Below are 243,793 nucleotides of genomic sequence, written 5' to 3' on the forward strand. Positions count from 1 at the left end.
GGAGCAGCCCATGGCCCAGGGAGAGGGCAATGTCATTCCTCTGCTGCCTGCCATCCCACATATGGCCTCTTTGTCTTGGGGGACAACCACAGGCCTTATCAGGATTCAGCCCCTTGCTGTCAGAAGGACTGATCGTTTTCCCTTCTGGGTCTCTCTGGTCTCCCTCTAACCCTCTGCTCTCTCCTTCCTACTCATTCATTTCCTCCGACACTGGTCCCAGGCCCACTGCCAAGTCTCAGATCCATTAGTGAGGTGCCTTGCTGACTGAAGCACAAATCAGGACAGATCCGAGTGCAATTAGCAGCTTCTAGCACCTCATCTGGAAGGCATTAGCTTGGCTTTTGGGGGAGGGGGTTATGGGTTGGGAGGAGAAGAGAGAAATAAGAGGGAATGGGTATAGATGCCAAACAGAATAAATAAGCTATTTCTATCACTCTTAGGAACCACCATCTAGTGTCTGACAGCAACATACAAACAGATGTGCAATAGCTATCTGTGGGGAACATAGATACTGTATAAACTGGTGTGATCCATAGACCTTCCCTGCTGGGAGGGTGTGGTTGTCATGTCCAACGAGGTCTTGAGAAGGCATGAAAGGGTACAGTTAGCCACAGCTTGTGAATGATGCCTAATCATAGAAGCATAGAATGGCTTGCAATGGAAGGGACTTTAAAGATTACCTAGTCCCAGCTTCCCACTAGATCAAGTTGCACAAAACCTCATCCATGCTGGTCAGAAACATTTCCAGGGATAAGAGGTCCACAACATCTCTGGGTAACCTCTTCCAGTGTTTCACTACCCTCATAGTAAAGAGCTTCTTTCTAGTGCCTAATCTAAATCTACCCTGCTCTAGTTTTAAACCACTGACCCTTGGCCAATCACCACAGGCCATTTTAAGCAGTATCTCTCTAGCTTTCCTGTAGGTTCCCTGCTATAAGGTCTCCCCTGAGCCTTTTCTTTTCCAGGCTCAACAGCCCCAACTCCCTCAGCATGTCCTTGTGGGAGAGGTGCTGCAGATCTCTGATCATCTTTGTGGCCCTCCTCTGGACCCTCTCCAACAGATCCATGTTTTTGTTGTATTGTGGGCCCCAGAGATGGCACTCCTATCCTTCCTGGTTTTCCCTCACAATCCAAAGCTTGTCATTATGGTGCCTATAAGTACACTGTCATCTACCTTGCCCTTCTCTTCCTTTGGTGTTCCTTATTTGTCTTCCAGGTCACTAAAATCCCTGCCAACACAATGAGGAGGGCCATGAAAATGATCAGGGGGGTGGAGCACCTCTGCTATGAAGACAGGTTGCGGGATCCTGGGGTTGTTCAGCTTGGAGAAGAGGAGACTCTGGGGAGACCTGACAGCAGCCTTCCAGTACCTGAAGGAAGCCTACATGAAGGATGGAGAGAGACTGTATACAAGAGCCTGTAGTGATAGGATGAGGGGCAGTGGCTTTAGACTAGAGAAGAGCAGATTTAGATTGGCTATTAGGAGCAAGTTCTTTACTATGAAGGTGGTGGAACATTGGAACAGGTTGCCCAGGGAGGTGGTTAGGACCCTATCCCTGCAGATATTCAAGGTGAGGCTCAAGAGGGCTCTGATCTAGTTGAGAATGTGTCCCTACTGACTACAGAGAGGATTGGAGTAGATGACCTTTGGAAGTTCCTTCCATCCCGGACCATTCTATGTGGGTTCACACTTGCCTTACACTTGAAGAGCCAAGCTAGATTAGCACATGTTAGTTACGATGGCTCACACATATATTATATACACAAGCCCCAGATAATATCATTCCTCATCAAGCCAGGTCTGTACAAAATATGTTGGCCTGGGTTTTGTTCACCCATCTTTTTAGATAGCTTTGAGAAAAGTCTTGGTATTGTTCCTAGCAGAGACACAAGCTACCCCCTGCTCCCCTGCCAGCTTGCCGTGGGCTACAGCATGGGTGCATGCACACAAGGAGGCTGTGGCTGTTGGGCAGCCTCAAGCTAACAGGACACAACAAACATACCCATAACGTGGCCTTCCTGTTCCCTGGAGGTCCTGCTCTTTCACGGGCACAATGATGCTGGCAGAACACATCTCTGAGGGATTACAGTACTGCTGACCATTAAAAAGGTGTGAAAGCATTCTTGTGCCCCAGAACAAGGGCTGCCAACTCATGCACTTGCCATGCCTCATCTCTGCAGAAAAAGTAGGCTGTGGCTGTGTGTTTTCTTTTAATTTGCCCTCCATTCCCCACCTTATGAAAGGGGCCAGAGCTAGCCTGTTGAGTCCCTCTGTTTTTGTTTTCTCTCTGATCTCAGCTAGCTTTGGGGAGAAGGCAGTCTGGAAGTGGAGGAGCCAGAGGCTATTCTGAGCCTCTCCATGGTGATGGAGTAATTTGCTGGGAACTACTGGGACCCTGAGGGCTATTGGGAGCTTGTGGCAGCAGGTGGCTGGCATGCCTCTGAAATGGTATGTGTCAAGTTAGGAGTCTTTGGGGAATAAAACAAACACTGATGACAGTTTCCTCTTGCAGCAGAGTGCACTAGTTTGCAAAGCAAGGTGGGGCAAGCCTACAGGTATTCATCTGGCTATGATCCCAGTACCAAGACATGAGGTCCCTTTCACCATAGAACACAGAGGCCACTCCACTCCCCAGGGCCACCTGCTGATGGCCAGGGGCAGGGGAAGCTAAGGCTTCCTCTGAGACAGTGATCTCATGTTATTCCTGCGAAGGCAGCAGCTGGAAGTAGCTGGAAACATCTCTAAGAGTAATTTTTCCTTCACCAGCTGTTGCCAGATTATGGTCTGTGAGGCCCTGCTGGTTAATGAGCCCATGGAAAGTGACTTGCACCTGGGCTCAGGGACCAGTCACTTTCTGGAGATTTCCAGTTTTGGAACTGTGGTGACGTAGGTGTGAGGTTTCCTGGGAGAAACATTAAGGGCTGATAACATTTGTTGGTTCAAAAAGTCTGGGACATGTTGTTATGTTCTGTGTTCTCAGTTGTTTTCCCCCAGGTAGGTACACTGATAGCAAGATAAAGGTGGTGATGGTTTATCCTGCCAAGAGAAACAAGATGTTGGGATAGCTTAGCAAGACAGTGAAGTGGCTGGAAGGACTGTTTGCCTGTTCTCTCGGTTTTTGGTGAAAGGAGGCAGAAATGCAAGGCAGGACAGAAAGCCTGCATCTTGCTCTGTCCATGCCTCTTGCTAGCAAGCTGTGGCAGAAGACACTGTAAATTCTCCAAAGCCAAGGCTGCCAAAGCACTTTCTGTGAGGGCAGAAATGGTGACATTGATCCTTTGAGAACCCTTGTTCATCCACTGAATCTGACAAGGAGATGGCCCTGCAGTACTCAGTATTTCCAAAGAGTCAGACATGCAATGCCTGGAGAAGTGTAGTGTAAAACATCTTCTGGGTGAGAAATATTAGGCAGATGGGAGAGCAGCAGAGAGAGGGGAGTGGATGTGTAATGAAGGGTGCAAGCACCACGGTGGCAGAAAGCACACCCCATGCCTGATGCTGCTGAGCAGGAACAGGGCACAAGGGAGCCCACACGCCCCAGGAGCCAATGTTTGCCCTCTCTGTGGTTGTGAGTAGCTATGCCTTATGTACACGTTTGGAGGCAAAGGAGGACACCCCCATATGCTCTGCCGGTGGCTGCCTGCACATACTCTCTTGTTTTCCTGGCTGGCCTGGAGAGAGAAGGCCTGGTTTTGGTTAAGCCCTCAGTCACACAAAGATGCCTTTCCTATTACTCTTCTGTTTTTCCTTCTAAGCAATGTTCCCATTTAACTTTTCTGACTCTCCCCACCCCCATAGCGTAGCCTGCCCTGCCTGAGGGCTGGCCCAGGTCAGAGGCAATTTAGGAACAAGGGAGACTTGTGGCACTCTGAAGCTAGAAATCACTCATCCTCGTAGAAAAGCTTTGGGAACCTCAGCACATGAGAATTGTGACACCATTGAGAAGACCTAGGAGGTCAGGATGAAGATACTCCAGTGGTGTGCTACTGAGCATGGTAGAAATACCTAAAGAGTCAGTCATGGCATTATCATGGCTGAACTTGGCTCCAAACTGCAAATCTGCAGAGGAGTAGTGGGGGAGGCAGAAAAGAAAACATGCAAAGGCCTTTTCAAAACCCAAGACCACAAGAAAAAAAAAAAAAACAACTTCCTATAAACAAATCAAATGGAAATATTTTTTTAACTTCTGTAAACATTTTCCCTTGAAGCATTCAACCCAAATATTGCATCACTGTGCTAAGACATAAACAAATCTTGCAGTGAAAGAGATGCACACCAACAATAGACTTGCCTGTTTGCCTTGTCTGGGCTGTGAGAAGTGCAAAAAATAAACAAACAGGGCAAAGTGACAAGCAGAAGAAAGATGTCTGAGGAGTACTTGTTTGAATATTCAAGGGAGGGAAGAAACACACACCCCACCCCCCAAATCCCACTGAGGTTCAATAAGGAAATTCAGCTCCTTCAGGGTCCTTAGAAAATCACAGCTCTGTCAGGTCAGAGGACACCAGCCAGAGCAGCCTCTCAGAAAGCAAGGTAGCTTCTGGTTTTCCCCAAATACAGAATTAAAAAAACAACCCACATCTTTGACACAAATATCTCTTGGGTAGAGATGTATTTATTTTTGCTATGGTTGTAATGGTGGTAGCAAGAACTAAACTGGCCAAGCTGTGTTGTGTTTGATACTGATGTCCTGTTTCCCATACTGGGAGCCCAGCCACTTGTCTGCAGGAAGGTTGTCCTCTAAAGAGCAATTAGAAGGCTTTCAGCAGGAGGCAGGGGTCTGGGGCTTGGCTTTTGGTTGGTAAAAATCTAGGAGGAAGAATTTGGTACTAGATTAGAAAATGTGAAAGACCCCACAAGAAACACACGGCCAAGGGAGAGCGGGATAAGTTGATGCTGAGAGCTATTTGCACTATTTCCTGGTGTATAGATACTCCTAATCCAGGTCTACCTTACTAGGCAACCAGCAATAGAACAAGGGGACACAGTCTCAAGTTGTGCCGGGGTAGGTATAGGCTGGATGTTAGGAAGAAGTTCTTCACAGAGAGAGTGATTTCCCATTGGAATGGGCTGCCCAGGGAGGTTGTGGAGGCACCATCCCTGGGGGTCTTCAAGAAAAGACTGGATGGGGCACTTAGTGCCATGGTCTAGTTGATTGGTTGGGTGATAGGTTGGACTAGATGGTCTTGGAGGTCTCTTCCAGCCTGGTTGATTCTATGATTCTATTCTATGATTCTATGATAGTTGAGCACATGAGAAAGTCTACCTCAGGTATCTCCTCTTGATCCTGTGGCAGTGAGAGCACTGTCCCCAGATGGGAGTGGAGAGTGGATGAGGACATGCTGAGGTAGAGGCAGGTGAGGGACAATGTAACATGGTATGCACCACAGCGCAGCTGCACCGGGTAATGTTGGTACTGCTCAGTATCGTGTGCTTAGAGTCACAGTACAAAACTGGAACCAATATTTAGCTCATTCCTCAGATAGACACTTTTAAGAGCTGTCAGGGAACTCACAGCTTTGTCTCTCCCACCAGAAGACACAGGTGGGGACCTGCACAAATCACTGTGGTGGGAAGGGATTTCAGTCTTGCTCCAGTTCATGTGAGAGACACTGTAGAGAGGACCACCAGAAAAAAAAAAGAGAAGCTGCTTAGCAGTTTAGTCTGACAGGCAAGTTCCACTACCAGAAAGCTAGTAGAACTTGGAGCCTCTTGGGCAGATAAACTGGCTTTGTATTCTGCTGATATGAAACAGCAATATGATTATGCTTCAATCCCTCAACTGGGGTCATATTGCTTAGACACTGCAACAAGCATATGCAACTGCAATTTCTCTGATGGTTTAATGTCCCCCTTGAGTAAGTCCTCCTGGCACCAGGATGTGCAGTGTATGGTCCTTACACTCAGTGACCCTGTCCAAACTGTAGGGAACAGCAAACCTTCTGAGACTATTCGATCTCTTTAGGCTTTTGATAAAAACTTCTCCATGCATGCTTTGGTCTTGAGAAAATGACTTCAGGTGCTGCAGCAGGAGCTGATTTACGAGGGGAGGCTGAAAGAATAAAGGGCTTCACAGACTTCTCATGTTACATTGCATCTAGCTGGTGTGAATTCAGGGGCATTTACGCCTGACTAACCGCGGGAGAACTGGGCCTGGAGCCTGTATATCTGTCTCACCAACAGAGAGAATCAAAGACCTGTAAATGCCAAGCAGAAGTGGTGCAAAAATATTAGAATCAGAAGTAATGGAACGAACTATATCACAGTAAAATTAAGTTGTAGAGAAAAGATTACAACTGACATTCCCCTCCCTAAGGTGTTGTTCTGCCTTCCGTGAGAGGCTTGTAGATATGACTTATATCAGTCAGGAAAAGACAATAAATGGGTTTGGGGGTTAGCATGGTCTGGCAAGCAGAAAGCAGCCTAGATTATGAGTATATATGACACTTTGGGACATGGTCTAAGGGTCATGGAGGTGTTGGGTAGAAGGTTGGACTTGCTTATCTTAGATGCATTTTCCAAGCTTTATGATTCTGTATTTTGAGCACTTATGACTCACAAGTGTTCAGAAGGTGGTCCATAAGTAGATGACAGCATCTTTCTCCAAATCCCCATCCAGACCCTCATGCCTCATGGAATACCTAACACATGCAGTCAACTGAAACGGTGGCAAATAAAAGCAGCTGCCAGAAATGTAACATGCAGCATTTCAAAGCTTAGCCTGATTTTTATTTGGCTATAACCACAGGCTGCTGTGTGACCATACCACAAAAAGAATCTGTGGATTTCTTCTTTCTTCCCTGAAAGGTTAGTTTGGTTTTTGGATTGTAAAAAAAAAAAAAAACAACAAACCAACAGCCAACAAAAGATTGGAAACTTTTAGCTGTACAACCTTTTAAAGTTCATCTAACCCCTTGTTCTCAGAGGTTGTAAATTCCTGAGCACTGTGGTATCAGCTGTGATTCTTGTTTTCTAAAGGGAGACCCAGTTGCTAAAGTTTCAAAGAAGTGAGTGGTACGTGCTTTGCTCTCCTGCTCTTTAAAATGCAACAGAAGTGCACATGTGCGCTGCCTAATGAGAAGACAAAACAGGGCATATACGCACAGAGGCACAGAGCTGTAAGAGCAGCTCTGTCTCCTGCCTTTTACACTGTCTCCAGATTGCAGGAGAATGACAGACAGGATTCTGTGGAGACACCATGTAAGAGTAAAGAGGAGAGTATTAAGAGGGTATTGAAGATGCACGACCAGACTGACCTAAAGGAGAGGGGTTTAAAGGCGTGCAGAAGTCAGCGTCTGCAAGGCTTTTACACCCAAGAGTTGGAGTGATTACTGAGGCTGACATAAAAAGATCATATCAGGACTGATGAAGAAAAAAAAGAAAAATTGCAAGTTGGTAAAATAAGAGTGTTTTGAGAGATGTGCAGGTTATATGAGAGAACAGGAAGGAGCAGTCCTGTCTTGGTGCCTTCTGCAGGCTAGTCTGGGGGCATAGCTGGAGAAGGTAGGTTTAAGGGGGTTAATACCTCTGGCATTGCTTGGAAGGTCAGGAACATCTTCTGGCCAATTGGTCTCTCTGGCCAGAGTATGGTTATCCTAGGGTGTTTCCTTGGGACCCAGGGATTTGCACCAGTCCTCTTTTGGCCTCATAAACTCTGGGTTGATCCCAGGGCCCCAGGAAGCGCCAAGTTGTGTCCAGGCCCAGGGGCTTCCCTGGGGGCTGAGCCTGGAGCAGGAGCTGGCAGCGCCATGGGGGCTTCCCTGCACTCCCCTCGGTGCCTCGCTGTCTCCAGGCCCCGGCCGCCAGGCTGGGATGTGGGTTAGCAGATTTTTTCCACGCTGTTTCTCCAGGATCCCTGACAGAGCCCATCAGAGCTGCCTTTTATCAGCACTGCACGCTTTAGTGAGCCTGTCATGACTCACACACAATGTGCTCTGTGCCGGATTAATCCGGACGGCTTTCATGCTCAGGATGTGGGCAGTGGGCAGGCTGGGGGTGCCGGAGGACAGATGCAGGGCTAGCAGGGGGCTTCGGGGGGACTGAGGATCCCCAACCTTTTCACTTGCTAAAGTGAAGGACTTGCTTGAGGGCTGCTTCAGAGGAAGAGCATGCCATGAAAATGAAGGAAAGGCAACAGGTGTGTGGGAAAGTGGTGGAGGAGAGATTATAGGTAAATAATAGGTGAATAATTGGACTACAACAATGACAGAGTGTGGTGTAGAGGGAGATCTGATCTGCATGCCTTAAAATGTAATCTCCCTTGTTGATAGACATGACAGGTAGCTATTTCACATAGGTGTAATTACCCATGGACTGTGCCCCAGCTAAAGGGATCTTTTCAGCATTACTTGGAATACCTTTAAGGTGTCTCTCTATCTTGACTGTTAATGTCTGTAAACCCTCAATAATTTACTTCAGATTAAAAGAATCAGAAAAAAGTGTGAAATCCTAATCCCAGGCAAATCTGTACTGATGGGCATAGGACTACTAATAACTACTGTGGCACCAGGTTTCCATTTGGAGTCTCTGCAGAGGAAAGCAGTTTCATCTAACGTGGGAAGAACTGCTTTTTTTCCAACAACAACAACAAAATAGCCTAAAAATGCATAGCAGAGGAAAAGCCACCTAACCCAATACTGCACTCCCTGCCACGATTCCTAGCTGTAGGTGTGCACACACCAAAAAACTCTCCTGATTTTCCACGAGTTTCTATGATTTTCCTAAGCTCCCATCTCCACTCGAAAGGGTGAACTATCTTCTGTCATCTCATCCTGTCCATTTACTGCACAGTCCTACAGTTTCCAAGTAATTTTCCATTCAAGGACCTGAATAAACTTGCCTGCTGCCAAAATGTCACAAAACACCTATTTAATAGCACATAGCAACGCTAACACGGTAACAGATGACATGCATGATCTTGCTTTTACCATCAGGGAGCATTTAGGCTCGAGGTGAGGAGAAAGTTCTTCACTGAGAGAGTCATTGGATACTGAAATGGGCTGCCCAGGGAGGTGGTGGAGTCGCTGTCCCTGGAGCTGTTCAAGGCAGGATTGGACGTGGCACTTGGTGCCATGGTCTAGCCTTGAGCTCTGTGGTAAAGGGTTGGACTTGATGATCTGTGAGGTCTCTTCCAACCTTGGTGATACTGTGATACTGTGATTTCTTATCATTCCTCTCAGAGAAATTTTGGTGATGAACCCTAAAGCAGGGGGACACCCACTACCTCTTTCTGCACATGGCAGGTTCACAGTGCTCTTGTATCCAGTCTCAGAACTTCTCATATCCAGCATTGGCAGTGAGGTGTGTGATCATGATCACAGATGGGGTTGCGCTGGCTTTCACTGCATGAGAAGCTTTAAACTGTAAGAGAGTTATTGCTAAGCTCTGAGGAAGGAAAGTATGATCCTAGGAGAAAAAAAACAACAAAGGGCTATTTAGGACATTTGTTTGAACTTCTTACTCAAGTAAAAGGCTTTATCCACTGCATTTGATAATTTCCAACTAAGAAAATGTTTTCTTAAAGACCTTGTCCTCTGCCCACAATGTTAAGTGACATTGTAAAACTCCCCAAACACAAGAGGATCTCTGTGACTGCCAGTCACTGAGCATTTCAAGACAAGGAAACCAAAGAACCTGAACTGAGTCATCTCACAGACCTGGAAGCCCGCTGACTGTCCAAACATCTCCTATCAATGAACCAAGTACAAACAGAAAGGTAGTTCTTTACAACATCTATACACAGGGTAGAGCACAGTCACAGCTCCCCAGTTCAGGAGGGACAGGGATCTATTTGAAAGTGTCCAACGAAGGGCTATGAAGATGATTAAGGGGCTGGAGCACTGCCCTATGAGGAGAGGCTGAGGGAGGACCTGGGGCTTTTTGGTCTGGTGAAGAGAAGACTTAGAGGGGATCTAATCAATGTTTATAAATATACAAGAGCTGCATGTCAGAAGCAAGGGGACAGACTCTTCTCAGTTGTGCCCTGTGATGGGACAAGGGACAATGGGTACAAACTACAGCACAGAAGTTCCACCTCAACATGAGGAAGAACTTTACTGTAAGGGTCATGGAGCATGGAACAGGTTCCCCAGGGAGGTTGTGGAGTCTCCTTCAGTGGAGACTTTCAAGACCCATTTAGATGTGTTCCTGTGTGATCTGCACTAAATTATGGTCCTGCTCTGGCAGACCCTTGACATCCTGTGATTCTGTGACTCTGTAAGCTGCACCCATGTATACCACATTTTATACTAATATGCCTGTCATTGAGCAAAAGGAGAACGATACCTTTGTGGGGTATGTTTCTTTTATATTGTTTTTACTGCATCTGAAAAAGGAATTGTACCAGTAAAATCATCTTGTTTCCAAGCCCTCTCCAAGAGAAGGCAGAGCTGGCACCGTTTCACTGAGATTTATTTCAGAATATATATACCAGCCCTCGTGTGCGTTCGCGCTGGTACAGTGAACACACCATATTTCACTCTGACATCAGGGTGAGCTCATCGCAGCCAAGTCTGTGTCCCTGGCTTGGACCCTAGCAGTAAAACTAAACTGAGACTGAGTTGGTTTAGTTTAAACTAGCACAGATTTCCTAATATAGACAGGCCCTATCTCTTGTCCTCCTGTCCCACCCCCTTCTTTAATTTGGCTTTCTGAGTTTTGATGACTGAATCACTTCCCCTTTGTTTCTCTGACTTCTTTCCTAATCTTCTGCTCCTGAAGGATGCTTAGTTCCTGAATCCCTGTACAAATACACTTTCCTTTCTGAGCTTCTCACCAGCCAAACAAGGTTTTATTTGTTTATTTAATTTGACATGTCGAGAGAGAAATGATCCCATTTCCTATGGATTATCAAAGTAACAAATAGCTTTACAAGAGGGTAAACAAAGTAAAACTCACGCCAAAAGTCCTTTGAACCAGCGGCTTTCTCTTCATGCCCCCTTCCTAGTGTGGTGTGAGTCTTTCCCCTCTCCTCCCCACCACACAAGGGACGACTTTCTGGTCGCTCTGGATTGTGGCTGCTGCTTTCAGACTGCTGCTTTCAGACTGCTGCTAGGGCTGAGCTAGTCATCACCTCCTCATCCTTCCTTTCACCAAACCCACCACAAATTTCCCACAACATGGCCAGACAGCTTTGAAGTCACTCTCTGAATTTGCATTTTCTCTACCATGTCTTTGGCTCCATAGCTCAATTCCCCCTATCAATTTACCATTTTTGCAAAGATTCAGAGCTAGAAAAACCTGAGAGTGAGCTCAGGAGCCTCCACAGAGGCAGGGATGCCATAGCGATTTTTATGGGGATTTTTGCCTAACTCAAGGCACCAGGCGTGGATACCTGAAAGCAGCATTCTCCACACACACCTCCTGTAAGAAAAACTAACAAACCAAACAAAACATAACACCAACAGAAAAAAAACAAACAACAACAACAAAACCACACCAACATCAACCAAAAAACCAAACCAAACCAAAACAAAAAACCAGGCCCGAGTGTAGGTTAAAACTTAGAAGGGCTGGGAGCCAGGGGTGATGATAAGCTCACGCCAGGCTCCAGCAGTGTGCAGCTCATATTTTTTTGGGGCACTTAGGTTTGGGGGCTGGAGCCTGCTTGCCTGCCCCCCACCATCTCTTTCTGTTTATGACTCCTGCCGTAATTGGGAGGCATGTGTGGATGAATTAAACATAGCAGGACGGATGAGAAAACTCTCCCTCTTAGCTGGCTGAATGAGCAAATTTAACTGAGCCTGTTACCCACTGAGTATCACGCCGACATGCCAGAGTCCGGTTTCCTTTGAGCTCGCCCTTTCATGCAGAGTCCCTCCGTGCCCCCTGCCTTGCTTAGCACAATATCAAACAGCTGGAGTTTCTGCAGCCCCGAGGAGGAGCCTTTGCATCCGAAGGCGGCAGCAGTGGGAATTTCATCTGAAATCAGAGAAGGATGGGGCTGATCTAGGCAAGCAGGTAGCTGAGAATTGGGGGGTTCTGGCACTCAGGTCCCCCAGTCAGCTGCACTGTGTGCCTAGTCAGTGTCCTCAGTAAAAGCTTGTTTATGCCTGAGGGAATGGGGCTGAAGGAAGGGGGTTCAGTGTTCACAATACTTAGAGCTTCATCCAGGCCAGTGGCACCCAGAAGTCAGTTCTGGTGGGGAATTTGAAATAAATGGCTGCCAGCCTAAAGTCAGCATCCCTGACATAGTAACAGGGCAACTGCCTGCAAGTAGGAATGCCACTGGTTTGTCTGGGGATGCTGGGGGGACATGGCCACACAGATCAACATCCTGCTTCATCCCCAAGGCATTTATTCCAGGGATAATGACTGAGGCAGGTGGAAAGATCAGTACTCTGTACCTCACATTTTCCTCCTCCCTGGGGACAGAGATGGAATGTAAATCTGCAGAGCTGCAAGCTTTTATCCCCCTAGCATTAAACAGGCCCTGGGCGCACTTCTTTGCACAAGGTAGCACCAACTCTGCTCTCACCACTAACCTGTTTCTTCCCACCTTTTTTAGCCTAACACTAGCCAGGGCTAATTCAATTTCTGTTTTAATTTAGGACAGTTTACGACTGCTCTAAATTAGGAAACCCCTGTTTTTCAGACGGGGCAGGTGCTAGAGGTCTCAGCTCTTGTAAAAATTAGGCCATTTAGTGAGGTGTCTACATGTGGATTTAGCACCTGAGGACTGTGTTACTGAGAAGCATGAGGAAAATCCTGGAATCTGGGGAACAGTTCTGTAAAAGGTAATTAGACAGCAAAGTTACCATTGCAGGGGGAAGAAGTTTATGTTCAACCAGATAAGACTACCTATTCAAATGCAAGTTGAAGAGCCATCAATACATATTCACTTGGAAGCCAAGAAGCCCTGGGAAAAAAAAAAATCAGTTGTGACATTTTCGATACCTCTGTCATGAAAAAGGATGTAAGAAACCCAAATCCAAAAAAAAACCCAAATCCTTCAAATCATCCTTATGTGAGGAAAATGGATAATCCATAACATAGGTCCTTCCTACAGTGAGGCTAAAAAGAAATAACTCTGAAACCTAATGATGACATGGGGATAAACTTTTAAACTCTTTCATCTTCTCCTCTGACTGAAGGAATTCAAGTTTAGAAACCACAGATCACATTTATCATCTATGCTCTTTGCTCATGGCAAAGTTGTGAGGAACCTGTCCTGACCTTGCAGTGACAACAGATTTGTTTCAAGCTAGCCTTTATTGAAGGGCTTTGAAAGAGAGAACGTTTCCTTGCACCTTTGGGTACATTTATGGTTTGGGGCATGTATTTATCCTTCAGAGTGGGGGAAGGTGTTGAGCAGGAGCCAGTTTGTTTTAATCCCTGGGAACAGTGGCATTGCTTTTTCTGGAGATTTGTGCCTGAGACACTTTCCATGAGAGCCACCTAGAAAGGTCTTTTCCTTCTTGCCTCAGTTTTCTCCACACCACCTCATGAGCAGCTGAATTTCTTATGGGTTAAGAGCAGTCAGTCATCTTCCTTGAAACCAGCTGGCTAAAAATCACACATACTTAGACTGTTTGTTCTCCATAGGAACTGAGTATCTTCAGTTCTTTGAGTGTGCTCTGAGGGAAAATTGCAACTTGAAATAAACATTTGGGTGCATATTGTTTTAACCTGGATGCAGGCAAAGTTTTGCCTACTACACAGTCACTTCTCTTCCTCCTCCTCTTTTTCATTCCCTGCCTTCATTCTTGTTTCAGGATTCCTGAGAATGGTCTGTCCTGGGTCCCATAAGAGGCCAAAGGGGAGGAAAACCCTCTCCTGGAGGAAGTCAGCTTGTAAGCAAGGAAAGCACCTCAGGTGCCCCCACAAGCAGTGATTACGTCTGGTGAGGCAGCTAAGCAGATGCTTCAGCCCCCCAAATGGGAAATCTGTGGCAGAGAAGTGATGACAAGACTCACCAAATCCCACCCAGCAGCATGCCACCACCAGAGTCCGGAGGAGAGCAGGACCCTGGGCTGAGCAGGCTCACATATGGTTGCTCCAGCCTTCTTTTTGCAAGCGTCTGGTGATGCAGGGGCAGATGTACAGGCAAGGTGTCCTCTGGGAAGGTCAACAGGTGGTTGGAGCAATTTTTACGCAGCTCCGGGCTTGGTGCCTCCTGGGAAGAGGAGGAAGGTGTCCCAGTTGGTCCGCCACAATGCGGTACTTACCAGCATCCCGTTACGAGTGAGGACTGCTAAGGCCCCGTCTACGTGATCGGGCGCTGCCCGATGTCCCAGCCAGATGAGGTGGGACGGCCCTTGGTGCGGGGGCACCCGGGAGACTCTGTGCCGGCCCGGGTGAGCCAGTGAGGCCTAGCGGCTGCCACCCCAACTCTGCGCCCCTCTGGGCCCGGTGCCTCCCCGGCCCCGCCGCCCCCCGGCCCCGGCCGGCGCAGCGCGAACTTCTCGGCCCGACTTTGCCGCTTCCGCCTGCCGGGGGGAGCGTGGCGGGCGGCGGCGAGCGGCCCAGCGGGGGCCGGCGGCCTCCTGCGGGGGTAGGCACCAGCCAGATGATGCCGGTTAGTGCTATTAGCGGGCTGGGGAGGGTGTGGGGGGGTTGCGCGTTTGTATGACTACAGACGAACGAGGAGGAGAGCTCGCTGCCTGGCTTTTGGGGAAGGGGTTTGAGTTTGCGTTTTCTCCCTCCTTTGGCTCCTCCTCTCCTCCTCAGGGGGAGGGGAGGAGAAGGGAGGAGGGCGGCTTTGGGGCAGGAGTAGGCAGAGCAGGGAATTGTTTGGGAGTTCAGTCATCCAAAAGCCGTCTCCCGTATGGAGGGTCTGGCTTCCCGCATCCTGGCGCCTCTTGCCTCCTCCTCCTCCTCCTTCTCCTCCTCCTCCTCCTCCCGCCGTGCCTGAGCTCTGCGCGGCGCCCCATCCCCAGCGGCAACCCGCAGGAAAACCACAGCCCCCCTCACCACCCCCAAAACAAGGGGCCTCCACCGTCCCGCTCCCCGCTAAGCCCAGGCTTTCCCCCTCTTTTTCTCGCTCGTAGTTGTTTTTTCTTCCTCTGTGTGTGTGTGTGTGTGTGTGTGTGTGCTGAATTCCCCGCAGATCCGGCCTGGAAGTTCCCAGCTCCTGGAGTTAAGCCTCTTTGTTGGTTCCCTTCGTTTGGGGCATCTTTGTGTTTCCCCTGCCTGCTCCACTGGAGACCGTGGTGAGTGAAGCGAAGGGGGCCTGGGCCCAGCGACAGCGGGCCCGGAGGATGGCTGCGGTGGGCGGTGGGGTGCAAGGCTTTCACCCCCGCTTCAGCTAGCGGCAACGGTGGCCAATCTTTGTGTCACACTTTGGGAAGTCGGCGTGGGGATGTGGGGACAGGAGTCTGCCTAGGGACGCGGGAGATGTGACAAGAGAGGAGTGGAGACCCACTGGCCACTACCGGTGCGGGGCTTGTTGTCGCTTAGGCAGGTGAGATGTGGGGGGGCTCAGCTGTTTCTCCTCCTGCTCTTCCTTCTCTGCCGGTCGGCGTTAATGGAGGGCCCAGTGCATGCACGCACCCCGCGGTGCGCCGGCGCTTGCCTGAAACTTTCCCAAAAGCTTGGTCCGTGAGGTCGTCCAGCCCTCACTGCCGGCTTAGCCGAGGAGGGACAGTTCCCAGTGGAGAGAGGGAGAGAGAAAAGCTCTGCAAAATAAACCCCAGATTCATCCTCTGTTGCTCCAACTCTTGTCAAAAGCTGATGGGAGTCTGCAGGCAAGACTCGGCTTCTACAGATGCAAAGGCATTTTAGTTCGTGCTCTGTGAAGGGGCTGTTGCCGCTAAGAAAAGCAGAGATGGGTAATCTTCGAGTAAATTTCTTTCCCTGTTCATGTTGCGACCCTAAAGCTTTTTTTAACTCTGGTGCAAGAGCGAGGAGTGGTCTGAGTTAGGGAAAGTGATTTTCTTCTCAGTGGTGTGAGATGCTGCTGTAGGTTTGGTGTGCGTGTGTGCCTTGCTGTTAGGACTGCAGCTTTGGCAGGTCCTCTGGGTGGTGAACTAAATAGAAAACACGTTGGAGAGAAAATGAGCCGCTGAATTTATAGATGTGTCCAAATGAGATGGTTTTGAAGTGCTCTGAAGATATTGATACTTATATCGAAAATCAGACTTTAACCAATAGCCCTGGCTGGCAAAAGGTACCTTGGACTTTTGTGTATTCCTCAATTAATTCTGGTACCCTAAGTGTTATTAAACTGGCATTGTGAGAAAGGTAATCCAGATCTACTAAAAAGTTGGGTTGGTTGTGGGTTTTTTTGTCCTTGTTTGTTTTGAAGAAGCTCTCTTGACCTCTCCACAGCATTATGCAGATGGGGTAACTGGACACACACCCCCACCCTGCACTCGCATGTAATTCCCGATGTCTCTTAAATTGAGTGTTTGTCTTTGTGCCCAGTTCTCATAATTTCTACATCACTGCTGTGGTGTCTGTTTGATATGTTCATTTCTAGTCTGCCATTAAAGTTTCTTTTCCCATGGTTTAGAAAAGCTGCCATGGAAAATGTTAGAACAATGTAGGCATTTTGTAAGTAGGATTTTTACCTCAGTCTCCTTTTGTTTTGAAATTAACTGTTCCTATGTTGTATAAATTTAGGGGAGGGTTTTTACACATATTTATGCATCTATACATATGTGCGGACACTCTTATTTAGTGGGTTGGGGATTGAGGTTTATGGCTCGAGGGAATTCAGCAGAAACACCTCAGGGGTTTGAAGTAAAGATTTATTCTGTTTATTTCAACGATCTAAAGAAATAAAGGTGAAATAACTTCCCATGCTAATAGGAGTCATCGTGGGATCTCCTGAAGTAAATAGGACAGATAGCGAGATCTGTGGGCTCCCCTGCTGGGTGCATGTTATAGTCTGACAAGAAATAAATGGAGTTTTGTTCTGTGCACTTTTATTAACTCACCCTTCTAGATACAATTACAGGGACCCATCCTGTGTGTACAATGCAGAGGAGGTCCCAGTAGGCGTTTGGTGCGGTGGTTGAAGTACAGTGCAGTTCTCTCCACTGGCATAATTCCTGATAGGGAAAATGAGGCAGGCTCATCTGAAGGGTGCACAAAGGTCCTGTGCAGATTTGAAAAACAAGTTCGTTTTTCTTCTCTCATACCCATGCACATCCACAGAACCTTCTTTAGAGAGATACCCCAGTGCAGGTAGCTGAATCTGCATAAACCTCTTCTCTTCTAGGTGCAAAGAATTAAGTATTGCAGGTGGATGTATGTGCTACAAACTAGAATGTCATTCTTATTGATGCTCTGCATCCCTACAGTCAGGAAAAGACAGATGTTCTATACCTTGTATTGACATGATATAGGAGCATAGAGCAAGAGGTTCTTAAAGACTGCAGAGTGAAAACCCAGTTTCTGGAGTTTGCAAGGGTCTTTTGAGCATTAGATTCCCAGCTTGGAGTTTAGCATTTGAAGGACAGGTGAATCATAGCCCTGTCTTCCTCACTTCTTGAAATTCTTAGATTCTGTCCTTGGAGCTAACAGCAGACAGATCCCTTGAAGCCTTCAGTACCAAATTGGCATGCCTTCAGTAATTTCAGGATGCTGGTGCAGCTACTTCCTCCCGACTAGAACTCGAGTTGGCCCTTTGGGAGCCAGTTGGAGCCTCCTGCTGAGCATGAAGCATTGCGGATTGGGCCATGAAGTGAGCAGCCTTCTTTGTCCCTATCCTCCCTAGTGATGTAGAAGGGAAGCTTCCTTTCCTGGCTTTAGAAGGCTAATCCATTTAGGGCAGACTAGAATTTTTGTAGTTTATAGTCTGTGTGACTGCAACTCCACCAGATCCACCTACCTGTGCTTCTTCCTGTATTGTATGTCCACAGGAACGTTGCAACCTTGCAGATTGATAGCATACATGGCTTGCAAAAGAACTGTTCACTTCTATCCAGGCTGTGGGTGGGAAAACAGGTGGTAGGACAGGAAGGACACTCTTCAGGTGGAAACATTGGTTTGGGTATTGAGATGTTTGGGCTGTGTCCTCAGCTGATGTTTAAGCTCACACAGGTCATGTGCAGTGTCCTCCACAGGCCTTTTCCTTTCCCAGGCAGAAAACAGGTGTAAGTCCCCTGCCAGTGGAAGCAGTGCAGTGAGGGAGATACTGCTGTCCATATTGACTGTCACCTGCCAACTGGCACTCACCCCTGTGTCTCAGAAGAGAGCTCAGGCACACAAGGAAGGATGCTGTCTGCTGGGATGAGCGTCCCTAGGACTGCACCCGTGCACCTCCAAAATCACTCTCTTACCCCAGGAAAAGGCAAGGTATCTCCTAGTTTCCTTTCTTGTGTGCCGTGTGAAGATGGGGAGCAGTTAACAAGGAAGAATGCATTGAGCACCATGGTGGTTGATTTAGCCCAGACTGGCCTGCAAAGAGTTTTTTGTGGACCTTGGGCTTGGTTAATCTCAGTTTAGTCATAGGCCAATGTAACTTCAGGTTACCAGAAGTTTCTTTGGCAATAAATAATGGTGAGTTGTTTATTCTAATGCCTGATGTTGGGTGCCTTGGACTTTTTTAATGTGCAGAGATGATTTGATACATTGCTGTTGGGCTGGCATGTTACAGACCAAGGCTTGTAAATCTCTCGATTTAAACCGTTACCTCCCGGGCTAAAAACTTTGCAGTGTGAAGTCTACAGTTAGGATGGGATATCCCACAAGGAAAAGCCTCTCTTGTAAAGTTTTTGGAGACTTCCTGTTTCTGGTTAAACCGAAAACATCCTGAGGGAAAAACCTGCTGCTGTGTATTCTGGTGCTTCTGTGGTCAGTCTCAGCTTAAGAGGTTGTTACATATTCCAGTCCCTAGGCCACAAGAACCATTTAAGGCAAGTAATGACTAAATGAATTGCTGGTCCTTAGGTAGAAAGGGAGTGACTGTCCTCCAGCTTTCTGAATGTACTTTGGGTACTTGTTCAACAAAAAGTATCTCGAGCATGTTTTTTATTTCCTGGTGTCTCATTTAGTTCCTCTTGGCCTTGAATCATGGTGCTCTGTTGGCTGAACATAGTGCTTGAAGCTGGTTTTCTAGAAGGAATGCTTGCAGGATGGGAAGCTTTCAAAATTTGCTTCGTAGGCATATTTTCACAGAAGAGTTTTTCTTAATTCTGCTTTCCACAGGAGCTTGTGCTCCAGCACCACAGCTGTATGATTCCCATGTCCACGGGAAGCTAAAACAAAAGGAGCGTGGATGCCATAGAGGCAGATTACCCGAAGAGCTCAGAAGTATGTTTGTTGCAGGGAGAAAAAAAAACCTTCAGAGTTTACACGGTCCCACAGGTGCTGCAGGCAGTGCAGGGCTTTCCACAGATCCCTGCCCTGAGGGTGTTCCATCCTCCTTTTATTAAAATGGCCTTTCTTGTTGCCTTGAAGAGGGCAAATGGGATGGGAGGCTCAGCTGTGCCTGATGGGGTTGTTAGAGGAGCACCTGGCATCGTGCAGACAGGGTGCCTGAGAGGGGCTCTCTGGGCTGCTCTGTGTGTTGTAGGAGCTTTTGAGCAAGAGGCAGTGCCAATTTATTTTGGCTCTGGTGGGATCGATGGAGGGAAATATGCTTCAGGGAGCGTGTGGGACGTGCTCGAGCTGCTTTGCCCTCCTCACAGGCAGGGTGCCAACGCAGAAGTGAGAGCCAAATTTTGCCCTTGCTTTCTGCTCAGCTGCTCTGAGGAGGCTGCTGCCCTGTGGCTGAAACCCCTCCCTGAGCTCCCCTTAGACGAGAGGTTGGCTACTGCACCTTATGCCCATGCAGCATATTGGGGACTTGCTGGGCAAAGTCCAAACCACGCCACAATGTGTTGCCCTTATGAAAACCCACTTTTGTCAAGTTCACAGAGGTTTTGGGCTGTGATGTCTATATGTCTGTGAAAGCCAGATGGTGTTTTGGAAACTGGTCATTTTTCATTAACTTCTGTGCTCAACGTAGGCAGTATGTCTTTCACCCTGAGTTCTGCAGCATCGGTGCCATGCTGGCTCTCTAAAGGCCACTCTGGCAAAGAGATTATCTAGCAGGTTGTACTCTTTTGCAGAGCCACAGCTCTGGGGCACTGCCAAATGCAAGGATGTGCTCACTGGTTGCAGTGTCAGCGAGTCTGAACAAGCTTATGTGTCTAAAGACTTGTTCTTTGGGCCCTTGTGCTGTTCTTTAAATGGTAGGGCTGAAGAGAAAAAGGGTGTAAAGGCCCTGGCAGAACTGTGTCATCAGCTTTCAAATACCAAAATAAGGTTGCTTTTTGTTTTTTTTTTGTCTTACTAACAAATGGACAGGTTAGGCAGAGCCCTGTGAATTAGTGTGTTGGCTTAGTGTGGTTAAGAAAGCTTGTGGTGATATAAACCTCCTGAAGCAGTAGTGCAGAAATAAACCTCAGATGTGGATAGGCTGGTATTTACATCTAAAATGGAGCTTTCTTTGCCAGTGTCATTGTAATTTATCCTGGTACTTTTAGGCAGAGCTGCCACCTGTCTTAGTGATGCCAGTATTTTAGGGTACAAGCCTGGGATATGAAGAGACCTGGGTTTGGTTTTCCTCTACAAAGCAGATTTTACCCCGAGTTGGGGTAGATTGCTCTTTGCCTCAGCTCTTCACCTGCAAAACCTGCAGGTGGCACTTCCGTGCCTCCTTAGGGTGCTGAAGATAGGTCTGCTGGAGATAGGCACCATAGGTTTGCAGGCCCTTGGAAAACCTCTTGGATAAGGACCACAGTCGGTTTCAGCAGAGAGCCTCCTGAGGCATTGGCAGCCAAGTGGGAGGCTCTTGTGGTTGCCTTTGGGGATGTTCTCCCCTTTGTGGTGGCTAGATGTGGGCTGTATAAGGGGGCTGGTTTTGATTTGGGGGTGGGCTCATAGTGCAGCTGTGGAGAAGCCCCTCTTGGAGCATGACCCTTGGGGAGTCTAGCATAGGTAGTAGTGCTGCAGCTGCAGTGGATTTATGGCTCCAGCCAGTGGTGGTACAGAGAGGCCATTGTAATCCCATGTACTGTACGGTGTACATCTCAACTAGCATTGGCTCCTGGTTTGCTTTCCCCCCCTCCATCCCTTCACGTCTAGCTTTATGAAGTTCCTCCCCTTAAATTGCAAATTTGGCCTTATCTTCAAAGAAGCCCTTTAGTTCCAAGCTTTTAAAGGTAGGCAGGAGGCAAGAGCAAAAACATCAAATCCATTAACAGTCCAGCTGCCAGAGAAAATGTTTTTAAAGCAAAATCTGAAACCTTAGTGTTTGAGATCCAAAGCTGAGATTGAATACAAGTATGGGCCTTGTCCCTGGAGAGTCACAGCACTGGGAATATGCTGGCAGAGACCATGGAGCAAGGATTCTTGTGCATGCACGCACACAGATAGACAATTATTTGGAAGCCAATAGTGTTCTGGATGCTGAATAATAATTTACTTCATTTTATGCCTTCTGTCTCAAGTTGCTCCAAGCTGTAGCTGGCATGCAGAGTGTTCTCGTTGCTCCAGCCCTCCACTGGATGGCAGTCCCCTGTGGGGCAGGAAGGTGCTGCTTGCTCGCACGATCCTTGGCTGTGGGTGGTAAGGAGGACAAGCTTGCCCCACTTTTTCAGAGCTTGCAGCTGTCAGTGAGAGATTCCTTTGGGCCCCGTGAACAGTGATGGGAATGTGATTTTTATATTTTTTTTCCCCAGAAGAAAGCTGCTTTTTCAACAATCCATGCAGTGTCAGATTGAAGGGGTAGGTTTGAGTCCCAGCATGAAGAGATGTTTTCAAAAGCATGCTGGGTGGGATTTTTCAGAAACACCTGGAGTGACTTTAATGATGTGCTTGGAGAGTCAATGAGACTTGTGCATTGAGAGGCCAGATGACTCTCCCCTCACTTTTAAGTACAGTGTCATGCTACGTGAGGGTCCCACTTGTCACTACTCTAACAGCTGCACAAACTAGTCCTGACCAGCTAGGCCTGCATAGAAGTGGACTCTTTATTTCAAAAGCAGCAATTGTGCACATCTTGGCTTGCAGGCAGTTGAAGTGCAGCTTCTAAGCCAGAGTCACCTGAGTAGAAGGCCCAATTATCCAGCCCTTATCCATAATAAGGTCTGAAACCAACGAGGAGCACCCTGTGACTGGCTGCTTCTGGAACCTTAAGGCATAATCATACCACATCAGAGCTGTGGGACCCTGTCAGGTTGAAGTCTTGACATCTATTAGCTCTTGAATCCTTGTGGGTACTTCCCTACTCCTCATTTGGCAAAGCTGGATATCTGGCTTGTAGCCATTAGCCACCTCTGGAGCTGCAGGCTTTTAGGTTGAGGCAGGACTATCAAAAGCTGGAACGTGGAGGGCTGCTCAGAGATGCATGCCAGCTGTTCTGGATGAGTCCATTACTGCTGTATCATCACTCTGAAGTTGCTCTTTGGCTATCTAGGGCCATCCTGAGGGGAGAAAGTCTATGCTTCCCAGCAGATGAGGAGCAGATCTGCTGTTTGCTTGCCAGCTTGTGACTGAATGTTTCCACAGTGCTGTAGAGTCCAAGGCAAGATAATGGCTAGCTGCTTTTGAAGATCTGGCCACTTTGGGTTCTTGGGTTGCTGGTAATGTTGCAAGAGTAGTTTAGCACATTGGCTCCTCAACTCCATGCCCTGCTGGAGATGGCTGCTCAGCCAGCAGAGGGGGAGAGGGTCTTGGGATCATGGTGAATCGTGCTTGGTGCCCATGCAGGCCATTAGCTCAATGACAGGTGTCAAGAAAGGGAGGTCATTACCAACATACAGACCTGGATCTGCTGGAGCATGGATATACTCACATCATGGTTGGGATGCGAGTAGCCAGTTTGGGGTCGTGTTAGAAAAGAGCAGTATGGTTTGCATTGCTACAGCAAGACAAACCAGCTTTGTATCTCGTCAAGCAGGCATCAGTCTGCTGGTAAGGCTTAGCTGTACTTGCTTGGTATGCCATTAGCTATACAAGCTGTGGGATCTTGCTAATTGCACTATGAAAGATGCAGAGCTGCGGTGCTGATAGATTAGCACCAGCCTTGGTAGAGTCAGGTAATGGTTAGACTCAAAGACATTAAAGGTGTTTTCCAACCTAAATGATTCTAGGATTCTGTGAAGGCTGTTGTCTTTTGTGGGAACAAGGAGGGGTAACTATCTGTGTCATGTAGCAAGTTAGGCAGGAGCGTACTTGATAAACGTACAGCTGTCCAGTTTTCCTCATGGTTGCCCAGTCTCTAGATTTGGGGAGGAGGGAAAAGAAACACACGGAGAACATGAAGAGCAGAGTGGCAGGCAGTGTTTATTGTTGATGCCTGACCTTTACCTTATAATCTGTCTCCTCTGGGATAGTTTTGGGCATCCCTAACCTCTGAGCCACTTCAAAGAACCACCTTAAAAAAAAATCCCAAACTAGTGACCAAGCAAACAAGCAAAAAAATTCAGCAGCCACAAAAATGTGAGCATAACCCAGTTTTTGCATAGCTCCAGCCCTGAAGATAACTGGAGGTTTCTTAACATTGACTCTGGATAAAAGCCTGAGAAAGGCCTGTCATGCCATCTTCCCCCATTACCCTATTCCAAAACCTAAATTATTATTTGTGTTATGGTTGTGTCTACAAGATTTAACCAAGGCTGGTACCCAGCTACGTTGGATATCATGGTAATAGCATAATGGGGATGGTTCCTACATCTGCTTTTAAAACAGCAAGACAAATGCACGACAGGAGGTAAAAACAGAGCATTAAAAAGGATGTGCTTGCCTTGGAGTGGTGCAGCAGCTTGGGACCAGTGCTTAGTACAGACCTTGTGTTGCCTGATACCCTGTCCTGTGCTCCATTTTCCACCTTGCTCTGCTCTTCAGAAGAGAAGGTCAGCGTCAAGCATCACTAGGCCTGACTGAAAGTTGTCCACAGCAGTCTTATCTTCCCTAGCCTACAGCTCACATCGGTCAATAAAGAGTGATGTGGCTTCATATTCTCCAGTAGGTGGTTGCTCAAGTGGGATACCTGGTACTGCAGGTGTTGGTAGCATCTTGCTGCTGTGGCATGCCTTGCATTAGGGCAAGAGCTGGTCACACAGAGCTGAAGCTGCATGCACACAAAGCCCACTGGGATGCAGGAGGACCAGGAGCTGTAAAGCAAGAGCGTGCAGATGAAGGGAAAAAGAAAGAAGCCATTTATGACTTTAGTTTGTCCCTGTCAGTTTTAAGTTGTGCCATCATACTTTGGAAGATATATGAGAGAGCAGAGCCAGTGCAGTAGGAGTTCTACTTGCAGCATGCAATCTCAGGTAGAACAGTCTCAAGTACTGTGTGTGCATACTTTCTCAGGAGGCCTCAGACTGTGCCTTCTGCTCTGGAGGCACTGACTTTCAGTTCACAAGCCAAGGATTAAACTCTTAGAGATGCTGCTGAGGTCAAGTTTGTGGCTTGCACTGTGCCCCAGGTGGAAGTGGAGACATTGCTCACCTCTTCACGGTCAGCAGAGCGGTATCTTCTGCTGTAGGGAGGTGCAGAAGAGGGATTAGGAGCAGCAGGGTTACAAAGAGCTGCTCCTCTTGAGAGCTGTAGGCCATGTTGAGCATATGGCTAGGGATACAAGACTGTACCTGAATGCTAGCCTGACCCTGGCAAGCACAGGCAGCTGTGTGGACACTAAAAACAGGATATGAGCAAAACCTGACTTGATGGGGTAACTGGGAATTTGGGAACTCTCTCTCTAGATTGCTTCTGTGAAACCTGGGCAGATTCCTTCATCCCTTCTTCCTTGTCTGACTTTTTGGGGATCAGATGAGGGTGCACCTGTTTGTTTGCAAAAATCCATCGACAAACTCTTCTGATTGGCTGCTTGTGGCCATGCCCTGCTGCTGTCTAAGTAACAGGCTGAATTGCAGTTGGAAGCTATTTACTTAAAAGAATACTTTGAAACATCATGTTTTTAATGGCACTGTGTTGCCAAGGGCTCCTTGTGGCTGGGTGAAGAGATGACTCCTTTCTGTGTTCTGCAGGGAGAGGCACCTATCTGAAGCAAGTCTCCTCCGTTATGCAAGATCTGCCCTCTGTAAGCTAAATAATTTAATTATGGAAGAGATCTTAGATGAGATGCTTGGGTCTTTACATTTTCCTGGCTCAGTTAGTTCCTTGGGAGTGGAAGGGTGGTACAAGATGCCAGACAGCTACACGGTTATGGCTTTTTCATCCCTGTTGGTCTCAAATGCCCCTGTCCCTACTTGTGCATGAAAGATTGCAAGGAGGTGCTGACATAGCCATTGCTGTCGTTTTTGTTCGTCTGAATTACACAAGGCATGGGATGGAGAAGATGCCCACAAATGGGTTTATGCTGCCTATCAATCCCTACTCATGCTTAAGCATGAGGAAGATATTCTCTTCCTCTCCCCTGGCACCCAGTTTTGTGAAGGAGGGTTTTTTTCCCCAGCCTCTGCAGTGGGGAGGGAGGAGCTGCAAGCATGCCTCTGCTCTCCGTGTGTGCGTTTCTCCCAGAGGACATGGGGACCACCACCAGGTCCTCCTCGCACTCTGCTTTCTGTCTTATCATTTCCCCCTCCTCTGTCTGCAATCCCTAAGCCGCCAACAACAGTTGCCAATGCTGAGAAAGGCTTGTTGGGCCATATCCTGGGTGCCCCTGTCCTTACTTGTTTTGGAGAAAGCTGATAAGGAACAACTGGAGGTGCCTCCTCCAGCGCCAGCCCGCTGCCAGAGAGGTGCTCCCAGCCCTCACCAACCTGGGGGAAAGCGCAGGGTGCTGGCGTGTCGGAGCGGGTTCAGGGAGCCCTTGCCCAGGCATGGTGGCTGCCTGCAGTTGCAGGCAGGGCTGCTGTCTCCCCAGAGGTTATTCTGGAGAAGTACCATCCCTGAAAGGAGAGCCATGTTTCTGCTGCCTGCCTTTCCCCCTAGCCGGTGGATTAGGGCTCTGTAGTTCAAAGGCAGTGTTTTCTCTTCTCTGCCATTGTTTCGGATCTCGCCACTTCTTGCAAAGTGGGAGGGTTTTGTGGTGACCTGTCTGCTTACAGGAAGCCAGAAGAGCAGCTCAGCGGGGCCTGCAGACGTGGCATGCACCAAGGTGCCAGCATCTGTAAGAGGCTTGTAAGCATTAGGCCAGGAAGCCTCAGTGAGCTGTTAATGAGCCACAAATTGGCAGCTGCATCTAGAAGTCTGCTGCCTTGAGCTTCTGGAGCTTTCTGCCACAGAAATAGATGAGTAAAAGCTGATGGTAGATAAGTGTTGGGAAGGAAGATCCTAAAATAAAGATCCTTAGAAAGGCACACCGGGGAAGGACCTCAAGAAATTGCCTCTGCCAGAAGCTACTCACATTTTCTTTTCCTGAAGGTCTCCTTTATTTGGAGACTGAAAAAAAAATACTCATTTTCCATGTAATGCTCCTGTTAGGTAAGACCACCAGAGATTTGCCTCTGGCTTTTACAGTGAAGGCTTTCCAGAGGCTTTGCTGGATTACAGAGCCCTGGAGGCTGCTTCCTTCTTGCATGAGGAAGAATGCTTTTGATGGATGTTTGTTATTGGCAAAGTGGAGGAAGAGACAAACTTCAGCTGGTGAGAAATGCAGAAGGATATCAGCATTGCTTCCCTGTTGGGTTTGTAGAAGGAATTTTGGAAGCCTTTTTTTTTTTTTGTCCTATTGTTACAGCTTGTTTATAGAATCATTAAGGTTGGAAAAGATATCCAAGATCAAATCCAACCTTTTACCAACATGTCCATAACCACTTCTATACCATGTCCTGAAGTGCCAGATCTAATTGTTTCTTGACCATCTGCAGGGATGGTGGCTCCGCCACCTCCCTTGGCAGCCTGTTCCAATGTTCAACCACTCTTTCAGTAAGCAAGTCACAGAATCACAGAATCAGCCAGGTTGGAAGAGACCTCCAAGATCATCCAGTCCAATCTATCACCCAGCCCTATCCAATTAACAGGTCCTTCCTGATATCCAACCTAAACTTCCCTGGCCATTACCTCTTGTCCTGTTTTTAGTATACAGTTTATCTCTTTTCATGGGAGACTATTAAATCCTGCAGCATGTTGTGGTTGTGACTATAGGAGAACAGATTGCTTTAGCCATCCCAAGGCAGGGTTTGCCAACTGCACAACTGGGTGTAAACTCATGGAGCCACAAAATCATGGAATTTAAGGTATTTTCCAAATTAAGAAATGGTCACCAATTACCCTGTTGGTTGTTCTGTGATTGTATTTCCCTTATATAGCTAATTTTTCCTAGTGCCACAGAGAAGGGAGAAAGTCCTTATTCCTTTTCACTTCTAATATTACATTTGTAGTCTGAAACAAGTATTTGAAATAATTTGGAGACTAGGTACTGACTGAAATGATCTACAGATGGCTGCACTGAGTAGTGAAAGTGGTGGTGGTTTTTTTCTAGGGATGTTTAGTGCTATGGGGCAGTCACAGACTTTCCTTCTCAGAAAAGCGCTGACAGTCTCTGTAAGCAATTAAAGATAAACGTCCATGAGGCAGAGCATATATTTTTGTTGTGGTTTTATAGAGTACCCAATAGTGAGATTTCAAAGGAGTCTTGGTAAAATAAGAGAATTGAATACTCCTTATGTTCTTTTACTGGATAGTACTAATGTAAGGATATTTGGAAGATCCAAAGAGTTTTAAATATTTATTTTTCTCTTGGTAGACAAGTAAGCAAATGTCAGAGGTTTGCTATGTTGTCCCAGACCGCTGCTTGGAGAGGATAATTTGATCTTTTCTATGAAACTCCTACAAAAGCCCCTCAGGCAAAGGTGAGTTGGTTGGTTTGTTAAAGGCTTTCTATGCTGATAAAGCAGTTCACAGCACAAAACCTTCGTAGTCCTTTAATAGAGTAAGAAGCAGGCCTCTTGGCTACTCCTGGGGCTTTTAAGAATTTCTTGGATTGAACAGTATAAGTTAATAGACTCACTTTTGAGAATCATAGAATTGTCAGGGCTGGAAGGGACCTCAAGGATCATTTAGCTCCAGCCCTCCTGCTGCAGGCAGGGACACCTCATGCTAGATCAGGTTGCTCAGAGCCACATCTTGCCTGGCCTTAAAGACCTCCCGGGATGGGGCTTCCACCACCTCCCTGGGCAACCTGTGCCAATGTCTCGTCACCCTCATGGTGAAGAACTTCTTCCTAACATTGAATCTGAATCTACTCAGTTCTGGTTCTGCTCCATTGCCCCCGGTCCTATCACTACCTGACACCCTAAAAAGTCCCTCACCACCTTTCCTGTTCATTTCTGTTGTCACCCCACAAAGCCCAGAGCCTGATGTCACTGTTTTTTCTGGGTATCACTAACTGCTTCCATTTTTCTCCAAAAGTGACTTTATATGTAAAAGAATGACTCAGTTTGGGGGTTGCTTGGGGTTTTTTTCTTCCCATATTCTAGGACACACATAAACCACAGTCACATATTTATTTTTTCTCTCTTACTTCCAAATGGAGTCACATAACAATGGACTTGGGGGGGGGGGAGTACTGGAAGTGATTTGGTCATGAATTTGTTTCCTTTTTTGGGCTACAAGAAGTGGATTAGACTTTGGTGAAGAGGCTGGGAGCTGAAAACCGTCTCTTCCCTTCCAAAGCTGAAGGGGGTTTAAATGGGCACTGGTAGGCTGTGCTGTGTAGAAAAGCAGCCTTCTGGCGGACAAGCACTTTTGTTGCTTCACATCCAGAGCACCATGCTTGAGATCCCTTTTCTCAACTGGCCCCAAAATGTTATTTGCTTTGTATGTAATAGTAAGGTCTTGTATAACTGCTTCTGAACAATCTTTGTCTGCCCCTGGCAGCAGAGACAGGCTAGAAGAGAAATGCCACCTCCTGTGTTAGACTAATTCTGAAGTGGGTGAGTGTTTGCTTTCCTTCACAGACTGTTAATAGGAGGTGATAGGTGGTGTTGTCTTTCTTACTTTATGTAGGGTGTCACCACAGACAATGATTTTGAGTGTTGTCCAGGGCTGTAGAAACAGGTTGTTTTCTAAATAAAATTGACTAGGAAGTGAGGGTGATCTGTCTGTGACATCTATGATTCTATGAAGATACAGGGTCTGGTGGGAGGTGGGATCATCCACAAAAGAGGAAAACTGATCAGAGTGCCAACTGGCTGAGTTCTGTTGTCTTCCTCCTGAGGAGAGAGGAAAAAAGTATTTTGCAGACAGGGTTGGCAGATGGTTCTGGAGTGTCTGTATCTTTGGGTTTTGGGAGATGTTAACAGGGCAAATGGAAGGTCGTCAGGCAGGATAAAAATTCATGTGATTGCTGCATTGGTCAAAAAGGTGGCTGTTAAAATCTCAAACTGTACAAGCAGAGGAGTCTTAACATTCTTCTGGTGGTTCAATGCATTTGGTCTTTATAGGAGAAATAGCAAAAGCACATGGAGCTTGGGCATACTGGAGAGAGAATACCTTCTGATAAAGGCTAAACTAGGAGATAAAGCCTTCAACTTGTCAAGGAATTACCTTAATATTTATTTATGGTTTTGCTGGAAAATGTTTGACCAGCTGTGTTTAAAAATATGAGAGGTACTTCATAAAGGAGTTCATCTCTCTGTCTTTGACATGCTGCAGAGCACGAGCTGCTGGGGAATCAAAATGGTGTAGCCCTGCAACCTACAAGCCAAAGTCACACCTGTGGAAATTGAACCCCAGAGGGAAACACCAGTCTGACTGGCAGTTCACAGGGATACTGAAGGGATGACCCTTTGGCCATGCTCCAGAGACAGCAAGTTCAGCCCGCCCAGCTTCATCCACGAATCTCCCTGATTCCTGCTGCCTCCCAAGCCACTTGTCCTCAGGACAGCAAGACCCAATTTTGTCTGTGCTGGTCAGGGAGGGAGGCCTTGAACTGTCTCTGACACCCACGATGGGGAAATGCTGGAATGAGGAGGAGGGGAAACCAAGGGCTTTTGTTCTGAGGGAACAAAAAACATCCTCTGCAGGTCTCTGGGTTCAGCTATTGCAGACTCCAAATTGGGCTGTTTTTTTTCTTCTGCTTTTACATGCTTCTTTAGCCAGTGTGATTTGGGTTTTTTTTTGTTTTTAATTTTGGCTGGAGGGTGTCTCTTTGGGAGACAGTCAGGGGCTCTTACTTTGGCCCATCCAGCTTATCCATAGAGCATGCACAAGCCATCTCCTCTGTGCTTATTTCCTCTAGGATTCCCTATGACTTTGCAGTGGGCAAGCCTTTGTGTAGATATAGAAGGTGGAAAGGCCAGCACAGGCAGGCCAGCTGTGCTGTGTCCTCCAGCCCTCTGCCAATGAGGCCTCAATGCAGGGTGGAGGGATGCTGGCGGGGCTTCAGCTGTGAGAGTTGTGAAAAACTTGTGTGGTGATTGGAATGGAAGAGGATGTCCTTCTGGCAATGATGGAGTGGCATGTGGTGGACTGGAAAGGTTAAGGAAGTTAAGCTTGGTCTTGGGTGGATGATTGTGTGGGGAAGTCTTGTATTCTCTGGACCTAATAATTTCAGAATCAAGGTGACATGTCAAAAGACAAAAATCTCTTCTCCCTTCTTTCTTTTTCCACCAATGGTAGCTAGTCAAAATTCAGTCCTAATGACTTTCCTTTCCTCTTTCTGCTTCCTCTCTGCCTGCCCCACATATGCTTTTTTTTATATAGATATATATTTTATTTTTTTTAAATGCATTTCTTCTTGGCAGGAGTTGAAACGCAAGAAGTGTTTGGACCGAGATGAAACCAGTGGAGGAGCGTATTGGGCAGCGCAGTTCTTTGTTCTGAGTTAAGGGAGAGAAGAGGGGGAAGTGAAGGGGGACGGGATGTCATTTCCCAGATGGGGACCCTGCCAAAGATGTTCTTGCTTTGGAAAGCAAAGAGCAGTATTTGAGGCTATAGCATGTTTAACCCTTTGCCATCCTATGCAGGGAAACACTGGAGTCCTAGACCTAAAAGAGTTACGTGGCCCAGGTGACCTGATTGGTGTCAAGACAAAGTCTGCTATTGTGACAAAATGCCAGCAAGGTTCCTTTTTGGCAGCCATAATGAGTGGCTGAGGTATCTGTGCTCATTTACCAGTGAGGGTCCAGAAGTAGTGCGGTTGCTCTTTGAAAAACAGAATCTGCATGTTCCTGACAGCCAGGACCACCGTGCTGTTTCCTGCTCTGTCAGAAGCACCTGGTGGGATTTGAGACACTGTTGAACTCTGCTTCAGCTGTTCTCTTCAGGGGGCAGGGAATACTTTTGCCTCATGATGTGCTTGGGAACACCTTGTCCTTTGACCAGAGGAGCCCTTCACTGCTGGAACCAGGGCAGCAGCAAGACTTAGCCCCCAGGGTATCTTGTAGTTGTGCTGGGGTCTGCCGGGAGGTAACAGTGGTGTTTCCTTCTTTCTGTTTTCAGCCAGTCTTTTGTGCAAGCAAATGGTGTTACTGGAAGGTATAAGTGTGGAAAACCTCCATAGGCAGGTATTTCTATAATTTTGACTGCCTTGGGCCATTAATATTTCATGGTGAGTAGGCTGCTGAATTAACTGCCCCAGTGCTGTTGCACAGTGGCAGACTGTCAATGAGGGCAGAGGGAAGCAGAGAAGGGAAAGTTAAAGCAACTCCATCTCTTTGTTAAGATCTCTTCCAGGTTGTAAATGCTTGGAGCACTTGGGTCAGGACTCGGTAAGAGATCATATCCCTCCTGGTTAAAAAAATCCCAGGGGTTTTGATTTATAGTGCTGGGCTATTTGTTGGTGTGAAGATCCAGACTCTTCAATGTGGATGGGATTCTCCTGGGAAGGCCACCCTCTTCTCCCAGAGCTGGAGGCAACCAATGCTGTATGCATAAAATGCACAAAGTCCCTTTATGTAATCCCAGGCAGAGTCACTGTTCCCACTAAGTACACCTGCAAACCCCTTCTTCTGTGCAGCTGAGAAGATAACAGCTTTCCTAATGTCCCCCTAAGCCTCCTGAACATGAACATAATTTTCACCTCCAAAGAAGGTGGCAGTGACTTTGGGATAAAGACCGTAAACTTCCTCTTCTCAGCAGATTTGACTGTAGCATGTGAATTTTTGGTCGCTTGCACAGTGTGCAGCTGGCCCCAGACACACCAAGGGGGTGGATATAGCAAACAGTACTGTTGGGTACATTGGTAGCCAGTGACTGACAGAAGTGGTGAATCCAGTGCTGGCCTTGAAACGTGCCTTGTGTCTTGCACACTTCTTTCCAGACAGCCAAGAGAGGTCTGATCTATAGGAAATGAGCATGACATCACTTTGATGTCACCGATCAGGATGAGGTGGGGAAGAATAGGAGCATGTGGACAGAAGATGTGTGTGCAGAATTGCCTCTGATGAGTTTCAGCTTTATTTTTTGACATCTGCAATCTTGGATACTTTCCCATGGAGGTCAGTAGATCTGATTGGAAGTTTCATGTGCACATTTTGCTGTGCAGCGTGTCTGAACTTGGACATTTCTCCTGTTTTCTTGGGCCCCGTAAGTCATCCACTTAACTTTTCAATGGTCTTTCAAACCACAGGTGAGAGACACACAGCAGTGACAGGCACTAGAGTGGGAAGCAGGAGACCAGTGCTACAGAATGCTGGTTTCAGGGCTAGGATCAGCTGACTTGCCCATAGATCTCTGGTGTGTTTGGCCTAGGTCTCTGCCTCCTTTTGGATCATAGAATAGTTTGGGCTGGAAGGGACCTTAAAGATCATCTAGTTCCAACTCCTTTGCCATGGGCAGGGGCACCTTCCACTAGACCATGTTGCTAAAGGCCCTGTCCAACCTGGCCTTGAACACCTCCAAGGAGGGAGTATCCATAACTTTCCTGGGTAGGTGCTTCTTCCTAATATCCAGTCTGAAGTTACCTTCTTTAATCTTCAGGCCATTCCCTCTCTTCCTATCGCTACATACTCTTGTAAAAAATCCTTCCCCAGCTTTCTTGTCCCTCCCCACCTCCCTTCAGGTGCTGAAAGGCTGCTGTAAGGTCTGCCTGGAGCCTTCTCTTCTCCAGGCTATGCAACCCCAAAGATAACGGCCTGTTTCCATAGAGGGAGGTGCTCCAGCCTTCTGATCATTTTAATGGGACTAGGAATAAACAGGTGATACAAATAGCTGTTGGGTATTTCTCATGATCTTAGAGGACTCCCTTCACCTGGAGTTTGGCTTCATTTCACTCACCCAGGTGGTTGCATGTGTACATGTGTGGTGCAGGAACATGTCTGCTTAACCCACGCAGAGCACCATACTCACACCTACCCAGCTCTGCAAGTGCTGTGCTGACTGCAACTGTTTTGGAGGCATGAATTGCTCCTTGTTCATATAACCTGGTGGTGGGTCTTCCTGTACTAGCTCAACCCCTTGGCTTCACTAGTGCCTTCTGATTGACTTGCTTGGCCTGTGACAGCTGATCATGCATTTGCAAGTGGTGCCACATTGACTCTGCTGCTTCTCTTTCTCTGTTTACTTAGTTCTTGGCAGCTGCATGTTTGAATGTTTTCTTGACAAACACTTTCCCTGGAGTCCGTGATTACAGGTTTAGTCTGACAAACCCCGCTGAATTACCCTGTTTTCTGTTGTCAACAATCTCTTGGTTACTGTCTCCCTTAACCACAATATTGTACGTGTGGTGTAAATTTGGGTTGTTTCCCCCTTGTTGTAATCAGCCTGCCCCTCCCTGCTTGGTTCAGATACTGAGGCTATATCCTCAGGATGCTGACATCTGTATTTTACTGATCCAGAAATCCTGGGGCTACCAGGAAGCAGTGCAGATAATAACAGTGCATACCTGTCTAGCACCTTTCATCTGAGAATCTGGAGTTGTCTGACTCATATTCTTCTGGTTATTGCTTGGGGTTTGTTATTCCTGTTTGTGCAACCTGGGAAGCTGAGACACGAGATAAGGGTATGTTTTGTGCAAGAAATGAAGAAGCAATTCCAGAAATGTGGTGTCATAACTGTTACCATGGCTAGGTTTTGTAATACCTAATTTGCTCCCCAAAAAGAAAGAGATCAAAGAGAATTGGTTGATTTTGAGCAACGCTTTATTTGTGTGGCTGCTTTTTTTTGGTACTCCATTAAATTCTACTCAAGAACAACAAGGCAGGGGCAAGATTTCTCCAGGGTAAATTCCCTTTCTTGGCTACATGATCAGGGGCCTGTAATGTAGTTGTCAGGAAAAGTGATACCCAAACAATCTGTCTTGTTATCTGTTTGGTGGTTTGGAGCAAAGCTGAGGGAGAACTGTTCACAGTGGACCAGAGAGAGGAAAAATCTTGCTGTGTTTCAGGGGTGGTAATGAGACTGGTGAAAACATGCCTGCAGGTGGTTGGGTGGTCAGCTGGGACTGTTAATCTGTCCAACTGCTGGCCTGTTTTGGATGAAGTTCAAGACCACGTAAGACACTGCTGCTTTTCTTACTACCTCCAAACACAGCTGAGGGCCTTCCAAGCAGACCTGGGCTAGTTTATGGTTTTGGGTGGAAACCACAAGCAAACCTTGTCAAATAGCTGGATTCTACCCCAAACCAGGCAAAGTGCATGGGCTTGTTTCATTCCATTTGGAGATGACTGAGAGAGGAGGGAGATGAAGGAAAAACCTGCATATATCCAGCACTGATGGTCATCACATGGGTTCCTAAAGCCTGCAAGTGCCATTCCCATTGGCTGGACCAAACTGGTGAGGGCAGAGTAGTCCCTGAGCTGGGGTATAAGAGGAGGGGTATTTTGTCTGAAAACCTTTCAGAAAGAGACAGCTGAGAGGAAGAGAGAGAGAGAAATCAACTTTAAAACAGGTGAGGAGAAAGAGGATTAGTGTGAATGTGTGTCATCAATGTATGCATTCTCAGCCAAGGTGATGTGAAAGTTGCCTCCGATTTCCCATGCTGTGACACCTGTTGTGCAAAGGGAGTAAGAAGCCTCTATAAAGAAAGAGGGAGAATTGCAAGCCCCAGAAGGTTAAAGTGTACTTCTTTTTCACATGTTGCAGCAGAACATGCTCATTTTGCCTGGGAGGGCAGGCAAGAACAGTCCAGCTTGCTAGGAAAGGGATGGGGAAGAGAAATGCCAGATCGCTCAGGAAATGCTGCTGCAGACCTGCCTCTCCTCTTCACACTCACGCACTGCAGAAGATCAGCCTCTCTAAGTACAGACCCTCTTAAGGGCTTTGTAATGGAGCCACACTCTCCAGTCGAGGCAAGAGCACCCTCAGCTCCCTGCCCTACCCCCTTCTCCCCCTCCCCCCCCTCTCCCCTGTGCCTTTATTCGTTTTGCAAACACCGTATGCCAAATCCAACTTCACAGCTGGCTCTGCTCCATGTGTTTGTTTTCTATGCCTGTGCGGCACTCGCCAGCTCTGCTTGCGCCACGACTCGGAGGTGGAGGTTGTAGGGGGGAGGTTGTGAGCAGGGGTGGTGAGGAGGGAAACAGGAGCAGGCTGCTGCTTTCCAAGCCCTTATTTGTTTAAAGCTTAAGCCTGTTTGAGAGAGCCTTTTTGGAGTGAGGGGTAAGTGGCAGGGGCAGGATGCAGGGAAATGGAGAAAGTAAACTGAGCGTCAAGGGAAGCAAACTTTGCAGCTGGAATTGCTGCTGGTCCTTATTGTGTGAAGGGCCTGGGGAGGTGCCTCTGACTGGCGTTCTCAACGTGACTGTTGAGTGTAAATGGGCAAGGGTGAAGAGTAGGGAGCTGGCACCTATTCTGTGCTGTGCTCCATTGGCGTGGGCACTGTTGCATGGCTGGGACACAGCCAGGTGAACTTCCCTTCCCAGATTCTGAGGCAGCAGTGTTTTGCTATTCTTTTGTTTTGGAGCATGCACTTGCAAGAAGAGAGAAACCAGGCGTTCACAGGTTTATAGAATGGTTTGGGTTGGAAGAGACCTTAAGAATCAGCTAGTTTTAACCCCTCTGCCATGGGCAAAGACACATTCCACTAGACCACCTTGCTCAAGGCCTCCTTCAAACTGGCCTTGAACATGAGGCATCCATAACTGCCCTGAGCAGCCTGTTCCAGTGTCTTGCCACCTTACCTTGCCAATCTGTGCAGACAGATTCACAGTCTTGCTTCCTCCCCTCCCAATGTTTGGTTCACTGTGCTCAACTAGATCATGTTGTTTTGAGAGATGTATTTATGGGTGAGATGATAAACAGGGCAAGTGACATAGGAACAATCTTTTTAAAAACCCCTAGAGATGTCACTCTTTGCTTTTTGTCTCGGGGTGGGTGAAGTTTATCACCCATCCAAAGACTCTACTCCATGTGTGTCCCCCATCATATTTCACCTCCAGGTGGACCCTGTTGCATCTGGAGGGTAGTGCAGTGGCTGCTGGTCACAGCATGAATGAAGGCAGTGGCTCAGCCTGTCTGTGTGCTGCTGGCCCTTGCACCCCACCTAGGCATTTGTCACTGGCCAGACCATTTTCTATGGGCTATCATTTCTGTTCTGTGTTTTGCTGGCCTAGAGCTTCCTCTTGTGTTTTTTGGAGAAGTGACATGTCTTCTAGGGGAAATTTGTCCCAGCAGAGAATCCTAGAGGCTTTTGACCTGCTCCCATAACCAAAATGATTATTGTTAATGAAAGGCATTTAAGTGGCAGCTATGGAGAGTAAAAGCTCCAGTTTATTTCTGAATTTATAAAAGAAAAAAAAAAACAACAACCCAAACAACTTTTAAATACCATCTTCAAAGGCCAAGAAAAATGAGCTTGTGCTCTTTTGCATCCCAGCAACAAGTCATTGCTGAAAGGACTGCAAACTAGAAGGCAGTTTCTCTTTATGGTGGTGATGGGGATGTCTCTAAAGCCAGCCATCTGGGGATTAAACTTTGTATTGACGTTACTGGCGAGTACTTTGTCCTGTCTCTTTTGTATGCTTTTCTGGATTTTGATGTCAGCTGTGTTAAACTAGCCTTGTGCTTGTTAATGCAGTTTCTGGGCCTGCTCCCATTGAAGTCATGGCAAAGATCAGGCTGATTTTTGGAGGCGGCAGAATCAAGTCCTCTGTTATGATCTTCTAGAGGCGTTGTGTTAGGAGATGCTTTTGCTGTGCTGCCAGCTTGTGCTCAATATAAGCTTGGTCAGTTTTTCTACCACACTGGAAGAAGACTCAAAAGCTAGGAAAGCTACCAAAGTCCTTGCTCTGCTCCAACAGTAAAATTTTCCCATTGCAGATTTCCTTAAGGAAGGCTTAACAATGTCACTTACTGTTTCTGTGAGGTTTTTTTGTTGGGGGAATTTTTGGTTTTGTGTGTTTCAGGCTATTGTTCCCAGTTGGACATGGGCAAGATTTTTCTATTGTTCCTAGACACAGATGATTTTTGTTTGGTTGGATTTTTTTGGCTTTTGGTTGTTGGTTTTTTTTTTTTTTCTGTTACTTAAAGGTGGATTCATGATTGAGTATATAAAGAGCTGGGCTGCTTTCAAAAAAGTATCCATAACTGCTGTGTGGCTTGTAAGCCACTCTCTCAACAAGAGTTTCTGAGACCTAACTTGAAGGTGACCATGGCCAATGGACATTCCCATATGCTCCCTGCTTCCCAGACGTTGTGCAGCACACCATGCAGCTGCTGACTGGTGTTGCTTGTCCAGTATACCACTTCTCTCTGCTTTGGTGCATGTTCTACATGGTTACCAGCATGGATGGAAGCAGTGATATTTATTGTCTGTTCTGTTGCAAGGCTTGTCCTATTGCATGACAGACAATAAAACAGCGATGGGTGTCTTGATGGTAGCTCCATGTCACACCTTTGCCATGATTTGCAGTCCTCCTTCCCTGAGAACTGTTCCTCACCACTGATCCAGCTGCAGAGAGCCTGTAGGGTGACAGTAGGAAGCCTGGAATGGGAGATTTATAGCATGGCTGCCATATCAGTAGCAAAATACTTGGTTTTGTCACTGTGGTAGTGTCCTGTGGTTGGAAGGTGAGAGTTGGCTGGGTGTGTTTGTGCCTCGAGAGCAGCTGGCAGGAAGCAATTTAGACATGAGCAAAAATAACTTCAGAGGAGAGCATCCTGCTTTCCTTCTAGAAAAATGCTGTTTCACTGGGACCACAGCATGGGCCCAGTGTATCTGTTGGTTAAACTCTTGTCTTGGAGCAGGATGGAGTTTCTGGTGGGAGTAGGACCTTTTTTCCAATCTGCATTTAAACAAATTGGTGAAGTGGCAGCTGGGGAAGGACACTTGCCAGAGTTGTGGCAGTCCTAGGTGACAGCTTCTCCTTGAGGAAGGTAGGGCAAGGACTTGAGCCTGGGCATGCAAAGGCAAGTGAGGCATAGCTTTGGCCTCTTCAGACCCTGGTGCAGTGGGGATAAATGCAGTACATGTAACAAAGTCGACCAAAATCCCAACTCCTTCATTTCTTCTTCTTTCTCAACTCCCTTGTCCCCATTGAATTTTCCTGCCACCTTTGTTCCCCACTATCCTTTGGTATCTCGCAGGGCTTTTGCCCAGCATCATTTTCCATGTGTCTGCTGGGCCTGCCTTCTCTGACCTCTTTGTAACCCAAGAGGCAATTTGAGCCTTAACCTCAGACTTTACAGACTTTAATTTTTTGTTATTAGGATTTTATTTAAAATTTATTTATTTGGAAAGGACTAGAAGGGAAAAACAAAAGCTGTGCCATGACTAATCTAAACTAGCCGCAGGCACATCTGTGCCTGCATGATGACAGCGCCGTGTGGGAAGTGCCCATCCTTCGCAGTGTTCTTCTCTGCTGCAGTTGCTGAGAGGGAGTGAACAACCTGATATCCAGTTCGTGTTGGGGTGGGGTTCAGTGTGGTGGAGCCCAGACCAGAGCCAGCACTTGCTGCCCACCCTACAAGTCACATAGAATTAACCCCCAGCAGAGCCAGCCCCTGGAATTTCCTTGCCTGGGTCCACTTTCTCCATCATTCCCAGCTCCTTGCTCCATGCTTTGCAAGCAGAAAAAAGTGTAGGTGAATTTTGTTACTGCTTGTTGTCAAACATCCTGAAGTGAGTCAGCCTTTCTAGCCACTGGTGTGAAGTCTGTAGGACATGGGATGGTTTTTGCTGTTTAGTACAGCATTTGGTCACTGCACTGACTCTGATCTCTGGCTTTAGTTCCGAATTATAAAGTGGGTGTAGTTTTCACCCAGCAAGAGATGTGATGCTTCATGCAAGTAATGCAGTACAGCAAATCCCCCGCTTCTAAGACTGAAGGTGTGTTTCCCCATCACACTTGTCAATGAGTTGCCTCCTTTGAAGTGTTTCTCATGATGAAGATGCAGTGTTGCCCTGTTGCAAAGCCGCAGATAAGTCAGGCTTTCTTGCTGCGCCATGAGATGAGTTTGGAGGGGACATGGGGCAAAGTGAAGACACTCCAGAGTGTGTCACTGATCTCCACAAATGGGTGGCTACACTGATGTGGTTTTCCAAGGGGGTCTTGACCCTTTCTCCCATCAACGGCCTTGGCATGAGAGTAGGTTGAGCTGCAACTCCATCCACTTGGCAGGTGTCTCACAGGACCTCATTACAAGCAGTTCTGCTGATTCTCTGACTTTTGACATTCAATCCCCTGGTTGCACGACCTGCACCCCTTGGTGAGTGTTGCAAATGTGCAGTCTTTTTGGGAGTCCTCATCTCTTTCTATGAGTTGAGGGGCTGAAGATCAAGGATGATAAGGCTGGTGAATGTGGAGGAAAAGCTGATCTAAAGCTATGACCGCTCCCCCAGGTTGGGACTGAAGTTGGACTGAAATATTCTAATGGGAGAGGTATCCACTCCTGGCCTCAAGGGCACCTCCAGCGACTGCTGCGGGGCCAGTTTCCCCCCTCAGGCACTTGGGAAAAGAGGCCGGAGAGCAGCCAGCAGCTCTGGGCTTGTTGCAGCAACAACATCTGTTTCCTAGGTGCACTTTGTTTCTGAAGAGGTTGCACAGCACGCTCCATCTGCGCCCTTCTCTTGTTGTGTGTGTGTGTGCTGCTTGTGCTGCGTTGGGCAGACAAGGACAGAGGCTCTTAGGAGAGGCCAGTGCTTCCCCGGGAGGACCCTGCGCCAGCCTCCGTGCCAGCGCTGCCTCTTGGGCTCTTTGCACCCGAAGCAGCATTGTCAGCATCTTGACAGCTGGCTGGCTGCATGCTTATTAGTTGCTACTTTCCTCTTGCCCTCCACCTCTCCTTCGCCTCCTTAACCACCTCCGCTCTCCCTTCCCCCTTCCCACTCCTGCCCCACTGGCCCTTCGGGAAGCCCCCAGCCTCTCCAGATTAGAGCTCTCCAGGGACTTGGTCCTTTTGAAAGGAAGAAAGGGGGGGGGGGGGGGGGGGGAAAGGAGAGGGTGGGGGAAGGAGTGGAAAAAAAGAGGGAGGGGGAGGGAGAGAGAAGGAGGGGAGGAAAAAAATTTATTTAAAAAAAAAAAAAGAGAGAGGGAGAGAAAAGAAAGAGGGGGAGCTGAAGAATGAAAACAGACCCAAGGGGCAATAGTCCCTCGAGCCATTTCACTGCATTACAATGAATATGGACTCTATTAAGCTCCGTTCTGCCTGTTAGTGTTTCCCAGGGCAACACAGCTCCCATATGGCAAGCATGCAGCAGATTAGGGTAGGCCTCCGGGCTTCATTGAGGGCCCAAGGCTTGACTGGCAGTTGAACCCCATCCTTCCCCCCCCCCCCTCCTCACACTTGACACTGCCTGTGTTTATCTAAAGCAAAAAAGGCTGGGGTGGGAGAAGGGGGCATTTGGGGGGTTATTGTCCCGGGCAATGGGAGAGGGCAGGGAGAGGGGTAGGGGGGTGAGGAGGAAGGGAGGCGGGATGGAGGAGAAAGGGGGTGGGGGGTGCAGCCTCTCATACATATTCAGGAGGGGTCTTGAATGGGCAGAGGAGAAATAAAGCAGATGGAATTCATGTTAAAGAACAGCCACAATCACCCTCCAAAAACAAGGAGAGAAAAGCGGACAGCCTTAAAGGAGCGTAGGGAGCAGCGTTTATCCAATTAGCAGGGTTGTCAAATTGAATTTACTCAGAATAGAGGGGGAAGCTGGGGGGGGAAAGAGAAGGAGGAAAATTAAGTGTCTAGAGCACGGGGGGAGCATGATATTGAAGAAAGGATGCAGGTTTTCTTTCTTTCTTGTACTTTAGCCTTGTCTTTTCAAGGACTGGAGCTGTTTTCGGGGTGCACAAAGAGGCAGCAAATACTGGTGTGCATGCTGCGTTTTAGCACGGGCTCCTCTTCTGCTTGCTGCAGAAAAATGGTGGCATATCCCACAGGGCAAAGCCATCCTCACATCCCCAGCCCACCTGCAGCAGGGCTGTCTCAGGCTGGTGGGTCCAGCCGCTGTGGGACCATCATGCCACAAGCATTGCCCAAGGCAAGCTGTGCTCACTGTGATGCCACCACCCTGGTGCTGGGGGGGAGCTGGTGGCTGGCATGAGAGTGGCATTTCTTTCTTCAGGCAGTCTCAGGTTCACTGGCTGATGAAAAGCTAAAGCGAAGGGGTTCGCTGGGGCTCAGCAAAGTCGTTCTGATCAGTGCCAGCTGGAAAGTGGCACTCATTTCAGAGGAACCGTTGGATGGAGAGGTGCCAGAAACTGCAGGCGCTGGGTCTTTAGGGGTGCAGGCAAAAGTCGGGCAGGCAATGAGAAGGCTCTGCGTGCTGTTGCTAATTTGAAGCCAGCATACCCAGTACCCCTCCCTGGCCATACACTGCAGGCTATTGTGGAAAGGAGCTGCCCAGGGCAGTAGCTTCATCTAGAGAAAGACCCTCAAAAATTTCCCAAAGGTTGCTGTGTATTTTGTTTGGTGCATTGCTGGTTTGGTTTGCATGAGCAGTTCTGTTTAAGGAGAAAGAACTGTTTTACCTGCAGGTTTATTTTTTAGAGGAGTGTCTGTTGCCACTGAGTCACTCAGGACTTGCTTGAAGAAAATCTGTGGTTCTTTTTTGGGATCTCCCAGTGCCCAAGCTCAATTTGTAGTTTGCAGGCAAACTTGCTCATCTTTTTAGGGATGGTGTCGTGCTAGGTTTTGTTCTGGATGTTTTCCTTCTCCCAGTTATAAGCTCGAATTTATCTCGGGCTTTCTCTGTTGTGGCTTCTTGATGGACTCACTGAGCTCACAAGTAGCCAGTAAGAGAGTCTTTCTTGCCTAATCACTTTAAAAAAGGGAGGGGGAGCTCCTCACACAGTTAATCAAGGGCTGTGTTAACAGAGCTAATGCACTCTAAAGTCAGGAGCTTTCAGAGCTGCAGAGGCAAGCAGGCAAGCTTTTATCCCTGTTTGCACATACACTGTGCTACCTCCTTGACTTTAAGCATGGTGTGTAACGTTGGATGCTGCCTCCTTCTGCCCCCTCCTGACACTACCTGCTTCCCATTTGGGATTTCCCTTCTTCCTCATCCCTGTTGCGTGGCTGTGCTGTTACATGGAAGGGGGAGTGTCTCTCTTGCTGCAAACCTCTCTTTTTTCAAAGCCTTTCTGAGAGAATGAGTGTTAACTTAATGGTGTGAAATTAATACTCTGGAGTGGGGTTGAGAGTTTGGTAGAGATTATTTTTGCCCTCTGGCACGTTACTGTTTGATAGTTTTGGGACACAAGATCAGGGGTGCCCAGATTGAGCTGCATGCCCAGGAGTGGTTTGAGGACTTTGCAGCTGACCTGCTCAGATGTGTCACCTGGACAGGATGTTTTCAGCTAGAGGATTACACTGTAGTATGGTGGCTTTTTCTGAGACAGGCTGCAAAATACTTAAGATCCAAGAACAACTTGCCTGAGGGGTTAGAGATCCAGGTTAGAGAGCTTTTGATTTCTAGTCCTGCCACGGCTTTACTGTATAACCTGGGGCCAGGTTAGCTTCATTTTTGAGTCTTCAGATTCCCTCACTTATAAAGCAAAGGGGATAATGTGGTTCTCTTTAACATTTTCAGACCTTAAAGTTGTATGGAACAACAAAAAAGCCACTGCCTTGTGTTTTAAAAAGTAATGATTACAAGTAAAACTGGCACATAATACTGTGTAAGACATTGCTTTTTCTGAAGAGCTTAAGTGTCAGTGTATAAAACAGAACTGGGAGCATTATTGTCCCTACTTGACCTGTTGGAAATGGAGACCATCTGCAGTGAATTCTCCAGAGTCGCTCAGGGTGTCCCCAGCTGGTAACTGGACCTAAGTTGTAGCAGCCCTTTCCTACTCCTGCTGTTCCAGTCCTGCATGGAGAGGCTTGCAGTCTGGCTGCATGACACAACCCCAAACCACCTTTGTGTGCATTGTCCATTTTTTCCTGTGTCCCAGTCGGCCTTCATTTCCCCACCTCCAGCCTACCCACGGAGCTGGGCTGTGTGGTGCAGGGATGCTGCCCCGGAGCCAGGGGCTGGTTCCTATTTGGGAGCCTTGTAAATGACAGCGTGGCAGTAACAAGGGCTGCTCGGCCAGCCCTCGTTAAGCAGGAGGGGGCTTGGAGCTGTAAGCAGCATTTCCTCAGTAAAACCTTCAGTTTCTAATCGCCAAACACCTCTCCTGCCGCCAACCCTTAATTCAGATCCCTTTTTCCTTTCAGGCTTTATCACCCAGCCCTGCACCACACACCTTTCTTCCCTTTTATATCTTCACCTCTGGTTTCTCTTTCTTGCTCTGCTCCCTTTCCAGTGCCCTCCATCACAGGGGCACAACTGGGGCTGTGTGCTAGGGCGTCGGTGGGCTTAGGTGTGTGGTGGGAAGCCAAGCCAATGGATTTTACACCTCTACTGCCCCTCGATATCTGGTGAAGCTCTTGTTAATTTTTCTATTCTAGTGGCCCCTCCTTTTATTTACTGGGCTATCTGAAAGGGATTTAGAGCTCCACGGACAGGAAATTGTTATTTTAGCCTGGAAGGTAAGAATTACAAATAAACAATTTTTGTTTTCCCTTCCTAATTAAGGGTCTTTAAATGGCTTGTAACTCTTTTCCCAGATAGGAAATAAGCAGGAGCTGTGGAGGCTGGTGCTGTCAGTGGCTGCAGAAGTGCTGGCAACCAGAGATCATAGAATCATTTCCGTGGGAAAAGACCTCTAAGATCATCAAGTCCAACTGTCAACCCAAGACCACCATGGCCATTAAGCCATGTCCCAAAGTGCCATCTTGTAGTATACCTGCCTTGAGGAGAGGAGGCAACAGAGCAGAACACCATCATGCAGTAACCTTGCAGCTCCTGACACAGCCTCCTGCCCAGAACCACCACCTCTGGGAAGGCAGCTGGAGAGCCTGAGGCCTCTTTCATTCCCCATCTCCACTGCCTCTCCCACTGCAGTCTGCTCTGGTGGTGCTTGCAAGAATGCCAGGGCAGATCGAAAGCTGCCTGATTAAGAAAGTTCCTTGCTTTGCACTACTGCAGGCTGCTTAAGGGCAGCATTTTCAAAAGAGGTCAGCTCCCATTTAGCCATCGAAATAAGTTGGTTGCCTATTCAGGAGAGCTCAGCATGTCAAGAACTGAATGCTTCTGAAAATCTGGCTTCAATTGTGGAAGCTGAGAATTTCGAAATCTGGCCCTGGATCCTAATAGTTCTTTTGGAATTGATGTTTTCATTCATTTTCCTCATTATTTTTGTGCTGGCCATTTACTTTTTGTACTGCACTCAGCTGTGAAAGAAATGGCCACATGTCCCTATTTAGAGCTCCTACTCTGCCTGGAGCTTTGGGGAGGTACCATGCACTTGTTGCAACACACCTTCTCTCCTCAATCTCTGCTCAATTCTGTTCAATCTGCCCAGGGCCGTGGCCAGATTTTTTGATCTCTCCTTTTTTCTCTCCACCTATTGCCCTTCATCTTTGTACAGACCTGAAGGCAGCCAGTTTAGTCATTCCATCGGTGTGCTTGGGTGGTCCTAGCTCATGAAGGGTCCATTACAGAGTTCTGTGCCTTTGGCTTTGCCTGTCTGGCCTGAGGCTCTGCGTGATGCAGAGCTGCAGGGAGGTCTGGTTGGAAACATCTTTGCCTACCCCCTCTCTGAGCATGGGCTCCAAGGAGCAACTCTTTTCTGTCCAACATTTTTTCCATCCTGCTGCCAAGCCCATCCAGATAGAGAGAATGAGTCAGTTTCACTCTTTAGGCTTCCAGCACTGAGGAACAAGATGTTAAGTCCTGCTCCAAAATGTTTCCTCTGTGCTGGTAGAAGGCTCTCTGTCTCCAGCAAACTTTTTAGTGTGAAATGTTTTTAAGCTGGAAGTTTTCTTAGGGGAACCTGGGGCCCCTCAAACTATGACACAAACCACTTTGAAGTCTTTTTGGGATGAGTGTGGTTAGTGGCACATCAACTTGCACCTCAGCAGTGATGTCCATGATGCATGTTCTGGTGTAGAAAAACCTCATGCACTTTTAGGGGCATGGCGAGTGGCGATTAGCTCGAGATGGCTGTGGTATGACAAAAGGTGGTTTGGTGGCTCTCTTACATGGAAATTAACTTGAGTAGCTCAGATGGTCTCCAAGTCAATAGCTAAAGGATCTCACCTAACAGCTTGTTCTGGTTGATGGTGGAAAACTCTTTAAAGACTCTCTTCTTTCCTCTAAAGAGGGGAGGATGAGGTGTGTGGGAGAGAAGTTGCTGTCTTCTTCGTTTGGCACTGGAGGGTACCCACAGTATCAGATGTAATAGGTTTGTGTAACTAGAGTATGAGTCTGGCTGATGTTTATGGCTGCTTTTGGAGTACTCCCAGCCTGATGCACAGTGGCCAAGCTCTGTGCGTGCTCCCATCCGCCTCGAAGTCAGATCAGGCCATGCCAAGCTTAACCTAATTTACCCTACCTCTCAGTAGAGCTTGTGGTCTCACAGCTACGATAATTATGATTGTGTGACTCCTGGGAAGGACCTGCCTTGCCTTGAGCCTGCTGGGTAGGGAGAGCTCACGTTGGCCTGCAGAGTGCCATGTAAAGGTGTTCTTTGTGGCACCTGCAAAGCTCCAGCTGCAGGTCACTTTACTTGGCATTGCTTTCTTGTGAAGAAAGTGCCTCAGAGAGAGGAGGTTTTCTTTTCCTTCTCTCTCCAAGCGGTGCTCTGAGGTGTGGTGCAGGGAGAGGGGGCAAAGATGCATGCAAGCTACCTAGGCAGATTCTTGCTGTCACCATGTGGACCTCAGCGTGTCTTGACCATGGACATGGATGCCTCTTGCACCTTGGCTGTTACCAGAGGCTAAGCAAAGTCACCAGAGAGTAGCTTGGTGGCATTTCCCCAAATGCTGTGTTTTCTTGCTAACAGTAACCAGCCTTGCCTTGAACAACTTGCAGAGCATCTGCTGGGAGGCAGCTGTGGCTGTCCTTACCTCAGGAGTTAGGAGGTTTAATTGTGGGAGTTATGTTTGAGGGGACTTTTGCCCTCTTTTTGGCTGAGATGGTCATGAAAGATGTATGCTCAGACAGGTACTAGCTTGAGCAGTGACCCTGATGGAAATAGGACATTCTTCTCTGTGGAGTCCAGGTGATCTTGAGAATGGTAGTTCTGGCTGAAGAGGTCGTTGTGTATCTGCAGGGGGAGCAGGAAATATAACTGCTGTTGGGGCTAGCTGTCATGGCTAGTTTGGTCTTGGGCTTCTTCCTTGACAGTGTAGACATGCCCACGGGAGAAATTTTGAAATGCCTTTGAGACTTGTGGGCCATCTTACTAGTGTTGCAGCTGGATGGAGCTCAGAACCCTGCAGCAGGGATGTCCATAGAGGGAAGTCTCTCCTTCAGGCCTTTGCCTGTGGGTGAAGCTAAATTCAGTCTGATGTCTTGTAGCCTCCTCAAACCACCAACTGTGGTGAATCCCTGGGACTTCGTTGGTAGAGAACCCAGGCAGGACTGGAAGCAGAAGGCCAAGGGTCTCATCCATCATGTCTCTTGTCATCTGCAGGAATCAGCTATCGCACATCCACTGCATCCCCGGAGGCAGCTTATGGGACCCTTCCCTGGGCGCCCCAAGACACACCGCATGGGATGGCAATGACACGTGGAAGGAAGAGGCTCATGTCCCCCATCCCTTGCCTGATCCTTGCAGCTGCCAGCTGTTTTGCTGAACTGAGTGAGTTTCTGCCCTTACCCTTTGTGTTTTGCCTTGATTCTGTTTAGTGTAGCCATGCCTCAAGCACACAGAACTTTTCTTTTCTCCATTGCTTCCTTAGTAGCCTTGAGCAAAGATCTAGGTTCAAACACTCCTCCACAGTAGAGAGGGATATACTCAGAGTGTAAAAGGGCCATGTAGTGATAGAATGAGGGGCAAAGGCAATGGTTTTAAACTAGAGCAGGGTAGATTTAGGTTGGATATTAAGAGGAAGCTCTTTACAGTGAGGGTAGCGAACTACTGGAACAGGTTGCCCAGGGAGGTGATGGAGGCCCATTCCTGGAGACATTCAAGATCAAACTTGATGGAGCCCAGAACAACTCAGGGTAGTTGGAGAAGGCCCTGCTCACTGCAGTGGAGTTGAACAAGTTGACCTTAAAGGGTACCTTCCAACCTGGTGCATTCTGTGATTCTGTCTGGTTGCCAAGAAGTAGTGAGGCTGGTGTGCATCTCCAAGCACTGGAGGAGCTAAATGGTCTAGGGAGCTAAATGGAAGCAATGGAGAATGCAAAATATACCAGCATTGCAGTTTTTTCCCCTTTGTCCTTTCTTTTGCTGAGTCTCACAGAGCCTTCTTATTCCCACTTTTCTCCTTCTCTGCAGGTGAATCTCTGCATGTCACAGTGCAACCTGCCTCTACTGTCCAAAAGCTTGGAGGCCCAGTCAGCCTGGGGTGTGTGGTGGACCCCCCTGGAGTGAACCTCACGTGGAGACTGAACGGGAAGGAACTGGCTGGATCGGATGAGGTGTTAGGTATCCACATCGAGCAAGGGAAGCTTGTCATCATGGCTCTCAACAACCACACCGTGGGGCGATACCAGTGCATTGCTTGTGTGCCCGAAGGAGTCATTGCCAGTGTCCCTGCAGTGGTCACATTAGCTAGTGAGTAGCTTTAGTCCTCTACCATCCCCTTCATTGCGTGGGCCGTCGCATCTGAGGAGGCTCACTGGTGTTCACTTGTTCACGTTGGCAACAAGGGAGAACTTCTTTGGCTTAGTTAATTTTGTAGCATTTTTGATCATGGCCTGGCTATTGTGTTGTGGCCCAGGCACGACTCAAGCAGTCCTCCTTTGTGATAGGCTGCAGACCTGTCCTTCAGTGGCAATTTGTGCAGGACCACAAAGAGCAGGAAATACCTGAGTGATGGGCTTTATGCGTGTGGTTGGTTTCCTGGCTGTCATGCTGCCACCTCTGATTACTCACTTCTTCACTGAGGTTACCCGCTGGTGCTGGTGGCCAGATCATTGCCTATGCTCGTGTGGAGCTGTTTCCATTGCTGTGTCACCGTGTGCTAACCTCTGCCTTTCTTCCTGAGGCACAGGAAGTGAGGTCCTTTGCCCTGCTTGTGCTGTGATAGAGCCTGCATTTTTTTTTGTGTTGCCCCTGGGTTCATCATAGCTAAAGTACCAGCCCCTACATCCACACCAAGGAAAGGTTAATCTGGTAGTGATGAGGCAGTGCTCCTGAGCACCTGCATTAAGTGGCTGGTGGTCCTGTGTGAACCATAGGGGAGATCCATTGCCAAAAGGCAAGGTGTGGGAGGGAGGGTTGCATGGAGATGAAGGCAGGGACTGTGCTGTCCTTGTTTGGTAAGGCGGGTGCAGAAGTTGACAGAGGCTTCAGGAGAGCAGAGTGTCTGAAAGAATTCCTGCAGAGTTCTTTTTACCTTAGGGGATGGGAGAATGTGTTCATTACCACTGCTGTGTTCCCAGCAGGGCATGTTCCCCCTTCCCAGGGTTTTGTCCTTCTTGTGTGAGGTTGCAGTGACATGACAGCAAAGAATCACCTTGTTTCTGAGCCACAGCTCCGAGAGAGGGACTTTGCTGCTATCCTTGAGCTTTAGTGCCCCTTACTGCTGTCCTCTGGCATTGACAATAGACCGAGAGAGCACAGAGCATGGGAGGAGGTGTCTCAGAATGGGGAACTTCTCTTACTGGCACTTGGTTGGGCCACATGTTATACCTAAATGTGAGAAAGTGCTGTGTTTGGATGCATCTGAGAAAGGATGACCCAAACCGGCTTGGAGATGGGGGACCACCTTTCTTTGGGCAATGCAGAGTTTAATCCTCTCAGAGATCTGCAGACTTTGTGGAGCAAGGGCATGCAGAGGAGATTGTCATCCCCTGGCAGTGACAGGGGTGTGGAAAGGGCTTCATCTTCCAGGCAAAGGGGAGTTTGGAACTAAGTCTTAAGAAAACGAAGAAGTGAAGATGTTTGTGCAAAGTGGAGGCTGGCTCTGCTTTAAAGCCGAGAGCTAATGGCTTGTCACTGATACATTAATCAGGAGTGAAATGTTTAGGCCAGACTGGTGGGAGGAGGAGATGAAGGAAAGCCAGGGCAGAGTTGCTGAGCTCTGAAGCAAGGTGGGAGGGGGTTGTCACGGGGCCGAATCTGTCGGGGGATTTGGCCTGAGCCCCATGCTGAGATTGAGTTTCAGAGAACGCATTCCAGAGCAGAAAGGGGGCTATGTGCGCTGGTGGCCTGATAGAGGGAAGGAGAGGAGGGGAGAGGTGGATGGGATTACCAAGGGCATGGTTTGCATTTAGGAGAGCAGGCTCTGCACAGCAACTTAGCCTGAGCAGTTTCTTCTTAGACTGATCACCCTTTTTTTTTTTTTTTTAATTGACCCACCCTCATCCCAATCCACAACCACCAGCTCTATCTTCTGGGACAGATCATGCCTGTTTGACCTGTTTGTCTGCTTTGTTTGAGCCTCAGTGGTGGAAACAAGCCCTAGAGCACCAGAACGTCCCACCATGTCTCTCAGGACAAGTGAAAGCCACAACTGAGTAGTCTGTCAGCCCTTTCCTGGGCTGCCCTCTCTCCCTCTCCAGCCCTCTTCAGCTATTGGAGAGGGAGAGAAGTCATCTCAGGAAATGTGTGGGGCTCTAGATGTAGGAAAAAAACCCTCTGGAAGGGTTCAAATAACCAGTGAGCCTGGAGGCTGCTTGCAGCAGTGGCTTTGGTCTGAAATAACAGCGGACACTGATGTGTGGTGGGACTGAGACTGAAAGCTATGGTAGCACATGTGCTGCAGGCTCTCACTCCTGCTCCAGACCTCTACAGGGTCTTGCTCTGAGGTGGTTTAGTGGGGACCATTGTCCTGAGCCTGAAGAAGGAAGCCCCTGGCAGGTCAGCATTGCAGTTGATAAGTCCCTTTCAGATCACGTTCTGGGCCGAATGAAAACCTGTTGCAAGTTTTAGCCCCATCTGAAACTTGCAGGGCCAGAGGATGAGTGACACTGGAACGTGACTGAAAGCAGAGGGGTTGTCTGTGTGTGTAAATCTTTCCAAGATTCAGGTTTATTTTGGAAGAGGACCTGGAGTCGGGAAAAAGTGCCTCACTAGGTTTCAGGGGGTGTACATTAACATCATCTGGGCAGCTTTTAGGCTATTTCAACACAGTTTTGCCTCTTGTGGAGGAATCGCCCTCAAAGCTGCATGGTTGACTCTGTGCTGATGGTCACTGCAAGCAGATAACCATTGTTGCAGTGCTGGCAACCACTGTGTGGCCTTGAGACTGATACCTCTTTCTCCCATCTGTGGCATAGCAGTCCTGAGTCTGTCTCTGCTCTCCCTGACTCAGAGAGCTGTTTGAAACTAGCGTTTAATTCCTCCAGTAGGGATAAAGTAGCTAATCGTGTAGCTGAGGGGTGGAGGAAGGGGAGATTTGCAGAAAGGGGAAGGTAGCTTTAAGCAACCAAAGAAGCAACACTTCAGGCACTACCCGGACACTTGTTAGAGCCAATCTTGTGCTCTGTGATTGCACACTCAACCGTGGCAGCCTGTGGCATACTGCTGCAGATAGATACCTGCTGATCACTGCTGCCCTAGCCCTGCTTACAGACCAGCCCTGTGTGCCCCCAAGGCAGCCGTTTGGCCTGGTGCCGATGGGCTGGAGTCTGGGACAGCTTGAATGGATGTGGCAGCAGTATTCCTGGGATTCTGTGCCAGGCCCTAAGCATTCAAGAAAGAGAAAGAGATTTTCTGTGCCCTGTTTCAGGCAGCAAAGTTACTATCACACCTGAAGACCTGCTCCAGCCTCTGCTGGGTGGAGGTGCTGTGTGAGACAGGTACAGCAGCAGTGGACTCTGGTGGGGTAGGATAAATCTACCAGGGATGCAAAGACAGGGCTGTGGCCCTGTAACAACAAAAGATTCGGAAGGTTGAGAGCCTTCGGTGGAGCTCACAGGCAAACTGAAGTCGGGCTGGAGCAAAACTGGTGGGCAGAGGTGGGGAAGACTGTGCAGCTCCCTGCCATCTGCTGCCTGAGTGGACAGTCAGTGCAGTGAGCACGGCGACAAGCCTGGCCTGCAGAGCTCTCGTGTTTGAAAGCAAAACCAAAGACGTGAAGGGTGCAGCAAAGGAACTCCGCATGCTTTAGCATATCCCCCGAGGCAGGGACATGTGGTGACTGCATCCTGGGGATGCCAAAACAGGCTTATTGCCCCGTGGCCTCCATCAGCAGCGCTGGCGAGGGCAGCCCTCGGCTCTGTGGCAAGCAGAGGGGGGAAGCTGGGCCTCAGTGTGCGGCGCTCATGGGCAGTGACCCTGTGCGGGGTCGGGCTGGGCATCCCCCAGGAATTTGCAGCTGCTTTCTGAAGACAGCCTCATTCATTTCCCTCACTGCTTGGGCCTCTCCTCTGACGGCTCTCCGGAGGCCGTGGCAGGAGGGAAGGAAGGGGGAAGACTGCTTGCTGGAAAAGCTTTTGCTGAACAGGCACGGGGCTCTGGCCCCGGGGCCAGAGGCAGTCTGAGGAGGGAGAGAAAGAAAACACAGGTGGTGTTTGGTGAGCTGGTGGAGCTGTGGCACAAGGGCCCTGAGACGGGGCTGGCTCGTGGCATAAGGAGGTGTGTTTGGGGGTGAGTGGGCAGGCTGGGGGCTGTGGTGACAGCACCCGTGTGCAGGCTCCTGCGGTGCTGCCCAGACAGGGAGCAAAAGCTGTAAGCCCAGGCTGCTTTGAGAGCCGAGGGCAGTTAGTAGAAGGTGCTTGCCCCAAGGCTGTTGGACTTCTGTGCCTCTGCATTCCTCTTGTCCCGGTCTCTGCTTTCCCTCCCTCGCCCTTCCCTACAGCAGAGATGGCTTTCACCTTCGGGGCCGGCATTTTATTTACTACAGCTTCTTCTCCAAAGTTATTTATGGTCTCACATTCATTTAATCTGGGCTGTCTGGCCTGCCTTGTTGCTTGGCCCTCAGCCCTGGGATTCAGCTGGTTTCCCTCCCCAGTGACAGCAGCACAGTTAGTCGCAGGGCTGACCCTCTGTACACCCCAGCTCACCCTGTCATGCCTCAGAGCAGGACAGAAATGAACACATTTGGTTGTGCTCCCTTCTAAGAACAAAACAGAACCAAAAGTAAGCCCTGTTACCCTGGCACGGCTGGGGCAGTGCTTTGTGTGTCCATAGCACCTCCCAGCTGGGCTGGTGGCTGAGGACTTGCTGCTTGCCTGTGATCAGGTATGTCTTTTAAGGACAAAGATAGGGGCTGGCATGCCAGGTGCCACGATATTAAAAGGAAAATGCAGCTAGTGGAGAGGGGATGTGGTTTCTTCCAGCTGCAGTGGGGGTTAGGCTCAGGGTGCAAATTGCACGTTAGATGGCTGCTGCCAGCCAGGCAGTCAAAGGGGCGAGTCCTGCGTTCTCTCCTGGCACCGACCATCTCCTCCACCCCTCCCTGCTCTGCGCTGCCTGGTTGGAGGAGGTATATGTGCCCCCTCCCCACCCCCAGCATGGAGCTGGATGTCCCAGCCCAGTGCAGCAGCCTCTGTTTTGCTTTGCTAGGGCCAAATGCAATGAGAAGTACAAGGAGGGGGCTTGTCCCATGTGTGGAGGGTGGCCAGGGGGGCTCCTGACCACCGCTCACCAGCTTTGGCTGACCCATTAGTGTTAATGGGCATCAGTATGAGCTAGTACCAGCAAGGAGCAGGGTGGTGGAGAATGCCCATGGCCAAAACCAACTAGCAAAGAAAACATTCTTGTTTGCTGTGGGGGAGCAGGGATTTGGGGAAGTAGTTTGGCAGGAAACCCTTACACTTGCGTACTGGAAAATAGTTCATCCCAGTGCTGACCTGATGTTTTTCCTCTCTGCTTTACCAGTTTCATTCCACTTTTCTGGTGGCACTCAGGTCTTGCTCCCCTAGCCACCCCAAGTTCCCTTTCCTTTGTCCTTTCCCCCACCCTCCACAGCTTTATCCCTCAACTCCCACAGCCAGGCTGGGAGGGGAAGGCTAGAGGTCCTGTTGGGCTACAGCAGTCACAGCTATGCGAGCAGTGGGCTGAGATGCCTTTTGAGGGGCTGCACGTGAGAGACACACACATCTCCCCAGCCCGAGGTCATCCTGGGAGTTTGCTGGCATGGGAGCATTATTTTGCAGTTCTCGGAATGCGGTGCTCCCCAGTGGACTCTCTGCTGGGTCCGTGGATCTGTTCTTGCTCTGGACTCCTGGGGCCCTTCTCCTCTTCGGGGTCTGTGCATGCATGTGTGTGTGTGTGCAGATCCCTGCCAGCATTGCTGGAGCCTTCTCCTTGGCTCCAGAATCTTCGTTTGGCTGTGATGAATCCAGACCACCAAGGCGCACATTAATTTTCCTGATGCTCATTTATATTTTGTTGATCACAGAAATATGCATGATGTGGGCAGGCAGACACTGGGCTCTTGCCTCTCCTTCACCTCCTTCCATTTCTGTGGCTCAGACAGAAAAAGCTAAGAGGAGAAAATACCCAGCACCCTTGTCCTCCCCAGCAGTAACTTTTCGTTGTCAGAGGAGCACTGCCAGCGTCTCACAAGTTAAGAGTTAACTTTCCTCTGGCTTTAATACCCAGTGGAAGCACAGCTCCCCCCCCCTCTGCCTGTCTTAAAGGATTAATCACGTTTCTGAAGTTCACCCCCATGCCTCTTTTTTTCTTAATCAAACGATGCCAAGAAATTCCAGAAGTATGAAGCATGTTTGCTGCAAATCATTTTTATGACATTGCAAAACCTCCCCTTTTCTTTTCAACCTCCTCCCCTTCCCTCAGATCTGGGCCCGGGAACGCTGGTTCCCCCAGCAGCTGCCCAGCAGCCCCTCCGCACCGCACGCAGGGAGGCTTTCTCTCTACCTTGCCAAGAGAGCTGGTTTTTATTTAAACTCCATAAAGGATCTTGTTTTAATCAGAAAGTCTACTTGAGAAATTTCGTGTCACTTTTCCATGACTGTGGGTGGGAGAAGCTTGGAGCCAGAGTTGTCTTTTGCTCTTGGAGCACTGCTGCATTTCCCAGAGAACAAAACCACATTTTTTTGCTGGCTGAAGTTGCCGAGGGAGGTTGCCTGCCGTCTGCCCGCCGCCAGCCCTCCTGCTTCCCCACCAGCCCCAGGCTCTCCAAACTGCCCGAGGTCACAGGCACCACGTCCTGGGATGGGCTTCGAAGGGCAAGGGAGCTGTTGACAGCGCGTGGCCGTGCCATGGTGATGGATGCGATGCTCTGCCTTGCTGTGGGGATTTGAAAAGCAAGTGCGGTCTTGTCCATATTTAGCAGCGTGCTGCTCAGGAGACGTCTCAGTCCTGAGTCCCAGGGAGGATCACAGAGTCACAGAATGGTCTGGCTTGGAAGGCACCTTAAAGGTCATCTAGTTTAAATCTCCCTACCATGGGCAGGGATGCCTTCCACTAGACCAGGTTGCTCAAGGCCCCATCCAGTCTGACCTTGAACACTTCTTGGGGAGCATCTGCAGCCTTCCTGGGTAACTAGTCTCTGTGTCTCACCACCCTCACTGTGATGAATTTCTTCCTAACATCCAGTCTAAATTTACCCTTTTAAAGCTCTTCTCCTGCCCCTGAAAGACCTTGTAAAAAGTCCCTCTCCAGCTTTCCTGTAGGCCCCCCTTCAGGTACTGGAAAGGCCCTGTAAAGTCTCCCCAGAGCTGATGGTTCAGCTAGAGCCTCAGTACAACAGTGTGACTTGTGACTGACTGCAGGATATGCAGCTGACACTAGTGGTCACCTGAGCTGGTGCACAGGACTGTATAAATGCATGTGTGAGACTTCTTTCCTTGGCACAAAACCTCTTCCTTCCCAGCACAGGCTGACAGACAAAGTTTGGGCTTGCTGTGCCCAGAAGTGTTTTGTCATTGTGCCTAGGTAGACCAAGGACTGGTTTTATCTCTGGGAAGCTCAGCAGGGCAGGTGGGCTGGCATGCTCCCTGCCCTGCAAGATCTGATGGATTTCATTGCATTCATCTGTTCCTTCTTTGAAAAGGAGGGAAAAGAAGTCAAGTACTGCTTTCCCCTGCCCTGCTGCCTGCAGCAGCCCTGCTGTGGGAGCAGACTCCATCACAGCCTGGTTGGAGAACGCATGCTGGGATAGTGTGTTTCATAATCTCTTGAAGAAGGGGGCAGCTGTGCCATGTAGAGGAGAAGCTGCTTTCTCCTTGCAAGTCCTTGTTGTTTGAACTTGGACATGGGCACTGCTTGGGAATGTGTGAAGCATCAAGGTTAAACAGCCTTCAGCCATAAGATACTTGATGGGAGCAAAAGTGCCTGGAGCAGAGGCACTGGAGGAGCTCAGGGCAGCTCTGGGAGCATTCAGAATTCATACATCTTCTCCCTCTGTGCTGCCTGATGTCTTGGACACCCTTGAAGCAGACTGGAGTGCCTGAGTTATGACTGAAAAGTTAGCTTCTCGGCAGTGGAACAGCAGCCGTATTTGAAAGAGCAAGTGGCAGAAGAACCATTTTTGGCTGCCTTTCAGTGCTGCAGCAAGTTGGCTCCTCTTTTACTCTTGGGTTAGGATTCTTCACACCCAGTTTCTCAGCCATGGAGCAGGCAGTTTCTCCATAAGCTGTGCTTTAACTTACCCATTTTTCCCTCCTCCTCCTGACAAAAACTAAAGCTCTGAAATCAGGCTAGTTTCCCTAGCTGCTGGGAATGAGCAAAGCTCTGCCAGCACCACAACAAAACAGCCAGCCCCAGTCCAGAGGAAGAGAGGATGAGCTGGCAGCAAGGTGCAGAGCCAGCCACTGAGATGTCCTGTCCTCCCCTCTCTCTGCAGATCTCAAAGATTTCAAGTTTGATGGCCAGCACGTGATCGAGGTGGATGAGGGCAACACAGCTGTGATCGCCTGCGACCTGCCTGAAAGTCACCCCAAGGCGCAGGTCCGCTACAGCGTGAAACAAGAGTGGCTAGAGGCCTCCCGAGGTTAGTGCTGCAAGGGTCTGTCTTGCTGGGTCCTCTCCACAGCCCTCAGTTTTACCTTTCCCTGCCAGCAGTAGATTGCTCTCTCTGTTGCCTCCTTGTTGTCCATTCACCACCAGTCTGCGCACAGGTTATTTTAGACACTCTGCCAGGTCTCCCTGATATCTCTGCTGCCTGGGACTGGGAAGCCATGTGTAACACCAGATGGGGCCCCAGCAGCAGGACTAGAGATAATCACATACATACTTGACCATGAGAAGGAAATTCTTTACTCTGAGAGTGGCAGAGCATTGGAGCAGGCTGCCCAGAGATGTGGTGGAGTCTCCATCTCTGGAGAATTTCAAGGCCCGCCTGGACATGTTCCTTTGTGATCTGCTTTAGGTGATCCTCCTTTGGCAGGTGAGTTGGACTCAGTGATCTTCAGAAGTCCCTTCCAACCCCTTGCCGTTCCATAATTCTGTGAAAAGTAAGCAGAACTAGGTGATGCACATCAGTCCTCACTGGCCATCTCCATGCATCCCTGAAACATTCTTCTAACCCAGCCTGGATAAAGACAACTTTGAATCTGGGATGTGAATTCTGCAGCTTCTCTCCATCTGCTGTGTGGACCAGTGGGACAATTGAAGGTTGAACAAGATGATCTTTGAGGGTCCTGTCCAACCTGATTCATTCTGTGATAAGCTAGCTTCACCTGGGGCTTTCTTTCTCCTGATATTTGAACCAAGAAGGGTCATTTCAGTGTTACCATGTTATTTTTCCCCTTCCTATTCATACAGTATTTCTTCAGGGCACTGCATGCCTTTCCAGGAGGCTGAGTGGAAGCATATCTTCTGACCATGGGCCCCTTCCTCTTCTCTGTCCCTACAGATAATTATCTTATCATGCCATCTGGAAACCTCCAGATCGTCAATGCCAGCCAAGAGGATGAGGGCACTTACAAATGTGCTGCCTACAACCCTGTGACACAGGAGGTGAAAACCTCTGTCTCCAGTGAGAGGCTCCGTGTGAGACGTAAGCCACTTTCCTTTCACTGCACGTCTTCTCCATAGTGCTTCCAGCCCTGGGAGCGCGTATCGGTGCCAGAGAAGCTGGTTTTCAGTGTGAACTGACAGTGTGGTTTGAAGTTGTGCCAGGGGAGGTTTAGATGGGATACTAGGAAAAATGTCTTTACTGACAGAGTGGTCAGGCACTGGAACAGGCTGTCCAGGTGGAGTCACCGTCCATGGAGGTGTTCAAGAAACGTGTGGATATGGCACTTGGAGACATGGTTTAATGGCCATGGTAGTCTTAGCGTGACAGTTGAACTCGGTGATCTTGGTGGTCTTTTCCAAATGATTCTTGGTGATCCATGGCTGGGAAAATGGCCATCCAGCGTCAAAAGTCCCCAAAGTCTGCTCTTGTGGTATGTGTGTGCAACTCTGGGATTTCTGTATCTCCTTGGGGTTTGTTCTTGGTGATGGATGAGCAACAGCCTCTAGGTCGTTGTATGCACACGTCCCTTCAGGAAGTCTGTCTTGGCCTGTGTTGCTGTTTATCTGCCCCAGCGCAGGGTAGTAGCACACTGCTCCTGCCTACACTCTGAACAGGCTGCTTTCCCACAGGACATCTTCCCTCCAACCCACCTCTTTCCTCTTCCTCTCCTCATCAGGCTCCACAGCAGAGGCAGCCCGGATCATCTACCCCCCTGAAGCTCAGACCATCATTGTCACCAAGGGCCAAAGTCTCATCCTGGAGTGTGTGGCAAGCGGGATTCCGCCACCGCGTGTCACCTGGGCCAAAGATGGCTCCAGTGTCTCTGCATACAACAAGACACGCTTCCTGCTCAGCAACCTCCTTATTGACCCCACGAGTGAGGAGGACTCGGGCACCTACAGCTGCACAGCTGACAATGGGGTTGGAGAGGCTGGAGCTGCATTCATCTTCTACAATGTGCAGGTGTTTGGTGAGTGCTGCTGCAGCCCTTGTTTCATGAAGGACTCAGACGCTCTCATGGTTTTTAGGGGAAAACACTAATGTTGCTGTACTCTTCCTCTGCCTGTGGTTCCAGTTTCTAAGAGATAGAACAAATTCTTCCTTGAGGGTAAGAATTCCTCCTTCCAGGCTCTCGCTACTAGCTGGAGATGCTGGATCTTCTGTTCCTCTGCAGAAGATCTTCTTTATTGCACTGGCATTGCTCTAATACTTGCTAGTGGAGGACTGGCTGCTTCTTAGACATACTATTGTCAGTGTCTTGCTTTTCATTCTGTTCTGTAGGAAAGCTCCCTACTGGATGAGAAATGGAAGGGATATTACACTTAGCTTTATACCATGCATTCTTCCCCTTCTCACGAGCGTTAGGGAGGTGAAGCCTATCTTTTATTGGAGTGCATTTCATCCGGGTGCTGATGTGTTGGTTTGACACAAGCGCAGTCTTGGCCGGCCAGCGTTTCAGACCAGAAAATGGGACTTGTAAATGGCTGCCGTCATCTGAGAGGGGCAAATGGCATAAGGCCACCTCTCCTTGCAGGACACATGGATGCTGAAAGGGAAGCGTAACTAAGTGAATTCCCATGGGCCCCTACAAAGGGAGTGGGACTTAAGGGTGGGGTTAGGACCTCTGCCCTCATCCCTGCCAGAGAGAAAAGTGCGAAGCCATGACCATGCCATGCTCCCTGCCAACAGGCACTCAGCATCCATATTGGTTTTTTTCTCCGCACAGAGCCCCCAGAGGTCACCATGGAGTTGTCCCAGCAAATCATTCCCTGGGGCCAGAGTGCCAAGTTCACCTGCGAGGTGCGAGGGAACCCACAGCCCTCTGTTATGTGGCTGCGCAATGCCGTCCCTCTCTCCGCCAGCCACCGTCTCCGTCTGTCTCGCCGGGCACTGCGGCTCATCAGCGTGGGGCCCGAAGACGAGGGCATCTACCAGTGCATGGCAGAGAACGAGGTGGGCAGCGCGCAGGCCATGGTGCAGCTGAAGACAGCCCGGCCTGGTAAGCACTTTCTCCCAGCTTGTGACCATTCAATCCCAGAGCCTAACACACAGGGAAACAGCAGGGAGAGCAGGAGAAGAAAGTTAGTTATAAGCCCTCCACTTGTGTTTAAGCTGCCTGACTTTTCTTTCCTTTTTAACCCTTTCCCTTGAGTGCTTTTTTTTGCTGACATCTCTTTATTTCCCTGGGCAAACAGATGGTAGCGGTTTTGCTTTTGAGTGCAGTGCCACATGTGCTTACTTGAGCTATCTCTACGTGATAAATGTAGGACATGAGAGTGTAGTGCCTCACCCCATGGCCAAGTCTAGTGAAAAGTGGAACTAGATGATCTTTACGGTCCCTTCCAACTCAAACCATTCTGTGACTTACTCAGCTTTGCTTCTGAGTTTGCATTGAGCAAGAGCATAAAGACACTTATGTGGGTGGATTCACTAGGAGTAAGAGAGGATACCACATGATTCCTTAGACCCTGCTGAACCTATCCAGGATAAGAGGGGCTTCAGAGAGGGAGGAAGTCTCATGTGGCCAAGGTCTATTCTCTGAGAGGGCCAGAGAGGTGTGTTAAATTTATAGTGGGAGAAGGAGAGATGATCGTCAACACCTTTGTGAGTGGCACAGCAGGTAGCACTGCCTATGGACTGATACCTCTAAAGTACCTGTTGCTGCAGTGGATGTTTATCATGGGTCTTAGTCACCACCGACTGAGGCATTTACCCTGCCTCACCACCTTGTCTTTCAGGAGCTACACTCAAACCTGGGCGAGATGCCCAGCTGGGCTCAGCTCAGCCTTCAACACCACCTTCCAGAGACAGTGCCTTAAAGCTGCCCCTGGATAAAGCTGTACTGCTGAAGCCTGAGACAACTCCACTGGCAGCATCTCCTCAGTGTGCAGTCAACTCAGAGCTCGTGTCTCCAGCCGAGGCTCCCATCATCCTCAGCTCTCCCCGGACATCTAAGACGGACAGCTATGATCTGGTGTGGCGACCTCGGCCTGACAGCAGAGCCCCCATCCTCTATTACGTGGTGAAGCATCGCAAGGTATTGCTCCTTTGCCCTGCTCCCATCTTTTCTCTTGCCACTCCACAGGCAGGCTGGTGGCCCTAGTGCACGTTTTCACCCCTCTTTAGCAGGTGCGCTGGGGCAAAGGCATACACTGCTCACTGGTGGCATTGGTTAGTGGAACCTCCTCATCTGCAGCTTTAGCACACCTCAGTTGAGGTGTGCTCTTAGGTTAAAGGTTGGACTCGAAGATCTTAAGGTCTCTTCCAACCAAAACAATTCTGTGATTCTATGATGAGTACAGGCTGCAAGAGGAGATTTGCCAAGCTGTTGAAGAAAAGACCATAGTGGTGCCCATCTGCCTGAGGGTGTACTCACACACATGTATTCCTAGCCTGAAGAGCTTCCACTTCAGATTCCCACTGTAATGCTTACAGTCTGAAGGCAGATTTCATAGTAACTTGCTCTGTATGCTTTTGCCACAAACCAAGGGGACATCTCTGCCTTGAAAGTCTTGGGCTGCAGCACACAGAGCAGCAGCCTCTCTGCTGCGTGTACCTGCTCTGCTTGGCAGCACTAAAGCACCCATTGCACCAGCAGAGACACATTGTAGCCATTCTAAATCCTCTGGGGAGGTCCTTAACTGCCAGTTTAATTCTGGCAGCTGAAAGGCAGTGCACTGCTGAGCATGTGTCTCTGGGCCGGTCACACAAGGTGGGCACGGGGTGCACTGCCAAGTTCTGCATTCGTTGAGGTAAAAATTCTGCTCTTGAGGCGCAAAACATCTCTTCCCATTTTGCTGGGGATGAGTAGGGAAAATGAGTTTATCTGTTCGCCGCTCGTATTTTCTCTTAGCAGGCAGGGAAGGGAGTTGCAGGGAGAGAGGGAGGTTTTGCTTTAGTGTTTGAGTACATTCCAGATCTTGCATGTTTTGGATTCCCGGCCCTTGTGAGGCACTGTTTCCAATTTTATCTGAATATATGGTATCTGTTTTCCTGGAATAATTTGTGAAAACATGGTGTAATAGGACTCTGTTATAATCACTTCACATCCTTGATTTCTTTCCATACAAAACTTAAGAAGGCTTTTAGCTAACCAACTCTTTAAAGAACCCTGTAAGACAAAGGCAGAAGATGCCAGCACCAGAACACAATAGTGCAAGCTTACCAGACTGTTGGCTATGGTTGTCTGCCAAGAAGAGATTTGTCTCCCAGTTGGTGTATCATGTAACTACCAATTCTGCTTGCAGTCTTAAATTACAGGCTGGAGTTTGTCCACATGTTATTTGTTTTTCAGCACTTCACCTGGAAGGGGCTGTAGGGCAGTGGAGGTCAGCATGGGTCACTGCAGTTTGCAGTAATATGTTTTCAGTGTAGTCCAAATTCTCAGCTGGAGACTCTTTCTTGGGATGCTTAAGGATTGTGTGGAAAGGAATTTGTCCCAATAACCCTTAAACTTGTTTAGAAGGAGTCTCTTTCTATCAGAGATCCTTAAGTTATGCAGAGATCTGGTTTTGACATCTCTGACTGGAAAAGCATGTGTGCAAAGAGGGAAAGAATCAATCCAGCAATGAAAGAAAAGGCTCTTTGTGAGAAAGATGGCTATGAGGAAAGTAAAACCTACTAACAGGAGGCGGCTTATGTTTGTGCCAGGGAAGGATCTGCTTCTCCTCTGCAAAATGTTTGCAGATGTCTCTTTTTTTCCACTGCTCTTACGCTACCCCTGAAATCTCAGCAGCCTGCAAGCAGTTAGATGCTGTGCAGCCTTTATCTTTGTTTCTTAAGAATTGCCCTTTCTTTCCTGGATATTAAGCAGTCTTTAAGGCTCCCCTCCCTGGCCTCACCATTCTACAGGCTCAAGAATGAAAATAAGACAAGGCAGGCATTAATCAGTCAGTGTCAACTGCTTGGAGAAGATGAATGATACGGCCCAGTCCTGGCATTTCCGTTCCGTTGTGTTGCCTGCATTTGTAACGCTCCTTTCGGCACTGGGTCACTTCAGCGGCCTGCCTGTTTGCCTGCAAAAATATTATCCTTGCAGCTGGGAAGGAGGAACGTTCTACCTTCCCTTCTCCTCCATAGGGGCCATCAGGGCATCACCAAAAAAACAAACTGCCTTTTGGGGGGAGTCACAGCCATATTGGGTCTCTTCCTTGCAGTAACCTGTGCTCAAAGTTTACAATTCCTCATTTCAGCCAGAAAGTGCCAGACCTGAAGCTGGATAAAACTGGATTAAAAGCCATTAGTCAAACGACTTGGGTCCAGATGACCACAGCAGTCTCTGGGTAAATCATCCCACGGAAATGGCCAGCATCTAAATGAGCAGTTCAGCAGCTGCTGGAGACATTTAGCTCCTAAAGCAGTTCTAGCTAATGTGAGCACACCTGCTCCAGAGTTCTATGTGCGTGTTGAGGGGCATTGGTATCGGGGGGGTCCAATGGGCAGAACGAGGCTGAGTGAATGTCTGAGGTAAAAAATACACCCAGGTGCTTGGTGGCTTGTGCTGCTTATACCTGAATCCCTCAGCTTTAAGACCAGGCCAGTGATATTTCCCTCCTTTCCAGGCATGAAACAAGCCTCTGGGCAGTGAAGATAGCCCTGGTTGGCACAAAACCTGCTGTGAAAGTTTCCATTCTTAGTGCAGGCAAGACATTCAGCTTGCCCCCATCTTTGTGATGTCTGTATTGGTCTCCCAGCAGGTCACCAATGCCTCGGACAGCTGGGCAGTTAAGGATGTCCCAGCCTCACAGCACCGCCTGACCCTCACCAGGCTGGACCCTGGAAGCCTTTATGAGGTGGAGATGGCTGCTCACAACTGTGCCGGCGAGGGACAGACAGCCATGGTGACCTTCCGGACTGGTAAAGGTCAAACCTGTCCCTGGGTATTTTACTGAGTCAGGGAACGGCCCCTCTGAGATGTCCTGCCCCAGCCCTGAGGTGCAGGCACCAGTCTTGGGACAAAGGGGCTGTTTTTATTCTGGAAACACATCTGCCTTAGCTTAGAGTGACTCTAAGCTGGAGGGTGGGATTGCAACAGGATGGGGAAAATCAGGTCTTCCCTTCTGCCTGAGCTGCGATAAGTCCCTTCCTTCCCCAGTGGAACACCTGCAGAGCTGTAGAAAATACATCTAGTGGGGGTGTCAGGAGGTCATTTAATCCCTCTTCTGCCTGGAGACAGGATCAGCCTGTAGGGGTCATTCCAAGAGGTGTTTGTCTAATCTGTCCTTAAAACTTGTCCTGCACCAAAGGAAACTCCAACCCCTCCCATGCAGTCTGCTTTGATGCCAAGCTGTCTTTGCCACTAAAAGGATGTTCCAAATGTCTACACTAAGTCCTCCTGTCCCCTGGCTGCTTTTCATGTCTGCAGCAGGTGTGGGGAATGGTATTCCCTTTTGTAGCAACCTTGTCCATGGTGGTAGGCTTGCTCACATCTCCCCTGAGGCCCCCACCTTGTGCTAATTACTGCCTTCCCAGGCAGAAATGTAGCACGATTTCAAAGAAACCAGTTAAGTTTTAGAAAATAAAACTGAGAGGCATCTATGAACAGTTCAACAAACCTGCCCCTGTAGCTTTAGTTCCTGCCTGCAGGCTGAGCACATTGAACCCCTTAGGGCGGTTGGAGTCCAGACTGACATTGTGAATCTTTGTTCTGCTCATCATAGAAAAATAAGCTCTGAGCTGCGTCTCCCTGTCGCTAATGTCACCTCTTCCTTCTGCACAGGCCGGCGCCCAAAGCCAGAGATTGTTGCCAGCAAAGAGCAGCAAATCCAGAGGGATGACCCTGGCACAAGCACTCAGAGCAGTAACCAGTCCGACAACAGCCGTCTGTCCCGTAAGGGCCCCCCTGAACTGGGCAAGGAGGGAGAGGGAGGGCTGCTTGGGGAATGCGAGAGGGAAAAGGGAGCCAAGTCCCTGCAGGTCCTGGTGCTCTCTCTCAGCCAAGCCCTGACAAGGGACAGTTAGGGCCCAATTTTGGTTGTGGGATGCTCCATTTGAGTATCTTCCTGCACTGGAGAAACGTCAGTTCCTTACTGGTTAATCCAGTTCATTGTTTCCCACCTTGTGTGTGCCATTACTGTTATCCTCCAGCACCATTATCCTTTCTGTGAAATTCTCTCCTTCAATCGTTATCCTTTCTGTGACGTCCTCTCCTTCAGTCCCCCACGCTCATTTGTCTGTTGCCTTTTCTTTCATCTACACAGCTCTGTTCCTCTCTTTCTCTCCCATCTTTTGATTCTTTTCCTATCAAATTACATTTCTACAGTTCAGGACTTTTCCTACTTTCCTGCTCAGCTGGTTCTTCCTAATCTCTCCTGGTTTTGCCTCCTATACTTGTCAGTCCCCACTGTCCTCTCACTAAATGGAAGCTCACTGCTTCCACATCAGCCAGGCCTTTGGCTCTAGACCGTATCCAGACCTCTCACTGCTCTCCCTCCCATGATGTCTCATCCTACTTGAGTTGGGAGTGGAAAAGGAGCAGGATGCATACAGGAGTAAAAGACACCTGCTAGGCACTAACCTAAAGGAGTGAGGCTTTGGAGGTACCAGCTCTGATGATGAGACAAAAATGAGACTGTTCAGAACTTAGAGAGCGTATGGGTGGGTGCAGTGCAGGTAGTCTTTCATACATGTATTTCTAAGCTACAAGATTCTCCAGACAGGGGAGAGCAATGTGTTTTCATGTCCTGACGCCCTCCTGTGCCCCTTGCAGCTCCAGAAGCACCAGACCGTCCTACCATTTCCATGGCATCAGAGACCTCTGTGTACGTGACCTGGATCCCCCGTGGGAATGGGGGGTTCCCCATCCAGTCTTTCCGTGTGGAATACAAGAAACTGAAGAAGTTGGGAGACTGGGTCCTGGCCACCAGCAACATTCCTCCCTCTCGCCTCTCTGTAGAAATCCCAGGCCTGGAGAAAGGTGGGCAGGTGTTCTCCCTGCTTCTTGGAGGTCTTAGGAAATTTGTGCAGTCCCTGTAGGATGGTTAACCATCTGTCACCTTGTGCTTAGTTGTGGCACGTGAGAGCGAAACAAAGCCTCCAACAGCTCCAGTCTTAGAGGTATGGGGAAAAGCTGCGGAGCCTTCTCCGATTTCTCCAGCTGCAAAAACCAGCATCGATTTGACCTCCCTCAGGGTGGCTTCTGCATGCTTTGCCGTATTGCAGGATATTGTTACTAGCGGCATCTGGCTTCACCATTTACTGGACAGGACAGAACTTTCCTTAGCCACAGGCAAGACAGATGGACACACAGTTCCTGTTGCATTTCACATGAGAAAAGCATCACTGAACAGGACAGTTTGAAAGGGGCAATGGTTTAAACTAGAGCAGGGTAGATTTAGATTGAACATTAGAAAGAAGTTCTGTACTACAGGGGTGGTGAGACACTGGAACAGGTAGCCTTGAGAAACTGTGGATGCATCATCCCTGGAAGTGTTTTAGACCACGCTGGGTGAGGCTCTGAGCAACCTGGTTTGGTGGGAAGTGTCCCTGCCTACGGCAGGGGGCGTTGGAACTAGTTCCTTCCAACTCAATCCATTCTATGTACTTAATTTCCACGTGGTAGAGGATGGACACCTTCCTATACCTGTTTGCTGTTTTCACATCTGGACATCCTTGCAGGCATCACTGAATCCACCTACACACCTCCCAGAACTGCCACCTGACCTTCACACTATCTAGACAGGAACTGGGGGGAGGCAAAAGAGAGCAAGTTCCATCTCTGTCTTCTGGAGAAGATGTAGTCCCTCTTCATAGTCAGGCCCGTCTTGAGAGTGGAAGTCCTGGAACACTCTAATCTCTGCAACTCATTTATCTCCTGTTCTTCCCTTAGGCACGTCCTATAAATTCCGTGTCCGTGCGCTGAACATCCTGGGAGAGAGCGAGCCTAGCGCGGCCTCCCGGCCATACGTGGTGTCTGGGTACAGCAGCCGCGTCTACGAGCGCCCTGTGGCGGGGCCCTACATCACCTTCACAGACGCCATCAACGAGACCACCATCATGCTGAAGTGGATGGTAAGGTTTGTAGGGGTGGAGGTCTCTGAATATGCAGGACGCAGGTGTAGGGGTTCTTGCCCAACGTACACAACTTCCGTGTTGCCACACTGGACCTGTCACCAGCACAAATGAGTCTGGGATCCAATAGCTCCACCAAAGGAGGAGTGGGCTTGGGCCATATAGACGTGGGGAAAATCAGAGAGTCTAGAAAACCTTTTTCATCTGAATCCAGCACTGTATGCAGGGGGCATTTCAGTGGATAATCTCAGAGATCTTGACCTCCAGTACCTGAAGGACACCCATGATAAAGCTAGGGAAGGATTTTTTACAAGGTCTTGTACTGATACAATGAGAGGGAATGGCTGTAGGCTGGAATAAGGTAGATTTAGACTGAACTTTACAGTGAGGGTGCTGAGGCACTGAAATAGGTTGCCCATGGAAGTTGTGGATGCCACCTCTATAGAAGTGTTCAAGGCTAGGTTGGACAGGGCCTTGAGCAACATGATCTAGTGTAAGGTGCCCCTGCACATGGCAGGAGGATTGAAGTTAGAAGATTTTCACAGTATCACAGTATCATCAGGGTTGGAAGAGACCTCACAGATCATCAAGTCCAACCCTTTACCACAGAGCTCAAGGCTAGACCATGGCACCAAGTGCCACGTCCAACCTTGCCTTGAACTGCCCCAGGGACGGCGACTCCACCACCTCCCCGGGCAGCCCATTCCAGTGTCCAATGACTCTCTCAGTGAAGAACTTTCTCCTCACCTCAAGCCTAAATCTCCCCTGGCGCAGCAAGGTCTTCAGCAGTTAATGAAACACCCCAGAAGTTGTGGTTCTTTCATACCGTTTTGGTCAGGTCAAGATCCCTTCCAGCCCAAATCATTCTGTGATTTTGTTCAGCAGCATACAAGGTGTCTCCTTGTTCTCCTGGCCAAATCCATAGGATCCTTTAGCACCTTTATCTGGCCTAGTAGTTTTTTTAGGAGTTAGCAGTTCATTTTGGATCACAGGCTCAGATCTAAGTATTTCCAACAGCTCAGAGCTTTTTCAGAGGGATGCTTTGCCCTCTGGAAGCTGCTTTCAGCCAGAAATTGCTACAGGGCAGAATATGCACAGCTGTTCATTTAAACACAAACAGTAGCTGGTCAAATACTGGGTGGAAGATAGCAAGAACAGGTGGAGCTGAGGCAGTACTGACCTGGGTAGGAGAACAACAGAGCTGTCTTCAGAAACAAGAGACTCATGCTGTCACCAGTTTGTGGCAAGGTACAGTTTGTCTGGAAGCCATGAGCCCACTGGGGCCAAGGTGAAGGTGTGCTTGCCCTTGCCCAGCTGTCTCTCTGCTGAGGAATATTTTTCTCTGAAGCACTGGTTGTGGCTGCTGAGAGGGAGCAGAGTGTTGGATGCTTGGAGTGACTCTATCAGACCCGTGGCTTGTCTGTTACCTGAGAGAAGCAAGGTGTGAGAGTGCAAAACAACACTTGGCTCTTGGAAGGAAGACCTTACTATACAAGCCACTGGCAGCGCAAGGAAGAACTCCCTGCTTAGGTCTTCTTCACAATCCCGTCCCTCTTATGCCCACTGCTCCTCACCTAGCACAATGCAGAGCACAGACGTCTTGGCTAATTCCTGCTCTCTCCCCCCCGTTCTCTGCAGTACATCCCAGCCAGCAACAACAACACTCCCATCCATGGCTTTTACATCTACTACCGCCCCACTGACAGTGACAATGACAGTGACTACAAGAAGGATGTGGTGGAAGGTAAGAGATACTGAGAGACCAATCCCAGATGCTGATTTCCTTTTGGAAGAGTACACAGCCAGAAGGAGCCCTATGCACAAAAAGTATCTGCCTGGTTTACCCAGCAGTCCTGCAAATCTGGGCCAGCTGCCTGCTCCCTGAAGAAGCTAACAAGGCACCATGTGTTTGCTCCCTTCCCAGGAGATCGTTACTGGCACTCCATCAGCCACCTGCAGCCAGAGACCTCCTACGACATTAAGATGCAGTGCTTCAATGAGGGTGGTGAAAGCGAGTTCAGCAACGTGATGATCTGTGAAACCAAAGGTAAGCAGCTCCGCAGGGCAACTCTGGAAGCAGTCTCTGCTGCCTGCAGCTGCCAGAGCACAGTGGCCAGCAGATCAAGAGAGGGGATCCTGCCCCTTTGTTCTGATTGAGACCTCACCTGGAGTACTGTGTCCAGTCTGGACTCCTAGCACAAGAGGGATAGGGATCTGCTGGAGCAGGTCCAAAGGAGGGCCACAAAGATGGGTCAGAGTGCTGGAGCACCTCTCCTGTGAAGGCAGGCTGAAAGAACTGAGGCTGGTCAGCCTGGAGAAGAGAAGGCTCTGAGGAGACCTTGTAACTGCTTTTCAGTATCTGAAGGGGACCTATGGGGAAGGGCTGTTTTGAAGGGCTTGGTGGCAATGGTTTTAAACTGGAGTAGGGTAGATTTAGATTGGGCATAAGGAGGAAGTTCTTTACAATAGGAGCGGTGAAATACCACAACAGGTTGCCCAGGGATGCCTCATCCCTGGAGACATGGTCAGACTTGATGTGTTCCTATGTACTGCAGGGAGGTTGGGCAAGATAACCGTTGAGAGTGCTTTCCACCCCTATGCAGTTTGTGAGTCTGTGAAGGCAGGTACCATCCTCAGGCAAGGTGATGGAGGCAGCACGGGGGAGAAGAGAAGCATGAGTTTGTGCTGTTCATCAGGATATGTATCTACCCATACTAGTACCCACAGACCTTTGTGCAGAGTCCTATCACCATATCCCTCAGATCAGTAGTTAGCTCCTATATTCTTGAGTATCACATAGATAGTGACTGGACCCAGAAGGGCTGGAAATTTTCCTTGCTGTGCCAAACTCCTGTATTTGATTATGAGCAGGTCCTTTGTGGTCTTCCATGCAGCTGCACTGTCAAGTCATACATGGCAGTGTGCCTCCCCACCCTGAGAGACACTATTTCTGTTTGTCCTTTAGCAGCCCAAGAGCAGCTGCTCTACAAGCCAAGCACAGAGGACTTGTCTATACAGCAATATGAATCAGCCTAGGAAGTCCTCTGTCATCCAGGAGCACTTCCTTAAAGCCACTGTAGAAGTCTGTCCATGTCACAGGCCCAGGAGCAGGCTGCTATGCCACCTGCCATGTCCATGTCTAACGTGCACTCTTTTCCCTTTACAGCTCGGAAATCCCTTGGTTTGCCAGGTCGTCTTCCACCCTCTACAGTGGCCCCTCAGCAGCATCCTCCACTCAGTGGTGGGCACAGTGGCCTGGGGACAGGAGCCATGGTGGCCCGTTCCAGTGATCTGCCGTACCTGATTGTAGGCGTTGTGCTGGGCTCCATCGTACTCCTCATTGTGGCTTTCATTCCCTTTTGCCTTTGGAGAGCATGGTCCAAGCAGAGTAAGAGTTCTTTCTTCAGGGCAGATTTTATAAGCTGTTCTTTTCCCTGTGATCTGACCCTGGGTGTAGCTGGATCAAACACCCAGAATTTAAGGGCTGTACATTCTGGGAAGCAGAGAGGAGATGGGTAGAGGGAAAATCTTATGTCCTGTGAAACCCCATAAAGGCAAAGGCTACTGTTTGTCCCTTGTTCTGATTACCTTGCTGAGAAGAAAATCTGGGACTAGAAGCAAGCCTTCATGTAGGGCCCCTTTCCATTATATGTCTCCAAGGGTGCTTTGGGTGCTAAAATAGCTGCCTGGCAGGACAACCTGACACTCTGCTTGCTGAACTTCAAGTGGCACTGTTTACCTTGGATTTTATCCTCAGACTTCCTTTTTCTTCCCTCTGCAGAGCAAACCATTGACATGGGCTTCCCAGGAGCTGGGCTGCTGGTATCATCCTGTCAGTACACCATGGTGCCTCTGAGGGGCATCTCTGCTTCTCGTGCCAGTGGACATCCCTATGTTAATGGACAGCCCTATGCCAATGGGGCACATCTGAATAGCATCTGCCCCTCCGCAGGAGTGGGATATGCCACCACGAAGCCTCAAGATTACAGCCCAGATGAGATGCCTATGGTATGTCCTATCTGTGGTTAAAAGTTGGTTTGATGTGAGCTGGAGGCTGTAGCTGCAGAGAGAGGGCTGCTCCAGACATAGCTGGCACCCTTTGCAGCATGTAGAAGTGACAAAACTGGCACACGCCCCTTGTAGTGGAGTCTGAGACATGGGAGGAAGAGGAAGGTCTCTAGAACACTGGTGACAAGGTGTTTTCCTGGGGCATTGTCCTTAATGATGAGGCAGTGAGCAAAGGATGCTCTTAAAGAATGGTTCCTGGTTCTCCTGAGGAAAGCTCAGAGGGACTGAGAGTGTTGAGGACTCTGTGTAAATAGTAACACAGGCCAGGGCACTGCCACAGATAGAGTATACCTTTATCAGTCTGTACTGATTCTGCAGTGAGCAGGAGGTGAGTTTTTGGTGACCAGTTCCACTGTCCTGTAGCACAAACTTTCTCTGCCTTCTGTTCGAAGAGCTTCATCAGTCTGCCCTACAGCTCTGGCTCTAGCTCCCAGATCAGCTCCTGCCTCTTCATGCTGCTGCGTGGCATTGCTGTGCTAAGATTCTTTCTCTGTCCTTGCAGTCACACGAGGAGACCAGTGCTTTGCTGCAGGCCAGAGTGCTGCAAAATGGGACTGCCCAGCAAGACTACCAGCCCTCCAGGTTAGTCCTGGCTTCTGGAGCGGGAGGGTGGATCAGTTCAGTGGCACGCAAAAGCTCGCCCTCACCATGCTCTCATCTGTCCTGATTCACTTAAGAAACAAATCCATGCTCCAGCTCTAGGCCTTCTTGCTCTAAATGGTCTTTGTGGTCTGAAGGAACTGGGATTATTTAGTCTGGAGAAGAGGAGGCTGAGGGGAGACTTCATTGCACTCTACAACTACATGAAAGGAGGTTGGCGTGAAGTGGGGGTTAGTCTCTTTGTAGTGTGAGGTGATAGGACGAGAGGAAATGGCTTTAAATTGTGCCAGGGGAAGTTTAGATTGGATATTAGGAAAAAAATCTGCATGGAAAGAGTGGTCAGGCATTGGAATAGGTTGCCCCAGGGAAGTGGTGGAGTCACCATCCCTGGAGGTGCTCAAGAAACATGAGGACATTGCACTTCAGGACATGGTTTGATGGCCATGGTGGTGTTAGGTTGATGGTTGGACTCAATGATCTTAGGTCTTTTCCAACCTAAATAATTCTATGATTCTACAAATTATTTGCATGCAGCTTGCTCTTGTAGTTTGAGGGAGGGATACTGTAATTGTAGAGGTGGTCAGGAACTACCTTCTGTTCCCCTTTCCTCCCCCTGCTCTCAAGTGGACAGCTGAAAAGTAGGATGAGAGAAAGTGGTATCTATGACTGGAGGCAGATAAACAGCTGCTACAAAACCTGGCCAGGGTCCAGTTGTGGATCCTTTTGTGTCTGACTGTTCAGAACTCAAGTCATTATTCCCACGCTCCCCATGAGGTCCTTCTCCACTCAGCTCCTGTGGCATACCAGGTCCTATCACCTAATTCCAATCCCACAAGTACATCCCAATTTTTACTCATCCTGTCATTTAGGAGTGCTGTCATTGCATTGTTGCAGCTGGCTGAGATGTTACATAGGTCATGTCTTTCAGGGAGGGAAAAAAACCTGTTAATTGTACTAAACCTCTTTGCCTTCCCAAATTGCCTAGCTCAAGAACAGAAGACAGCTCTTTCCTCTACAGTCTTCCAGATGATTCCACTCACCAGCTTCTCCAGCCACAAGATGACTGTCCTTACCTTCAAGAGCATTTTGTTGGCCTCCATCATCCAGTGATGAGCAGCAAAGTGGGAGGCCCTAGCCTGGATGCTCAACAGGATCCCCTGTTCCACCAAGGTCAGTGGTCTGAAAGATTCCACATTTGCTTCATCTCATCGTTCTAGGCTGATCTTGAAGGAGAACATCACTGCAGAGTCTTTCTGATGGCTTTGGTCATGCTTGCTTCTGCAAGGCACACAGCTGTAACACTGCTTAGAACAACAGCATGGAAAGGCCATGATGGCAGTTGGAGACTGAATTGCCTCAGTCATCTATAGAGCCTTTTAACGGAAATGTCTCATGCCTCCAGAAGCTTGAGCTGCACCCTGCCAGAAGGGCACATACTCACCTCTAGCTGCAGAGATGTTCTTTGGCCATTCTTCTGCATTTTTCAGACTAACAGTCAAATAGTAAGGCCCCTGAAAAAAAAAATCACCTGAAAGCTTCTTCCCAGGACCTGATCCATGGATCCACCCCTGTAGCAGGAAGCCGACTTGTCTGCGAGTGTAGGCTCAAACTGCCATGCAGGCAGGACTTTCATAAAGCAGGTCTTCCTCATTGTGCTCCTATCCTCATAAAGCAGACTGTTGAGCAGAAAACTACCACAGCATCTCTATTTTCCATATGGATTGTAAGTGTTTGTTGCTCCTTTCCTTTTCAGGAAGCCCTTGCTGCCTGGGCCTAGTGCCAGTTGAAGAGGTAGAAAGACTAGAATGCTGCCAGTCCAGAGGAGATCTCCATCCCCAGAATCCAGTGATCACATCTTTGGGTCAGGACCTACCAAGACATCTGAACAAAAACCCACCACCACTGAGGCCCTTAGAGACTCATTCTCCCACCAGCTAGGGACTAAGCAGCCTTTGCAAAAGACTTTAAAGAGAAAAAGAGAATGAGTATTTATTTTTGTATAACACCCCTATTTATATATTTATGCACTTGTATATAGATGTATATGTGCCTTTTATAACGTTATGGAGACAGAAAGCATCCTCAGCAAGGTCGCAGGAGGGTCCAGTAAACAATGCAGCAGCTATCCATGGCACCATGCTGGTCATCAGAGCACAAGATGGAAAGAGCAGCAAACGGACATCGGGGACATGGGGCCAGAGCTGCCACCACCAAGATCTAGCACCCTCTTGCAGTGAGGGCTTCACAAATAAACACGCTGTCAGAAAGATCTTTTCTTCTCCTCCCCAGCAAGGTTTGTCCCAGGAGCACGATCTTGTGAATGGACTGGAGGAGCTATGCACTCTGCCTAATCACCTTACCCCTTCACGGACACGCCATCTGCATCCACCTATCTGTAAAGACAAACCCACGCTTTAACATTGCAAATAAAGGCTTTAGTCTTTTCTCTGGCTGCCTCTGTGCTAAATTAAACGTTAGCAGCAAACCCCAAGTGTCTCTCAGAAGAACAGTGCCACACGGCCCTTCTGCTTTGGGGTTGAAGGACGTTCTCACGGTAAGACAAGGTAAGCGCATGCTTACGTCATACCAAAAAAGAGTAGAACTGCTGCTTTCTCACTTTGCTGAGACTGCTGCAAGCCGGTGGAACTGCAGGCTGACTCTGCATTTGCTAAGGAGTCATACAATTGTTTGGGTTGCAAAAGACCTCTGAGATCAAGTCCACCCATGGTCCTGAAGTGCCATGTGCCATACTCTCCTCCTGCCCCGTAGATAGCACCATCCTGCACTGCGGTATTCCACTGCCGCAGAGCAGAGGCAAGTGGGAAAGTCTTTGGCTCCATACCCACCTGAGCACTGTAGGCCATGAGGAGAAAGGTCCCTTTGCTTTCTCCAAGTAGCACTTCCCTTTATCTCAGCAGAGAAGGATCATTGCTGCTGGGATGTTCAGCATAGCACACGCTGAAGGCAGAGCTCTTTTGTCATGTTTGAAGACACAGACACCAAAGCAACAGACTGGTAACAACAGCATTTCCTGGCTGGATTGGGACTGTTTAATTCCCTGTGTCTCACTACTGAAGTGTTTTGATGATAGAGAAAACAAACATAACCCTTTACAACAACTAACCTCCTGAGTAGCCAAGCAATTTGCAGTACACTTCCAGGCATGACTACTGCCACAGCTGACCACATCCATTTTTAAGGGAAATTTGGAACGTTAGTTACCACTTCTGGTGTAAGAAACGGGAACGATTCCGGTGCTGCCTCACAGTCCCATGGTGCTGAGGGCTGTAGAAAGAGGCACCCATCCTTTCTGCGTAGAAGATCAATTTCTCCTCTTAGGAGGGCTGTGTCACACATCAAGTGCTTGAGCCGTGACTTCAGCTTGGCTTTCTCTTTGACATCAGTAGTTGGGGTGCTCTGAAATTCTAGGCCCTGTATGAAGAGGGGGGAAAAAAATAGCTCCTGTAAAATAGGGGAGAATGAACAGTGGAAATTTATTTCAAGCAGGAAAATTAAGCTAAGAGGCAGGACAGCTTCATGACTTCACTCCTCAGTCAGAACTACACTGAAGTCAGAGTGAGAGACTGTTGCAGGTGTTGGCCTTACTTCCTAATCAGAGAAAAGAAAACCATTTTCCTTCATTTGGCTTTTTTTCAGTAACAGGGGAATCATTCTGACTTGCTGCAAGATGTTTTTAATTAAAAACAAACAGAGTCTGTTTTAATACTAGAAAGCAGCCAAGTAAGAAATTACAGCGAAGCTAAGGTATGGCCTGCTTCAGAATCAGCTCATTCATCTCCCTTCCTAGAAGACCTGGGGCAGCTCTTCAGCCTGTGCCACAAAGCAATGTTAGCCAAAACTCCTGCCTGCAGAGCAGGGTATGAGACTAGAGGGTTGGTGTGAGGCAGAGATCCCTCAACCACTTCTGAACAGTCCCAAATCCTGCCTGATGAGTGCAGTAGCTTAAAGACTCACCAGATCATTTTTCAGTGAACCCATCTTAGTTTCAAGTTGCTGCATTTCAAGGCGAAACTGGTTCAGCTGCTGGAGCTTGCTGGTGTTTTCCTTTGTCAGCTTTAGTAGCTGTTGATGCAGGTCTAAGATTCTTTCCTAGAAAGATGTAAAAGGTTGAGCTGGAGTGAGAGAAGACAAAAAGCTTGAAGTGGGGAAGAAGTGCTAGGCACAGTGTGTCACAGTGCAGACTTCCATGCACAGTGCCTGATCCCACAGAACATTTACTGCAATCTAGTGGCAGTATCTTCTTGCCTTTTTAATAGTACAAATATCATAGAATAGCTGGAGTTGGAAGAGACCTTAGAGATCACCTAGGCCCAAGCCCCCTGCCATGGTTAGGGACACTTCCCACTGAAGCAAGAATGCCTAAGGAGGTACAGCAGTTGGTTAAGGTGTGGGAAAGAGAAAGCCATGAAGTACACAGTACTTCCATAGGCATCTTCCTGCAAGGGCAGTGTTAAGCGTTGCCTATTTGCACCACAGTAGCTGAACCTCAGCTCCCCCTCAACCCAACACCCTGAGACACACATGAACATCTCAGACTGGCATCCCAGGCATGAGTTAAATAGTTTGTCACCAAAGGTGGTGGGAGAAGGCAATAAGTGCTGAAAACCAAAGGAAAGGAGTTCTGGAATAACTTCACATTAAAAAAAAGCAGAAGGATGCATTTTGAGGAAAGTAAAACAAAAAAAAATCAACTACCTCCCTGAGAAAATAAGGTGATGGAGCAGAAGTAGGAATGAGGATGGGAAATTAGAGTTGGAGATCATGGTCTACTAATGACAAGTGAAAAAAACCAAACAAACATAGGATAGAATTGGTTTGGTTAGAAAAGACCTTTAAGACCACTGAGTCCAACCATCGACCCAATACCACCATGGCCATTAAACCATGTCCCAGAGTGCCATGTCCATACATTGCTTCAGCACCTCCAAGGATGGTGACTCCCTGGGGTACATGAACATGCATAAAAGGTTTTAGTGTAATTATTCAGCCCCAGGGCAACAAAACCTCACAAACCATCCCAACATACACACCTTCCTCCTTTTCCTGCTCCTTACCTCCCACTTCTTGAGCTCCTGGGAGTGCATATATTCTTTCTCCATTATTTGAACTTGCAGCTCATCTATATGTATGCTACCAGAGTGTGTCTGAACTGCTTCAAAGTCAACCAGCTGGCCAAACTTCTTCACCATCAGCTCATTGCACTTCTTTTCCAGTTCTAACAGAAGGGACACGACACAAATAGCAGCACTGTCTTTCACTGCTTAACAAGAATTTCTGCCTTACCCCAGCATCCCATCTGAGCATTTTGGTATTTGCTCTGTAATAAATAATTCACACACAATCACCCAGAGCCCACCACAGAATACTGCTGTTTGTCCTTGCCCATAACCATGTCTGTGAGGTCACTAAGCCACATGCTAAGCCAGCCCTAGCAAGCTCCTCCCACCCCAAAGGCTGTATAGGACATCCTCAGGCTTGGTGGCACTAGACCCATCTTTGGGTTTGGTCCTTGGGAAAGTAAGTGTTTTGAATAAGTCTTGTTTCACTCTTCCTGTGTTACACAGAGAAGGAGGCTGCCAAAAAAAAGCTTATGTAGCTTTGGGGGAAATATTTTTTTCTCCTAACAGCTCTGATTTACAGCCAGAAACAGCAATTGTGTCCTGACTTAGTTTCATCTCAGTCAACTCTCCTTATACTAAGTTCCCAAAATATTTCACACAGTCTAACGACTGCAGTGCTGGAAAATTACCAATATTTCATCACAACAGTCCACTTGATCTGCTCCTTATGGTTTATTGTCTGCAGTAAGCAGCTGTGACATCTGTGTGAGCATACAGACAGACATCTGGTGATAAACCACACCCCGTGAGCGGGACAGAATGAGCATTCATGTACTGTGCTGTTCAGAGCCTCTGTTACTCACGTTGAATCTTTATCTCCATCTCCTTTTTGTCCTGGACAAGCTGCTTATGGTGCTTTTGGGCCTTCCTGTAGATCTCTCTTTGCATTATCTTTTCATTACACAGCTCCACAATTCTCTTCTGCAGATACTCTAAGGACTGGTTACTAAACACCAAAGCCTGGGAGAAGTCACTGGGCATCTCCCCATTAACCAAGTATTCCACCTATGAGAAACAGCCGTAAGCAAAGTTTGACTTCACTTATCAAGGGTGCTGGTCATCTCTGGATAACAAATGCTAAGTGTTAGAGGATGAATGAGTGAGGGAAGCATGGGCACAACTCTCATGAATTAGGGCACAGCATCACTACCACTCAGCAAAGCTCAAAGACTCCTTAGACCTATGATGACTGCCTACGTACAAAGCTGTCAACACTTCTATGGCACCTGGAACAAAGAAGGGAGTGAGGCACTCCCTGTCAACTGTAGTTTTGAATGATCTGGTGTTATGTGGTAGATTTATACCACTTAAGAGTTTGGGATTTACCCCTCCCCCAATGGTAAATTCTACTCAGAATTTGGAAGTAAAATGAAATTATTATTTGCAAAAGGAAGCTAAACTTCAAAGGTAATAAACATACACAAATACATATATACAGCTAAGCCCTGCTATGCAAACCCAGACCCCCTCCTGGACAAAAATCCAGAGGGCTGTGTAGTTATTTTTTATCTCACTGCTGTTCCTTACCATAGTCTAAAGAATACTCATTCATTGTCTAAAGAATACTCATTGGAGAGCAGGAGGCAAGGCCAGAGGGAGAGACAGTGGGAAAAGCAGGCAAGCAAGAGAGAGAACACTGAACTCCCAACTATCTAGAAAAAGAACAGCCCAATGAAAGGAGATAAATACATCTCTTATCTTCTGTTCAGCCCCTAGTAGGACCTCCTCTCAAATCCTCTTGAAAACTTTATCATTTAAGACACTACTCTTCATCTGGGAGCCACATCACAATTGCATGGTCAAGCCTTAGACTCTTCTGTCTTTACTACCAACCTCTTAAAGAAGGGAGATAGAAGAAATGGAGAGAGCTGAGCTTAACTCAGGGGTACAGAAACCAGAAAGGCAGAAGCCTGTCTTCTCTCTCTGAGGACAAGATTTAGTCCAGAGGAAATACCATTATTGTCTTGAGTTTTCCTCTTCATTTCCTACTTCCTATGCCTGTGCTAACAGCTGTGTAGATGAACGCATTGCACCCAATCCAGCAGCATGTTCAAACTGACCAAAACTCCCAATAGCTTCAATGACTGGGTGGCTTTTTTAGGGGGTGTTTTGGTTTTGTTTGTTTTTCCCCCAGGAAAGTATCAGTAGGTACAGACCAGAAGGAAAATCCAATGCCAAACCTATGGAACACTTGAATACAACACACATTTCAGCAACGAGACAGCCTGCCTGTTCTTGCCTGGTGTTTGTTAGTTTAGGAGAAGCGGGGGGGGGGGGAGGGGGAAGCAACAAAAAAAAGCCTAGAACTAAGTTCAGTTAAGTAGCACTCCCAGGGCACCAGGAACTAACAGTCCCAAAGAACAGTAACACCATTGTTCACATGTGCACAGGCCATTCTGCACCTGCAGATTCACAACATCTTGAGTTACCTGATGAAGTTTCAAAGGCACAGCTACATATAGGTCGTTCATTCTCTGCTGCTTTTCCCACTGAAAGGTCTCCAGTTCCCTTTCTGCAGTTTCCAGACTGGATTCCACTACTTTGGCCTGTAAAGGACAAACTGTCAACAACACAGATCCTGTAGCACTCAAGTGTGTAAGGCAGCAAGGTTTTATATTAGACACTCCTGATGCAAAGGGAAAAAAGTGCATTTTTAAGTGCTCTTCATACTATGATAGATTAGTTTCACAGGCAAACACAAGGCTTATCAACATACTCAAGCAAGGTTCTAACTCTGAATACCTCCCATACACATACACACTTACAAATCTTCCCTTAGCAGAGAAGTCCTGTGTATGTCAAGAGACAGCTGCTTTGTTTAGTGTATAAAACACTTCTGGATCTACAGAGCCTGCAGGATATTTCTTTATTGTGTTATGCCTGGAAATGCTTATTGATTCTGCATGAGAAAGAAACAATTCAGACTTAAATGTCAGATCCCAGGGTGAGTATGTGGCAGTTGGCACTTAGGGAAGCCTTTAAAAACTAAACAAAAAAAAAAAAGTTAAGTTAAGCATATTTGATGGAACATTTCTGAGACACAATAAAAAAGCAAGACTTGCATAATGTTATTTTGGCAGAACTTGCTCCACTATCCCAGATGACCCTGCACATTAAGATATTTTTGATTTACTATAAATCAAATGTCCTGATAAATGCAAAGAGCTCAAAAAAAGCTAAAAGGAACATTTGCACCAAGAGAGTTTCAGCCAGTGATTACTATGACAAAAAGTAAAAGAAAATAAACAAATGAAGTAGATTGAAGGACAGCATTAATGCATTAGATTTCTTGTTGCTCATCCTATGAACCTGTGAGTTTAGTGGTTGAAAGAAAAAAAGAAAGTAAAAGATTATAAATTGTTTGAAAAGCAATAAAGAGCATCACCACAACGTTTTAGATTCATGATGCTCTCAGGTCTTGTGTAACTGTAGTCCTGACTCTTTGGTCTCAAAAGAGATTTTGTAGAACTAGAAAAGCTACAGAAGAGTCTAACCAAAATGCTTAGTCCTGGAAAAAGCTTTTGAAGGCACCTCTAAATGGGCAAAGCAGCTTTGGCCTGAAAAGGGGCAACTGTCAAAGGGTTGCAGCAGAGGTGATGAAATTATCAATAGAGAATCATCTCTTTAAACAGTCATAGAATCAACCAGGATGAAAGAGACTTCCAAGAGCATCCAGTCCAACCTAGCACCCAGCTGTGTCCAATCAATTAAACCACCTCCCTGGGCAGCCCTGGGCAGCCCATTCCAATGGCAAATCACTCTATGAAGAACTTCCTCCTAACATCCAGCCTAAACTTCCCCTGGCACAACTTGTGACTTTGTCCCCTTGCTCTATTGCTGGTTGTCTGGCAGAAGAGACCAACCCCCACCTGGCTACAATGTCCCTTCAGGTAGTTGTGGACAGCAATGAGATCAGCCCTGAGCCTCCTCTTCTCCAGGCTAAACACCCCCAGCTCTCTCGATCTCTCCTCACAGGGCTGTGTTCCAGGCCTCTCACCAGCTTTGTCACCCTTCTCTGGACACATTCCAGTATCTCAACATCTCTCTTGAATTGAGTAGCCCAGAATTGGACACAGTACTCAAGGTGTGGCCTGACCAGTGCTGAGTACAAGGGAAGAATAACCTCTGCATTTATTTCAACCTGCATTTGTGTTAGGATAAGTGTTCTTTAACCTCTTCATCCCCATACACATGTGATAGGTCAAAGCTACACCACATGTTTCATCTGAACAAGAGAAGCCAGTTGCTTTTGCTGCATAGAATCATAGAATGGTAGGGGTTGGAATGGACCCCTAGACATCATCTAGTCTAAGCCCCCTGCAAAAGCAGGATCACCTAGGGCAGGCCACACAGGAACACATGCAGACAGCTTTTGCAAGTCTCCAGAGGAGACGACACCACAGCTGCTCTGGGCAGCCTGTCCAGTGCTCCAGCTCTCTCACAGTAAAGAGGTTTCTACTCAGATTGAAATAAAGCTTCCATGTTCCAGCTTGTACCAATGTTTCTTGTCCTATTACTGAGCACCACCAAAAAGAGACTAGCACCTTCATCTTGAGACCCATCCCTCAGATATTTATAGACATTAATAAGATCCCTGATGAGCCTTCTCAAGACAGAACAGTCCCAGTTCTCTCAGTCCTTCTTTACAGAAAAGATGTTCAGGTCCCTTAATCATCCTCATAGATCTTTGTTGGACTCTCTCTCCAGTAGATCCCTGTCTCTCCCCAGTTTGGGGAGCCCCAAAACTGGACCCAGGATTCCAGATGTGTTCTCACCAGAGGAGAGTAAAGGGAGAGGAGAAGCTGCCTAAACCTATTGGATGTTCAGACAGCTCCCTAGACCTGCACGATGGTTCAATAGCTGGAAGGAACTGGATCTAAATTCTGGATCCGGTCTCATTGCAGCTAAGATCACACCACCTTGATTTACCCTTTGCAGAGGGGCAGGTGACCCACACTGAGCTGCCTTCTGCCTCTGGGCTACAGCAGATTGTCCTATGCTGTAGCCTCTGGGCTACAGCAGATTGTCCTATGCAAACAGAGGCCTCTCACAGGGTTAGCATTTTCTCTTTAAATCTTAGCCAACATCACAACATTTTTACTGCAATGGAGCCAGCTGATGCTTGCTGAGAAGAAAACACTACAGTACCTTTTTAACCAAGGCTTTATATTTTTTTCTTAGGTTAGCAGCAACTTTTTTCTCCTCTTCTAAAGCTTTCTTAATACCCACCAGCTTCTGTTGGAGCTGGATGGTGTTTTGGAAGAGTGCCTCACTGCAACCTAAGGAAAGAAAGAGTCAAAGAATAGCTTAGTTTTGTGATGAAACTGACTACTAACTGTACTATAGTTACAGGCTTGAGCTAGTAACTTCTCCTACTGCACACATTGCCCAGAGTTCCTCATAGTAAGACCATGCTCTTGGTTCCCTAGAGCTTTCTCAAACATAAACCACATGGGCCATGTCCCTCCATGAGGAGATGAATGTCTTGGATGGGTCTTTTTTTCTTTACATTCAGTTTGCTTCCAGAAGACTAAGTGCATCGACATCAGTATTAAAACCAAATGCTCAAAAATAAGCTTTTGTAAGTAATGCAGTCCCACTAATTAATACCCATTACAGTACAATCTTCAACTACATGAGCACAGAATCATTTCAGTCAGAAAAGACCTTTAAGATCATTGAGTGAACCGTTATTTAACTACCAAGCCTGGTGTTAAACCATGCATCCTGGCACCACCTCTCTTAGTCTTTTAAACACCTCCAGAGATGAGGATTCAACCACCTCTGTGGGGATCCTATTTCAGTGTTTGAGAACCCTTTCAGGGAAGAATTCTCTTCTAATGTCCAACCTAAACATGTAGTTTATCCATTCCATCCTTCACTATAAATTATGAACTTCTTGTAGTGACCATAGAGTCACTTAGGTTGGAAAAGACTTTTAAGATAAAGTCCAACCATAAATAATTTCTAGCTCCATTTGTAAACAAAGCTGTGGCTCACAGGTCTTGTTTCATGGTAAGGAAGAGCTGTGAATTTCTGCCTAATTCATTGATTTAATTTATACCAATCAAGCACATAATTATGCCCAGATCAATGGGCACTAAAAAAATAGAGTCCAATAAGGGGAAAGTAAATGGCACAAAGACAAATACGAAGAGGCTAATACCAGATCTAATTTCCCTATTAAATTAGTAAAAATCTTCAGTTCTTCCCAACGTTTCATTGAAAATGTAGATGAATGAGGAGTTAATCAAAAATTCAATTTGTGGAGAAGAAGCTAAATTCCAGTCAAAAAAAAAAAGGAGACATAGTAATCAGTTTAGTAAGTTCTAACGGTAAACAAAGCAGTGTTGTTAGATGGTCATTAACATATCGCTCACAGATGGCTTTAAAAACGACACCCTAAACCAGTTAAAATGGGTACAAAAGAAACGGGGAGGGAGGAACTCGCTTGCTTTTGTTGAACGAATGAAGGAGGGACGGAAGGAAGAGAGTTTTGTAAAGGAAAGCTCCCAACTGTTCAGAAGCCCTTAGGAGAGCAGCCTAGCAACAGGCAATTGCTACATAAATCCACGAGGTGGTAACAAAGAGCTTGATTCAACAGCATGGTGCGGTCCCTGCTCAATTTCCCTTACGGGGATCCAGCAAAACCGGGCAGCAGGTTTCCAGAGAACAGCTGAAGCCTTGCTCCAGTTCCACTCCTGAGCAGAGCCCGTTCTCTTCAGAGAACAGCTGTGAAATGGTGAGTGGTTCTTTACATAACTCATTCTTAGTGCTTAGATAAATCGTGCTTTTCCCCACACTTTTAAGTTAGATACTCCATCCCACCAGCAGATTCATTATCTTCACTGAGATTTCCTGAGGGGCAATGCTGCACTGTGGAGAGGCACACACATTCCGGCCCTTAATGGCATTAATGTGCAGTGAACAGTGAAACACTCTGAATTTTCTTCTCAAACACACAATATTGCCCCTAAAGCTAAAGAAATTGCCAACCCAAGAAAATAATGGCTTAAGTACTCTTCGGGCGAACAGGTTCATCAAAGACTTCATCTTCAGATCCAGATTTTTCCTCATTGCTCCCCACGATGGACTCTTCATCCGTCTCCTCTTCATTCTCATCATCTTCATCTGCAAGACAAGGACTTGTGAGCCCAGGCACAAGCCAGTACTGCTGGCTTGCAGAGCATCTTCAGGCCCATGTGCCAGTATGCCAACATGCTGATGAGCACAATCCAAATAGTCCATGAAAGATTAGGTTGGTAACACATGAATCTTAGCACTTTGAGATTACAGATTAACAGAGATGACCTAGGGCTGAAGGCAGACACAGGCACGTTTGTGAGACTTCCTTGTGAGACCTTTCCTCTCCTTACATGTGCTAGGAATTTAAACCTCATGGGTTTACCAGTCTGCTACAGAGATTAATCAATGAAGCACAAGTCTGAAGCAGAGAACTGTCACAAAAGCATCAGTGTTCTCTGCACTTTTTACTAATCTTCATAGAACCACAGAATGCCTTCAGGTTGGAAGGGAACTTAAAAATCATCTACTTCCAACCCCCACTTGAAATCAAAAGTCAGAGAGAGCGCATGAGTATTTTAGCTCATTTTAGCTGTACCAGTTTAAACCTCAGACACTAAGAGAAATTCAATTCTCATCATGTGTTTAGCCTTGTGTCTAACAGATGATTGCAGATGAGGTCTGTGTGCTCTCATTAGTCAATGGACAAATTAAAGGAGAATGTAATGAATGTGGCAAACTAATCACTTTCCCATAGCTCACGTTGGTAGGAAGCATCTATTTAAAGCTTGGCCTCTTCTTCATACCAATTAGCAGTCCTCAATATTGAGTTATAGGGAGTAAATTTCAGGAGCTTTCATCAGACCCAGTGTAGTCATGTTAGAGACTGAATCAGGGCATGGCTATCATTCAAGATGGCTGCCACAGAGCATGGGTCACTATGGGTAAATCTTACCTAAGGGCTTTTTGAACTGAGCTTGTGCAGCCATGGGTTTGGCTAGACTGAGGGACATCTCACAGAATCATAGGATGCCTGGTGGGAGGGGCCTCAAGGATCACCTGGTCCAACCTTTCTAGGTTGAAATGGCCCAGCACCCTGTCAAGCTGAGTCTTACAACTGTCCAGTGTAGGGGAATCCACTGCTTCCCCTGGGAGACGATTCCAATGCCTAACTGTTTGTGACGGTTTGGGTGTTACCCACCCCCACACACTTTAGAAACCACCCAGATTAGTCTCAGTTGGCTCTGGGAATATAAATGAAGCTATTTATTTACAGCTAGCACAATAGACAAGCAGATATTTGCTGTATATACAGTTATAGACAGAAATAGACAAGGTAAAAGGTAATACAGAAACACAACTCCCCTCCCAGAAATCTGAGTCCCCAGGAGGGGCTCTCAACCACCTCTGCACCTTCCCCCTGCCCCTCTCAACCTTACCCCAGTCCTAAAGAAGAATAGAGGTTCAGCCAAGAGGTTATGAAGCAAAGGTGGGTTAGGCCAAATGGAAGGTGAGGTTAGGGAGATGCATTCAGTCAGAAGCCCAAGGCAGAGTGAAACAAAAATGGTGAGAGTGTTATCTAATGTTTTCCTTTCATCTTCAGCAAGACTCTGAGGGCAGTAGACATCACCATTGTTTTCCTTTCACAGCCTATGATCTAGTTCTTCTCACCAAAACATCCTACCCTGCTTCAAACTAGCACACTGTTCTCATAGTGAAAAATTTTCTTCTGGAATCCAACTGGAATCTCCCCAGGAGGAGTTTATACCCACTACCCCTTGACCACATGGAAATACATGTAACAAATCCATAAAACAAAAAAGGAGAGTAGCTCTAACCTGCTTCTCTTCCTACTTCTTTTTTTTCCAGGCACTTGATTTTCTTCTCCAGAACCTCAGTCAGAAAAGGGGCAAACTCAGTGTTTTCTCCAAGGGACATTTGGAAGGTAGCATAAAGAGCTCTCTCACATTCCTGAAGCTTTGCAATCTCACACTTCCTGTCCTCCATCTGTGCAAGGTAGTTGTTCAGTTCTGACTAAACAAACAAACAAACCTACTTTAGTTCAAAGCTAAAGCCCACATGTGTGTATGTAGGATGCCTCTCTGAAGATCTGGAAATGCTAAACTTGTCTTTCTCTCTTTCAACCCATGCTTCAACCAAAGAAAAGCTAGAAGTAAGTCTATGATTTGCAACTTACTCCACACAATGAAGTATCTACTAAAATACAACTGTTAGAGCTATGAAACTATTAACTATTGGAAGTTAAAAGGCTAAGCATCAAGAGTTTCTTGTTTTTTCAAAATTCAGCACTAGACCCTGCATCAGGGCTAAAGTGAAGCAAAAAGATTCCACCATTTACTTTATGGCTTGCTTTTTTCCAAGCCATGCATTAGTGGTATCTGTAAACCCAGAGACAAATGACCTACTCACCTGCATGGCCCCCTGCTCGCTGATGAGGGTGTTAAGATGCCCCTGGAGAAGGTTCTCATGTTTCTCAAGGTTCCTCAGGATAAGCAGCTCTTCATACCACGTGATATAGTGCAGGTCAGCACTTTTCAGCTGCACATCCAGCTTCAGTTTCTTGTGCCGCAGTAAGCGAAGTTCAGCGTCAAAACTGATCACCAGTGCACTGATCTGGAGCACATGAGAGAGTCAACTGAGGAGCAGGGAATGTATTAGGAGAGATGCTCAACATGTAAAGCTGGAGAAAGGAGCAGAAGGGAAAACTTACCTCTCTCAAATCAACAACTCACCCATGCAATTTAATGTGGGTTAATAAGTGCTTAAAAAGACAAAGTTAACACCAAATGTGTCTTCAGCACAGGAGTAAAAGCATCAACAGGGCTTCACAGGAATATTTCACTGCATGCTACTCCATAGAATCATTTAGGTTGGATAAGACCTTCAAGATCACCGACATCTCTACCAAGTTCAGCCACACCCTCAAGCATCTCATCTGCACAGCTTTTAAACACCTCCAGGGATGACAACTCAACCACCTCCCTGGTTGCCTGTTCCAATGCCTTTTTTCAGCAAAAAAAGTTTCCTTATGTCCAGCCTAAACCTCCCTTGGTGCAGCTTGCGGCTATTCCTTCTTGTTCTATCACTAATGACTTGGGAGAAAAGACCAACACCCTTCAGGCAGTTGTAGAGAGCAATGAGATCTCCCCTCAGACTCTTCCAGACTAAATTGCAGATGCTCCCTTACTTGCTCCTCATAAGACTTGGTCTCTAAACCCTTCATCAGCTTTGTTGCTCTTCTCTGGACCCACTCCAGCACCTTGATGTCTTTCTGGTATCGAGGTGTGGCTTCACCAACGCAGCAAGTATTTTACAGTAGCCTGAAGTAGTTCATAATCCCAGCTACAACAATAAATACACAGTATCACACAGTATCATCAGGGTTGGAAGAGACCTCACAGATCATCAAGTCCAACCCTTTACCACAGAGCTCAAGGCTAGACCATGGCACCAAGTGCCACGTCCAACCGTGCCTTGAAGTGCCCCAGGGACGGCGACTCCACCACCTCCCCGGGCAGCCCATTCCAGTGTCCAATGACTCTCTCAGTGAAGAACTTTCTCCTCACCTCCAGCCTAAATTTCCCCTGGCGCAGCCTGAGGCTGTGTCCTCTCGTTCTGGTGCTGGCCACCTGAGAGAAGAGAGCAACCTCCTCCTGGCCACAACCACCCCTCAGGTAGTTGTAGACAGCAATAAGGTCACCCCTGAGCCTCCTCTTCTCCAGGCTAAACAATCCCAGCTCCCTACCTCTTCTGCCATGCCAGGCTTCTTTCAGAATACCTGGAGCTCTTCCCTTAGATATTTACAGTCAAACCAATACTAGCAGCTGCCAACATTAAACCAGGTCTGCATGATGGCCACAGCAGCATTCAGATTTTCTCTCAAAACCTTCATGAGCAAACATAAGGGTGTCTGTGTTGGTGTAGACCAAAGAGGCAATGGCTAACAGCAGATGTTAGAGAATAGATGATAAGAAACAGAGCAAACAAGTAAACATTTGTAGACCTCTGACACTTCTCTCTGTACTCTCCTAACCTCTGACGTGGGGACATCCTGAGCTTGAAGCCGTATACTTGTCTACAACAGCTTTGAAGAGATTTTTCTTCCAGAATCTATCAAATCATAGTTTCTCCCACATCCTAAAGGTGAGTTCCAAAGCTTAGTTACTGTTGGATAGGAAAACTGTTTCCACTTGCACATTTCAGGCTTTCAACGTGACCATTTCATCTGATATCTCAGATTGTGCTGGGGGAGGTCTAGGCTGGATGTTGGGAGGAAGTTCTTCCCAGAGAGAGTGATTTGCCATTGGAATGGGCTGCCCAGGGAGGTGGTGGAGGCACCGTCCCTGGAGGTGTTCAAGAAAAGCCTGGATGAGGCACTCACTGCCATGGTCTAGTTGATTGGACAGAGCTGGGTGCTAGGCTGGGCTGGATGATCTTGGAGGTCTCTTCCAACCTGGTTGATTCTGTGACAATTTTAAGAGACAATTCTCTATTGGTAATTTCATCGCCTCTGCTACAACCCTTTGACAGTTGCCCCTTTTCAGGCCAAAGCTGCTTTATCCATTTATGGGTGCCTTTAAAAGAAGCTTTCCCAGGACTAAGCATTTTGGTTAGTCTCTTCTGTACCTTTTCTAGTTCTACAAAATCTCTTTTGAGACCAAAGAGTCAGGACTACAGTTACACAAGACCTGAGAGCATCATGAATCTAAAATGTTGTGGTGATGCTCTTTTTTCCCCCCTCTGTTGCTTTTTAAATAATTTATAATCTTTTACTTGTCTTTACTTTTTTTTGACCACTAAGCTCACAGTTTCATAGGATGAGCAATGAGAAATCTAATAACTGTTTTTTCAGGTGACAAGTCAGCACACAGGTGATAGTTAGGAACTTACACTAATTTGCACTGTCAGTTTGCACTAGATAGCATTTTCCTGACCTTCAGAAGGCAGGAGCAGCTCCAGCCCTGAGATGGAAGGGGTTTGGGCTTTATTTCTGATGCAGCAGGGTTGTTCAGTTTGACAAAAATAACTTTTTTCATCTTACCCTTTTAATCAGGGTCTCCTGCAAATATAGATTTTTAATCTTCTCTCTCTTCAAATTTTCCAGTTCCATTTCTGTTGGCTCTGATTTCTCAATCTCAAAAACCTTTTGCTGCCCTGTGACCTGAGATGATGCTGTTTTCAGTGGCTGTGCACCTGCAGCCTCCTCTCTGGAAGATGCTTGAAGAAATTCATGCCTAAACAGATGAGATGAGGAAGCCTCTTCCAGTTGTTCCTGGACCTTTGCCTTGGCCTCCTGCTGCTCTTTGAATTTCAGGAGAATGTCACTGTCACACTCAAATCTTTTTTCAGGAAACTCGTCTGGATGTAACTGAGGGATCAGGGGAAGAGGGAGACACTCTGATAAATCCAAGGCTGCCTGTATGGATTTCAATTCTTGCACCAAAATTTTGATTTCTTCAATAGTAGAAACCTTGAGATCTCTCAAAGACATGATCTCTCTGTTCATATTTGCTTTCTTTTCATGGATCTGCAAAAGAAAAACAACCTTAGTATGATTACCCAGGAACACTTAGAGTGTGCAGTCCTTTCCACACGAGCAATTGTTAAGGGGCTTGCCATACTGGCTGTCCTTCTTTTCATGCTAACATTCTTTTCTGTACTGTCTCCACACATCAGCAGTTTTAAACTGCTGTCTTTCAGTCTGTGGTTTTAAAAACCTGGAACCACCTCTCTTCCTGTCCTTCACAGAAAATAGCTAAGGTGTAAGAAGCTAAATGAAGTTTCCCCATTCTCTCAGTTCCTGACTGAATGATGAGTTTCTTGATATGAGATGCTGAAGCAGAGCAGAAAGCACAGAGGCTGCAAGAATAAGCTGTGGGGTGTAGTCTGGGCTGTGTCTCATTAAAGTATCTCAGCTTTGATATATGGCCTCTTTTCAGGCACACTGTACAAATAATACACTAACAAAAGGTAAATGAGATTTCCTCTAGTACTTTGTAAAGCAAGCTTCCACCTCCAAGACAAAAGAATCACACCTGAGAGTATATTTACTGCACACAATACCAAATGCACACTTGTACAGAAATCTAGACTGCTTTGACATAGTAACAGAAACAAAGCCCTTATCTCACATAACCTCAAAGACACTGAAAAACATTCCTCCATAAATGCAGGTCCTGGAAGACAGATGAAATTATTGTCTTTAATATGTGGTAGCGAGGCTGAAATCACAGCTACTGAGGGGGGTTAGAAGTGGAACAAAGTATAGTAGACAACAACATTAAAAACAAAAAAAGTAGCATCCTCCCAGATTATTTGGTACTTCATACAAGCCACCAGATTACCAAATTAAATTATCTTCAGGCCTTCCAGCAATCCAGAGTCCCAAAGTCCACTCAGAAATCTTTGGCCTTGGCTGAATATTTTTTTCTCCAACTCAAGATGGAGATTCACTAGACTGAAAAATGACATTTATTTCAGATGTCAGAGGTGGGAATTAAACAGCCAAGTGTGGCAAAACTTGCTTGTTGCAACTTACAGATGCTCCTGCTGAAGGACTAGAAAGGGGAAATTCTCCTTCTCATTTAAAAAGAGCCAGTGAGGGTGTCTTGGTTCTAGTTTAAATTTCCCAGAGACTCAAATATAGTTAATAGAACTAATCACAGAATGTGAATCAGAATCACAGAATTAAGCAGGCTGGAAAAGACCTCTGAGATCACTGAGTCCAACCTATCACCTAACCCTGCTAATTAACCAAACCATGGCACTAAGTGCCTCATCCAGCCTCCTCTTAAACACCTTCAGGGATGGGGACTCCTATCATTTAGAGGTTAGGGAATAAACCAAAGCCACACTCTGCATGGTCCTTCTAATGTCCAAGATCCAACAGTTCAGCAGCCCACATGGCTCCTTTGTGACAGTAAACTCCTCTGAGCTGTACTCTCACCCCTCAGCTGTGGCTACAGGTGCACCAGCACCCCCAGCCACAGACTGCAGTACCCTCCTTTGTGCCTGACAGTGGTTTATGCCCTGTCTAGACACTATGGTAAGACCTTTAGGAGTTCTGGCAAGTGATGAGAGAGTCACAGACTGGTTTAGGTTGGAAAGAATAACTTCTGCTGTTCCATCAGATGGAAGAGCAAAGGAAGCCTTCCCTCTCCCCCCTTTTTTCCTTTCCAAAGAAAAGGAATTAGATGTAGAGAGGAAAAGGTAAAACACACATAAATAAATAGTCTCACTTTGATCTGGAATTTAAAAGACAAAATTTTAAGAATAAATAAAAGGTATTTGAGGTAGGGGAGGTACAAAAAGGTATAGGGAAGGGAAAAAGAATTCAAGATACAAAATATATATATATAACCAGATTGCTGGCAATTGGTTTATCCACTTTGTGGACTGATGGCCACATAGTAAAACAATGAGCAGCAGGAACAGGAGAGTGGTGCTCTCAGGCAGGGAGGCAGAGCAAGAGAGTGGTGGTGAATGGTGCCACATCCAGTTGGCAGCCAGTCACTAGTGGTGTTCCCCAAGGATCAGTGCTGGGCCCAGTCCCATTAAATATCTTTACTGATGATCTGGACGAGGGGATTGAGTCCAGCATCAGTAAGTTTGCAGATGACACCATGCTAGAAGCAGGTGTTGATCTGTTGGAAGGTAGGAGAGCCCTGCAAAGGGATGCAAACAGGCTGGATGGGTGGGCAGAGGCCAATGGGATGAGATTTAACAAGGCCAAGTGCAGGGTTCTGCACTCTGGCCACAACAACCCCAAGCAGCACTACAGGCTGGGGACAGAGTGGCTGGAAAGCAGCCAGGAGGAAAGGGACCTGGGGGTACTGGTAGGTAGTAGGCTGAAGATGAGCCAGCAGTGTGCTCAGGTGGCCAAGAAAGCCAATGGCATCCTGGCCTGCATCAGGAACAGTGTGGCCAGTAGGACAAGGGAGGTTATTCTTCCCCTGTACTCAGCACTGGTCAGGCCACACCTTGAGTACTGTGTCCAGTTCTGGGCTCCTCAATTCAAGAGAGATGTTGAGGTGCTGGAACGTGTCCAGAGAAGGGAGACGAAGCTGGTGAGAAGCCTGGAACACAGCTCTGTGAGGAGAATCTGAAGGAGCTGGGATTGCTTAGGCTGGAGAAGAGGAGGCTCAGGGCTGAACTCATTGCTGTCTACAACTACCTGAAGGGAGGTTGTAGCCAGGTGGGGGTTGGTCTCTTCTCCCAGGCAACCAGCAACAGAACAGGGGGACACAGTCTCAAGTTGTGCCGGGGGAGGTCTAGGCTGGATGTTAGGAGGAAGTTCTTGACAGAGAGAGTGATTGGCATTGGAATGGGCTGCCCAGGGAGGTGGTGAACTCACCATCCCTGGAGGCACTCAAGAAAAGCCTGGCTGAGGCACTTAGTGCCATGGTCTAGTTGATTGGACAGGGCTGGGGGATAGGTTGGACTGGATGATCTCGGAGGTCTCTTCCAACCTGGTTGATTCTATGATTTTATGATTCTAAGAGAGAACAAAACAGGAAGTTCCTCTGTTTTTATAGGGGGCTAGACAGGAACTGGGAGTGGGCTAACCACTACACTTGGAGTAAGGTTCAGGAACAAGCCCTGGGGACAGGGTCAAGACCACTCCACCAGGAGGGTTAACCCCTTACAGAGGGTTATCCTGGACTGATTCAGGTTCAAGTTTGGTGAAGTGTTAACAGTTCACAAGAGAAAAGCTGATTTGTAATGAAAGCTGACTCAACAATAGTCTCTCTTTCAAAGCCTTTTTCCCCATATCCACTTTTGAATTCCTTTCCAAAAAAGCCTTTGGTGACTAACATCCTATCCTCCCTTCCCTAAAAAGGGGCAAATACACACATGAGTGAATTGGTTTACACACCAACACTTCCAGCGATGTAAGCTGTGTCATCTTCTTTTCAACATTCATATGCTTGTGTTCAGGGACTCTGTAGTTAGTGGCAGTCTTCAGCTCATAAAATCCCATATTTTCCTGTGCTGCTTTGATGTCCTCAGCATCTTTGGGATCCTCATAGTCATCACTAGGTTTGCTCTTGTATCTGGTAGGTAAAAATCAAAGCCAAACTTTAGGAGAAAAACCACACAGAACAGACAGAGTCACTGCATACCTTCTGATTTGTGCAGCAAGATCTGCGAGGTGAGCTAGAGATCAAGAATCATTCACCTCTTTCAGAAAAGAATGGCTACTTTTGGAAAAATATCCTTGCACGTTTGAATGAAAACATTACATTAATACCACACACACACACACTGGCCCCCCAAGAACTCTTATAAGAGCTCTTCCATGAGACAGGTCAAATTTTCACACACACACACTGAATTCTGGGTTTAGTGAGTACTCACTGCCTGCCGTATCAGGGAGCTATCTCTCAACACTCCAGCAGCCCCCAATGCAGAATACCTGATCCTACTTTATATTGTTAAACACTCAATAGACTTAAAAGCCTTGTATTGGAATAGCCTGCTCAGAGAATCACCATTCCTAGAAGTATGTTCAAAACCCTATGGGAAATCGTTTAATGGCCATGCTGGTGTTGGACTTGATGATCTTGGAAGTCTTTTCCAACCAAAATGATTCTATGATTCTATAATATATTCTCCCCCAGTTCTTTCTTTTCAGTATATACCTTCCTTAGGGATATGCTAAGTATGTGCTAATTCACTTGAACTTAAGGAGAAACTTTATTACTTTCAGTGTGATGGCACCAGAACAGGCTGCTCAGAGGGGTTGTGGGAACTCCTTGGTTGCAGCCTTTCAAAGCCTGTCTGGACACTTTTCTGTGCAATCTGAACTAGGTCTATCTGTGGTAGCAGGGGCGTTGTAGTAGATGACCACCAGGGGTCTCTTCCAATCCCTACCATTCTGTGATTCTAAGATGTTGTGAACTGAGAGCTGTCTGTAACGGCCCAGGCATCTCTCAGTCATTTAGACACTTTTTTAGTCCCTATGTGAAAAATACACCTACCTGCCTGAATTCAAGTTCTTTACTATTTTAGAAACACCACAGAAACTAACCAAAAGTATTCAATGCCCTCTTGAGGCTCAGAGGAACAGGAAATCTCGTCTATTGTGATTATAACCATTAGGATTACCAAAGGCTAGCCAAAGAGAACACAGTGCTATATGACAGATAAATGGCATTACTTGACTTCAAACAAGAAGCAGAACTACAAGGGCACAGAGCCCACTTCAAAACTCACAGTTCATCCCACTCTGCCTTCCTCTTGACGATCTTAGCTTTCACTGCATTGTGTTTCTCAATGCTCCTTTTGATTTGCTCCTGTTTGCTCTCTATATAACGCGTGGTTGGCTTTCGTGTCTCTAATGTCTCCAGTGTTTCAGCTGCCTCCTCCTCAACAATTCCAGGATCTGCACCAAAAAACAATCCAGTGAAGATGTAAATAGCAGGCAGAATGGCACAGTCCTTCCTACTGAAACTTTCCAAGGATGCCCCCTTTAGAGCTGGTGTCAGTTAGTTTAGTTTCAGTGCAGTGGAGGTTCTGAACATACCTGAGTTCTTTGACTTGACTCCTGGTCAAGTTGGAAGGTAGGAGAGCCCTGCAGAGGGACCTAGATGGGCTGGATGGGTGGGCAGGGGCCAGTGGGATGAGATTTAACAAGGCCAAGTGCAGAGTTCTGCACTTTGGCCACAACAACCCCAAGCAGTACTACAGGCTGGGGACAGAGTGGCTGGAAAACAGCCAGGCAGAAAGGGACCTGGGGGGTACTGATAGATAGTATGCTGAAGATGAGCCAGCAGTGTGCCCAAGTGGCCAAGAGAGCCAATGGCATCCTGGCCTGCATCAGGAACAGTGTGGCCAGCAGGACAAGGGACATTATTCTGCCTCTGCACTCAACACTGGTCAGGCCACACCTTGAGTACTGTGTCCAGTTCTGGGCTCCTCAATTCAAGAGAGATGGAGAGGTGCTGGAACGTGTCCAGAGAAGGGCAACAAAGCTGGTGAAAGGCCTGGAACACAGCCCTGAGGGAGCTGGGATTGTTTAAGCCTGGAGAAGAGGAGGCTCAGGGGTGACCTCATTGTTGTCTACAACTACCTGAAGGGAGGCTGTAGCCAGGTGGGGGTTCGTCTCTTCTTCCAGACAACCAGCAATAGAACAAGGGGACACAGTCTCAAGTTGTGCTGGGGGAAGTATAGGCTGGATGTTAGGAGGAAGTTCTTCACAGAGAGAGTGATTGGCATTGGAATGGGCTGCCCAGGGAGGTGGTGGAGTCACTGTGCCTGGAGGTGTTGAAGCAAAGACTGGATGGGGCACTTAGTGCCATGGTCTAGTTGACTGGATAGGGCTGGAGGATAGGTTGGACTGGATGACCTTGGAAGTGTCTTCCAACCTGGTTGATTCTATGATTCTGGTCACATCATACCCATGGGGTTCACAGACAATTGCTGATATTGACCTACACGTGGGAAAACTACGTCTCTGTATTACTATATACACAGGTGCTGAAAAAAATACACTACAGTTGTATTTCTCTCCCTAGACCTAAAGAAATTATAATTTCCTTAGCATGGACTCAGGAGAACAAACTGAGCTGAAAGACAGAAAGCATGCTCCTAGTAAACCGCAAATGGTCATCATTAGCCCAATGCCTACCTGCTGTCTCTGTGACAATCTCCCTTTTTTCTGCTTGTTCCCACATCTGTTTATCTTGGTAGCATTTCTCAGGCATTGCTAGAAGTCTGTAGGTGGAAATCTCATGATTGCTTTGAATAGCATGAACAACAACAGTGTCAAATTCCAGCGAGTCACGAAACCTAAAAAGTCAAATTAGACAAAACTGTCTGATGTCAGTAGGCACAACCTACCACTTTCTCTTTGACTGAAAGGACATGAATAATGTAGTTTACTCATTGCATATACAATCATAGCATGTAAATTTACAAGACAGTAGGAAGAGTATGATGACAGTTGGAGACTGTGAATGCCCCCTCTCTGGAAATATTTACGGTCAGGTTGGATAGAGCCTTGAGCAACCTGGTGCAGGAGAAGGTGGTCCTGCCCATGGCAGGGGGATTGGAGCCAGATGATCTTTAAGGACCCTTACAACTCAAACCATTCTATGATTCCACAACACTGTTGTAGACTGTTAACTTTTATTCAATCTAGTAATGGAGTTGCTTTAAAATAAAATTACTAAGACCTATCTCAGTATGAGAAATTAAGTCAGGTTTCTTCACAAAAAATATCTTTTGTTTTCTCTTAAGGGCTGATTAAAAATATGTTCATTCAGGTCACAGAATCAGTCAGGGTTGGAAAGGACCACAAGGATCAGCTAGTTCCTAGAGCAGGCTGGACAGAGCCTCATCCATCCTGGCCTTGAACACCTTCAGGGATATAGCCTCAACCACCTCCCTGGGCAACCCATGCCAGGCTCTCACCACTCTCACAGTGAAGAGCTTCCTCCTCATGTCCAGTCTGAATCTCCTCACCTCCAGCTTTGCTCCATTCCCCCTAGTCCTGTCACTCCCTGACAGCCTAAAAAGTCCCTCCTCAGCTTTATTGGAGGTCCCCTTCAGATTCTGAAAGGCCACAATGAGGTCACCTGGGAGCCTCCTCGTCTCCAGACTGAACAGCCCCAACTCTTTCAGTCTGTCCTCATAGCAGAGCTGCTCCAGCCCTCTGATCATCCTCGTGGCCCTTCTCTGGACACGCTCCAGCATCTCCACATCCCTCTTGTAATAGGTGCTCCAGAACTGGATGCAGTACTCCAGGTGGGGTCTTCTTATCCACTCACACAATCTGCATGCTCAAGGTGTTCTTGCTATTGTGAGTTATTTCTACTGTGTATTTGTTTTTAGGAATTCATCTTTTGCTATACACTTAGATTTAAGACAACCAACACAAAATGCAACCCATGTTTAAACTTGTATTACTGAAAAAGTTCATTTCATAACTTAAAATTGTACAGGGAACATTGTGCTAGCAATCACACTCAAATATCTGGCAGATACTCAACATGCCTAAAAAACAAAGGTTCATTTCACAGGTTGCTCTTCAGAGTTTTAGTAAGAGTTCTTGGTTCTTAATGGCAAAAATACAAGCAAATTTAATCTCAAAAACCCCCCAAAACACCCAAACCAAAACAACCTGGTTTTAATAACAGAGATTGTGAATCAGAATTAAACTTCTTCCTTGACTTGAATATCTGAATTTTTACCAAAGATTTAAAAGAACATCCACACATCAATGTATCTCTTATCTATGTTCCAAGTAAATAAGAACACAATTATAGTAGTACAGAATAAATATACATTATATGAGTGGAAAAAAAATAAAACCAAAAATCACATCCTATTTTCTTGTGCCAGGTACAAGTTTGTAAATGATTACCTCCATGCAAGGTCAGAGGGAGAAGCAGAAGAAAGGTAGTGCTTACTGATTTTGTAGTTTCTGCAGTCCAATCAAGCTTTTCTGGTGCTGCCAAGTCAGTTCTTTTTGCACTAACTGGATTCTCTGTGCCGTCTGCCTACTCAGCTCCTCAAAGATCCTATGGTCCATCTCAAACTCCTGCAGAAAGTCAGAAACCTCAGCATTCCATTATCTCAGCTGCTAGGTTTTGGTAATAAGTATTTTTGCCCAGACACCAGCGTTTCCCACACATTACCACAACCCTTTATTTCAGGAGCTATTCAGATTTCCACAGAAAACCACCACATGCCTGTTAAATGGCATAAACCATCAGCTGTGATTCAGAAGTCCCAGTGAATTATATATTCCTAGAACTACCTTAATCCAAAGAGTTCAATTTCTTTGGCGCTGATACATCAGGTTCTAACACTTTAGAAGAAGGTGCCACTAAAGATAAGTGACCCTTATAAAACACCACATGTACCTCTCTCTGTAGCTGCATGTGCTTGGGCAGCTCCTGATTCTTTTGAAGAAGAACAAGAAACTCCTGCCTCAGTGCAAGTAACTCCTGTCTTTTCTTATTTTTCTTTTCTTCTGCTTCCTTCATTATCCTGTCATACTCCTTTTTCTGCTTGACTTGCTCGATGCTGGAAATGTATGAAAAAGAGAATTGTGTTATCTCAATGAGAAAGTGGAAAGAGAATAGTTTATGTAATCTTAACTATCTATTATAACCTTGACAACCTTAAACTCCCAGTGAACTCAATGGCTCTTATAGTAACTTAGAAAGGAATCATCTTCCCATTTATTTTTACAGTCCTAACATCATGAGGCTTTGACCTTGACTTTGCAATGTCTCTGTAGTCTGAAGTTAAGTCTCGGATTACCATACTGAATTCCTACCACAGAAACTAGGTGAAATGAAGGGTGTAGTGGGTTGGAAACCTTGCCCCCAACTCAGAGGGCTTGGAAGATAAAGCTGTATTTTACAGCAAAGTGAAATTTACAAGCATATATACACAACATATTTACATGTATTGACAATTATATACAATTTAGAAATAATACAGAACTCCAATCTTCCCCCCTGGACAAATTAAAGCCCAGAAGGGACCAATGACACTCTCTCTTGCTCTCCAGACAGAAAACAACCAGCAAAGCTCACGTGTTATCTGGGCACTCAAGTGGAGTGAAGAATATTAGAGCGAAGCAAAGACTCAGCGCCCAAGAGCAAAGAGGGAAGAAGTGTTTATACATTGGCTTTTTATACCTCTTAGTAAACTGATGAATGATACAGACTGTCTCATTGTTATTCTTTCACATCCAGTGATCTAATTTACTTAGATTGTGCACTGAACTTTCAGGGAGGTACCAATTTCTCATATTAGAATATTCCAGTAAGCCTTAAACTATTACAGAGGGAAAGGCTGAAAAAATCTTTGTGTAATAATGAAACAACCCAAATTCAAGGTCACTGACTTCCCTGTCTTCTTAAGAAGGGAAAAAAGAAACAACCCATGGTCTGAAGGAAGAGCTACCAGCACTTGAAAATCTCTTTTATTGGTATCCAAGCATCTCTTACTTGTAGGCATCAGGATTCTCAATGTCTTGTGTAGCCACCTCCTTCTCAAGACCACTCTGGAAGAAAAATGTCTTGCCTTTAAACAAGCAATAATTTCAACAGAAAATAATGCAATAGTTTCAACAGACACAGAGGTTTTTATACAGACATTAAGATAAGGCTCCCACTGCCTACCACAAACCCAAAACAAGCCTTCAAGATCAATATTGCTATAGGAGTCTTAAGTACCAGGCTTTAATGTTTCAAGAATTAAAATCAATTAAGTTGGTTGACATATCAAAAGAACTAATGAAGCATCATTAGGAACAGAGAACATAAATCCTGTATCACCCCTCATCAACATTAACCATTACACCAAGGCTTGTTCTAACATCATTTTGTCCCATAACATCTTTGATTCTCTACTTCCCAAACCAAATTCTCTGATGGCTCTCCACTGCCACATTGACAAGAGACAACATATCCTGGAACAATTCCAAGTTTCTTGTGCAATTCATCTGGTTTGCTTCTGCTGACTGCATAATGGGTTCACAATTATTAGCTGTGAAGAAATGACAGATGGATGGACACTGCAGTTGCATAAGTCTCATTTCCCCAGGCAATCATGCTCTTAAAATAGCTTGGGGGAGGGAGGTTATCACCCTACAGTGAATGCAGTCATACTAAATTGATCTGTAATTTAACTCAATTAGTTTCAGAGGATTTGTATTTGATTCTGTAAGAATCTCATTAAGTTTAATAAAGATGGAATTTTTAAAATCTTCCATGTGACTTAAATGTAGAATAGATACTTAATTAAGATATACTTTGATAAAGGAAAAGCTCTATTAGGACAGTCATTAAGCAATGCTGCTAGTCTGAACAATAGAAATTGACCATAAAGATCTTTATCTAGAGCCACTTACATCCTCAAAATGATCAAACTGTATCTACACTTTGTAAATGTATAATAATCACTACTTGTAATACTGGAGCTAGCAACCTTCTGATATCACAGGTTCCAGTCATGCACTTAGTTTAAGAAAATAATGCTGAGCCTGTTCTCAGGACTACACATTCTTGTGATACTGGTAAAGAATTCCAACCAGTCAAGAACAATTTAGATAAAGGGTAAAAATAATAATAATAAACCAAAATAATAAAAGTAATAAATAAAAACCTGTAAGTAAAAAGATAATTAAAAATCATAAAATCATAATCTGTCTCCCTCATCAAACTCCTTTCAAAACTAGTTACCAACTCACATTAAAAAGACTTCAAAGTTGAATTTGGTTTATGTTGAGACTGTATTAAGTGTATTTACTTGAAAATTCATTGTGCATGACAGCATTTCTTTATTCAACAGGTCTCACCACCTCTTTCAAGTTAGATTTTTAATTCAGGGACTTAAGAGATATTTTGTTTTAATTTTGTAAAACCTGAACATTCTCTAAAACTGCCTGAAAGGAGGTTGTGGTGAGGTGAGGGGGGTCAGACTCTTCTCCCAAGCATCAGGTTATAATACTAGAGGAAATGACCTGAAATTGTGCCAAGAGAGGTTTAGGTTGGATATCAGGAAAAAACATTCTATTGAAAGAGTGGTCAGGTGTGGGAGTAGGTTGCCCAGGGAGGTGGCGGAGTGACCGCACCTGGAGATGTTCAAAACACGTGTGGCCATGGCACTTCAGAATGTGCATTAATGGTCATGGTGGCATGAAGTCAAGAGTTGGACTCAAGAATCATAAGGGCCTTTTCCAACCAAGACAAGCCTATGATTTTCAGTTGACAGCTCGCTCTTCTTGTGTGTTATCAGTAGAACTGTTACTGTGTTCCAGTGTCATCTGCTCAAACATGTTAAAGGTGATGAGCTCTACAGTGACTACAAGGCACCTATGAAATCACTACTACTAATGCTGCACAAGGGTGAAAAAGCAACAGGATGAGCATCACTCCACACCAATTTCCAGACTTAAAAATCCATCCTGAGAACTGAATGAATGGTACTAGGTGCACTAATAAACTGCACATTTGGTATTCTCTAACATTATTTCTAGAATCCCCATCCAGGGCAGAATCCTGCTTTCCTGAAATTAAATCCAAGACAAGTGTCAAGTATGACAAATTCTTGTGGTTCTTTCATTCTAGGAATGAGCACGATTACACCTTGGAGTGAGAAAAACAATAGTAGAATCATAGAAGTGTTTTGGTTGGAAAAGACCACTAATATCAGTAAGTCCAACTGTCAACCTAAGGTAACCATGACTATTAAATGATGTCCCAAAGTGTTGCATCTACTCATTTTTTCAAACACCTCCAGGGATGGCAACTCCACACCTCCCTGGGCAGCTATAGAGAGCAATGAAGTCTCCCTTCAGCCTCCTCTTCTCCAGACTAAACAATCCCAGTTCCCTCAACCACTCCTCACAAGACCTGCTCTTTAGACCCTTCACCAGCCCTGTTGCCCTTCTGTGGACACTGTCCAGCACCAAAATGTCTGTCTTGTAATAAGCAACATATAGTATGTTTATTTGGAGACAAACACAACACACTGAGAAGGAATAATGCAGTCATAGGGCCTCTTTATTAGGGAATGTTTGGCAAGAGCTACTCTTTCCAACTGTTTGTGAAACCTCAACTTTTGCTGTGAAAGGTCTGTGATGCCAAGTAACTGAACTGCATTTTGTCAATCTGCAGTAGTTTCATAGTAAATAGGCCTAATTCAGTGAAACAGGGCAGCAACTTACCCTAGGAGAGGGGATTTGGGCTTTTAGCTCTCCGTGGACGTCCTCCGAAGACAATACATTGAAAGTAAAAATGTTTCCATCTTCACCACAGGTAATCAGAAACCTGTCATCAAAACTAGAAGAGATCCCTCGGATTTGGCCATAATCATTGTCATGCACATTGAGGGACCAGTATTCCTTCAGGCTGTTCACTGAGAGGTCTTTATCTTGGAGAGGATAAACACGCAGTGCACCGTTCTGCATCCCACAGAACATGAGGAGTCTGTCGCTACTGCCAAATACACAATGCAAACAGAATTAGCAGGTGATGTGGGGTAGGAAATTTACCAGACTAGCTCAGACAGCTTAGAAGTAAGAGGAAGCTATAATTACAGCACAGTAAGATTTACAAGCATTTATACACAATATAGCTACAAGTATTTACAATTATATACAAATTGGAATCAACACAAAAGCCCAAACTACCTCCCAGACAAAGGAAACTGCCCAGAAGGGCTCAAAACTATCCCACTCTTTCTCCCTCTTTTCCCAGCCAGCCAAACAAAAAGAACCAGCAAAGTTTATGTTGTTACATATTAGCTGAGATTAGAGGAGAGATATTAGAGTTAAGAGGAAGTGATTAGATCCAGCAACACAGCCCCAGGTGAGAGTAAATGTTTACATTTTAGCTTTTTGTCACTCTCAGCAAACCAGTGAACGATGTAGCCTTCATCATTATTGTCTTTTCATATCCAATGATCTAATTTCTCTCATTAAAATACTCCAATTAGTCTCAAACCAGCAGAGCAGGCAATTTGTAGATGATACTTTAAAAGAGCAAATCCAGCTAAATAAATGCATTTTTTCCTAAATTTGTAAGCAGGGAGCAAAGCAATTTTGACTATTTAAAGTATATACTAATACATTCTTTTCTTTCAGCTAACTGGCTGCTCAGGAATGTTACAGCACTTATTGGGTATCATGGAAATGCTCTCAGTCCTGAGTTGGGCAAGGTAGCTGACACTAAGTTCAGAGCTAGAAGGGTGGTTTTCACTCCCTGCTCTTCATCTAGTATGAATATGGTAAGCATAGCCATCTGTAAATTAAAGCCTGAAATAAACCTGCCTCCTTAGATGCAGAACATGCCAAGCCTTACAGGAAACCAAGTATTGGGAGTCTAAAAATAGTCCACCCTTTTCATTTGTACAGTTCACAGGATGCACTTGAGAAGCCTGTATTCTTTGCACAGAAGGGGTGGGCTGATCCCTTCATAGAATCATAGAATCAACCAGGTTGGAAGAGATGTCCCAAGATCATCCAGTCCAATCTATCCCCCGGCTCTATCCAGTCAACTAGACCATGGCACTAAGTGCCTCAGCCAGCCTTTTCTTGAACACCTCCAGGGACAGTGCCTCCACCACCTTGCTGGGCAGCCCATTCCAATGCCAATCACTCTCTCTGCCAACAACTTCCTCCTAACATCCAGCCTATACTTCCCCCAGAACAACTTGAGACTGTGTCCCCTTGTTCTATTGCTGGTTGTCTGGAAGAAGAGGCCACCCCCGACCTGGCTACAATGTCCGTTCAGGTAGTTGTAGACAGCAATAAGATCACCCCTGAGTCTCCTCTTCTGCAGGCTAAACACCCCCAGCTCCCTCAGCCTCTCTTCACAGGGCTGTGTTCCAGGCCCCTCACCAGCTTTGTCGCCCTTCTCTGGACACATTCCAGCACCTCAACATCTCTCTTGAATTGAGGGGCCCAGAACTGGACACAGTACTCAAGGTGTGGCCTGACCAGTGCTGAGTACAGGGGAAGAATAACCTCCCTTGTCCTACTGGCCACACTGTTCCTGATGCAGGCCAGGATGCCATTGGCTCTCTTGGCCACCTGGGCACACTGCTGGCTCATCTTCAGCCTACTATCTATCAGTACCCCCAGGTCCCTTTCTGCCTGGCTGCTTTCCAGCCACTCTGTCCCCAGCCTGTAGCACTGCTTGGGGTTGTTGTGGCCAAAGTGCAGAACCCTGCACTTGGCCTTGTTAAATCTCATCCCATTGGCCTTTGCTCACCTATCCAGCCCATCTAGGTCCCTCTGCAGGGCTCTCCTACCTTCCAACAGATCAACACCTGCTCCTAACTTGGTGTCATCTGCAAACTTACTGATGATGAACTCAGTCTTCTGGTCCAGATCATCAATAAAGATATTGATTAAGCTACATTTTACCTGAAGGAGATTTGGTTGATGGGATTGTTATCCGTGTCCTCAACAGGAATCACTTCAAAGGGTTCATCTTCCCTGTTTTCAGGATCTTCTTGGGGACCATGTGAGAATTCACAATGGTAGAGGAACCCCGAGTCATAACCACCCTGAAAAAGAGAAGGACCATAAAGAAGTGGTGACAAAAGAACACTGAAACAGATGACAGGTAAATGAAATATTCAGACTCATTCTTCCTTTCTTGAGTATCTATGGCAGGTTAGCAAATGTTGCTTCCAAACATCTATTGTTTACCCACAGAGAACCACAGAATCAAGCAAGTTGGAAGAGACCTCCAAGATCATCCAGCCCAACCTATCCCTCAGCCCTGACCAATCAGCTAAGCCATGGCACTAAGTGCCTCATCCAGTCTTTTCTTGAACACCTCCAGGGATGGCGACTCCACCACCACCCTGGGCAGCCCATTCCAACGGCAAATCACTCTAGAAAAATCTATCATGATCCCTAGCATTATAAACCATCCTACCAATACATTAAGATTCTAGCTTCTGCTTGTGAGAAAACAGCTCAGTCTTTGTGCTCAGGCAGGTATCACCAAGAAGCACACCTACTGGAAATGGGCTGAACTGTCTGCATTAGAGTGGCACTAATGGATTACTTCACAAAAAACACTGAAACTATCAAGTGTGAAGGAAATTCCATGTCCTAGAGGTATCAAATAATCTAATCACATAATCTACTTTCTAAGGCACCAAGATGTGAAGGCCATGTTGGCACATCTTGCAGTCACATCTAAATGAAACAAAAATGGATTTACCAAGGAAAGCCAAAATTTTCCTGGTGATGAATAAAACCCACAGAGGATGGGACTGGGCTCCTCTGGAATGTAGAGAGGTGGCAGTGGCTCTTCTTCAGGTTCTTCTCCAAGTTCCTCTTCTATCTCCTTTCCCATCTCCTGTTGCTGCTTTATCCATTCAAGCTTTGCTTTCTCCTTCTCCTGCCTTTTTTTCTCTCTTAGTGCAATCTCCTCTTCCAGCTATCACAAGCAGAGAAATTGACATGACACCAAGGCACTCCACACATTACTGAGTGAAGGAGTCTCATAAATAAATGCTGTTACAACATTTTAAGAAGTCAGAAATATATAACTGCTGAAAAAAAATATATTTCATGTTTGACTCAAAGTGACTATGTGAGTGTTTAACAACTGTTTAAAGAGAGCTCCTACAGGACTAAAATCAACCACAAGAAACATACTTTTTCTGAAAATTACTTTTCCCTTTCACTAATGCTGTCTTTTAATTCTAATCAAAACACACATGAGATAATCTGAGGGTTGGAGCACCTCTCCTGTGGAGACAGACTGAGAGAGTTTGGGCTGTTCAGTCTGGAGAGGTGAAGACTGAGAAGACCTTATTGTAGCCTTCCAGTATCTTAAGGGGACCTACAAGGAAGCTGGTGAGGGACTTTTTAGGATGTCAGGTAGTGACTGGACTACGGGGAATGGAGCAAAACTAGAAGTGGATAGATTCAGGCTGGATGTCAGGAACAAGTTCTTCACCATGAGGGTGGTGAGATACTGGAATAGGTTGTCCAGGTAGGTGATAGAAGCCCCATTTTTGGAAGTTTTTAGGGCCAGGACAGATGGGGCTCTGTGCAACCTGATCTAGTGCGAGGCGTCCCTGCCTTTGGCAGGGAGGTTGGAGCTAGATGATCCTTGAGATCCCTTCCAGCCCTGACAATTCTATGATTCTATGATCATGCTTTCAGTGTGATATACATTCCATTTGAATAAACAAAAAAACCTTGTAATTTTGGAAGTTAAAATTCAGCCAGAAACAGACTCCACCTGGCTTTCCCCTTTGTCCTGGTCTGAGTTAGAACAAAATTAACTCTGTCTGGCGATTTTACTTTTCAGTTCAGCCTCTTCTCAGTAACTGCACTTTCTGAAAGTAACAGCACATTTTCACAGTCTGTTTCTAGGAGTGGTAATGGTTGATGTAACCATAGTTAGTACCAGGAATTGGTGTGCAGGTCAAGGCCACTGCTAAATCTTGTGTGCCGTGTTGGAGGGTGTAGAGTAAAAGGCCGGACCTGTGGGGATGAGCGGACCGGACAGGTGACCCTAAGCTGATCAACAGGATATCCACATGAATACACTGTTTTCAGTAGAAAGCTGAAAGATCACAAGGATCAAGCCCTCTGCTTCAACAGGTGGCATCCAAGGAGGGCTCTATCTGGTTTGCCCTCAATCCCAACCCATGAATTCCTTACTCCAGCTCCAGAACCCAGCTTCTGAATTCAGTTCCCACCTGTTTCTTTGTCCAGTCTTGGATTGCTGCTGCAGCATCAGTAGTGATGGTGATGTAGTTACCATCAGGGGTGTTCAGTTCAGTATTTGTTTTATATGTATTTTATGTTAGTATTTTCATTGAAGTAGTTTTAATTTTATTTTCCAACCTGCAAGTCTCTCTCCCTTATCACCTTATTTTCCCCCTTGGGAAAGAAAGAGGAGTTAATACACAGTGTCTGTAACTCATTTAGTGTCTGGCTCAGCCCTAACTCTTCACAGAATCACAGAATTGTTTTGTTTGGAAAAGACCTCTAAGAACATCAAGTCCAACCATCAATCCAACCACCGTGGCCATTAAGCCATGTCCTGAAGTGCCACATCCACGTGTTTCTTGAACATCTCTAGGGACAGAGAGTCCAGCACCTTGACAACCTTTAAAAAGCTTGTCAAAAATCTTGTGATGCAATACAAGGATGAGAAACTTTTTAGGGTGGGTTTGTCCTCTGGCACACAAAGAACATGAAATTCCTCTAGAGGAGATTTCTTTACCTTGATTCGGGATTTAATACTGGAAAAATGGAAGTACTGCACGGGCAAGTTTTTCATTTGATAGGTGGATGACGTATCCTGTTCCTCAGGGAGAGGGGCAGGAACCTGGAGTGCGAAGCCATTCTCACAGAGGATGAGCAGAGTGCTCTTCACCTGTACAAAACCACAAAGAATACAAGTATAGGGCAGATGCATACAGGGAATTGAGAGAAACAGGAAAAAGTTAGTCAGAAGATGCACATCCACAAACTCGATCTCCAGCCAGGAGGCAGTCGCCCTAACTGTGCTCCTTTTCAAACGGGCACTTCTAATGGACATCAGGAGTCAGGGAGCTGCTTTACACTCTGGAACCTCCATAAAGCTAAGGAACTGAAGAAGCCCTTGCCATATACAAACCAGCTACCATTCTGGCAATGCTACCTTGGAAGCAGCATGATTGTATTTTGGAAGTTTGGTTAAATTAAAGGACCCAAAAAGGTTAGGAGCTGAGGTTTGTCTTGATAATTGCTTGGAAGTTCATACATTTCTACCATAATAAGTCCCTTTTATCACTAAGACTAAGCCTGGGATCTTGCCAAACACTATTTAGCTTTGAGTTTGCTTGTTCTTTTCTGGTACCTGCCAAGTTCTTTAAAATGTGAAATCAGGAAGAATAGACAAGGGAAATATTTACTGTTGGAGATTTTCAAAGGGAAATGTATATTTACTTCCATGTCTTGTAAGCAATCTGGAGGAAGGCTTATTTTATCTGGCCCATCACCAAAAATGTGCAAAGGGGGCATATTACAGTTGCTGTGGAAAGCTCAGCTAGAAAGGATAAAGGATATGGTTCTTATGCCTACAAAATCTCAGCCTTACAAACGTATTCATTAGTTATATAGTATTTAACCGCTCAGGTGGGTTTTCAAACAAGGGGAAAAAAGTAGTGTAACACCAAGATATATGTACTATGTTTAGTAAGCGTTCACATCCAGCAGTGGAGACCTGACACCAGCAGAGAAGACTGCTCAGAGGGAACCTAACACATTAAAAAAACGATGGGTGCTTTTTCACTACGTAGGAATACCACCTCCTCCCCAAAAAAAGGACTCAAAGTGCAACAGTCAGGTCAAGATCTGTCATTCATGCAGTAAGATAAGAGAATCACAGAATGTCTGAGTTGGAAGGGACCACAAGGATCATCTAGTTCCAACCTCCTGCCATGGGCAGGGACACCTTACCCTAGACCAGGCTAGCCAGAGCCTCATCCAGCCTGGCCTTAAACACCTCCAGGCACGGGGCCTCAACCACCTCCCTGGGCAGCCCATTCCAGGCTCTCACCACTCTCATGCTGAATAACTTCCTCCTCACATCCAGTCTGAACCTACCCATTTCCAGCTTCGCTCTATTCCCCCTAGTCCTGTCACTACCTGATAGCCTAAAAAGTCCCTTCTCAGCATTTTTGTAGCCCCCCTTCACATACTGAAAGATACTTATGCCAGCACAAGTTCTTTTGCCAGCACTGTTTTTATCAGTTCCCATGATCAAGCAACAACAGCTACATTTTTCCACTGTGCACCAGTACAATGTATCTTGCAGGCCACTTGGTCTGCATCTACATATAACTTAACAATCTTGCTTCTAAAAAAAGAATACTGGACTGACCAACACTTTGGATGTTACTCTAACTTCATAAATCTTCTAAAATATCATAAAGAATATATTTGAATAAGTCACTGACACACTTCAAACACAGAGTGTAAATTCCAAGAAGCACCCAAAAGCTTTCTTAATATGGTCTGAAGGCTTTGCAAAAAGCCTGTTTTAATATGGGCAAGAGGCACAGGCACTAATGCTGAAATAAGTCTTTTATCAATGAAGACTAACACCTTCCATAGCCTAAGAAACAAGCTTGTTTCTCAAAAAGCCAAGCAAAATCTTATGGTTTGCAGATGTTTCTGCTTTTTTAAATTCCAAGTCCAAAAACATGTTCCAAGTGACCAAACCAGAGATACCACCTCACAGCAGCTGAAGCAGCATGAACAGCAAAGTAGCAAAATATCCTTTGTATTGTCTGTAAAGAACACAGCTAGGGTTCATTGGAAGGTCATTTCAAAATGAGATTTTTATCACTCTGTAGGGAAGGAAAGCAAACAAACATGTATTACTCACTTGAGAAGGTGGGGACCACTGTAATGCCTGCACAGGCCCAGGGACATAGATGAATCCAATTGGCTCATATTTATCTTCAACAGCAAAAAAGAAAACAGTTTTGTCTTTACTCTGAGGAAAAACAAACAGACACAAAAATGACAAAGGTGATGACTGAATCAAAGCTGACCAAAAGTCTCAATACTCTAAGTACTTTACAACATAAACACATACTTCAATTATTTTGTGGCTCAACAGGCAGATTTACAGGTACCTTGGAACTCAGAACTAGATTAGAACTTGGATCAAAGATAATCCAAGACCTGGAGAGCCTCTGATATGAAGATGAGGAAGATGGGGTTGTTTAGCCTGGAAAGTGGGTGGACCTTATAGCTCTCTTCCAATACCTGAAAGGGGTCCTACAGGAAGGCTGGAGACAGACTTTCATAAGGATGTCTAGTGACAGGACAAGAAGGAATGGTTTTAAGCTTAGGAAGAGTAGCCTTAGACTAGATCTTAAGAAGAAATTTTTCAGTGAGAGGGTGGTGGGACTCTAGATAGGGTGCCCAGGGAGGTTGTGGATGCCTTCTCAATGGAGGTATTTAAGGCCAGGTTGGATGAGGTCTTGAGCAGCCCAGTGGCACTCCAGCCCATGGTGGGGAGGTTGGAGTAGATTATCTCTAAGGCCCCTTCCAACCTAAACATTCCATGATTTCTATGATGATTACAGGGAGAAAACAAAAATCCTGCTTACCTTGCTCTAAGGTCCTGAGTGTACCCATAGACCTTAATTGTCCTGATAAACTTCACCTGACATCCCAGCTGAGTGCTTTCTGCCCAGTGACCCAGGAGCTACTTTAAAGCTCAGGCTCAGACCTGATTTTTCAGATAATACAGTACAGGCTGATTTCCCTGGATAATAAGAAAAGTCACAACTGGTGCACAACATGATACATGACACCTCGAATTCCTCATTAAGTGAAATGCATGGCTCAAGGACATGCAACTGCAAATGCTCTGATCACAGCTAAAAGCAAGTTTCTACAAAGACAGACCAAACTGACTGGAAATTAGCTCAAAATCTAGCAGACACACTGACAAACAAGCTGGTCAATCCTGTTGCAAGGCCAAGCAGTGCTGGGTAGAAGCTGCCAAGGTGGTGTACCAATTGACTTGCTTTTATTAATTCCAGGATTCACATATTGCACTGGATTGGAAGGGACCTTCAAAGCCCATCTTGTCCAAACCCCCTGCAGTGAGCAGAAGACACCTCCAACTGCCCATAGCCACATCAAATCTTGTCTTGAATGTCAACAAGGACAGGGCCTCAACCACATCCCTGGGCAACCTGTTCCAGTATTTCACCACTCTCATTGTAAAGAGCTTCCTCTTTATGTCTAATCCAAATCTACCCTGCTTCAGTTTAAAACCATTGCCTCATCCTATCACTACAAGCCCTTCTAAACAGTCCCTCCCCAGCCTTCCTGTAGGTTTGCTTCAAGTATTGAAATGTAGTTATAAAGTTTCCCCCCAGTCTTCTCCTCACCAGGCTGAACAGCTCCAGTTCTCCCAGCCTGTCTTCATAGGAGAGGTCCTCCAGACCTCTGATCATCTTCATGGCTCTCCTCTGCACCTGCTCCAGCAGGTCCATGTCTCTCTTGTGTTGGAGGCCTCAGAGCTGGACACAGCACTCCAAGTGAGTTCTCACCAGAGCAGAACAGAATGGCAGAGTCACCTCTCTCGACCTGCTGGCCACACAACTTTTGATGCAGTCCAGGATGCAATTTGCCTTATGGGCTGCAGGTGTACATTGTTGACTCACGTCCAGCTTCTCCTACACCAGTGCTCTCAAGTCCTTTTCTGCAGGGCTCCTCTCAATTTCATCATCTCCCAGCCTGTTTTTGGTATCAGGGATTGCCCCCACCCAGATGCAGCACCTTGCACTTTGTCTTATTGAATCTCATGAAATTCTCCTCAGCCCAACTCTTCAGCCTGCCCAGGTGCCTCTGGATTGCACCCTGCCCTTCAGTCTTATCAACCACACAACTCAGCTTGGTATCACCTGCAAATATGCTGAGGGTGCACTCAGTCTCACTGTCTATATATCATTAAACTAATAGACATCACTAAACTAATTCTGAGATGAACCAAATCCATCTTCAAAGAGATTACAGTATTCACATTAAACAGTCCAGTAATTTACAAAATGAAAGGTATGAATTGCATGGTTCCTTTGCTTCAGAAAACAAACATGAGTGCAAACAGATCTTTCTCTTCCCCAGGCACTGCTGAGAACTATAAGAAGCCATCAGCAGCGCTAAAAGAAGTTAACTGTGTTGTCAGGAAACAAACTTTACCTTATCTCTTTAAACAATGTTGTAGCTTAATAAAAATAACCAAAAGAAGTGATACAGACCCCTGTGGCAAGCACATTTCCACTTTGTTCATAAGCCAGGGCTGTAACTGCAGCAGCATGAGGTTTGAAAGCTTGTTTCAGATTTATCTGTGCATTCTCTGTATGTCTGTATTCTGCATGAACAGGCAGTCCTTTGGGATCATAAACTTCAACTATGCGGACAACTCCATCTTCAAACCCCACAGCAATCAGACGTCCTTCAGGATTTACCTTTCAGTGAAAGAACAAAGGGAAAAAAAATCACAGTGTACCTCTGAGAGCTTAGAATCTCTATAGCACATGCTCTGGTGTTACCCTGTAACTGCTTTTACACACAAGTGTTGCTGAAGCACAAAGAATATTTCTTACATGGGAAATGTGGTTTGTTCTTGCTAATATCACAGTATCACAGTATCACCAAGGTTGGAAGAGACCTCACAGATCATCAAGTCCAACACTTTACCACAGAGCTCAAGGCTAGACCATGGCACCAAGTGCCACGTCCAATCCTGCCTTGAACAGCTCCAGGGACAGCGACTCCACCACCTCCCCGGGCAGCCCATTCCAGTGTCCAATGACTCTCTCAGTGAAGAACTTTCTCCTCATCTCGAGCCTAAATTTCCCCTGGCACAGCCTGAGATTCTGTCCTCTCGTTCTGGTGCTGGCCACCTGAGAGAAGAGAGTAACCAACCTCTGGCTACAACCTCCCCTCAGGTAGTTGTAGACAACAAGAAGGTCACCCCTGAGCCTCCTCTTCTCCAGGCTAACCAATCCCAGCTCCCTCAGCCTCTCCTCGTAGGGCTGTGCTCAAGGCCTCTCACCAGCCTCGTCGCCCTACTCTGGACAAGCTCAAGCATCTCAATGTCCCTTCTAAACTGGGGGGCCCAGAACTGAACACAGTACTCAAGGTGTGGTCTAACCAGTGCAGAGTACAGGGGCAGAATGACCTCCCTGCTCCTGCTGACCTGTGCTAGTTTGAAGCAAGCTGGAATGTTTTGGTAACAGAACTAGATAACAGGCAGTGAAATGAAAAACAATTGTGTCAACTTCTCTCATAGTCTCGCTGAGAACTCTGGGAAGAAGAAGAAAACATTCTCCATTTTGTCTCTCACTCTTGCTTTTGCCTTGGACCTGGTCACATCTCATTAATCCTGCTCCTACTAACCTTGCTCCCTAACCTCTTGGCTGCACCTCTTTTCTTCCTGAGAACTGGGGTAAGGTTGAGAGGGCCGGGGGGAGGTGTTGGGGTGGTTTGAGAGCCCCTCCTGGGGACTCAGGTTTCTGGGAGGGGAGTTGTGCTTTTGTATTGTTTATCCTTTGTATATTTCTGTATATAATTGTATATAACTGTATATATTGTAAATAGCTGCTTGTAAATTCTGCTAGCTGTAAATAAATTGCTTCATCTATATTCCCAGGGTCCGTCTGAGTTAGCTGGGGCAAATACAAAAGTGTGGGGGGGCGGGGTAACCCCCAAACCATCACATTTATAATTGGCGCCCAACGTGGGGCCAAACTGCTAAGGAAGTCTTCGAGAAAGGTAACAAAATCATTGACATTCTGTTACAAGCAGGTTTTGCCATTAAGAGAGACAAGGTCAAAGGACCTGCCAAAGAAATTCAGTTTCTGGGAGTGCGGTGGCAGGATGGTCGCCGTTACATTCCTCAGGATGTGATCAACAAAGTCTCTACCATGGCAGTTCCCACCAGTAAGAAGGACACACTTTCTTTTCTTGGTGTGGTGGGATTTTGGAGACTACACATTCCTGGTTTCAGTCAGATTGTCAAACCTCTGCATGATGTGACTCGTAAGAGAAACAATTTCGAGTGGGGACCTGAACAACAAGCAGCCTTTGATCAAATCAAACGAGAAGTAGTCCATGCAGTGGGTTTGGGACCTGTGAGATCTGGTCCAGACATTAAAAACATTCTGTACACGGCTGCCAGTGACAATGGTCCAACTTGGAGTCTTTGGCAGAGAGCTCCAAATGAGACACGTGGACGTCCACTTGGTTTCTGGGGACGTTGTTACAGAGGTTCAGAGACAAATTACACTGCAACTGAGAAAGAGATTCTAGCAGCCTATGAGGGAGTGAAAGCAGCTTCTGAAGTGATTGGAACTGAGTCACAATTGCTTTTAGCTCCTAGACTGCCAGTTCTTAACTGGATGTTCAAGGGCAAAGGTTCATCACCACATCATGCCACAGATGCAACCTGGTCTAAATGGATGGCTTTGATAACCCAACGAGCACGAATGGGTAATCTTGACCGACCTGGTCTGGTGGAGGTGATCACCAACTGGCCGGAAGGCACAGACTGTTCCAAACCTCCAGAGGAGAAAATAACTCGTGCTGAGGAAGCTCCTCCCTATGGTGATCTCTCTGATCAGGAAAAGAACTATGCTTTGTTCACAGATGGTTCCTGTCGTCTTGTTGGGAACAAGCGAATATGGAAGTCAGCAGTTTGGAGTCCTACCAGGAGAGTTACCGAAACGAAAGATGGAGAAGGAGAATCCAGTCAGTTCGCTGAGGTAAAAGCTGTTCAACTTGCTCTTGATGTGGCTGAACGTGAGAATTGGCCTATCCTTTACCTCTACACCGACTCGTGGATGGTAGCCAATGCTCTATGGGGTTGGCTAAAGGACTGGAAGAAGAATGGTTGGCAGAGGAAAGGAAAGCCTATTTGGTGTGCTGATCTATGGCAGGACATTGATGCACGGCTGGAGAAAACTCCAGTGAAGGTGCGGCACGTAGATGCACACATGCCTAAGAGCAGAGCCACTGAGGAACATCAACATAACCAAAAGGCAGACCAAGCTGCTAAGATTGCTCAAGCTGATACCAACTCTGAACTTGACATTGACCTTGATTGGAAACACCGAGGTGAGCTGTTCTTAGCTCGGTGGGCCCATGACTCATCTGGACATCAAAGCAGAGATGGAACATACCGATGGGCTCGCGATAGGTCGATTGACTTGTCCATGGATGCTATCACCCAAGTCATCTATGACTGCGACATTTGTGCTGCTATTAAGCAGGCTAAGCGAATCAAGCCCTTATGGTATGGTGATAGATGGTCAAAGTACAAGTATGGTGAAGCCTGGCAGATTGACTACATCACTTTACCTCGATCTCGTTCTGGCAAGCAGTATGTGCTGACGATGGTAGAAGCCAGCACTGGATGGTTGGAAACCTATCCAGTTCCACATGCTACTGCACGTAACACCATTGTTGGTTTGGAGAGACAGATCATGTGGAGACATGGAACTCCAGAGAGAATCGAGTCAGACAATGGTACTCATTTCAAGAACAATCTTGTGAAAAACTGGGCCAAAGAGCATGGTATTGAATGGATCTATCACATACCCTACTATGCACCAGCTTCAGGGAAGATTGAACGCTACAATGGTTTGCTGAAAACCACCCTAAAAGCCATGGGGGGTGGAACTCTGAAAAACTGGGACAAACATTTAGCACAAGCTACCTGGTTGGTAAATAGTAGAGGTTCAGTAAATAGAGCAGGGCCTGCACAATCAGATTTGGTCCAAACAGTAGACGGTGATAAAGTTCCTGTTGTACGTGAAAAGAATCTGTTAGGGAAAACTGTTTGGGTATTTTCTCCTTTGGGCGAAGGGAAACCTGTCCGAGGGGTGGTTTCTGCTGAAGGTCCTGGTCATACATACTGGGTAATGCAGGAGAATGGTGAAATCCAGTGTATTCCACAGAGAAATCTAACTTTAGCTGAGAGAGTTTAAATTCAGAGTTTAAATTTAAGCTGTTAGGAGTTTTCTGTTCTAGGTAACATCGGCGCCCAACACTGAGAGAATCTACGATAGAATCTACAGTACGTGAGCACGAACCCAACATCACCTGAGAGTCCCTGTTCTGAGCTTTTGAATCACCTACATCTGATTGAAGTGTGAACTGAACTTGTATATATTGTTTTAGTGTAAATATTGGTTTAGATTAGATTGGATAATTCTCAGCGATACTTTGAGCGAAGTAGACAAGGGGTGGATTGTGCTAGTTTGAAGCAAGCTGGAATGTTTTGGTAACAGAACTAGATAACAGGCAGTGAAATGAAAAACAATTGTGTCAACTTCTCTCATAGTCTCGCTGAGAACTCTGGGAAGAAGAAGAAAACATTCTCCATTTTGTCTCTCACTCTTGCTTTTGCCTTGGACCTGGTCACATCTCATTAATCCTGCTCCTACTAACCTTGCTCCCTAACCTCTTGGCTGCACCTCTTTTCTTCCTGAGAACTGGGGTAAGGTTGAGAGGGCCGGGGGGAGGTGTTGGGGTGGTTTGAGAGCCCCTCCTGGGGACTCAGGTTTCTGGGAGGGGAGTTGTGCTTTTGTATTGTTTATCCTTTGTATATTTCTGTATATAATTGTATATAACTGTATATATTGTAAATAGCTGCTTGTAAATTCTGCTAGCTGTAAATAAATTGCTTCATCTATATTCCCAGGGTCCGTCTGAGTTAGCTGGGGCAAATACAAAAGTGTGGGGGGGCGGGGTAACCCCCAAACCATCACATGACCACACCATTCCTGATGCAGGCCAGGATGCCACTGGCTCTCTTGGCCACCTGGGCACACTGCTGGCTCAGCTCATGTTCAGGTGGGTATCAATCAGCACCCCCAGATCCCTCTCTGTCTGGCTGCTCTCCAGCCACTCCGACCCCAGCCTGTATCTCTGCATGGGGTTGTTGTGGCCAAAGTGCAGCACCCTGCACTTGGAGCTATTGAACCCCATCCCCTTGGACTCTGCCCATCTGTCCAGGCAGTCAAGGTCCTGCTGCAGAGCCCTTCTGCCCTCCAACCCAGCCACATCTGCCCCCAGCTACTGTAAAGGGAGTGGGAGGACCAGGGGTAATTTTTTGGACTGTGTTTTTCCTTTTTATTGACAACATGCCACTGGGACTGAAAATGTTAATGAGGATGTGGCTGTAAGGTCTGAGGAAAAGGTAATTCATACTGTTACACAAATAGACTAGGAGCTGCTTCTTAAGAATAAGAGTTGAAACTCAAAGAACTAATTATTGTATTATCTTGCTGTAAAGGGTTAACCCTCCTGGGGGAGTGGTCTTCACCCTGACCGAAGGTGCTCCTGACTGCTCCCCAGGGGTGGATCCTGAACCTTACTCCAGGTGCAGTGGTTAGCCCACTCCCAGTTCCTGTCTAGCCCCCTATAAAAACAGAGGAACTATATGCCTTTTTCTCTCTTTTACTCTGCCTCTCTGCCTGAGAGCACTGCTTTTCTGTTCCTGCTGCTCTTTGTTTTATCATGTGGCCATCAGTCCAAGAGGTGAACAGACCTATTGCCATCAATCTGGTTGTATATATATATATAATCTTCTTTTCCCTTTTCTACACCTCTTTGTAACTCCCCTACCTCAAATACCTTTTATTTATTGTTAAAGTTTTCTCTTTTAACTTCCAAATCGAAGTGGGTCTATTTATTTGGGTGTGCTTTACCTTTTCTTCTCTACATCTAATTCCTTTTCTTTGAAAAAAAAAGGAGGAGAAGGAAAGTCATCCTATAAATTGTTATTGGTTCTATTAACTCTATTTGAGCCTCTGGGAAATTTAAACTAGAACTGAGACACCTGAATATTGAGTATCAGAATGGGCTGAAGCACCTTCCCTACTAAGACAGGCTGAAAGAATTGAGGCTGTTTGGCCTGGAGAAGGCTCCAAGGATACCTTGTAACTGCATTTCAGCATTTGGAGTGGACTTACAGGAAGGCTGGGGGGAAAAACATTCAAGAGGGCTCATAGCAACAGGACATGGAGCAGGGTAGATTTAGGACGGACATAAGGAGGAAGTTCTTTACAATGAAAGTGATAAAATACTGGAACAGGTTGCCCAGGGACGTGGGTGAAGTCCCATTCCTGGAGACATTCAAGGTCAGACTTGATGCAGCCTGATCTAGTTGGAGGTGTCCCTGCTGACTACATGGGGGGTTTGGACAAGACGACTTTTGAGTCTCCCTTTCAAATTGATTCTGTGAATCTCTGAATCAAATGTGAGCATGACTGCTAAAGAGATAAGGGCACAGACTTTAGATCTGTCTGACTTCACGTACAGTACAGCTGTCAACAGGGACAGCTACGTGAGATGGAAAGAAGAGGCTATGGAGTCTTTACCACAGGCCTGACAGGTAAGTCAAAAAACGTACACAGGCTTGAACTGTGAGAAGTGTTAGCAGAAACAACAAGCCTGTGCTTTAGCTGGATCTAGGTAAACTTGCAGATTTAGCTGGTATTAGCTACATGTGGTAGTGTTTTGAAATGATTTATAAGTTGAGCTAGCTCAAGGCATGGCATAGGTCAATACTAATGTACATCAGGTCAGGAAGAGAAATGTTGTGTGAAAAGATAAGAGTGAATGGATAAGCTCTGGGAGCAATTGGTAAAAGTGTGATCTGAGGTATAAAAAATTTGTTGTTCAGAAGGGAGCTGGAGGAAAATGCCTTTCTGTTATCTGTGGACATCATCCTGTCATACCTTATCTCAAAAGAAGCTCTCTGTAATAAGCAGGTGTATGATAGCACTGCACCTCAAATTTATGGCTCCATGTTTGATTCCCTTCATTAATTACATCTCTTTCCTCTACTAGGGAGCCAGCACTCCAGATGTGGTTTCCCCAGTGCTGAGTAAAGAGGAAGGATCACCTACCCTGATCAGCAGGTAACACCTTTCCTAACATAGCCCAGGATGCTGTTGGATTTCTGAGTGCATTGCTGGCTCACGGTAAGCTTGGTGCCCCTTAGGATGCAAGATGCTTCTCTGCACAACTGATTTCCAGCCTGGAGTTATTCCTACTCAGACACAGGACCTGGCATTTCCCCTTGCTAAATTCCATGAGATTCTCCTCAGCCCAGATTGCCCTGAGTGGCAGCACAGCCCTCCAGAGTGCCAGCCCCTCGTCTCATATTTGCACCCTCTGCAAACTCGCTGAGAGTGCACCCTGTTCCAGTGTCCACATAATTAAAGGAGAATATTGCCACCCATAATTACCCTAAAGGTACATCAGTAGACTTTCCTCTAACTAAACTTTGTGCTGGTGATCCTACCCTCTGGGGACCAGCCGCTTAAGCAGTTTTAACTCCATGTCACTGCTCACTTATCTAACCTGCAGGTTGCTAGCCTGCCTATGAGGGTATTATGGTATACAGATACTTCAAAGTAGGTTGGATTATTTTTTTCTTAAATTAATAAACCTAAACTATGTGTAAATATCTATCGGGACTTAAAAATGCAGCCAGATAGACTAAGCCCATATTGAAGCACTGGTTGAAGAAGGACAGGGACTTGCTGGAGAGGTTACAGAAAAGAGCTGAAAAGATGATTAGGGGACTCAAACGCCTCTCTTGTGAGGAGAGACTGAGAGAACTGGGTCTTTTTAGTCTGGAAAAGAGAAGATTGAGGAGGCATCTTCACCATGAGGGTGGCAGGATGTTGGGACAGGTTGCTCAGGGAGATGGTGGAAGCCCCATTCCTAGAAGTTTTTAAGGCCAAGCTGAATGGGGCTCTGAAAAGCTGGTCTAGTGTGAAGTGTCCCTGCCTATGGCAGTGGAGTTAGGATTGGATGATCTCTGAGGTCACTTCCAACCCTGACAATTCTGCAATCTCATAAGTGCTTATAAATACTTAAAGGGTGGGTGTCAGGAGGATGTGACCAGTCTTTTGCCCCTGGTGCCCAATGACACAAGAAGAGGTGACAGGCACAAACTTGGAAATAATAAGTTCCATTTAAACATGAGGAGGAACTTTAAGGGTGATGGAGCACTGGAATGGGCTGCAAGGAGAGGTGGAGGAGTCTCCACCTTTGAAGACATTCAAAACCCACCTGGATGCATTCCTGTGTGACCTTCTCTACGTGAACCTTCCTGGGCAGGGGTGTTGGACTTCATAAGTTCTAGGAGTCACTTCCAACCCCTACCACTCTGTGATTCTATGTGATTTTTGAGAACATTTGTAAAACTGAATGGGCTCAGTTTTGTAATGATGTTCTATGTATTGTGGCAGTCAGCTTACCTCTTGAATGTACAGAGCATCACCTAACAGCATTTCTGAAAGTCTGCATGGCCAGAATTACAGTTGTAAGAGCACCATCTTAGCATTACCCTTGCCTTGGAAATTCAAGTAAGCACTTTTCTCCATAAATTTGCTGGCAATTAATCTACCAGGTTTCCTATGTTTCCTCAACAACATAATTAGACACTGTTTAATTAAAATTAGCAATTATATCTAAAAGTGATAGACACCACACTCCAAAAGTGACCAGTTCTGGCAAGAGTTTCTTATGATTTATCTCCAAATGTTTGTGGACTGTCTGGGCTGTCATTTCAAAATGTGTTAGCTAACTAACTCATGTTAATTGACAATTATTCTGTATGGGTTATATAGTCTATAAACTAAGACTGTTTCCTAAGACTGCACACCGAAACTGGATTTTTAAACCTCAGGAAAACAAAATAAAATACCTGATAGCCCACAGTAAATTTGAACATGTTGCACCAGTCTTTAGAATCATAGAATCAACCAGGTTGGAAGAGACCTCCAAGATCAGCCAGTACAAACTAGCGCACCCAGCTCTATCCAGTCAACTAGACCATGGCACTAAGTGCCTCAGACAGGCTTCTCTTGAACACCTCCAGGGATGGTGACTCCACCTCCCTGGGCAGCCCATTCCAATGCCAATCACTCTCTCTGTCAAGAACTTTCTCCTAACATCCAGCCTATACTTCCCCCAGCACAACTTGAGACTGTGTCCCCTTGTTCTGTTGCTGGTTTTCTGGGAGAAGAAACCAACCCTCACCTGGCTACAACCTCCCTTCAGGTAGTTGTAGACAGCAATGAGGTCACCTCTGAGCCTCCTCTTCTCCAGGCTGCACACCCCCAGCTCCCTCAGCCTCTCCTCATAGGGTTTGTGTTCCAGGCCTTTCATCAGCTTTGTTGCCCTTCTCTGGACACGTTCCAGCACCTCAACATCTCTCTTGAATTGAGGGGCCCAGAACTGGACATAGGACTCAAGGTGTGGCCTGACCAGTGTTAAGTACAAGGGAAGAATAACATCCCTCATCCTACAGGCCATGCTGTTCCTGACACAGGCCAGGATGCCATTTGGATTTGATCTCTGGAGGTCCTTTACAACCTCTAACATTCCATGGTTCTGTGATTTCAGCTTAGGTCCCAGGTGCACATGCATATTGGCTTGATACAGCCCTGGAATGGGCTGTTCAGGGAGGTGGTGGAGTCATCATCCCTGGAGGTGTTCAAGAAAAGACTGGAAAAGGCACTTAGTGCCATGGTCTAGTTGATTGGCTACAACTGGGTGATAGGTTGGACTGGATGATCTTGGAAGTCTCTTCCAACCCGGTTGATTCTATGATTCTATACATACATACTACTACAGTATATTCCATCATAGCCATGGTGAGCAAACTTTTTCAGTGCTGGAAGGTTTATAGGTCCTTCAGACACTTTTATTGACACACCAGTAAAAACTCACAGTAGTAGGTGCCCATGTCAGTGCTGTTCCTCCTTGTGTGAACTTCATTTCACTGAGTTGACTGTTGCTGATGAAATCATAGATACGAACTGTGCCTGTGTGGGGAAAGGAGACAGTAAGAATTTATTTCTTGCATCATCTCTTCCATGTTAAAATTTATGGAGAAACGTCTATTTATTTGAATTAAAAGCTAGATAGAATGCTACTATTTTTTTCTCTTTGAGTATCAAATGCCTGCCTGGAAAGATATGGCTGATGGTTATAGAATATCACAGCTAGCATGGTTCTTGAGGAAAAAAACACCACAAACCTAAGCTTTGTTCACTCTTCAGCTTTCACACTCACAAGAGTTATTGGGGATGAGGGTTGTAATAAGTTCTATGCTGACTACCATGTGTAATTTTCTATAGTCACAGAACTGTGGCAAAGTAAGGAAAATCTGCAAGGATTACTGTACAGCAAGTGCTGGAAGGAAAAAATCTGTACTGACACCATGGGAAAAGATGATATGCTACTACTTGGGATTGCCTGGGGAGGAAAATATTTAAATGGATGAAAATGGGAGATTGTCCAAAGAAAAGCCAGTTTCACCAGAGGTGAAATTAACAGATTTGCAGGAGCACATATTGGTCTGCATAAAATAACATTCCAGCTGGCATGTATCCTAAGTGTCATTTGCTCAACTGGTAGGAGTTTGCCTTCAGGCTAGATGAGCATGTACATTGTATAACACAGACAAATGACAAGATACTGCTGATGAGAATTGTGTTAAAGACCTCAGAGCATTTTCTGGGAAGTGTAAATGACATTGTTAATGCTCTGCACAGTGGTTATTCCTTCAAAGCACAATAAGCCAGTTGTGAGAGGTCTAAACTGCTATATTTATACAAGTCAAATAAAATACCTGTAATGGGACATTAGCTGTTGGTGAAAGCATGACAGCTACTGCATTTACTAAGGAAGCCACAAATGTTGTGACTTACACAATAATAGTTATATGCAATTCCTTAAAAAAACCCAGACAAATCCCACCCAGAGCCTTTTACACCAACTATTCAAACCAACTGTTTCTTTTCAGCTATTTCCTCAAAGCATGGTATTTACTAAGCTTCCCATTAACATTTTCTCTCATTAAAATCCTCAAGCTTTCAAGATGAAGCAGTCTTAGTGCATTAATGGGAAACATTAATGATTTGCCTTAATTGTTAAAGAACTTAGGAATAACAGTTGTCTGTAAAGTGACTTTTCAAGAGCAAATAGAGAACTACAGTCCAAACGAGTATTGTTCCAAACGAAGCATCATTGCTCTTCAAAACCAGTAATTACAGTGGTATGAGAAGAATGGAAGAGTGTACTTACGGTCAAGAGCAGTAGTGGCCACAAGGTATGTAATGGGAGAGACACTCATGGCCTCAATGCTTTTAGAGTGGAAGGTATACAGGGACTCTGGATGACAGGGCTGCAATGCAGAGGAAAACAGAAGTTCTGCTACAGGCATTGGAACAGGTTGCCCAGGGATGTGATGGAGTCACTGTCCCTGAAGGTATTCAGGAAACATGTGGACATGGCAGTTCAGGACATGGCTTAATGCTTATCAGGTTAGAGGTCTTTTCCAACCAAAACAATTCTGTGATTCTGAAGCTGCACTTGCAAAGTACTACTAGACAGGCCTACAGCAAACCTGAAAAATCTGGACAGGTGCTATTTGGGTGAACAAAATTTTGCACACATGAGGTACCTATATTTTTTGGTACATTCATAAGAAGGTCAGAATCAAATTTAGTGTAGGTATATTAAAGTCCACCATTTTCTATGTTAAAATAAAAGGGAATTGGAACCACAAAATTACAGACTGGGGTTGGAAGTGAACATTAAAGATCATTTAGTCCAAACCTCTTGCAGTCAGACAGGATAACTGCAACCAGAACACACTGTTCAGTGCTCCAAATAGCCTATCTGGAATGGTTCCAGGGATGAGGCATCTACCACCTCTCGGCACTGGCAACCTGAGCCAGTGTCTCACCACTCTCAATATAAAATATTTCTGCCTTTCATTAAGTTGTTTCAGGCTTGGAATTAGTATTTTTAACAAAGATCTGTTGCTCTGAAGGCAAAAAAATGCTTTCAAGCCTAGGGGCTTACACTGCTTGGGAAATCATTTCATCACACAAGAATTCTAGGTTTTGTTATACACTTTATGCACTAATTTTTAGGGTACGTTTTGTACATCTTTAATCTACCATAACATTCTTGGAACATAATTTTACCTGTTGTAAACAGGTTACAGGTTGTAACTTTATTCCACTCGAAAAAGATTGTTCCCATTTACTTTAGCATGTTTGGGAGCAAAAGTTAAATGCTCCTATTTTAACTGTCATGTATTTCTCCATCAAAAACATCTCCATCAGTATAATGAGAACCTAATAGGATAAAACATGTGAAGAACATCTCATTTTCTTGTTTTTTTCCTAGTTCTTTATGCCATTTAGGTGTTTGGAGCAGTCCTTACTGTTGTCTCTATCTAGATAGCATACATGAGTACTCATTGAATTAATTTCCTGCATCTATGCAACTTTAAGCAGGAGTTCATGAGAATAAACTCCTTTAAGGTAACTTCAATTTGTCACCCAAAAAGTCAAGAATCAAAAATCAAATTGTTTTGATAATCCTGTAAATCATTATAACCAATAACATCATGCAAACAAATTAGTGGGGCAGAGGAGTATGTTTCAATGCTAAAATTGTGCAGCTTTAGAAAACACAAACTTCATTGCAGATGCATCCAGCATAGCAAAAGGAAGTTATTGCCAAGAAGTCAGAAGAAAGAAAAAGAAAACAAACCTACCGCATTTCGAAAAGACAAATCCAGCTTCCAGATTACTCCATTGGTGTCCTGAAAAAGAAAAACCAAACCAAATAACTTAAATATTTCCAAACTGAATTTGCAAATAAAACTGCCCAAAGTTGCTCCTTAAAAATTCCTTAATGATGATCATTATGAAACTGAAATGTGGTGATATTGGTCCTGTCATTCCTATTCATTGAGGTCAGGATAGCACAACTTGGACAATACCTTTTGATATTTTCCTGTTGTTATACAGTTCTAGCTCTGAAAGCCAGAGTCATACAATAAACCAGGTTGGAAGAGACCTCCAACATCATCCAGTCCAACCTATCACTCAGCCCTATCCAGTCAACTAGACCATGGCACTAAGTGCCTCAGCCAGTCTCCTCTTGAACACCTCCAGGGATGGTGACTCCATCACCTTTCCGGGCAGCCCATTCCAATACCAATCACTCTCTCTGGCAAGAACTTTCTCCTAACATCCAGCCTAGACCTCCCCCGCCACAACTTGAGACTGTGTCCCCTTGTTCTGTTGCTGGTTTTCTGGGAGAAGAAACCAACCCTCACCTGGCTACAACTTCCCTTCAGGTAGTTGTACACAGCAATGAGGTCACCCCTGAGCTTCCTCTTCTCCAGGCTAAACAACCCCAGCTCCCTCAGCCTCTCCTCATCGGGTTTGTGTTCCAGGCCCTTCACCAGCTTTGTTGCCCTTCTCTGGACATGTTCCAGCACCTCAACATCTCTCTTGAATTGAAGGGCCCAGAACTGGACACAGGACTCAAGGTGTGGCCTGACCAGTGCCGAGTCCAGGGGAAGAATAACCTCCCTTGTCCTACTGGCCGCACTGTTCCTGATGTAGGCCAGGATGCCATTGGCTCTCTTGGCCACCTGGGCACACTGCTGATGTATTATACACTAAAAATAGAGACTAGCATAGTTTAGTTGGAAGAGACCTACAACAATCATTTAGGCCAGCTGCTGGAGCATCTCAGGCTTGGCTAAGTTAATGAATGTTGTTAAGGGCATTCACAGACTCACATATTCCATCAAGTTGAAAGGTCACCTAGTCCAAACCCTATGCAGCGAGTGGAGACACCTCCAACTAGATCAGGCTGCACAGGGTAACATCAGTGTTGTCTTGAATGTCTCCAGGGATTTGGCCTCAACCACATCCCTGGCCAACCTGTTCCAATATTTTATTTTACCGCTCTCATTGTTAAGAACTTCCTCTAATGTTCACCTCAATCTGTTCTGTTCCAACACAAAAACCATTGCTCTTCAGTCTGTTACCACAAGCCCTTCTAAAGAGTCAATTCCTAGTCTTCTTGCAGGTTCCCTTCAGATATGAAATGTAGCTACAAGGTTTCTTTGAAGCCTTCTCTTCTCTAAGCTGAACAATCTCAACTCCCTCAGCTTGTCTTTGTAGGAGAAGTACTCCAGCCCTCCAATCATCCTCATGGCTCTCCTACAGACCTGCTCCAGCAGGTCCATGTCTCTCTTGTGATAGGGACCTGAAAGCTGGACACAGTACACCATGTGAGTTCTCACCAGAGCAGAAGAACAGAATTGCACATCTCAGTCTGCTGGCCATGCTTCTTCTGATGTAGCCCAGGACACCACTGGCTTTCTGGGCTGCAAGCACACATTGCTGACTTGTGTCCTGCTTCATGTACACCAGTATCCCTAAGTTCTTTTCTGCAGGGCTGCTCTCAATTTCATCATCCCCCAGCCTGTACTGATATTGGGGATTGCCCTCTGATTTGATTGCCTTTGTGCTTTGACTTACTGGACATCATGAGATTGTCTTCAGCATTGTTCAGATGCTTCTGAAACACTGAGAGGCTGAGGGCATAAGCTACCTATCTAGAAAGCCTATTTCAGTGTTTGAAAGAAGATATTTTATATATATATACACATAGATATACACAGAAGATTAAATTCTATCCAAAGCAAACATACTGATCTATATTCTACTCCTGCTGTTACTCAGCACCACCTCCCTCACTATGATGTATGTCCTTAAGTGTATCTTACCTGAGCATACCAAACAGACTGTCCACTGTCATAAACTTTTGACATGAAGCTCAGACTGACATTCTTGCCAACAAGAAGTTCATTCACAGGCTCTACCTCCAGTAACCCTGTGTCATCCACAGAATCAGCAGCTTCTATTACCTTGAGGTTCCACATCTTCATGATGTCAGAAGCATGAAAAAAAAAAAGTTTATGTTTTCACATACAATTAATATGAAAATTGAGAATTATGAGAAACCATGGAGTGTAGATTCTCCAGGCAGAGTATGAAACCTGCTTTGCTGCTATGAATGCAACTTTGAACAGTGACAATCAGCAACTACTGTCTGATCTACCTGGGTGCAATGCAAAGTATATGCAAAAGTTCTCTACCCAATTCTGAAACAATATTGGATAAATTCAGTCCTGGTACTACTAGAGCTACACACAACAGCCTCAGACAATCACAGAATGGTAGGGGTTGGAAGGGATTATATAAGGAAGGCTACACAGGAATCTGTCCAGATGAGTCTTGAAAGTACCTAGAGAAGGTAGGTACAACCTCTCTGAGCAGCCTATTCCAGTGCTCCAGCACCTTCACAGCAAAGATTTTTTGTCTCATGTTGAGGTCGAAGTTCCTGTATTACAAACTGGCTGTTGCCCCTCATCCTATCACAGAGCATCACTGAAAAGAGACTGGTCCCTCCTTCTTAGCACTCACCCTTAAGGTGGATAGAATCACAGAATCAACCAGGTTGGAAGAGACCTCCAACATCATCCAGTCCAAACTATCACTCAGCCCTGTCCAATCAACTAGACCATTGCACTAAGTGCCTCAGACAGGCTTTTCTTCAACACCTCCAGGAATGGCAACTCCACCACCTCCCTGGGCAGCCCATTCCAATGGCAAATCACTCTCTCTGGGAAGAACTTCCTCCTAACATCCAGCCTAGACCTCCCCCAGCACAACTTGAGACTGTGTCCCCCTGTTCTGTTGCTGGTTGCCTGGCAGAAGAAACTGACCCCCACTTAGCAATAACCTCCCTTCAGGTAGTTGTAGACAGCAATGAGGTCACCTCTGAGCCTCCTCTTCTCCAGGCTGCACAGTATCACAGTATCACAGTATCATTAGGGTTGGAAGAGACCTCACAGATCATTAAGTCCAACCCTTTACCACAGAGATCAAGGATAGACCATGGCACCAAGTGCCACGTCCAACCTTGCCTTGAACAGCTCCAGGGACGGCGACTCCACCACCTCCCCGGGCAGCCCATTCCAGTGTCCAATGACTCTCTCAGTGAAGAACTTTCTCCTCACCTCCAGCCTAAATTTCCCCTGGCACAGCCTGAGGCTGTGTCCTCTCGTTCTGGTGCTGGCCACCTGAGAGAAGAGAGCAACCTCCTCCTGGCCACAACCACCCCTCAGGTAGTTGTAGACAGCAATAAGGTCACCCCTGAGCCTCCTCTTTTCCAGGCTAACCAATCCCAGCTCCCTCAGCCTCTCCTCGTAGGGCTGTGCTCAAGGCCTCTCACCAGCCTCGTCGCCCTTCTCTGGACACGCTCAAGCATCTCAATGTCCCTCCTAAACTGGGGAGCTCAGAACTGAACACAATACTCAAGGTGTGGTCTAACCAGTGAAGAGTACAGGGGCAGAATGACCTCCCTGCTCCTGCTGACCACACCATTCCTGATGCAGGCCAGGATGCCACTGGCTCTCTTGGCCACCTGGGCACACTGCTGGCTCATGTTCAGGCGGGTATCAATCAGCACCCCCAGATCCCTCTCTGTCTTGCTGCTCTCCAGCCACTCCGACCCTAGCCTATATCTCTGCATGGGGTTGTTGTGGCCAAAGTGCAGCACCCTGCACTTGGAGCTATTGAACCCCCAGCTCCCTCAGCCTCTCCTCACAGGGCTGTGTTCCAGGCCTCTCACCAGCTTTGTCGTCCTCCTCTGGACATGTTCCAGTATCTCAACATCTCTCTTGAGCTGAGGAACCCAGAACTGGACACAGCACTCAAGGTGTGGCCTGACCAGTGCTGAGTACAAGGGAAGAATAACCTCCCTTGTCCTACTGGCCACATTTGTAAACACCCATCAGATCTCCTCTCAGCCTCTTCTACTCCAGGCTAAACAGCCCCAGGTGTCTCAACCTTTCCTCATAAGACAGATGTTCAGGACCTTCATCATCCTCATAGCCTCTGTTTGCCTCATTCCAGGAGGTGCCTGTCTCTCCTGAACTACAGAACCCAGAACTGGACACAATACTCAGAAATGTGAAGTGTAAATATCTGCCTGCCTGCAGCATTGCTCATACTAAAACAGCACAGAAGAAAGTATGAGAAACCTAACATATCCATGTTCTGTTCTGTGGCATAAGGACAAGAAATCAGTTGGCAACCTTGAAATTGAGTGAATTTTCTTAATAGGATTATATCAATTATAAAACACAACACAAAGAAGAACTTTGCAGTGTTTGAAACTCCCCCCTGTCTATAAAGCTCAGCTTTCTGTTGGTTATCTGAGTCTTCCACACATCAGCACAATACACATCTTGTCTTCCCTTAAAGAGCAGGCAAACATGATTGAAAAATCCATGATAACTGAGAGGGGAGTGCAGAAATTTGTGGTATGAATATGGAAAGCTTTTTGACTTTAATTTATAGAATTACAGCTTAACTTCAGGTTGATTTTTCTTTTAATTATTCCTGTATCTTAGTGTATAAATCTGAGAGTAGTTAATTTTTGTCATTATCATAATCTAAGCTTTCAAATACTCAGAAAATGCATTTCAAATATTGCTGTAGTTTATTCTTTGCAATAACACCAAGGCCTGTGTGAGAGTCTGATCCTCTCTCTTGTTAATCAACAAAGATAAAGATTGCATCATTTCTCCTTAATCTTGTTACTTCTGGGACTCAGACTCGGTGCTTGGCCCAAAAGCTCTGAGATGCAAATCAACAGACAATACCTTTGAAACTCCTAGACCTCACCCTGGCTGGACTGCCCAGGAAGCCTCCCCCCGGCGACGCCGGACCCCTGCGAATGTGTGAGAATGCACAGGAAGATGCCCTGGGAGAGCTGCAGCTGGACACTGAGCAGAAAACTGTATAAAAAGGCAGGAGAAATGCCTGCCAAAGTGTGGTATTCCCATCAGACCACCAGTGACATCACCAGCAGACATAGTGTGGTATTCCCACCGCACCACCAGTGCCATTCCCACCAGACCACCAGTGGCATCCCCACCAGACCAAGAGTGACACCTCCATCGGACCACCAGTGACATCTCCACCAGACCACCGAGGGCAGACCATCACCAGACCACCAGAACTGCACACCACCTGGAGAAACTCGGACAAACTCCACAGAAGATCATCCCTGGGCCACGCACCCGTCTCTCTCTCTTCCCTTCATCTGTGACTGAGGGTAATATGATCACAGCCTTTTCCCCTTCCCTGCTCCTTTTTTTCTTCTCCATCGATCTCTTTATCTTTCTCTCTCCCCCTTCTCCCCTCTCTTGCTCTGTTCTGATCTTTCTCTCTCCCCCTTTTCCCCCTCTCTCCCTCCGTTTTGCCCAACCTTATCCTTTAATAAACAGTTTCGTGGTGATCTATGGTCTCGTTTGCACCTTAATTTCACAACACGGAATCCCTAAGAACTGGTCTAGCTCCTCTGGACAGAGATACTGTTAATCTCTGCTCCTCTGGACCTTGACAGCCTGAAAATCAAAGATTAAGCAAAACTACAAATTAAAAAACCCCAATGTTTAGAATGCAGGCAAGGACAATGCTTTTATAGAAATCACTGAAAATTATTTTGATTTACCAGAGTAAAAAATCATTTAGTTACTACTCTACAGAGAACGTTGCGTGAACACTACCTGATTTGAACACATAGACTGTGGAGATGTGCTCTTATTCTATTTATTCTAAAAAATTAATTCTCACAAAGAAACTACATAAATTGCCTACATAAAGTCTGGTAATTATAACATTTACCTACAGACCACAAATCTGCACATCTAATGACAGAGCAGAAGGAAAACTCACCCGAACGAAGCCATCTTTTCCAATAGTGACAAGCTTTCTTCCCTCCAGAACTAACTGGCTGACAGGGCCACTGTGACAGGGCTTCTGCCCAGCTCGGCAGAGCTCTGCCTTAATGAGGTCCCCTTCCCAAAGCAGCAAGTTGCCCCACTCAGACCCGGAGATAACCTTCAATGCAAATGAAAATATGCACATAAGCACTGACACTTCACTATTCAGAAATACTGGCAAGAATCATAGAATGGTTTGAGTTGAAAAGGACCTTAAACATCACCTGGTTCCAGCCTCCCTGACATGGGTAAGGACATTGTCCACGAGACCAGATTGTTCAAGGCCTCATCCAACCTGGCCTTGAACACCTCCAGAGAACAGACATCCATGACCTGCCTGGGCAACCCATTACAGGGTCTCACCACCCTCACTGTAAATAATTTCTTCCTAATATCCAGTTTAAACCTGTCCTCCTCAAGCTTCAATCCATTCCCTCTTGTCTGGTTCCCTACAAGCTCTTGTACAAAGTCCCTCCCCATTTCTTTTGTAGGCCCCCTTCAGGTGCTGGAAGGCCACTATAAGATCTCACCAGTCTTCCTTTCTCCAGGTTGAACAGCCCCCAGTCTTGCAGCCTGTTCCCACTGAAGAGGTTCTCCAGCCCTCTGAAGAATCTAGTTAACATTTGTGGCTTCCTTCCTTGGAAGCATGAAATCAGTAACAACGTCCAGATACTTGCAAGAAAAGGTGTAAAGATTCCACTTTTTGCAACATGATGTAATTTACGTGCACTGAAATGGTTAAAGATTAGGGCTAAGAATCTTTGTGTTTCTTTAATACTAATGCTTTCCCTACTCCATTAGAGGAGCCTCAGCTCTAAGCCAACAGAGATCTTTTGTCTGGAAATTGCAACACTAACCATATTTTTCTATTATTACCATGCCAGACAGGTTTTTAGTGAATTAATGTCAATATTTGCTTACCAGAGCAGTGCATTGAGGGTCTAATTCAAATTACTTTGAAGCAAATAGTAACTCTCCAACTTAGTAGACTTTACATTAAAATGAGAGAGAACACAAAAACAGTTTAACATTTTCTGACTTACTTTCCCATCAGGCAGCTCCACATAACCTGTGATGTCAGTTACTGCTGTTTTTCCAAACCTGCCCAAAGCTCCTTGTAACTTCAGGCCAGTGAATGTGAGAGCTGTCTTCCAGAATCTGAGTACAGAAAAAACATCACTCTGATACAAGCTTTTCTAAACACACTCTTCAGCCCCTTTTGGACCTTGCAATAACCTTACCAGGGGTGCCTCTGAAGTGAGGTGCATTCATTTATTATTCTTTTTCATAGGGGATCTTGGGATTTTACTTTTTAAATGAGATAAAGCTTTTTAATTACAGAAAATTTTCCCTATACTATTCCCCATGAAAAAGAGAGGAAAATGATTTGGAATTGGCAGAATTAAGATTAAACTACTATTTAAATTCAGTAAGTGTAAAATGCATAGCTACCACAAATACAACTAGTTAAGGGTAATCTGTTTTACTTTCGCTGTCCTCAGTACGTGATGCTCAGCTTTGTAAATCTGAGGGACTATGGTCTTCACTGACTTTTAGCTAAGTACCCCCACAAGCTTGAGCTTGACTATAAAATGTCACTCAGCCAAATTTTTTACTCTAGATGTCATAACCATTTCTAGTTGATCATTATATTTTTATCAGTATAGAACATAACTTGAAATCAGTGCACTACAGAAAAATTAATACCTAATACAATTAAAGAGAGTTCACTGCGTGTGCTGGAGACATTACCTTTCAAACAGGTGTTGGGAATTGGAATTTGAGACCACATTGCAGTGAAAGGTCATGTTTATGTTATAAAAGCTAGGTCAGAGTTTACTCATAGTATAATAGCTCTAAAGAAGCTTTATAAGAGATTTTCTTTTATCAGTTTTCCATAAGTAATGTATTCTAAACTACTTTTGTTCTGGGTCTAAAGAAGCCATTTGGTGTTTCAGCACCTTGCAACCAAACTATAGAGCAAGTCTCAGATTTTGACCTTTTGAAAGAAACTTCAGATGTCTTATGATTGCAAACATATAATTTCTACTACAAACCCATCATTTCTACTACAAAAACATCCAAGTCATCTCTTAAGTGCCTGCTATATTAACCCTGACAGGTTTAGATTGGATACTATGAAAAAATCCTTTATGGATAGAGTGGTCAGGTCTTGGAACTGGCTGCCCAGGGAGGTGGTGGAGTAACCATCCCCAGAGGTGTTCAAAAACATGTGGACATGGCACTCTGGGATACAGTCATAGTGGTCTTAAGTTGACAGTAGGACTCAATCTTAAAGGTCTTTTCCAACCAACACAATTCTGTAGTTCTATAATAAATACAGAACACAAAGCTAATCACTGTCCCAATGAACTTAAAGCTGTGGTTGATTGTTGGTTTGGTTTTGTGTTTTGTGGTTTGGTGGTTTTTTTTTCCACAGAAAAGGATTCATAACCGTATCAGAGAAGGGAATTTAGAATTCATGGAATGTAATAGTTTGTGCAAGGGCTAAACTTCCTGCTCCCTCAATACAAAATTGAGTAGAAAAGTAGCACACAAATCTCAGGGTTGAGACGATGAGATAAGAGTTTAAATACAACATGAGACATCATAATCCAAATGTGCAATTACCTTAGCTAATAATCTAATTGATCTAATAATACAATGCCTGATTACCTTAGCTTACCCTATTTGCAGAAGAAGTGCAGTGAAATGCAGAGGGAAAAAGCAGCATAAACAGAAAATCAAAACCCATGCCCTACCCAGCTCCCACCCATTCCACCGCCATGCCTGCAGGAAAGAGCCAACACCCACGATCTCAGAACCCAACAGCAGCAATCTGAACAGGAAGCCACCCATGATGCAATCTGAGCTTCAAGCCTCATAATGCTTTGCTCCAGTTAGTGTTTTCACATTTTGAAGCTGGCATGACTGTAGCATGGTATGAGTAACAGCAGCAGGTTCAACTGAATCCATGACATGGAAGCATCTATTTCGCAAGGTGATATCAGAGAGTTTCTGATACATGACTTGGTAATCAGTTCTAAGGGTTGCCCAAATGGCAGATGAGTTCAAGAATTATGGAATCACAGAATCATTTTGTTTGGAAAAGACATCTAAGATCAGAGTCAAAGTTTCAGCCTAAGACCATCATGGCCATTAAACCATGCCCTGAAGTGCCACGTTCACATGTTTCTTGAACACCTCCCAGGATGGTGACTCCACCACCTCCCTGAGTAACCTATTCCAATGTCTGACCACTATTTCAATAAAGACATTTGTCCTAGTATCCAGTATAAACCTCCCCAGGCACAGTCAAAGGCACAGGGGCACATATGCTATGTTAACAGCTAGAAGATATGTATATATAAATACCTTTTATTAAATCTCCCCAGACCTTGTTGGAATTGCAAGAATGAAGCCAGTGGTACCAGTATTCAACATCAAGAACAGCACAGCAAAAGTGTCAAAAACCTTTGCTCAATGGCTAAAGGACTTGAATGTCCTTATGTTTGTACTGCATTCCTCAATGCTCTACATTTGCTAATGATGTTTTTCTGTTAGTTAATGTTAATCAATAAACCTACCTAATGTGTCCTGCTCCAGATGTAATGAGTTGCTCTTCATTATAGGCAGAAAATGAGACCTTGTAAACATCCTGTGAAAAAGCTTTTGACCTCAACACTATCTTTTCTTGCTTCCAGTCCCAGATAGTCAGCATGTAGTCAGGGCTGCTCCCAACACTGGCCAGCAAAGTGCCAGCATTGCTGAAATCACCAAAAACATAGGCTTTCTCTGTTCCACCTGAAGAAACATACATACAATCACAAAAAAAGAGGAAGAAACTATAGGCAGATTTTTTAATTTTAGTTTTTAAGTTATTAATATTTTCCACTAGGAAATAGCTCTCAGGTGACTATTTCTTGCTAAATAAGTGTCCCCTCCCATGCAATAGAAACAGTATTTTCTATTTTGCTTTGAAGGACCAAAAGGTTGTTATTTCCCCCTAAACCTCTAAAGAGAACAGCTTCTCCATCTAGTGGGATCTATAAGCACTGGCATTTTTTAATGTAAAGTGAAAATAGAACTTTTGACAGTACCTCGCAGTATCCTGTAGGGCCTCAGGGAAGGATAATCATAGATGATGAGGTCTGGCTTCTTTCCTTTTTCTCCTGCTGCAAAGTACTGTTTAGTAGGGTGTGCCTTGAAAAAGCAAAAGTCCCATTGCATGCTGCAATGACAGTCTTGACTCTATTCTGCTATTACTGAGTAATAACTAAATTGCATTTACTGACTCACTAGACAAAAGATCTTGCCACAAATACTAGGTTTTTGAACTGCCAATCTGTTGCTCAGTATCAGAGTGAAGTTACGAAGCACATAAAATGGTGTATTGGACATGTAACGCAGAAGCACAACAAACTCAAATAATTTGCTTTATCATGCATTCTTCTACTATTCCTACCTCACTATACCAAATAGTTGATCTTTCCATGAGCAGCATTTCTGTTAGCATCCATCTACTTCAGCAGACAACTTCAGGAAAGCCATTCTGAATTACATTGTTAGGAAGACGTAACGATGTACCCTGAGTCCCCAGAAAAGGCTGCTTGCAATGGAACAGAATGGTCCAAGGCTGATATTCTGAAAGCCTTGCTCATAAGGAATGCCACTGAGAGACAGCAGAGCCCTTCACACAGTAAGGTGCTTCAAATGCAGAGGAAGACTTTGTAGGATCTATGACTACAGAACCATAGAACTATTGAGGTTGGAAGAGACCTTTGAGATCATCAAGCCTACCTGCTTGCTTAGATCTCAATATCCCACCACTACTACTAAGCTACTACCACTAAAACACTTCCCTCAGTACCACATCCACATGTCTTTTCAATACCTCCAGAGATGGTGACTCCACCACCACCACCATGGGAAGCCTGATAACCTTTTCTGTAAAGAATTTTTTTTCTTAATATCCAACCTGATCTTATTAGAGGGAAACCAGATACTTTTTATCTTCATAATAGGCAATGAGGATAATGAAGGTAGAGGAACATCCATCTTATGAGGAAAGGCTAAGACACCTGGATCTGTTTAATCTGGAAAGGAGAAGGCTGGCTGAGAGGAGCTCTTATTAATCTTTATAAATGTGGGTAGCTGTCAGGCAGAAGGGGCCAGTCTCTCTTCAGCGGTCCCACCGGTGACAGGACAAGGGGCAGTGGATACAAACTGGAGCACAGGAGGTTCCACCTCTACATGAGGAAAAACTTCTGTCCTGCGAGGGTACTGGAGCACTGGAACAGGCTGCCCAGAGAAGTTGCGGAGTTTCCTTCTCTAGAAACTTTCAAGACCCATCTGGATGTGTATCTGTGTGGCCTGGCCTGGATGACCCTCCTTTGGCAGGGTGATTGGATTAAATTATCTCTAGAGATGACTTCCAACTTGTACCATTCTATGATTCTGTAATTCTTTTATCTAGGAATTTAAATTTCTACATTTTAACTGCAGGCAAAATACTCTATTAATATTAGCTGTTTGTTTGTTTGTTTTAAAGTTGATATGAGCCAAAATAGGAATGTAACAATTTTAAAAGTTAATCCTAGCCAACACCTGTCAGTCCTTCAAGGTACCTATGCCTGGGCCTCAGGTATGTAGATATTTGTCCTCTGCCACTCATTCTGACAGGCTGAGTAGTCCATGCTGCAGAATCCACACACACCCCTGATCAATACCACATTTGTGCACATATGTATGTGCAGCTGTAGAAAGTTCCCATCAGGTAATTAAGCAAACAAGTTGTTTCTATAAAGTGAATAACCTCCTCAAACATGAAACAGAAGTCATACCGTGATAAACCCTATTCCACCACCACCACTGCTCTGGAGATAATGTTGAGACTTAGTTTTCAAGTCCAGGAGCACAATGTGGTTGCCTGCTATATACATCAGGGTTTGGGCATCCATGGGCATCAGGTTTACACTTCTGGTGAAGTCATATCCAAACGAATGTCTGAGTACAGTTCAATAAGGAAAAAGATTTGACACTGGCTTTGTAGCAAAGTTTTCTAAGAGGATAGAAATGAAAACTGAAATGGGAATACTGAATCTGGTGACTGAAGGCCTGATGGTAGGAGATAGCTTTGTTCAGTATATAGTCAAGGGAAAATATACCATGCCTTTATGACTGAGAGGAAGGCACAGGTGAAGACCTTCTAAAGTTCATATTCCATCCGTTCATCTCCACTACAGGGCACACCTTTTGCCTCTGATGGATCCTTTGGGGCTACAAAGAACTTATATTCTATGAGTGTTTCTCTTTTCAAACAGAATGTAGGAGATACACATCAGATTACTAGCAAATGTTCTACAAACAAGAGATCAAACCAAGGAAGTGCTCAAGCTCACTTAAATGTTTACAGGCAGACACTGAAAAGGAAAAATCCAATGTTCAATAGCAACTTGATTGTGTCTGCAGAGAAAACCACAAGCACTTGTGAAAGTCATATATATCCTTCTTGACCATATATCACACATCATATATGGCTAAAGCCTTCTTGTAGCTCTTAAGTAATGAGCATCACTTCATTCTACTGGACTACAAATCTATCTGGTTTCTTCTCCACTTCTCACTTAGGAGTTCTGTGAGGAAGTACAAGATACACAGCTGATCTTCTTCTGCTTTCCCCTCAGCTTCTTGGGGAACAACAGCATGGCTATACAGAAAGAGAGAGCTTTGCAGGGGATATGCTTCTGCTAGTCTTCTGGCTGGTCACATTAATTTGTCCATGATCTAGCTCTATGAGACTACTTACAACAGTAAGCAATAAGAAACATTTATGAGGTCAAGACAACATTTAAGATTAAATTCAAGACCAAGTTCACCCAGAATCATAACCACTCAGGATTCTTACCCATATCTCAATCAGAAGTATCCCACTGATGACACATAGGCCAGTCTAGGACAACTCTCTGCAGCCAGCTTCTTAGGGGACAGCTCTCCACCGGTCAGCAGATTTGTCCAGTCCTCCCTGCCACACAGCCCTTAAACACCAGTGGGAGATATGCATGGCACTGTGGGGAGCAGGAGTGTACACAGCTTAGAGGGGAAGCAGTGGGGAGAGCAGCTCCAGTTTCAGATCTCAGTGTGGTGGGGGGGAAGGAAATTGTATATGGGTAAGGGAGATAAAGAGTGAGAAATAACGAGTCCCACAATTTGTAAGACGTGCCAGCTAATTAATCCCATGCCTTCATTGTGCTCAGCCATCAGAGGTGTCCACTTTGCTCTGCAACTGTTTTTGGTGACTTATCATGAAAGTAATATTCAAATTAATGATGAGGTAAAGGCAACTACATTAAATGTGAAATACAAAAAAATGCACAATGAGATAAAGGCAATGATGAGATAAAGAGAACCAAATCCAACCCAAAAATTGAAATTACAAACTTTGGTCAGTATGAGCAGGGCCAGCTAATGTGCAGTTGGGATGAAAGGCAGATAAGAACTACAGGAGAATTTTGCTTGGATAGTTGGGGAACAGATAGCTGCCTCTCTGCCTTTTAATACCCACCAAGCCCCTCATGGTCACTTCAGCGCTGCTACTGCTCTGTATGTTGTGCAGGCGGGGAAGAAATGCCACTGCAGCAGGAACTGCTGGCTTCCCATATTCAGAGTTTCCTGGGGCTGAGGTGGATGCTGGGGGGTAGTGGAACATCCTTGACAAACACCACTGCCATCACCCCCTGGAAGAGGAAAAGAAAGAAAACTCCCCAAGGCACAGCAGAAACAAACTTGCAGGTGGTCCTGCCACCTGTAATAGACTCACATAAAGTGGTTCCCACACAGAGCTGGCTATGTAGAGTTGGCTGCAGAGAGTTGTCCCAATCTGCACGCAGGCTACTCCAGATTAGAGATGTACTACTCTGAGAACCCCTATTAAATATTATTAACTTTAAATATGCACAGCCTCAGCAGAAAGGATACTTAAGAGTAAGAAGGTTAACTGGTATCCCAGAGTCTTCAGTGACAAAGGGCTGTGAATGTATATCTTCATAGCTGTAGAAGAAAGTTTCTGAGATTTTCTTTTCCACCTTTTGAGGCTTTTCTTGTGTCTCTAGTGGTACTTCACTATCATCCTGTTCTTCCAAACCACCTTCTGCATCTCAGAAGTGAGAACATAGACAAATATATAATCACCATGAATTGTAGAGCTTTTGCTGATACTGGCACCTAACTGCAAAAGGGAAGGGTTCACGCATTTCTTGCCTCTGTCAACAGAGTAACAGGCACTCCACAGATCAAAACAGGGGTAAAACGTCTTTAGTAACAGCTTGTCCTGGGAAAGTCTGGAACAAGTGCTCCTTCAGGAGGTTAAAAACTTCACTATGGATATTCAAAATTGAGGAAGAAAAATTTTGAGTTTTAAAAATATTGATGGCTAAAAGCCAAGACATAGCAAAGCAGTTCAGTTCAGCTTTGCTTAGTGTTTGTTTCTCAGCTTTAAAAAACACATAAAGTTCATAAATTCATAGAATGGTTTGAACTGAAAGGGACTGGAATTGAAAGGGTCTGAATTGAAAGCGTCTGAATTCTGCTACCACTTGGGCACTGTGGTGAAGGGTTGGACTTGATGATCTGTGAGGTCTCTTCCAACCTTGGTGATACTGTGATACTGTGATACTGTGACACTTTCCACTAAACCAGGTTGCTCAAGGTCCCATCTGACCTGGCTTTGAACACCTCCAGGGAGGAGACATCCACAACCTCCCTGGGCAACCTGTTCTGGTGTCTCATCACCCTCACTGTAAACAATTTCTGCCTAATACTGAGTCTAAATCTGCCCTCCTCAAGCCTCAGTTCATCACCTCTCATCATATTACTACAAGCCCTTGTTAAAAGGCCCTCCCCAGCTTTCCTGTAGGTCTCCTTCAGGTACTGGGAGGCTGCTATAAGGTCTTCCCAGAGCCGCATTCTCTCCAGGCTGAACAGACCTAGCTCTCTTAGCCTGTCCCCATAGGGGAGGTGCTCCAGCCCTTTGATCATCTTCATACCCTGCTCTGGATCTGCTCCAGCAGTCTGATGTCTTTCTTATACTATGGGTATCCTTTCCAGTAGATATTGGAGATGCATTGTTATACAAAACAGTTAGGAAAAACACATACAACAGACCACCAGACACCATTGTCCTCACAAAGGCAGACTGCCAGTGTGACCCAGTGTAGCCCTTCTCTGGCCTACAACACAGCATACTCTAGTCATAAGCACTTGTCAGAAGTACTTTTCAGTTTAATACCTCAGACCAAATCTGGTTTCCTATTTTGTAAGCACTGCTTGAATTTTTCTGCCTTAGATGTTGGATGGAAAACAACCAGAGGGGTCAGAAATCAGTCACAGCAAAGAGCAAAATTAAGTATACAAGTTCAGTCAACTGAAAGGGAGTAAAGAAATTAAGGAACTGTAACTTGACTGCACTGGTCTGAAATGCTGTTCATACAGATAACAATGGAAAAATGAAAACTAGAAAGCAGTGGAACTTTTAATGTTGTGCCAACATCTCAGTGGAAGCGAAGGAGCTGGTGAGACACCTGGAACACAGCGCTATGAGGAGAGGATGAGGGAGCTGGGGTTGTTTAGCCTGGAGAAGAGGAGGCTCAGGGGTGACCTCACTGCTGTCTACAACTACCTGAAGGGAGGCTGCAGGGAGGTGGAGGTTGGTCTCTTCTCCCAGGCAACCAGCAACAGAATAAGGGGACAGTCTCAAGTTGTGCAAGCGAGGGTCTAGGCTGGATGTTAGGAGGAAGTTCTTGCCAGAGAGAGTGATTTGCCATTGGAATGGGCTGCCCAGGGAGGTGACAGAGTCACCATCTCTGAAGGTGTTCAAGAAAAGACTGGATGAAGCGCTTAGTGCCGTGGTCTAGTTGATTGGATAGGGCTGGGGATAGTTTGGATTGGATGATCTTGGAGGTCTCTTCCAACCTGTTTAATTATATGATTCTATGAAAGCAGTACTCAGCAGTACTCTCAGTCTCTGATTCCACTTGCTCCACCAGGTATTAGGAAGAAACTATTTACAGTGAAGGTGGTGAGACACTGGAACATGTTGCTCAGGGAAATTGTGGATGCCCCCTCCCTGGAGGTATTGAAGGCCAGATTGGACAGACCCTTGAGCAATCTGGTCTAGTGTGAGGTGTCCCTGCCTGTGGCACTAGAGAAACTTTAAGATCCCATCCAAACTAAACCATTCTATTAATCTATTGAAATCACTATATAGCATCAGGAAATACCCCGGTTTGATAGCAGGAAAAAAGTCCAGTGTCTGGCTTTGGGCCAGAATCCATTTGGGATCTCTTGAGGCATTTGGGAAAAGGCAAAATGTCCAGACATAATGTCATCCACTAGAAGGAAAGTGAAGGCAAAGAAATACTGCAGACATGTAATTTTTGTCATTATGTGAGTAGTCAATCTTCATCCAAGAGTTCTAAGTCTTTGTTAGAGTCTGACTTTCCTGAATAATTTCACTTAAGAATTAAAATGACCTTTACCCCTCAGGAGTACTGAGAAAAACTTGAAAATAGATATCCTGAAAGTTTTACATTCAGAAAACAAACCAAAAGAAAACAATTGCAGTATATCTCAATATATTTAAATTAAATTCATGAGTTTTTAAATGGGATAACAGAACTGATATCACTGAAGTTGAAGGAATAGTTACAGAGTAGATAGTTGCATAAATATACAGCGGAGTGTTCAGAGACCTGAATTCTAATTCCAGTCCCAGTAATGATGTGTACTCTGTGTATCAGCCATTTCACCTCTGGCTGTCTCAGTTATCTCTTGTGAAAAATGAGATAATAATACTTACCATCTTAGCAAAGTGTTTGGATATCCACAGAGAAAAGTGCTATAATATTTCAAATTATTGTAACTAATTAGCAACCATTTATCTTTTAAAAATTAAGACTATCATAGTTTTCATTATAAATTAATTCCTATCTGGAAAATGCTTTAGGCTGAAAGAGGGTATGAACATTTCTGCCTGCATTGATATCTGTGTTCTAGTTAAAGAAAGCTATTGCAGTGTTCAGTGAGCATATTCCTGTGATGGCATTCAAGCCAAAATAAATCTGTAATTTAAAGCCTCTGAGAATGTTCATGAAGGGAGACACATCTACTTTAGTTGCAAATTCTGGGTTTCATGGGTTGACTGATTAAGAAAACTTCTCTGTAGGTTCACTGTGACAAACTTCTGCATCTCTCCAAATGTCAGTTTTATTTTACTGTTTTGGATTTTTTTTGAGAGAGAGATTTCCTAAATAAGATTGAATTATGAGGTTTGATACTGAAAGCTGAGGAAGTGGCAAGTAAAACTGGTGTGAAATGTAGGGGGGGGGGGGTGGAAATCAAGCCAAAAACCAACCAAGTTTGCAACCAGACCAACCCTAATTACATACTATGCCTGACCAGGACACTTTTGTTGTTTTGGTTTTTTTCCCCTTAGTCCTAATAATTCAAGATTGACCTGAATAATTCAAGACTGACCTGAAACAATATACTTATCCCCATTAGTTCCAGCATTTAGCTTCTTAAGAACTCATTCAGGAGTGAATTCAGGTTTTCTTTGTTTCGGTGGCCAGCTGTAAATTATAGCTAAGCTCCATCTTCTTTCAATGTCTTCTCCTTAGCTATGTTTTAAAAAGGTACAGCTTACCTCAGAATGGAGAAATATGCTCACTTGAGTATCTTACTTTCAGAAACAAAGATGTTTCTTGGCATTTTTGCTGCCACACAGAATCCTTATCTACAGGAGTGTCTCAAAAATTCTCAGCAAATTAGGACATTAAGAGATGACTCATCTCAGACCAGTCTCATTTATCCAAAATACAAGAGAACTAAATCAATAACTGCTTAACTTGCAACACATAAATACATTCATTGAGATGATACCACTTTCTTTGCATTTTGTCATCCTGCATCTTAACTCTCTCCAGAAAAAGTCTATGCTTCATAAGTGCAATGCTTGCCTTCATAAAGCCCATGACTGACACCTCAACTGCATAAAATCCACCAAATTAAATAATGACTACAGTGTTGCTTTAGAAATTGAACAGATCTAGTAGTTATTCTTTTAAGCTGTCTCTGCCTCACCATTAACTGTGTGACTGTGCTTCAGGTATCACCTATCTCACCTCAGCTTTTACATCTACGGAAGATCAAAAATTAGTTTTGTTCACTAATTCAGGATTAGTAGAAAAAAGAACTATTACTGCAGAATATAACTGCAATGCTATTAGTACCAGTGAAAGTGAAGAGATTAAAGATTTATCTCTACACTGCTAGTTCTTTCAGGAGAGATTGTCTTGTGTTTTATTCTTTTACTGGCCATCGTTCCATTTTGCCCAGAGACGTTAAATCTGGAGTACTGTGTCCAGTTCTGGTTTCTCCCATTCCAGTGGGACTGGAGAGGGTCCAACAGAGGCTATGAGGATGATTAAGGGACTGGAATATCTCTCTTATGAGGAAAGGCTGAAAGACCTGGGGCTGTTTAGCCTGGAGAAGAGAAAGCTGAGAGAGAATCTTACTCATGATTTTGAACATCTGAAAGGTGGGTGTCAAGAGGAAGGGGCCATTCCCTTTTCAATGGTGTCCTGTGATAGGACAAAGGGCAATGGACACAAACTGGAACACATGAAGTTCCACCTCAACATGAGGAAAAGTTTCTTTCCTGTGAGGGTGACAGACCACCCAGAGCACAGGCTGCTGCTTCTGTGGAGACTTTCAAAACCTGCCCAAATACATTCCTATGTGACCTGCCCTGGGTGATTCTGCTTTGGCAGCAGGGTTGGACTTGATGATCTCCAGAGGTCCCTTCCAAACCTTACCATCCTATGCTTCTTTGATTTTAAGATTGCTTCCAATCATGAGTCCTAGCTCCATACTATGAGCCTTACAGGCACGACTACTATCTTTCTAGTCTAGAGGTAGCACTGCCTTAAAATAATGACTCCATCCTTTGGCTAGCCTGAGGACTGTCTGCCATGAGGAACTACATACTAATCATCTGTTCCAGACTGAGGCATCTTCTTCCAGTCTAGGTCTGCTTCCTTCAGGCCACCTCAGAGTACATCAGGAATCTACTGGGCTAAAAGAAGTCTTTCAGTGCTTATAGAAAGAAAAAAATATCCAAGTGTAAATCAGGCATAGCTCCCAAGAGCTGTCTGTGTATCATTATCAGTCAGTATTACTATGAAATCAATCATAAATATCAGCTTTAGACAAACAACTCAAAATCTCAAGGAAGAATCTTTTTGTTCTAGAGAATATTGTTCTCTCTCTTACAATAGCTAGAGTCAGAATCACAGAATGGTTTAGGTTGGAAGGAACCTCAAAGATGATCTAGTTCCAACCCCCCACCACAGGTAAGGACACCTCCCACCAGAACAGGTCACTCAAGGCCTCATCTAACCTAGCCTTGAACACCTCAGGAGAATAACAGAAGATATCAAATCTCACAGCAATTATGGTTAAGTATATGAATTATTTACCAGCCAGAGACTGAAACAGCAAGGATAAAGCTACAAAGCAGGATACATACACACCACCTTTATCACAGAATCACAGAATTGTTTTAATTGGAAAAGACCTCCAAGATCATCAAGTCAAACCATCAACCGAAGACCACCATAGCTTTTAATTAAACCATGTCCCAAAGTGCCATGTCCACATGGGATTTTTAACACCTCCAGGGATGGTGACTCCACCACCTCCCTGGGCAGCCTGTTCAAATGCTTCACCACTCTTTCAGTAAAGAATGTTTTCCTAATATCCAACCTAAATCTCCCCTGGCTCAGTTTCAGCCTGTCTCCTCTCTCATTTCTGTCATCTGACACCAGGGAGAAGACACCAACGTCTACCTCACTACAACCTCCTTTCAGGTAGCTGTACACAGCACTGAGGTCTCTCCTCAGCCTCTATTGTCTCTTTTCCCAACAGAGAGAGAGACACCAACACCTACCTCACTACAACCTCCTTTCAGGTAGCTGTACACAGCACTGAGGTCTCCCCTCAGCCTCTATTGTCTCTTTTCCCAACGGAGAGAGAGACACCAACACCTACTTCACTACAACCTCCTTTCAGGTAGCTGTAGACAGCAATGAGGTCTCCCCTCAGCCTCTATTGTCTCTTTTCCCATCAGAGAGAGACACCAACACCTACCTCACTACAACCTCCTTTCAGGTAGCTGTAGACAGCAATGAGGTCTCCCCTCAGCCTCTACTGTCTCTTTTCCCCTCAGAGTGAGAAAAGAAGTGGACAGGGAAGCCCTGCTTAGAACATCACTATTGCTGTTACGCACATGCAAAATATTCTCCTGTAAAATTAGAATAAATAAAACCTAACTGTGACTTCCAACCTTACAACCCAGTCATTTTATGATTCAGATGTCCTTTCTCTGTCTCACACAAGCAGAAGTTTCAGTCTCATAGTTAAAACAAGTGTCTGCTTTGTGAATAAAGGTTACCAGATTTTTATTAAGCAGAAACCAGAAGAGGTGACATCATGATAGTTACTTATTAACTTACATTATAAAGGGAAACCACTGAAATGAACACGGCAACAGTGCTACAAATGCAACAGGTCATAAAAATAACTGCCCTCAACAGTTGGTTTGTGTGTTTTGTCTTTACCTCCTTTTGCTAAAACAAAACCATCAAGTCCCACGTTTCAACTGAAGTAGGGGATGGTTCATCTCAGCTGCACAACATTCGTTCCTGTTTGACTTTTCCAAAGCTAAGCGTCTGCATGAGAATAAAGGCTTTTCTTCTCCAAAAGCCTCAGTGTAGGAAGACAAATTCCCACACAGAGGTCAGGATGCCTAGATGATGGCACCAGACCTTACACAGAGGTATCAGTCCAGCCCTGTCTCAGCCTGCCCCTCTCGCAAGACACCTTCCACCTGGACACCGGGAAAACAGCTGTGATAAGCCTCCAGACAGGCTGTTCTGCAGGGGATACCAAAGGGGCAGCCAGGGAGGTCCTCAGGGGCAGCAAGATTAGGAGCTTCCGAAGGGCCATGGGGAAGGTTGTACAGGGAGGCTCAGGCACAGCGAGGACATAACCCCGGCCGTGGGCAGCGGCAGATGCATTAGGAGAGAGGTGGCTACCGGGAACAGGCCCATGGGATGCGTGGACACAGGGGTGCCTGCGGGCTCCCCGAGGGGCGGTGTGGACCTGTGTGGGGCCCGAGCGGGAGCTGACCCTCCCCACCACTCCGTACCTTGAGCCGCCTCCATCGCAGCGTTACCGGTTTCCAGGCGACCGGCGCAGAGTCCTCCGGGAGCTGTAGTACGGCGAGGCCAGGGAGCTCAGCCTCCGCCTCGCCCGCCCTGAAGCGGCGCCGGGCGGTGGCACCTGTCGGCGGCCGTTACTCAGCGTGAGGCGGGTGTCCGTGCCTTCGATCCCGCCATGAATTAGCTGACGACGTGGGGCTACCTCTTGTACCTTTGCTTGCTTTTGTGTTCTTTTGGTTTGGGGATTATTTTTTTTGGGGGGGGGGAGGCGGGGGGGCGGTGTTTGTTGTTGTTGGTTGTTTTGTTTCGTTGTTTGTTTTGTTGGGGGGGAAGAGCGGGTTAGTTTTTCTTTTAGTAGCTTTTCATTAGGGCACCGTTGCGCTCTTTTCAACACTCGGCAGGAAAAAGGATTCCCTGAACTTTTTGCCCACAAGACAAGGGAAGCGAATGCTCCTGTGCCTCCGGCGGCAGAACTCGGCCGAAACTTCCATCCGTGCCCCTGTGCTCACATGCACCTGTGCGCACATTTATGTTAACATGCTTAAAAACCAACCAACCAACCAAGACCCAAACAAAACAGAACGAGCGAAAAGCACAACTCTTATTATTTGTGTAAAGCAGTTCCTGGTATCTTACCAGCCTCTGCTGCAGGGGGTGTAGGTGGGGAAGGAGGAAGGGCCTATACCTGCTACCGGGTGCTGAGGGGCCGTGGAAGGAAGGAGGGAGGGAAGGAGGAGACTGCCGCCGGCGGCAGCGCCCGTCCCTGGGACAGGTGCCACGGGAAGGGGAGGGCCTGTGGGCGCGGCGGGGTGGCCCGGCGCGACGGGGCCCCGGGCGGGTGGAGGAGGCTGCGACATGGTCTCGCTCGGGCGCTGCCGGTGGGTGCTGCTGCTGGCCTGGCTGCCGGCAGGTGAGTGGGGTTGCGCCGGGGAGGCAGCTCTGGGGTCCCGACGTTCTCCGGGGCTCCTAACCTGTTCCAGGACACCCTTGTGGCACCGGGGGCCGCGGCCTGGTCAGCAGCTTCGGGCTTTGCCCGGGGTTAACGTGTGCGGCGTGGAGGCAGCAGCGGCGGCCTGGCGGCGAAGGGAAGGGGCGGCCTGACGCGGGCGGGCGTTGTCGTCTCCCCAGAAGGTCCTTTCGGCGGAGTAGCACAGTTCCCCGAGCTCGGTACCAAAGCCCTGCAGAGTAGTTTCGTTACCCCAAAGGTGCGGCTGTACCTGCAACCCTAGGAGGAAGTAGCCGCATGCCTCCTGGCAGCCTCCAGTATCGCTCCTCTGCGGCCAGCATGGTTCGGACCTGAGCACAGGGTACAAACATGGAGGAGTTGTCCTCTGGATTGTCACAGGTGCCCACTGCAGCCTCTGATGGTAGCTTTGTAGTCCCAGCCTCTCTGGGGCATCTGGTGAAGCTCCAAGGCTTTTCTACCTGCTGGATATGCGCTTGCGTGGAGGGCAGGAGCTCACCTCTGAGTTCAAAGGCAGCACAGAGGCTTTCTGATGAGCTCTGCAGGTTCCCTTCATCTCTTGCAGCTTCTATAGGGCATACACTGGTCAATTTGCTTCTTAGATACCTGAGTCTTTGCTGATGACTTGGCTTTAAGTACCAAAATGCAGTTTTTCATAGAGAACCAGTAAAAGAAGCAAAAACTGACAGAGGTATGTTTATTGATTGTCTTGCTTGACAGCCACGATCCTGCATGTGTGCTAGGTAAAACTTGGCTTCACTGGCTCTGAAGGTTAGTATCTTCGATGCAAACCGATAGGCCTGAGGTAATCATAACTTGTAACGTTGGTAGTGTCCAATTCATGCTTTCCAACTAAGATAAATACATAATGCAGGTAATGCAGTCCAAGTTTAGGAATCAGCTTTAATTTCACAATTGTCTGTATTCTTTGAGGAGGTTGGTATGAAACATCAGATGTGCAGAAGCATTCAGCTGTCCTGTGGTAGAAACAGTAGGTTTTTAACTTCTTCAGGAATTAAGGAACTTACCTCTCAACTCTGACACGTTTTCAGAACAGAGGTAATGAGAAAAGATACCTTTCACAAAGAGCTTTGGTTTTTGTAAGTGAAAAGCTGTCCTGTGTATTTTGTTCTTCCTGGAGACATGCTGCCATAGGAAACCCATGAAAAAATGATCTGTTTCCATGAGCCTCAACAGGTCTGAATTCGTATGGGCATTCATTTGATTGACAATGAGAGCAAGGTTTTGCCAATCTTGAGAGTTTGGATTTTGGATTAGTTTCTTGTGATTTCCTATAGTAGGTTCCTGTGGCTCAGCTATTTCACGAAGCTGAAACAAGATTGTATTGAAGTGCAAAGCCCTTCAATAAGAGCAGCTGTAGGAGGTTGCAGGGTGACTAGAGATCCTTGCTTGTGTTAGAGCTGCTGGTACTTGTGTGTTTAAATGCACATGTGTATATTTTATTCTTCAGAAAAGCCTCTGACTTAGAGTTTACTCTTGTCTGCTCTGTGTTTGTCTGGTACTTTTAAGGCAAGTAAGTTTACTTTGCCTGTTCTTTGAGTTGACTGACCAGGAATCAGTCTCAAATAGAAACTAACTGCATTGGCTGTATCCTACTGCAGAATTAATGTGCTTGCAGTTGTGATCATTGCTACGTAGTCTCTTGTTGCCTTGCTCTCATTCTGAGAACATGGAGTAAAGGGGAAGCCTTTGAATATGTGATAAAATTAATTGTTTTGGCAACCTTTTCACTTGGTGCCTTCCAAGCCTCACTGTTTCCATCTTTCCTGCTTTTTCCCCCCACAGTTAAGAAGCAAGTAGCACAGCAGTGAAACCCTTGTTCTGCAAGGTGCATTCCAGAAAGGGCACCTCACACTTGCTCCACACTGTTTGTATTTCATTATCGAAGGTGACCAGTGATAACTTTGCTATTGTTAATGACAAGCCCAACTTACTATAATATCAAAGTTTAAATAAGATAGAAATGGCTCTGGAGTATGGCTGGAATATAGCATAGCTTCTGAGAACCTTGGTAAAAAACTTCCTCAGTGGGTCCAGCTGCTGTGGAGGTTGTTACGGACGAATTCTAAACGCACATAACAGTAGCTTCATTAAAAAGGGAGGGAGGGTATGGTAATTGATATGTGCTATTCTGAAGTGGTGATAAACAGATTAAGTTTCACTATGATGCTACAGCCCAAAACCTGTGTTGTCTTAATTCTGATCACACCTCCACAACATCCTGATGACTGTCTTAGCAAGACCTTGATAAAATGAATTTGGTGTTTGTATGAACAGATGGCAATACAGAACTTTCCTGGCTAGGGTGGCAAGCCAAGGCAATGCCATCCTGTGTGCTTCTGGGCCCAACAAATTATCTCCCATGGCTTGGAGAGACAGAGTGGGAGGAGAACAGAGATTGATGTCCTATGCAATGGCTACTACTAGTTACTCTGATGAAAATAATTCAGTCTACAAGGCAAGCCAATACAGGTGGCTTAAGCTACCTTATTTGTGTCATGGAAAGATGGGACTCATGTTCTAACTGGAGTTTGTTACTCTGGCATCACCACAGAGGATGGTGAGGCCTGTAGTTGCAGGTCCCAGATAAAGCTGAGGGAGCTGTACTTCAGTTGCTGGCCTGAAGCAGAGTGAAAGCTGTGATGTGAGGTCCACTGCTGAGGGCTGACTGCCCTCTGTGTTCTCATTTGCAGGGTGTCTCTCCCTCATGGTGACGGTACAGGATACTGAGCGTTATGCCACCTTATTTGCCACTGTCATCCTCAAATGTGACTACAGCACCTCGGCTCAGCTGCAGGATGTGGTAGTGACTTGGCGCTTCAAATCCTTCTGCAAGGACCCCATCTTTGACTACTACTCAGCCTGTAAGTGTCAAGCTTGTCTTCCAAGGAATCCCTCTTCAAAGGGAAAGGAATGAGAAGGTAGACTTACTGGACAGTACTCTGTCCTGCCCACAAAGCAGGTCTAAGTACTCCAAGAAAAAAATAGGTGATGGCTGTGAATTTCTTTGCAGTATCAAGATTTTGTGATATGACACAGAGATGTATGACACAGTATGCACTTGGAGTTCTGGGTACCCCAGATCAAGAAGGACAAAAAATACTGGAGAAACTCCAGTGCAGTGCCACTAAGATGATGAGGAAACTAAGATGATGTGAGGAAAGGCTGAGAGAGCTGGGGCTCTTTACTTTGGAGAAGAGGAGGCTGAGGGGGGATCTTACTAATGCTTACAATATCTAAGGGGTGACTGTCAGAAAGATGGGGCCAAACTCTTCTCAGTGGTCTCCAGTGATAGGCCAAGAGGTAATGGATACAAACTAGAACACAGGAAGTTCCACCTAAACATGAGTTAAAACTCCTTCACTATAAGGATGCCAGAGCACTGGAACAGGCTGCCCAGAGGTTGTGGAGTCTCCTTCTCTGGAGACTTTCAAAACCCACCTGAACATCTTCCTGTGTGGTTTGCCCTAAGTGATCCTGCTTTGGCAGAGGGGGTTGGATGCTGTTTTCTCTGGAGGTCACTTCCAATCCCTACTGTTCTGTATACTATGAAATACCATCCAGAGCTGCTCATTTGTCTTTGTCATCAATTCATTCAATCTTGTCAGTCCCATCTTATGCTTCATCATGTACAAAAGTAAGGGTCTTGCAACAAGTGGACTTTATGATTCTATGGGAGACCCCATAGTTGGAGTTAGATACCTGTGACCAGATGTTAGTGATTTTAGGGAAAAGCACATGCAGTTTGGAGTGAAGAAAGACTTCTCACTAATAACATTGAAAACAAAGACTTCTAAGTAATAACACTGCACTTCATGTGCAGACATTGTGGGGTGTACAGCTTTAATTCAGAAGTGTTTAAGACGGTTCTTAAGATGGTATGCAAACTACATCCTGGGGTGCATCAGACACAGCATAACCAGCCAGTCAAAAAAGGTGATTTACCATTGGCATGCCTCACATTGAGTAGTGTGTGCAATTCAGGGCCACACTGCTTCCTAAGGAAAGGAAGAGGAGAGGGAAGTGCTGAGCTCTTCTCTTTGGTATCCAGAGATAGGATGCATGGGAGTGGTTCAGCAATGTGCCAAAGGAAGCCCAGATTTGACATTTGGAAGCATTTCTTTACCAAAAGGAGGGTCAAACTCTGGAAAACGCTTCCTGGAGAGGTAGTTCATGTCTCAGGCCTGTTGGTGAGATCTCCACAAAATCTAATAGGATACAGGAGGGAATGGAGGACAATCCCTAAAGCAGTTCATGTATGTCTGAAGATTTTGTTTAGTAAATAAATGCACTTTTGATTTAGTTTAAATGCTTCTGGGACGTTTACAGGGTTTTTTTCTCCCTACACTCTGTCTTTGTACTGGGAGCTGCCCCCCAGCCTACCACCATTTGCTTTTTTCTACTGTTGTTCTTTCAGTTGTGAATACAGCAGCCATCTCCTCTGTAGCTCCACCATTCTCAAAATCTATGCCATTCTCATGGCTCTGCCTTTATTCACCTTTGAGTACTCCAAAGCCACTTGGCCTTGCTCATTTGAAGCCATGCATTGTATTACTAAACCTTTCTCTGCTGCTCACAAAGGAAAAGAAATTGGTCCTCTGAAATAACTTTAGGCATCTTCCTTGATGTGTGTTTGTAGCGTACCAGGCTGGTTTAACTCTCGGCCAGGACCCATCTAATGACTGCAATGACAGCCAGCGGAAGGTGCGCACTGTCATCCAGAAGTATGGGCAGAAGGAGCCTGTGCTGGGTGTTGATTACCAGCAGCGAAAGATCACCATTCAGAACCGTAAGTGACTTGTCCTAAGGACCTATCCAATATTTGGACCTACTAAGTGAAGAGAAGCATAAACATGGTGAAAATGTGTCCACGAAGGCCAGTGGTAGCCTGAAGTGCATTAAGAAAAGTGTGGCCAAGAGGTTAAAGGAGGTTCTCCCTCTATTCTGCCTTGGTGAGACCACATCTGGAGTCCTGTGTCCAGTTCTGAGCTCCCCAGTTCAAGAGGGACAGGGCAATACTAGAGAGAGTCCAATGGATGATTAAGGGACTGGAACAAGCATATTTAAGGGACAGAAACATCTGTCTTATGAGGAAAGGCTGAGAGGCCTATGATTGCATAGTCTAGAGAAGACTAAGAAGAGATCTTTCTAGGGTTTGTAAATATCTGGAGTGACAAGGGTGGGTGACAACAAGAATGGGCCAGTCTCTTTTCAGTTGTGTCCTGCGATAGGATGAGGACAAATGGATACAAACTAGAATGCATGAAGTTCCACATCAACATAAGGAGAAACTTCTCTCATGTAAGGGTGCTGGAGCACTGGAACAGGCTGCTCAGAGAGGTTGTGGAGTCTCCTCCTCTGGAGACCTTCAGAACCCACCTGGACATCTTCCTGTATGGCCCACCCTACATATGATTCTGCTTTGGCAGCAGGATTAGACTTGAACTTCAGAGGTCTTGTTCCAGGCCCTACCATTCTAAAATAATATCATCTGTAACTTTAATATTCAGTGAAGTGGCAGTGGAGTAAGAGCTGTGAAAGGCCCTGTCCTCAGCTGGCCTGAGGGTGCTGGAATCACTGCAAGTTGAGACAGCTGAGGATGCCTGATCATTTTGCTGAAGAGCTAAAAAGTAAACTGAGGAGCCCAAAATCTAGAAAACAGTTCTTTCTTCTAGGAAGCACTGCAAGATTGTCGAGCTCTCTTGTATGCTCCTGGCTGTCCCTGGTTCCTTTTGTCAGAAGAGTGACTGGGATTGCTGGCCTAATAGGGGCAGTGATCTGTGTTCCAAAACCAGTACGGTTCACAGGTATCTGAGAACATCCATCACCCAGCAAGCATGTTGGTTATTTCACTTCACGCAGAATTAGTCCCACTTCCTAGCAGTGTTGCCTTCCAGCAACACAAAGAAAAAGAGAGTGGCAGTTAATGCTGTTTACAGGAGCTCTCAATGGACTCGGATAGGATTGTTGGAAGGTGGTGGCTGTGCTTGTGAAGAGGGGAGATGCAGTACTGTATGTCACCCGAAAGCAGAGTGCCTTCTTACAGTGGGGCCTGAAACTAGTGTCTCTCAGTCCCAAATAGCCTGCTAACCTTTCAAGTCCCTCTTCCACAGGAGCAGATCTTGTCATCAGTGAGGTCATGTGGTGGGACCATGGCGTATACTTCTGCACTGTGGAAGCACCAGGAGATACTACAGGTGATGGAGACAAAGAAGTTAAGCTGATCGTTCTCCGTAAGTGCCTGTGGTTTGTTGCCTCAGTGGCAGATACCTCATCTTGTTCTCCTCCTCCCCAGTCTCCAGCAGTGGAGGGATACTGAGTAACTTACTGTGCCCAGGTACATCCTCTTCTCTCTTTGTTTTGCCCTTAGACTGGCTCACAGTACTCCTCATCGTTCTTGGTGGCCTCCTTCTCCTTCTGCTGATTGGAGTATGCTGGTGCCAGTGCTGCCCACAGTATTGCTGCTGCCACATCCCATGTGTCTGCTGCCCAAAAAGATGCTGCTGTAATGAGGAAGGTAATGTTCAAGCAAATATGTGTCTGTTCATGGATCCTGTCAAGGCAAAAGCTTGACTGGGAGCTTGCTGAACTCCACTTTGTCCTTCCAGTTCAGCATTGGTGTAGACTGAGACATTTCTTTTGGCCAGCATGACCTCCATGACCAGCTTATCTTGAGTTTAGAAGAGGAAAGCTAGGATATATGGAACCCATCTTCCTCCTCTGTGTCCTACATTCAGAAGTTCCTTACTCACAGCTTGCTACCAACTTTTTCATGTTATCAGAGCACAAACAGCTCCCTTGTATGAGTAGCTCAGGACTATTCTTTCCTGTTTTGTGGATCATGTACTTGTGCATGTAAGGAAGACAAACAAATGCCTTGGTACTACTCTCCAAACTGGCCTAACCATCAAGTGGTTATTATGTAAAAATTGGAATTTTCTATCTTTGTTATTTTAGGAACTGCTCCCCCAACAAGAAAAAGGGTTTGTTTGTTTTTTGTTGGGGAAGGAAGTGCAAAGAAAGAAAGAAAGAAGGAAGGAAGGAAAGAAAGAAGAGGAGACAGATGGTCTTACTTGGTGGTCAACCATGCAAATGCATTCTGAGGTTTTGAGAGTCTAGAGAAACCTTACTGTACATTTGTTTCAGCAGTAACAAAGATCATGCAGCCAGACTCTCCTCTCTTAGTAAGGCCACCCTTTGAATTTTGGCTTTGAAGAACTTCTGTATTCCTGTAATTGAAACTTAGGAGCAGCACACCCTGCGGTTTACACAATCTGACAGCAACAAAATGCAGCAAATACATATATTTATTACTGAAATCACCACATTCTTCTCCAGATGCTACAGGGAGAGGATTTATGATAAAGGAGATGTCTTTCTGGTTTCCCTTCACCTGCAAAAGAGCTATTTGTTATACTTTCAGCATTAGTAAGCTGTGAGGGTTTTAGATTTAAGCATAATTTGCTTAGCTTTTGCAAAAAAACCCAAGCAAAACATCCCTCTTAATGCTAAAAGGAAAACAATTTCTGGGAGCTTTACAGGCTGTCAAGTAAAATATGTGGTGTTGAGAAGGCTATGGAAATTTGGCACAAAAATTAGTTTCTATGAAGGGGGAGAGAGGTGATGGAGATGAAAGACTCACACCTTCAGAATTCCTCATCAAAAAGGAGATTCAGAGTATGTGCAAGCTGTTTATTTTTCTGTGCTATAGGAGATGATAGCCCACTCCAGACTGCTGCAGTTATCTTTGCAGCTGTCAGTTATATTTTCAATTGTCAGATGTGAGGCACCACATCTGGAGTTCTGTGTCTTGTTCTGGGCTCCTCAGTTCAGGAGAGAGGGATGTACTAGAGACTAGAGTCCAACAGAGTGCTACAAGGATGATAAAGGGGCTGGAACAAGTGTGTTATGAGGCAAGACTTAGACTTGACAGAATTTACCTTGGAGAAAAGATAACTGAGAGGGGATCTGATCAGTGTTTATAAATACCTGAAGGGTGAATGTCAAGCAGAAGAGGCCAGTCTCTTTTCAGTAGTACCCAATGGCAGGACAGTGTCCAGTGGACACAAACTTGAACACAGGAAACTATCTCAACATGAGAAAAAAACATCTTTACTGTGGAAGTGCTGGAGCACTGGAACAGACTGCCCAGAAAGGTTGTGGAGTCTCCTTCTCTGGAGACTTTGAAGACCCCATCCCATCTAGATGTGTTCCTATGTGGCCTGCCCTAGGTGATCCTGCTTTGGCAGGGGGACTAAATATTCAGAGGTTCCATTTCAAACCCTTCCTTCATATGACTGCTTCCCGTTGAGGCTAGGCAGGAGGAATTATTGCAGGGTTCCCTAAACCTTTCATTGCTCCTGAAGGAAGGTACAGAGAAGCCCAGCCTCCCTGACTGGCTGCTGGCTTCTGTGGCTGTAATTTGCCATCCCAATCTCCCTCATTATTCGGTTTGCAAGGGATCCTTGTGCCTTCTCCTCTCCTCTAGCACAACTTCATTTCATCCCGCCTCTGACTTCTTTTGCATGACAAGAAATGAACTAAAGAACTTAAAAACCACAAGAAGATTAATACAGAGGGCATATTAAACAACAGTCGTTAGAAATAACAGTTCCATATAGCTGAAGAGAAGGCAGAATCCTCCACTAAGTCTTAGCAGTTTAAAGTGCCAGCCAGGTACGTGTGATTTCTTTCCAGTTATTTGCCACTAGAGAGCAGCCTAAGTCTGCTGAGCAGTCAGAGATGCTACTGGGGCAAGGTAATTCTGGGTGGTTTATGTCAGGTCATTAACGAAGATGATTTTGAGCTTAGTAATAAAACAAGTGCATTGTTTGAGTAATTCAGAATTGATGTACAGAAATATTAAACATGCCCCAAGAGCAAGCCAATTACATTCCTCTTGGAAAAGCTCTAAAAAAAGCCCACCAGGGTAAATACATATAGGACCTCCCCCTGTTCCTGTTTGTTCCTTTTCTGCTGTGGACTTCTTCCACTAATTGCTTCAAAATAGGATATATTTGCAACTGGTCTGACTGGTTGGAAAATACTTTTTTTTATATAATTGGATCATTTGGCCCAGCAGCTGTAAAGTCTGTCAAAGGTGAAGAACAACCTTTCTCAGCAGGGATTAAGTGCAGGGAACAGCATGACATTCTGCTGACGTTTTACAGCAGGCATGAGTTTTGGAATTAGAGCAAATCTGACCTTCCTCAGATACCTATGTTTTAAAAGAGATCTGTAACTTTACCTCCATTTTGCAGGTGGAGATCCAGAGTATATATCAGGTTCAAACTGGAAGGAGAAGTGTGAGGAAGGAAGAAAGTTCATAGAATCACCTGGTTGGAAAAGACCATAAGATCACTGAGTCACAGAATCACAGAACCAACCAAGTTGGAAAAGACCTCCAAGATCATTCAGTCCAATCTATCCCCCAGCCCTACCCAGTCAACTAGACCATGGCACTGAGTGCCTCAGCCAGGCTTTTCTTGAACACCTCCAGGGACGGTGCCTCCACCACCTCCCTGGGCAGCCCATTCCAATAGCAAATCACTCTGTGAAGAACTTCCTCCTAACATCTCCCCTGTACACAACTCAGACCATGTCCTGAAGCACCTCGTCTAAACATCTTTTAAAGACCTCTAGGGATGGTGGAGAGATGAAGACGAGAGATGAGAAAAGATGAAGGTAGTGAAGGAAGTCCAAGAGCAATTCTGCATTTGTTCAGTTGTAGGAAGAGAGCAGAAAATTAGAGACAGGATGACTTTGGTCCTAGTCTCTGCCTTTAAACCCGAAGGAGAGGAACACTAAGTAGGTATGCCCACAGCTGCTAGGCCTTTCGGTCTTCATGCAAAGACTGTGGTCAAAACCCAGGAATACTCAGCAGGATCTAGGACATTCTGAAAGTCATAACTGAAGGAACAGGAGAGCAAGAGAGAAGACCTTGCATTTCTTTTTATTCTTTTTAATTTTATTCTTTCTTTCCAAGTTTGAAACTAAACTGAAGTAAAATCCCTTGAGGGGGAAAGGAAATAATGAAGCAAGTTTGACATTAAGTGCTTGAAAGCTGCTACCTCAGGCCACACACTTTTGAAGGAAAATCAGAGTATTAGGATTAAACCCCCTGAAGTTTCCAGCTTTGTACTTCACTCTGGTTAGGGCCAGGCTGGGGAGGAGGAAGGAGTTGGGAGTGGAGAACAAAGTGGGGCTGTTGGATATGTTGAGAGGCATGCTCAGACCTTGTTTTGCAGTAGGTAGTACTCTATAAATTCAGTGAGACAACTAAAGGAGGACATGTTTAATAAATATAGTGCTACCTGAAATGGAGAGGTCAGTCCCAAAGAGCGTGCAGTCTAAATGCTGCCTGCTGCAGATGAACCCAGGGGACAGAACTAATTGGAGCTTAGCTGTAGACTGGTTTCTTACAGAAGTAAGGCTTACACAGTCAGCCTGTCCATCTATCCCCTATCTCTTTCCCTTCAATAGTTTTAATTTCATCAGTCAACTTCAGCCAGATTTATCAGAGGGCTAAAAGTCTCAAAGGCAATTACATTCCTATCTGTCTCCTGAATTTTATAGCTGAGAATGTGCTGTTCATGCCTGACCAAAGAAGAGGCTGCAGTAAGAGCCTGCCACTTCTGAAGCTCCAGAGAAGCCATATAAGAGAAGTTTTGCATGGGCTCTGTTGCAGAAAAGTTTCACCCACTAATGATAGACAAACCATGCAGAGTGAGGCTTCTAAGGACTAAGCACTGCAGTTTACTTATTCATAAACTTAAGTTTTGAATGGGGTTGACAAGGTTTCTGTAAGAGGTTTTTAAGTTCCCCAGAAAGAAGCAATAGTGAACAATGATTTTGAAGACAGGGATGGTGAAGCTGTCTGTATGCAGAAGGTGAGAAGGCAGTGCTGAAAAATCTGAAGTGGAACTGCAGTCTGACTGCATGAATAGGGAGTTGGAGTTAACAGTGGTGGAAAAAATAATGAGGGAGATAAAATTCCACTGAGTTTTCTCTTTTTTTTGGCACTCTGAACATTGCTGCTGAGAACAGGAAATTTAGTTTGTTCACTAGTTTGATCACACTATCCTAAGTGGTTTAATTTTGGTAGTCATGTTGAGGTTAATAACAGAGAGAGCCAACAACAGTGGTTGAAAGATGAGAGGGAAGCTGGACAGTGCAACTCTGAATGCCCTCTGTGGAACAGACAGAAAGTGATGGAGTACAGTGTGGAAAACAGGATCTGAAGAGAGCCTACATGAAGATGACAAAAAGAGGTCTCATTTAGCTGCAAATCAAATCTAAAAGGGGAAAGGACCAATGATGAGCTGAGAGAGTTTTAAGAGAATAAAAACAGTGTCATATATCTTGCTATAAGAAACATTATTTCTCACCTTTCTGCAATTGTAGTTGCAGGTAGAAGACCTGTATTTGGTTATGTGCTGTGTGCATAATCATGGCTTGTTCCCAGTTGCTGGAAGTGTAGCCCAAATGTCAGGCAGTAACTTTTTCTTCTCTTTTAGGTATCTTTTCAAAGCTGTACAGCTTCATATTGGAGTTTCCTCTGCTCTATTTAACCTTTGTCATAGAGTGGAGAGAGCTTTTCATTCTGTCAATTTCCTGTATCTGATTACATCCAAAGCTGGAACACAGGTGATTCTATCTCAACATGAGCAAGAACTTTACAGTGAGGGTGCTAGAGCACTAGAACAGACTGTCCAGAAAGGCTGTGGAATCTTGTTCTCTGGTTACTTTCAAGACCCACCTGGATGTGTTCCTAAGTGATCCTGCTTTGGGAGGGAGATTGGACGTGATGATCTGTAGAGATCCCTTCCAACCCCTACCATTCTATGATTCTGTTACAGTTAAGTGAAATGGTATGTGGTCTGCAAGCCGTGCTCTCTGGATAGCTGCTGTAAGCTTTCTCCATCCTCTTTTTACAGTACTGGAGCGACATCGGTTCATGAAGCAAGCTCAGGCACTTGCACCTTGGCTGGCACCCAACATGCTCTACAGAGGTAGTGACAGGAACTCTCAACTTTCCTCTTACCAGCTGAACCCTCTACTACAACAAGGTGAGACTACATGCCTCATTTCAGGGGAAAATCAGGATGAGAAACAGGTAACTTCTCAAGGAGGTTCAATAGTGAGGCTTTAGCTTTAGTCTGCATGTAGTGGAGCTGTCAAACTAGGATATCTGCAGCATGCTATAGACCTGCCTGGGTAGATAAATACAGCTTACCCATCCTAAGTGTCTTGCTAGGCTCAGTGCTGGGTAAAGTAGTTTAATGCTAACTAAAGTATATCTGTGCTACACCCCAGTGACTGCAGGGTAAATATACCCAGCTTATCTCACTTCATGTGGTAGAGGAGGGTACTATCTCTTTGTTCTGCTGTGCTGGTCACGGTCAACTCCTTATAGCCAAAATTGACATGACAAGTGAGGTGCAATTTGTTTTGAGTTCTTATCAGAAGTCTAGTCTTCACATGATTAAGGGCAAACTGCTTTCTGTGCAATAGATCTAGCTTGCATGCAGCAAAAACTGAAGAACCAGAAAGAATTTCCCAGTTACTCTACCTCAAAATTTCTTGTATTAGTGATATTTGTCACTTTAATGGAGGAGGGAAGATGAAGTCTCTGAAGTCCTAGAGAAATAAGTAATAAAATTACATTACCAGTAATGTTATTTAATCATCCAAGGAAAATAAGGAGATTCAATGTAATGACTTGTCAAAATAAATAAAACCTATTTTTCATTTGAAATTAGCTTTTCATCACTGTGCAGCAGTCACAGATTTACTCTTTGTCTGATGAGTCATAACTGTTGTTTGAAGAAATAGTTTGCAAACATCTCAAATGCTAGATTCAAGATTTTAGAGTATATACTTTTTTAGACCATTAGTTAATTTTACAGTTACTATTTTTCCTAGCCAGGGCACCAGTTTTCCTTAGGAAGATCTGGTGATAGAGCCACCAGATTTAAAACAATACACTGAGTCTTCTCAGGAAAATCCATGTGCATGCTGGCAGAAATTGCTGGATGTTCCTCAGGAAGTTTCTTAGCTTGTGTTTTCACCATCTGTGAATCTCCTGTGTTTTAGGTTTCCCCTTAAATTTGTTTCACACCAGCTTTTTAGAACTGTCGAGTAGAAGGGCCCTCTAAGGTCATCTAGTCATACCTCTTGCTCAAAGCAGGACTGTCACCAACCTCAGATACATTAGCTGTGGCTTTTCCCGAGTCTTGGAAGCTGCAAGGATGGAGATTCCATAACTTCTTTGGGTAGTTGTTCCAGAGCTGCACCAGTCTTCTAGAGAAGAAACTTGTCAATTTACTACTTACATCATATGTGTGTGTATGTGTGCATATATGTAAACGTTTCTTTTTCTTTGGTGGTATTGGTTCATATTTTTTCCAGTTCAATGAGATGTAGGAGGAAACTTTATATTTTCTCTATTTAAAAGAAAAAAATCTGTAGGAATTGAAAAAAAAAAGGCAGTAGGAAAAAAAAATCCATTCTCTAAATACATTAACTGTATTTCCAGGTGTTGGATGACTGATTTCTTATTTCTATGCTGCCCAAAACACATATCACGCTGCAACTTGCTAGTTACTACTCTTTACACCTTTCTTTGTGTAATCCTGATGTACTGGTTCTTGTGTTTGAGACTCACACAGCTCTGGCAGTGAGGAGGAGCCGGACGAGAGAGGCTCAAAAGGGACTCAGCCAGGATCATTAGTGCCGAAGTACCCCTTCTGTTGTTTCCCTTTGACTGTGTTCTGTGCCCTTTATTCTTAGATGTGTCTCTGCAGAACAGTCTTCCATTGGTGCAGCCACAAGCTCAGCTCTCCCCTAACAAGGGTGTTTTGGATTATCTGGAATCTGAAATCCAAAACATGAACGTGTCACAGCTCCGGCCATCTTCCCACCAGCGGCAGGCCGTGCAGCCAAGCTTGCTGACCTCCCTGGGCTCCGAGATTGTGCCACCTCCTCTCACTGATCACATCTCCTCCATCCACGGAAGCAGCAACTCCTCTCGTCCGCAGAGAGCTGCCCGCAACCCCAGGTCCCAGGACTCTGCAGCAGAGGACAGGAGAGAGAACCGGAGGTGGCCCTTGCCTTCTAGTGGAGATTCTCATTCCAGCTACAGCCGGGATGCCTGGGACAGGCAGCGGGAGGACTATCCTCAGAGGCAGAGGACAGATGGCTACAATGGCAGGCCCCAGCACTCTAGGCGGGATGTGTCACCCCCACGCCAGGCTGACAGGGGCAAGAGCAGCAGCAGCAGCAGTTTCTATCCAGAAGAGGCCAAGGAGCACTCCAACCACCGTCGTGGCTGGAGACGGGAGCCGGCAGAGAGGCGAGAATATCAGCACCACACCAGGAGAAGCAATCACTCAGGTCAGCGGCAGCACAGCTACTCTCCCCCTTCTCGCCGGGGGTCATGGAGCAGCTCAGAAGAGCAAGTTCGTCTCCCAGCGACAAACCGCAAGCGGCGGCACCAGTCTCGGGAATGGCCAGAAGAGAAACCGCCCAGTTACCGCTCCTTAGAGATCATCCCGGGTTTGGACAAGAAGCACCAAGGCCGTGCAGATCCACGCTCGGTGAGTCTGCTGCCTTTTGGCTTTCCCATCTATGGGAAGAGGTGGGTTTTGGGGAGTGAGAGTGAATGTTACCTTCTGCAGCTTGTAGTCTTGCAAATGAGCGAGGAGCACTGCCTGTCCTGCTCAGCTTGGTTATGAAGAGGCTGCTGAGTTTGCAGCTGCCAGACATCTATAGTGTGCTCAGGGGCAAAGTGAGCAGTCAGATAAATTAGGTTCCCTATTACACCCCACACCGGTTGACTTGTTAGACCCTCTCACTCCTATCCCCAGATAGAGGTATTTGAGGCTCTGTGTATGTGTTGGTGTTGAATAGCCTGAAGAGAATGTCCTTCCAGGGTAGGCAGCAGTACTGAGTATCCCTTTGCAGCCTCTCTGGTGTTGGCTTACTTCAGATTTTTTAACATGTACATGATTCTCCTATGACTGATCTCTGTAGTGTCTTGGTGATATTTTAAAGATGTTTCATATGGGGAAGCATACAGGTGAGATACCTAAAGCTACATGAAATAGGCTTTAAGGTCATGGGTGGCTATGGTGGTAAAGAAATGTATGGTTCTTCAGGTCTGTTGGAAGACAGCTCACTTGTTGGGACTTCTGAGAACTGAACATGCATTAAACTGGCAGTGAAGAACTATTATTCACAGCTCATCTTGTCAGTTTACACTGGGACTAGATTTCAGGCAGCAGCAGAAGCATGAAGAGCTTTGTATCCAACTGCTAGTCCCCAGGTTAGGCAGTGTATTCCACCTCAAAAAAAGAAAGATTTTTAAAATGAAACCTCCTAACATTAGGTGTCCCTTCTCACATACATGCAGAATTGTGCCAGGTGGGTGTCTTCTCAAAGGGCTGTATTTTGCACATAGCCATTTTTCCTTCCAACTTTTGGAAGTGCAGTTTTAGTCCCATCTAGGATGTGTGCACGTATGAATGGTTTTGTTACAATGTTATGGTTGATGTTGCTCTAGGCAGTCTGATCTAGTTGGAGGTGTCCCTGCTCACTGTAGGGGGGCTGGACAAGATGACCTCTAAGGGTCCTTTCCAACCCAATGTAATCTGTGAATCTGCTCAGAACAGGTAGGAAGACATATGATTTCCATTCATTCTTCCTTGTTTCTGAATCTTTTCTTTTCTCTTACAGGACAGAGGAAGTTCCCACAGTGGAAGAAGCATAGTCATTTAGTGCTGCCAGTGCTGAAAGAACTAGGATTCCTGACGCACTCCTCCATTTTTCTACTGCGTAGGTGGGATGGCTGCTTCTGATTGAACAGACAACAAATGGAACAATTGAAGAAGCAGCTTCCCCTTAGACTTACAACTCTGAAGAATCTGTATCTAATGCCTGTGGAAGCAATACAGAACCCATTTTTAACTCTTGCTGTGATTTGGAAACTCAGGATTGCATTGGACTGTGATCCATTGAAAGCATTCTATTGGAAACAGCATTTTTTTTTCAGTAAATGATTTGTTCCCAGTCTTTAAAGAGATATACGAGTTGCCTTTGTTAGGTGCCCTGGCACTGAAAGGAGCCCAGTCTGTAGAAAGCCAATCCTTTGCATACTAGTCACTGGAGAAAGGCTCCAATGATCACAGAGTTGTAAAGTCAGGAGGCAGTAGAATAATTTAGATTGGAAGAGGCCTCTGGAGGTCATCAGCTCCAATCTTCTGGGAGTTTGGTGTAGGGAGGCACAGCAACTCTCTTCTAAGCCCCCCCTGTTGTGCTTCAGAACATGTAATATTTGCTGTTTATGCCTGGCTGCTCAGCACAGGTGGGGCAGTGGCTGCCTTTTGTCCCCAGTAAGCCTCTCTCCCAAACACAAGTTTCACAGTGTTGGAAGGATGTCTGACTGCCTTAATAAGGACTCACTAGAACATGGGCAAAATGCAGCTTAGCTGCTCTATACTGACTGAAACAACCTGCCATACTTGAAGCTTAGACCTCATTGCCTTAAAAGATACTTGTTCTAGCCTTTAACCCAGACTTGAATTTCTGTGTAAAATTAAAGCACTACATTTACCAAGGTTTAGCTGTCCCTATGGAGACTGAGCAAGAGATGACTACTGTCTCTCACACTGGATCAGAATTTCCTTCAATTCTAGGAAGCCTGGCTTTGATGAGTCTATCTTTCCTAAGCCATGATGTACTTTTTCCATGTGTTTTTTATTTGCCCTTGTCTCTTTGTGTATCACATACATCATGGGGGATGATGTGCTTTGAAGAAGTCTTATGCTCAGCATTTCTACTGTTGTCCTCTATCTTTACTCTTATACCAACTCTGCATATGTGGTGCCTCTGATCTGTAGCTAAATTGCAGGGTTTTCTTTTGCCTTGCAACTAGAACACAGAATTTCTGTATACTCTGAGACCAGCTGTGAAGGAGAAGAACTTTCCATGCCTCTTCGATGTGATTCATCCACTCTTTCCATTTTAAATATACCCGGAAAAGGTTATCTGGGTGCTAGCTGCTTCCACAGGAAACTGCCTTGCCAAAGATACTGCTTGGATTCAAGAGACTCAGCTGTTGGCAAGGAGCCTCTGGAGCGTCTTGTGAATTATTTTGTAACCCTAACTTACTTCCCAGACAGTGCCACCTGGGACACTTACTACAATTTTTTGACATCCCAGTTCCTGATGTGCTTATACTTTCCCTTGGAAGTCTGACTTGGAGAGGTTTTCACTTTGCACACTTTTTTTTTCACTGATTTGGACAGTGATGGGAAACATCACATTTGGAGCAAATGCCCCTAGATGGATGTCCAATGCAGTTGCTGGTCAATCAAAGACTACTACAGCAAGTGCTCATTTTCCTACAGTGTCTTGACTGACTGCTTATTTCTAATTCCTATGTATGAATATGAAGCAAGAGGACCCATTAGCTTTTTCTGGTCGACTTTGTTTCAGAACCAGAGGCCTACCTTTTGAAGACAGAGCAGCTGTTCACCAGCAGCTTATGGCTAGCCCCAAAAAAGAGCTAAAAGGCTAACTCTGAAGTTTGAATTCATGAACAGAAGGCTCTATTAAGTGTAGTCTTTGTGTGCATTAGATCCAAATAGAGCAATGTGAACTGACCCATGAGTTACATTTGAAACACAGGGAACTGTGTTCACAGAACTTGTAAAGCCAGTGTCACTCTAGAATCTGATCCTTAGCCATTGGCTATGAATCATGTTTATCCTTGCTTAATGACATAGCGAGGACTTCTATGCACCCCCTCTTCTAGATGGGCTAGTATTTGTATCAGTTCAGAGGAGTATATGATGACTGCAATGGCAGAAAAATAATATGGGTCTCCTTCTTCCAAACTCAGCATCCTCTTTTGACTTCATCATTGCCTTCTGGCAACTCTTATTAGATGCTGAGTGTGCTGCAGATTCTACCCTTGGAAGGAATTTGATTATCTCCTTATGTTTCAAATGGTCCATACATCATGCAGGACAACTTCCTCCTGTTCTCTCAATCTTCTCCATCAAGAGGGGAGACTCTTGAGACATCAGGTGAGACCCCAAGATGATAGCATGGGAAAGAGTTCACTTTCCTTCATATTCAAGTGCATAAGCCAACGTGCCCAGCAAGTTTTTCCAAGATCAAGAACCCCCTCACACAGCAAGAAAATCCAGGTGGCTCCCTAACAGTAGCAGCGGTTGAAGTTTGCTGCTGTAGTGTGAGCACACTAACTGCAGAGGTTATGCTTTTTTTATCCAAATGCCAGGAAGGAGCCCCCCATCATTATTTGTTTCTCTACTCCTCATAAGTGAGCTAAGGTGACTAATTGTAGGTGGTGTTAACACAATTTGTGCTGTGTGTAGTCAGTTATCATAGTTGAGCTCCTCTTTGGTCACTCTTGCTCATATTTGTAGAAAAGAAAACTCTTCAGGGAAAATTGATTGCATCTCAGTCTTCATTCTGTAACTTCTTAAATTATGACAGAAGTAGATTAGGTTATGTGGCTTGGAACCAGAAATGGTGCCAGGTTTACTGGTCCACACACCACTGTGGTTCACAAAACACAAGTTGGTGGGCTGTGAAATAACGACAAAGGAAATCTATATATGCATGCTTTACAACTGCAATCAGACAGAAAAGTGGGAAGGAAATAGGCTCTGCTTTGAATGCTTATAGCAAATTAAAAGCAGAAATAAATGAAAGCCACTGTGACAGCACTGCACAATACAATGTGGACTTTTTTCTCTGTAAGATTACAGGGGTTTTTACTTTTAAAAAGGGAGAGAGAATTCAGCAGCTCAAATACTGCACACTGAAAGAACTAACAGTAGGAAGTAGCCTAGCCTCATTCCTTCTACGTTGCAATTTATTAATGCTTAATTTTTCAGCCATTCCAAAGAGCTGATGGTCGTTTGTCAGCCCATTTTTGATGAGAAAAACCTGAATATATTTCACATATGGCAGTTATTGCCATTCTCGACTTTCATTCTTCCTGTTGTGCAGTTGAAGGAATATACCTTACCCCCATGAATGAATTTTCTGTTTCAGGTGAAGTGCCTTGATAGCCACTGGAGTTACTCTGATTTAAAATCATAATGTAATGAGTAAGTGACCATGCCACATGGGGCAGATAAGAATGTCCATGCTGCTCCTGTCAGCTGCTTTCAACCTCAAACCAGAGAAAGATAAAAAATAATGTAATTTTTCTTTGATTAAGAAAGGATTTGCAATATCTGGCTTTCTTATTTGCAGAGTGCCCTGCAATTCCAAAATGCTATTCCAGGTATGAGGGTGCAATCATTGATCTGGTCTTGGCAAGTGCCTCTTTGGCAGTAGAAAGTGCTGAAATAACCAGTTGCTATCTCTGGGATTGTATTCATGATAGCACTTGCTAAAGTTAGGCTGACTTCAGGAGTGTGGTAGGGGAGAAGTTACCTTTTGTGGTTAACAACCACAGTGCAAAGCTCTTCAGCATTACCCTATTACTGCATAGGGCAGCTAAGTCCCCTGTGTATTACTACCTCCAGCAGTACATCAGTTGAAAATACTCAATTCTTGTAGTTAGAGCCTTCCATTTGTTGACCTGACACAGGAGACAAATGACACTTGAGGTTATATTAAATTAACCCCCACAAGTAATGACTGCTCATTGCTATTTCTGTTAACTTTCATGCCTATAGTATGCTTTGTCTCCTGAATATTATTCCAGCTGTAAAAGCAGATAGTAAATGTGTAGATTCTCTTCAAATACTGTCACATGTATAATTAAAATATAAGTAAAATTGCTGTTGTGTACCAGTTGCTCTTGTATGTTCTTCCCTGATCATGAATTGCTTTTTAGTGTTTGCACCAGAAGCAGACCTGAAAATTCGCTGTTCTTTCTTACCATGTCAGAGAACAGTCTGGGTTGAAAGTGACCTTAAAGATCATCTGGTTCCAGTTGTCCTGCCATGGGCAGGGACAGCTTCTACTAGATCAGGTTGCTAAAAGACCTGTCCAGTCTGGCCTTGAACACTTCCAAGGAGGGGGCATGCACAACTTCACTGGGCAACTTGTTCCAGTGTCTCACCACTCTGAAATGAACCATGTTGTACGCTAGGAATTTTCTGATGTAATTTTTTTGGACAAAAATGTGACATAGATTGCTTGCATGGGGAATTTTTGTTATTCTTACTGGTTTTGGAGTATTTTTTGTGTTTGTTTTTTTTTTTCCTAAGAAATAAGATAATTTGAATAAGCACTCACCAAGAGTGAGTAGGAAAAATGTGTAGGAAACTATTGTCAGCCTACTCTAATGATGTGATCCACTGTAGCAATTGCTGACTTGGCTGCCATATCTGTAACACAACAACACTTTCTATTTGGTTTTAAAGCACTTTGAGCTTCATGAGAACAAAAGTATTTTAGAAACATAGTTTGGGTGATAAATGAAGATACTGGTTTAAGCTTTTTACGCTTTCCACATGTTGACAGTCACCTAATAAGTGGCTGACATAAGAATGGAGCTCTCACACAGCAGGTTTAGTTTATATCTCACGTTCTCTCCATTCCCTTTGGGTAATACCCTTTGTAGCTCAGTATTGGAGCCTTTCTGTCTCTACTCTGTATTGCTCAGTGGTTGCATGTGTCAAACAGAGACGGTTGGCCTGGAACTTAAGATACTGGAGAAAACACCCTTAAGCAGCAATGCAGCCACATCCTGACAGGGACCAGGTCCTCAGGGAGCCTGGGTTAAAGTTACCACAGAATGGTTTGGGTTGGAAGGGACCTTTAAAGACCATCTTATCTACCCTGCCCTTCCTTGGGTAAGGACATCCTTCACTAGATCAGGTTGTTCGAAACTCCATTCAACCTGACCTTGAACATTCCCAGTGACACAGTGTTCACAGCTTCTCTGTGTAACCTAATGTCTTCTTACCCTCATCATAAATAATTCTTCATATCCAATTTAAACCTACGCTCTTTCAGTTTACATCCATTTCATTGAGTCATAGAATGGTCTGGGTTAGAAGGGACCTCTGAAGGTCATGTAGCCCAACCCCCTCTGCAATCAGCAAGGGCATCCTCAACTAGATCATGCTGCCCAGAGCCCTGTTGAGCCTCATGTTGACTATCTCCAGAGATAGGGCCCCAACCACCTCCCTGGGCAACCTATTTCAGTGTTCCACTATCCTCATGGTAAGGAACCTCCTCCTAACATCCAAGCTAAATCTACTCTAGTTTGAAGCCATAGCCCCTTGTCCTGACAGTACAGGCCTTTGTAAGCAATCTCTCTCCTTGTCTCCTTGTCCTGTCACTACAGAATTTAGTTAAAAAAATATCTTTGTCTCTTTTTCAAAGCCTCTTTTAAGTATTGAAAGGCTGCAATAAGGTCCCCCTGGAGCCTTCTGCTTTCCAAGCTGAACAGCCCAAATTTCTTCAGCCTTTCTTCACAGGAGAGGTGTTCCAGCCCTCCGTTTTTTGGTTGGTTTGGTGGGGGTTTTTGTGACCCTTCTGTCCCCATACTTAATGGGTTTGTGTCTTTCTTGGACTTGGTCCTCTGAGCTGGATGGTTCCCCTGGGTAAGTTTTGACAGCTGGCTCGTGTGGGCCACTCTTGTCAGCCTGTTGCACGGGGAAAGAAGAAATGTGAGAAGGGTGCATACTTACTCCCACATACTACTTAGTTAAGCATTTGTTGGAAACAGAAGGTAAAATACCAATAGGCATAACAGCCGCAAGTGATTTCCAGCCGTTGGAGCCATGAGGTTATGGCAGAGGCCTCCCCACAGCAACAGTAGGGGCAAACTTCAGCCCAGCTTAGGCTACTGTTACTGTAGAAATTGGTCAGCTTATGAAAGTGGCCTCTATGACATGGTTACCTGCAGAATGAGGACTCAGTGACCCAGAAGCTGACTTCCATGTCTCTTAGGCTCAGGTCAGAGTGACCTTCCATTACCAAATCTCAATAACAGGTCCAGAGTCCTCCACATCTTCTTTCCTGTCACATTGAGATGGATATGCTTGCAAAAGACCACATGGGGAAACAAACCAGGACCTTTGACCATGTGCTATCACTATATTAGCTCTGTATAAATGCTGGTGTCTCAGACGAGCATCTACCTCATCTTCAGCCTGAGAAAGAAAGCAGGACAGGTAAGAGCTAACCTCTCTCTTCTGGGTGGTATGAACTTTGGTATATCTAGGACACAGAGAAGTGAGCAGAGGTGGTCTTCCATTTTTGCTCCATTTATTGTTGCAAGCCAAAGTGTGAATTGTAGAGCCATATCCAGGAATACTGCTGAAATGGAGGAGGGTGAGAGTGCCTGAGGTGACCTGGATCAAAATCGAGGGGGGAACTCTCCACAAGACACTCAGAGAAAGGTCAAGCCCATGATAGCGATTGCAAAGTTTCAGTGTTGGAAAGTACATAACCTCTCCCCACCTGCCTTCACCACAGGACCAATAGGCTCTAAAGCAGGCAAGACCACCTCTTTCCAGTCTCGGGAAGCAAATTTAGACCTTTTGTCTGCTGAGGAGGGAACTGTCTCTTGGATTAAAAATCAAGGGAGAGTGGTAATGAAGCTGCTGCTGCTGGTGGTCAGCAAATGTCTAGTGAATGGCGTGATATCTTTTGGAGGTAATCTGTGGAGAGAAGGAAACACAAACAGATGGAAATTTCCTTACTGTGGGGTACAAAGGAGCACTGACTTATAGCTACCTGTCATAGGGTTTAGCAAAGCATTCACATGTAGTAGATTTGCAGCCTTTTCTGCCATTGCAATTCCTGATACTGCAAGGTTTTCTTCATAATCCTGAGTGATGCAGCCCTCTAATTCAGAGCATAAATACATTTTAACTTCTAAACACCCTTCTGAGTGCTGCATGCATGAAAAGCTTCTTTAGATGCCATGTTATCTTTTCCATGTATCAAGTACCATTTTTTCAAGAGTTCCCCCTCTTGAATAGACAAAATAAAGGAGGTTTGATGAAAGCAAAGTTTGCACTTACTCCCTTGAGAATTTGTTCTACCTGGTTCATCAGTCTTAGTGTGGAAAAGACATAATTTAGTTGGGCAGTTGGGTCTTTCCTCAACTAGAGTAATATAAAACTGTTAGAACACCAAGTCACAAAGATGATGAGATGATGCACTATCACTCAGTGTGGATATTTATGATTATACAGATAAAAGGACACATTTTTATGCTATTCTTTCCTCAGTTCTTCAGAGGAAATGTACTGGGGTCTTTTCTGTTTTTCACTTATTGGTTAGGTTTTGTTTGGTGTTTAACTGACATGTTTTATTTCTCTGAAAACAAAAAAAACATTCTGTGCTGATTTCAGCAGGTCTCTTGGTGTAGTGAACAGAACTAGCACTGCAAACCATGCTGCAATCCAGGGCATTGGTGTTAGCTCTGATTCTGCTCCTCGGCACCACTCTCCCTGGTAAGTCTGAAAAGCTTTTCTCTCTGCCTGAGACAACGCTCAGCTCTATCGGTTCTCACTTGTCTCAGAGAAGTCTAACCCTTGCATGAGGCACTACTGGAGCCCAGTAACACAGTTCAAGACCACAGATATATAGTGCTTGTCAGTGTGAAACAAGTTGGCAAAGGCTTGACATGAAAATTGTCTGTACCTGGTGCAAATCCTCTCTGCTTTGTAAGGCCTGTGACTTTGATGGCCACATATAAGTGATGAGGTGCTGCTGGGTTCTGTTAGAATGAATTCTGGAGGAGACTTTGACTCTTAGGATTTCAAGTCTCTTCCCACCATGCCTGGGAGAAGATATGAGAGGCACATGTGACTGCAGAAGCTTTATGAAGTTCTTCCTCCTCTTTCTCAGAAGTGCAGTCAAAGTCCATCTTTGAGAAAGACCGTCGTGACTGGCTGGTCATCCCCGATGCAATTGCAGCTTACATCTATGAAGCAGTGAACAAGATATCTCCTAAAGCTGCCCAGTTCTTGGCAGATGCTGCCCAGGCTCAACCAGTTGTTGTGACCAGGTATGCAAGATCTTCTGTGATAACACTGCAATAGCCATGGGTAAAAAGGGTGAGAGGAGTGAGAGATAGAACAGATAAATCAAATGTTTGCATGCTGAGATCCAGTGGGAAATGCATCTGCAGCAAAAGCCTAATGTGACTACAAAGGGAACAGGATGCTGGAAGGTAGAGTGGGATGATATAGTCTCACATGAAAGGGCAAACTCTTGGCAGGAGTTCACAATGAACACAACAACGCTCATGGGGATAGCAGGTATTGCTTTTTACCTACGGGTAGTGAGGAAGGGGGAGCACTGGGTGGTGGGGGATCGGTCCCCTGGAAGGGTGCTGCACTGCTGTTTTCATGAGGGCTTGCATACTCAAAGTGCCAAGAAACACTGCTGTCATTGACACAAAGCATAAGCATTGGCTCTAGCTTTGAATACATGTTCCTTGAAGAAGGGACATGAGTTTCCTTACAAAAGGAAAAACCATGATGACTTCAGAGATACAGTTTTATGTTACTCATGGCAAACACATACTGCTTATTCCCATCTTCTGAGGAAAGCCCCTCCAGGACTACTGAGGAGCTTTGAGCTCTCAGTGACAGGCAGATGGAGATTACTCTCAAGTATTTGTGTATCTTACCACGTGCACTGTCATCTCCTGCAGGACCTTTCTCATCAGAGAAACAACTAAACTCAGCATACTGGCTGAACAGCTGGTGGAAAAAATAAAGAACCTGTGGAACACAAAAGTCCGAGGCTACTAGCCATATGAAGACAAGTCAGCGTTTCCTGATGTGAGTTGGTAAGACCCTGCAGTGTCCTTTTTCCTCCTGCTCCCTACTACGGACCAAGATCAGTCAATAAGACAGAATCGATGCTCCTCTTAATGCCACTAGAGGGAACCCAGCTTCAAAGACCAAAGGATGGAAGGCATCTGCTGAAGTCTCCCCTGAAAAATACCCCGCGGCTGGGCATGGGGAAGCGATTGCAATTGTAGAGTTCTTCTGTAGCCAAATCCTGAAAATTAATTCCTCCTGAATGGCTTGGCCATTGTCCCTCTAATAAAAACAACAACATTGGTTCTTACACTTCCTCAAGTTTCCTGTTTATATTGACTGTTAGACAATCACATCCACTTCAGCATCTCAGTGCTGAGAACGTAGCCGTGATTCTAAAGAAAAAGTTGCAGGCAATGCTAACCAATCCTTGGCCATTCAAACACTTTTAAGTAAGCTCAGGTTTTTGGGTTGGAAGGGGGCAGGGGGGCTTACTACTTGAGCATCTTTCAGGTTAGCCACAACATGGGAACTATAACCTCATATCAGAAGCGACCATGAAATTTACGTCCTACTGATGTACTCCTTGGTTAGAGTCCCAGGTCTGAGCCACAAGCTTCCCAGGTGTAATGAGTTAAGGAACTTCCAATTAGAAGGTAACAGGTTAAGTAACTTCCCCCCACCCCCCACAATTTACCAGAACAGCTCAGATGGTTTGGAGGGAAGATGAAGCTATGCTTACAGCAAAGCTAAATTTCCAAGCATATATACATAATATATTTACATGTATTTAGAATTATATACAACTTAGAAATAACACAGAAATCCAAACATCTCTCCTGGAGAAAGATACTGCTCAAAAGGGGCTCAAAGCCACCCTCTCTCTTTTCCAGACAGAAAAAACCCAACCAAACAAACAAAAAACAATCAGCAAAGCTCAGTTGTTATCTGTAAATGTTAGCCGGGGTTAGTGGAAGAGATGAGAGAGCAGTGAATAGATCCGATGCTCAGAAGTGAAGAAGGACAAATCGTTTACACTTTGGCTTTTCATCCCTTTCAGCAAGCCAGTGAATGATACACACTTTATCATTGTTCTTTTACAACCAATGATCTAATTCCTCTCATTAGAATACCTCAATTAGCCTCAAACTAGCACACCAGGGTGAAAGGACAGGAAAGTATTTTACCCCCAGAGGCATAAAACAGAAAACACTTGTACAGCATTGGAGGTGAAATATGAATGTGGTTACAAATACAGACACAGAAATACAAAAGGTATTCAGCAAGCCGGTGAATGACACAGACTTTATCGTTATTATTCTTTTACAATCAATGATCTAATTCCTCTCATTAGAATACATCAATTAGCCTCAAACTAGCACACCAGGGTGAAAGGACAGGAAATTATTTTACCCCCAGAGGAATAAAACAGAAAACACTTGTACAGCATTGGAGGTGAAATATGAATGTGGTTACAAATACAGACACAGAAATACAAAAGGTATTCAGCAAGCCAGTGAATGATACAGACTTTATCGTTATTATTCTTTTACAATCAATGATCTAATTCCTCTCATTAGAATACATCAATTAGCCTCAAACTAGCACACCAGGGTGAAAGGACAGGAAGGTATTTTACCCCCAGAGGAATAAAATAAAAGCCACTCATACAGCATTGGAGGTGAAATATGAATGTGGTTACAAATACACAGAAATACAAAAGGTATTCAGGAAAAGGGAATATATACACAAATTAGGGCCAGTTCTCCACCTGGGCCCACCAAGCCAAAACCTCCCCCACATACCAGAGAGGTAACAGCCACATGTGCTGGGAGCAGAGAGAAGGGAGAGAGTGAATTGGCTGTTGTCCTGGTAAGGCATAAATCCTGCCAGGCCACTTTAGCCCTTGCTCTCCTCCTCCCGTTGCCAGTCCGGGAAGTAGAGTCAGATGAGCAAAGCCCTAAGGGCTAGAGGCTTAGCACCACGTGTCAGGTGTCTTGTGCTGCCCTTCAGTGTAGCCAGGTCGGGGGTGACCTCTTCTGCCAGGCAACCAGCAACAGAACAAGGGGACACTTTCTCAAGTTGTGCTGGGGGAAGTATAGGCTGGATGTTAGGAGGGAGTTCTTCACAGAGAGAGTGATTGGCATTGGCATGGGCTGCCCGGGGAGGTGGTAGAGGCACCATTCCTGGAGGTGTACAAGAAAAGCCTGTCTGAGGCACTTAGTGCCATGGTCTAGTTGATTAGCTAGGGCTGGGGGATAGGTTGGAGTGGATGATCTTGGAGGTCTCTTCCAAGCTGGTTGATTCTATAATTCTATGATTCAGCATGCCTGCATGGTCAAAGGAGGCAGGAAGCTTTGAATTCATTGCCCAGAACAGTGGTGCTAGTGCCTGTTGGCCAGTTTTACTTTCAAAATGAAGTATTTAAAGGAGGGTGATGTAGAAACCAATCCCTTGTGCATTCAGCCTTTCTGCTGTTCGTGGCTTATTAAGTGGGAATCAAGGCAGCCACATGCATGCAGCTAGCACTAGCAGCTCAGCAGCATCTCCTCTCTCTTTCCCTCTGCCTGGAATAGTTTCTATTTCATTGTGGGATCATTATCATGAGTTTGAAAGTGTCTTTGGTACAGGAGACTTACTCAGGGACCAAAAGCGTTGTTGAGTCCATATGCTGGAGTGAATGGCAAGATTCTGTGAGCATAGTTAGAATTTTTCCTGTTCTCGTGTTCCTTTTTTCCAGGTTCTGACTGTTTAAACTGTTTAATTCTGCGTATGCTAGTTTGAGCCTAGCTGGGATGTTTTGGTGAGAAGAATTAGGTTAGAGGCTGTGAAAAGGAAACAGTGGTGATGTCTGCCTCACTCATAGGCTTGCTGAGATGTATAAAAACAAGAACACAAACGCAGATAACAAAGTTGCTCTCTGGCTTTGGCTGCCTCCCTCCTCTCTCTAAGCTGCTGTCTGTGGAACTAATCCATCTGCTTCCTAACCCCCCTGATTGATGCTCTAAACTCACCTTGCACGTAAGGCAAAGTCTGGGATGGAAAGGAGGTGGAAGGGTGGTTGGGAGCCCCTCCTGAGGACTTTGGTTTCTGGGAGGGGTGTTGTGTTTCTGCATTACCTTTTCAACTTGTGTATTTCTGTACACAGCTGCATAGATTGTAAATACCTGGTTGTATATTGTGCTAAGCTGTAAATATAAAAGCTTCATTCCTTAATTTCCAGCCACTGAGTCTAGTCTGGGTGATTTTTCTTAAGCATGGAGGGGCAGGTAACACCCAAACCATCATGCTGTGCAACTACCTCCTGTCAACCAAAAATACAAAGAATCTCAGGGATTGTTTAATATTAATAATAAAATAAATATTCATTCAGACATTAATATTCATAATTCATAACCTATTATTAATTTCCAATACAGCTGTGACACCCCCACCCTTATGTATGGAGATACAGGAAAGAAGAGCAGAATCACAATTACAATGCCCTGTGTCCTCCCCCAAGACTTTCTAGTCTCTGGAGGACTTGTCTCTATAGTCATACTAATTAATTCTTAATTTCACAGTATCACAGTATCATCAGGGCTGGAAGAGACCTCACAGATCATCAAGTCCAACCCTTTACCACAGAGCTCAAGGCTAGACCATGGCACCAAGTGCCACGTCCAACCTTGCCTTGAACAGCTCCAGGGACGGCGACTCCACCACCTCCCCGGGCAGCCCATTCCAGTGTCCAATGACTCTCTCAGTGAAGAACTTTCTCCTCACCTCCAGCCTAAATCTCCCCTGGCGCAGCCTGAGGCTGTGTCCTCTCGTTCTGGTGCTGGCCACTTGAGAGAAGAGAGCAACCTCCTCCTGGCCACAACCACCCTTCAGGTAGTTGTAGAGAGCAATAAGGTTTCCCCTGAGCCTTCTCTTCTCCAGCCTAAACAATCCCAGCTCCCTCAGCCTCTCCTCATAGGGCTGTGCTCAAGGCCTCTCACCAGCCTTGTCGCCCTTCTCTGGACACACTCAAGCATCTCAACGTCCCTTTTAAACTGGAGGGCCCAGAACTGGACACAGTACTCAAGGTGTGGTCTGAGCAGTGCAGAGTACAGGGGCAGAATGACCTCCCTGCTCCTGCTGACCACACCATTCCTGATGCAGGCCAGGATGCCACTGGCTCTCTTGGCCACCTGGGCACACTGCTGGCTCATGTTCAGGTGGGTATCAATCAGTACCCCCAGATCCATCTCTGTCTGGCTGCTCTCCAGCCACTCCGACCCCAGCCTGTATCTCTGCATGGGGTTGTTGTGGCCGAAGTGCAGCATTTCCCTTAACCTACAACAGTTAGGTAAGATGCAAGCAGGTGGACCTGTATGAAGTGTCTGAAAAATTCAGATCATTTAGGAAAACAAGTGCTAGTAAACTGAACTGACCGTCAGTCTGAGCACGACTTTCAAAGTTATGTTTCATCAGCCAACCAGTAAGGTTGCTGCATAGCCTTTCCAAAGAAGAAACAAGGGGAGAATTTCTCACCATCTTCAAGATGGAGGGTGACTGGTGTATGAGAAGGGCACTGTGCTAGTTTGAAGCAGGGTAGAATGTTTTGGTGAGAAGAACTAGATCATAGACTGTGAAAGGAAAACAATGGTGACGTCCACTTCCCTCAGAAGTCTTGCTGAGGAGTTTGGGAAGGAGAAATGAAAACATTAGATAAGACTCTCACCATTTTGGCTCACTCTACCTTGGGCTGCTGATAGAGCTGCATCTCAGGAAGGAACCTCACCTTCCATTTGGACTAACCCACCTTTGCTTCATAACCTCTTGGCTGAACCTCTATTCTTTAGGACTGGGGTAAGGTTGAGAGGGGCAGGGGGAAGGTGCAGGGGTGGTTGAGAGCCCCTCCTGGGGACTCAGGTTTCTGGGAGGGGAGTTGTGTTTCTGTATTACCTTTTACCTTGTCTATTTCTGTCTATAACTGTCTATACTGTAAATATCTGCTTGTCTATTGTGCTAGCTGTAAATAAATAGCTTCATTTATATTCCCAGAGACGGATTAGTCTAGTCTGGGTATTTCTAAAGTGGGGGGGGGCAGGGAACACCCAAACCATCACATATTTTTATTTGGCACTCCAACATGAGGCAAATTCATTTTGAGTGACTGTTAATTAACTCTGGGAATCAGAATGAAGCTAACGAATCAGCTATTTTACTTAGTGGGGGACACCCAAACTATCACAGGCACCTACACCTAGATGCTTCTCAGCCCTGTGTAACTGCCTCATCTCAGATGCCCACACCAGGTAAAGAAATCTATCATTAAACAAACAGAAAAAAAAGTAGGCAATCTGTATGAAATCACAATGGGAGACTGCAGCTGAGGCTAAACCAAAACCATGCCTGCCTGAGATTCGGAAGTCATCTGCCCATGGGCAGAGCTACTGCTTAGGAGGGAGAACTTTTGTGCAACTGTCAAAAGGGGATTTGCCAAAGTACTGCAAAGCAATGCTGTACTGTTTTAAGGTGCAGCTCTATTTACTTTATCCTCAGTGGGGTCTTGAACCTAAAACTTTGCTCTGCTTCAACATTACTCTGTCTTGTTTGTTGGTGTAATTATCAGTCAGACAATACAAACTTGCACTTAACCATTTGTCTGGAATTAAAAAAACCCAAGCACAACCAACGTTTGGGGTTTTTTTGGTGTCTCAGCAGCTTCTTGGTAGCATGCACAATCAGAATGAAATCTGTCCTTACAGTAAGCAGCAAGTTCTTCCATCTCCAGTGGCTTCACCTCTTCTGCAGAGCTCTTTTGCAGATGTCTTGATTACTGCTTGTTTTGCTTAGACTATCTGAGCTTCCCTGGTCATGCATGATTATGTACTGCGTGAAGTTCTGGAGCCCCCAACACAAGAAGGACATGGAACTGTTAGAGTGAGAGTCCAGAAGAGGGCCATAAAGATGATCAGAGGTCTGGAGCAGCTGTGCTATGAGGACAGACTGCAAGAGTTGGACTCTTCAGCCTGGAGAAGGCTTCGAGGAGACTTTATAGTGGCCTTCCAGTATCTTGAAGGAGACCTACAGGAAGGCTGGGGAGGAACTATTTACAAGGTCTTGTAATGACAGGACAAGGGGTAATGGGTTTACACGTAAAGAGGGGAGATTTAAACTAGATGTTAGGATGAAGTCTTTACAGTGAGTGTGGTGAAACATTGGAATGGGTTTCCCAGGGAGGTTGTGGCTGCTCCCTCCCTGGAGGTGTTCAAGGCCAGGTTGGATGAGGTCTTTAGCAACCTGCTCTAGTGGGAGGTGTCCCTGCTTGTGGCAGTGTGTTGGAGCTTGATGATCCTTGAGGTCCGTTCCAACCTAAACCATTCTGTGATTCTATGTATTATGTAAATGCAGCATTATTTAGAAGGTTTAGAAAAGTGCAATTTGGGCTCACAAGAGTGCTAGCCACACATAAAAAAAAGCCAGAGACTTCATCTGTTTCTGCTACAGAGATGACTTCGCACCCACTTGTTTTGCACATGTCTGCTCAATGTTTCACTCTTTTTTTCCCCAAATACAGCCCTTGCAGGAGAAGCCTTGAAGCTTAAATCCCCTCTAGCACATTCCACATTCTGAGTTTTCTCATGATAATGCTTGTTCTTTTGGCACTTCAAAAGTACTTCTTTCTCAAAGAGTGGAAGTCATGAGTCATATGAAAGAGACTGAATGTGCCCTTAAGAATTTGGTGTCCTAGAAATTGTTGCTTCAGCCTTTTCAATATATTTGTATGCACTGCCAAAAAGGGTAGGAAAAAGCTGGGAGAGCAGAGGATGCTCCTGCTGCATTTTGAGCCTGTTATATCACTTTATAAATGCAACCCAGAAGCATTTCTGTATTGCATCACTCCATGACTGGAGCAGAGCAGTACCTGGCATGAATTCCATACTAAATCTTCATAAAGTTTGGATATTTTGTTAATTGTAAGCATTTTGTTCTTCTGCAATGTAACCTCCAGAAAAGTCCAAGCCAACCACATACTGATTAGCTGCCTGATATCTGACCAATTTTAGTATATGGGCAAAACTGAATCAGTCCATAGATCTCTGCCATCTGTTTGAAGTCAGTCTCCCAATCACGTTGTTGTTAATGCACTTTTATGCTTTAAAGGAAGTAAACTGAAAACCTCCCAGATGTTAATCAGCTTAATCAGCTGTGCAATCTACAATATTAGGTAACCTATAAAGAGCAAAATAGGCAACCTCCCACTGTCACTCTGGACCTTTAAGTAACAGGCATCACCACTGGTAAGCTCCTTAAAGGCAGAAACTAGCAGCTGAGACACTATTCAGGCTGGGATCAGTGAAAAAAAAAAAAAAAAAAAGTTATTTTATCCCAAAAAGGATCCTTGGACAAATTTATGGGGTAGGTAATGAAGGAGCCATATGTTTTGCTCTCAGAGTTTGCATTTATTCTTGCTTTACAGTAGAAATACACAGGTTAATCTGTAATTTCTTTGTGAAATCAGAATGGAAATCACTTCCCAAGTGATCATAGGATAATAGGATTTTAGGGGTTGGAAGGGATCCAAAGAGATGATAGAGTCCAACCCCCCTGCCAGAGCAAGATAATACTATCTAACACAGATCACAGAGGAACACATCCAGACAGGCCTTGAAAGTCTCCAAAGAAGAAGACTCCATGACCTCCCTGGGGAGCCTGTTCCAGTGCTCTGTGATCCTTACAGTAAAGAAGTTCCCTTTGTGTTGAGGTGGAACCTCTTGTGCTGCAATTTACACCCATTGCTCCTTGTCCTATCCCAGGGAGCAGCGAGCAGAGCCTGTCCTCCCTCTCCTGGCCAACTTTCAGATACTTACAAACACTTACCAAATCCCCTCTAAGTCTTCTTTTCTCCAGACTAAAAAGCCTCAGGGTCCCTCAGCCTCTCCTCATAAGCCATGCCCTCCTGTCCCTAATCATCCTCCTGGCCCTTGGCTGGACCCTCTCCAGCAGATCCCTGTTCCTCTTAAACTGGGGAGCCCAAAACTGAATACAGTATTCAAGATGAGGTCTCATCAGGGCAGAGTAGAGGGGGAGAAGAACCTCCCTTGATCTGATGGACACACTCTTCCTAATACACCCCAGGATCCCACTGGTCTTCTTGGCCACAAGATGTCTGTGAAAGTTCACTGAGTGCTTCAAGATTCTTGAAGAGGCTTTTTAAGTGAAGCATTCATTTCAGTGAAACTTTCTTTGTGAGTAATCATCATTCACTTAGACAATTTGGGAAAGCTTGTGGTATAACTGGTTCAACTGAGTCCAATTAAATGAAATGTTAAGAAATGGCATTTTCCTGTTGTTTCTGAGATGGATGAATTAACATCTCATGTGCTCCCAATTTCTGCAAAAACACCTCTTGGAAAATATTTATTACCTTGGACACTTTACGCTACTTTTAGTGGCTCAATGTTGATAGCACAGAACTGTTTGGCACTTATTCTTCCTAGGTCCCCTCACCTCTTACTCAAACACTTTGAAAAATCACAAAGTAATGCTAAAGAACAAACACCTCAAGCTGTGCACTGCTGTAAGCTATGGCAGCTGTCCTTGTCAACAAAAAGCCCAAGTCCTTCCAACAGCCAAAACCACACTGTGAGGTGTTTTCCTCCTTCTAAGGAGAGGTGAAGATTGGAAGAAATACTGTAAAGTGTTTCTGAGTCATGGCTAGTAGTCACACTTGAAAAGCAAAATGTGGGATGTGGCAATTTCCCCTGTGCACACACCACATACACATTTCCATCCAAAGGTATTATACTCCACAGACATTTTAATTTAAGAGGTATATATATTTACAAGAGCATAATGTCAGTGGGCAATGGTTTTAAACTAGGCAGATTTAGGCTAGACATTTCGAGGAAGTTCTTCACAATGGGAGTAGTGAAATACTGAAACAAGTTGCCAGGCTAATAGGCCTATCAGGTGTCCTGGCTTGCCCCACCTTTCTGCTGATGGAGGAAGCAAGAGTGGGAGGAAAACAAAGGCTTGGGCCCTTATGTCTCCTCCCAAAGTAATTAACAGGTACTCACAGGTGTTTTGGTACTTTTTGGTGTCTTGCCCAAATAAGGCTAAGCAAGCCCTGGTTTCACCTAATGCATTCAGTTTTGCAAATGCCATTCTGATTGGGGAATCTCTGTGGCCAAAGAAGCCATTACACTTAGGCAAATAACATAAATTGACCTAAGTTGCAAGCAGCTGTGCTGCATTTCCTGCCTCACTGCATTTGGATAGCGTGTTCTGCTCTGCCTCGTGCTTCAGACCAGCTTAGCCCGGATACTTTGGGCTTGAACTACCTGGAAAATTAAGTGTCTCAAGTTTCACAGGAGAAGGCATGTAAGTGCCTCACGACGTGGCAAGAAGTGCCACTGACATGTTGCTCTCTGCACATCTGCAAGAGATCCTGCCTGCACCTCTGCAAGTCTCCATGCCAAGAGGAACCAGGATCAGGTTAGAGATTGTTTGCCTCTTTCCCAGCACCCTGGTGTCATAAATAACAGGCATAAACTTGCGTTCATGCAAGTTAAGGCTTTAATAGAGTTGCAGGAATCAAGCAATGTACAGGCCTGGGTGTGTGGGGAGGCTCTGCTCTACCCTATCGCACACCTTTTGTTTTCAGTCTTCTCTTTTTATACCCTATTCTATTACATATTCATTGCTAACTCTAAGAAAAGGTTGGGTTTTGCTTATCAGTTCTAAGAATGGGAGGTGTCTCTTCCACACATGTCTCTTTTTACTCGGTGGTCCCTCTGGTGGTCTTCAAGGATGAAGTAATGGGTCTTCGGTGATGAAGTAAGGGATCTTCCTCAAGTGTCCGCTCCTTGAACTCCAAACTAGTCCTCTGTTTGCTCATGCACAAAGGCTGTCTCTTCCACCTGCCTCACTCCTCCACCAAGCTTTCTAGCTTCTAATTATTTATTGCTGTTATCTTAAGCCAAGTGTATGCTTCTGTGATGGTTGTGCAAGGAGGAGTGCAGCTCCATTCAAACCCCCCCTTCCTCCCTGTCTGTGGCCTCTTGCCATGAATTGATCAGATCAAACATGTATTTCTCACATTGGGAAGATCTAGAAGCCTTTCAATGGCTGAGTAGTTCTAAACTGCCACAAAGGAGACAGGGACTATCTTGAAACTTCTACTCCACTGCAGTGAGTAGAACAGACGTTCCCTAGGGCTCCAGATTACGTATTTGTAAGTGAGGCAAAGACATTTTGTGGCTAAACTTTCCCAAATTTTCTGATTCTCCTAAATGAATGAATTTGTCCGTAAACATCCTCGTGAAGAGTTTCCCAACCAAATTAGACCCCAAATTTAACTAGCTAATATATGGTTGTGGCTGGGGCTTTTTTTCCAGGGTGCTGCACTTTGGCCACAACAACCCCATGCAGAGATACAGGCTGGGGTCGGAGTGGCTGCAGAGCAGCCAGACAGAGAGGGATCTGGGGGTGCTGATTGATACCCGCCTGAACATGAGCCAGCAGTGTGCCCAGATGGCCAAGAGAGCCAATGGCATCCTGGCCTGCATCAGGAATGGTGTGGTCAGCAGGAGCAGGGAGGTCATTCTGCCCCTGTTCTCTGCACTGGTTAGACCACACCTTGAGTACTGTGTTCAGTTCTGGGCCCCCCAGTTTAGGAAAGACATTGAGATGCTTGAGCGTGTCCAGAGAAGGGCGACGAGGCTGGTGAGAGGCCTTGAGCACAGCCCTACGAGGAGAGGCTGAGGGAGCTGGGATTGGTTAGCCTGGAGGAGGCTCAGGGGTGACCTTATTGCTGTCTACAACTACCTGAGGGGTGGTTGTGGCCAGGAGGAGGTTGCTCTCTTCTCTCAGGTGGCCAGCACCAGAACAAGAGGACACAGCCTCAGGCTGCACCAGGGGAAATTTAGGCTCGAGGTGAGGAGAAAGTTCTTCACTGAGAGAGTCATTGGACACTGGAATGGGCTGCCCGGGGAGGTGGTGGAGTCACCGTCCCTGGGGCTGTTCAAGGCAGGATTGGACGTGGCACTTGGTGCCATGGTCTAGCCTTGATCTCTGTGGTAAAGGGTTGGACTTGATGATCTGTGAGGTCCCTTCCAACCTTGGTGATACTGTGTAAATAAAATTAGCTGCGTATTTTCTAACTCCTGCCTCATTAATTGCCCCAACTAAATCACCCAGAGATGTATAGGCCCCATCCCTGGAGACACTCCAGGTCAAATTTGATGGGGCCCTGAGCAAGCCAATCTACTCCCCACAGGCGGCTCGAAAACACAACCTGATGCAGTCTATAATCTTTTTTGTCCTCTGGTGATGGCAGTGCATGGCTTTACAGCCACTGCCCTGCGACGTGCAGGGCTGGCACACCTTCTTTTAGGTGTTTCTGTGGTTTTTGTAGGTTTTTGGCAGATTTTTTTAAAATTCTGTAACTAATGGCTCAGAGGAGGTTCAGGGGTGACCTCACTGCTGTCTACAACTACCTGAATGGAGGCTGTAGCCAGGTGGGGGTTGGTCTCTTCTGCCAGGCAACCAGCAACAGAACAAGGGGACACAGTCTCAAGGTGTGCCAGGGGAGGTCTAGGCTGGATGTTAGGAGGAAGTTGTTGGCAGAGAGAGTGATTGGCATTGGAATGGGCTCTCCAGGGAGGTGGTGGAGTCTCTGTCCCTGTAGGTGTTGAAGCAAAGCCTGGCTGAGGCACTTAGTGCCATGGTCTGGTTGATTGGCCAGGGCTGGGTGCTAGGTTGGACTGGGTGATCTTGGAGGTCTCTTCCAACCTGGTAGATTCTATGATTCTAAACATTGCATTCACAAACAGGGATGTGTGCACAACTTGCACCCAGGAAAACAGCCCCAGCAGAAAGGCGGGGGTCGGTCCCAGCCACCCCGCCGGGGAGGCTCGGAGGACGGGGCCTACCGGCCCGGCGAGAGCGCTGGGCGCGCCCGGGGCACTCTCCGGCCAGCCCGGTTCGGGCGAGGCGCAGGCGGGCGATAGAAAGCCTTGCGTGCCAGGCAGCCCGCCAGCGGTCGGCAGAAATCAGTCAGCGTTTGTCTCCCTTTCGCTCACGGCTCGCAGGCTCCCGCCGCAGCGGCGAGCACTGACTCAGAGCGGCGCCGCCGCTGCCACCGGCTTCGCACGCGATGCTGCCGGCTTCCCCCCTTCTCCCCCAGGCCCCCGCCTCGCCCCCGGCCGCGTCGCCGCCGCCACCGCTGTGCCTACTGCACTCCCGACCCGTTCGGAGCCGGTGCAATGGCTCAGGCGAACAGGTAGGGTCGGACCGCGGGAGCACCGGGGCGCGGTGTGCTGACGAGGCCGCCGCCGCGCCTCCTGCCCTGCGCTGGCACGCACGGTCACACCCTGTTTAATACTAGTGGAGGGGACGGGACGGGACGGGACGCGACGCGACTGGTGTTTTGGGGAAGCTGTAGCAGCCTAGGGGCACCCCTGACAGGCCGGCGCCCAGGGGCTCGGGGCGCCGGGTTGCTGCTGGGTCGGTCTCAGCGCCCTGCTGCAGGTCCCGGGCGCAAGCCCAGGAGTTATCCGGCAAACGGGCACCGCAAGCCCTGCTTGGGAAGGCCAAGGTGGCCCCCAGACCACCATCTCAAGAAGGCCAGAGTAGGGCAGATGTGTCTTGGTGAAGGGAGGAGCACTTCTGTAACAATAAACCCACTTCTCGTTGTGGCTGGGACGGGTGAATTGGCTCCCTTCCAGCCGGCTAGTGCCCAGCCGCGGAGTGGGGACAAAGCTGTTTTGGCATGGGCTGTGCTGGGGTTGAGAGGCTGCAGCTGGGGTGGCGTTGGGTGGAGAGGGTTCGAATGCAGTTTCTGTGTTGTGCATAAAGACGGTTAGTTACAGACCCGGGCTTGCCCACTTCCCTGCACGCTTGCCAGGGAGGTGGGAGTCCATGTGGCTTAGCTCCGTGATGGCTATGCTGTGCTTTGCTAACCCTACTTTTTTTTGACAGTAGTGAGAATTTGTCAAACCAAATGATCCCATATTACAGATCCTCTTTGTGTGTAGATTTGGGGGTGGCGTATAGGATTTCTCAAAGGAGGCCTTAAAAACCGTTATGGTTTTGCTGTTCAGAAACCTAAAATTGCAGCACCTAAAGAAACCAACCCCCCCCAGAAAAAAAACACCCGTGGGGGAAAAACCCTGACAAACTAAAAACTGACAACACAAGCTGTCTTGACAGTAGCTGTGCTAAAACTGCTTTATTAAAGTTTCTTGATGTCATAAATGTGGTGGCGTTGGAAATGTGCCCCACAGCATCAGACACCGTTCATGTCTCCGTGTCCAGAGAGGTTGTGGATTCTGCTTCTCTAGAGATTTTCAAAACCCACCTGGAAACGTTCCCGTTGGCAGGGAGGCTGAATTCAATCTTCAGAGGTGCTTTCCAGCTCCTGCCATTCTATCATAGAATCAAGCAGGTTGGAAGAGACCTCCAAGATCATCCAGTCCAACCCATCACCCAGCCCTATCCAGTCAACTAGACCATGGCACCGAGTGCCTCATCCAGGCTTTTTCACTGCTGAAACAGGAGTATCTGGAATTGGTTTGTAAGATTTTATACTTATGTTACTGAACATTTTAGCAGAGTAAATATTTGCAAATACAGTTGTGATATATGTCAGTGAAGGGCACAGATATTCTCCTGGGGGTTGGAACTAGATGAATTTTGATGTCCCTTCCAACCTAAACCATTCTGTGATTGTCACACCTTCCTATCTCCAGGTTTGCAGTAGTGCTCTTGCTACACTGGTTTAGATGTTGGTTTTGAGATGCTTTATTCAGAGTCCACTTAAGAAGCAAAAGCTGCAGGTGCAAGAGAACGTGAAAGTCAGTGTTTGAAAATAACAAATAAGTTCAGTGTTTAGAACAACCACTTCAAGATTAATTTTCTTTTCCTAGTTGTAACACTTTCTCTTCTTTTTAAAGGCTTCTTTTGCCTTTCTCTGGGGTGATGATGCTAGAAGGAGGATTTTGCCCTTTGGAGTTGAGTATGGACTATCTGAAGTAACCCTCCCTGCAGACATGTCTTCAGAATGGTGTGTTATGGTCAGCTGTGCTGCTTGGAGAGCACAGAGTGAGCAGCAGGCTGTGTGATCTTTGGGATTAACCTGTTTTCAGTTGTGGTCAGCAAAATGCAAAATTCAAGTTTTTTAAAAAGGAAAAAACCCTCACACAAATCAAACTTTGATAATAGTTACAGGCTGCTGTATCCGTAGCTTAATGCTGTCTTTTATCAGTTAAAATGCCACTCTAGCCGTCAGCTAATTCAGCATTTAGGATTTCCTGTGCTTCTGAGTTGCTTTGCTTGATGTGAAATTATTCTGGTTTTCTTATTTTAGTGGTCAAATTTTGCTCAAGTTATGAACCTATAAAGTTATTTTATCAATTTAAGTAGCTTGTTAATTCTTTTCTTGGCAGGTGAAATGTTGCAGGGTTTTTTTTAGATTTAAAAGGAGGGTTTAGTATTCTGATAATAAGGTTGACTCAGTAGAAGTTAATATTTTGTAAAAATGACTCTGGTAGGTGTTGCTGGATGAAGGGAATGCTAGTTTTATTTAGAGATACCTGTTTTCCTGAATAGTACTTTGGTAGCTCATGACAAAGGATCAGTGCTGGGCCCAGTCCTGTCCAGTATCTTTATTGATGATCTGGACGAGGGAATTGAGTACAGCATCAGTAAGTTTGCAGATGACAACAAGCTAGGAACAGGTGTGGATCTGTTGGAGTGTAAGAGAGCCCTGCAGAGGGACCTGGACAAGTGGTGGACAGAGACCAGTGGGATGAGATTTAACAAGGCCAAGTGCAGAGTTCTGCACTTCGGCCACAACAACCCCAAGCAGCACTACAGGCTGGGGACAGAGTGGCTGGAGAGCAGCCCAGAGCCAGGAGGAAAGGGACCTGGGGGTACTGGTAGGTAGTAGGCTGAAGATGAGCCAGCAGTGTGCCCAGGTGGCCAGGAGAGCCAATGGCATCCTGGCCTGGCTCAGGAACAGTGTGGCCAGTAGGACAAGGGAGGTTATTCTTGCCCTATACTCAACACTGGTCAGGCCACACCTTGAGTCCTGTGTCCAGTTCTGGGCTCCTCAATTCAAGAGAGATGTTGAGATACTGAAATGTGTCCAGAGAGGGGTGACAAAGCTGGTGAGAGGCCTGGAACACAGCCCTGTGAGGAGAGGCTGAAGGATCTGGGGGTGTTCAGCCTGGAGAAGAGGAGGCTCAGGGGTGATCTCATTGATGTCTACAACTACCTGAAGGGAGGTTGTAGCCAGGTGGGAGTTGGTCTCTTCTGCCAGGCAACCAGCAACAGAACAAGGGGACACAGTCTCAAGTTGTGCCAGGGGAAGTATAGGCTGGATGTTAGGAGGAAGTTCTTCACAGAGTGAGTGATTGGTATTGGAATGGGCTGCCCAGAGAGGTGGTGGAGTCGCCATCCCTGGAGGTGTTCAAGAAAAGGCTGGATGAGGCACTTAGTGCCATGGTCTAATTGATTGGCCAGGGCTGGGTGCTAGGTTGGACTGGATGATCTTGGAGGTCTCTTCCAACCTGGTTGATTCTATGATTCTATATAAAATCCATACACATGGCACGTAGTACCTTACCATTTAGTGAGAAGCAATACTTCACCCCAAACAATCATTTATCTGATTATTAACTATTTGTGAAAGTGTCCCTTGTCCGTATAAACACTGCCCTTGTCCTGAGGACTCTTCCTAGCAGTTAGTTTTGAAAATTTCCTACTTCAGTCCTAAGCACCATTTGCTCTGTCACTGGGTGGCTGAATGACAGAGGAAAAGAAATATTTCTATATTGAATTGACTCTATACAGGTCAATATTTTTTTGCCAGATCATGCAGTCTTAAAAATATGCTGCAGGCAATTGTCATCTGTTAACCTGGAGAAAAATGCTGGTGGCAAAAGGCAAGATTACTGGGCACTGTTACAAGTCATTTGGGCTATTCTTTGGTACCTAGCAACCACAGGAGCCTGGCAGGTAAAAAGGACATTGCTTTTGTGCTGCATCATAACACATACAATCAAAATACAGAGCATGAGTGCAGAAAGTTCTTCAGTACTCCACAAACACTTGATCCCACAGGGTACCAAGGTTTATGCTTGCTTCCCTTGACTGAATAAATCACAGACCTGACTTAACTAAATCAAACCCATGGTTTTGAAGTCATTAAAACTGATATATGGAAGTATGTCTGTTCTATGAGTGAGAAATTACATTTTGGTGATGCTAATAGGTAAAGCTCAACACTTTTCTTTTTAACTCAAGATCTGCATCCCCTCCTGTTTGCAAATTAAGCTTATGGCTAAGCAGATGATTTCAAAAGCAATTAAAAAGATCCATGGTATATATTTGTATGGCATCTCATGTTTTTCAGTGAATTTGGTGAATCCTGAAGGTAAGCGATGACATACCCTTATATTTTTTGGCAGCTATGCATGTTTGGGGTAGTCTACATGTATTTGCTCTTGGTGAACTAGATTATTGCTCTGGGTGTCCTCTAGCTGTGCTGGCCTGGTAATGTCACTTTTATCAAAGCATAAGCCAAAATACAAGTTTGTTTTCTTAAAACTAGAAGGAAGAAGGTTGCATGTCACAATTTGTTCTTTCTGTAAACAGGAGACACTCTTTGTCAAAACCCAGTCATATTCTATAGCTGTTAGCAAACACCTTGGCCCTTGTGTTTTTACGCTACAATTTATCCTCTTCACTTTGTGTGCTTCCCACACTAACTGAATCATGCTCATTGTGGCTCAGGAGCCTTTGGGTTGTTTTTCTGTCTAACAAAAATGTGGACGCTTCCATACAAAGGCTGAATTCAGCATAAGATGGACCAATAGTTGGAGCTTTTGTTGTCATTTTAGTTTCATTAGACTGTTCCCTAGTTCTGTAAAGAATCATTCCTCCTATACTTGGCAGTGGCGAAGTTACACCTCAAATACTGGGTTCAGATTTGAGCCCTAAACAGCATATTTGGTGGGGGGTCTAGAGCACAGATTTCGTGAGGAGTGACTGCTTAGCCTGGAGAAAAGGAGGTTTGGTTCACCTGAGATTGTGGCAAGGTGGGAGTTAGTCTCTTCTCCAAGTATTATGGCTTCAGGTTGGTCCAGGGATGGTTTAGGTTGAGTATTTGGAAAAATAATTGCCAAAAAGGTTGTCAAGCTTTGGAACAGGAGTCACCATCCATGGGAGATTTAAAAGACTTGTCGATGTGATGCTGAGAAGTATGGGTTTGTGGTGACCTGGCAGTGCTGGGTTAACAGTTAGACTTGATGATCTGAAATGGTCTCTTCCAACCAAAACACTTCTGTGATTCTGTGAAAATGTATGCTTTGGTCCTTGCTCACTAGGCAGCTTTTTGGAAATCCTGTTTTTCCTGTGATCTTCATTTTTTACTTCCCCCTGGACCTTTGCACAAGACCTCATTTAGGACACATGTTTTCCTATCTGGTCTTAAGGCAAATACTGTTTCTTTTATTTCCTTTTTTTTAATACTGTCTTTTTGGAGCTACTTATCTTCCCTCTCCACTTCTGGTGAACATGTATGGGGTAAAGCAGCACATTAGCCATACCCTTGCCACCTGGCTTGTCTGTGCCAGAGATCTGGAGAGCCAGGCTGGTGGCTGAATGCGGCGGAAAGGCTGCATGTGCAGGGATGAAGATGGCGCTGAGGAAGGACGGACTTAAGGCAAGCAAACTGTGAAACTTGCCTTCCTGGGGCACATTTGCTCTGCCACCCACCCAGCCTGGTCCATTTGCATGGCAGAGACCTTGTCCTGTACTGATCTCCATGTTTGAGGATGGCAGGCTTGTTTTTTGCCTGATATCTAGGGGACATTCTCTGGTGATGCTGGAGCATCGGAGCTCTAGTTTTGCGTTCCAGAACAGAGAGAAGCCTCAACCTCCAAATGTATGACCCACTAGTGTTTTGCTGTGTCCTGACCTACCTTCAGTACATCCAGAGCTGTGGAGCTGCAGGGGTCAGGATACTACTTTAGTTTGACAGGTTCATAAGTTTGGCATAGATGAAGAAATGCTAGCATGCAATTCAGTGTTAGCTTGCAACCCAAAGTTTCACTCCTCTGAGGCTTTTTTATCCATATTGATATTCCTTTGGCTGCCCTTGCCTGTGATCACTTGAGTGAGCAGATTCACAGCTTTCAGGGTTGTGCTGCCAGTTTAAGCTGTAGTACAAACTCAGTCTAAACCAAGCACAAACTGCAGAAGGACCTATGATGCATCCCCAGGGAAGGTACCTGTGTCTGTCCTTGCTCCCTGACAGTGCTGCCTCACCTTCTTACAACTACCTGAGGTGCATGCAAGCCTTAGCAGGGAACAGGGGTGCCTAAGCTGGCATGATCTGGCCCTGTACTTTATATAAATGGCTTAAAGACAATTTAAGGAAGGTGCAGCTAATAGTATCAGGATACCTAGTCCATCAGCACAACTGGGAGAATCTATTCACATGGCTTCTGTGTCGATGAGTGAGGCAGTACAATGGTAGGAGTTTCATGGATGTTCAGATATTTTGGAGGTGAGTCATTGGCATGAGCACTGAAAGAGGGCACTCTAATTTACCTGGCTTCACTATTGGCGTAGGCAGTTGGTGAGTAAGGGTTTTGATGCTCTCATTCAGCCAAAACTTCATCTATCTTGAAGTTAATCATATAAAACTCATTTGATTTCAACGAAACCAGCACTTTAATTGGTATTTATTTGGGTGGCAGTGGAGGTAAGGACCTATAAGCACTCTTAGTCTAGTCACACAAGGTCTTAAAACTCACTGTAGTAGGAGGGTTACATCTTTCATGAGTCAACAGGGACTTCAGACACTTAAATAGCCTCAGGATGGTAGCAGCCTCTGAAATGGCTATGCAAATGTGAGGATGACACAGCACCATCAAGTTATGCTGCTGCAACATGAGCTTTAGAATCTGATGGACTATAAAGGTTGTTCATGGTTCTTTCATTTTATCTAGCTAGATCTCATCCTTTTTCTGTGCAGCATCTCTACTCTGAAATGTACTCTATTCTCAAGTGCTAGCTTAGTTTCTCATGAGTACCTTGTTTAAGCACATTTCACATCCTCTATATATTCTTTTGCACTACTCAAGACAAAAAAAAACACAAGCAAAAAAACTCACAATCTCCCCCCAAAAAAAATATTTAAGAATGGTGCCTTCCCAGTTTCTCCTCGGATTCATTCTTTCTTTTTTTCACCCCCCTTCTGATCTTTTTTCTGTCTCCTGGCAAAATACCCACAAGGGTTTTTTAGTTACTTGAGTGTTCCTAAGTGGTCTGAAGTATTGTGTTCTTTGACTAGAAATCAGAATATCCGGCACATTACCTACGGCTCAGCTGCTGTGAGATCTGGGGCATGTCATTGCACTTTTCAAGTGTGTTTGTTTGTCTGCCCTCTCTTTACTTCTTAGCACACACACCCCACACACACGCACCCCCTCCCATCCATAGTGTCCTGGCTGGCTACGAGGAGAGGAGAAATTTATATACATTTATGGTTTTTGAAAGCTATTAAACTTCTGCTCTTACCTGCTACATTTCCTTAGGTGGTATGACTGTACCCATGGCAAATAACTCCCACAGGTTCAAAGCTATACAAAACCAAATATGCAATTCTCTCTCTCTCTTTTTTTTCTTTCTTCAAAGTGTGAATATTTTGCTGTGAGGTGTGGGTAGATGTAGCTGTGGTTCCCAGAGGAAGAAGGGTGAGTGACAGAGGAAATGGGTGATGTGGTCACCCAGGTGTTCAGGCAGTACACAGAAGTGGAGTGGTCAAGTGAAGTGCATAGTGCTGTGTAGGGTGAATCTGTTCCTCGATGGAAAAAAAACTGCTCTGTATTTGAGGCCTGACTTTTTGGTCACTTCACATGCCAATTTTAAAACTAGAATGAAAATCTGGCTCAGTTTAAAAACCACTGAGCAGGTTTCATTTTCTGAGCAGAGTGCCATACAGTTTCAGTCTGGTTTTCTGTGCCTCAAAGTGAGGGTAAAAGAAAGGGCATCGTTTGGGGAACAGCTGTTCTTTTATGTTCATATTAACTAGTTTAGGAAGAAGGCATCAGATTCTGGGATCTTCACTGCACAGTAAATGACAGAGGTAGGTTTTTTCTAGAAATGATTGGATGCATCCAAAAGTCACCACTCAAATATTGATATTATCTAATGCATGTAATTTTTGGGCATCTGCTCTTTAGGTAATAAGTAGTCATCCCTTTCTGATTCATCAGTGCTTTGCAAGGCATCTGAAGCTAGACATTTATAAATGAGGGGCTCTGAATTTAGTAATCACTTTGTGGGAAGTGTTTTCTTTGAACATAGATTCTTACCTTACCTACCCCTGTGCCCTATTCTGGTCGCTGCAGCAGCAAAATACAGTCCAGATTTCAAGAGAAGCATTTGTGTCTTCTGAAATCTGTTGTTGAGATACCTCTTGTAAATTCCCATGTGCTCTAGAAATTGTGAAAAGTAAACAATAGAGGAGGTATGCTCACTAGCTACACTTAGTGGGAGCTTCTGACTAAGAATATGCTTTCTTACTAATATGGAAACTGTTTTGGTGTTTGAAAACGTGCATTTTGGTCACAATGCATTATTCAGATGATTGATACTGGTAGTGTTGCGTGCTTACCAATCATAACACATGGCCTCTGTTTCCAGAGCTGCTGCAGTCTGTTACAAAACCACAGGACAGGTGAATTAGGAAAAGAAAAACTACAATTCAGTTCTTACTTAAAAGTAAGTACCAATCCAAGCAGCCTGGCCTTTGGTAGGGCTTTTTTACCGAGCTGCCTTTCCTTTTGAAGACTGTTGGTTTTCTATCCTCCTGCTTTTGCATCTCCCATTTTTTGCATTCTTTTACCTATGGATCCCAATCTTAAAGCCTAGGTGTTTGGGGCTAAATTCCTTCTGGCCTTTACTGTGAGTGGAGTACTCCAAAACTTCCTGTCACTTGCAGCAAAACGCCAGTAGGTTACTGAACACTTGCATCTACAAACTGAGCAGGTGCTTGGATTGTTATTGACACCTAGAGTGCACTGATTGCAGTCTTTGTGGTAGACTACTAAGACGTTCCATAAGATCATAAGGGCTTTTCCTGCTACCCAGCCTTGTGTGTGACATTCAATACCATCGTAATCACTTCTGGATCCATTTAATTCATTGTAGTCTGTGCTTCCATCGGTTATGAACTTAAGTAGCTGCTTCCTTGTTTCTGTCCATGAAATGGTCTTTGATGACATGCAGAACACTGATGTATTTGGTAAATAGCCTGAGTGGAAGGATTCCCCATTGCAGGATTGTCTTACAGGCCATTTGTGGTCACTGCTTCCTGTTCTTCACTTGGCATGAATGTGCTCCTTAACTGAGTGAAACCTTTTAAACAGGAGAAGAACTGGGACTGGTTTTTTGTTGGAAATTTTAGGACACATGATCATTTGTGCATACAGCTTGGAAATTACTCAGAAGTGCCTGTTGACTTTGTGAATTATATGTGATCACAGAGAGATAACAAATTAGTATTCCGGTAGTGTGTGACTGCTAAAAGTACACAAAAGTGTCTCCACCCATAAGCTGACATCTCATTTGTACTGTATGCCTTAAAAGCACCTGAAAGACATCTTCTCTTGTCAACAGCCTTCCTGTTGCTGTGCAGCAGTCAACAAATGTATTGTTGACATCTTTGCCAAGTCAGGAAATGTTCATACCCTAATTCAGATGTTTTGGAGCCTGAGGCACAGATTGTGAGGGGCTTTTCATCCCACTAGTCTGCCAGACCCAGAACTAGAAAATGCAGATGAAATCTAGCTGTACCTCAGTGAGTGGAAATTTTCCCTTTAGCTTCCAGGAGCCATCCTGTACTTGTGGAGGTTCAGTCCAGTGCACTGACCACACCACTTGTCTTGTCTGACAGCAGTAAGTTGGGTCCTGATCATTCTGGATCTGAAGCTGTTCCCTTTGTGACTTTCTGAATGAAGTGCCATTAAGCAGTGTTGCAGTTGTCAGTGTTTCTGCACTGAAATCAGAATTCTTTGCCCATTTAAGTAAGCATCAGATCTGAGTACAGGTGGTCTTTGTGTTGAGATGAAACGCTTCATTTCTGAAAAATGCTGATTCACTGGTACCAAAATGGAGACCTAAGAGATTCATCTAACCACCTCCTGATTTATATCAAGTAGATATATATAAGTAGAGGCACCTCAGCTTTGATTGTGCACGTCTCAGGAAAGTGCACCAACGTCTAGATAGTTGGGGGTGGTGCTGGAGGTGTAGTTCTCATGAAAAAACTCAAAAGCTCTTCATTTCATTCCAAGGCAGTACTAAATCATCTCTGGAATCATCAAAAAGTTTGTGGTATGGGCAGATGAATGTTCTCACACAGGTGTCCTGACTGTTTCTAGTAAGGCTTTGCTACCTTTTCATGACAGATTACAAAAACTGTCTTTTTTTTTTTTGTGGTTAGGTTACAAAAAGTTAGGGTTTTATAGTTAGATTACAAACCCAACCATTTTGTAATGGTTAGATTACAAAAAACAAAACAAAACCCCACACCATATTTCTTAGCTGCAATCATGCTGAATTTATTTTAAAATCATAAAACTGGGGGGGAGGGGGAGAATGAGGTTCATATTACTTATATCTTTGAGAGGTGTCATATCTGAATTGCACCATTTCAGTTTCACATAAGAAACCACTTCAGAGTCATTAAGTTCTTTTAACATGGGTAAAACAGGCATCCTGTTACTTTACTCAAATCTACCAGGTTAAAATACTTAAAATCACAATAAATTTGGTGTCACCATAAACTATATCAGTGCTAGCAAACAGGCCATGACTATTAACATGAAACAGTCAAAATTCCACAAGTTTGTTCAAGCATAGGTAGGCTTTTCTTTGAAATCATAGAATCAGAAAGTCAGAAATAAATAACCAAAATTAATGTTTACATATGTCAAATAGTCCTGCAGTTTACCAGAGTAAAATAAGCACCATCATAAGGTACAGAATTCAGATGAAAGCCTGAAAGAATCCAGAGAGTTTTGCTTTGTTGACTTACTTGCCTCTTGCTTGTGTTTTTTTCACTCATAAGGTACAGAATTCAGATGAAAGCCTGAAAGAATCCAGAGGGTTTTGCTTTGTTGATTTACTTGCCTCTTGCATGTGGTTTTTTTCACTCAAGTAGCATCTGCTGTGGCATTTTTAGGTGATTCTTTTCAAGCCTGTTCTGTTTGTCAGCAGGAGCAGGGAGGTCATTCTGCCCCTGTACTCTGCACTGGTTAGACCACACCTTGAGTCCTGTGTTCAGTTCTGGGCCCCCCAGTTTAGGAGGGACATTGAGATGCTTGAGCGTGTCCAGAGAAGGGCGACGAGGCTGGGGAGAGGCCTTGAGCACAGCCCTACGAGGAGAGGCTGAGGGAGCTGGGATTGGTTAGCCTGGAGAAGAGGAGGCTCAGGGGTGACCTCATTGCTGTCTACAACTACCTGAGGGGTGGTTGTGGCCAGAGGGAGGTTGCTCTCTTCTCTCAGGTGGCCAGCACCAGAACAAGAGGACACAGCCTCAGGCTATGCCAGGGGAGATTTAGGCTGGAGGTGAGGAGAAAGTTCTTCACTGAGAGAGTCATTGGACACTGGAATGGGCTGCCCGGGGAGGTGGTGGAGTCACCGTCCCTGGAGCTGTTCCAGGCAGGATTGGACGTGGCACTTGGTGCCATGGTCTAGCCTTGAGCTCTGTGGTAAAGGGTTGGACTTGATGATCTGTGAGGTCTCTTCCAACCTTGGTGATACTGTAATACTGCTTTTTTCTGGATGCCAGTACTAAAGCTGTAGGCAGTGGAAGGAGGCCTTGGCAGTTGTTGTTGGTTGCTGCTCTAGTTTTCTGGGGGCTTTAAATTTAAAAATACCATATAAGAAGGGAAGTGTCAGCATCTCGTTAAATTGATTATATTCCAAAAATACTGTTCTGCTTTGGGTGGGGCTTGAGGAAGTAGCCCAAGATTCTAACTTGCTCAAAAACCTCTCTTTATAAAACAAGTCTCAGGCTACTTTTTGTAACTGAGACTTGCCTCATTATCTACGAGTAAATGTAGAGAGAGGATAAGAGACAGAGAAGAGCCTATTGAGATAGCAGTTTCTGGAGTTCACTGCAAATAAGGTGAAAATGTGAACTGACACTGCTTTGTCTTTCAAACACTGGAAGATCTGGAAACACAGTTCATGTTCTTCATGCATTTGTAAGCCTGAAAGAGGAGTTCATCTGTTAGCTGGGGGGAGAAAAGTCTGTCATGGGGAGAAAGAAAAGTAAAAGCTTTTAGAAGAGGTAGTGGGGAAGAAAAAAAAGCATGCATTGAAGGGAGAGTACAGCAAAAAGCTAGTGTGTGTCTCTGTGATGCCCCCTTGCCCCCCAGCACATACCCCAGTATTTTCTGTGTGCCAAAGTGCACAGTCACCAGCAATTACTCGGACACTTTTGGCTGCACTGACCATGCAGTGCCCATTCTCCACCTACTCAAATGAGGGCTCACTCTGTTAGCCTGTGGGCACAGTAAGGAACTTGGCTGGGGAGTTGTGCAAGACGTCCATGCCTTGGTTTCTAGGTTTGTACTGCCCTTGGGTGAGGTGTGGTTTTGTTTCTCTGCCTGAATTAAACAGCCCAAGTGGCCACAAGGTTCAACAAAAAAACTAAGTAACAGGATTTATTTGTAACAACCAAAAATTGCCATTTATAGATGTTTAGAAAATGCAGACGTTTGAAAACAAAAGCTACAGTGAATGTAGTTGTACATCAGTGGGACAGAAAGAATCACAGAGTCTGAAGAATGGTATGGGTTGGAACCGACCTCCAGAGACCACCTATTCCAGCCCCCCTGCCCAAACAGGATCCCCTAGGGCAGGCCACACAGGAACACATGCAGATGAGTTTTGAAAGTCTCCAGAGAAGGAGACTCCACAACCTCTCTGAGTAGTGCGTTCCAGTGCTGCAGCACTCTAACAGTAACACAGCTTTTCCTCATGTTAAAGTGGAACTTCTGTGTACCACTTTGTATCCATTGTCCCTTATTCTACCACTGAGCACCCGTGAAAAGAGGCTGGCTGCATCTTCTTGACACCCACCCTTAAGGTATTTGTAGGCATTGATTAGATTCCCACTCAGCCTTCTCTTCTCCAGGCTAAATAGCCCCAGGTCTCTCTGTCTTCCTTCATAAGACAGATGTTCTATTCCCTTTATCATTCTTGTAGCCATCTATAGGACTGCTGTCTACAACTACCTGAAGGGAGGCTGGGGGTTGGTCTCTTCTGCCAGGCAACCAGCAAGAGAACAAGGGGACACAGTCTCAAGTTGTGCAGAGGGAGGTCTAGGCTGGATGTTAGGAGGAAGTTCTTCCCAGAGAGAGTGATTGGCATTGGAATGGGCTGCCCGGAAAGGTGATGGAGTCACCATCCCTGGAGGTGTTCAAGAGGAGCCTGGCTGAGGCACTTAGTGCCATGGTCTAGTTGACTGGATAGGGCTGAGTGATAGGCTGGACTGGATGATGTTGGAGGTCTCTTCCAACCTGGCTGATTCTATGATTCTGTAATTCTGTGTTTATTTGCAGACACCTTTCCTTAGCAGAGTTGAATTTACTTTATCTTACAGGGCGGTAAGTGCCATTGAAAATCTTCTACTTATCGCAGCTCAAGATGTATTTTGTTTTATCACTTAGTGATAAGATAACTTCTGCCTCTAGTCTACCTCTAGGTGTTGACCTTTGTGGGTTTTGTGACAGCTAGTTCAAAAGCTTCAAAGGCTAAGTGCAAATGAGAGATGAAAATCTGTAATAATCAGGAAATACAAAAGGAAAGTTTCTAACAGTCTTTCAACTTAGTCACACTACACATCCTGGACGCTTTATGATACTCATTTGTTATGTTGCTGTTAAGCAGTATTTATATTAAGCTAAAGATATGAGTGACAACGGAATGGGAGATACTGCAACACGGCCAAGGTATGTTAGTGCTGTTGGAAGTTTCTTATTTTAATTGTGCAGTTCAAAACCTTGTTAACCTGGTTTCATGGTTTTTTTAGCAAACATTTCTCTCAATCATTGGCATTTAGAAGGATGTAGATGTAGTCAGCTTTAGAAAAATTCAGTATGAGTGTTCCAGTGAGCTGCTTAACTACTTGCTTCACATTTGTTCACCTTGTAAATCTAGGAGGTAATATAGCTGTTAGAAATGTGGAGCTTTCTCTATCCCCCCCCACACCCCCTCTGTCTTCCCCAGAGCATATACAGTGCAAAATCTCTGCATTTCCCAAAGACTGCTGTCTAAGAACAAGCTAACTTAATAGAGCTGTGTTGTTTCCAAAGTTTGAGTGCTGTAGATGAACTAAACCACTGGTCCTTTTTAATTCTTTTTCTGTGAGTATCCCTGCATGCAAGGTTGCATTTTCCTGACTCTCCATTCTCCAAAAGTTTGTGGCACTCTGGCTAGCAGTGCTTTACAAGGACACATGCTTTTGCCTGTGACTGCAGTGGGAGAAAATAGCTCTGCTTCACATGTCTTGAACAGGTTTCAGCTGACATGGACTTCAAATGGCACAGAATGCAATATCATTATCTCATAGCATTGTTTTGGTTGGAAAAGACCTCTAAGGTCATAAGAGGATCATAGAATCACTCAGGGTTGGAAGGGACCACAAGTATCATCTAGTTCCAACCTCTGTGCCATGGGCAGGGACATCCTACCCTAGAGCAGGCTGGGCAGAGCCTCATCCAGCCTGGCCTTAAACGCCTCCAGGCGTGGGGCCTCAACCACCTCCCTGGGCAACCCATTCCAGGCTCTCACCACTCTCATGGTGAAGAACTTCCTCCTCATGTCCAGCCTGAACCTACCCACCTCCAGCTTCGCTCCATTCCCCTTAGTTCTGTCACTCCCTGGTAGCCTAAAAAGTCCCTCCCCAGCTTTTTTGTAGTCCCCCTTCAGCTAATGAAAGGCCACAAAAGGTCAGCTGGGAACCTCCTGTTCTCCAGACTGAACACCCCAACTCTTCCAGTCTGTGCTCATAGGAGAGGTGCTTCAGCCCTCTGATCAACCCAGTTGCCCTTCTCTGGACACGCTCCAGCAAACTGACAGGACAACTGAAGCAGTTCAGAAGTTGTATCCCAAAGTCTATAAAACAGTAGTGGGTCTTGGATTTTTTTTTTTCTTGAGATTTTTTTTTTGTTCTCAAGTTTCTCTTCCTTCAAGTTATCTTTTTTTTTTTTCTTTTTTTGTTCCAGAAATCACAAGGACTAGAAACTTAAGCTGTTGTGATTAAAACGAAGATTTAATGCCATCATCAAGAAGCTGAGACTTCGCCAAAAACGTACAAGACTCGAATGAGAACTGGTAACAAACAAATACATTGAAAGGTTGGATTTCTAAATTCAGAAAACTTCCAGAAGAACCCCAAAATTGATGTGCTGGTTTGAAGACGTTGTGAAACATTTGTGGGTAAGCTAGGAACCACAGAGAAGAAATGCTTCTGTTGTGCTGTTTTTCTTGCTCTGTGCAGAATAAAAGCCTGCATACATTTAAGTTTGAAGCTTTGAGTAAATCGTGTTCTTTTACTGTAGTTTGTAGCCCTTGAGCCGTGGTTCCAGGGTTAAGCATTTGTGGATATTTTTCGGCAGGATGGTTTCAGATTTACGCCATGCAGTGCCACAGTGACCACTGTGAACTGTAACTCTGTGGTTAAGGGTTCCTATTCCATTTGTCTGCATTTAAAGGGAAGCAGTGTGCCTCCCACCTCAAGCACCAGCTGCACCTCTCTGTTGCTTGTTTCTTTTTTTTAATACGTTTTATTTTTTTCCCTGCTGTCTTTGGAGAGAGAAGTTCCTTCCTTCACAGTCCCTGCACTCACTCAGAGGGACACAGAGCGCTTCCTCTTCCTAGCAGCTTGCTCCCCTGCCACAAAATTTGATAAGGAGTGGCTCAGGCGAGTGTCCAGGGTATTAGAGTTGCTGCTGCTGCTGATTTTCACCCGTGGGCACAGCCACTGGAGCATGGCTCTGCGGATGTAGCTGTCAAAGCAATAGTAAATGAAAGGGTTGGCACAGCTATTGGCAAAAGCAAAAGGGCTGCTCACCTTCATGCCCAGCTGGGCAACTACATTGGGAAAACAATCAGGCTGCTTCACAAGTCCCAGAAGGATGGCCATAAGCTTGAAAAGATTGAAGGGAACCCAGGAGATAACAAAAGCAGCCACTACAATGAAGACGATCTTGATGGACTTTCTCAGTTTCTTATCATGTTTCCCAGTTCTCTGATAATGTACACAGAGTCTCTTGGTGATGGTGCAGTAAAAGGTTAAGATGCTGAAGAGTGGGAAGAAGAAGGCCAGAATTAAAAGCATCAGTGACATGATCTGCTTGGCTTCTGTCACAGCTTTGTCTGTGCAATAAGGCTTTCCATATTGCTTCTTCAGTTCTCTGGACAAAAGGGTTGGCATCCCTAAGCAGCAGGATAAGAGCCAGACACAGATGCAGAGTCCACTGAAGTAGGATCTTGTTCTGACTCGTCTGGCGATAGAGGGATGCATGATAGCAAGGTATCGGTCAGCACTCATGCAAGTGAGGAGGAGGATGCTGCAGTACATGTTGACTGAGATGACATAGGAACTGGCTTTACAGAGGAAAGATCCTACCCTCCAGCTGCCATCCGACGCCTCCATGTCCACCCAGAACGGTAGTGTGATGAGGAAGATGAAGTCAGATGCGGCAAGGTTTATAATAAAGACGTCGATCAGCCTCTGGACTCGTTGCCTGAAGACCAAGGCTGCTATCAGAATGGCGTTGCCAACTATGCCCACCAGGAACACAGCAGTGTACAGGATAGGGAGGAAAGTAGACAGATGCTGCAGATATTGATAGTGGCAGTTGTTGTCATCGTAGTAGTCGTAGTTAAAAGTGACTGTAGTCACAGGTGAAAGCTGAGTGTGTTCCATTTCTGACTGATCTGTCCTCATCCCTGCCCTGAAGAAGGCTCTCAGCTTCCTCTGCCCTTCCCCTCAAGGTCTTTAAAAACATGTTGGTGAGTGAGGGGGGTGGAGTAGGGAAAGAGGGAGGAGAAAAGTGGGTTTGGAGGGAGTAGTCTATATAGTTGTAGCCAATCATGTAGACAACAGACAAGTGACAAGCGTCTCTGGTTAGTCAGAATCCTGTTTTCAGGTTAAATGCTTCTGGTTTAAAATTTTGGTTTAGTTGTACTGATTTTTATCTTCATTTTGCATTTGCATAAACAAATCAGCTTTGGGTTTTGTTTGTATTTTATGGGGAGGGAAAGTAATTTTCAAGATTCTGAACTTTTTTAGGGCAAGACATTGCCATTTTGCAGAGGTTCGAGATTGTTCTAGCTAGGGAGGAGTCAGAGAATGGTGAGTTCTGGTGCCACATTGTTCATCATTACTCAAAATATTTTCTATAAATTGCTTTTCAGAGCAAGTTCAGCTTTTCTGAGGCTTGGAAGTTTTTCCTTTCTTTGTTCATTTGTTGTTTTCTATTGAGTAATTCTCTCATACAAGCATATTTAGGGAAAAACGTTTAAAACTACCATCCCTGTTCCACCCTCTAGTTAGCTGTTCTCTGTCAGGCCCAGTCTCTCTACTGCTCTGCCAGTGCCTTCCTCCTGCCTTGCAGCAACTCTGGTTCCCCTAGCCCAACTTTTATGACTGGATTAAAAACTCTGAGGGCAGTTTTCCAGTGTGTCATATATTCTTCTCCAATTTGAAACTTGTCTTGGTGTCCCCATCCCCACACAGGCCTCAGACCAGATCTTCAGAGCAGTGGTTTGTTCCTTCTCCTTTTGACCACACAGCCCATGTGGCTCTTGAGCTGTTGTTATGTATAGTGCTCACTTCTCTTAAAGAGCTCTGCTCTCTTTAATTTGCAATATCAATATCAGTCCAGCTGTGGTTTACCTTACAGCCCTTTCAGCTTTGCTTAAATCAAGTGACCATTCTCACGTTTTAAACTACTCAATTCATTAGAGCTTTGTCAGTGTAAACTATGTTGAAACTTCTGCTGCTGGTCTTCATAATACTTCCTCTCTTCTGCAGATAAATTAACTTGCTCCTTCTCCTCCCTCCTGCACATTCACAGACTAGCCACATCTTCAGGATTCTCAAAGCTTTGAGGAAATGGTTCACTGCAATGTGGTTGAGCCCTAGGCAGATAGGTTGCATCTATGTGTGTCTTCACAGGCAAAGAGCAACTCCAGGTTGGCATGGACAGCAAATTAGTCCCTCCAGTGTACTCTGGATACCCTCAGATTCACTCTGCCAGTGGTCAGGGTATGTGCTTCCGTGGAGCATGTACCTGGTAGCCTTTCAGGCACCTAGGAAAGCAGACAGTGGCACGACTATCTGCTGGATCAAGGGATATTTTGGTGGGCACTCTCTCTGGTATAGATATGCTGATGTCTAATAAGCTAGCTGTAGAACTACCTTCCTATCAGGACACTACTGATGTCAATGGGCTCTAGCTGACTTAATTTCATGGGATGTGTAAAGATTTAATTATCTCAGTGATTGTAATTTAGCCATCACAAACTAAAAAAAAAGGTCAGGATGTATAAAACCAATGTGTCTTGAATTAATGATTTGTATGTCACAGGCATAAGTGTGAACCTGTAAGGAAGCTTTTCAACTAAGAGGTGTGTAAAAATGCACAAGTATGTTACGGTTCAGAGAAATTACTTTGTATGGAGTCAATTCAGGGGGGTGATTTTTGTGCCATCTTTGGTTATTCTCTGTTAGAGAATGGGTTTCAGTTTTTCTCCTCTGGGAAATAGAGGTGAAAATTTAAAGGAAAAATCAGTACTAGAGTAGAAGATGAACTGAACCCTGCATTCTGCAGTACAATAGTTCTGGATCTCCATGCCCATTTTATTGTGCACTTAGGTCCTAACAGTTTATGTGCAGTTGCAAGCTTTAGAAATCGGGCACAAATTTCTCTCCCTCCATCTTGCACTACTGCATGCTCCTCCTTGAAATTCACTCCCTCCTTATCCCCATGCCACAGCAGACAAAAGGTAACTTTTTCAGAAGCTTAATAGAACCATAAAGTTAAGCACATAGCTATGGATTCTTGTGGCTCAACAGCCTTACTTAGTGAAATGAAAAATTAGCTATTAAACCTTTTCCAGTGGAGATCAGCTCTGTTCTCTTGAATGTGCTCTGTTTCTTGAGTGTTCTAATTAGACTTGTGGGTGTCACCACGAGTTGCTTAATAGAACCATAAAGTTAAGCATATAGCCATGGATTCTTCTTAGATCTTAGAGTCATAGAATCAAACAGGTTGGAAGAGACCTCCAAGATTATCTAGTCCAACCTAGCACCCAGCCCTATCCAATCAACTAGACCATGGCACTAAGTGCCTCATCCAGTCTTTTCTTGAACACCTCCAGGGACGGTGACTCCACCACCTCCCTGGGCAGCCCATTCCAATGCCAATCACTCTCTCTGTGAAGAACTTCCTCCTGATATCCAGCCTATACTTCCCCCGGCACAACTTGAGACTGTCACCATGAGTTGCCATGTTACAGATGTGACACTTCCTCATTTGGACAGAAGACAATAGGAAACATTGTCATGAATAATGAAGCAACTGTAATTATCCCAGCGAAGCAGCAGCAGACATATTTGTGGGTAGTCTATAAGCCTTGTGGGGTTTTTCTGTGCTATTGATTCTCTTAGAGTATCATGTTGGGTCTTACTCTTCCTAAAGCTTGTTTCCCAAGTTCTGAAAACTACTCAACATATGGAAATTCCCCTCACACCACTTCTGCACAGGTATTACAGAAAGCTCAACCCATGGTGCACTGAGATGCAAGAGGTGTGGTACTAACAGAACAGTCTCCAATCTCAAGCCACTAGATACATGTAAACCCTTTTCCCAAACAAATTTTTTCTGCTGAAGCAATGGCTACTGTCTTGTCTTGATGTGGCCATTTGAGCTAGATTTCTAGTTCAGACATAGGGGAGGGGTGAACATTCTAGGGATAGGCTGTATAATGGCAGCAGTGGATAAGTTAATATAATTTCATTGGAGCATCAAGAGCTTTATGTCTAGAAGCACAGCTTGTACCTTCCCCTTGCTGCTTCTGCTGCTTTAGCTGTGCCCGCTGCTATCTTCCCCCGCTGCTGTTTTGGCCGCTGCTGCTTTTGCTGCTTCACTGCTGCTTGACCCCTTCCCCATCTTCGTTAAGGTTATTATTTCTCTAATAGTTTATTTCTCCTTATACTGTTATATTTAAACTGTAAGAAATACAATTTCATCTTTCCCTGGCTTTCCAAAAAAATCCATGTTGTGGGGAGTTTATTCTACTGGGGGATGCATCCACCCTAACACGGGGCACTTGGGTTCTTCTGTTTGTAGTACCTCTTTTTGTCCAGCCCTTGAAACAGCTCTGAAAAAAATAGAGCTATTGCTGAATAGTTTTGAGCCTTGGAGAGAATCTAAAGCTTTTGTAAACACCCACTGATGGCAGATACTGTAATCATGGCCATGCATTTAGCCAGCTCTTCTTCAGAGCGTGTGGTTCTTTGATGATCCTGCTTTTCCCAGATGCACTTGTGAAGTTTCTCATGTCAGCATTTGTACCATTCCTTAAATCTTCTTAACAGGAAATGCTGAGGGATTTCCAGTAACAACAAAGGAAAAGGTTGCACATCTTTGTTCACAGTCCTGTAGCGCTCGTGATGGCTCTATGATGGTAGCCTTCTAATTCTGTGGCAAAATCAGTAAGAGATGCACAGGAAGTATGCAGGGTTGTTGATGTAGCTTGTTCTGCACACATGCCTCCACCTTACAAATTTCTGCACTTGAAGCATTTCTGGTAGCAATGTGTGGGTTTGTTTTTTGTTTCTGGAATTATTACACATTCTCTGTTTTACTGATAGTTTAAATACGGGTTTATTCCACCTTGTACATGTGCTTTCATAAAAGCACAGCCATCCAGATAAAATAAGGTACATATCTGTAAATTATTAATGATGGTAAGTGCTGAGAAGGAAGAGAGGTTCATTGGCATGTAAAAAGAAAAGTGTAGTAGTTTCTGAATGATTGTGCTTCAAAAACCTTCTGTAAGGAGTAGAGATTTGCAGACCTAATTCATAAAAAACAACCAAAAATGCCCACCAAATTGGATGAAACTGTGGTGAAACCCTTCTGTGATGAAGGCAGGCTCAGAGCACCCTGATCATTGCTAACCAAACAGAATTTTCACCCCTGACTAAAGAGGGGAGGACAGAACAGGTTAAATTATAGGCGCTGAGCCAATGCACAGGGATGAGCTGAAGTAGTTTCATCTCTAGCAGTAATCCACAAAGTGTAGTGTCAAAAAACATTTTCTTCCTACACTCAAATTAATCACTATTAAAAAAAATTGACATTTTATCTTGTCCTTTTAAAACTAATTGATATTTTTTGTGTCTGGTTTATAATGTACAAAATATATTAGCACAATAGTACCTGTATATAACATTTAAAATATCACATATAATAGGGGTGCACGCCAAAAAAAGGTTTTTACTGATGGAATGCATGACAAAAGGGTTTGGAGACCACTGATTTTTAGAGAGCAAGAAGGGATCATTGAAGTGAACCTGCAACATTCAGTGTGTTTGGAAGAAGCACATCTAGATGTTCTGTGTGAAAACTGTAACTAGGGGAAAGGTTGTCTCAACCTATCAAGTTTTCTGCCATAGACAGAAAAATATAGAAGGCAGAAAAAAACCCAAGGAGACTCTATAAGAAGGTCTGGGGGAAACCATGGTATTTTCTGCTCATTCTGGTCATGTGAAATGCTCATAGATGTGCCTAAAACGCAAAACCCAGATCTGTCCTTTTTATCATTGCAAAGAGAATGTTGGGAGAAGCAGTATCGTGTAGTAAATTGGAAGAAATGGGACAGATTTTTGACCACCCTTTTCAGGTCTGAATCAATGACTCCTGAAGCAAATGCAATACATGAAGATTTTTTCATTTCTTATCCTGTAGCCACTTCAGAAAATGCAAATGATGCTACCTCCTACAAATATTTACTTAGTCCCTTAGACTGAGAACTAAAATGAAGATTTTCTTTTTTTGCAACATACTACAGTTTCCTTTGTTTTGTTTGTAGCACTCCAGTGTTAAATATGTTGACTCCTGAGAACCGCTTTTAAAGGTACTAACTAATGCACATCATCTGGATTTGCTGCAGAAGAAACTTCAGCTTTGCAAAACAGCAGGGATGCTCCTTAAGCTGTAGCCACCAGCAGCATTCGCCTGGGGCTTTCCTGTGCAAACTGCCATAGTTTCTACGTAGTAAAGCAAACTTCTACTTTGCAAACCTTCCCAAATGATCCCATTCTGTACCTAAGTTGATCCACCAATGATTCTGCTGAGGCACACTGAGGAAGTGTGGAGAAAAAAAAAGAGAAACAAAAGAAGATGGGATGACTCTGCATTCATTTGCAGTGTTTCTATTGAGCTACTCTTATTATTTGGATGTATTAAAAAACAAGGTGAAATCGATAGAGAATGCTTCAAGTTAAATGAATGCAGTGCAAACACATCTCTCTCTTTTTGAGCAGCTGCACATACCACATTGATCAGGGCAGACAATGAAGAAGAGGTCACTGTAGTCTAATTCAGTAATGGAAGTAGCAATAGCTGCAAACATTTCCAGAACTGATTCTCATTTTTACAAGAAAAAACTCTAGATTTGCCAGTGTGAGGTAGTTTACTACAATTTACAATCAATCATTCCAATTCTGCTTAGCCTATAGCATACAATACAGAGAGTTGGTTTTGTTGTGCTTTTTACTTTTGACATTTTCTATCTTCAACTTTTAATAGTTTTGCCAGATACACTGAAAAAAATCTGTTTGTTAGTTTGTTTTGTTTTGTTCCCTATTGCCATTGCATGTATTTTATGGTCTTGCAACTCCTTAGCTTTCTCTTAAACCAAATTGATCTGACCTGTGATATATTTTACACAGAGGGATATTAGAATCATAGAATCAGTCAGGGTTGGAAGGGACCACAAGGATCATCTAGTTCCAGCCCCACTGCCATGGGCAGGGACATCCTACCCTAGATCAAGCTGGCCACAGCCTCATCCAGCCTGGCCTTAAACACCTCCAGCCATGGGCCCTCAACCACCTCCCTGGGCAACCCATTCCAGCCTCTCACCACTCTCATGCTGAACAACTTCTTCCTCACGGCCAGCCCAATTCTCCCCACCTCCAGCTTTGCTCCATTCCCCCTTGTTCTGTCACTCCCTGGTAGCCTAAAAAGTCCCTCCCCAGCTTTTTTGTAGGCTCCCTTCAGATACTTCACTGATTTTTCAAATCACTTTTCAGGTTTCTCTCCACTTCATCCACACGTCAAAACTAGACATGCTATTTCAGCAGCCAGCAGCAACTCGAGATGTGACACAACTTCTTTCCTCCTTGTGACTTCTCTGCTCATGTGTCTGAGGTTGCTGAAAGCTGGGATTATTTAGCTGGAGCACCGTCTTGGCAGTTGGTAATTCACCACCATTTGTTTGTCCTTTTCATTTTGTGCTTTCAAGGATGAAGTTTTATGTCAGGTAAGTGTAGCCTCCACTCTTTGCTCTTAACCGAAGAAGCTTATCGATGACCTTATTGAAATGCATGTTTGCTTGCCCCCAGCTGCAAAATATCAGGTCACCCTGTACCAGTGCCCTCTCCATGTCATTATTTACCCTTCCCTCAGGCCTCATGTCTTCTGTGAAGTTTATCAGTGATAACTCTCCCTTCTTCCAGGCCATTGATAAAGATGTCAAATATTTTAGAGTCTAGCATAAATCCCAGTCAGATCTCAACACATGTCCTTGCAGACAGGTGCATTAGATTATCTGGAAGGGTGAGCAATACAGGCAGATGTTTTTTAATTAAATAGAATTTAATTGTTGTTTTATTTTGGTATTTTTTTTTTTTTCCAATAGATAAAATTATTTTGTCACAGCAAGTCAGAGAAGTTTCTTATATTGCTACTTTCACCTTGGCCATCCTAGATTCTTATCATGCTCTGCTTTGGGATAGGACTTGGTTGGGATTGTTCCCCAGAAGCCCTCAGAGACATGAAAGCCTTGGGCATGATTCTATTTTTTCTGAGTACTTGCTTACTAATTTGGAGATCAAAACTGGGTGTGGTGGTCTCTCAGCTAGGGGAGTTCCTGATTACTTTTAAGAGCCTTCTTGTAATTTGTGTGGGTATGGGTAACAGGGACTGGGGGAAATGCCTAATTTGGGGTGTGGAGCTGATGTTCATGATTTTTGCAATTTCTTTTTTCTCCTTATTTGGTGTTTTCCCTAAGCCATTCAGCCAGGATATCATGTCATCATTTTTGCAAGCAATGAATTAAACAAACAAACAAAAAAACCCCAAACCAGAGATGCAAGCTTTATGGGCTGCAGAGATAAACTAATTGAAATTGCAGAAATGAGGGTTTGCAAAGTGTGGGTTTGGTTGTCTGTAGAGGGTTGTATCTGTTACAAAAGGATGCAGGACTTCGAGACCATGGCTCCAGGTCTGTCCCAAGTGCCTCTTTCTCACGAGTGTAGTTTCAGCCTCGCACAGTGTTGCGCCTCACGTCAGATGAGGCACAGAGGTGTAGGGCAGGGCTCCCACAGTTTGAGCTGAGCATATCTTTCTTAGAACTGAGTAGCTGTTGGATGTTTTTCACTTGAACTTAAGGAGAAACTTTGAGGGTAACAAAGCACTGGAACAGACTGCCTAGAGAGCGTGTGGAGTCTCCATCTCTGGAAACTTTCACAACCCACCTGTATTCAACCTAATCTAGATGAACCAGCTTCAGCTGGAGGGTGCAGAAGGTCCCTTCCAACCTCTACCATTCTATTGATGTCATAGACAATAGGTAAAAAGATTTCTTACATCCACTGTGTGATGCAAGCCAAGGGGGATATCTCTGCTATAATTGGAAAAGAATGTTGCAAGTGCATAGATGATAGTTTCAAGATCCAACAATCAGAAATATAATCTATTGAAAAGGTAGTGAAGGAATGGGATGTGGTGGTTTGGCTTCTATCCTGCCCCCCACACTTTTTAGAAACACCCAGCTAACTCAGACGGGCTCTGGGAATATAAATGAAGCTATTTATTTGCAGCAGCACAATATACAAGCAAATATGTACAGTATATACAGTTATATACAGAAATATACAATTTAAAAGTAATACAGAAACACAACTCCCCTCCCAGAAACCTGAGTCCCCAGGAGGGGCTCTCAGCCACCCCTGCACCTCCCCCTACCCCTCTCAACCTTACCCCAGTTCTCAGGAAGAAAAGAGGTGCTGCCAAGAGGTTAAGAAGCAAGGTTAGTGGCAGCGAGGTTAAGGAGCTGTGGCTCAGTCTGAAGCCAAAAGCAGAGTGAGAACAAAATGGTGAAAGTTGTCTAATGTTTACCCTTCTTGTTCCCATAGCTCTCAGCGAGACTGTGAGGGAAGGAGACATCACCAATGTCATAGCCAATTATCTACTTTACCAAAACATTCTAGCCTGCTTCAAACTAGCACATGGGAAAAGAAAGATACCAGAGAAATCTTGGTGGGATTGGCTTACTTTTTGGTTTGCACCACACCTACAGTGCCTCAAAGAAATGTTCATGACCATTCTAATAGTAATAGCTGCATGTGTCTTATACTGGATGATCACAGTATCACCAAGGTTGGAAGAGACCTCACAGATCATCAAGTCCAACCCTTTACCACAGAGCCCAAGGCTAGACCATGGTTCATTGTGTTCCATTGGTCACCCAGTGTCTAACAAAACTATACAGAAACCCACAGGGAAGATGATGATGGTGATGATGATATTATTGTTAAGCACAAATGTGAGACTCCCAAGAAAGAAATTCTTGGAAGTCTCAAGGGGGGACACTCTGTGCTGGGTTAGGAACTGGCTGGAGGGCCGGACCCAGAGAGTGGTGGTGAATGGTGCCACATCCAGCTGGCGGCCAGTCACTAGTGGTGTCCCTCAGGGATCAGTGCTGGGCCCCATCCTCTTTAACATCTTCATAGATGATCTGGATGAGGGCATCGAGTCAGTCATCAGCAAGTTTGCAGATGACACTAAGCTGGGGGCAGATGTGACTGAGCTGGAGGGCAGAAGGGCTCTGCAGCGGGACCTTGACCGCCTGTACAGATGGGCAGAGGCCAATGGGATGGGGTTCAATAGCTCAAAGTGCAGGGTGCTGCACTTTGGCCACAACAACCCCATGCAGAGATACAGGCTGGGGTCGGAGTGGCTGGAGAGCAGCCAGACAGAGAGGGATCTGGGGGTACTGATTGATACCCGCCTGAACATGAGCCAGCAGTGTGCCCAGGTGGCCAAGAGAGCCAGTGGCATCCTGGCCTGCATCAGGAATGGTGTGGTCAGCAGGAGCAGGGAGGTCATTCTGCCCCTGTACTCTGCACTGGTCAGACCACACCTCGAGTACTGCGTTCAGTTCTGGGCCCCCCAGTTTAGGAAGGACATTGAGATGCTTGAGCGTGTCCAGAGAAGGGCGACGAGGCTGGTGAGAGGCCTCGAGCACAAGCCCTACGAGGAGAGGCTTAGGGAGCTGGGGTTGTTTAGCCTGGAGAAGAGGAGGCTCAGGGGTGACCTTATTGCTGTCTACAACTACCTGAAGGGTGGTTGTGGCCAGGAGGAGGTTGCTCTCTTCTCTCAGGTGGCCAGCTCCAGAACAAGAGGACACAGCCTCAGGCTGCGCCAGGGGAAATTTCGGCTCGAGGTGAGGAGAAAGTTCTTCACTGAGAGAGTCATTGGACACTGGAATGGGCTGCCTGGGGAGGTGGTGGAGTCGTCGTCCCTGGGGCAGTTCAAGGCAAGGTTGGATGTGGCACTTGGTGCCATGGTCTAGCCTTGGGTACTGTGGTAAAGGGTTGGACTTGATGATCTGTGAGGTCTCTTCCAACCTTGGTGATACTGTGATACTGTGATACTAAAGAAACATGTGCATGCTCAGGGTTAAACTGTGCATTTAGATGACAAACTGGAACAATCTAAAAAGAGACTTGTGATTAGAATGCCCTTCATAATTGAAACGTCTTAGGCAAGCAGACAGTGAATTAACCATGGGATGGCAATGTGTCCTTGTTGCTAAGAGGGCCAATGGTATCCTGGGGTGCATCAAGAAAATTGTGTCCAGCAGGTCAAGGAGGTTCTTTTCTTCCTCTGCTCTTCCCTGGGGAGACCATACCTAGAATACTGTGTCCAGTTCTGGGCTCCCCAGTTCAAGAGAGACAGGGATCTCCTGGAGAGAGTCCAATGGAGAGCTACGAGGATGACTGCAGGACTTGAACATCTCTCCTATGAGTAAAAACAGAGAGACCTGAGACATTTTAGTCTGGAGACGAGAAGGCTGAGAGGGGGTCTTATTAATGCCTATAAATATCTGAGGGGTCAGTCTCAAGATGAAGGTGCCAATCTCTTTTTGGTGGTGCCTAGTAATAGAACAAGGAACAGTGAGCATAAACTGGATCACAGGAGGTTTTGCCTCAACCTGAGGATGGAGGAGCACTGGAACAGGCTGCCCAGAGAGGAAGTGGAGTCTTTCTCTGTAGACTTTCAAGATCCTCTGGATGTATTCTTGTGTGACCTGCCCTAGGTCATCTCTGTTTGGCAGGGGTTTAAACTTGGTGGTCTCTAGAGGTCTCTTCCAACTCCTAGCGTTCTGTGATTCAATGAAGTATGCAAAAATTGCTACTAAACAGTGTAGTCAGCTTTTGGATTGCCCACATCCTAGATTAAACTAGTCTCATAATGTTAAAAACACACCTCCTAGCAGAAAGGCCTCTGCCCAAAACAAACCTCATACCCTACTATTATGCACAGTGAATTTAAGAGAGATTGGAACTTAAATGTGAAGCAAGCCAGAGACTAGCTAGTGGATAGTTAGTAGGTGTTGACCTGAGGTGTGACTTACACACTTTACTGTATTAAATACCTGCTGTGGATTTCAACTGGTGTGCTGGCTTTGTAGGAATGCCCCTAGCACCCAAACTTGCACACCTTTGCACTGAAGAATGCCTGCTTTCTTAGACTCAAACCAAGCATTAGGGGGGTTTCTTTCTAGACAGGTATTATGGTATCTGGGCCTGTCAGCAGCAGAGTGTTGACAGGGTGCCAGGAACCCTATGGACATAAGGGGTGGCTGAGGGGAGGAGGTGTAAATGTGGGGAAACCTGTGAGCATTGAAAAATGTGGTTTGGCTACCCTGGGAGCTGCGGGGACTACAGATGATGAGAGGAGTGGTGCACTTCTCCAACAAGGACTGTTCAGCCTGGAGAAGAGAATGTTTCAAGGAGACCCTATAGTAGCCTGGTCAGAAAGAGTTCGGTCTGTTCAGCCCAGGGAGGAGGAGGTTTCAGGGAGACCTTATAGCAGTGTTCCAGTACCTGAAGGAGGCTACAGGAAAGCTGGAGAAGGTCTTTATAAGGACTTGTAGTGATAGGATAAGGAGCAATGGTTTTAAACTAGAGCAGGGTAGATTTAGGTTAGACATTAGGAAGGAGTTATTTACTGTGAGGGTGGTGAGACATTGGAATGGGTTGCCCAGAGAAGTTGTGGATGCCTTCATTCCTGGAAGTGTTTAAGACCAGGATGGATGAGGCTGTGAGCAACCTATGGCAGGAGGGTTGGAACTAGATGATCTTTAAGGTCCCTTCCAGCTTAGGCCATTCTATGATTCTGAGGCTTCCCTCCCATCAGAACACATGTGAATGCAGGTAAGGCTCTTGCTCCTTTTTGATTACTCGTGCTTTTCCCTGGCTTCTGTCTGTGTATTAGTTCACTGGTGGTGGCTTTATTCATATTTACTCCTATTTCTGTTGGACTCAGGACATAGATTTGTTTAGTTCTCAAATTCTCCTGTAGGGCAAGCAGCATATTACAACATGGAAAAAACCACAGACAGTCTTTGAGCAATGTGGGGCAGTGGGAGGTGTCCCTTTCCCCGGCAGGGTAATTGGAAGTAGATGATCATAGAAACAACCAGGCTGGAAGAGACCTCCAAGATCATCCAGTCCAACCTAGCACCCAGCCCGGTCCAATCAGCCAGATCTTTAAGGTCCCTTCCCACTGCAGCCATTCTGCGGTACAGCAGTCAGGCGGCGTAGTGGCGGCGCCGGGCTGGGTTAGAACTACACCTCCCGTGGTACCGCTGGGCCGCGGCGGAAGAGGGCGGCAGAACTACATCGCCCAGGGCGCCCGGCGCGGCGGGGCGCGGCGCTACCCTGGGCACGGCGGGGCGGAAGCGGAGCGGCGGGGCTGGGGGTGTGAGCCGGCGATGGGCGGTGGGTGTCGCGCCGGGCCGGGGCCGTTGCGGTGGGAATGTGGGAGGGAGCAGAGGGGTGTGGGGGTCGAGGCGATCTCCTCGGGTTTGCTGCTGCCGACGGCCCCGGTGGCGGCGCCCGGTGTCCCGGGGGCGGTTGCTCTCCGTGGCGGGGCTGTCGCCCGAGAGGCCGAAGCAAGGGGGGCGAGGGAGGGAAGGAGAAAAGGCGGACGGCCTGGCGCCTGCCTCGGCCTGGCGGTGAAGCCTGCGGGAACCGCTTGAGCGGCTGCGGCCGGTACCGGAGCGCGGCCCGGGTAGCGACCAGCTCTAGGGCTCGGCGTTCGCACAGCCGGTGCTGCCGGCCAGGTGCCCATGTGCTGCATTGATCCCGGTGGTGCAAGGTGCTGCTGGCCTAAGAGCTTCTGAAGTAGATTTACACACACTCTCCACCCTCCTGCTTAATGCTTTTTGCCTTAATGAGCGGCGCTGGGAGATGTCGGTCAAATAATTTCTAAGTGGAGCCATGATTTCAAACTCTTTGCTTTGCCTTCTACTTCTAGGTCACTTTTCTGTGAGCTGGTGGCGTTGAAGCTTCTGAATGAATGGAACAGTTAGGGCAGATGAGAAGTTCACATTTCATGCTCTCCGCTTGCCAGAAGACACAAACAACATTGTGTCTCTGAAGTGACCTGGAAACATTAGAGCTGTGTGTCCTAAGGGACGCTGAGGACCTCGGAAGGTAAAAAAAAAAAGCCCACTGTTTGGTAACGTTCTTTCATAACCCTCTGCTATCCTGGGTATTAAAAGGAGGATCCTGCTCGCTAGTGTTGCCAGCCCCACTTACAGTCCTTCTTTTGGGACTTCTGCTGCTTCTGCTTCCCAAAAAGAGCTGCCAGAGAGCAGGCATGTTTCCTGAGAAAGTGCCAGCAAACACAGCTGTCAGGTGGAAGGAGTTTCTTAAATCTGGTGACCCACTGTTGGCTGAGGGGACTCACGTTGTAACAAGATAGGAATACTCATGGTTTTGTATTCCCTTCGGCCGTGGTACAGTACCTTCTTAAAGTGTTTATCCACTCTCTAATGTTTCAAGTTTGTTTTGGTTTTTTTTTTTTTTGCCAGAGTACTTGCTTTTGTGCTCCTCTGTGTTTTTCTTGCTCTTTCTTTTGTTATGGTTTTAATTCCCCTTCTGTGAGTGGCACGCATCTCGTCATTCCTTTGAATGCTGCTGATAGAGGCATAGAATCAACCAGGTTGGAACAGACCTCCAAGATAGTTTGGCCTTTGCTTTCTCTTTTATGAACAGGTGGTTTGACATTTTTATATCTCAATTATTTTTAAAAAAATAGAATTATATATTTAATACAGTATCCTGTGAAGTACTTCTGCTTGAGTGCCTCGTTGTTGCTGCCTTGTATTGATTTAAATTCATTGCATAATTTAGTTTTAGTCATAACTTGTTTGAAATAGCCTCTACTGTTAGAATGTACTGACAGTGTCACAGAATCATAGAATCAACCAGGTTGGAAGAGACCTCCAGGATCATCCAGTCCAACCCAGCACCCAGCCCTATCCAATCAACTAGACTATGGCACCAAATGCCTCATCCAGTCTTTTCTTGAAGACCTCAGGGGATGGTGCTTGTAAAATAACATGCAGGATCTTGCTGGCAGCCTATAAAGGCAAAGTATCTCCATTTATTATTAGTCTTTACATGTTTGTAATCAGTGCCATCTGCCATCTTTGGTGGTAGTAATGCTATTTTGGGTAAGTAAGCTTATTCTAAAGCACCTCCTACACCGTGTTCTGCATAGAATGTTTTGGAGAGTGTGGCATAATCTAGTAAACATGCATTGTCTGTCTTCATGGTCTTCTCTGGCAACTATTTCTTACTGATTCTGTTTACAATACCCAGTGACCTCTGCCTGGGGCTGAAAGCTGGCTGGAACTGTCTCTGTAACAGTGGAAGACACCTCATTTAAGTGGGGATGTGTCTGCTGTAGATGAAGATGCCTGAAATTTACACAGTGAATCAGCAGGGTAATCCAGTCTACTACACTGTGGTAGGAAGAAGCTCTAGTTCAAAATTTGCCTAAAGTGTTGTAGAATTCTTCATCTAGTTGAAGTGTTAGGCAGAAGCTTCAAGGGGACTTTTATTATCAGGAACTGGGGATGTGGTCTTGCCCTAGCACTCTCTTGTCTGTACTGAAAATCTGTGTGCTGTTTCTGGGACAAATGCCACACAAAGCCACCTGCTAGGTTTTGGAGATTATAACCACCTCAGCTGCTTTCTCTTTGTCTCTGGAGCCAGGCATTGCTGGGGTTGAACATCAGTACGTAGCCATGTCCCATTTAGTAACTATGTGGACAGTGATTAAATTTACTGATTAATGTTTAACCCTTCGTTTTGCTGGTAATCTGCTCTTGGTTGCCGTCTGACATCAGCTCTGTGAAGCCTACTGAGTGCCAATGAATAGAAGGCTGGCCAGAAGTTTGTGGTTGTATTTTCATGATGCTCTCATAGGGATATTTCCAGCACCAGTGTTCTGTACCTGGCAGCAGGGGTGTTGTGTCTGAAAGTAAGATTTTTGAGCCAGTTCTTTCTGTATGTTGATAGGACTTTCTCATTGTAAGCACTTAAATTAAAAGGCAATGGCAACAAACCAGTAGCCCAGTAATGTTCTGCTTTTTGGACAGATACTGCTGTGAAGGTGGAGCTTGTTGGTTCTTGCAATTCCTCCCTCCAGAGAAAGCCCTTTCCAAAACTATGAGTCTGTTGCCGAGGGTTTGTCTTGCAGTAGATGTGACTGCAGTGCAGTGGAAAATCCAGACCAGCCTGCTCACCAGCCTATTTGCCTGCTTGCCCTGAGAGTGAGTTCCCAGAGGATCTGCTCAGCTCTGAGAGCTCAGCTGGGCAGAAGCCAATCAACACAGCTTTGGTGGACATGCCACTTCCACTGTTTGCGTTGTGAGGGGTAGAGTCAGTGAGGTCAGATCTATACAGCAACTTGCCCTCCATGTTCTGCTTGTCCAGCGTCCTTTGTACCTTGGACTAGGTGCCACGATATCAAAGGATAATGGAAGAACATAAAGCAGAATTAAATGCTGCACAGAGAATTTGCTCTGAAGTCTGGACTACTGGACAAGTTAAGTTCAGATACAGTGTTTTCTCCCTTTCACTGTTTGTGCTAGCTTATAAAAGTTCACAGCTTGTGGATTATTATTTAATTACAGTTTTGGTATGCAGACTCTGCACTTCTTAAAAATAGGTGCTGCTTGTCAGTTCACCAGAAGTGAGCTCTGTTCTTGTACATGGCTAAGGATGCGGTTTAAGGGTGGGTATTAGAGTGATTGTGCTTCATTTAATATGGAAATTAAGCTTAGGGAATTATATGGGTACACATCATGTCTCCTCCCTAACCCTATCAGCCAGTTTCAGCCAAAGAGATGAGCACATGGGAAGGAAAAGTAACAAGAATGGCATTAGCAGCAGTATCGGTGCCTTTGAAACTCCCTGTTTTAACTTGCACCTTGTTTGATAGTTCAGAACTTCTTACTCGCAAGTCTGACCTGAGCACTCATGTTTTATCTCCTGGATGTTGTGTTTTAAGGCACTTGCTGTTTCCAGTTGTGGTTCATTCAGTTGCAAAGAAACGAGGCCAAAATATTTTGATCAAAGTATGTGGGAGAAAGGAGGTAGAACAAGCAATAGACAAGAGCTGATTAGATAGTAGCTCATGTCACCAGACTAGCTGTAGCTGCTGAGCTAACTCAACTGAATTCTTTTGTTGTTCTTCTTTTGGCAAATACATCAAGCCTGATTCATCATAATCCATAAATTTAATCAAGCACAGAAAAATGCAGGAGAACAACAGGCATTGGAGAGTCCTTTGACATATTGCATTGGCTGCAAAGGGTTTCATGTATTAGCAATCAGTTCCTCATGAAAGTCGCAGTATTGTCATAAGCATGTGTGCTGTCTGTATTTTCCCATGCCTCATTTGACCCTGGCTTTACACTATTTGTGACCATGACCCTGCAAAGGAGTGTATAAATGACCCCAATACGGAGAGCCAGAGCAAAATCCTCATGCCAGGGCATGAGGGCCTTTCAGTTTTGAAAGTTCTTGTCACCTTGTTCCTGTGGAGCAGAGCACCCCACCTATATTTTTAGTTCTTCATAACTCTACGTATTGTGGCATTCTTGCAGCACAGAGCATAATTTCCCAATTTATCTTTTAGTCTTTCTTTCATGTTCTGTCTTTAGTGCCTAGGTATGGTTGGGTATTTTTTCTGTTTCCCTCAAGGCATTCCAGCACCTTGGCATGGCTGCCCTTTGTGAACAGTCTGGAAGAGCTTTTTTGGCATGCTTGTGGTTCTTGTCTTTGCTGTAAACACAAGCTGTAAAAGCCGTATGGGATGGCAGGCTAAAAATAACTTCTACCCTTGGTAATCTCTTAAGGAAAGATAAGTCTTCTGCCTGGGTGCTGTGGATGGATTCTCTGTGGTTCCCTATAGTCAGGATCACAACTGGCAGTGAGCTGTGCCATCTGCTTTGGGGACAGAGTTGCCATGGCTCTGTCAGTTGCTGTCACAGAGAGAGCAGCTAGCTCCATGTGACTGGGAAAAATGCCATATTCCTGTCCTGAACTCACAGATCCAGTGGATGCTCACCAGTACAATAGACTCATTCTGACTTCCTTTGATTCCAGCATGCTGGAAAGGGAAAGTGTGCATATCCTGAGGGTGCATCGTAAAAGAGGGAATCATAGAATCATTTCAGTTGGGAAAAGGCCTTCAAGATCATTGATTCCAACCATTATCTAACTGCCAAGGCCAGTGCTAAACCACGTCCCTCAGCATTACATCTCTACCTCTTTTAAACCTCCAGGGATGTGTATTCTACCACCAATTTGGGAAGCTTGTTCCCTTTGAGTGACCAAATTTCTTCTAATATCCAATCTAAACCTCTCCTAATGCAGCTTGAGGCCATTTCCTTTTGCCCTGTTGCTTGTTGCTAGGGAGAAGAGACTGACAGTCATCTCACTATAACCTTCTTATTGTGTATATTTGGCTTTGAGTACTTTCTCCTTAGGCTTCATACACTTTGCTGATCAGGGCTGTCGATGTGCGTATTTGCTTTCTCCTGAAGAGTCCTCAGACCAGGTGAAATAAACCTGACATGTACATGTAGAAACTACAAACACAATGATTTTACTTTTGAAACAATTCATATTCCTCATACCAAAGTGAAATGACATTTCTAATTATTATATTTGGCATTTCTATCATGCTGTTTGAAGAGACTTCATCATGGTGACATAGTGGGGGGCTACAGGAAAGCTGGGAAGGGACTTTTTACAAGGGCTTGTTATAATAGGATGAGAGTGAGTTGGTTGAAGCTTGATGAGGTTGGATTTGGACTGGATTCTAATTTACATTGAGAGAATGGTGAGACACTGGAACAGGTTGTGCAGGGAGGTTGTGTGTGCTCCCTCCCTGGCGGTGCTCAAGGCCAGATTGGATGGGGTCTTGAGTATCCAGGTCTAGTGGGAGATCTCTCTGCCCATGATGTGGAGGGGGTTTGGAACTAGATGATCTTTGAGGTCCCTTCCAACCCATGCCTTTCTGTTTATGATTCTATGTCACAGTTTTGACACTGCTAGGATAACTTTGCATTTGCTGCCAGAGGAGTTACTCACTTGTCCTTCTCTTTCCTTACAGTAGCAAGGACACAATGATGGACAACCGCTTTGCTACAGCTCTAGTAATAGCTTGCGTGCTTAGCCTCATCTCCACCATCTATATGGCAGCATCCATTGGCACTGACTTTTGGTACGAATACCACACCCTGTCCCCAGCTGAGAATGTTAGTGAAGCTGGAAGGAGCATCTGGGAGGAATTTATCAGCGAGGAAGCAGATGAGAACACCTACACGTATGCACTCTTCCGGTGCAACGGCACGGTTGGATTGTGGCGGAGGTGTATCACCATACCCAAAAACTCTCACTGGTACAGCCCACCAGGTATCTCCAGAGAAATTGTTGCTTCCTTAGCTTGCTTCCCTAGTTGGTATGTGCTAACTTGCTCAGAACACATTCTTGGCTCAATTCTAGCTTGTGTGTTGTTTTTTTGATAAAGACAGTCTAAATATTTAAAGCCGTGAAAGGCAAAGTAGTCTGTGGCTGTCAGTGTTACAGACTTTGGATTTGACACATGATACTTACGATCTAAATTTAGTGTGATATAACTTTAGAGGGTTTTTTTCATCTCCTTTCCAATGGGTAACACGGTTGCAGTTGCTCTGCCAGTCACTGCCTTTTCAGGAGTAGTTCTGGGATCCATCAATGCAATAAAGATACTAATTAAGGAAGCAATCACTTATTTTAGTTGTTCATTTTGCTCACAAATGTCCCCACTGTTGTATCAGCACATGTTTGACTCCTTGTACCATAGTTCTGGGTATAAAAGGAAGTATTTGTAGTGTTATTCACAGTGGTTGGGGGCTAAAAAACTGTGACAAGCAAAGTAGATTTCAAAGTAGATTTTGGATATTTGGGGGCAGACTGTGAAGCCCTTTATTTTTTAAGAGGGTTCTAAATGCTTTTCTGGAGAAAAAAACATTATATTCAATACTTTTTTTTTTGGTCCTATTTGTCTCTAATGAAAATACTTATTTTGCAAGACACTTAAAACACCTCTACTTAGATTTTGCTTTGAGAATACTACTAAGGAGAAATTTAAAGAAGGAAGTGTTTTTCTATTAGTCCCATTTTTGAATGAGGTGTTTGATGTGGTACTATATTCTGCACATGGAGATGCAGCTTTTTAAAGGGACTCTAAGTACAAGAATATATGACAACATAGTCGAGATTCCTATGCCATATTTCTTTCCCAGTATGTCAAGCATGGCCTAGTTCTCTCTGGAGAACTGAGGTAAGTTTGAAGATTATGCACATTTGAATCTTCTCCCTCACTGTAGTAACAAAGTTATGCTAATTACATTATAAGGCATCCTACAGATTAGTTTTGCAAAGTGTTTTTTTCTCTGAAGTGTTTTCTATTCTCTAATTCTTATTTTCTGTTAGGAGTTTACCAGCTTAAATGGTTGGCAAAGGAGGACCTAAAGGGCAGGATGGGAGGGAGACATCTAACAGTGCTTTTTTTTTTTTCCTCTTTTTCCCTAAAGAAACTGATATGACTACAAACTGCATCAGTTTTTCCCTCTCTGATCAGTTTATGGAAAAGTACATAGAGCCTGGAAATCACAACAGCGGCACAGATTTGAATCGGACTTGTAAGTGTCTTTCATTTCTGGCAGGTGAACAAGTAGAATGAAAAAAAAAAATCATTTTTAACACACAGTCACCAGTGAGAAAAGCATCTATATCATGCTCTGCATTTACTGTTCTTTTACAGTAGCCCAGGTCAGAGTTTGAAAGGAAAACTTAAATGTGTTAGCAAAGATTTTGCCCATGAATGCAACACAGGTATTTGGGAGCTAACAAATTAAGTTCTTTCTACTTCACTGAAGCCTTTGGCCCTTTCTGGCTATGAATATAGAAGGTCTGATGAAGCAGAAGTAGCATGGATAGGAGTGAATAGAATATAATAAAATCATAGAGTTGTTTGGGTTGGAAAAGGACTCTGACATTATAGAGTCCAACCATCAGCCTAACACCACCATGGCTGTTAAAACACATCCCAAAGTGCCATGTCTACACATATCTTGAACAGCTCCAGGAACGGTGCCTTCACCACCTCCCTGGGTAACCCGTTCCAATGCCTGACCACTCTTCTGTATTTTTTTTTTTTTCCCCATATCCAATCTAAATCAACCTGGCACAGTTTCAGGCACCATTTCAGTCCATAATGATAGTGGTGGAAGATCAGTTTCTAGCACTTCTTCAACAAACTTGTCTTGTATGTTCCTTTCACCTACAGATCTCTGGCGGTTACAGTTTCTCCTGCCTTTTGTCAGCCTTGGCCTCATGTGCTTTGGGGCTCTGATTGGACTCTGTGCTTGTGCCTGTCGCAGCCTTTATCCTGCCATTGCCACTGGAGTCCTCCACTTCCTAGCAGGTACGTCTCTCGCCATCTGCCTTCCCTCTTCCAGAAGCATGTAGTGACTGCCAGAGCAGTTTAGTGGTGAATCATAGAATGGCTTCAGTTGGAAGGGATGTTAAAGATCATCTAGTTCCAACCCCTGTGCCGTGGGCACAGACACCTCCCACTAGAGCAGACTGCTTCATCCAGTGTGATCTGAAACACTTCAGGGATGAGGCACCCACAGCTTCTCTGGGTAACCCTTTCCAGTGTCTCACCACCCTCATAAAGAAGAATTTCTTGATACATGATCTAAATCTACTCGGCTCTAGTTTAAAACCATTACCCCTTGTCCTTTCACCATAGGTCCTTATAAAAAGCCCCTCTCCAGCTTTTCTGTAGGCCCCCTTCAGGTACTGGAAAGCTGCTTTGAGGTCATTGTGCTTTGTTCATTTTGCTTTGCTGCTTCCTTCCCCAGGGCTTTGTACACTGGGCCTGGTTGGCTGCTACGTAGCTGGGATTGAGCTGCTCCATCAGAAGCTGCCCCTGCCTGCCGATGTGAGGGGTGAATTTGGCTGGTCTTTCTGCTTAGCCTGTGTCTCAGCACCTTTGCAGTTCATGGCAGCTGCTCTGTTCATCTGGGCAGCTCGCACCAACAGAAAGGAATTCACTCTCTTGAAAGCGTACCGTGTAGCATGACTGCTGCTACCCAGGCTTTCCGACTCACAGTCTCTTCTCCCCCCAACCCTTACTACTTTGGTTTTTTCATTTTAGTTAGAGTTTTATCTTGTACTGCATGCTTCTTGCCAGTTCAGCTAATTTAGCCTGCAGGCCCTGAAGACAAAGACCTCTGGGCTAAGTGACCAAACTCTGCCAGAAGTCTGCAGAACTTGAACAAGTTTTTAAATTGTTTTCTTGGGGTTGGTTGTTTTTTTAAGAATTGCTCTTATTTTTAACACTTCATTTGGTTGTTGACTGTCCCCTTGGTTAGATGTACATCCCCTTCCTAATTTTATCACCCCTATTAGCCTGGAGGAAATAGGAGTGGTGTGGGGTAGAAGAGAGGTAGGAAAAGAATAGATGGAGGTAGGCAAAAATGGAAACTTCAGTGCATAAATTACAAATAATAAGGAGTTGTCTGCTGTGTGACCCAAGCAAGCAGAACTTACAGAGAGCACTCAAGAGACATAGTGGAACTCAGAAACCTCTGTTATGGAAATACTGTATTTAAATCAGTCCTGGTAGCTTAGCTTTGGGTCTCTTATTCTCACTAGTTGACTACTTTTCATGGCTTCTGCCAAAACTGATGCAAGCAGAGCAGCTGATGTGGGAAGTGCCAGCATAGCACACCATCCTGAACACAGGCTCTGCACTTGCCTTTGCCAAGGAGTGGGATAAGTTGACCCACGTGGAGCTTTGTGCTGCTCTAGCTACACTGCTTCCAGGACCCAGGCTAGTTTGGTATCTGCCCTGTATGTGATTGTGCACTCTAATCTTAAACTTGTGGTGCTTTTGCTTGTTGTGAAGTAAGGCTTTCCTCTCTCTTGTGTTGAAAATGACCTTTGACAGGTTTGTTTTTAATTTGGTTTAGTGTGTGTGTATATGTACATATATAAAATTAACTTTTTTTAAAGCTTGTTTATCCTACATGGCACACAACATGGTTTTTTTACAAGGTGCTGCTCTTCCCTCGTCTTGCCCTAAACCCTACTGTTTCAACAAAATAACAATAAAAAAAAAAGCTCAGAGATTTTCAACTTTGCATCAGTCTGATGGGGGGGTGAGGGATTGGTTTGAAGTGAATTTTACACGGGGAAAGAAAGCTGAAGTTTAGCTCATTCTCTTATCTTAGGGGAAATGTTTAAGAAACAAAGATTTATTGGAAAGGTTGGACTGGATGATCTTGGAGGTCTCGTCCAACCTGGTTGATTCAGGCTGCATCAGGAGGAGTGCGGCCAGCAGGTCCAGTGAGGTGATTCTCCCCCTCTACTCTGCTCTGGTGAGACCCCACTGGAGTACTGTATCCAGTTCTGGAGCCCCCATTACAAAAGCGATGTGGACATGCTGGAGTGTGTCCAGAGAAGGGCCACGTGGATGCTTAGAGGGCTGGAGCACCTCTCCTCTGAGGACAGACAGGAAGGGACCACAAGGATCATCTAGTTCCAACTTCCCCTGCCATATGCAAGGACACCTCACACAAGAGCAGGCTGGCCAGAGCCTCATCCAGCCTGGCCTTAAACACCTCCGTGGGTGGGGCCTCAACCACCTCCCTGAGCAACCCATTCCAGGCTCTCACCACTCTCATGCTGAACAACTTCCTCCTCACATCCAGTCTGAATCTTCCCAGCTCCAGCTTTGCTCCATTCCCCCTAGTCTTGTCACTCCCTGAGAGCCTGAAAAGTCCCTCCCCAGCTTTTTTTGTGTGTCCCCTTCAGATACTGAAAGGCCACAAGAAGGTCACCTCAGAGCCTTCTCCTCTTTAGACTGAGCAGCCCCAACTCTTTCAGCCTGTCCTCAGAGCAGAGGCACTCCAGTCCTCTGAGCATCCCAGTGGCCCTTCTCTGGACACGCTCCAGTGCATCCATATCCTTTGTGTAATGGAGGCTCTAGAACTGGATATAGTACTCCAGGTGGGGTCTCACCAGAGCAGAGTAGACAGATGTTAGTATAATTTGGGGTTTTTTTAATCATGTGTGTGATAGGGATCAACCTACTTCTCTTTTTATTGTTATCTTTTCGGGCTTTACGAAGCAGTGGCAGGCTGCTCAAGATATCTTTCTCTTGCTATTGAGTAATTTTTCACCTTGCCTCTTAAACCACCTTCTGTCCTTATTTACCACGTCTGGGCCAATTCTAACCCAATGATAAGGGATGTGGTGCTTTTGTGCAGCATCTGAGAGTAAATGGGAATCCATGCAGCTGACGTGGAGTGCTACAAGAGCTTTTTCAGAGTCGCTTTTGTCTCTGACCTCGGTAGGTAAAGCCTAACTCTTCATCTGGTCTTGTGCCTTGTTTGTCAGAAACCAGGCTAGAGTGTGCTGGCCTCAGCTTGAGTCAAAACAAATGGAAGGTGCACTTCTGCAGTTTGAGAGGTACCCCTGCAGGCTGGCTGTTTCAGATAGTGCAATTTGGGGTTGTTTGGATTATTTAAGGTGTGATTTTAATCATAGAAGTGATCTCTAGGGAGGTTATTCTTCCCCTGTACTCAGCACTGGTCAGGCCACACCTTGAGTGCTGTGTCCAGTTCTGGGGCCCTCAATTCAAGAGAGATGTTGAGATGCTGGAATGTGGCCAGAGAAGGGCAACAAGGCTGATGAGGGGCCTGGAACACAGCCCTGTGAGGAGAGGCTGAGGGAGCCGGGGTTGTTTAGCCTGGAGAAGAGGAGGCTCAGGACAGAGCTCATTGCTGTCTACAACTACCTGAAGAGAGGCTGTAGCCAGGTGGGGGGAGCCCTCTTCTCCCAGACAACCAGCAATAGAACAAGGGGACACAGTCTCAAGTTGTGCCAGGGGAAGTATAGGCTGGATGTTAGGAGGAAGTTCTTCACAGAGAGAGTGATTGGCATTGGAATGGGCTGGCCAGGGAGGTGCTGGAGTCACTGTCCCTGGAGGTGTTCAAGAGAAGCCTGGCTGAGGCACTTAGTGCCATGGTCTAGTTGACTGGCTAGGGCTGGGTGCTAGGTTGGACTGGATGATCTCAGAGGTCTCTTCCAACCTTTGTCACCCTTCCAGCTTTGTCACCCTTCTCTGGACACGTTCCAGCACCTCAACATCTCTCTTGAATTGAGGGGCCCAGAACTGGACACAGCACTCAAGGTGTGGCCTGACCTGTGCCAAGTCCAGGGGAAGAATAACCTCCCTTGTCCTACTGGCCACACTGTTCCTGATGCAGGCCAGGATGCCATTGACTCTCTTTCAGGCTTGGGGTTTTTCTCCCATTTCTTTGTTCTTGTGTAATGGTTTCTTCATGAAAAACAAAGTTCAGCAAGAGGCAGGTGTCATACAGGAAGAGAGTTATTAGCCCCCTATTGTCTGGGCTGATGGATATGCCTATAGCTAGCCTGCTTTGTAACTGTGTGCTTTGCTAAGGTGCAAAGAAAGCAAGAAGAGTTCTTGGACTGCTGCCTTGGGTCTGCTAAATGGTGTTTGAGGAGAACAAAAAAAGCAGAGTAGACACTGAAGATAGAGGAATTCCATGAAAGAGATGATTATGTGCTCTAGCAGATACTCAGACACGTCTTGACCCCAAGTATGTGGTACAGACGCTTCGCACTGGTGGTTCTTCGTGCCACGTTCAGAGTTCAGCTGCATCCAGGAGGAGCATGGGGCCTGTGGGTATGGTTGTAGTCATATGTATGTGAAAATGCAGACTCCTTGGCTCAAAAAATGGAGAGTAGTCCAACTCTGGAACAAAGTGGTGAGATTGGGTTAGGGTTTTGTGCTCCTCGGTATTTTGTGGTCTGCCCGTGGGAGATGTTTACTGATACCGGCTCAATGTTGGAGATAGGGATGAGGCAGACACTTATGGAGATCAAAAGAAGTGAAGATGAAGGATGTCCTTTTGGGTCTGTGTGCACAAGGGAAATGGCACACCTCTGTAGCTGCATGGGCCAGTGAAAGTGGAAAGAAAGCATATCAAATGATCCATTTCTATTTTCTGTTGTTAACACTTTTTGCTTTAGTACTTTAATATTTTCCTTACTTGTAAATATAATATCTCCCCCCTTTTTTTTCCCCCCCTTTTTTCAGAAATGTCTGGATTTTTTTCCCCTACCACATATTCTATGTACAAAGCAGATGGACTTTTGTTTATTCAAGTTTTCCTGAAATTTCAGATTAGGTAAACATTTATGTAGTGTTAGGGGACACAGTCTCAAGTTGTGCCGAGGTAGGTATAGGCTGGATGTTAGGAGGAAGTTCTTCCCAGAGAGAGTGATTGGCATTGGAATGGGCTGCCCAGGGAGGTGGTGGAGGCACCGTCCCTGGAGGTCTTCAAGAAAAGACTGGATGAGGCACTCAGTGCCATGGTCTAATTGACTGGCTAGGGCTGGGTGCTAGGTTGGCCTGGATGATCTTGGAGGTCTCTTCCAACCTGGTTGATTCTATGATTCTAAGGAGAAGCTGGAGAAGTCCTGTTAGATTGAGCATGAGAACGTTTGGCACTACAGCAGTATAGAGCAGAGCAGAGAATTACTTTGCTGTGTAAAGGGAACAATTTACCACCTAGGAAAGGAAAAACACGTTGTGGGTGCAAGTGACAGCAAAGTCTTGGGTGGCCCAAGAGACCCTTCTAAAACTATTTGTAATGGTCTAGTTTTCCTTCCAGATGGTGTGTTGGCCAGGTGGTCCTTTCCCCATGGAGGGTCTGTGACCATGTTTTTGCTACAGCGATAATGAGTGTCTCCTCTCCCCTCATCTGAAGTGCTCTGAAGTGTCTCATGAGAAAGGTGTTTGGGATTTTTCTGTTGGGCTTGTTTTGTTTGTGTCTCCTGTTGTCGCTTATGGTTGGCATCAAGCTCACAGTCTGTCCCTTGCAGTGCTGCTGTAGTTCTGTGATTCAGGGCAGTGATTTCTGAAAAGCTCTGTTTTATTGACCTGCATTGTGTGTGCTCAACCAGCACTTGCTATTCAAAGAGGAATTCTGAAGCGTCAGCAGCTCATCATCATTATATCTCAGCCCACCTCTATCTCTGTGTGTTTCCTGCTTGAGTAGGTTGTGTATCTCAGAGAGGATAACATCTTGAAGCTCTTTTTTTTTTGTTTGTTGGGGTTTTTTTCCCATTTCCTCAGGAACAGCAATTTTTGTGCTTGAGCTTCCTTGTGGTCGGGTTTCTAAGGGTGCTTACTGCTGACTTCTGTTGCTGTAGAATATTAATCTTGCCCTATCTTTTTAAGCCACGACTTGCAAAACTAGAGAGTGCAACGTGAAGCCTTTGTTCAAGTTTGGGTTCAGGTACACCACGGTGAAAGAATGGATCACAGGATGTTAGGGGTTGGAAGTGACCCAAGGAGATCATCGAGTCCAACCCCCCTGCCAGAGCAGGACAATACTATTAACACAGATCAGAGGAACACATCCAGACAGGCCTGTAAAGTCTCCAGAGAAGGAGACTCTGGGCAGCCTGTTCCAGTGCTCTGTGACCTTTAAAGAAGTTCCCCCTTGTGTTGAGGTGGAACCTCTTGTGCTGCAACTTACACCCATTGCTTCTTGTCCTATCACTGGGAGCAAGTGAGAAGAGCCTGTGCCCCCACTCCTGGCCAGCCCTCAGGTGTTTAGAAACATTTATCAAATCTCCTCTAAGTCTTCTCTTTTCCAGACTAAGACGTCTCAAGTCTCTCAGCTTCTCATAAGCCATGCCCTCCAGTCCCCTAATCATCCTCGTAGCCCTCTGCTGGACTCTCTCCATCAGATCCCTGTCTCTCTTAAACTGGGGAGCACAAAACTGAACACAGTATTCAAGATGTGGTCTCACCAGGGCAGAGTAGAGGGGAGGATGCTCTGTGTCTGGAAGACTATGTAGGTATCTGGATGTGGTGATAACAGCTATGTGCAAAATTTCACTTCACAAGCACCTCTTTGCCTACTGATCCGTGCCAAACCTTTATGCAAGCTGATGGCCACTGAAAAGAACCTGACAGCAATAATGTATTCCACTCCTCTCTCTTCCTCCCTTCTAAAATTGCTGCTTTTGAAAATAACCACAGGGACAGTGTTTTATTTATTGGTCAGGTTAGAGCAATGAGTGTCAGATGTCTCTCTGCTTTGTCATAGAACCATAGAATCAACCAGGTTGGAAGAGACCTCCAAGATCATCCAGTCCAACCTATCACCCAGCCCTATCCAATCAACTAGACCATGGCACTAAGTGCCTCAGCCAGGCTTTTCTTGAAGACCCCCAGGGACGGTGCCTCCACCACCTCCCTGGGCAGCCCATTCCAATGCCAATCACTCTCTCTGTGAAGAACTTCTTCCTAATATCCAGCCTAGACCTACCCTGGCACAACTTGAGACTGTGTCCCCTTGTTCTATTGCTGGTTGCCTGGGAGAAGAGGCCACCCCCCACCTGGGTACAATGCCCCTTCAGGTAGTTGTAGACAGTAATAAGATCACCCCTGAGCCTCCTCTTCTCCAGGCTAAACAGGCCCAGCTCCCTCAACCTCTCCTCATAGGATTTGTGCTCCAGGCCCCTCACCAGCTTTGTTGCCCTTCTCTGGACATGTTCCAGCACCTCAACATCTTTCTTGAATTGAGGGGCCCAGAACTGGACACAGCACTCAAGGTGTGGCCTGACCAGTGCTGAGTACAGGGGAAGAATAACCTCCCTTGTCCTACTGGCCACACTGTTCCTGATGCAGGCCAGGATGCCATTGGCTCTCCTGCCCACCTGGGCACACTGCTGGCTCATCTGCATACAGAGAAGAGTGGAGATTATAATTGGTTTTTTTCCAGGGGACCCAAGCATCTCTAGCCTTGTGATTTTATTTTTTTTTTTCCAGAGGTAAAGACTGAAAATTTCTGAGAAAACAGAAATTTAATGAAAAATTATAACATAATTAGAATCCTTTAAAAAAATCATTATTTCTTTTAATAGCCAGCTTTTTATCTGCCTTTTTTGAAGTGTTTCTTACATTACATTTGGGCTAGTTCTTGACTTCAGATATGTATTTTTTTAAAACTTGGAGCATCTATTAAAAATTAAGATTGATCCAAACATCCTTCGTAGCCTTTCAAAAAAGCAAATAGTGAGGAAATGGTTGCAGAGTACTGTATGATAGCAAAGTCTCCTGCCCCACATTACGACCTACCACGTGTCTGCACCTCTACTATCAGTCCTGTTTCCATTCGGCTTCCACAGCTGAATGCATGTGAGTATATTTTCACAGAGTTGTTTCAGTTGGAAAAGACCTCTAAGATCAAGTCCAGCCATCAATCTTAAGACCACCATGGCCATTAAACCATGTCCTGGAGTGCCATGTTCTTCATAGAGTGATTTGTCATTGGAATGGGCTGCCCGAGAGGTGGTTGAGTTGCTGTCCCTGGAAGTGCTCAAAAAAAGCCTGGCTGAGGCACTTAGTGCCATGGTCTAGTTGCCTGGATAGGGCTGGGTGCTAGGTTGGACTGGATGATCTTGGAGGTCTCTTCCAACCTGGTTGATTCTATGATTCTATGTCCATATGTTTCTTGAACACCTCCAGGAACAGTGACTCTACCATCTCCCTGGGCAGCCTGTCCCAGTGCCCAACCACATGTTCACTAAAGAATTTTCTTCCTCATATCTAGTAAAGATTTTTTTTTTCTTAATATCAAGTTCTAAACCTCCTTGGCACAATTTCAGGCCATTTCTTTTCATCCTATCACCTGATACTATGGAGAACGGACTGGCCCCCACTTCACTACAATCTCTATCAGGGGGTTGAAGAGACACATAAAGCCTCCCCTCAGCCTCCTTTTCTCCTGACTAAACAGTCCCAGTTCCCTCAGCTACTCCTCATAAAACTTGTTCTCTACACCCTTCACCCAGCTTTGTTGCCCTCCTTTGGACAGCTATTTTGCTGTACATTAACTTGAGTGAGGACCATTACCCATTGTAACTTCACCTTTTATCATCCTCATCATAAAAGGTTTATGCTACAATGCTGCTGCTGTTAGAAAGATGAAAAAGCCCTATGAAGAAGCAGCATGTGGTCTGCTTGTGGAAGGACCATCCTCTGTTAATTGTCTGCCTTCCCCATGGAGGAGATGCAGGTTTCTGCCAGTGCCCCATCGTGTTTCCATACCCATGAGCTTAGCAGTGGAGACTTCTGTTAGCTGCGTTATCATTGTGTACCCTTTGCTCTGTGGTACCTGACTGTGCTTAAGAGCCTTTCCCAAGAGGGTCTAACCATGATGTGCCAGGAGTATATTCTTGAGCTAAGCTACTGAGTCAGTACTGCACTGAGTGATGAGGTTGGGTTTTCTTTCTTCTGAGGCCAGGCACAGTTTGTGTCTAGCTGATGTGATTCTTTGAGTGATTGCTCTGCAGAGTCTGGTATCCAGCACTGTTGGCTGGGTGACTATTACAATACATTTTTACATTAAATGGTCTCTGTAAACTCACTGAGAAGCCTCCCTCCATTATTAGAGGGTTTGCTTGTGACACATGCATGTGGGGAGCACCAAAGCTGCCCATCTGGCATGGCTTACACTGGTGTTGGTTTAATCATTGATTGAATCCATCAGTCAATCAAGCTGATAGGGGTTTTGGAGCACTGGCTGGCTGAGACCAGGGACGTGCTGGTGTGGCAGTGCAGAGCAGGTGCTTCTTTTCTGCGGTGCCTCAGCTCTGCCAAAGCCTTCCTGCCTGTAGGTGATGCTGATAGCAGACGCTGGAGAACTGGTTCCACAACCTCTCCAAATCCTTCCTGGCTTCCAGCCCTGCCCTGGACTGTCCTCCCTCAGCTCTGCCGATTCCGTATTTTAAACAAACTGCTTGGTGGGTGACCATGACTTTATTCCAGTCATCTGCCCAACCCTCATTAAATTGCTTTGGTTGAGCAAGTGTGGGGCTTGTCTACACCAGAAGTAAGATCTTTTTTTCCCAGTGCTTTCTGCGGCTGCCACAATAGTTTCTTTTGCAAACAAATCCCTTTTTGTTTTGCACTCAAGTGACCCATTTAACTGGTTTTGATTTGCATTTTGATGTTTACTTTCATGCAAAACAACACAAGCAGTGATATAAACCCACAACATCTGCTCAGTGCTAGAATTGCTTGGGTTCAGTAAAGGTCTTCAAGTTCTGGAAAGTGATTAACCATCCACCATGAATGGTGTCAGTAGCAAGACACTGTGGGGGGAGTCACTCCTGCTTCCCAGTGCCAAGCTGGGAAGTGAGGCAGGGGACAATGGACTACTGCAGGAAATCATAGAATCAACCATGTTGGAAGAGACCTCCAAGATCATCCAGTCCAACCTAGCACCCAGCCCTATCCAGTCAATTAGACCATGGCACTAAGTGCCTCAGGCAGTCTTCCCTTGAACACCTCCAGGGACGGTGCCTCCACCACCTCGCTGGGCAGCCCATTCCAATGCCAATCACTCTCTCTGGCAACAACTTCCTCCTAATATCCAGCCTATACTTTACCCGGCACAACTTGAGACTGTGTCCCCTTGCTCTATTGCTGGTTGCCTGGGAGAAGAGGCCAGCCCCCACCTGGCTACAGCCTCCCTTCAGGTAGTTGTAGACAGCAATGAGGTCACCCCTGAGCCTCCTCTTCTCCAGGCTGCACACCCCCAGCTCCCTCAGCCTCTCCTCACAGGCAGTCCCTCCCAGCAGTTCTGGAGCAGCTTCACCATTCTGCTTGACCCACTGCAAATCTGCCCAGGAACAGCACCTGTACAGCTTTATCCACTGTGTGAGTGGCAGCGTGAACAATACTGAGTGATTCCCTCTGCAGCCTGGAGTTGAGGAGGAGACTTGTAGCAGCCACAGCTGTCCTCTGTGGAGAGCACAAGGAAGTGTGTGGGCTATGGAGAGAGGAAGTCAAACCTGTTCTGGAGCACACAGGTGTGTTTTATCTCCATGAACCTTTGTGAGCTGTCAAGAGAGTCATCACCCACGTGATGGGTTTCTTGTTGCCTGTCTCTGTCTCCTTGCTTCATTTTCCCAGCTCCTGCACTGATTTCTCCTCTCCCCATTCTCTCTCTTTCATAGCCTGCTTTACTGCAAGAAACAAACTAGCTGCTTGCTTCACATTGGACCTTAAATCTGTCCACACCTCAGTTACCCACCTGGGTATGTCTGGAAGCCTAAAGTCAGCTAACTAGAAATGCTAGGCATAGGAACAGGTGTTAGTGCACACAGCTCTGGCTATGAGTGCCTTTAAAGCACTGGCACCCCTGCTGACATGGCCTGGATGCTGTTGGCTTTGCTTTGCCAGGTGCTCAGCTTATGGGTTGCATTATCTGCCTTCAGTGTTTACAGAATGAGAAATGAGACCATAATTTGTAGTAAAAGATTTATGTAGTACAGCCTGGGCTAAAGGAGCTCCTGTTTCTGCCAGCTATCTGCTTCTCTTACACACTATACTCTGGGTCATCTTCACCCCAGGAGATGCCAGTAGGGAGCTGATAGCTTCTTGGTATTTGGGCATTGTTCATGTTCAGCAGGCTGCCAAGGAAGCAGGGATTAACTGATGGAGCAGTAAACTCTCTGCGGTGCCATCACATACAGTGCAAAGATTCTGGTCTATAGGTAAAGACAGTTTGTGGGGATTTTTTTCCCCCCAGTGGTTTTTAGACTTTTAGAGTTTCTGGCAATTATCAGTATCTTCATATAGGCACTAAGACTGAGTACACCCTCAGCAAATTTGCAGATGATACCAAGCTGAGTGGTGTGGTTGATAAAACTGAAGCACAGGATGTCATCCAGGGGCACCTGGACACTCCGGAGAGGTGGACTAAGGAGAATCTCTCGAGGTTCAATGAGGCAAAGTGCAAGGTCCTGCACTGCTGTTGGGACAATGCCCAATATAAATGCAGGCTGGGGGATGACAAAATTGAGAGCAGCCCTGCAGAGAAGAGCTCAGTGCTATGGGTTGATGAGAAGCTGGACATGAGCCAACAATGTGCACTTGCAACCCAGTAGGCAAATTGCATCCTGGGCTGCATCAAAGATGCATGGCCAGCAGGTTGAGAGAGGTAATTCTGCCACTCTGCTCTGGTGAGACCTCACCTGGAAATACCGTGTCCAGCTCTGGGGCCTCCAACACAAGAAGGATATGGACCTGCTGGAGCAGATCCAGAGGAGAATCATAAAGAGGCTGGAGCAGCTCTCATGTGGAGTTGGTGTTGTTCAGCCTGAAGAAAAGAAGAGAAGGCTCTGGGGAGACCTTGTAGCCACATTTCAGCATCTGAAGGGAACCTACAGGAAGGCTGAATCAGGACTGTTTACAAGGATCTGCAGTGATAGGACAGGGAGCAGTGGTTTTAAACTAGAGCAGGGTAGATGTAAGTTAGACATTAGGAGGAAGTTCTTCATAGCAAGGGTGGTGAAATACTCAAATAGGTATCTCAGATATGTAGTGAAGGCTCCATGCCTGCAAACACTCACAGTCAAACTTGATGAGGTCCTGAGCAACCTGATCTAGTTGGAGATGTCCCTGCTCACTGCAGAGGTGTTCAACAAGATGTCCTTTGGCGTTTCCTTTCAACCCCATGCATGCTGTGATTGTGTGAATTATGGGAGTCACCTTTGTCTTCTCATTGGAAAGGAAGATTTTCAACAAAGATGTCACTCATCTCAAGCTCTCTGACCCAGCAGAAAATCCTGAGTGTCATTTGAAGCAACGAGAAGTGGGACAATGTATGTGAGCACTGCTTGCCCAGCTTGCACCTCTCACCACAAGGTGCCACAGGAGCGGGCCCTGCTGTGGAGCACAGTGGCATGTCCTACATGGCTGCAGGTGCTCCATGCTCAGTGGCACCAGTTGGAGGCACAGCAGTGCTGGGAGATCTGAGCTGAACTCATGGCTCTTCATCAACTGCTCCACGAACTTTTTGTGGTGGGGGCAGAGAAAACTGCTCCAGCCTGGCCCTGGTCTGCACCTCACCTTGTTCCTCAGCGAGGTGGCTGGGGTGCTCTGCCTTGTAGCACTGGTTGTGGAGTCTCCTCCTTTGGAGACTTTCAAAACCAACCTGGATGCATTCCTGTGTGGACTACACTAAGGGATCCTGCCTTGGCAGGGGGATTGGACTTGATGATCTCTGGAGGTCCCTTGCAACCTTTAAGGTTCTGTGATTCTGGAAGGTCCCTTGCAACCTCTAAGGTTCTGTGATTCTGGAAGGTCCCTTGCAACCTCTAAGGTTCTGTGATTCTGGAAGGTCCCTTGCAACCTCTAAGGTTCTGTGATTCTGGAAGGTCCCTTGCAACCTCTAAGGTTCTGTGATTCTGGAAGGTCCCTTGCAACCTCTAAGGTTCTGTGATTCTGGAAGGTCCCTTGCAACCTCTAAGGTACTGTGATTCTGGAAGGTCCCTTGCAACCTCTAAGGTACTGTGATTCTGGAAGGTCCCTTGCAACCTCTAAGGTACTGTGATTCTGCATTTCAGGAAAGGTAATATTTTCTATAAATCCCCAATTCTGGAATGTAATAAATGGGGATATGCATTTAAAAATGCAGGAAAGATTTTTTTCTTCTTTACTTGCCTGTCTTCAGCCTTAGCTGATGATGTAGATAGTTGGGGGTATCCTGAGAGGAGTGAACAGCCCCTCAAGAAGGTTTTGAAACCATAACTCACAACATAGGGAGCAATGGAGCCATTGCATAGGGGGAGAGACTGTGGGTGGGGCAAGTAAAGTTGATACAGGCAATAGCTACCAGTCCCCCATATCTGCTCCTGGCAGGACAAGAGGTAACCAGTTCATCTTTCAGTAAATGAGAGCAAAGCTGATGGACAGAAGAAAAAATCTGGCCTAGACCTCTCTTATGGGTTGGAGTGGATCACTCCCCCAGTAACTCACTGCAAATCTGTCCCAGAGAGCAAATTCACCACAACTCAAGATTTGGAAAAATCAGAAAAGAAGTTGTATATATAGAAAAAACCCCAAAACAACAAAATACTATCACAGGATATAGCGACCTTAGAGGGAGCAGAGATGAAGCAAGCAGTGCAGCAAAGCCAAGCAGCAGCAGGAGATAGCAGGGAGAGCAGCAGGAATGAGAGAGCAGCGCAAGCTGTGCTGCTTCCAGATACAAAGTTTTCAAAGCTCCAATGTCATTATATTAATTTATCTCTTGTTGCCATTTTGTGGGCCTATCCCTGGCATATTTACCTTTTCATTCAGAGACTCCAGTACTTTCCCATTTTGCAATCAGTGTCTAAGTTTCTTTGTTCTTAATTTTTCCATGTCTAAGCTAGAAATCTAGTTCAAGCAGCCATGGCATCCTTGAATCTGAGCTAGATGATTAGTTGCTTTTCATCCAAGCCATCTTCAAGAAACAAAAATCACCTCCCCAAGGGTTCTTCTACTGAGCCTTACCAATAGACACTGTTTCTGAGGGCCTTGTGGTTTATCTTGATTTCAGTAAAGCATTTGACACTGTCTCCTACAGCAACCTTGCAGCTAAACTGAGGCAGTGTGGTCTGGAAGATCAGGTAGTGAGGTGAATTGAGAACTGGTTAGAAGAAAGAAGTCAGAGAGTTGTGGTCAATGGGATGGAGTCTAGGTGGAGGCCTGGAAGTGGAGGAGTCCCTCAGGGGTCAGTACTGGGACCAGCTTTGCTCAATATATTCATCAATGACTTGGGTGGGGGCACAGAGTGCACTGTCAGTAAGTTTGCTGATGACACAAAGCTGGCAGGAGTGGCTGCCACACCGGAGGGTTGTGCTGCCATTCAGTGAGGCTTGGACAGGCTGGAGGGTTGGGCAGGGAGTAATGTAATGAAATTCAACAAGGGCAAGTGTAGAGTCTTGCACCTGGGAAAGAACAATCCCATGGGCCACTATAGGTTGGGGACTGACCTGTTGGAGAGCAGTGAAGGGGAAAAGGAAGTGGGGGTCCTGGTGGATGGAAGGCTGACTGTGAGCCAGCAATGTGCTCTTGTGACCAAGAAGATCAATGCCATTCTGGGCTGTGTCAGAAGTGCTGTGGCTAGAGGTTCTCCTGCCTCTCTACTGTGCCCTGGTGAGGCCACATCTGGAGTACTGTGTCTAGTTTTGGGTCCCCCAGTTCAAGAAGGACAAGTAACTGCTTGAGAGAATCCAGTGCAGAGCCACAAAGGTGATTAAGGGAATGGAACATTTCTCTTACAAAGAGAGACTGAGGTAGCTGGGGCTGTTTAGCTTGGAGAAGAGGAGACTGAGAGGTGACCTCATCAATGTTTATAAACATGTGAAGGATGAGTACCAGGAGGATGGAGCCAGGCTCTGCTTGCCCAGAGGGGTTGTGGATTCTCCTTCTCTGCAGATAATCAAAACCTGCCTGGATGCATTCCTGTGTATTCTGGTATAGGTGATCCTGACCTGCAGGACTAGATGATCTTTCAAGGTCCCTTCCAGCCCCTGCCATTCTGTGACTTTCTTGCCTTGTTCTGTCACAGAATTACTTATGAAATGCATCCCTCCAATGGATGTTGTGAAATATCTAAGGCACTGGCTCAAGATAGGTTCCAAAAATTCTCTTACATGGATTTTTTCCTAAAATTCTTGTTTATTGTGTTTGCTTGAGGTCTTTTTAGCTTAGGGCTGTTCAAGGCAGGATTGGACGTGGCACTTGGTGCCATGGTCTAGCCTTGAGCTCTGTGGTAAAGGGTTGGACTTGATGATCTGTGAGGTCTCTTCCAACCTTGGTGATACTGTGATATTGGAAGGGACTCCCAAGGATTATCTGGTCCAACCTTTCTAGGTGGTAGTGTAGTTTAAATGAGATGGGCCAGCACCTTGTGGTTCTCAGTGAGACAAGCCTGAGGAACCAATGATGTCTATGTATGTATAGCTATTGTCATCCTTTCCCCTCTCTAACTTTAGAATCTACTGGCCAGTTCAAGTCAGAGTTGCTGAAATACTGATTCTTACAAGTTTCCTGTAAGGAGGCCTCACAGAGGACAGGGATTCTGTTACTGCTTCCACTGAAGGTGTGATTGCCATTTGAGTGCTTGCTGAACAGGATAGTCCTTTGCCTATATTGCAGCTCATGGCCATCTTACCCTTTTTTCAGTCATTGATGTCACTGTCATACAAGGAATGAAAGGTGTTCTCTACTGGGCTTCTTTAGGTGGTTTTCATAGAATCATAGCATGGTTTGGGTTGGAGGGGACCTTAATGATCACATAGTTTCAACCCCCCTTGCCGTGGACAGGGACACCTCCCAGTAGAACAAGCTGCAAGGTAACCTGAGGAATGGTTGAGGGAAGTGGGGTTGTTTAGCCTTCAGAAGAGGAGGCTGAGTTGTGAGTAGCTAAGTCAAGAGAGAAGAGCTATTAGAAATGAGCAAACTGAAGAGATTTTCTGGCATCTCAGTGTGGAAGTGGTGGGCACTTCATGTGCTCTGTTGGAATGTGAAGCTGAGGTAGTGGCTCTCAAAAATGACATGGAAAGGCTGGGAGTACATCTGTAGTATTCCTGCATCCTACATTTAAGGGCTTTAAATAAGAATCTATCATTTTAGCAGCAGATATTAACTTTCTTTCAAAATTATAGAATCTTAGAGGTTGGAAGGGGTCTTGGGAGATTATTGACCCCAACCCCTCTGCCATAGCAGGATCATCTGTGGCAGGCCACACAGGAATACATCTAGATGGATCTTGAAAGTCTCTAGAGAAGGAGACTCCTCAACCTCTCTGGGCAGCCTGATCCAGGGCACTAACACCCTCGTAAGAAAAATGGTTCTCCTCATGTTGAGGTGGAACTTCCTCTGTTCTGGTTTGTGTCCATTGCTCCTCATGCTAATCACAGGACACCACTGAAAAGAGAATAGAACCTTCTTCTTGACACCCATCCTTCAGGTATTTATAGACATTAATAAGACCCCCTCTCAGCCTCCTCCTCTCCAGGCTAAACAGCCCCAGGTGTCTCAGCCCTTCCTCATAAGACAGATGTTCCAGTCCTGTCCTCATCTCCTTATCCTCTGTTAGACTCTCTCTAGTATTCCCCTGTCCCTCTTGAACTGAGAAGCCCAGAACTGGACACAGCACTCCAGATGTGGTCTCTCTAGGGCAGAGTAGAGTAGAGAGGGAGAAGAACCTCCTTTGACCTGCTGGATACACTGGTAATGTACCTCAGGATGCCATTGGCATTCTTGGCCACAAGGCCATGTTGGTGTCCCATGATATCTTGCCCTAACTCTTAGAGAAAAAATGAAGAGAAACTCTGAGACTTTGTTGCTTACCTGGAGTCAGTGGTAGAGGTAATTTGTTTTGAAACCATCTTGTGGTTTCCAGCCTATGGGGTTGAAGATTTTGTTGCTTTTGAAGCAAAGAAAATCTTGGTATGTTATCCTAAGTAGGAGAGATGTCCCCCCAGAGATCACTGCACCAACACATTTAACCTCTAGGATTACAATGCTGTGTAGGTTGTCATAGTGCCTTGAGGTTGACAGATTTATCCTGTGCCCAGTAAGATCATGGAGCAGATCCTCCTGGAGGCACTACTGAGACAGGAGAATAGTGAAGAGGTGGTTGGGTACAATCAGCATGGCTTCAGCAAGGGCAAATCCTGCCTGGCAACCCTGGTGGCCTTCTATGAACAGGTCACAACATTAATAGATGAAGGGCGAGCAACTGATGTCATTTACCTGGACCTGAGCAAGGCCTTTGGCACTGTCCTGCACCTCGTCCTGGTCTCCAAGCTGGTGACACATGGGTTTGATGGGTGGAGCACTACATGGATGAAGAACTGGTTTGGTGGCTGCACCAGAAGAGTGGCTGTCAATGGCTCCATGTCCAAGTGGAAGCCAGTGACAAGTGGAGACAAGTGAGGGATCAGTCCTGGGACCAGTCTTGTTCAACATCTTTGTCAGTGACATGACAGAGGCGTCAAGTGCACCCTCAGCAAGTTTGCTGATGACACCAAGCTGTGTGGTGCAGCAGATACGTGGAGGGCAGGGATGCCATCCAGAGGGACCTGGACAGGCTGGAGAGGTGGGCACAAGCCAACTTCATCAGGTTCAACAAGACCAAGTGCAAGGTCCTGCATCTGGGTCGAGGCAATGCCAAGCACAAATCCAGGCTGGGCAGTGAGTGGCTGGAGAGCAGCCCTGAGGAGAGGCACTTGGGGGTGCTGGTGGACAAGAAGCTCAACATGAGCCAGCAGTGTGCACTTGCAGCCCAGAGGGGCAACCAGATCCTGGGCTGCATCAGGAGAAGTGTGGCCAGCAGGGCGAGGGAGGTGATTCTCCCCCTCTACTCTGCTCTGGTGAGACCCCACTGGAGTACTGCATCCAGTTCTGGAGCCCCTGTTACAAGAGGGTTGTGGACATGCTGGAGTGTGTCCAGAGAAGGGCCATGGGGATGATCAGAGGACTGGAGCAGCTCTGCTGTGAGGACAGATTGAAAGAGTTGAGGCTGTTCAGTCTGGAGAAGAGGAGGCTTCGAGGTGACCTTCTTGTGGCCTTCCAGTATCTGAAGGGAGCCTACAAAAAAGCTGGGGAGGGACTTTTCAGGCTCTCAGGGAGTGACAGGACTAGGGGGAATGGAGCAAAGCTGGAGGTGGGAAGAGTGGATGTGAGGAGGAAGTTGTTGAGCATGAGAGTGGTGAGAGCCTGGCATGGGTTGCCCAGGGAGGTGGTTGAGGCCCCATGGCTGGAGGTGTTTAAGGCCAGGCTGGCTGAGGCTGTGGGCAGCCTGCTCTAGGGTAGGGTGTCCCTGCCCATGGCAGAGGGGTTAGAAGTAGATGATCCTTGTGGTCCCTTCCAACCCTGAGTGATTGTAAATTTACCCTGTCTGAGGCTTCATCCTGTGAAGACTTATCAAAGTACTGGTGAAGGGAAAGCCAGGCAGTTCCTCCCCAGCCTTCTCATAGGCCCCCTTCACATACTGGAAGGCTGCTGCAAGGTCTCCTTGGAGCCTTCCCTTCTCCAGGCCAGGAAGGGTAAGCAGAGAAGAAAATGAAGGAAAAAAAAACATTTAAAAGAAAATAAGCAGTGACTCAGTAAACAAGTTGTTGGTGCTACCTGGCATTACCACAGTGAAGATAATAACAAAATCAGTTCTGTCTGTAGTAGCCCCAGAAAAAATACTCCCTGTGTTCCAAACAGAAAACAAAGCACCAAAGATGCCATTTGGCAGTGGCTAAATGCACGAGGCCATGCTCAGTGCTGCGTGAGAGGACAGCAGACTTGCCAAGTCAAACTCAAACTAAACAGTGGCCTAACTTTCACTCTTCCAGGGAAAGCTAAACTGCTATTTGAAGAAAAAAAAAATAGAAAGGTTAAAACATCAGGAAGTAGAGGGATTGCTGAGAAATGTGTTTCTGATGGATGGATGTGTTTATTTGCAGCCACACTTAACTAAACGAGTGGCAGACGAGTAGATCTACCAACAGAACAAGTGCTGCTGGAAGAGCATGTGTGCAGTTTTGGACTTTTCTGTGGTAAAGCTGCAAACAACTCCAATGCTTTAGAAAGAAAACAAGAGAGTTGCTCCAGGTAAGTTACTTCAAGAGGACTGCTTTTGTCAGTCAGTCCAGCAGAACCTTGTGGACTACTTAGCAAAGAAAATAACTTGGGAACTTGTGTTTCTAGAGTGGCAGAAGAAATCAAGAACACAGATAGAATCCTTACCCTGAAGTACATTGTGCTGGTTGGAGTTAGTCTGGTTAATGTAGTTGGAGGGGAAGAGGAGAAACTCCAAAACCACTATATAGGTAGAGCCAGGTAACCAGCTCTGACAGTCCTGGAAAACTCAGCCAAGATGTGGGTTTCCCTAGACCCAAGCAATCTAAACAAAACACCTTTTTGAAGGGGTTCAAAGTGCTTTGAAGGTGTCCAACCAGGATGCAAGCAGGGAAATAAATATCACAGAATGTCAGGTTGGAGGGGACTCCAAGGATCATCTGTTCCAGCCTTTCTAGGTAATAGTAAAATTGAAATGAGCTGGCCCAGCATCCTGTCAAGCTGAGTCTTGAAACTGTCCAGTGTAGGGGAATCCACTGCTTCCCTTGGGAGATGATTCCGATGTCTGACTGTTCTCATGGAGAAAAACTTTCTTCTGGAGTCCAATCACAATCATAGAATCAACCCACTTGGAAGAGACCTCCAAGATCATCCAGTCCAACCTAGCACCCAGCCCTGGCCAATCAACTAGACCATGGCACTAAGTGCCTCAGCCAGGCTTTGCTTCAACACCTTCAGGGACGGTGCCTCCACCACCTCCCTGGGCAGCCCATTCCAATGCCAATCACTCTCTCTGTGAAGAACTTCCTCCTAACATCCAACCTATACCTCCCCTGACACAACTTGAGACTGTGTCCCCTTGTTCTGTTGATGGTTGCCTGGCAGAAGAGACCAACCCCCACCTGGCTACAGCCTCTCTTCAGGTAGTTGTAGACAGCAATGAGGTCACCTCTGAGTCTGGTTGTTGTGGCCAAAGTGTAGAACCCTGCACTTGTCTGTGTTAAATCTCATCCCATTGGCCTCTGCCCACCCATCCAGCCTGTCTAGGTCCCTCTGCAAGGCTCTCCTACCCTCCAACAGATCAACACCTGCTCCTAGCTTGGTGTCATCTGCTAACTTACTGATGCTGGACTCAATCCACTGGTCCAGATCATCAATAAAGATATTGAACAGGACTGGGGCCAGCACTGATCCTTGGGGAACACCGCTAGGTACAGCTGCCAACTGGATGTGGCACCATTCACCACCATTCTCTGGGCCTGCCCTCCAGGCAGTTCTTGGCCCATATCAGAGTGGATCTGGCAAGCCACAAGCTGCCAGCTTGGCCAGGAGCTTTTTATGGCAGACATTGTCAGAGACTTTGCTGAAGTCCGAGTAGACTACATCCACAGCCTGCCCCATGTTCACCAGGTGGGTAACCTGATCATAAAAGGATAGGTTGGACTGGATGATCTTGGAGGTCTCTTCCAATCTGGTTGATTCTATGATTCTATGATCTTCTTGCATGTCCCAAAACATCACTCTGGAGTGAGTGTCCAATATGGCATTGCTTATAAAGATACCAAAACCTTCAATACAAATTATGTCAGGCAATTTATTAGCTGATTCCAACACCCCTCAGAGCTGCTTGGAGCAAGAGAAATGTCTTCAGGCAGAAACAGATGCTGCTGACTCTGACAGAGATAAGGGACTTGCCGTCCCATGAGGCAACAAAAATAGGCAACTTCCAAAGGTACACTGGGGCAAAGTGGGTAGAATAGGTGGCTTACCTGTGGGGAAGATGCACTGAGGTTGAATGTAGCCATTTTAGTTAGGGCTATACAGAGCTGACCTACTCTTTGCTGCCCAGCTTAGAAGGGCAGACACCCTGCATGGATTCACCCACTTCTTTTTCATTGCAGGTCTTTTTTTCCTGCTAACTATAAAAGCATTCTTAGCATAGGCAGTTTTGTGGTCTGCTGGCACCTGGTGAGCTCCTGAATTCCCAAGTGGTGACTAAGATCCCTGAAGGGACAGGGCATTTCAGCAGGCACAGCTTGCTATCTCGTTCCACCTCCTAAGAGTCACGGCATTCTACTGATTTATGTTATCTACTGTGAGGGTGCCAGAGCACTGGAACAGGCTGCCCAGAAAAACTGTGCAGTCTCCCTCTCCACAGACTTTCAAAAGCCACTTGGATGTGTTCCTGTGCAGCCTGCTTTGGATGAAGCTGCTCTGGCAGGGGAGGTTGAACTCAATCTCCTTCCAACCCCTAGCATTCTATGGTCTATGGTTTTCAGCCTGGACTCAGACTTGCTGTAGGTACTAGGACTGTGTGAGGAACAGACAGGAGAGCAAGGTAAAGGTTGAGGTTCTCCTAGACTTGTAAGCAAAAGGCTACAGGAAATCATAACCAAAATGCCTCTTCAGGACTGGATGATCTTGGAGGTCTCTTCCAACCTGGTTGATTCTATGAGTCTGTGGTAATTCACTCAACAAAAAAGAGAGTTTTACTGGGAATTGAGGAGATCTCCATGGGGCTGGGGGCTTCCCATGTTGGCAGTGCCTCACTGTGTCTTGAAGGGTGCTGGTTACACAAGGCACCATGCTACTCAGAACAGCAACCAGCCCCCACCTAACCTGTCCCCAGGCACAAAGGTACAGTCTTTGATCAGATAAATCCCTGTTGTGTAAGGGAAAACAGAACTGACACAGGGACTAAAAATGTGGGCATTTACCCACTGCAAGCACGAAACCTGAAGATGAGATCTAATACATGCAGCATGCCCTCAGCTGGGGGCTGGTTGAGACAGCAAAGAAGCACAAAGTATCTAGGTGACCATAATGGCCAGCTCAGAGCATTGCCTTCCCAGCAGAATAAATTGTAGAGCCATCTGCTTGTTTCCTTGTAAAAAGATGGAACTAACTTCACTGTCCTGATTTTTTTTTTTTTTAATTGTTAATATTTTCCCTGAACTTTTCAATGTACCAAGTAAGAAACCCAGAACACAACAGTTTCTACAGGAGTGAAAACGTCATCAAACAAAAGCCAGCTCATGGTGGCAAATACAAGTGGTGGCACAAGGGTACATGGAGACAGGGAAAAGAGAGGTTTAGAAGGATATTAGCCGTGTAAGTTGCAGTATTTGAACCTGGGCTTCATAATTCATATTGTGATTGGGCAAATCATAGAATGGTTTGGGTTGGGAGGGACCTTAAAGATCATCCAGTTGCAACCTCCTCACCATGGGCAGGGACCAAGGCCTCATCCAACCTGGCCTTGACCATCTCCATGGAGGCGGCATCCAGAACCTTCCTGGGCAAACTATTCCAGTGTCTCACCATTCTCACTGTAAAGAATTTCTTCCTAATATCCAGTCTTGATCTACCCTCTTCCAGCTTCAGTCCATTCTCTCTCATCCCATCACTACAAGTCCTTTGTAAAAAGTTCCTCCCCATCTTTCTTGCAGGCCCCCTTGAGGTACTGGAAGGCTGCTGTAAGGTCTTCTTTGAACCTTGTCTTCTTCAGCCTGAACAGCCCCAACTCTCACAGCCTGTCCCCCATACAGAAGGTGTTTCAGCCCTCTGTTCATCTTTCTGGCCCTCCTGTAGACCCACTCCAACACATCTTTATCCTTCTTGTGTTAGGAAATAATAAAGAAGGGTTTCCAAATAGGGTACTTTAATAAATGTAAGCTTAATTTTATGTCTGTGTGGGTTAACAAAACCCTATGTGCTCTATGATCTAGACAGGACTGCTCACTGTTGTGAATAGAGGCCTTCAATTATAGAATCATGGAATCAGCCAGGTTGGAAGAGACCTCAAAGATTATCCAGTCCAACCTAGCACCCAGCCCTAGAGCATGGCACTAAGTGCCTCAGCCAGGCTTTTCTTCAACACCTCCAGGGACAGCAACTCCACCATGTCCCTGAGCAGCCCATTCCAATGCCAATCACTCTCTCTGTGAAAAAACTTCCTCCTAACATCCAGCCTAGACCTCTCCTGGCACAACTTGAGACTGTGTCCCCTTGTTCTGTTAATTAAAACCCCCCACTCTTCTCTGTCTATTGGCATCTGAGGTTTAAGACAGAAGCAATGTGAGTTTTCAAACTACTTATGATGTTGTAGTTGAAAGTGGTAGGTTAGGGCAAAACAGGGAAGGAGAGAGATGTGAGCTGGCAAGTGCAGGAGCAGGAAAACTTTTACCAATTTTCAAACCAGAAAACGAAGCCTAGACAGTGTGAAAATGAGAAACTAAAGCAGACAGCACTTGGAGGAGAGAACTTTTAAACTAGAGCAGGGTAGATTTAGGTTGGACGTTAGGGTGAAGTTCTCCACAATGAAGGTAGTGAAATACTACGTGTTGCCCAGAAAGGTGGGATCCTGCAAAACCTATCTAGTTAAAGATGTTCCTGCTCACTGCAGGGTGTTTGGACAAGATGTCTTTGAGTGTCCCTTCCACCCTGATGCATTCTGCAGTTCTATGACTTATTGCCCAGCAGATCATGTAGATAGGCAGTACTGGAATATACTGACAAAAGTGAGCGAGGATGGTGGTGTAGAGTTGCCAGGACTGAAATGTACTTGCAAAGGTGAAGTAAGTATTTTATGTGCTCTTGACTTGTATTGCACCTTCCCCACCCAGACCATCCCTTCCTCTGTCTCTCTGAAGGAGCTATAAACATACCTTTGTTTATTTTGTCTTTATGACCAGAAGATAAGAAATGTTGTTTTGCTCTGTTGAGGACTGCCCAAGAATTTAAACAACAGGGCTCAAAATACTGGCACGTCAAAACAAATACTTCAGTGGGCTTCAGAGTCTGGATGAGTATCACGAATTTAGTCATCACTAGTATGAACTGGTAGCATGGGTGATAGGTTGGATTGGATGATCTTGGAGGTCTCTTCCAACCTGCTTGATTCTATGCTTCCACAACTCCCCTGTGCAGCCTGTTTCAGTGTCCTCTCACCCTTACTGTGAAAAAATTCATCCTCAGGTTTAAATGAAACTTCCTATGCCTCAGCTTCCACCCATTGCCCCTTGTCCTGTCACTAGGCGTCACCATGTAGAGCCTAGCTTCATCCTCCTGGCACTCACTCTTTACAAATGTATAAACATTGATGAAGTCACCTCTCAGTCTTCCCTAGGCTAAACAGCCTCAGCTCCCTCAGTCTCTCATTGTAAGAGAGATGTTTCATTCCCTGCATCATGTTTGTGGCTCTGCACTGGACTCTCTCAAGCAATTCTATGTCCCTCTTGAGCTGAGTGGCCCATAACTGAACACAGTACTCCAGATGTGGCCTCACCAGGGCAGAGCAGAGGGAGAGGAGAACCTCTCTTGACCTACTTGCCACAGCCCTTCTAATACAACCCAGAGTGACATTGGCCTTCTTGGCCACAAGAGCACATTGCTGGCTCACAGTCAGCCTTCCATCCACCAGGACCCCCACTTCCTTTTCCCCTTCACTGCTCTCCAACAGGTCAGTCCCAAACCTATACTAGTCCATGGGGTTGTTCTTTCCCAGGTGCAAGACTCTGCACTTGCCCTTGTTGAATTTCATTCAATTTCCTCCTGCCCAATCCTCCAGCCTGTCCTAAGTCTCGCTGAATGGCAGCACAAGCTTCTGCTGTTCCAGTCCCTTCATCATGTTAGTTACTCTCTGCTGGACTCT

General features: G+C 45.7%; 6 protein-coding genes and 2 long non-coding RNA genes across 24 annotated transcripts; 5 read left to right on the forward strand and 3 right to left on the reverse strand.

Annotated features, from left to right (window-relative positions):
• Positions 1-4,583: 4,583 nt before the first annotated feature.
• On the reverse strand, positions 4,584-14,889 carry LOC135175315 (uncharacterized). Of its 3 annotated transcripts, none has more exons than XR_010302321.1 (5): positions 14,167-14,889; positions 13,915-14,056; positions 11,754-12,857; positions 9,225-9,406; positions 4,584-4,810 (listed from the first exon to the last, which is right to left on the reverse strand). It is a non-coding gene; the product is annotated as an uncharacterized LOC135175315 (long non-coding RNA). The 3 variants fall into 3 exon arrangements; XR_010302322.1 differs by lacking the exon at positions 4,584-4,810 and adding an exon at positions 6,061-6,198; XR_010302320.1 differs by lacking the exon at positions 4,584-4,810 and having other exon boundaries at positions 8,855-9,406; positions 14,167-14,888.
• Positions 14,890-14,967: 78 nt separating this feature from the next.
• On the forward strand, positions 14,968-73,156 carry BOC (BOC cell adhesion associated, oncogene regulated). Of its 8 annotated transcripts, none has more exons than XM_064143250.1 (20): positions 15,086-15,150; positions 27,588-27,693; positions 46,681-46,848; positions 47,491-47,769; positions 55,916-56,062; positions 56,927-57,070; positions 57,708-58,001; positions 58,758-59,030; positions 59,770-60,068; positions 62,725-62,893; positions 63,750-63,860; positions 64,740-64,946; positions 65,859-66,040; positions 67,679-67,784; positions 67,965-68,087; positions 69,207-69,428; positions 69,822-70,048; positions 70,611-70,690; positions 71,694-71,878; positions 72,462-73,156. In XM_064143250.1, exons 3-20 carry the CDS (start codon positions 46,764-46,766, stop codon positions 72,644-72,646), a joined length of 3,318 nt encoding a protein of 1,105 aa, XP_063999320.1. In that variant the 5' UTR covers positions 15,086-15,150; positions 27,588-27,693; positions 46,681-46,763; the 3' UTR covers positions 72,647-73,156. The 8 variants fall into 8 exon arrangements, with proteins under 8 accessions (XP_063999326.1, XP_063999327.1, XP_063999320.1 ...); XM_064143253.1 differs by having other exon boundaries at positions 62,725-62,887; XM_064143252.1 differs by having other exon boundaries at positions 62,728-62,893.
• Positions 73,157-73,735: 579 nt separating this feature from the next.
• On the reverse strand, positions 73,736-144,155 carry CFAP44 (cilia and flagella associated protein 44). Its single transcript, XM_064143261.1, has 33 exons — positions 143,881-144,155; positions 136,593-136,770; positions 134,459-134,621; positions 132,716-132,818; positions 132,203-132,419; positions 129,659-129,773; positions 128,569-128,733; positions 124,545-124,700; positions 122,511-122,558; positions 121,025-121,124; positions 119,666-119,760; positions 110,167-110,376; positions 107,772-107,882; positions 105,621-105,773; positions 103,596-103,814; positions 102,785-102,927; positions 100,583-100,853; positions 97,860-97,915; positions 96,762-96,924; positions 96,306-96,436; positions 94,523-94,683; positions 93,109-93,277; positions 91,769-91,946; positions 87,935-88,420; positions 85,303-85,506; positions 84,711-84,906; positions 82,870-82,980; positions 80,998-81,128; positions 78,279-78,395; positions 76,653-76,854; positions 75,784-75,944; positions 74,684-74,818; positions 73,736-74,140 (listed from the first exon to the last, which is right to left on the reverse strand). Exons 1-33 carry the CDS (start codon positions 143,894-143,896, stop codon positions 73,904-73,906), a joined length of 5,301 nt encoding a protein of 1,766 aa, XP_063999331.1. The 5' UTR covers positions 143,897-144,155; the 3' UTR covers positions 73,736-73,903.
• Positions 115,379-117,387, forward strand: LOC135175316 (uncharacterized). Of its 3 annotated transcripts, none has more exons than XR_010302323.1 (4): positions 115,379-115,453; positions 116,237-116,309; positions 116,768-116,838; positions 116,922-117,387. It is a non-coding gene; the product is annotated as an uncharacterized LOC135175316 (long non-coding RNA). The 3 variants fall into 3 exon arrangements; XR_010302324.1 differs by having other exon boundaries at positions 115,386-115,453; positions 116,242-116,309; XR_010302325.1 differs by lacking the exon at positions 116,237-116,309.
• A 518-nt stretch (positions 144,156-144,673) lies between the features above and the next one.
• On the forward strand, positions 144,674-160,955 carry ILDR1 (immunoglobulin like domain containing receptor 1). Of its 2 annotated transcripts, none has more exons than XM_064143260.1 (8): positions 144,674-144,803; positions 147,572-147,742; positions 149,518-149,667; positions 150,992-151,111; positions 151,249-151,395; positions 156,815-156,946; positions 158,670-159,475; positions 160,614-160,955. In XM_064143260.1, exons 1-8 carry the CDS (start codon positions 144,749-144,751, stop codon positions 160,653-160,655), a joined length of 1,623 nt encoding a protein of 540 aa, XP_063999330.1. In that variant the 5' UTR covers positions 144,674-144,748; the 3' UTR covers positions 160,656-160,955. The 2 variants fall into 2 exon arrangements, with proteins under 2 accessions (XP_063999330.1, XP_063999329.1); XM_064143259.1 differs by lacking the exon at positions 144,674-144,803 and adding an exon at positions 145,414-145,628.
• Positions 160,956-168,266: 7,311 nt separating this feature from the next.
• Positions 168,267-169,961, forward strand: LOC135175656 (apovitellenin-1-like). The gene is made up of 3 exons (XM_064143992.1): positions 168,267-168,340; positions 168,738-168,897; positions 169,549-169,961. The coding sequence occupies exons 1-3, from the start codon at positions 168,280-168,282 to the stop codon at positions 169,646-169,648; spliced, it is 321 nt and encodes a 106-aa protein (XP_064000062.1). The 5' UTR covers positions 168,267-168,279; the 3' UTR covers positions 169,649-169,961.
• Positions 169,962-181,724: 11,763 nt separating this feature from the next.
• CLDND1 (claudin domain containing 1) lies at positions 181,725-220,811 on the forward strand. 5 transcript variants are annotated; one of them, XM_064143267.1, is made up of 6 exons: positions 181,725-181,916; positions 211,573-211,751; positions 216,733-217,034; positions 218,198-218,305; positions 218,953-219,090; positions 219,533-220,811. In XM_064143267.1, the coding sequence occupies exons 3-6, from the start codon at positions 216,746-216,748 to the stop codon at positions 219,751-219,753; spliced, it is 756 nt and encodes a 251-aa protein (XP_063999337.1). In that variant the 5' UTR covers positions 181,725-181,916; positions 211,573-211,751; positions 216,733-216,745; the 3' UTR covers positions 219,754-220,811. The 5 variants fall into 5 exon arrangements, with proteins under 5 accessions (XP_063999337.1, XP_063999335.1, XP_063999336.1 ...); XM_064143265.1 differs by lacking the exon at positions 181,725-181,916 and adding an exon at positions 205,063-205,285; XM_064143266.1 differs by lacking the exon at positions 181,725-181,916 and adding an exon at positions 205,063-205,221.
• GPR15 (G protein-coupled receptor 15) lies at positions 197,571-198,674 on the reverse strand. Its single transcript, XM_064143263.1, has one exon. It carries the CDS (start codon positions 198,672-198,674, stop codon positions 197,571-197,573), a length of 1,104 nt encoding a protein of 367 aa, XP_063999333.1.
• Positions 220,812-243,793: the final 22,982 nt, after the last annotated feature.

Source organism: Pogoniulus pusillus, chromosome 5, assembly GCF_015220805.1.
Source record: "Pogoniulus pusillus isolate bPogPus1 chromosome 5, bPogPus1.pri, whole genome shotgun sequence".
NCBI classification, from domain to species: Eukaryota; Metazoa; Chordata; class Aves; order Piciformes; family Lybiidae; genus Pogoniulus; species Pogoniulus pusillus.

Bases quoted from the DNA above. Each gene is read 5' to 3' on its own strand.
- BOC (XM_064143256.1), top strand. From the start codon at position 46,764: ATGGCAATGACACGTGGAAGGAAGAGGCTCATGTCCCCCATCCCTTGC. The intron at 46,849-47,490 runs GTGAGTTTCTGC...CCTTCTCTGCAG, and splicing joins CAGCTGTTTTGCTGAACTGA to GTGAATCTCTGCATGTCACA. The intron at 58,002-58,757 runs GTGAGTGCTGCT...TTCTCCGCACAG, and splicing joins CTACAATGTGCAGGTGTTTG to AGCCCCCAGAGGTCACCATG.
- CFAP44 (XM_064143261.1), bottom strand. The intron at 134,622-136,592 runs GTATCCTTTCTG...AACTGTACTCAG, and splicing joins GTTAACCTTCTTACTCTTAA to ACATTCGTTTGGATATGACT. The intron at 128,734-129,658 runs GTAAGTCAGAAA...TTTGCATTGAAG, and splicing joins TGGAGCTGCCTGATGGGAAA to GTTATCTCCGGGTCTGAGTG.
- ILDR1 (XM_064143260.1), top strand. From the start codon at position 144,749: ATGGTCTCGCTCGGGCGCTGCCGGTGGGTGCTGCTGCTGGCCTGGCTG. The intron at 147,743-149,517 runs GTAAGTGTCAAG...GTGTGTTTGTAG, and splicing joins CTTTGACTACTACTCAGCCT to CGTACCAGGCTGGTTTAACT. The intron at 156,947-158,669 runs GTGAGACTACAT...CTTTATTCTTAG, and splicing joins GAACCCTCTACTACAACAAG to ATGTGTCTCTGCAGAACAGT.
- LOC135175656 (XM_064143992.1), top strand. From the start codon at position 168,280: ATGCTGCAATCCAGGGCATTGGTGTTAGCTCTGATTCTGCTCCTCGGC. The intron at 168,341-168,737 runs GTAAGTCTGAAA...CCTCTTTCTCAG, and splicing joins CCTCGGCACCACTCTCCCTG to AAGTGCAGTCAAAGTCCATC. The intron at 168,898-169,548 runs GTATGCAAGATC...CATCTCCTGCAG, and splicing joins CAACCAGTTGTTGTGACCAG to GACCTTTCTCATCAGAGAAA.
- GPR15 (XM_064143263.1), bottom strand. From the start codon at position 198,674: ATGAGGACAGATCAGTCAGAAATGGAACACACTCAGCTTTCACCTGTG.
- CLDND1 (XM_064143267.1), top strand. From the start codon at position 216,746: ATGATGGACAACCGCTTTGCTACAGCTCTAGTAATAGCTTGCGTGCTT. The intron at 217,035-218,197 runs GTATCTCCAGAG...TTTTCCCTAAAG, and splicing joins TCACTGGTACAGCCCACCAG to AAACTGATATGACTACAAAC. The intron at 218,306-218,952 runs GTAAGTGTCTTT...TTTCACCTACAG, and splicing joins CACAGATTTGAATCGGACTT to ATCTCTGGCGGTTACAGTTT.